The sequence below is a fragment of the Rhea pennata genome, chromosome 7 (assembly GCF_028389875.1).
Source record: "Rhea pennata isolate bPtePen1 chromosome 7, bPtePen1.pri, whole genome shotgun sequence".
NCBI classification, from domain to species: Eukaryota; Metazoa; Chordata; class Aves; order Rheiformes; family Rheidae; genus Rhea; species Rhea pennata.
The window spans coordinates 3984247-4270721 of record NC_084669.1 but is presented as its reverse complement, the minus strand read 5'-3'; the positions used below and the strand labels follow the sequence as shown (position 1 = coordinate 4270721).

General features: G+C 46.3%; 4 protein-coding genes and 1 long non-coding RNA gene across 17 annotated transcripts; 1 reads left to right on the top strand and 4 right to left on the bottom strand.

The window, feature by feature from the left end:
- Positions 1 to 83002: 83002 nt before the first annotated feature.
- Positions 83003 to 90788, bottom strand: LOC134142762 (uncharacterized). Its single transcript, XR_009958952.1, has 4 exons — positions 90265 to 90788; positions 89690 to 89778; positions 88568 to 88615; positions 83003 to 83424 (listed from the first exon to the last, which is right to left on the bottom strand). It is a non-coding gene; the product is annotated as an uncharacterized LOC134142762 (long non-coding RNA).
- A 12919-nt stretch (positions 90789 to 103707) lies between these two features.
- OAT (ornithine aminotransferase) lies at positions 103708 to 118945 on the bottom strand. Of its 3 annotated transcripts, none has more exons than XM_062580562.1 (11): positions 118858 to 118945; positions 116464 to 116596; positions 114540 to 114766; positions 113351 to 113575; positions 113132 to 113227; positions 111053 to 111180; positions 109489 to 109611; positions 107752 to 107880; positions 106620 to 106733; positions 105668 to 105812; positions 103708 to 104589 (listed from the first exon to the last, which is right to left on the bottom strand). In XM_062580562.1, exons 3-11 carry the CDS (start codon positions 114736 to 114738, stop codon positions 104429 to 104431), a joined length of 1320 nt encoding a protein of 439 aa, XP_062436546.1. In that variant the 5' UTR covers positions 114739 to 114766; positions 116464 to 116596; positions 118858 to 118945; the 3' UTR covers positions 103708 to 104428. The 3 variants fall into 3 exon arrangements, with proteins under 3 accessions (XP_062436546.1, XP_062436545.1, XP_062436547.1); XM_062580561.1 differs by lacking the exon at positions 118858 to 118945 and adding an exon at positions 118211 to 118315; XM_062580563.1 differs by lacking the exon at positions 116464 to 116596 and having other exon boundaries at positions 118858 to 118928.
- Positions 118946 to 129900: 10955 nt separating this feature from the next.
- NKX1-2 (NK1 homeobox 2) lies at positions 129901 to 130499 on the bottom strand. The gene is made up of 2 exons (XM_062580377.1): positions 130452 to 130499; positions 129901 to 130395 (listed from the first exon to the last, which is right to left on the bottom strand). Exons 1-2 carry the CDS (start codon positions 130497 to 130499, stop codon positions 129901 to 129903), a joined length of 543 nt encoding a protein of 180 aa, XP_062436361.1.
- Positions 130500 to 134335: 3836 nt separating this feature from the next.
- On the top strand, positions 134336 to 241478 carry LHPP (phospholysine phosphohistidine inorganic pyrophosphate phosphatase). 9 transcript variants are annotated; one of them, XM_062580720.1, is made up of 8 exons: positions 134336 to 134458; positions 151394 to 151581; positions 153219 to 153372; positions 155873 to 155936; positions 157084 to 157176; positions 161042 to 161140; positions 167048 to 167139; positions 240693 to 241478. In XM_062580720.1, exons 1-8 carry the CDS (start codon positions 134343 to 134345, stop codon positions 240787 to 240789), a joined length of 903 nt encoding a protein of 300 aa, XP_062436704.1. In that variant the 5' UTR covers positions 134336 to 134342; the 3' UTR covers positions 240790 to 241478. The 9 variants fall into 9 exon arrangements, with proteins under 9 accessions (XP_062436704.1, XP_062436707.1, XP_062436706.1 ...); XM_062580723.1 differs by lacking the exon at positions 240693 to 241478 and adding an exon at positions 231351 to 232004; XM_062580722.1 differs by lacking the exon at positions 240693 to 241478 and adding an exon at positions 202225 to 203780.
- A 679-nt stretch (positions 241479 to 242157) lies between these two features.
- On the bottom strand, positions 242158 to 286248 carry FAM53B (family with sequence similarity 53 member B). Of its 3 annotated transcripts, none has more exons than XM_062580718.1 (5): positions 286202 to 286248; positions 272167 to 272405; positions 270784 to 270835; positions 264962 to 265740; positions 242158 to 244533 (listed from the first exon to the last, which is right to left on the bottom strand). In XM_062580718.1, the coding sequence occupies exons 2-5, from the start codon at positions 272233 to 272235 to the stop codon at positions 244177 to 244179; spliced, it is 1257 nt and encodes a 418-aa protein (XP_062436702.1). In that variant the 5' UTR covers positions 272236 to 272405; positions 286202 to 286248; the 3' UTR covers positions 242158 to 244176. The 3 variants fall into 3 exon arrangements, with proteins under 3 accessions (XP_062436702.1, XP_062436701.1, XP_062436703.1); XM_062580717.1 differs by lacking the exon at positions 286202 to 286248 and adding an exon at positions 285880 to 285943; XM_062580719.1 differs by lacking the exons at positions 242158 to 244533; positions 286202 to 286248 and adding exons at positions 244542 to 244928; positions 285880 to 285943.
- Between the last annotated feature and the right edge of the window lie 227 nt (positions 286249 to 286475).

The window sequence follows — 286475 nt, the reverse complement described above, 5'->3', positions numbered from 1 at the left end:
CGCATGAAAGTAAAAAGAGGAAGTGTCAGGGTTTCCACCATCGCACAAAGTCAGAGACTTTTTTCGCATGGGAAACAGACAGACGGGGAGGCCAACTGCCTTGATAGGGAACTGGCTGGGAAGAAGAATATCTGTGAGCAAAACGGATGACAAACCTCTTCTTGAGGGAAGAGGTCAAACCTGGGCTGAGGAAGAAGGTACAGAAAGACTTAAAGTCAGAAGTGTTAGACACATGCGAGAAAGCTGAGAAAGAGAAATCAAGAAATTAGTGCTTGCAAAAGCGAAGCGGGAATGTGTGGAGAGATTAGAAAGAGAGGACACACATGGGCAGAGGAGCTCTTGTGAAGCTCCTTCTCTTCTGTCTGCCTGCTAGGCGACGAGTGCCAGATGAGCAAAACTTTGCTGTTGCTGTTCTCCCCACTGATGCACGCATCGCTGAGGACTCCCACAGTCCACAGCAACTCCCTCCACCCAGGCTGGACGGGTTTGTGTTTGCAGATATTTTCAGTCTCACGTGCTAACACCTTTCAGATAATCCTTTGGCTGGACTGTGTGAGCATCCCGTGCTGAGTCCTCTCTGACGTGTGCCCTCCTGTGTCATGACTGACTTCTCATCACCGCAAACAGCAATTGCATAATCCAGCCCCTGTTTACAGAAAGCCACGGAAAATCAGGTCTCGTCCAGCTGACGTACCCACGTCGTCAGCATGACCTGGGGAAATGAACTTACTATGCACCCGTTGCCTGTGCTACTTCCACTGTCACACTGACTCACAGCCTCCTACTCATGGCCCATGAGCAGGCCAAGTAACTACTGAGGCTCTGAACACTGGTTCTGCTAGTGACCTTCCCCACTGAGGGAAGACACACTTGAAGTTTGAGCTCCGAAAAAACCTCCCTGAAGCTCTCACACGATATTAACAGAGGTCCGCACACAAAAGCACGAGGAGTCACAAGGCTCTCCATGTCTGCTTTTCCATGTCTTGCAATATGCACAACACCCTGACGAACCTGATTTTGCCCGTAGCAGATCCTGAGGGTCACACTGAGACCACCTGCTCCAGCAGGGTGACAATCATATGGCAGTGAAGGTCAAGAGAGTGAGGCCAGGCTGTCCCTCTGCCTGCTGTCCAGCCTCCCTACACAGGCAGTTCAGCAGAGAGGAGCTCTCATAGCTCTTATCCTTTTGTCACTGGTCAAGCACATCATCCTTCCTGCTTTAGGTGATCCTAACCCAAGGCTGCAGGGGTAGATTATAATCAAGGGGAGAAAAGGATGGTAGAATTGCCCCAGGGAAGCTAATGCAGTGAACCCAGAGGATGAGCTTAAATACAGATAGCTAAATTTTAGATATCTGAAGTTAAATAAGAAGTGTGTTACTCGCAAATGTGAGTTGAACGTAACCCATCAGGTTTACTTTGTCCCCATTCACACCAAAGCCTTGGAGTAGATACTAAGGATGACTTTGTCCCTTGGAGTTTTGATGATCAGAGCTTGCATCCTAGCAGGCATACTGATGGTCTTTCTGTACAGCCTGATATTAAGCTAATACAATTTACAAATTTCATTGAAAGATTTGGACTATCGGAGATGGCACTCTTCTGTGTTTGACAATGAACTGTATTTCAATATATTCCTCTGATTAACAGAATATAAATAGACTGTATTTTCATACTAATCAAACTGGGAGGCATTTCCATCCAATTACTTTTTTGCTTCTAAGACCAGTGAAAGCTAGAAAGCACATAGATTTTTCTAAATAGCTGTAGTAGCATTTTGTGTGGATTCTGTTTAGAAGCAGATGGTTAGGAAGACAAGTCTTAGCAAGTATTTAAAATGAATTTTTTATAATAAACAGGGTATAAATAAGACATTCCTAATCTCCTGATATATTCCTGCAGAATGTGAATTGTGTTGATTTAAATTAAAAGAAAATAGAATATGGCAAGAGAAGCCAACATGTCCTCTTCCTCTCCTGCTATAATTGGAGGTAGAAGCTATTTTAAAATCAACTTTCATTTTTACTGATTCATTCAACATATATTTTCCCTGAAAATATTTTGCTCTGTCAATTGGCCAATAATAAAACAGGTTATTCTCTAACTAGGTGTCCTGCCCTACACCCAGGAAAGAAGTTAACAGGGCTGGGCATTGCGGGATCCGAGTTTGTTTCTTTACCTGCTTTTGCCACGTTGTGTAATCTTAGATAAGTCAATCTCTGAAATGTATGTTTCCTCCTAGAAAAATGGAGACAACTCTTTCCTACTTCACAGAGAAGTTGCAAGCTTTAACAGAAAGGTGAGCAGATCTCAGCTTGAAGAATACCATTAAAAAAAAAATCCCATTCTTCAGACTCTGGCAAAGTTCAGTGTTGGCATCAATACCTTAAAAATGCAGAATGAAAGATTCTTTTTGCAAAAGCAGAGATATGCATACACATCAGTAGACAATATAGTTTCATAAAATGCTGACTTGTTTCAAGGATCTAAAGAGACCATCCTTTGCAGATGTATTTTGTTTCATGAATCATATTTTAAAAGGCTTATTCCCTAGTACTGAAAAGTAAGTGGGTTCTACTTACAGAGTTTCATTCAGCTAAGTAGGAACAAAGAAATAGCATCCATCAATCTTTCTCGGCTATTTTTAACCTGGGAGCTGCAGCAATCAGGCGGGTGTGCTATCTGCATTCTGCTACAGCAGCAGAAAGGCTCAGTTTTGCTAGGGATCTGGGATTTCCATCATTAGACAAGATAATATTAGCAAACTATTTTAGCAGTATTTACAATTATATTCTCTCCTCTTCCTAGTTAGCATAAATACATCTGTGCCACTTCAATTTTTGGTCTTTAACGGACTGGATCATTTCTGCTTCATGCTTGGGCAGCAGGTGGGGATCTCCATGGTACTTGGCAATTCCCATGGTACATGGCAATTCACAGATATACCAGAAGAAGAAGAAGATAATCTTCTGCCGGAACTCCCAATCCGAACATATTAGGATGAAATAAAGAAATGAAATAGTGGATTTTTTTTGCGGAGTTAGCAAGCCTATTGCCTCTTCACCCATGCCGGTTGCCAGCACTTATCAAAACACTCACCCTTTGGGTCAGGTGACATGAACATGGCTCCACAGTGGTCACCCAAATTGCAACAGCATCAGGACCCTGGTGTAAAACACACATAGCAAAAACATTTGGCTAAGCACAAGCAAATGTCGGGCATTACAGCAAAGGCAGATTTTGAGTGGCCATTTTATGGTGCATCATACAGCATGAAGGGGAAGCCAAAGGCACCTGGAGTGAAACAGATAAGATGACACAGGCTGGCATTGCTGCTGCAAACCAGGTGGTGAGGGAGCGAGCAATAGCTTAATACATTGGGTTCATCCGAGAGCTGGGGGCAATTAGCTAATGAAGAACCTCTGAGGCAAAGGTCAGGCTTTTGGTGGATTGCTCATGGAAACAGGCAAAGATTGTGATGATATTGAGCAGCACACCGGAAAGAAGACCCCGGGTGCAGTGAACTTGCATGAGAGAGACTATTGTGCTTGGCAAGAAGCCTTGAGAAAAGAAGAGTAACCGAAGGTCAAGAGGAAGAGGGACTAAAGGGCTCAATAGTCCAGATAGATGGAAAAAGTCAATTTTCAGCAATATTACATACACAGAAGGAGCTAGATTTAGATTTGGGTCAGTTTTGCTTAGGGAATGAGTTGACCCTCGGATGGACTTTGCTAGCATGTTTGTAGAAATGTGGTTAGTTATGCGTGCCTTACAAAAGGGAAGCTGGAGAGCAGGCATTGCTTGGGAACAATTGCTTGAGAGCTCTCTTCTATCCAGGTTAATTATAGCTGCAAGAGTTTTTTATGTTATTGTGCAACAATTTATTAAAAAAATCCTCCTAGGTAGCTTTGATCATATGTGAAAACCATCCAGTAGGATATTTTATCAGAAATAAAATATTTAATGCAAATCATGTCTGAATTACAAATGTTATTAAAAACGACACCACAACATGCGCTGTTACAGCAAACCATCAGATTATATTATCCCACTCAACAACACCAACTAGAAGGTGATGAACACAACTCGCAGGTCTGGATGGAGACTCACTGCGTCGGTGCCGTACTGCCCGGAGAGCGAGCTCCGGCTGCAAATGCCAGCGCCTACGCCGCGCCGGGCTGTCGCAGGCATTGGCACCATCTCTGCCAATAACCTAACAAAGATCTCTGAACATGGGTGCCTCTTGCAGTTTGGCAGAGTTATGGTCTTCCTGACCAGCGCAGAGAGATTTTGTCCCTGACCGCACATTCGACGCCAAGCACGGGAAGCTGCTGGATTGCAGCCCTGCAGCGTGCAAGGTCAGCCACAGAATGGCCTCCCAGCTGCTCCGTTTCTGCTGCACATTCACGTAAGGGTGGATAACCGGGTAACTGCCACGTGCACTGTGCTGTGATTTCTATCCTAGTGGATTAAAGATATCTGACTACATCAGAGTAATATTCTAGTGCTCTTGAAAAGGCACTTAAATCAGCTCTTTCTCTAAAGTGCATCTGATATTTCCATGTGATTTTCCTGTGGGTCTGAAACATTCTGCGGCTGCAGAGGATTTCTTGGAAAGCTGTAGGGGAAAGTAAATTTAATTTGACTTTTTCTTAGTTACCCAACCTTTCACATTCTGTGTGCATTGGGTCTTTCCAATACCCTCGAATCTTACACAGCTTTTTCTCTCGTAATTATCCTTTTTCTTTCTCGGTTTTCCTAAAATGTCTTTGATGCTTCCTGAAAGCTGGAGATGAGGTGTGCAAAAAAGTCAGAAGGGGTAAGACCTTCAGCTGGTGTAACCGAGGGTGGCACTGATGACTTCATTCCGTCCTCGTACTAGAATTAAATGAAAAATTCTGAAAGTTGAGCTGAAAAACTGCAAATATCATGATTTTCTGTGTTTTCTTTCAAATTCTTGGGTGGGCAGGGATGGTCTATACACTTCCGTCATCTCTCAAAATTATTGTTATTATGGTAACCGATAAAAAGGGCTGATTTTATTTATTTATTTATTGTTGTGTACATTAATAATTTACTGTATACTCCAGAGGCCCTCCTGTCATCGCCTGGCCTCAAAGTCTAGAAAGTGTAAAACTCATTAATTTTTGACTTAACTGTGCCTTTCATCTTGTTAGTTTTCACAAGCTATTTGTTCCCTTTCAAGATAGCTTCCTCCTATGAGCAGATCTTTTTTTAACCTAAGAAATTAAACTCCGGTTCCCACTATAGACAGTTTTATTTCATATGCTAACATGCAGGAATTTCTTGCCGCGTGCTGCAGGGGCCGGTCTCTCCGCGCAGAGCCGGGACTGCGAAGAGCTCGGGTGTTCGGAGCCGCGACGGAGAGGCTGTGCTTGCGGGCAGGCACAGCCCTTGGGGGGAGCCACGCTGCGTTCGCAGCTACAGCCTTTACAGCTCCCGTTGTAAGTGACGAACGGCGTTTGGTTGTAAAGGGCGGGGGGAGTCGTCTATTATTGCTATTTCTTCTACGCTGCCTTTTTTTAACTCTGGAAATGCACTCGGGCACTACGGCATAGACACAGGCTTAGGGGAGCAGGTGCTGTATCTTCAGTGTTCTGCTATCACTCACCGTCAGTCTCTAAGACACCAAGGAGCCCGAGTCAGAAGCGCTTTACAAGAACACGGCCATAAGCGTGAAGAAAGGCCACAGTCCTGATGGGGCCTGGAGTACCAAGGCTTCATGTTGACTGCAGTTTCCTATCTGCTCCACCGTTGATACACAACATCGGAGTACACACGCATAAACTTTTTTAATCCCGTATGCAGTTCAAGGAAGTGACTAGCCCAACATTACCTGACATCATCCCACCCTTTAGAGTGAATTGTAGACTTTAATGTTTCTGCTAAACTCGGAGTATTTTCGTGGCGCCTCTGCGGTTGCTTACGCAAGGTGAGATCATTTTGCTGCTGCTCCAAGCCTCAATGCGCACGGTTCCCCGGTACTGTGCGAACAAGTGGGATTCAAAGCTTCTTTACTTGTCCCTCTCCCTAACACACTTCCCTACCTCCCCCTCCAACCTCCATACGCATCTTCAGGTTTGTACAGCCAGCCACTTTGTACTGGAAAAGTCTTCCCCTTGGACTTGCATCAAGGCGTGTTAATCACCCGTATAACGTACATGGCTCTCCTACCACTCCTGCCTGTGAACGAATGCCTGGAAAGCTAACCACAGTTCTGCTTGTGATTTTGGAAAGAGGAGATCACATACTGCGTGTGGTTTAACGTTGCCACATTTGGCGTTTTCTTTTAAGCCATGCAATTACAGGAGGCCTCATAATTCTGTTTGGGCCACAGGTTTGGGACTTTCCTTTCAATGATCTTTCAGGCTCATCTTGAAAGACAAGTTAATTAATCACATTTTAAATCAGAGGCAGTCTTCATCAGATCTCAAATACAAAATAAGTGTGACACTGCTTTTTAGACCATGTTCTGCTTTCTCCTCCATAGGCTTGTGGCTAAGCAGGCAGTCTTACTGCTCCAGGTGGAAGTAAGGTTGGAGAGAAGCAGCCAGCATAGAGGTAAGCAAGAAAGCATCTAGCACAAAGATCATTACTGCTTATTTTTAAATCCTTGAATACTCGCCACCCTGCCAGTGCATACAGGAAGCACATGTTTGTGCTGTGATTGAATTGCCCAGCTATGTGTTTCCATCGGTCTGCTGACACATTCAGTGGCTAGGAAGTCTAGAAGCACATCCAGCGTACCTTAGGTCAGCAACTTGCTGAGGTCTGTGAGTTTCTCCAAGTGGCTGAGTGCTGTGATACAAGTTCTCAGGAGATTTCTGGCAGGTGAAGTTTTGCACTGGAAAGAAGCAAAACAGGAGATAACAGGAACCACTGTGGCGACAGCAAGAGTACCAACCCCAACGCAGATGCCCTTCTCCACTTACCTAACTTGGACCATCTTTGTGGAAATTAATTCACTGTGCATTACCTTAATTAAAAAGTCATCAATTATTTTTCCTCTTAAAGGATGAGTTGTAGAATGGTTGTGCAAGAGTTAAAGTGACATATGCCGGATAAAGGCGAAGCCACATTTGGTTGCCAGTAGACCACATTGATTTTGGAGTGCCAGATCCCCCAGAGACCCATGCCTTATGGAGGACCATTTCTTGGTACGAGGCATCATGAATTACATAGTTTTCAGATCACTGACGAGTAGTGACTTGTGCTACAGACCGCTCTCCTTCCATCACATTCTGACTTTGTGTCATTCAGCAACACGTTGCCGGTGCTGTCACCACTCACACCTTAGATGCTGAGCTCTGCTCACAACCACAAATCCCCTAGTCACGTAGGGTGACTGAAGGAGCAGAGATGAGCAAACCACATCTGCAGAGGAAGAGGGTGCTGCAGGGATTCACGAGCCCCAACACACCTGTGTGCTGAACAGAGCAGCAATTCGGCTGAGTGGCCCATCTCTGGCCAAGCTGCACCTTGGCCCGAGAGCTGCTACTTCACAGCAAGAGGGAAACTTCCCTGGGCGTCTTAGCCTTCAGGACCCTGTGTGGGCTCCACGTCTGCCCTCACATGCTGCTTTCTCCTTGCCAAGCACTGCAGCCGTTGGCACCCTGCTGCACACACGCATGCAGCCAAGCTGAGAGGAGGCTTAAGAGTAATGGGCAGAAGACATATAGGGTCTTGAAACACTTCAGTGTCCGTCCCAAATGATGTTTAATGAGGTTCCTGCTGTGAAACAATTCTGAAGACAGGTGTCTTAAGTTACTAAGGGCAGCTCACTGTTTGGATATAGGCCTGTAGTAGAAGTCCTGGGTCAACAGAAGAAACCACTTCACTGCTCACCATATAGAAATACAAATACTGACTTACCCCATGAGCAAGCCCTGGAAATCCTATGCAGATTGGTTAAGATCTTCTTACTGACTGCTCCTCTCTGTAGCTTTTTGTCTCTTAATTTCACCTAGTCACATCATTAGTTTCATAAATTTCATCATCGCCACATCACGTCTGCTTAGCAAAGAAAGTAATATGCTGTCATTGATAGTCCCTTACCACACCTCTTCATTTGGCACAAACAGCATAATTCCAGCTAGGTGAGGAGGGTAGTGTGGGTTAGAGAGGGCACCAGTGTATCAGAAAAACTGCTTTCTGGAAAGAAGAGTGTAAAGTAGACTCAGCAGAGTGGCTCAGAATTGCAGCTGAAGCCCGTGGCTTAACCAGCTCAGCTGCTCAGGCTTATGGAGAGAGCCAGGAGAATAAAGACCAAGAAGGATATGGTAATTTTCTATAATAATCATCTGGGGTTAACCAGAAGATTTAGCTGAGTGGAAGGGTCGAAGATCAAATGGATATATATAGGTCAGGAATGCATTTAGGTGTGAAATTAGAAGGTTCCTAATCACCACACTGAATTTCTGAAACCCTCCATCAAGCACAGTGATGGGAGAAGGAACCTAAGCTGTTTTAAGAAGAATATTTGCAGCTTAATGGGTGGGATTTGGTGACAGAACAGAAACAATCCTGAAGTTAGAAATTAAAGGTTGCAGACTGAGGGTTTGATTGGGCTTTTCCACAGAGAGGGCGAAAGGAGATTCGCTGAGCAATTGTTCAGGAATTTGGTTTGCACCCTATTTGTACTACAAATTACTCCTGTGCTTCAGATCTACTGGTGCTTATGAGACCAGGAGGGCGTTTTGACTGGGTGGGTTTTTGCTTGTCTTCTTCCAAATCCGCAGAGCCTGGTCGCGGTTGGGGCTGGGCTGCTGGGAGAGGTACAACGAGGTCCTCGCTTGTATTCACAGATCTTGCCAGACTCGGAGTGCTCAGACACTCGGAGCTCCCCCATCGCTGGGTGTGGGACCGGGAGGGGGCCTCCCTGCAGCTCAGCTGCTCCGAGGCAGCTCCACGCTGGGTATCAAACGGGACTCTGCCACTGCGGGGAGCCGAGGACACTGCTACGGCCTTGTCCTCTTCTTTTGGTATGTCCGCCTTTCGGGGCTTTTAGTCTTTCTGTACTGCTCATAATGATTTTTTTTAATAGAGCCTTAAAATGCTCACAGAAAGTGTAATTTCCAGCTCCTCTACGTTCCTAAATAAATGAAATTATTTGCAGATAACTAGCAACTGAAAGACAAATGTTTTAATTATATAAATTTTATGATGCATTTCACCTGAGAGTTTTTCATTTTCACCTGGCATTCGGGAATTTTACTAGTACATTGATCTTGCAAGAAATAAGCAGCACTTGCAGGACCTCAGAATTTTAATTATCTGGTGCTCTATAATCAAGACTATCCTAATTCCAGGGTGAAAAGTCACTAAGAAAGAGAAGAAACATAGTATCATAGCACAAAAACAATGCTCCTTTCCACTTTATTTGCTCTTTTTTCTTTGGAGCTATTAATCTCTGCAGAGCTATACTGCAGTGGTAATAAGTTCCTGGAAAAGAGGGCTTGGCAAATCTGAAATGAATTCCAGGCCTCAGATAATGAAAAAGGGTGGTAGGATCATTTGCTTACCAAAATAAAACAAAATAAAAAATTAAAGCTGCTTAGAAGAATTTGCTTTTAAAAAGCCACAGACAAGTCAGACTTGCCCTCAGTGAGGTTAGACTCTGCGCTATTTATAGACTTTCCATGAGACTTCGTATGGGTTGCTAAAAGTTCATTGCAGGGAGTATCTGCTCTTTTCAGTTTCCAACCCTCTCAACGATCCCAAGTTATTAATCTTTAGAAAAGTACAGGCTTTCACTTATTTTTACAGTTTATTCTTCTCAGACCTGACATAGATGAAACCACAATGTAAATTACAAACTGCATATATAAAGCTCACAGATTTAGCTGAGTTAAATTGATATCACTAAAAATTCTATTTTTATAAGAAAATATAGTTAGAAATTTTATTACTTGCTGAGATCTTAAATTGTCTACGGTTTGTTTCGTATATAACAAAATTAAATCAATTTGTACCTTGCTGTGAGCAAAAAAGTCAATGTAGTTGAATGTGGGATAGAAGAGGATCAGCATTACAAGATCAACATCTAGGAGCAGAAACTTAGTGTTAGATATCCTGCTGCTGAAAGTCTGTTCTAAAAAACTCATTGTGGAAAGGATTGACCTTTAGATGCATCAGAGGAATAAAGAAAATTTGAAAAATGATAAAGGCTTGTCTCTCATCTTTGCTGTGCATGTAATAATTTTGCATTCTCCTGCTCTGGTCTGTGTTTACTCCATTTACATTCAAGGGCTTGTTGCTGTACTCTCACTGCTAATTTCAATCTGTTAATGCAGTTCATACTACTGTTTTATTGCTTTTTTTTCTAGGCCATAAAAAGGCCAACGATTTGAACCGCTTAGGATTTTCCACCTGTTGTCCTAGAAGACTTCAGAGATATGTGTTGTTAGATAACAGATAGCTTAGTTGTCATTTTCACTTCTAATAAGATGATTTGAGCTTTCAAAATACATTTTCATTTTCACAACAGAGGCTCATTTTTGCTCTTGAGCATTGAATACAACATGCCAGAAACTCGGTGTTTTCATAATACCAGTAAAAAAAACATATATTTTAAAGATTTTTCAGCAACCAAGTGAGAAGTTGAAGGAATCTGTTAACATATTGATTGCTTTGAGCACTGCTTTAAATTAGCTTTCAGTTCCTCTCCATATGGCTTTCCATTAAATTTAAATAAATTAAGGTTCAATTATCTGGAAGAGATGTACAGAGTCCTTCTTGAGCTGCAGGATGAATTATCACCCAAGCTTCTCTGTCGGAAGCTCATCAGGACACCTGCCTTGGGGTATCGTGTGTGCTGCAGCCATCTACAACTTTCTCTCCTAGACAAGATTTCAGCCCAGGTGCCAAGCGCACTTTCAGAAATAGCCCTGTGATTGGAAATGACTTTCCTGCTGCTCTACTATGTGAGTCATGCCTGTTTAAAAAAAAAAGAAATATTTATCAACTGGGGAGGCCTCACACTGACACGCAGAACAGTTGTCAGTCTGCCGAGACGCAGCAGACATAAACAGAAGGAAACGCCGCAGATGGCGTTTATATGTATACATAAAATATATATTTCCTGTACGTCCTTTCAGCTCCCCATCTGCAGCACTGAGCCACCGCACAGGAGTCACAAGGTGGAACAAGGCCACTGGCTTGGATGCTTTCACAAAGCGCGACGAGCACATACTTAAGGCAGATATCCCGAAACATCCATGGAAGTACCAGCAGACCCAGCACCATCTAATACCCTCTACACATTTTCCTCCCAAGCCAGGCAGGCAGAAGCTTGCTTATTGGAGAAGCCACTTGATCTATTGAAGAAAGGCAGAAACACTATTTGAGAGCTGTTGCTCTCGATCTTTTTTCTTTCTTCCTCACGCATAAGAGCATAAAACATATCTGCCTTGCAGCTTTGTCAGCAGTAGAGACGAGCCCTGGAGGCAAACCTCCTCATTACCTGCCGCAGAAGCCTTGTTCACCTTGGAAAAAATGCAGCCGTGAAAAGCATAACCAGAAGTCAGGATTAAGAGCAACTTGATGCGAGCGTGACCTATGAGAGAAATATCTAACATGAACCACTTCATTTTTAAAAAATCACAGTTTGTCAAGCTGTTGTATGAATGCAGAGCAAAGCTTTTCTGGACGTGCCAAGGTGCCGGCTGACCCATCCCAGCAGTTAAACCGAGTCGGCGCGAGAGCCTTAAAGTCTCTGACGCCCCATCTGTACGGCTTAGGGACACAAGATATATGTTTGTAACTATAATTCTGCCTTGGAAGTTGGTTTCTTTAAGTGGGAATGAAGAGGGATGCTGGAAAGATAGCCGAGGCAGGCGTACGCAGAGCGTATGTTCGTGTTTACCTCCGAATTTTCCCCCCAGGTCCCCTGTTGTAAGACTTAACATACTGCCCCTCCTTGAGGCTCGGCTCCAGCCTGGTGGTTCCTGTTACTGAACGAGCCATTCAGCCGTGCCACGGACTAAGCAGTTTTACTATGTGAAAATACATTAAATGACCGAATTATTTGTTTTTGAACAACTCGCCGGGCAGTCGCACATTTGACAAGAGTCCTTGGTGCCTCCCAATTAACCCCGCGCTTGTGGCAGCTCCGAGGGAGCCCTTAGCGGAGCCGGATCAATGAACAAAACACCCCTTTTAGCGAGCCTTGGCGAAGTCGCCCCAAAACACATCATGAGAGCTGTTGTCTATTGTGCGAGGACTCAGTAGTTTGTAAGAGTGGAATTATTCACAGTAATGGCCCTATCCAGTTGATAGTCTCCTTTTTTTAAATACCCAGCGTATGCGTTTATTTAAAGAGATAAGACAATTAGAGAGGTTCTAAACTGGCTTTTATAGGCCTATTAAATTCCCCCATAGTGCTGTAAAAATTAATAAAACCAACTGCTGCTCTTGTATTAAAAAATAAACACAGCTAGCATTAAGGGCTGTTTTTATAAGTTTCTTTGCTGCTGACGTTCCTGTGCCAACAGGTATAAAGCGTCTCTGGTCCCGCGCAGGAGCCTCAGAGGCCGGAGCACGGCTGAAGCCCGGATGCATGCCAACAGCAGCAGGGAGGATGGCCGTGGGCTGGGTGCGAAGGAGGAGGAACCGAAGCCTCAAGAAGTGACCAAAGGTCCTTAGCATCGTCCCTGGGAACCGGAAAGACATGGAGCCCCTGAAGCTGCTGTGGAAATTGTGCCTGCTGGGACCACCGCTGGAGACCCTGTGGGCGCAGGCACGCAGGACAGCCTCCCGCACGAAGAAGTTCCCCTTTCTGGAAAGAAATTGCCCTTTTCCTGGGCAAGGGGCTCAGGTCAAAAGCACCGCGGAAGAGATTTTGCAGTTTTGGGACCCACCGATTGCCCCCACCCCACTGTTTCTACAACAGCTGTGCTGTTGTAGGCCTACCGTACCCATCGGTCGGTAAGCCCCACTCACACGATGCTCAGCTTGGCTAACATGCAGCGTTGCTTTTGCCCACGGCAGCCACTCTGATGTAAGTTGTGAGGGTGATCTTCCTAGCTGTGACCCACCAGGTCTGAACGCCCCAGCACCGCCTTTCGGCTGGCTTCCCTCCTGTTCCCAGATGTTCGTATTCACTGCTTCCCCTGAGCCAACTAACTTCATCTAAATTGGGTGGACAGCTCTGCAGAGACGGATCTTGGTCCTCCTGCGTGCTCCTAAAAATGGAATTTTCCATTCCTGTAACTACAATGCTGAGAGTCTAATTCAGTCTTACAAAAGCATCTCAGAAGTAGAAGCCACCTAAATCATGCATTGCAAATCCTCTGTTACATTAGTTGGGGGGAGGAGGGGGAAATCCTTTGCACGTTACCGCACTCAAGCTGCTTTAATCAATAGTTATCAGTCATTTCATTTCCCTGGATAAGTGCTTCTTCCCCTGAAACCTAGCTACTTTCTACTACTGAGATGTTTGAAACTGGTACTTGGAACAGAACTTATTCCCTCTAGCATAATTTTCATTTTAACCTTTCCTCAATGGCCTAGAAATAATAGATTGCTAAAATTACTTTAATAGATTGGAAATTTAAGCCTCTTAGAGACAACCACCTAGACGATGTTACAATTCAGTGAGAAGGCCGAGAATAACAAATCTTAAAAGTTGCTAAACTGAGACTTGCTTTTTAAGACCACTGAAACACAGATATCATTATGGTTCTGCAATTAAGCAGCATTCCCTAGTGTTACAGTTTCATGTGCTATTCAAAATGTTGCCCACCTGAAATTGCCTTTTTCAGTGGTAAATCTGATGGTTCCCACCAAAGGCATTCATTACCAGTGGAGAAAAACAAATATTTTCAGTATTCACCCCAGTCTTCTCATATCTTCTGTGGGAAGCAGAAGCATTTTGATCCTTAAAGCATTTTGGTCCTTTTCTGGTAGTCTTCTGGGCATTAAGGTATTTAGGGCTTTCATCAAAAACCTTCAGGAGAATTATGTATCTTCAGCACTTGGAGCTGTGAATTTAAAACAAATTAAAAAATAATTCGTTAAAAATTCTTGCAGATTTTGCAACAGCTGGAAAGCACTGGTGAAACACTGGAAGTAACGGGGCTTTCCTTGCCTGTGGAACCCAAAGAATTGCTTTTTGTAGGATATTTCCTAGATAATTATTGAGTTTAACTCATAACATCTCACATGCCCAGGTCTCAGCCCCTTCCCTCTATGTTAGGGTCCTAGTAAGTTACATATTTTGTCAGGTTCAACTGAAATAGTAAATAATATTCCCACATAGTCTCAATTAAATTCATATGGTCGTCCATATAACCAAGTACATAACTCATTATAAAGCGGTGACAAATGTAGGCATTTCCCTTTAACTGTCCAGCAAGCTCATGGGCCTGGGAGGCGAGAGGACTTTCCTGCCCATCGGCAGAGAAGTGTTTTTTCTCTGAAACGGCATCTGCTGTCAGCGGGGGCTGCACACCCCACCATCGTGCCTTGGCATGAGCTCAGGGACCCTTCAATCACTGCTGCTTCATACATCTATTTGCAAACATTACAAAAGCAACAGTCCGTGCACGGCAAACGTTTGTTTTCTTGGAAAATGAGAAGTGACGTCAGTCTCCCTGTAATCCCCACAGATGTGCAAAAGAAGCCCCATTAAATTAGACACTGGGCAACTGCTGGGCTGGACTCTGCTCTAATTTGCTTGCAACGAGCTGCTGCGCACTCGCGATAGCGGCGCAGCTCGTGCGGCCCCGGGGATGCTCGCAGGACGCGGCCGTGCCCCCCGGCCGCTCAGCTGCACCGGGAGCCCGCAAGCGAACCCCAACAGCCTTCGGTTTTATGTATGCAGATTGTATGGGAATGAAGAGCAAGAGAGGCACTTGGGGAAGAAATTTCAATGGCGTATTTCAGAACATGGCTTGACACACACTTGTGCAGCACATATGTCAGGTATGTGGCAGTAGTAAACCGCTTTGGCCCACCCGAGCCATCCCTCACTCTGCTCCCCAGGGCCTCCTGGCTGCCCGGAAGGATCCAGTTCTGCATAAGCCCAAGGTGTTGGATTTCAGTGTTTAATTCTGAAAGACTGAAAAGCCTTTTAGGTCGTTTTTATACCTTTTTATAGTTGCCTTGTGCAAAGCAACTCTTAGTAAATAGAGCAAGTGGCTTTAGAATACAAGGTGACAGAAAACAATCTCTAATAACATTTTTAGACTTCTGAAATTGCTACATGGCATTTAGAAAATGGGATACACAGATTTGCGCCATGCTCCTGAAGAGGAATCACGGAGGTTGATTCTTGGGTGCAAATCTGATTCCTGCCCCCTCTGAGAACAGGCTTCTGCCAGGTTCCTTCAGCTGGTGTTCCCGGCGTGCTCCAAACGTCTTACCTCTAACGGGCGCCTTGTGGTGCAAAATGCCTTCTAAAAATACTTGGCAATTTCAGAACTGCCGCTGAAACAGCGTGGTGCTGACGCATTCCCTCTACGTGGTGATTTTCACTGTTGCAACCAGTAGCTACGAAGGCCCCGCAGCAACCTCCAGCGCTTAGCATCTCCGTATTTATCCGCGTGCCATTTATTTTTATCCTGCTTCTCTCAGAGGCTAGCTAGGAGATGCTTTATGGTGCTGAGCTGTGTTTTCCTTATTTACTGCCCCTGGAGAGCATCACTTCACGCAGCCTAGGTACTCCTCCCCTGTAAATGCTTTAGCACAGATAGCCCACGTAGCGGCCCGACGGCTTTACAAATGCTTTTGCAGTCTGCGGTGATGGAAGGCTGTCCGTCACGGCTGTCTCGCTCCTTTCACTCGCATCGAATACTTGACTTTATCATAAATAACGGAAAGTTAATTATCTCTCTGGTGTGATCTACTTCAGAGTTGCCCCAGAAATGTCACTGCCACCAAACTGATCGCCTGGGCATGTCAGCAGTCCTCATAACATTCGTTTGAGCCTTGTCCTTAGCGCGCAGAATTTACTAGCGAGGCAAGTAGGCTCTCCAGGAAGGTAATTCTAGTGTTTTTCCAGAAGCATGCATTTCTGAGCAAGAAAAGAGCTGCATCTGCCCACTTTACACCAGAGCAGGCTCACAAGAATGGAGCTATGGAGGTATTGACCTTGCTTCCCTAAATATGGTGTTCCTGTGAGTTAAATGAAATATGTGAACTGCATTTGAAACAGTTTTCCACTTCTCCTGCCGTATGTAAAACCTTCCCCTCGTACATCAGTGAACACTAGATCGCCATATCCTCATTTACACGTACTCCCCAAGAGGCTGATGGTGCCAGGTACTGTTAATTGTATGTGTATAAGGATCTAACTTTATTCTGTGTGTTATTTCATAGGTATCAGACTAAATTAAAAGAAAGGGGTGGGAGAATAATGGATTTTGCCGTTGTTTGATGGGCTGAGTGAGCGTGTTCTGTCCCAAACTGCATATGGACTTCAACCGTCTGCAAACGTTTCTGTTGTTTACTTTCAGTAACAATGCAGGCTTGTCTTTAAAAGGAAATTCTTTCAGAACAAAGAATAGCAAGCATTTTTGTTAAAATATTAACACATTTCTGGCGGTTTTGAAATTGGCAGTTTTGTTTCCAAACAAGCGATTAGGTAAATCTGACCTAGAACTATCAAGCCTTCATTTTTCATCAGAAATACTTTTGCACGGCTCACGTTCATCCTTGTTCACCTAGCCCAATTTATAACAGCAAGAAACTTGGCTCCAAATAAGGGAATTTAAAATCCTCCAAGGATCACGCTCATTTCTCCAATTTCACTCCTGTTTTAATCTACCTCACCTGGACGACTGTCAAAGCAACATGCACTAAAAGCAGAGCAGTGGCCAGAATGGCAGTGGTGCGTGGAGGCGACTTTTGGGGGGGAACGCCACGGGACACGCCATGTAGCAGACACCCCGGGTCTCCAAGTCTTGCTGGACTTGTGGTTCTGCACTACGTATTAGGCACATTCCTGGTGAGGAAATCTTGCACCATTGTGAAACAGCACAGAGGGGGTGAAAACCCCTAGTTTTTGGCTGGTGTCTGGATTTTTGCATAGATTCAGATAGTTTCCTCTGTTTCTCCCATTGTATTGGGTGCATTGATTCTACGATTCTATGATTTCTACTCCATGTCAAGTGCTTTCCTTATGTACAACTACTGTTGTCCCCATCACATGTGCTCCACCGTCCTCTGCACAGAGGTTCACCCTGCTGTGCAGCTACACCATTAACATACAGAAAGAGATTCACAGCATTTCACAGTGGTTTAGGCATACTCCCTTGCCCTGTTTTTACTGGATTAAATGATTTTATCCATCTGTTCTCCTTATACAGAGACTTTTAACAACCCTCTCACCACTCCAAATGAGGTTCTGGATCCCTTTGAAAGAGCAGCTCGCGCACGCTTGCTCCCGGCAGCCGCTTTTGTGCTGGACAGTCCTTTCTGCCCTCTTTAATGATTGCCCCACAGTGCGTCACGTCTAGCCCTCGTCCGTCTTGGACAACCTCGGTGGATGCTTCTCCTCCCCTCAGGTCTCTTCACCCATTGCTCAGCCCAGGTGTCAGACTTTTTGCTCTAAGTCTCTCTCTTTTTAAGTCTCTCTGAATCCCCCAGCTTGTTCTGCACACCAAGGTGAAGGGCTGACCGTTATGCACTTTCACATACTCTTCAGAGCAACTCTGATTTGATGTGTTTAGTATTACACTTTTGAATTTGCCTCCTAATACTGGATTCCCTTGTCTGAACCCAAATCTTTCTTCTAAGGGTTGGTTTTAAAGGCTGAAGCTCTCTTCTGAAGGTTGACTGTTTTGCTGGCTTATTCTGTTGAAGTCTAATAGATTTTCATCCCTTCCAAATGAGATTATTTGACCCAGTCCCAGTCTACTTGGGATACAGTAATCCCAGATAAGAAAACAATAAAAGAAAAAAAGAAATACCTTGTGAAATCTGCATGTGAATAACATAAATCCAAAGCAAATCCACCTTCTTAGCCTTTCCCGTTGCCTTTGGTATATCTTTATGTGCACGCAGATGACTTGACACAGGAGGTTCGTCTCTTTACTGATGCATGTGACTGCTTCTCCAGGCAGCTTCACACAGAAGTAGCAATTTCCCCTGATATAACTCAAAGCACTCCGCAAGGTAGCAGATCCATAGCTTACAGCTAAAGCAAGTGAGATGCTAAGAGTTCCCAAGGGACTGAATCAAAGGCAGAAGTGGAAACAAAACCCTGCTTTCCTGTTCCCAGTTCACTATCCTGGTCATATTGACCACAGCCACAATGAACCAACCAACAAGCTGCCTTTTTTCTAGACTTACTTGCTCTCTGAACTAACAAACTTAGCAAAGGCTACCTGGACTGGGAGATGGAAAATCTCGTTTACAGCAAAAATGAAAGGCTTCCAAGTGCATAATGCCAAGGTAGAAAGTATCTCATGTAAGGTACATTGTGCCCACCTAAGCTCACTCTGCAGACTCTGCTCAGAAACACACAGGAATCAGGTGTCAGAAGAGACCATGAATTTCTGTGATTCTAGTCCCACCAGGAGCTGTGGACACAAAATCCCATAGTTTTTTGTGCCTTATAGTCCCTCCTGAGCTCATCCTGCAGATAGGCCATGGACAACTTCTGAGACTTCTGGAGACTAGCCTACGAGGAGCAAATCAGGGGAGGACAACCAAAATTCATGGAAGTAACTGATTCACACCAGATACAGACCTCCGGTTTGATCTTGGAGAAGCCCTGTTGACATTCCAGAGCAAGGATGTGGGCCAAATTAGGCAAGAAGCTCCTGGCGCACAGGAGAGGGCTTGAGCAGTCTCTCTCCAGGGTCCCAGGCCTCGTGCCCAGCTAACACAAAACTGCACAGCGGCGTATCCCAGCTCTCCGGCCTCTTCCCGCGACGACACCTCCATTCTTGGATGTGACCCTGCAGTCTTAAATTCCCCACAGCATATAGGGCATCAGCACATGCCTCACACGAGCGCATGCTTGCTTAGAAGGAAAATCTTCTAAGATCTCTTGCAGAGGTGGTCCTGTGCTCTCTGCAAACCTGGATGCGGCATCGACGAGGGTCACGATTTCATCTTTACGCTTCCCGGGGGATGGCAGTCTGTGAGCCGTGCTCCCCCTGAGCCGCCACGCAGATCACAACCCCACGCTCCTGACCTAATCAGCAGTACTTGAACCTTCCCATCAGAGACTTCAAAACCTTCCCTTTACATGCATTAGCTGTTCTTCTGCAGAAGTAATTAGCTGACTAGAAACTGAATTAAAAAATTAAGTTGCTTTCAGGTTATGCATAGAGAGAAACAAAACTGAGAAACGGCAAGTTACTTGAGGAAACATGTCAAGTACAAAGCATTTTCCCACCTTCTCAGCCCCCTGACATCACTGGGAACAGGGAGCTTGTGTCCTTAATTGGCTATAACTTTTTCTTCTCGGAGAAAATGGGGTATTTAATGCAATGCCTATTTTTTCTGAATCTTCTTTGGGATGTAGAAATGAATGTTAATGTAGGCAAGCCCATTACTGAGAATGGTAATGAAGAAGTCGTGGCCAATGGTTAAGCTTAAATTAAGCACGCTTCAAAAAACAAACACAACTCTTTCAGAATTCCTATTCAACATTTGCAACGGAATAAGAGTCCTAATAAAATGTTTTCCCCGAGAAGTAATAAATTCTGAAAACATGACTGTATTTACTTAGGCCTTTTGTAACAAAAAACTTTTTCTCAGGCAGGAAAACTGCTCTTTACAAGAGAACTCGGTAAACACAACTATGCAACTGTTTTCTGGAGACGCGTGCAAACCTGCATTGCTATGAACGCTCAGTAGGCGAGTGCATGAGCGTAACGGCCCCGGTCCCACATGCACGTGTGTTGAGCTCAGGGGCAGAGAGAAAACCACATATGTGTGCCCAGCGCTTCAGCAATGTTTCCTCTATTTTATTCATATAATTAAAGGTCTCGCAAGTCTTCAGTACAGAACTGAAAAGAATTGATTTGTTTTTTCACTGGAAACAACTTTGTTCATGGCATTAATCTTCTGAGTGAAACATAACAAATTTCTGTTTGTGAATTCTTGAGAAATGCTATAGTCTATATTTTTTTATTTAGTTGGGGGAGGAAACAAGCTGAATCAGATTTATGAGTTAATCTGGAAAAAATGCATTGAGTATCAATACAATTGATTTTTTAAGTGGATGCTGACCACCTAAATGCTCTTATTGTCTCCTGATTAATATCCAATAAGTAATTCACATAGCCCCCTGAGCCAATGGGAGTTATTTTAATGATGCATGTTGGAATCACACTTTGACTGCAGTGTTTATGGCTAATTTTAAGTGAGATTTCACAGACATTACATGATATTTATGTCATTTGTGCCTTAGAGGTCACTTGAGCACAGCCTTCACAGGGATGCCCAGACAGCTCGTGCTGATTCTTGTAACAGGCTCCCTGAACAATACTGAATTTTGCTCTGGGTGAAGAAAACCTTTGCACAGTTTTGGTAACATTTCATGGTATGCAGCTGGGGAAGGAAAGCAGCATAAACTTGGTATCTCTGTGTTAACCCAAGTTCATGGCTGCTTTGCAATATCCGAGCCATGCAAAGCTGCCGGACAGCACCAGTCACCAGGATCCCAGTCTATAGAAGAAATCCTGATTATTTAGCTGCTGTGATCCTTCCGATCAGATGTTGTGCCTTCCCAGGCACCCGCACTCTGCCTCATCCAGCACAGACTGTGTTTCAGAGGAATCAGAGCTCATTAAATGCTCACAGAGCGTTTAAGTGCAGAACAAAACCAACCCGCCTGGTGACGTGCTGTGAGTCCTCCCAAACTCTGAGCTTGGAAGACTTTGCAGGATTTCTTGCAATTATATTGTGCTCCATATCACAACAAGCATGAGATCAGACACTAGGCAACACAGTAAGCCATCACCTCCACCCGGGAGTCTCCCAGCCAGCAGGACCCAGAGGATGGCAGATAATGTATTTTGGAAGATCTCTGAGGCTATGACAACTAAGACGTGCTGGAAACCCCCCCACAACCACCACTAGAATGGAAAGAAGAAGTCTCCTGCCCCGCTAGGGCTGCGGGTGGAGCGGGGGGCCCCGCTGCTGTCTCGTGTGACAAGCACTCCGTTGGCGTCAGAAGGGGTAAGGCAGGAAGGGACCTCTGGAGACTCCCGCGGGTCCGGAGCTCGGGTAGGTGCCACCAGCGGAGCATGAGCTGCGCAGGCGCAGAGAGCTCTCCGGACTGCGCTCAGCTGCTGTGCTTTTAGCTGTGTCCTCTGCAGTCCTGCTCCCTGGGAGCGTCAGTACCCACACCGCAGAGAGCCGGGAAATACGCAGGTTTTCCAAGGCCAGGGAGCACACCGGGTTAGGACCACGAGGTAGCACTGCTGTGTTTACCCCATCTTTGCTTTCTTCCAAACCTCCTTCCCTCCAAGGGACACCACAGTCCTATGGCTGCTGAACAAGACTAGGTAAGGCAGCTCTTTCTAAACAGAAAACGTATTGACACTTTAAAAAAGAAGAAACAAAAACTTTCCTTTCCTTTCATCCCAACATTCAGCTGCGGCATTAAGTTTCATTGCACTCATCCATTCTTTGTTAAAGATCAACAGAGAAGGATATTTTTTATACACAAAGTACAAGAATGAACATTTGTACTTCTTTTGGCAACCTTCTTGACTCCACCATAAAAGAAACAGGGAAAAGAATTATTTGATCTTGTGGCCTTAAAATAGGTATATTTTAAAATTTTACATAAGCATGAAATCACTTTGTTTGGGTTTCTAATTCAAAACTGAAGACGAATGAAGATAGTTGAGAGAAAATGCTGTATGGGACAATGATAGGCTAGAATGATGATACCCTGTGCAACTTCTTTGTTAAAAGTTTGGTTGGAAAATGGTTTTCATATATATTTTATACCTCTGCTTGCATCGCTGCGATTTAATTAGTTTCCTAACAATATTCAAATAGGAAGTTTCAGCTGCTGCGGCAATTTTAAACATGTTTGACAACAAGTATCTGCATTATTTAAGAATGATGTTTTTACCTGGAACTAAATTATCTTTATTTTTCTCCCATACACATAACAATGCAGATAATCACAGTGCTGAACTAGAAGATTATCTCTCAACACAAATGTTAGAAAATGTATCAGTTCAAGCAGTGTAATGGAAATATTAAAGAAACTATGCTGTAGATCATTCTGCACTCTGGAAAACAAGAGTCTCATTCCCATTTCTCCTAACTCTGTAATTTTTCATACTGGTCAAAGCTTTAATCAGACAACTTTATTCTTAAGTTATTGTGAATTAGCTCTAAGTAGAATATGAAATACCAATACTGCTCATATGTATCGGCTTCTATATTCTTACCTCTGCTGAAAGTCAGACTGAAAGTACTATTGTACTGACTTCTTGTCTAGCCCCAAAAGAGCACAGGACAAAACTTTAAATTTACACAGCATACTCAGCTGCAAATATACTTGACATCTACCTGGTTCCTCTAAAAGCTGTAATGCTACAGCCAGACGTTGAGATTGATGTCAGCTATAGTGTAACTTACCACAAAACCAGCCTGCAGACTCCAAATTGGTTCTGTTTTTTTCCTGTTTCAACCTCCTGACAGCAAGAGATATGATTTGTAAGCATTTATTTTGAAAAGTTCTGAAATGATATAAACCTTGGGGGAAAAAATTTTTAAAAGAGCTCTTTGCTTGATGTTGTGAGCAGAGCTGCTGCTGAGCTTATTTCCTGTTTTCTCTCTTGGAAATGAAAAGGCTGAATCTCAAATAGCAACATGGCCAAAATATTAACAGCAAGCGAGCAGGCGTGCGGACAGATGCAAAGCCCCGCAAGCAGCGCCGCCGGGCAGCGTGTCTGCTGTACCGTTTGTTCGCCGTTGACGGCGTGGGAACGGTGCGTTGGAGTTAAAAACAAGCGGCCGGCAACAGGAGGGAAGCTGCGGTGCCGTCCCCCGCCCCGGCTGCTGCTTTCCCAGTCAGGTAGAGGGCCTGGAGGGAAGGAAGAAGACATCTGGGCTGGGAGAAACATCTGGAGCGCACGGTGGCGTGGGCAGCTGGGGAGCTGGCAGCGAGCCGGAGAACAGCGGGCTGCCAGGAGCGACCCTCAAGCATGCAGCACAGGTACAGAAAATCAGGCTCCTCCTACGCACGCAGCAGGACGCCAACCAAAGCCCATCCAGATCTGCTGGGCTGGGAACCAGCTTGGAAGAAAATGCAACACCCTAGTGGAAAGTGGGGAGAACTGTCTGCAAACCCTCTTATTTCAGTCCATCTCATGCCAGGTCTGGCGTGTTCTGATCTTGTGCCCTATGAAATGCAGCTTTGGAGCTGGAAAGCCCATGTGGCAATGTGGTCGCTCTGTCTTCAAGGATTTGCCCTACCATAAAGATGTGGCCCCGCACAGAGTGTAGCAACGAGAGCCTCACTGGAGCCCACACAAGGCTCTTCTCACATCGCGACACGTTGTGGTCCTGCAGCACTCGGCAGCACAGCTCACACATCACCCTAAGGCAGGTAGAAACCAGAGAGCAACGTCCGTGAGCACAGCTCTGATGGAGTCAGTCGTCATTGCCATGTTTGTCGCAGCTCGTTACAACATTTTCCCCAAAAGCAGTGGAGACCACTTGCCTTCCCCACCGCAGGAAGTCACGTTACCATAACGGTCTCATCATGCTGGAGAGCCACGGCATTCGAGACTGTTGGCCAAGCAAATCCCTGGCAGCTCCTGCAGGAAAGCCCCAAGCACTTTAAACAAAAGCTAAAATAGTATGAAACCATATGAGGTATTTTGTTTATGAAAAGCTTATTCGGCACTTTCTTCCAAACTCTGACAGCTCTAGCAGGTATACAGTGTACACAGGAAATCCGTGCAATTTTTCCTCCATTAAAAAGCCATTAAGTGCTCATCACTTGACAAGCTAGAATTTGGTACTTGATTTTCATAGTCCTGCTTTATCACTGTGTTTGCCAAGTGTAAATTAACTTCTACTTCTATACGTCTCTTTTACTGAGATACAACCAGAATTATGTGATCCTGTGTTGTAAAATATTGTTATTTCTTCCCATATAGGAGCAGATGTTATTTGAAATGTTGAAAAACATATATAAAACAGAGCAGGAAAGGAATAAAGTGAGTGGGGATATATGTTGATAACTGGGTGAAGTGAAAGCACAACTTTTGGAGAAGCAAAGTCTGCTGGAAAGATTGATTATTATTGTGAATCAGATTTCAAGCTGAGACAGCTAATAGCTTCGACAAGAGAGGTTTTCCTCAGTGTCCTGACAAAACCTTTTTAATCTGGTTTCCGCAAGCTGAAAGAGATTGGATGGATGGCTGAAATACGAGAGGATGATCACAGCCGGGAGCGGGAGCCAGCACCCAAATCAGATTTGCCCATAATCAGCTCGGGCGGCTCAAGGCTGTGAAAGCTTTTAAAGGCTCACATGATCCTAAGTGGCTGGCGCGAAAGTGTAAGTGCGTGTGTCCATAAAATATAGAGTTTATTTAAATAGCTACCTCATAAATACCGTTAGGCTGGCGGTCTAGGATTGCAGGGGACTGGTAATGGACTGGAGGGACCTTTATTTATAGATCTCCTCCAGTTCAAATCCAGTTCAAGCCGTCAGCCCCTAAAAGCTGATGTTTTTCCAGCGTCCTGCGTGAACTCAGCCCAACTCTGCTCAGCTCCGGGCGGGCAGGAGCTCCCAGCCCGGGAGCCACCACTGCAGGAAGAACCGGGAGGTGCTCGCAGCCGGGCAGCGAGGGCTCTCGCCAGCCTGGGGACGGCTGGGCCACGCCGGCGGGCTGCAGGACCGAGCGCGGCAGAAACCCAGCCCGCGCGGGCGCGAGGCTCACCCGCCCGACCCAGGCCCAGCCGCGGCAGCAGAACTCAACCATCCAAACACCAGCAGCTTGAGAGCAAACGCAAAACCAGGAGCTGGAAAACTCCCATCTGCCTGCAAGGAGACTCGGGGGGACGAAGCTGAAAGGGCCCCAGGAAGGAGGCCGGGACCGGGCAGAGCGGGGGCACAGGGAGGTGAGCAGACACCCAGGCAGTTTCGCTTCACCCAAGACAAACCCCGGGCTGGGCGCAGCCGGCCAGACTGTCTGGTCGCTGTATACACAGGATGGGGCAGGACCGTGCAGTTACACCCCCTTTATGTGGCTTACATACAGCCACGCTTTATACGCTAGCGTACATCAAGGCTGAGTATTTTCATGGCCTTTTTCCAAGGAGTGGGGTTCTTATCTCCTCTTAGGAAATGAAAACATGGGCAAATTTGCTTTTCCAGGTTGAAGAAACCACAGAAATGTGAAAGCCATTTGTATAAATAACATCATGCACTGAATTCCACCATTCCTTCTCACTTTTCCGCATGGCTTCAGCTGCATAAAGTGAAGTGTTTCTTCTTAGAACAAGCACGTCTTTATTAAAGAATAACCCCGAAGCAGATTTACAGGAATTCTTCCTACCAATAAACAAACCCGGCGATGCTCCGGAGCCCCAGGTTTGTCACAACCGGGCGTGATGGTCATCCCACTTATGCCCAGATGGTTTGAAGCAGAGAGGCTCTATCAGAGGACCTGCGTTGAGCTCCACCTCCCACCGTGCTTGACTGGCTTCTCGGTGCCCACAAGTGCCACCTCCCTCTCCACCTCTGAGGGCATGAAGGTTACTGTGGAAAACCAGACTGGTGTGTTAATAAAGGTCTCCTCAGCCCCTGCCAACCACAGCTGGAACGTTCCTGTTTTCCAAGGGCACAAGACATTTCCTAGCAAGACTGGAAAACCGTACTAATAGCAATCCCAAGTGGAAAAGGCTTGCAGTTTGAATCAACAAAGAAAGGCGAGAATATCGCCTTCGCTCCAGCAACGCCGCTGCGTGACTCCAGTTACGTACGTCTCCCGGTGGAATAAAGCAGCTTTCACACTGTAAGGGTAAACACGAGCCATAAGCGGGAGCAACACAGGAGGAGAAGCATCCCACCACTAGGCAGGTTGCATCCTGGCATTGCAGAGCCAGCTACATGACACACCATTAATTATTCGCATTCAGCACCGATTTTTCAAACCAAGCACTTGAAATCTGCAATTTGTGACTGAGTGAGAACTCTTGCATGCTAGAGCTTTTTTCCATGAAAACAGTCAATTAATTTTAGCAGAGAAATGATTGGTAATTTCCAAATAGACTCCAAATGACTCCAAATAGAAAATTTAGTGATAAAGGTGCTCTTTAAAAAAAAAATAATGTCTGGAGAACTTTATAAGAGGTGAAATCAACTGCAAGTAAAAATCAGCTACAAGATTTTCTCCTGGGCCACTCGAGAAGGCAACAAATGAGGCCTTACCTTACATACATGCCATCAACTTGGCTTGACTTTTCAGCAGCAACCAACAATTTAAGCACCAAAGCTTTGAGTGTCCTGTTGGAGACTGTGAGATGTGCAAATTTAAGCTGTTTGAACACAGCAGATCCTAAGGGAGCACTTGTCAGCTTAGTGGCAGCCTAGTTTATTGTTGTCTGTTTTAAAACACAGTGACATTTTATAGTTCAGAAGGAGACGAAGACAGTAGGACTCAGCCAAACCCCACCAAGCCCCGTAGGAGACAGCGAGGCTTTTAATTCATCTCAGAGGCTCAAGTGAATGTCATTTATCCTGGATGTTCTTGAAAAACAGTCTGTTCTGAGCAAAATGCTGGCTTAGGCTACAGTTCTTCATATAAAATGTTGTAGACAAAATAAAATTCCCTGGCAAACAAAAGATATACTTAGATGTCTTTTACGTTCTTCTTGAGATGAAAAGAAATGGGATGCCAAGAAGCAAGGAAATCTTTCACTTCACTGGTCACAAAATCCTATTATTAAACACTTAAAATAGTTACAAGCTGGTTTTCTCCATTCCTTGGCTTCCTTCTCTGTTTTCAATATGTGAAGCACACATGGTGCTGAGGGTGAGGTGGCTCACCATGGTGGGGATCCCTCCTGCTCGCCTTGCAGGCTGATGAGCAAGCCCTCGGCTGTCCTTGCTGCAGCTTCGTGATGGGCTGAGTGAAGGTGAAGGCTGGCGCTGAAATTACTCGTGGTGGCAGGGGAAGGGGCTGAGGCCCAGTTGTGTCAGGAGTTTCCTACAGGTGGTACTGCTGAAGGGCACCTTCTCATCACACTGTCATGATGGCAGCAAGAGCAAGTCACTGGACCTGGGACGAGCCGGCGGGCCAGGAATTGCTGCCAAGGGAGGCAGGAGGAAGCCCCACTGCAGTGAGCAGCTTGCAGCAGGAGGAGTAGGAATGGAAAGAAAGCTGGGAGCAAGATGGGCAACGCGAATTTAAAACTCAGAGTAAACTCCACAGAGATCCCTGCAAGTGACCGGGGAAAAGAACGGCAACCACTGCAAGAAATGCAACAACTTTTTTCAGGCATTAGCAGCCAAATCAGCAGAAGCAGGAGCGAAGGCCTAGAAGGCAAGGCAGGGCCGGTGACCCCAAGGCAGTGCAAGCTGTCAGAGGAAAGAATTGCACACTGTGACCATCGCCACCAAAGCGCGTGGAGAAGACTGAGCTCTTTCACTAGAGATCGCTGCAACACTGGTGAACTATTAACTGCAGACTGGTACTCAAGCAAGCTGAAAATGTTGTGAAAAATTGACAAGGAAAGAAGGGCCAGTAAAATCGAGATATTGTATTAGGATATAATTTTACTTTTGAACTTCAGAGATGCTTTTTACAGCATGAGATGTCATCCCCTGGAGGTTTGTATCGCTACAGGCTGAGAACAAAGCTCCCCGATTCAAGCAGAACTGCATCTCAGAGCCGAAATGCTCTGACCTTGCGTAAGACACTAGTGAAGAGGCACTGGAGCCATAGCAGGTGCACAGGCGTCTTCAGGCTGCTCGCAGGAAACGCGCTTTGCATACACGAAAGCCACGGGAAGCTCGCGGGGGCAGTGACGAGAGCCAACGCTGCTCAGCCTTTTGATGTGGACTTTTAAAAGCCGCCGGAGGCTACAACCATCATCCCCTGGGGAAGGGGAGCCAGAGGGAGGGAGCTGCAGGGGCAGAGCCTGGAGATGACTTGGCAGGAGGGGTCAGGAGCAGCAGTGGGGACAGAGATAACGTGCCTTTCTGGAGATCAACAGGAATACGTACCAGCAGGACTAGCTTCGGTTCAGCCTCCTGAACCAAAATAGCTGCAACTTTCCTTCATCTCTAGATCTAAAATGATTTGCTGTAAATCACCTTTCTTGACAGTCCTGGTTCTGCTCTCCAGCCTCTTTCATACCTCTTTCATTCCTAGGTTGTGCCAGTGTGCTGACAGATTTCAGCATGTAAAAATTCATGGTAATTTTTCATCTCAATTATGCCAAGCTGCCAGCAAACAGAAACACTGGCTGAGAGAAACTAGCTGTGAGAATTGTTTTAACACGATGTTTGGTGCTTCGTACATGGGGCCAACTTCTTGCACAATAAATCAAAGAGTTCCCCAGCACATGCTCCTCCGGAAGGCTAAAACCACCTAAGGAAGAATGGTCTATATTTCTGTAAGTGGTGCAATTCTTTCCGAGCATGCCTTGCAACTCACGTGGAAGATTTGCAGGGACGAGATGCTGCCCTCTGCCAGTGCAAACACGACTGGCCAGCGCCGACCTCAGGAGAGGGCTTCTTGGTCTGACACCTGTTCAGTAGCTCTCAGTAATTTTAATGGGTTTGTATCAGTCCACTGCTTCTTGGCTTTGTTTTATGCTACGAAATCCCCTGCATTCCTAGTAGAAGAGTTATGTGTCCTGAAGCAGCTCACTAGAGGAATGCAGAACGAGTGGCCCAGCAAAAATAAACCTCCATTTAGATGAAATATTGGCATTTGCTCAGTTCGTTGATTATCTGGCTGCCCAGATTCCTTCAACTACTTAAAAGTATTAAAATGATCCCAATCTGAGATGTTCTTTGCCAAGACCCGCCCTAGGGCAGATATATTGCTGAAATAAAGTGAGAAAACAGGCCGGTCGAACAAGAACAACACATCATAAAGCCATTTGAACAGTTTCAAGGATCAAAAGACAGGCGGAGTGGGCCCAGTCCTGAGCACCATTCTCACTCTAGCAAATCATCCTTTCTCATTTGCTCCCCGTGAGGGTTTACATGAGGTTTACTCATGTGACTAAAAATACCCTACTAGTTCCCTTTTCTCACTAAATCTTTATCCTTTGAACATATTGCCTATAAAGTTAGCTCTTGCTCCATATTGCTCAACTGAATGATGTTATCTTCTGTGGCCAAGCAATTTAAAATCAAAATAGAGTTCTGATTTTGCAAGATTTGGCCTTTGTTTTTTGTGGGAACATGTGGTCTTGAGTCATAGATCTCTTTTTGTTGAAGAGAAAAGGAGCTATTTTAAAAAGTGTATATTTGTGAAACAAGATCAAGTTAGCTTGTCATCTGAAAGCCTGGTTTTAGTGGCACAGCTCATATGGTATTCAGGATATCCTTTTACGACACTAGAATTTCTAAAAGACTGGTTTTCCTTTCCTGTGCTTTTCTGCTAGCTAAGAAAAGAAACATCCGGTGAGTCCCAACCTGTTTAACCCTCCAGAATATAACAGTATAATTGCAAAAGTTTTTAGTATTGATTGTTTCCTCTAGTTCCCTCCTGAATTTCATGTTACCTGCTAAATGCATTAGGAAAAGACGGCAGTCCTTTGTTTTAATGCCCTGCTTCGAAACTGAAGAAACTAAAATTATACCTGAAGAGGAAGAAGAAGCCTTAATAGGAAACAAAACATATACGAGGGGAGCCTTGCAATGCTGTGAGGTTTAAAGCATTTTGCCTTTGCAGAGAAAACATCCCCAAAGTTTAGATCACTCTGGTGACTTTGAAAGATTACAGTAAAATATTGGGAATTGGACTGGAGAATTTTTTTGAAGTTTCCTTTCCATTTATGCCCTTATCAAGGAGAATTGTAAAATTTACTGAAGGAGAAAAAAGCAGCCCACTATTAGAAAGATGATTTCATTTAGCTTAGAAAGTAACCTCACGTGGCTAGAAAGTAAAAAGGTGAGAAATTGTTGGTGGATTTTTTTAAATGCTGTATCGCCCAGCGCCGAGGGGACGCCTCAGGGAACTCACCCTTCCTCTAACCGCTCCTCCCCGTCGTTTGCACCTGGCTGCAACAGCGGTGCAGCGGTTGCTGTAACGCTCAGTACACTCGTAACGTAGCAGAGCGTGACTGATGGATACGAGGCAGGTGGTGCTTCCCGCGTCCTTCCGTCGCACTCGAGTGCCCAGCTCGCTGCGGGGTGAGGCGGCTGACCCCTCCTTGCCTGCATTGCTGCGAGGTGCAGCCCTAAAGCAGCAAGAAACGCTTGCCTTTGCTAGTGAGAGCTGGTGGCAAGGCGGGAGTGCTGCAAGCGGGGTGCTGTAAAATTTACTTGGGAAGCAAGGTGCGAACCCCGGGAAAAACGATGACCGCTGGCCACATCCGTACAAGGCGTAGTTGTGCCTCTGCTTCATAAGCTGCATGAAGATCCTTTCCCGGCCTCGGGAGGTTAACACCAATCCTGCCCCCTGCCATGGCCACAGGTTTCTTTTTCTTCCATCTAAGCTAAGTCTTTCAGCCTTCTAGAGATATTCTCCGTGAGAAGAGTGCACAGCCTATAATGGGAATTTTTGTGGATTTGCTGAAGATAAGGACTTGTGGAATTGCCAGCCAACATTGCTGTGGTGGGGAGTCCTGGAGAATTAGGAAGAGCAGGAGAACACCACAGAGAAGCTGCTTCTCCTTTCTCCACTCCCGTGGTAGTTCCTGAAAAGCTTTGCCCCTTGCCCTCATGTTAGCAGAGGGAAAATATGTGACACATGATTTTCAACGCAAATATGCATATGTGAGATTCATGCTCTCTCCATAACTCAAATTCCAGTGGCATTTTGTAACCTCCAAAGCCCAAGTTGAAAAGTGGGCATGAATCTTATTGTGGGTGTTTCAAGAGATGTTTGCAGAAAATCTGCTAGGAGAAAAACTAGTATGTGTTTGGAATTACCCAGGGAATGGACTTACCCTGAAAAATCGATCTTGGGTGTGGTGGAAACAACTGGTTTGTTGCAATAAGCATGACCAAGACTCAAAATTTGCTACTCTTTCACAACAGCACGTGGCATGGAGTTGCCACAGAAATGTTTTCTCCTTTTGCAGGGAGGTTACAAGCAAAGGCAGGCTCGACCTTTCACAGCACCTTCTGTGGGACATGCCACTGGGGAGGATTACAGGGTTTATTCCTCGATTACACTGGCTTTGTGCTGCTATAACAAATTCCATGTGTTTCAATGGAGTTATTTAGAGCTGTTCTTGAAAGAAAATCACACCCATTTTGAAGGGAAAAAAATGCACACTTTGAAGTTATTTTAGGTAACAAGGAATGGACTGAATTCTCAAATAGCTCCTTGCCTGTAATTAGGAGGTAAGGGTTGCTCTATGCAATGTAAAGAAAACATACTGAAAGCAGGAATGGAAAACATTCCTTTTAACTGGGGCAGAGATGCATTTCTCCACTGAGAGTACGCCCGCCCAGAGACAACCCTTGCGTGCCTTCGTGCATTTGCACTGCTGCTTAAGCACAGGATAATGTGCTTTTCTGGTAGGGCACGAAGATGAATCCCGTTCCTCCCTCCCAGCCGCACAGCCAGAAGCCTCATCACAGGATTTCTTGGCTCACGGTCCGCGTAAGCAGATGGAGTGGGATGATGCTGGCAAATGCAATGCTGTGAGCGATAGCAGCCTAGGTTTTGCCCCAGGAGCCCAGGGCAGCATCCAGCACTTACTGTGCGGGGGCGGCTTCGTCCTGGGGAAGGGACGGAGGAGAAAGGAGATGGCCGAGAAAACTCACCCACAGAAGCCGAGAGGAGTGAGCTGCACTGGTTGATCCAAGCAGAAGGAGACGACAGGGTGTTATCAAATAGCGTTTCAGCCATTTATTTGCTCATCTATAAAACTAGCTGAAGAAATGAAGAATGCAGTCAATAATACATCACTTTTTTAAGAAATGAAGAATAATGCAGTAACTTCAGAGCAAAATTGTTGGAGGGACTACTTGCAAATAATAGCCGACGACTTCTCTGTTACATAAATTGTACTTCAGTAGTAAGAACAGTGCATCAGACTTCGCACAGGTATTCACTGAAAACACCTGTCTTTGGAAGCAGCTATTACAGTGAATTCACAGTAACAGCCCAGTTCTGCTCCCCCTGAAATCCCAATAAAGGCTTAAGACCGATGCACAGTGTATTATTTGTTGTAGTACCTGTTTCATTAACTGAAATAGCGTGAACATCACACAGGGTTGGTACATGTACCATAGACTGGAACTCAGAAAAAACAGATTTAGTTGCTGGTTCTGCCACTGGCCTGCAGAGGATTTTTGCATAAATAATTTAATCTCTTACTGGCTTGCTTTTCACATACGGAAAGTAGCAGTAATGATATTTCTCTCTTTTATAAAATGCTTTGAGATCTAAAAATAAGAATGCTCTGTAAAAAAGTAGATGTTATTATATTGCTATGATCATCGCAAATAAGCTGTCCCATTCACATCCTGCAGATGTTGTGCAGAGAAGTAATTATTACCTATATAAACTCAATAAAAGTTCATCCATAAGTACCGTAAACTTGAGCAGTAGAGAACAAACTCCTCTGGAGGAGCTGCACTTTGTGCTATAACATGTAAAAAGCGCAAGTTTTAGCCTTAGATCTTATAAAAGAGGAATGTCCATAGAGAGCCTTTCATATCGTGTGGTTGTGGGGTTTAGCACTTAACTGTACCTCATTTCTGAATGTATGTGTTTTTCATTATTGCTAATACATTGCTAAAACATGAGCTGACCCAAATGTACACGTGCATTTCGTTTCGCCAGTACAAGAAGGAAATTGCTCCCACAGCAAGCACCACTTCCCAGATCCCTAAGAGTGCCAATTCTAAAGAGGAATTGCTAGGAGCCGTCTTCAGGTATGTGTTATGGGAAGTACGTTAAGTCCTGAGACCGCAGGTTGCTGAGTTTTTTGCTTCTGATTACAAACTTTGTCAGAGCATTAGCAAACAGTGGAGCAGAACCTAGGGAACTGCAATCCCACAGCCCAGCTGCTGTGAATTAGTCAGCTCTAAGGACAGAGGCCTATTCTTACTGGTCAAGGAAAAAAAATAAATAAATGGACCAATTTTTAAATAGTACAACAGTAATTAGTGAGACTAACTTTCTTCTGGAACATCACTAAGCACAGGACAGCAGGAACACATGGTGGGAACGCATGAGCTTCACAAACTCAGGACAGTGCAAACAGAAATGCTGGCAGAGGAATATAAACCAGAGCGGCAGGGCTTTGGGAGCTAATATCATATGAAGGGGCAGGTGAGCTAGTTCTCTCTTCCTGCCTTTGAATATTTAAATTTCCCCATTACTAGTGCTGAAGCTGAACGAGCCGTTGAGAAGATTCTGAGTTTTCCATTAGTCTTCTCTGCTCTTTGCTCTCCGTATAGATGCTCGGCTATTTCAGAGGGAGGCCAGACCAGGAACATATGCATGACTTGTGCCGTGAGGACATCTGCTAGGAGGTATTTCCAGCCCATCCTGAAACAAGAAATGTCTGAATCATGTAAGAAAACTGGTTCCCACAAAATCTTCAAGCGACCTTTGCGGATAAGCTTAGATAAGCATCGTAACTGCAGCTCAAGTAAAAGAGTCAGGTCCTCAGCTGCTTTACGTGGCATCTGTCCACTGAAGTAGACAGAGTTCAGCTGACTGGGCCCCGCATCTGTGGGGTCTGCCAACAGCCGGGACGGTGTACTGTATCGTTACTAGGAAGGATGAGAAAAATGTTTTTGAGATCATTTAAAAGAATCGGGGTTTGTTTTTTTTCCCAACCTCACCTAAGTCAAAGCACAGCTCAAAGGGAATCAGTCCCCATCCTTTTCGCAGGGCAGTAGGTGACCCCCAGGTCTCACCTCAAGCTTCCGAAGAGTGGACAGTATTAGCATGTAATCTCTCACGCTTAAAGTCAGCAAGTTCGCATGTATTTTCAATGTGTGCGTGTGGAAAAGCTACTTTTTCTTCCCGATCTCCACAGGGGAGAGATGGGGCTTTTTTGACCTCGCTAAAAACTCCCACTCAGGGACTAGGAAGAGTTTGGAGCGTGGCTCAGGCTTTCACGCCTCCTCTCAAGATCCTCGCAGCCGAGCGAGAGGTTACCCACCTTCTTGGGGCTTCCTGAAAATCCACCCTGAGGCAGGCGTTATGAGACAAAACGCAGCTTTCTTGGTGGCCTAAAATCTGCACACATCCCTGTGGTGTCTTCTGCCAGGCTCGGGGTTTCCAATGGGAATGAGCTAAAAGCTAAAATGCAAGGCTCAGGTGTTCAGGGACTTTATGTGGGCACCAGTGGCCACACCTAACTGCTGCAGTCAGTAACTTCCCTATGGATTGGGATTCAAAGGGTCACACGCCCACGGGGTCAGCGCTGGGAAAACACGCAGCCAAGAGTTGTTGGCAGAGTGATGTTGCCAGACCTTTTTTGGAGCGATGGGAAGGGTTGAGGAAGAAGCAAAAGATGAATCTTGTTGGGAGGTGATTGAAAGATTGCTGGGAACCACTGGCAAATGCAGGGGGAGGAAGACTGCCTTGAGAGAGAGGAGGCCGATTCCCTCCTTGCAAACAGGACCAGGAACCTGCAGCACCTTCTCCAGCAAGGGCACCAACAGGGAGAGGGCTAATTGCTTGGACAGGATGAACTTTTGGATTAAATCCTGATTGTCATGTTATCCCAATGATTTTCAGGCTTGCCAGACTTCTGTGCCTGAAGAACACTGATGCCTGAGTGAAAGAGATGGATTCAGAGAAGGAAAAGGATGGAATACTTGTATTTTTGCCTAAACCTCTTCCTGATTTTTTCTTTTTAACCTCAAATAGTTAACATATTTCAGCAATTATTTGGTACTAACTCTCTTCACAGATGCCTGTGCCCACATTACAATAGTATGTACACCTCACCTCTTTGACCTGATTACTGTTTCTGGTAGCCTGCAGCAAATCACAACTGGTCCTGAAAAGCCCATGCTGCTAGCCTGATGAAACCAAGAAAAAATGTAGCCCTTGTTTAGTGAGGAAACAAAGCTGCATCCATAAATAAGCAGAAAGCACAAAAGAGAAGTAGAGATGAAACAGCCCTCTGAGAGAGACATTTCAATCATTTTGGAAGGATTTCTGTGCAAAACAGCTACAGCAAAAGGGCTTCCTTCTCTAAAAAGAGAAAGCTGACAACTTTTAATATACTCTGAAAACTTCAAATCCCACTGGAGGAAAACTATTAGAGGCAATCTCAGCTTTAAACAAGGGTAAGGAGACAATTTCCTTTCCACTGGGAGTGGATTAGTTCCTAAGGAATCAGTTCTATTAAAAAAAAAAAAAAAAGGGAGAGAGCAAATGAGATGCAAACCACCCTTTGAGCATGCAGCTTCTGGTGTTATTAAGCTATCCAGCTACTTCTGTCACCTTAAAACTGACCAGGTGGAGTAAGGCAAGTTGGAAACACCCATGCTGATTGATGAGGGCTGCAAAACTGTTTGGCCAAAACTTCTCGGTCCATAAATTTCTCCCAGCTCTCTGGTGCAGTACAAGACCTACCACGCTCCTCTGCGCACCCATCCCAGGCCCTTCCCTGAGCGACTTGTGGAGACATGGAGAGAACGTTGCATTTCTCCAGGTAGGTCAAGTTGAGCAGCAGACTGCTGCCTAGATCACCACCACCTCCATCTGAAACCCGACAGAGGCGCTGCAGCCCGGAGCTGCCTTACCCTGGTGTCCCGGCAGTCAGCGGCACCAGGGAAACAGAAATGCTCAAAATATTCCTGAATGCTCCTCAGGAGTTCTGGACTTGTCTGCCATCACTGACATTGGCATCCTGCACAACCCTGGGACATCACTCAACCTACAGGTCCCTCTTTTCCCTTCTTTCAGTAATAAAAATACAAATTTGCTATTTCTTGAATAAGGCCTTAGCAGAACTGATGGAAAATAAGGGTAGTATGAGATGGTGGGGACACAGATATCCACCTGGATGTTTCCTCAGCCTTCCCCTGCTTCTTTACAGCTCCCATTTTTTTTCCTCATCAGCATCTCAGATACCTTTCCCATTAGAAGCAGCAATCGCTCTGCCATCCTGACAGCAGACAAGGAGACCACATGCACCTGGTCTAGTGAAACCTTTGCTGCATTTCGATCAGTGAAAGACAGGAATATTTTCATGTTTGTCCAAGCAGGCTGCTGAAAAAGGCAGGGGCTGATTTTCAGAATCAAGGGACAGTAGCAGTAGACGTTTTGGTAGCAATGGACGTTTCACATCACCAGGTAAGTGCACAAGCAAATCCTCTGTCTGCATTAGCCTAACCAAAGACTATATGCGTAGCTATGATAGCGCGCGTCGGGAACTCGACGTCTATCCGGGTTATAGAAATCAGCTCCAGGTATCCAGTGGATTTCTGTGAAGAACTGCAGCACAGCTCTGTAGTTAAGAAAGAATTAAATTTCATCAAATATATTGTTATGTGTCTAACTTTAATATCATCTGCGAATGTTCCAATAAAATCCTCAGCCTTTTGGCAAGTCTTGTTCATAATCCCATATCACTGATTAGTTTAAGCAAGCTACAAACAGCAAGCTGTCGCACTCGGCTTATTAATGCAGGCCTCTTCTCTCATGCACTGTCTCTTTAGAATAACAATGAATGCAGCATCCTTGTGCCTGCCAAATCCACTTTAAGCTTATGAAATACTAGCATGATGTCAAAAGTAGGATCTTTGCAGGATCAGAATTTAACTGTCTACTGAAAAAGGACAGTTGCAGAAGGTTTAGAAAAGAAGCACCTTAACCCCAAAATTCAGACCTAACCTTTTATTTTTGAAGTTTTAGAAGGAAAATTTTGACTGATTCCCAGCACAGGTAGCGAACTGACTGTGAACTTCAGTCTCCCTTTACCAAGCTCCCAAAACGCAGGGCTTCAGGACGCAGACCCATTGCTAGCAGTTATCAGGATGGAGGCTCCCTGTAGCCACTCCAAGGTCTGGGTAAGGCCAAACTATGAATGTAGGCATCTCCCTTTCATTTAGTGATATCTGAAAATCCTACTTAAATAATACTCTAACTGCAGGCCCCAGCTCAGCCTGTCTCCCCCTCACCCTTCAGCCCACAGCTGATGGGCATATTTTGTCCACTGCATATTGCTGTCCATGGAAAGCTTCAGAGAAACCCTTCTGAGAAGCTCCTTCAGTCCATCCCGTCCTGCCCTCCTCCCTGGGCAGCGCAGGGTAAGAGCACTCGGAGGCTTCCCTTGGGGCACGGTGTGGACCACTGTCGCACTATTAACTGCCAGCTTTGGCCCTGCAGACTCGGGAGCGACCCCGCAGCACGGGCTGAAGAGTTCTGCGTCGGCGTACAAATGCGGCAGGTGGAATTACGGCAGCTCACAGATAATCACAAGGCTTTCTTCTTTTTTTTTTTTTTTTTCAGACACTGAAAGCATTTATTCACTTCTTCCCTCAAAACTGCTATGAATGACAGTATGCAGTTAGGGTAATGGTTGAAAAAATCCAATACCTGCTAACGGCCCCAGGTGAGGCTGGACGACAGGCCTCCTTCGCAGGTTTGTGCTACGAGGGGCAGCTTGGATTTGGCGCCCGGTTTGCTTTTACCCTCCGTCCTTCTTTGGGTTCCAGAGGACCCCAAAAAACTCGCATGCTTAAGAAACACTGCACTGCAATAAATCAGATTAGAGGCATTTCAGCATGTTTAATCATTTCTATGTAAGAGCTGTGCTATAAGAAATGCTTTGTTCGTTGCTGTCCTAATAGTGCCCTCACTGACTGCTATTTTGTGACCAAACACTCTTAAAAAGGAGAGTGTCCCCTCCCAGGCTGCCTCCGGGAAACCCTCCTGCTGCCCCCGTGCCAGCGCGGGGGGCCGAAACCCTGCCTCACCCCCCTTCGTAGCCAGCCCTGTACAGCCGGCCTTCTCGCGTACCGCACCAGCAGCTCTCGCGTTCACTAACCCCTCAGGAGACCGAGCAATAACACGTTATTTTCCCAGGAAATGGTACGACCTACGTATCCTAATGAAAATGTCGCTTGTTGTTTTACACTGCGCTGGAAGTACCGAGATCAAAGAGTCTGCACGAGATTCAAGATTAGATCCGGCTTTGTAAACATGTGACGAAATCTTTGTCTTTGATATGCAAGCAAAGAATCATTAAACATTTTTTATTTGATAATATCAAGCTAGTAAGAGGATTCAAATAGTTGAGCAACCACTAGATAGCTGGAGACAAGTATTTTGATAAAGAACATTAAAAGGATAAATAATTCCCCAAAAATTCAAACAGATCACAACAAATCCACAGCAATCGTGTGTTTCAGTGTTTTGTCTCCGGGCACCTTAATTTCGGAAAATTCTGAATTTGATCAGATCCCGATGTGATTGTCATATCAGTAACAAAATTTGCGGATATAGAATACATTATTGCAACTCATTTAACACTTGGGGATGAACAGCCACAGATGTTCAGGGCTCGTACTCCCAAGGCTACACTCAGCTCTGTTGGCTGTGTCTTACACAGAGAGAAAATGGTTTGAGGCAAGCTTTTGAGATGGGTCTAGATGGTATGTTTTTCATCTTCTTCTTTTTTTTTTTTTAAACCTATTAACCTTTTGGAAGAGATCAATAGAATACCATGAGCTTAGCTGATCCAGTTACCTGAAAAATACGATCTTATGAAAAATAAAGTGCGACTACCGATCAATGGCATGGTCAGTGGATGTAGTGCTATAAAGAGAAACAGAAAAACTAACTTTGACCATTCCCTGGCTTTGCCACTGCCCTACCAGATGATACTCGGCCCACCATCTCCCCTCCTCTGCTTCAGTGTCTGCACTGGCAACCGAAAGATGTTTTGAGCTCTGAGTATCATCTGGTTTTTCCTATTTGGATGTTCTCACAGAGCAGCTAGAAAGCAAGGTGAGCTTCTAGAAGAGCTCCAGAAAGGGACCCTTGCCTTGAAAGTCAAGTTAAAAGCCCTTCCACCCCTTGGTGTTACTGATGACTTGGCAACCGTGCGGAGCAAGAGCGGTTTCCCAAAGCAGCTGGCGGGTCTCCAGACCTGCAGACCTCCTCCATACGCTTGGCCTCGGAGTGTGCTGGGCATTTATCCGGCACCGCTGGGGCTCTGCAGCCCTGGGCTGGCCCTCCCCGGTGGCTCCAGGTACCAGCCCTGGCTGTGCAAAGAGGGGATGGGAGCACCCGTTTATCATCGCTCGAAGAGGGCTTATTTCAGGGCGGTTGCAACCGATCAGGAGAGTTTTAGATTACGCCTGTGGAATAAAAGGAGTGTTCAGGCTATTGCACCCGCACAAGTTGGCATGCAGATGAGGCTGTAATCTGTGGAGGTTTTTTCAAAGACACAAATGGGCTTTTATTGTTTCTAAAGGCAGACATGGAGAAGAGGGAGACTGTCGCTGTGATGTGGTAAGCCATTCTGCTCCTAGCCTTTTTCATGCAAAGGCTGCTGGAGCTCAGCCAACAATTGGTATTAAATCCGTACCTGCCTCTGCGGCTGGACCTCGCAGAAGGCAGAGTTCATCCAAGGCCAGCGGCTACGGCAAACGCGGAATATTCACTGAATTCAATGCAGCATGAAGCTGGGATGCTACAAACTTCAAGGTCAAAGAGAAGCAAAGCGCAGACACAGAAAGGCTGTGCCTGGCCTGACTCCCCGCCCCAGCATCGAGCCCTGCACTGAGCGCTCTTTCCCAGGGAAGACTGATGCAGCAGTATTTTTCGCCTCTCTACTACAGTTCTTTATTGCACACAGTACTTGGAAGTCTCAATTGCTCCTGCACCTGGAGAAACTGGGACGCAGATAGGTGGTGTGGGTGGCCCGAGAGCAGGGGTCAGCAAAACCCTGTACCCCACGCCAGCATCTTTGTCCCCGTTTTGGATTTAATTAGCTTTAAAAATATACAGTTGCATAACCAAGGCAGATAATTCCTCAGACTCAGCTACTGCCAAAAGCACATATACTTACAGCTATATATTATGGGAGAGGCGAGATCCTCCTTTTAATGACCATATTGCTGGTCCAAAATTAATGTGCATGCCAACAGCATTTATTATCCTTGTTCTCATTTCTCACAGGAAAAAGGCAGGCATGTTTTAAAAGCACTGATATCCTGCAGTCCCTCATTACAATACACTTTTGTTAAGCCCATGAAAAACTGTGATAATCAATATTGATTGATCTCTGCATTTAGTCCAACAGCTGCTTCTAAATTGGAAAAAGCACTTCAGCAGATAACGCATCTATTTAAATTTACCTAAGGAATAGGTAGTTATGCATAGACTTCAGGGCCTAGGCATGCAAGGGCGATCTGGCAAATAGGTGGGAATAATTAAACACTTAAAGATACAACTCACAAGCAGGAGCACAGGCAGAGGCTGGAATTAGGTGGCTAAACAGCAAGCTGAGAACAGGCAGCACGAACTACCCCCCTTTTCAGACAGGGGCTGGATGTGGGACTCATTGGAGACTGCCAGGCTCTGTTGTCAGGCTATTCGGGGAAAGGAGAGAAGAAAATACAAAAAAGTATCTGTGGGGACTGTTTTTCCAGCAATGTTACCCTAAATTCTGTCATTATATATAATCAGGCTGATGGTCAAAGGCACTGGAAAGAGGAGCTCAGATTTATAGTACTCGTGCAATTTGGGCTCATGAACAGTGTTAAATCATTTCTCAGAAAAATAAATGGACTTCCTGACTTTAACACCCACGCAAAACCATGCTTAAACTATATTTTATTAGCAAAATTTAAGATGGGCTAGCACTCTCTGGAAAAAAAAAGAAAAAAAAAAAGAAAAGAAGCTTGCCTATTTTCCCTTGGCAGTTGTTTTTATGTTTGATTGCAACTTGAGAACGATAAATAGCGCGCACTTCATCAGGTGAACAAGTTTTATTTTTTCTGGTAGCCAGTGAAGCTGCTTGTTTTCAGTGGGTCTGCATCAATATATCTTCACTGAAGTCCGTGGAGCCCACCAGTTCACAGTGCTGGTGGCTCTTTCAAGGGCATAAACTTGACACTACATAAATATTACACGCTTTTCTTTCTCCTTGTCAGTCAGAACTGATTCATTTGAGAGAATAGCTGCAGGGCTGAGTGTAACATAACTCATCTCCGGCTGGCGTTTGTCTCCGTGAATAACGCACCAAGCGTCCCCACAGCCAGCGATGAAGCTTTTAAGAAAACGTGGCTGATTTCTGGCAATGCTTTCCGGTCGGGGTGCCGGAGCACGCCTCGCCCCGACGCACCGCCCCGGACCTCTGCCGCGTGGGACATCGCAAGCAGGCTTGGCCTCTCCGTGCGAACCTCTGCGCCGGCGAGTCTGCGCCTCACCTGGGCCGGACCGCGTTCTCCAAAGCAGGAATCTCTCCTCATTTGTATCGCAAGCTCTCCGCTACCATTTTAGGTATTTCAAAGCAAAGCTCACCTAATACTACACGTTGCGGAAGGAATGGGAAGGTCTTTTGATATTTGAGTAGCTGACTCTAAATTTAGAAACTGAAACTTGAAACTTTTTGTTTGGCAACTGATCAACCTAGGTGGATTAAAAAAAAAAAATCGCTATTCCCAATCTAAAGCAGAAGTTAGCTTATTCTGCAATAAGGCAAGTTTCACAAACACCAGTAGGATTTCAGTGGAATAGCACAGCATTGCAACAAGATGTGAATCATTCCTCCAAGTTATGAACTTGAATTTACAGAATCTAATTGCATTCCTTAACAGAAACACTCCATGGAGCACTTGTTATATCTCATTGGTCTTGCTCTGTTCCACTTAACTGAGAAGCAGACTTTAGTTTTTCTTTTTAATGTAGTATCTTCTGCATTTAAAATGAATACATCCTCTGTAAGACCGTCTCACAGTTCAGGTGGTGTCCCTGGAGCTGCATTCTGCTGGAAGGTGTTTTCCTCTAAGTGTTTGAATTTCTCCCACCCCATATGTCCGTATTTTATTCTAAACCAGATTTCAAGTATCTCTTTTCTTGCTTCTAGCTTCTTGCATTATTCTGATAATGGCTCACATAAAACATTTCAATTTTGAGTTCCTTTCATTCACCATGTTCCCTAAAGGATCATTCTCTCTGGACACAACATACACACTTCCTTTCCTCTGGTTCTTGCCATCTCATTTTCTCTGCTGATTTTTTCCAAATCCCCTTGAATCCCCAGCTCCAGTGTTCTCTCTGGGGGAATGCTAACAAGTGGGCTAGCACATATGGCAAAATTAATTTATTGTGGGAATAGGTTTGCAACCCTTCACCGTGTGCTATTTACAGAGCCTTTTACTGCATTGCATCAGTAGTTCAGCTCACTGTGACAGAGCTGCTTTCAGAGAGAGCAATCACTAGATATGAAGGCAGAATTTGCCCTAATAACTTCTTAAAAACATTACACCTAACTTTGGCATCACTTACTGGCTTGCTTCTTGAGGAAGAGCTCTTTCACAAGGGAGTCTGACTCGGCGTTCCCTCCTAAGCACAGTGAAATAATTGACCCTAGAGTTCAATTACAAATTATCTTCACCTTTTTCTGTTCCAACCTACCTTCACCCCTTGTCCTTCCCCCACAAGCCCTTCTCTGCAATTTCGCTCCCTTTTCCCTGAGAATTTCTCCCTGATCTTTTCGCAGGTTCGTTTCTGGCATGTAGTCTGGTCACCTTCCTCAGCTCCACAAGAACACTTCTCTCCCAGAAGCCTGCAGAGAAATACATCCCTCTCTCCATGCTTCCCAGCTCCTCTCCAGACTGGTTCTCCTCAGGCTGCTCACAAGCTCTCGGAGGTTTCCAGGGGGAGGACATGGTGGCACGAAGCATCACGAGGCACTAAGTACCGTTCGCTCTTGCAGACGTCCTTTCTTCCTCTTTATTAAGCAGGAAGAGAGGGACCATCCCCTACAGCTGAAATGAGATTTTCCTCCTCTGTCTTGAGTTACGATGGAAAGTCCACACATACTACTTAGTAGCACAGGTCAGCCTGTTTTCAAAATACTAGAGTTATCTGTCATTTTTAATGCGTTAAAGGAGGTGTGAATTGCAGAAGCTCATCTATGCATTTTCAAGTCCCTGTTCTATTGCTCTATATATTTCAGAGGTCATAACCCACAGAAATTTTCTTCAGAATGAGGCTTTGCTCTCTCCTAAGGGATCAATAAAATACTTCAGACTTCCTTTCTATTGCAGCTTTGTTGCTGAGAATATCTTACCCTAGGTAGGGAACTGCTGGCAGTAGGTAATGCGTTACCTACAAGCTTTAAGAATAAATAGTTCATACACCAAGAGCTAAACAATTACTAAGCAAAAAAAACTAATAGCCAAAAAATGGTGAAATAAACCTCAGCAGATCACACCTAAATGTTAAGCAGAGGGCTTTTCCCCTTCAAGAATTTTCCCTTTTTTTTTCCCTTTTCCCTCCCCTCCTCTTCCCTCCCCTCCCCAAACAGAAGGAGCAAGAACATGCTATTGCAGACCATGAACGTTTTAGGGCTTACTACTACAGGACTTCCAGCTAATCTCTCATTAACATCCGTTCAGTACAGAGAACCAGGGAGAATTTGCGGAAGTCAAGACAATTTTGCTTAGGCTAATGGGCTTGCTCACAGAGCTTGCTTTCCAGCACGCAGCTGAGGCACGTCAGCTGCAATGCTTTATTACTAGCCTACACCCTCTCCAGCTTCCCTCTGAGAGGGGGCATCAAGAAACCACAGAAAAGAGAGTCCCACAAAGTCAGTCTTCTAAAGACTCAAATAAAGAAATGTACTTTAATCCCATTCCCAAAAATGACTCACATTCTTTAACAAAACTTGAAAGTCATGGTTCTATCTTTTTAGAGTCTATATATTCCTAAAGCATTAGTCTCATAGCAATTTTCCGTATAAACAGGAAGGTTTTAATTACATAATGGGTACTTCTGCTGTTTCCATAAGAATTCCTTTAATCAAATGCAATGCTTCAGAAAAGCTCTCCACTCAAGGAACAGATTATTTAATAATAAGGCATAGTGCTCAGAGCAGATGAAGGAGCTTGGCAGCAGCAGCACTAACACAGAGCTCCTCAAACATGCTAGCGGGCCCTGACATAGAGTCACATGCCAGAATATCCGGCGATACCCGAGATGCTATATTGCAAAGCCATGAGCCAGGTTCAGAAAACAGGAGCTAGTTTAGTCATCCCCTTTGCAAACCTACCTGTAGCAAAGCCTAATCTCTTCTTGTTACTACTCTCGCAGGCTTATTTCTGGTGAACAATATTAGACCTAGTTTCTTTCTCCTACCACTAACCTACCTACAGCTAGAAAGCTTATTATCATCATTATTAAAAAAAATGTAGGCAAGCATGAGTGATTTTCTGCCTCGTGTACAACTATAGTGTTAAAGTGTGATGGGAAAAGAAAGAGCATGGTGGAGACCTCCTTAGAAAAGGTGCCCCCACACTCTCACGGAAGGGTGAGAGCTGGGTAGGGTATGGCAGGGCTCTAAGATGCAGGGTGGGTTTGGGGTTTTTTCCTTCTTCTTTTTCTCTCCTCCTTTTTCTCCCCCTTTCACCCTTTTCTGTCTCTTATTTTCCTATTAGATATGTCAGGGAGAGTGGAAAGGGAATAGTTTATGCTCGGAGTTCCTTGTTTTCACATCTGTGATAAATATTTGTAGCCGCATTAGTGGTTTTCTCCAGATATTCCTTGGGGGGGGGCGGTGGTCATAGTGCAAGGGCAAGAGGAAACTGTAGATAATCTTTGGCTGCTTATTTCTTTCAGTATCTGCATTTGTCTCTCTTTACTGTATGCACTTTACTTCTTCAAAGAATGAAAGAATCATCATATACTTTCCCTTATTGTTTAGCTCTATGAACTATTACCTAAACTCCTGTTCTAAGCTACATTGTGTATAAGTTTCTCCAGCCTGGTCAGAATTTCCTTCACTGTGATGCTTGCTTTGGGAAAGAGGCTCCTTTCCACAAAGCTATGGGATCAGACTCTGCAGCTGCCTTCTAGCTCACCCTAATCAAGGCCTACCCATGTGTGTTACCTTGCTGCTTTGGGTGTCAGCTAAGTACCCGAAAAAATGGGACCAGGTGACGCCCCTTTCCTCTCTAAAAAGTGTTTGAAACCACTCATGAGAAGCTATTGAAAAAAGGGGGTGGTACAGCATGTGAGTAAATGGGTTGTCATGACCTAGGAAGCAGCTAAGAAACAGACTTGGGAAGATGATTACAGTTGCTGTTCCTGAAAGCTGGCAGTGCTGCCCCAGCCCGGAGAGTCAGGAGCAGGCACTGCGTGCACCATCTCCAGAGGAAGAACGTGGTGGCAGCAGCAGCATTTGTGAAGGACAAGAGGTGAGTTAGGCTGCCTGAGTTTAGAGAAAATCCAGGTTGCTGGTAGACTACTGCCAAAACAAAGTTCCTTGAAGGATTCAAGATAACCACGATGGGCAAGGATAATGCAGATTTTCAGTGTATGTTACTGGCTCTCCCGGTATGCAGGAAAGGTGTCTTGGCATTGCTGCAGGCAGCCTCATGAAGCATGATGTCATCCCCTACAATGACATCTTATCTAACCTGACCTTCTGTGCTGTTTACTTTGGACCTTCCCACCTCAAAAATCATAAAGAAATAAAGAGACTGAGTCATAAGGATGAGTGGAGGCAGACAGGCTTAAGCTGTTTTACTCGAGCAATGTGATAGATGACATTTGTCAAGCGAGGTGCAAAGGCGGATGCCGGGCAGTGGTGCCAGGCGCTTGAAAAGCGGGTGGTGGCAGGTTGCTGGGGAGGAGAGGAGAAAGCTGCCTTAGCTTTCAAGGGAGGACAAATCCCTTATTTTACACTGCTAGGAATGTGTGGGCTTTATCTCAGTTGGTGGTGCCAATGGGGGAAGAAGGCTTCTCTTAAATAGTAGTAGTGTTGGAGAGGGGCAGGGGTCCTTCAGGCTCCTCCCGTCCTGGGGTTTCAGCAGGTAGCTGGTGGTGATGTTACCTCCAGTAGCGTGACACAAATACTAGAAGACTTGGGTCCTCTGAGTCAGAAAGTGAGCCAAGTTAGAAAATTCATGCTGAAAAAAGGGATGTAGCATGTTCAGTTGCTCTTGTCCCATATGAAGTCCACCTTCCCCCGTGGTAAAGGCCAGGTTCATTTCAGACTCCTCAGCCGTGGGGGATGCTCTAGTCTGTCCCTGTCCCCTAAAGTAGGCACCAGTCCCTTCCAGCACTGCTCACCTGTGGGTGCTGCTGCGCAGAGGAAGAGGAGCTGCCTTCCTCCCCAGGCCAGCCACCCCCTGTCAGCTAGGTGGTCGCCGTTAATTAATAAGATGTGAAGGCAACGCAACCTGGTGAAAGTGCAAAACCATAGCCAAGAACCCATTTGTGACAGCAAGGTTAGCAAATGGCAGGATCTAACATGGATCGTTGCGGGCGGCTGCTATTTACAGGATCAGATGTTATTTTTTTCCACAAGGGAAAAACTGTTTAAGTTAGTTATAGCTAAAAGCAGATTGTTGCAGTGAGAAGTGTTAGGCTTCTTCAATAACAGGTTGCTACCTGTGCAGGCTATAATAAGGTATTCTCAGGCTTTTAAAAACTCTTAATTATAAAATTTCAGAAGAAATCAAGGTTAAAGCATAATACAGGGCCTGAGAAAAGATTCTCAACACTTGCTTATTTTTTGCTTCATGAAAATCGGAACAATAGTAAAAACTTGACATCTTTTTAATGCAGTTGCTCAGTCTGGACCTAGTCCAACCTTTTTTGCTTGTATAGGCTGTGATTTGTAATTTCAATCATAACTAAAAATCTAAAAAGCCTCCTTGGTGTAATGTTGTGAAGTCAACCCTGCCGAATTGCCATGGCTTTGTAGGTGCCCTGAGTACTTCAGAACTTCAAATCATTCCTGATTTAGATTGCTTATGCAGATCATGTTACTCTTCTTGACTACCACCAAATACATATGAACTAGCTGATGACTTCAGCACTGAAAATATTCAGAACTTCAGGACCTGACATCAAACAAGTTTATTCATGAAAGACAGAGACACTACTTAAAAGGAGCAGTTCTGCATTGGAGATCAGAAACACCTGCTTCAAAAATGCACCCTCCAAAGAAATAAATATATTCCCCAGTAGCTTTCAGCTGGTTGCACAAGTCTGTCTTGAAGGCTGTCATAGAACATTTTTTCTTTTACCAACTTATCTTTGTTTCTTCCACATTATCCCTCTCCCACAAAGAGCTTGCTTGTGTTAATTAACAATACAGAGTGATAAAGTTAAATATCGGCAGAGCCATCGTCACCTCCTGTTGTGTGCAGAGGGCTGCAGCCTGAAGACTAGCACAGCATAAAAGCCGTCTTTCGCTGCAGCTCCCGGCTGTGCTCTTAGCCTCCGTGCAGCCATGCTCTGGTTGTAAGGCAGTGAGTAAATCTTCCCTTTCCATTCTGTTACCGTACTGGAGAAATACTGCGTTTAAAAAGCAAATTACATGTAACGTGCATCACTTTTGCAAAACTCTGTTCTGTGTTGTGTGATATTGCTAGTTTGAGAGAATTTAGTTAAAATTTTAAGAACACTGTTCAAAGAGGGCAGCTCAAGAGATGTGTATGTATGAATTTAATGTTTTTTTGATGGTTGTGTTTGCATTGAAGCAGTAACTCTCATCATGAGCCACCCGGCCTAGGTCTGTTCAGTGTAGCTAATTTAAAGCCTATGAAGTTATATAAACTTCAGCCAGCAGCACCTCTCCATCCCGCAGGGTGCCCTTGCTGCCCGGGGTGTCGCTGGCCAGTGAGCAGTAGCGTGTCCCCCCAGCATTGCTGTCCCCAGGCCCACCACATCTCCGTGCCAGTGCTGCATCTGCAACCTCTTCTCAGGAGCCACTTGTTCATCCCCAGCATAGTGGTGACATTTTCTTTTTCTCCTATCTCACTGTGTTAATTAGACCTCTGAAAGCCATGCGTGCCACTTCTTTATGCCCACAATTTTTTCTTACCTTCTTTATCATGTACTGAAATAATTATTAATTTTCACTAGTAGTGGCCTCAAGAAGTTAGCAACATCGTGCGTGCTGCAAACAAATTCTTTTTGATAGCCTTGTGCTGAACACCAATTTTTCCATCAGCATAATTGACAAAATTCTACTGTTTTTGTCAGCAGACGAATATGCCAAAACATTCCTGTAAAAGTGAGTTTATTGTTTAATTCATTTGCATTCAAGTATGAAAGGTTTAAAACAATAGATGCATGATAGATACGAAGTAAAAGGTAAAATATAGTGATCAAATATAGTGATCAAATTAATGAGGGACCTGATTTGAGCTGTGGTCATTGCAAAGGCCTTTGATGTGACAGAAAACAGCTTTTCCATTAATTTCTAGAGCATATGAACTTACTTTCTACTGTGGCTCACAAACTACAACTTTCATTCTGTCAGGGTAGGCTACATCTTGTCTTTATGTGGATTTTGTTACTATAAGAAGATCATACAGTTCAATCTGATCTAGATGACAGCTTTTCTTTGAAGTTTTTTCAGTAACACGGCATTTAAGCCCAGCTCCGTTCACAACTATTGCACCGATCGTGTAACGATAGCGATGCAGCCAGGCGCGCTCTCCTGCGGCACAAGACAGCCCTGCCCAAAAGCATTGGCTTTGCAGTCTCTCCATCTGCAAACTGTCTTTGTTTTTCGCTTTGATTTTCCTTGACTACTCATGCTATACAAACGAATGTTGGAATGCTATTCTCAATTACTGTATGAAAATATCGGTGGGAATTCTTTTGCATATATGTGGCTGACTTCCCAAAACAAGCTTCTTGGCATCCATACACCTCTATTTGCCTTTTCCTCAAAGGAAGGGTTTCTTTTCCACCAACTGCTCCAAATGCTAGTAGGATGACAACTCTTTCTATTTATTACAATCAACCTCTTTACCATCAGTGTGATAGTCTTGCTGGAGCTGTTCCACAATCCCAAAGGATAATGAGGAATGTGAAATTCAGGGGAGTCAGTATATAATTTTCTAAAGGATTTTCTGTACTATGAGTTGTCAGAACTCATTCCAATTCCCTATATTCTTCCTTGGAGAATATATGATCTACCAAAACATGAGCTGTAAGTGAATCACTTTTGGTACAAATTGGGAAAACTTAGATCCACACGGCTCTACGAGCATTTGCGTATGGCTACATCCTACTGATTTTGCTCTTAAATAATAGTCTCAGAAAATTAGCCTACAGAGTGAACTTGTAAAGTAGACCAGAGTCTTGAGTATCAGAATGATCTAAGGAGAATATAAGAATATATTTCTCAATGGCCATGGCTTTCTTTGTGTGAAATTTTGAAAATTAAAAAAAAAGTAATAAGAGAGAGAGAGAAAGAACCAAGTCCTGCTTTCACGTAGTTAATGAAACTCTTAAGGTCCATGGCTTCCTTTCCTAAAAATATGTTCAAGTAATGGATGTCTCTTTTGGACTGAATGTGAATACTTCCAGACAGAAAGTTCTGTGATAGCTGTTATTCTTCCTCAAAGTGAAATTGTGGTGCAGGTTCCCAAATGTATTAGCAGGAACAAAGAAGATGAAGTCTCTTGAGACAGTTTGGTAAGTTTATAGAATAGAAATGATAGGATAAGAATAATCCTACAGTTCAACGCTTATTCCTATAAGTCCGTGCATTTCTGACCCATTGATAACTCATTTATTTGCTGATGACGTATGTTTGCATCTTTTGCAAATGTGCAAAAGTTGCTAGGCTGAAGGGGCTGGGAATACTGGGGGGGAAGCAATTGTTGGCAAACTTGTGTCTGTGTTTGAACCATCCCCACCAGCCCAGCAAGCGTGATCCATTCCTGTTGATTATCCCATGATCCAGAGCAGTTGCTCCGAGTATCGGTAGCAGTGTGTCTTCAAGATCACGCTGCAACCCAAAGCACCTGCTGGTAAACCAAGGTGAACCTTTGGCTACAGCTCACAGCTCCATGCTCAGCACCCAGCAGCCCACGAGGGCTGATGCATAATGCTTGCTCTGTGTTGTGTTAGCCTTTCCCACACACGTGTATTGTAATTGTTGAGGTTTAGGACTTCTTGGCACTTTCCAGAGAGTAAAGTCTCTGTCAGTAATTCTTCAGTGAAGCATAAAAATGTCTGCGTAAAGATCTATTATAAACCAGACTGAACGTGTTTGTTCATTTTCACTTTACTGGCCAGCAGTGTGTAATAATACTTCAAGATGAAAGATGTTAGCTTTATGGATATACACAAGTCGGAGCAATAAACGCATTAGTCAAGCACTTCGCCAAGGTGCATAGGGTTTTCTATGCAAAATTGAAGGCAAAAATTACACGGTGGGAGAGGGGTTCTCCACTCGGTTTGAACTATCAAGAGCAAAATATTTCAATGACAACTAAAACCTTTCAACAGAAGTGTTTTAATTCATACCTTTGGGGAAGTATAAATGACAAAAACAAGCTGTTTGCAAGTACCTCAGATTTAGAGGGAATGCAGTGAAATTCCATTGAATAAAGAGATAGAAATGATTCAAGGTAGTCAAGACTTCAAAGCAAAGAATGAGTAGTCTCTGAGACTGTGTGTCACTAAATATACACTAACAACGTAAAAAAGAAAATTAGGTGTATGGTGATGTGCAAAAAGTAATGAGGAGTAAGAAAGAAGTAAATAACAGAGACAAGGTAGAATGATTGCTGAATGCAGTTAAGGACTGCAAAGAAATTACAAGGAAAGTAATGATATAGAATAAAACATGCTTTTACCAAATGATGAGCAATAGGAAATGTTTCAAATATGAAAAGAGTAAAAAAAATAAATTAAAAAAAAAAGAGTGAAGAAGACTGAGGACTTTTTAAGGCAAAGATGATAATTTATAGGCAATAGATTCAGCCTCTACTAAGAAAAAAAAAATCAGATGAATTCCCTGCTTGAATGTTCATAAAGGATATGGGACAGATGCCAAGAGCAGATGTAGAGTTTCCAAAAGAAGAAAGAGAAACATTGCAGAAAATCATTGCTGTAACATCTGATCAAGAAATAAAACAATCTCAGCAGTGGGGAAAACAGCCAGAATTAGACAAAGATCCATCTCACTGTTTAGAAGAAATATAAGCCTGGGTCACAAACATTAAAGAAGGGAAGTAGGGATGGACTAAAGGGTTATTAAACTTAATGCCTAAAAATCTGCACAAAGAAAGGAGCAGGGTGGAGTTTGATTTTTGTGCTTTCTCTGTAAAGGACTAAAGGCATTATAATTACATAAATCTCAATTTTCTTTAAAGAAAAGAGAGAGATAAGAATTTCTGTTTGATTTGCCCTGAAACATTCACTTTGTGACTCAGAATGTGCTGGATAGTGTCCTCCCTGTACTGCTCTAAATGCTGATCAAATACATCATAAAATAATTGTTTTTTTCCATTTCAGCATGTTCCAGCCATCTAGTGTTATGTTTTCAAGATGAAGAAAGCCATTTTTCCCCCCTGTGTTCTTTTGCTTATTGGGATTGATACCGGTGAGTTTACACGAGCAGTGGACGGGAGTTCTGGTTTGTGGAGTGGCCATCATAAAAATAAAGCATCAGCAACCAAATTTAAATGGCAGGTTTGGGCTTATTTCCAGCAGCAGCATCCTATTTACTAATGATTGAAAGAGGGGAAACAGAGTAAATCTGACCACAGCCATACAGCTAGAAAGTTGGAGCTGTGTAAAACATTACAGATTAGGTGGGAACAGTCTTTACAGTTTTAGCATTTCGATTTGGACTCAGCACTGCTGAGTTAAAAAGAGCAGGGAGGCAAGGTTTCTGGAAAAATGCTTTCCTGTCAGAAAACACTCAAACTAATGAAATTCTGACTTGAGCAATACTTCACTTAACTCCAGTGGATTGTTTTGAATTTCTTTGGACCACAGTCAAACTATTTTAAGGTGTTAAGGTAAATTCATAAATTTATCAAGAGAAAAACAACAGGCATTGCAATATTTACAGTAAAAAAAGGAAAAAAAAAAATGTGTCAGCTGCACATGAAATGCCTTCCAAAACAATTTAATGTATGTGGTTTATCTTCCAAAAATTGCCACAGGTGAGCAGAGCGGCTGGAGGAAGCGTTCTGCCCTCGGCGCCAGGCAGCGGGCTGCGCAGCCCTGAGGACAGGGCTTGGCTGCCGGGGCGTTTTGAACGCGGCGTGTTTATCGCTGTCCGTTCCCCAGCGATAACTGTGCTCTCAGAGAAACGCCGTGGCCCTGCTCCGCAGCCATCCTATCTGCTCCAGCTATCCTGCCTGCTATGACTGAAAATACTGGCTGTTTTATTTGCATAGACACGCCGTGCAGGTTATACCTTCCGTGTCAGCACGACATTTAGGAGCCTCGGGAGCACTGGGACGTTGGCACTAGGCCCTGAAATATTAGGTCATGCTGCCCAAGAAGTGGGCAGCCTAGGGGCTTGGAGCATGGGAGCGAAACGCAGAGCAGAGGTGTCTTTTCCAAGCCTTGACCAGTTTCAAGGACTGAGGAGTAGAAACTATTAATGGCAAATGCATATCCACCCATGGAGATGATAGCACCATGGTCACTTTTATAAACAACTTCTAAAAGAAAATGGAGAGGGAATAAAAATAATATTTAAGAGGGAGGGAGTTTCATCAAAGTAAGTACTATGTGGGAGGAAGTCGTGTTGGTCTCTTTGCTTAAAGTGCAATAAGTTGCTATCATTTCCTGCACTTTAATAATAACTACTCTTCTGTTTAAAAATATTTTTAATCCCTTTCACAGTTGGAGATGAGTCATCAGCTCCTTTTTTGTTGTTGAAGTTGTTGTCTTCTAGTCCCTCAGCCACCAGAACAGTGTCCCCAGGGAGAAGAATGGTGCTAAAACAACAGTAAGTCCTATTCTGTTCTCCCAGATACCCCTGTATAATTATTGTCATGAATTTTATTAGGTAGCTAAATTACTGTGCTTATTAAAAAAAAAAAATCAGAAAGTAATGCAGTGTTCAGTGTTGATCAAAAGAGAAATGCCTCTATCAGAAACACTGGAGCTCCTGCCACTTCATATGGGGACACGGTGCCAGCTCATAGCCCAGACTGACACTGCTTGGACAGTTGTTGCTATCATTGCTCCCCAAAAAATCATCCCAAAGAGGTCTTGTGGTTTTCCTACCAAGCCCAAAAGCGGGGTGTGCCAAGGCAGCCCCTGGCCAAGGAGGAGGAACCCTGTGAGCGGGTGAGTGCTCCACCTCCAAGCAGCCCTAGGGTTAGAGAGTCCTTTCAGCTCTCAAAAAGCCCCTCCACATGCACCCAGTGCACTGGAGGTGCTGGTCAAGCCACTCTGCTCCCTGTGTGTAGAAAAGCAACTTGCTGAGCCACTGGCTTCAAGAAGGCACAAGGATTTCAGCCCAGCGAGCTGGGGTCACTTCATGCTGAACTGGTGCCCAAAGCTTCAGTGGAAACATTTTTTCTTGCTGAAAGAAAAACAAGTGTGTAAATTATCTAACAATTGTAAATTCCAAATTTCCTAACCTACTCTAGCAATGATGCCAAGTGGCTTCAGCCTCAGGCCAGTCTCAGCCCAGCAAGCTGTAGCTGCTAAGCCAGCCACTTCTGGTCAAATAGAAGGAGGAAATCCATCAGTGAGACAGTGATTTCACACTCTTCACTCCTGTGGCATCAATCTGCTCAGCTAGCCTTGCAGAGCAAATAAAATCAGAAACTTGTGCCTGGAAATCAGCCCGGCAACATAGCGATGCTCTTCCAACTCAATCACAGCAGTCAGGCCGAGGAAAAGCAATCCCAAATTTATTTTTCACTGAGTGAATGAGTGACTCAAAGTCCCCTTCGAGATCAGCTCAGCTAAAGATGATAACATCTGAGAGGCCTTGGACAAGAGAGCAACACGGTTCACTTTATGCATGTGTCTTCTGCCTCTCAGCACAGGTGGAGGTCCAGAAACCTCCCCAGTGCTAGTGCCTTGTTACCTGCCAGTTGAACGAAGTGTTTGGTGGCCCATGTGGGTCTATAAGCTCAGCCAAGCGGGAAAGCACTGTTCATTGATCGTTGTCAAGAGGTGATACGGGACCAGCATGAGGAGCTGGCACCATGGTTGGAGCACACAGATTTGAGAGCCTGCTCAGGAGCGGATGGAGCGCAGCAGCATTTGGTTAGAGAAGAGCTCCACAATGTGTTTTTTCATCCCTGGTAATCAGAGCACTGTTTTTACCAGTCAGTTTATCAGTAAACTGTTTTTACTGTTTGCTGAGGTCCAGAAAGCTGAGGGGCTGGATCTCCTGCTCCGAGTCCTCCCTCCTGCCAGGGGAAAATGTGAGAGCACTCAGTCCTCCTGCCCTGAGCGGAAAGCGTGCAGTCAGGAGGAGAAGCTGCTTATAGACAGCTCTTCCCAGCTATGGAAAACACTGACTTCCTACAACCTTTCATTCCTTTGTTTCTATTCTCTTCTTTATCCCATGTCCCCTTGCAAAAAGTGATGCAAAGTTGTGTTGCCACCTGCTGTTACCGCAGACGACGATAGTCTAAGACCGCCAGATTTTCTCCTACTGTGAGGTCTTTCAGTGAAGCCCAATGGAAACCAGAAATGTCATGAAGGCAGAAGGGTGATGTAAGGACACTGCTCTAACTTCTGAGGTTTCAGCAGAGAGGCTGGTTAAGTGTGTGAGGGTCATAGTTTATTATGTTAAATAAGACAGTATTATTTTATTTTGAAGGTAACCTCTTCCATATGATATTAACATTATTTTCCTATTTGTTGCCTCTGTCAGTACCACTGCTTTAAGCAGAGCAAATTAGGTATGGGAGCAGATGGCTTGCCAGTTTTTTTATTTGAAGTCTATGAGAAAGGAAAATGTGGTGGGTTCTCCATTTTTTTACAGTCTTTATTTCAATGCATCAGGACAATAACTCCCTGAGAGATAGTCTATACTTCAAGTACATTTTATGAGCTGAAGACAGAATTATTGGGTTGGTTTCTTTAGACTGTGTTATGCAGGACATCAAAGGAGGTGCCCGTAATTGTCTTCTCTGTACTTTGAAGTGTAGGAACCTGACCAATGCCAGCATCACAAGTTCAACATTAATAACTGCTATTTACCACCCAAAAATGCCCAGTTAAAAAGTGGCATACAGACAAAAAGAAATTATAGGGAAAAAACGGTTGCTTTCCAAGGGCAAAATTTATTTGAGCACTAACTATGAAGAATACTACTCATATTTTAATCCATGCCAGACCTATTGGTCTTCCTACAAACATATTCATGCTGTTAGTATTCCTATGCAGAAGCAAGTTGCCATTGCCCTAGAAAGAAACTTTTTAATTCAGAGGTGGAAATGAAGCCTTGTTCCTTATGGTAGTGAAAACCAAGGTCCCACAGCAGTGAAAATACAGTCCAGCTAAGAGCAATGCAAGTCAACCTTGCGCCTGACCCTGCAAGATGAAGAAGCTAATATGTTTCTTTCCTTGGATCACTTTTGACTGGATATAGCTCTTAGGAAAAAAGAACTGAAGCTACCTACCTGTGTCCTCCTCACTCACAGATAAGGTAATGGGTAAGCTGCTTCAGGGTGTTAAACAACAGCTTTTCAGTCCAAAGCTGAGGGTTCCTCCTATTCAAATCCAAATACAATGGATGTTATCTTTGAAGGGCTTGTGGGGCCTTCAAAGGTCAGATCTACAACCCTGTGGAACAGATCCTCATCACTCTATTGTTTTTCACCAGATGAAGGTCTTCCATGAAGCTACATAAATAGCCCGTTCATAAAACCATTAAAGCGTATTGTGCAAAGACAATAGGCCTGCAAGGCCAGCAGCTTCCCTGGTGGAGTTGGCAGAGTTGAGCAAGCAGAGAATTTGCTCCTCTCCTTCTCGATCACCAGTGGAGAATCCCAGTAACAATCATCCCTCTCTCGTCTCCGCTGCTGTCACCATTTCATACAGACTGAAATAAAGCTCAAAGGCAAAGGCTCCCTGAAGACCTCCTGTCTTCCTGGTGCAAAACATAATGTGATAATGTACAGCAAGATAAGGACTATTATCTGGCCTCCTTCTTAAGAGAAACCTCTTGAATGTCACGGCTTCAGACAAGTTGCTGATTTCAGCGTTCATGTTCCCATCTTTTCTCCCTGTATCAGGCTGGGCTGCTTTCCCTGCTTTCCTTTTTTGCTATACAGGTACAGAAGGGAAGCAAACGGAGCCATGGTATTAGCAGGTGCAGAGACCTTGATGCAGGAGTTACTGGGTGTTATTCGCTGGCCTGGGTTTATGGCAGTACCACGTCACCAGGACAGTACCAAGGCATTAATGAATTTAAGCCAAAGCGGGTGTCCTCGTAGCACGGGGACATTCATGCATGCTTAGCCGTATCCATTACTTCTATTCTACTCCACTTAAAAATTGAGAAGACATTGAACTGTTCATCACAGGATGTATTTTGATCATGACAGGAATTTTCTTTGGTTCTTACTCAGAAAGGATTAAACGGGGAAAATCTAATGGGGAGGTGAACGTAGTTAATTCCTCACCCCTTGCATTCACCTATCTCCAGGCACTTTGCCTTTTCCTTGGGCTATAACACCACATTTGCTATAGCACGGGGCACTGGCGCTGCACCGCTGAGCGTATGGTGGCACACCGCTCTGGTGACTCGTTAGCAGGCCGTGTCTTAAAGTCAGCATCAGCCTTGGTTTTATGCAAACCAGCATTGCTCCTTCTACCTGAGGAGGCCCAACTGCAAGCAGTGGGAGGCAAGAATTCTCCAGTTAAAAGGCTGATCAGCCTGTCTTAAAATAAACTTGAGATGAAGCAAGGGTGAATGATCCGGAAAATAACAAAACACATCTAATTAGAGTGGAAATGGAACAAACCGTGCTTTGCCTTTTTGGCTTCGTTTTACACGTAAATGAAAAGTGGTACTGCCTACGGCTGGTGTTGTCACAGCGCTAGAGAGGGTGATGCTCTCCTGCCTTTGGCAGGGGCTGCTTTCATGTGCACTGGCACGAAGGAGAAGAGCTTTTCTCGGACACATCCAGCCCCTCTTACCTCGATCCACCTGAGTGCAAACCTGGGGAAGCCCAGGCTGTCTTTTGGGAGGTACGAAACTAACTGTGCTGGGGACGGACAAATTAGACTCATAGAATCAGTAAGGTTAGAAGGGACCTCTGGAGATCATCTAGTCCAACCTCCCTGCTCAGCAGGGTCACCTACAGCATGGTAGACAGGGTTGCATCCAGGCGGGCCTTGAAGATCTCCAGAGAAGGAGACTCCACAACCTCTCTGGGCAACCTGTGCCAGTGCTCTGTCACTCTCACAGGGAAGAAATTCCCCCTCACGTTCAGGCAGAACTTCCTGCACTTTAATTTACTAGTTCTTGCTTGTCTTTTCTCCCCCTCCCCGAGGTGCTTGGACCTCGTGGCTGCGGTGGTGGGCTGGCTGCACAGCTGCAGAGGGCCAGGATGCCAGTGTTGGCACGCGCCGCTGCCAGCATTGCTCAGAGGTCAGGCTCCTGCAATGATGAGCGTCCAGGAAGAGCAGGGAAAAACCTTAAGTATGGAAAAGAGAGGGGAAAAAAACAGTTCTTAAGCTTACATATTTGTGGCAGATCCTAGCTTACGGTGAGAGGTGCTAGTGTCTCCATAGCTAAGATCAAAGCGAGAGCTTAACCATAAACCAGGCTTCGTTCCCAGCTCCACCCTCGGCCAGACCGGTTCTCCTCGAGGTTGACAAAGCCAGCCTATCCCAGGGCACCATGTTTCCAGCAAGCTGGGAGAAATCTGGCAACGCCTCCGGAGAGCTTCAAAGATCAAAACACTCAGGAACCTCTCATATTTTTGTAAGATTTTCCAATGATTCCTTGTTTGCTTTTATTTTTTCAGTTGTCTTGCCTTTAAAATGACAAACCCTAAATGTTTGCCTTCGTCCTCTCTTGGAATAGCTCTTGACTTGGACAGCAAAGCGGTGCAGACGGACAGGGATGGCAGTGTAGTGTTCTTCAGGAGCTGCCATATCCACAGGCCATGTAGCACCTCCTGCACGCGCCCTGGCCCGGAGGTTATGCACCTGAGGCTGCTGTTTTCAGAGGCTGCGGGGTGTCTCTTTCCTGTCCCCTTCCTCCCCGTCCACCCTGGCTTAGGGTCTCCTCCGGGGTTAGCAGCTGGGAGAGGGACTCTCATCCTCCCGGGTGGGTTGGAGAGCCTCTAGGACGTCTCTTACACTCCACCTCCCAGCAGCACAAAAAGGCTGCAAATGATCTGCGAGTAAGTGGCGTTTTGATCTATATGGAAATTTCAGACTTTGAAATACAGGCTGTCTTTCGGCATTAACTCCAAGTGAACGATATCGTGCATCATGCCTCGGAATTAAATCACTGCGGCTGATCATGGTAGATCTGGCTTTCCGCCGACAGCGTCGCCGTACTGCGCCTGCTCTGCATCCGCCTGGCCGTGGCGGCGAGGCTGCGAAACGCCGGCACACCCGTGTTCCAGCGTCCACGCCACTACAGGCCTATCCCTGGAACACAGAGTGCTGTAACACGAACTTCAGGGCGTTTCAGCTCCATTTGATAGCAACCTGTTTTTCTAAGCTGATGGTAACACGTTTGTTTTTTTTTTTTTTTTTTCCTAACTACTAGCAAGTTTGCTCTTTCATAATAAATATCTGCATGTCCTGATTGCGGGTTGATGCAAAACTATGGGGAGCCAAAGATAGCTTTCCATTGGCCTCAATAAGCTGAATAGAAACCCCAAAGTAAAAGTTAATGAGCATCAGGAGAAATAGCGGGCTGGCAGGTACATATCATAGATCCAGCTATTGCCTAAAATTGCTATAGTAATGTAATTTCTCTGACATTTTGGTAGGGTAACATTTTAAGATACGTTCTCTGCATGGTTAGATACAGCAAGCATTTTTCCTAACTGAAAATATGGAACAGGTCAGACTTCTGTGTGTGAATGCTGATAGCATTTTTCATTTTTATGCTATTCCCAAGAGCTTATCCAGGAAAAAAACAAGAGATTTTTCTAAGTGATAAGAGAATTTATACATTCAGAACAGACCCGTACCATTATGACTTTAACATATAATGCTGAAGCAATAAATTTTATGACTCTTTTCTTCAGTGCTTTAATGAGGCATTGCCAGACTCGCTGTATATTTGTAGAAGTCTTAGCAGATAATGATTTTAAAAAGTACTGAAGTACAGCTGCCAGCACAAGCGGCCATAACACCAATTATCTTTGCAGGACTTTTAGTCATTATGTTGATTCAAAGGCAAAACTGAATCATAAGCCAGTTTTCTTCTCTGGTGTTCAAGGGAAGTCAAGGGAAGACTTTTCCTCTGATCACATCTTGCTAGCTTTCCTCTCCTTTCACTTCTACTGCTGGCATGATCCCAGCAATTAAACTGAGCCTCCTGATGAGATTTATTATTTTTAATCCAGCTTGTTAAAGGGCTTAAGTGTTTTTACTAATCCTCCTATGCATGTCTGTCTGGGGGGAAATGAGAGTTCAGAGAGGAGCTGGTTTTCCTGAAGTGGCCGGTAGGAGTCAAGATATGTAAGTAGGTAAGTCGGACTTGCATGGACATTTCTCTGCCCTGCAAAGCCTACACCTGACACCATGAGGCACAAACACCACTGAGAAGAGGTAAAAACACCACCGCATCTCAACTTGAGTTTATGCCAAGCATCCTTTTCAGCAATCATGGGAGGCACCGTGATGATCAGTGGTGGAATTTCCTCTCTTCTGCAAGTTATTCTCATAGGACAGATGCAGTCCAGTCCTAATTTATGCAAGGCTCATGCTGAAAATTATCTCTTGGTTATAGTTCAGTGGGAAGCTGAGAAAGAGCATGAAATAGTTTGTGAGATGAGGTGCATTTACAGACGGCTGCGCCACTCGCGTTTTGCTGCGATACAGTAAAATTCACATTGTTTTAGAAAGATTTGAGAGCATTTGAAATCCTCTATCCCTTCTACTTCACTACCAAGAAAACCACCACAGCCAAGTAACTGGCTGCTTCAAAGAGAGGCCAGCCGCCCACGCCGCCGAGCTGCGGCACCCCGTGGCGCAGGCGTGAGAGCAGGCAGGGCAGGGGCGCACCCCGCGGGGAGCCCCCTCTTTCTGCTTAGCACCCCGCACCTCCAGCCCTAAAAGCCTCTAAGAGAGCGGGCTTTGACACACTATTTACCGAGCAGCTTCCATCTGCTGCTGGGTTTCCAAAGCACGGCGCAGCGTCCTGCTTGCTGTGAGGTCTCCACCGCAGCAGCTCTGCTTTTGAAAGGTATCGAGGGCTGGTCTCCTAATCCTTTGACTCCGTTGCCCCACCGTAAAGGTCAGATGCTTATTCATAGGCCGCAATGAAGTCATTAGTTATGAATTTCCATCATGTTGGACTATAATCAAAAGAGCTTCCTTGACCTCGCTATTTATCTGAGCAACTCCTCTTGGCTGGCCTGACGTCGGGCAGAAACCGCCGCTGTGGCTCAAGCCCTCCGGAGTCGCTCCTCGAGTAGCCAATTTGCTGCCGCGAGCTCCAGGAGCAACTTCCAGCAGGTCTTTCCAGCCTGCTCCTGCGTCTCACTGGCCTGCTAGGGCAGAAAGCTGGGTATTAACGTAGCCTTCCAGGTTAGCTGTGAAAGGAAAAGAGTGTGATGAGGTCACTGGCTAAATATCCTTAACTGCATGGGCTGGTTTAAGGTATACGTTTCTGTAAGGTCCTTGGCGCGAACCGCTGCCCTGCTGGGCAGGAGCCAAGGCGCGTGCTCGCTGCTCGGGGTGGCGGGGCTGTCTGGCATCACCGGCCTGCTGCAGCTGGGGCCGAGTTCAAAGAAGGGGCTCTCGGTGGCTTAACACCCTGTGCTTGCTTGGCAGGCGTGCAAGGAGGGCTCCGGGAGATTAAAGGCTTACGGTGGCGAGGCGCCCAGCGGCGCTGCTCCGGCCGCTGGGACGCCCTCCTACGGCGAGAGCGGCCGCGGGATGCACGGCGCAGGGGGGTCGTGGAAAAATACCCTGTGGCAAGCGCAGAAAGTAAGGGGGAAAGCTTGACAGGAAGATGCATGGTCAGAAACCAGTTGTCCCTGCCCAGGAAAGCAAATGAATGAAATGGAAACATTTTCTTCAAAATCTTTTGTGCAAACGTCCGCGTTCTTTCCCCAAAACTCCCTCTGAAATAAGTGAGGTTTTATTTAACCCTCCTGCAGTGGGATGCGCTAGGCACAACTGCTCTGTCGGCTCTACCTCCCTGCTAAGCACACAAGTGCAATGCATTTGGGCTGCTTCGTTCCTGCTCTGTCCCGAGAGAGCAGCTCCATGCCAGGCTCTGGGAAAGCTGCTGGTTTGGACTAGCTGGAAGATCCTGAAGGAGGGACAGATCCTGCGGGTTGCACTCAGGGGCTTCTCTAACACTGTACAAATTCTTCTTAACCTTAATACTTGGTCAACACACTCATTTCAGGATATGATACTACTGCAGGAGGAGGGTTGTCTTGAAATAGCTGCTGTAAAAAACATGTAAGGCAAAGGCAGTCTCTGCCTCCAGGAATTCCCAATGCAGCCGTAAAACCGGAGCTCAGATAGATAGGCACAGAACAGCCCAGCAACTCCCTGGCCCTGGCACGAGACCCAGCAAGCTGCTGCCGTCCCTCGGAAACACACGTGTTGGAACAGCAGCCCACAAACAGGTTGAATTTGAGCATTAATTTGTGGGTTGCAATACCCACTGAGGTGAGGGTGAAGACTCAGCCCTTTTACACACTCGTGTTGCTAAGAGCAAGTGTTGCTTTCATTTGCAAAGCCACAAATCCCATGTGAAGTATTATTTCTGTTTTTCAGTGCTAAGAAACGTGTCTGTATAAAAGCTCTCGGAAATATTGCTCCAAGGATACTGTAATTCATTGTAACTCCCAGCCCTCATAACTACAAGGTGATTTTTCATAGGTTTCTGGAATTGGCAAGCTAGTGTTTTTGAATCACTCAGAAAAGAAATACCGCACAATCCTTTGCTTATCCTTTCCTCATCAACAAGTGCAATTATAAAAACATATTTCCTTGGCCCAGGATGCTAGAACTCCCTGCCAGAACCATTTTCCCAAGTAAATCTGACTCCTATTACACCAGGGAAATGTCAACTGATTCATCTTCCACCCCTGACAGCTCTGACTTCCGTTGTTACCTATCAACTACGCATCGCAGCTGGAATGGATGAAAAACAAAGACATTCTTGCAAGCCTGAAACGGAAAGATATTCATACCAAAGAAGGGAAAACAGTGGCACACCGGTTTCACCCCGCTCCGCGGCTCGGGGAACGGGCGACCGCACGTCTGCGCAGGGCTCTGTCCGCGTGCTGCTCGGCGCCGCGGTCGGCCCGGAGGTGCGCCGGCGCCGGGAGCGCGGCGCGCGGGAAGAGCGGCGTTCGCCAGCGTGCAGGTTACGGGCGGTTTTGGTTTGAAGGCCCTTGCAGCAGGGCTGCAACAGCTGCTGCTGCGGCTTGCGAAGCCAGGTCAGTAATTAGTGGTGAGCTTGCTGGTCTCGAACCACGCAACTGCCGCAGCACTTAAACCCATTTGTGCCGTGCCACAGAGCTGGGGCACTTCTAAGAAGATGAACAGAAGTTGGCAGGGTGCTTCACACCGAGTCCAGGAGGAAGGTGGCTATTTTGAAGCCGCTAATAACAGCTTAATTCTGTGTAAGGCCTGCCGCGTATCAGGTCAGGACGTGCACAGGGCGGCTTGTCCGGCAAGCGGAGCGCGACGGGTCTGGCTGCGGGGTGCCCTTTCAGTGCGCGTCAAGCACTGTGCTGCTGTTTTCCCAGCAAAAAGAGCTGCGTTATTCAAGCTGTCCTCTAGCATTTAAACACCTTATTCTCGAAGGGTCAAAAATACATTTGATCTCTGTCCTGCCGCTGCTGTAACGCCGCACTTTTGCTCAGGACACAAACAAAAACGTGTCCGGACGCAGACACGGGTTATGTCCCCCTCCAAGGCATCGCCAAAAACGGGGTGCATCGGTCGTACCGCGGCGCGGCGCAACGCGCTCGCCACCCGCTGCGCTGCCGCCTCCGCGCACGGCCGGGGCCTCCAAAGCAAAATCGCCGCGGCGGGCAGAGGGAAACGAGCCGTCCTTCGCTGCCGTTCTCTAAATTGTACTTTCGCCATCATGAAAAATTCAAGGAAGGGGAAGGCTTTTGAAAGGCTCAGAGGAGATAAACGTCGACTGAGCTCCAGCCGCCAGGCTCCGAACTTTAATAATTTTAACGCATCAGAAATGCCTGGAAACCCCAAAGGCCTTGTCGCTTCTGTCTTTTCTTTTAACCGGATAAAAGACGAGAGGAGGGCTAGGGTTTCCTTCCTCCCGCGTACAAGGAAGCTTCTCTAAACAGGAAGGAATATCCGGGCCAAAAAAGCGGGAACGGGCGCCCCGCGGAAAACCGCAGCCGTGCGGCCCGCCAGCAGTCCCCGTCTCCCCGGGAGGCTCGCCTGCTCCGGGAAGCCCGGCAGAAAACTCTTCAAAAAGCTGGGGGTGTCTCCCCGCGGGAAATGAGACTGCCAAATTCTCCTCCTCCTGCCAAAACGCCACGATCTCGTAGCTGGAAGTCGGACGTATTTTCGGCGCGTTCCCTGCGTCGTACGGGTAAGGTTTTGGTTTGTTTTGTTGTCCCTCCTCGTGTCCTAAGCGCCGAGAGGGCCCGTTCTGGTTTACATCCCGTGGGGGCAGGCCGTGGCACTTCGCCCGCCTTGGAAAGCCGTTCGCACAGGGAGTCCTGCTGGAGCTCAGTCCTCTGGGAAGACGCCTGTCCACGAGAGGTTTCCGTCCTCCGGCTCCCTTGGAAAACACCGGGCCAGGTTACACCCAGCGGGAAAACACGGTGTCGTTCGGGCCGTTGTCCCACTAAACTGACCACATCGTTAGCAGAAAATCCTGCAGCAGGTGTTTTAGCCGGGCGCTGATGATGTTTTATCCCATCTGAGTAATCCCAGTCGAGCAAAAATATCCAAGTTAGCTCAGCACAAAGTCTCTGAATTTACCCGTGCTTAGTCACCCAAGTCCAGCCCGTTGGTTTTTGTTCTCTTCTTGAAAGTATTCAATCTGTTCAAATGTATTGTGACAATTGCACCAAAAGGAAAATTAAAAAAAAAAAAAAAAAAAAAAAAAAAAGTGTATGTGGGAGGGAGCCACGAATTTCCAGAAAACTATTTCAAATTCCTGTGAATAAAAAAGAGCAGTCTATTCTAGTGCAACTGAAAAAACATCCTTGGAGCTAAAGCTGGTAAAAATATTTTGAATTTACAAATCTTTCTTTTGTTGGACAAGCTCTGCGCTTGGAGAAGCTCTGTTAAGAGTCACTTGTACAAATCACTTTTCCTTTACCTTTTTTATCACATCCAGAGGCACCCTGACTGAATTACAGCAACGAAATAACAAGTAAAACAGCACCTTCCTCAGGAACTTGCAGTGAAAATAATACCAGGCTAGAACAGCAAACAGCCACGTTTATTCAAGTTCCACAGATTTTTCTAAAGTTCAGTGGTGTGGAGGGTGAGCGTATTCATTTGAGGAGCTGATTTGGCCATCCTTCCTTGGCTGGCATCGAAAAAATTGCACGTAATTACTGGAAAAATACAAGATTGGGAAGGGACAGTTCTGCCCTGAATTCAAAATCTTTTTTTTTTTTTTTTTTTTTTGTCCCTGTGCGCAGCCCGTTTGCCCCGGACGGGGCGGGGGGGGCGGCGCGTCGCTCCTGGCTTCTCCTTCTCTCAGCGAAGTCAGCGGGACTCTTCCCTGGCATTGAACTCAGGAAGGGTCTAGGGAAAATCCTCCTTTCCAAAGCAGGGTGGCCTCAACACGCCCCCGGGGGTCCCGCCGGACCTCGCTGAAGACCAAAGGGCGAGGGCGCGGGGCTCCTGCTGCTTCCGAGGAAAGGGGATGGACCTGAGGGAGTTCGCAGCGCTGGAACTGTTCGCCGAAACGGAAAGGACGGGGAGACTGTTTTCAAGTAGAATAGCATTATTTTTGTCAAATGTTTACAAAAACACAAGTTGGAATATTCTTTCAAAAATTCAGCCAGCTCTTAAGTCAAGGTTCGCTGAGGCCGACTGGGATGTGAGATGCTCTTTGTGCAGACGTGGTTTGCTCTGTGTTAGAAATGGGTATAGGCAGCCTGGGTTTATTGGGCAAATTAATCACGTGCTAGCCAAAGTCAGACCAGGTAACTCTATTTTCGACTGTTTGGGGGTTCTCATCAGAAGGTGGATGTCAGCCAGATACTTTAAAATATCCCCTCTATTCCCTATGCTTCCAAGGGGATATGCTTTGGCTGCGGATTTGAAGCAGGAATAGTTCAAGACAGAGCAGCAACCACCCATTCCTCAGCCTGGCGATGGCTGATCTGCCTTCAGGCCCGTCCGAAGTGCCAACGCAGTCCTGGGGGTGGAAGATCATCAAAGATGATCTTCGCTGTGGGGTAGCTACCAGATTTGAGCCCTGAATGGCAGGTACTTGCAGTAATCGACCCACTTTTCAGGTGGTTTTGCTTAATGACCTGCCATTTGGAGCAACATCTGCCACTGCAGCGCGGAAAGGTGCAGTCATGCAAACATCTCCTCATGGTGCCTTGAAGGCTCTGCAGTGCCGTAAGAGCTTGGCTAACATCGCCACGTCCCACTTTCGCATACGCGTCGACCAACACCATATCTGCTCTGCCCCTCTCTCTCACCTACTCTCTGTTTTCAGTGCAGAAGAAGACAACCCTCAGCCATGAGCTCCCACACTGTGATCGTAACTTACCGGCTCCGAAACTGCCTGGCATTCTCTGTAGGAAATACAAAAAATAAGCAGTAGTGACACCGCTTACTAAATGCTGCAAGAAAATCACCGGAATTCATTGCTATTTTAATACCACTGTGACAGGAGAAACTAATTTAAGACACTGCAAAGCTAACCGGTGTATTGTGGAGGCTGAAACAACATGGGCTGAGAGCAAAGGCCAAGAGCGAATTCTTTCCAAGGAAGCTGAGCACACCGAGCATGTGTTAGATATGCAGGAGCTTCTAAACTGGTGGATAAGATACCTGCTGTAGCCAATGCCCCTTGCACGAACCCTTTCCTCTCTAGGACTCAGACATTATTAGAGTTTTCTGCCAGCTTTGCAATCCTCCTCCACTCTGTGTCTCAGCTGCTCAGGCAGACGAGAAAATGGAAGAATTAAATCTTCTGCAGTAACTCTGGCAAGAACCAAGATTATCATTTCAGACACAGAGCAATCCTCCTTTAAAAGTGTCTGTCTTTGGCCTGGATCCTCCCCGGTCTGTTCAGGCCAACTCCTATTGAAACTGGTGGCAATCAGGCACTTAAATACTTTTATGGATCTAGATACTTAATGTCCTGGAATAGAAAGGAGATTTAGGATGCTGAAGTGCCAAAGTCATTCCCGATAATGGGCCTTCATTTCCCAGCCGCGGGCAGAGCAGTGTCCGGAGCACACCTCCGTGCTGTGCGTTTGCAGCCCTGGGCCTCGGGCTTTAACGATGCCGCCGTCAGACGGGGGATAAAACACGGGAAAGCACCGCTGCAGGGAGCCACACTGTGGCAACGCGTAACCGCCCAGGCCAGATGACGTGGAAGTGTCCGGCGTGTCTCGGAGGAGAGCCTTCCCTCTCCCCGGAGCAGTGCTAAAGAAGGCTTTTGGGAACGATTCCCGTTACACCCCCGTAGTGAAGCCCTGCTGAAGGGAAGACCGAGCGCGAGCTGATCTGTGAGGTACCCACATGCCGTCCGTGGAGAGCCTTCAAACCAAGAGCTTCCCACAATGACAGAGCTGCGTTTCAGCAATCAGTGAATGGCACAAATAAGAGGTTTGGTAGCGACATGAAAATCAAGCAGAAAAGGGCCATCATGTGAGCAAAAGAGCTGCTAAAGCATCCAAAAGGCTCTAAGCCAGGCTTGGGAGAGCTGACGGTAACACAGAAGGAGATGCAGACAACTTTTGGGGCCACTAGCCAAGGGCAACTTAGTTTTCCTCTGAATAATTCCTATTCAGAAAGTCTGGAGGTATTTAGTCCATTTTCTGCGCTGTCAGCAAATAAAACGGACTTTGTCTATAAGAACTGTTTAGTAGCAACCAGCCAGTTAGCAGGGATCGAAGTACACCATGCAGTACGATGGGAGCGTGCTGGTGAAAAACAGACATAAATTACACTGTGCATGTACTCAACCTTACTGCAAGGCTCTTAGGTTGAAGAATTAGTTTCAAAAAGGGAAAAGGATTTTCAATTAGGGAATTCAGACAAGGACATTTAAACAACAACAAAAAAAATCAGGTCAGCTTCTTTGTTCAGCCAAAAAAGCCAAACACTGTTTGGCTGAAACCTTCCCTTTTCCACTACTTCTTCTTAAATGAGCTTCTGAAGTTTAGTTTATAAGAAGCAAATAAAATGGTCTGCCAGAGAGAAAATGCTATGTCACAGGCGGTAAAGTATGTGCCCTGCAGTGAGGCAGATACTGTGGTTTAGCAGGATCAAAAAATGTTCCCACCAGCAAGTAGGAACAGGTCCTGCAGCGACTTGCTCAAGCCCGAATAACTGCAAGGGAGATAATTGCCCGCCCTTCTAAAGATCAGGGAGTTGGACATCTTAGGGTATCGATACTCAGTATTCAGCAGAGCTTGACACGTCCACATGATGATTTTACTTACAGCTCTGGTGGAGCATCACACATACCTGAGTTAAGCTTTTAAGGGGGAAGGTGGCAAGCTGACGAGGTGAGCAGGGCTCTGCCAGGAGGTGCTGGAAGGCAGCCTGTCCCCGCGCTTGCATCCTGTCTTCAAGGGTGTCTGTCTGTCTGTCACACATTCACCTGCATAAAAGCATGAGTCTCATATCGCAGCTGTTCTGCAAAAGAACCTAACCATGCTGGGTTGTCATTTCAGAGGAGCAAAGAATCAAGAAGCGACCTTCTACTAACAGAACAGAAGCTTTTATTAGAGAAACCGCACAGCCTGGTTCTTGCTTGTGGCTTCCTCAACTTCTCTACTTTCCCCATCTAGATGCTCCTTCTTCTGCAGAGCTTCTGCCCTAGACTTTCCTCTTCCACTACCTGAAACCCTGCTAAAGACTGAAGGAAGCAGGACTTGCAGAAGCGCTGGATCTTGGTGGACATTTAACAGAGACTTCTGACTAAGCTGGCTGGCTGGTGGCTGCAAGGCATGTGAATAGCAATCAGCCTGCATTTGAGAATTGAAAGGATGGAAAAGAACTATTTAAAATATTTCAAGAGGTCATAAATAAAAATAACAAGATGAGATTTAAGCAAGAAACGTTAAGGCTGAGTATCAAGTTCGTGCCTGTGAGCTCTTTAGATTTTTCCTAATCTGTTTAAAAGAAGTGATGGAAGAGATATCACTGAAGGCACTAAAAGCATGCTGAAAAAAGCACTAGGAAATGCACATCAGGCAATGTTACAGCATGCGGCAGGGAAGACAAAACCAGCCCCGCTCCTCCTTACCTAATGCCATTGCATAGTGATAGTAATGCCCCAGCACTACAGGAGACAGCCCGGGGACAGCGTGACGGCCACCTTTTCCACCGCAGATGGGCAGAAGGCCGGCAGGAGTTTTAGTAAAGGGCACGATCTACGTTCTGCCAGGCCCTTGCTAAATACAGTTTCCTGAAGTTCCTCAATTAGATTACAGGGCTCCTTCTTCACAAATGGTATTTATAGCAGCATTTTTAACATCCAGTTAGCAGTCTCCATGTTACTCAGAAGAGCCCTCTCCAAGGCTCAGCAATAAAATCACCAGCTTAGATACCATTTTCGCAAGGAATGCCCAGATATTGAAAGAAGAGTTGAACTGGTTTAAGTTTGGTGAGCTGGTGCGTGAGTTAAGTTGATGAGTGATTCTTACTGTTCCTAATCAGAAGTCCTTAGGTGCAGCCCTGGGTAGGAGAAAAGCCAGGAGAACAGGAGCTTTCTTCCCATCGTTAGGAGGGAGGGCAGGGCAACGCAGGTGTAACTCAGACCCTGGCACTGCAGGGTGGCTGGAAGCTAGCGTTTGGCACAAGTTATACTACAGGACGAGATGAGAAGGAAAGTAGTTAAATCTTCCTGTTCAAGCAGGAAAAGAAAATTGGCATGCAGAGGTGCCTACAAGCATCTGTGTTAGTTATTGGATGCTGAAAGAGGTGAATGGGAATAAATATCAGTTTCCAAATCAATAATTTTCAGCTTGCACAGAGGAAAGTGGGTAAAGAAGGGTACGGATATACAGGGTTATGTAATAAAGATGTGTCATATTGGCTCAGAAAAAGCCACAGTGGTTTTCCAAAGCCTGTTATAAACTGTTCTGGGTGAGGGTCTAATCCCGGAAGATCCCAGCGGTGGAACATGTGAACATCAAAGAACGGATTACATTTTTTTAGCTTCAGGGTCTATTCCAGCTCTCTTCAGGTGGATTTAGAGATGCTTATTTCGTTTTCATTCATGGTAGGGTTTAATTTCCCCATACAATAGGAACACATAGCTTGAACCTCCTTGCTTTTTAAAATTTTTTTTTTTTTTTTTTTACAGGACATTCTTGTAAGGGTGCACATCGGGCACTATCACAATTTGACAGAGGTATACCCAAATAAGTGCTTTGGTTGTATTTTCTGGTTTGGCTTACATTATGGCTCATCACCTGTGTCAAATATAATGTGAAATCTCCTTCATGTGTGTTTGGAGTCAAAATCAGAGGCCTACACAAAGCAGTCACAATATCGTTTGTGCAAGCATATCCTGAAAAATTTGCTATGTCCCTACTTCTGTTTTGTGACCTGTTGCACTGAGTCAAGTTCCAGTGTTTCCTTGCAGGTGGTCATGATAGTCTCTACTCCCCATCACCCTCAAAAGCCAGATATATACTATATCATATACAGATATATATGAACTCAGAATGATATTTTTCTTTTAATTGCTTTCATTGGTTCTTTTGAAGTCAACCAGACTGCGTGTGAATCAGATGGCAAAATCAAATAAGCCTTCTCTTGTGACCATACCACACCTATATTAGATGCCCAAACCAACAGGGACTGCTCACATGTCTAAAGCATCCCCATCCTGCCTAAAAACTATCATCTGCCCTATCTGCTTTAAAGCTGGAGCAAAAGACTTTTCAAGAGTATTTATGGTATACATTACAACAGGGTGAATGCATGAAAGGTTTTCATGCCTGTAAGCTTGATAAATGGCCATATATTTTTGCATCAGCCACAGCTCCAAATTCAGTAGCGTGCCAAGATATTTTTATATATTAAACAGCAGTCTGGCACATATTTTCAGAAATCAGGAGAAGTTCCCACTGCTGCCCAAGACACACTCTGCTCCGAGGCCGCTGTTTGCCTGTTTTCCCGTTTCGCTCGTGGCCTTTCAAGTGGAAGTGACTAATTTGTTCCAAAGGACGCTGGCCGAGAACAACTTATTTACGTGCCTCGTGCAGCTGGCCAGGGTCTGCGCAGGAAACGCAGGTGATTTATGGAGCACCGCTCGCGCGCACGGCAGAGAGGCTTCCTGCGCCGCGCACAAGGACGCGCGGCCGCTCCCTGGGAAACGGGCTCTGCCTTGTTTTATTTCCTCTTTGCCACTCTTTCCTTTCCGTGAGGGTTTCCTAATTCCTCTCAAAGTGTCGTCGTGTTTCTGCAGAATTACTCATTCCTCCGATTCCTAGCAAAGGGCTCTGCCCCTTTTATCGCAACGTTTCTCCCGGATGTCTGCCTTCTTACAACATCTTTCCTGGTTAACAGTCCGCATACTTGATCACCCGCAACCACAGCTTTGAGCTGAATGTAGTAGAAAACTGCATTAACATAAAATCTGCAGGGATTAAATGGTTACAGTACACAGCCCCACGGCACCGGGCACCTCGGGAAGGAGTCGTCCTTCTGCAACGCGTACTGCGTTAAAAACAGAGCTTTCGACCAAAAAAAAAAAAAAAAAAGAAAGGGAAGTGCTTTAAGGGAGCGTCCCAGCCTTGAAAAGCAGAGAGCTGGGCTTGTTTTAACCGTAAAGTTCAGTTCAAAATGTAATTCAATTGCCCGGGTTTCTAAAGCCGGTCCAGATCTTCAGCTTATTAATCGTTGATGCACTGCTTGCTTTCACCCGCACCAGAAAATCCAGAGCTAAAAGACGTGGGGTGGTTTAAGCCCGCAGCTGCCCGTCACGAGGGGCTACAAACACCCTTTTTCCGTGTCGACAGCCACCGCATTAGGCAGCGGGACCGCGCTGGGCTTTGAGCCTGCGGCGTAAAAACCAAGACGCGCGGAGCGAGCGGCCAGCCACCGCTGCACGTGCTCTACCCGGCGGGAAGTCCGCGACGAGCAGACGCCTCCAACGACGAGCAGGTTGCAGAAGATGAGTTATTCTCAGAAAAACAGAAGCTTCAAGCAAAGTTGCCTAACGGTGTTTTGAATCTCTCAGGCTAAATCACGTTCACCGCCAGAAGCGGGGAGGAAACCCTCGAGCGCCGCGTCGATAGCGCCGCTCTCCCTGCTCGGCGTCGCCTCGTCAGCCCCCCGTTCGTAAGGGGCTGCCGAGGCTCGGAGACCGCGAAACGCCGGGCGAGGAAATAACCTCTCCCGGGCCGAGGCCCCGCGCGCTGCCGCCTCCGAGGGACGCTGTCCCTGGCAATTACAGGAGCCGAACGCCGAGTGCTGGAAGATGTTTTCTACTGCCGCGGCATCCGGCTTCTCGGCCCCTTTTTCGGCCGGTTGCGCTGTTGACTGTGCAGCTACCCCTGTTCCTCTTACACGTTTACGCTCACCGAGTTGCTTCATCCCTATATGCTGTTTTCCAGTCTCTCCTTTCATCTGCTTTCAACATTTTCCCAAGAATTAGTACTTTCTTGCATAATTTCCACATGAGTTCAACACACAAAATTACCCTGTCTTTTCTCCTTTTATCAGTAGGGTTCTGGATAAATTCTGCAAGTTCATCCACAGACCCATTTATGAGATAATTGAGTGTTTCCCCATGTCTTTATGGCATACAGTCTTTGCTTCAATTTCTCTGCTCTAAAAGAAACATTTTTGCTAGTTCAGTGTTACTACATGCTTGTGATTGGCTGCTTTCGCAAGAGACATGCCTTCCAGCCTAAATCACTTTTCCTGTAAAACATTTAGACTGTTGTCCCTTAGGAAATGTATTAATTTGGTCTGTTCTAATTACCCATGGATACAAGAGGCTGGTCCTCCCTGACAGATAATTTAAAAGCAAAGCAGTTCACCAAAAAGTGCAAAACATCCTTTTGCAGACAGGAGAGATGGCATAGAACTATTGACATAAAACATTATCTTATTTCACTGAAACAATTATGGATTAGTAGGATGTCATTAGACTCGATGCTTTTTTGTTATGTTTTTAATAAAAGCTGCGTAAAACCAGATTCTCAGCCGCTAAAAAACAACATGTCTCCACTGAGTCAACGGTGAGAGCTCAAGCAGTTGAGAATCCAGCCCCTTGCTCTCATATCTGTTTGAGAAACAGCTGTAGACAACACTGGAAAGAAAAGAAAAGGAAAGATGTCTTTCAATAACGCTGAAGCTCTGATACCTGCCCAGAAGTCCACAGGCTGGTGGGTTTTGCCCGCTGGAGAAAGCTGTCTCGCTGCCGCTGAGCTCGGCTTGCTCCGCGCGCACCGCGGGAAAGGCATTTCCCGCTCAGACACGGACATTTGGGGGCCTCCGCTCTCAGCAGCTGGGAAGCAACTGTACCCACGACGGCAGCAACACGGGGGTCCTGAGCGGTGCTGGTAGGTGGCCGCCAAGCCACCACGCTCCCTTTGGGGGGAAAGATCCCTGTGTGGTGAATCTCCATAAACACACGCAGACCCATTTCACAAACGACACATTGATGGTTCTGCCGGTATTACAGAAAGATAGAGTGATAAAATGACCGAGGAAGTCCTGCTTCTTACTGGGAAGATGCACAGCCGGGGAAGAAAATGTACTCAATAAGCAGTACCAGGTTCATCTCAAATTTTGCTCACCATGGCTTGACCTGAGTCTTGTTAGGAGGAGCTCATTCAATCAAGTCTTCTTTAAGAAGGGAAGGGACACTTAGGAGACACCAGTGTTTAGAAAACCTCAGAAGGGAAAGAGACTCATCAAAAAAATATGCACCAACCCTAGCTGTGCTGCTAAATACTCTCACTCCCACCTCCAGCTCTGCAATTGGGGTTTCTATTGACAGCAACAAAAACAGCGATCCCCAGGGGAACTCATGCGGAGTAAGTCTAATGAAACAGGCAGTGTTGGGCCAGGAAAGTCAGACTGGCCCCAGAGCAGACAGAAGAGGCCACAGTGACACATTTCTCCAAAACGCTATCGTCCCGAGCTGTCACGCCAACCTGGAATAGCCTTGCTGGTGCACGGCAACTCTCGAGCCCCGTCCTGATGGCTGCTTGAATGATGCGCTCACTTGTCCACGCTGAGTATGTACAAAAGAAACAAATACACAGCCGCTAGATATCAGTGGTTCTGGCCAGCATCAGGCTAACATAGATTCAAACTGATGACTTTAATTAACAGCAATAACAACCCCTCAGTACCTTGTTAACAAAGTTCTAGGCCACGTATACCCCACAGATCAAAACAGCTGTACAAACCTGCACAGCTGTTCAGCATTACCATCTTCTTCACTCTGTGACTACACCTTCAGAAGAGCGAAGCTGATTTTTTTCTTTACATTATGTGGCTGAGTGTTACAATACCTCAGAAATTAAGGTTTATACTACAGTGTCAATGTCGTTTTAACCGTATAGGAGGAGAATATACAATCTCAAGACTGTCTAGCAAGAAACTGTTTTTGAAAAACATAAAAGCAAACAGATCACTCTGTTCATCAGCTTCACACCATCAGAAACCATCGGTTTCATCTTTGTACAGAGACCATCCATGTCATCAGTCACGTAATTTAGAGTGAGAAATACCTGAAGATTCTGTTCAGGGGCAATTACAGGTACAAAGACCAATAGAGAAATCATTTGCCGTGCTGCCAGTGCGGAGATTACAGATTTGATGTGTGGTTTCAGCGACCTCAGGGCATTAAAAGTGATATCCCTCTCAGCGCAGTGGATTGAAAAGTATCGACGAGAGAACTGAGATCAGAGAACAGCATCTTGCTAAGACATTCTTCTGCCTCTGCCCATTTACTGCTGCATTAATCTTCTCTTGATCTATTAAATTCCATTCTCTTGCACATTCATTCTGCGGACATGTAGGAAATGAGCAGAACCTGTATCATCACATCAACCGACACCCTAAGAAGATCTCAAAGCCATGAATCCAAAAGGATAGATTAAGAAATTTGTCAGTTGGCAATAAAAGATAAGAGCTTTTCACCAAAACATGACTAAGACTTTCTTTTTCTCTAGCGGTATTGATATCAAGGGTTTTCACTAAAACTGAGAGCATTACCATTTGGCCAGGTTACAGACCACCCCACGCCCTACAGCAGCGGGAAATAGGCCGTATCTTTGCAGCAGGCATGATCCTGTGCAGACTGACCTCACCGAGGCAGGAGGGCACAAGCCACAGACTTCCGTAGGGTCAAGAACCCACCTGCTTACATCTCTTTCATTGAAATCATTGAAAATAATTCTGATGAGAAGCAATTGTCTGCTAAAGTCAACATTTTAAAACTATAACGTGCTTACGTCTGGTTAGATTCATAGGAAGTTCACATTCACCCGTATGAAAATCTCATTTCATCCCTCTGTAAGCGCGGCCAGTGTTCACCCTTTGAGCCACGAGTGGGTTTCAAGCCGTGACCTTCGAGGTGGCCCTGGTAGCAGTGGGGCCACAGGAGGACAGCCACAGCGAGCTGAACCGCGGGGTGGCATAGCCGTGGTGCCAAAGCCCCGGACGCCCATGGCAAGGCTCGCCGCAAGCCACAGCGCGTGCCCGTGGCTCGCAGCCAGCCACAGAACTCGTTAGCACATTTTCAAGGGCTGGGAAGACTGCCTTCCCTGCACAGTGCCTCCTTGTCTACCAGCCCTGAAGTAGGGTGGGAACGGGGCAAACCCACAACAGCTGAGGAGAAGTTTAATTTATCTTAGGCATGCCTGCTGCTCTTGTAGCTGTCCCTGCTCTAACTGAATTATGCATGACTTTCTGTTGCTCATAATATCAGCAAATTCTGGTATTCAGAGGGATTTTCAGCATAAGGCTCAGTTCAAAACTCTCCTGAAGCCGGTTAGGGGTCTGCGTGTGGTGGTAACTGCCTGCCCCGAGCGGCGCAGAGGCTGGGACTGATCTCGCAGGTCAGATGCGACTGACTGTGTCACTCACCGGCTGGCCCTGCTCGCTACCGGAAGGCGACTATTTCTGGCTCAGAATGCCCTCTTGCAGTTCGTTACTGGGACAGAATGCTATACTCGTGTGCTTCAGCTAAGCAGCGGTGTAATAAATCAGTTTGGATGGGAATGAGCAAAATGCAAGAGATGCAAGTATATCCTCTACAGAATGGTATTTCAGGACAATTTTGTTTTTATGTATGTACTGTATATCATCCCATATGGCTCGCAATACCATTACAGATTTATGCAGTTGTTCAGCAAGCTGCCTGAATTATATAATAATAATAATAATAATTAAAGATGTATGTAGAGCATATGTCAGGCTTTCAGCATGAGTGACTAGAAGAAACAATTGGCCAGATCCTTAACTGCTCTTATTCAGAGTACTGCCACTGAACACTAAGGGGATGTACTGACTTATCCCTGCTGCAACTCGCCTAGCGTCGTTGCCCACCTCCCGTCACACCAGACCTGCACTCCCACGCAGCGGCCACTTTCCTGATTTATGCAGCCGTTACTGAGGCAAGTGTCAAGAAAAACACTGTAGTGTCCATAACCTGACAGTAAACTGCTTAGCAGCTTTAGCCAGTAAAGGCAGTGGTGATTTTGATGGTGCCACGGCATGCTACAGGTGTGAACGGGAGCTGGGCACCGAGCTGCAAGGCGCTGCCATGCCAGGGGGTGCACGTGGGCGGCTGCAGTTATTCCCACGTAAAAAGACGGCCTCACAAACCAAAGCTTCCCATCCACATTCAAAGTTGAAACCCAGTGAATGTGCATGGCAGCGTACTGGGTTTCACCAGCCCAGTCGATACTGAGGCTTATCACTGCTCTACTCGCTGTTGCACTAGATCTTCTATATTCAGGCTAGGAGGGACCAAAAACGATTCCTCCTCTCCAGGGCGGTATCTAGTTAATGGGTATCTAGAATCCCCCAGCTGTAATTTGCCCTCATCTTTCAAGATATTTTTTGTGCAACTCTTCCATCTGTGCCAGAAGCAATGGGTCTAGCTGATAAAATACAGCTCCAAGAGGAAATAGAGTTTTTTGTAGTGTCATGTATTTAAAATCGTTAAACTAAGTAAAAAAAATGGCACATGACCTTAATACATTTTCCATTATTTTTCCATAAAGAAGGATGTTTATCCTCAGAAATCAGTTTATGCAATGTACCTAGCTGAGAGAAAAGCAGAGAAAAGGCTATGTTACTTTACAAATGAAGGGGTTTTTATATCTTTATTATTTTGACTTACAGTTCTCTCTGCCTATAGACACATCAACTCACAAAGAAACATATGATACAAATTCAAGTGCTGAATCAAACAATGATTCTAAGGAAATTCCAGGGAAAGGATATTTGCAAGCAGCCCCTGACTTTCAGCAACTGATTTCATCACATTTTCAGAAGAGCCTGAGAAGAAAGAGGAATTTCTGGCACACTCTTGTGCACTGAAGTTACAGGCATCCCCCAGCCTCACTGAATGCAAATTTCTGCATAACAGACAATATCTAGTGCACAGTTCCCAGGAACTGAACTTCTGGGAACCACTCCACTTTCACCAGGAAACTTGTGCAGAAAGCTACTGAAAACAAATTAAAGCTGCTAAACAAAATACACGATCAAGAGTCCAAAAGAATCGAAGTTAACATGGCTCCGGAGCGCTGTCTCTGCGTGCTCATCAGGTCCAGCCTTTAAGGACATCGCTGGGCTCCTCCTGCTCTTGCCCGTCGCTCCTGTTCGATGAGGTGAGGCGAGGGGCAGCTCCCGAGCACGAGGCTCTTACGGGTGTACAGCGAGTAAGGCAGTGGAGTCAGGACTGAACACAAACACCGAACAACAGCAGTCAAGCTCTATCCACCCTCTGAAAAGAGGGAAGCAGCAGCAGTGGGAAACCTCTTTCCTCACCGTGTAGCTCCGGACTGGAGATCAGTGGCGGATTATCCCAGGAGAGGAGCTAGCCCTGCAGCGTACAGTACCTTCCCGCGAGAAGGAAGCATCACAGTAAAGGCTGCACTTCTACGTTTCTGATCACACAAGTGCTTCTCTTGACAGCTTCTATATCCTTTTCCTGGTGTTTCTTTTTATGGGACAGCATTTTCATGGCTCACAGCAGCGGTATTATTCGTGATCCTGCAGCTTAGCACCCCGCATGCCTGGAAGCACGCCAACCCAAAAACTTCCTGCCAAACCTGGCTTTGCTTCGCGTCCTAGGGAGGACAATGCTCAGACCCTGGCAAACCAAGGGAGGACATGAACCCCAGCTCCAGAGCCCATCATGAGAAGGTCCACGGGAAGCCCCCTCCAGTTTCGCTAAAGGTTGTGTCCAATGGCACAGTCACATACTGGAAGGAAAGTAGACCTCCTCTTCTCCTCCGTGCTCGTGGGGCAACGGGCAGGCATCCATCAGCCGTGCACCCTGCCTCGCGCTGCACCAGCCTCTCCAGCAGGGCTGTGTCTCCAGCATCACGCATAAGGCCATAAAACGCTTTTATTTTCCTGAAAGTGATACAGAGGAGCTAAATCTGGCAGTTCTGAACAGAGTAGCTCACGCCACTTCTTCAGCCTTAGTGGCATAGTGCCTCCCTGTAGTTTTTAACTGGTAATATTCCGCTTAGGGAGGCATTCCAGGTGCCTGGTAATGATTTAAGCATGAGAGGAAACCATGAGCATATGTGTGTGTGCATATGCACCCCAAATCCCACGTGGCGCAGCACTCACCTCTCCCAGCTTTCATTAAAGAGCTGGACGGAGGAGAAAAGGAGCATCCAGAGAGCAAATCATCCCACCTACCACCTACCTAAAAATGGGATTACTCACTTTCTGAGGCACACAGAGCAAGTCTGAGGGACTACCAGGAAAAAACAAATGTCTTGTAAATTTACTAGAAGTTCTAAATACTTTTGGAAGACCTAAAAAATTTAAATCCAAAAATGTTAGTAAGATCGAGCAAGTGGGAAAGATGCAGCAACTTGTGGGAAAATTCCTGCCAATTAGTGCCCACCAGGCCACGTTACAGGTCTGATCTGGTGGAAATCAACTGCTTTCAGCAGAACCTCTCCAGCCTAGCAAGGAGATAACTAAATCATACACAGAATGCATTGCATATAGACAGTTTTGCATTTCTTTAAGTGTTGGGTAAGTGGCTTATACTTCTGTAAAGGGAAGTTTTCTTCTGGCCTAAAAAACCTTTACAAACCTTTCCTCTACAAACCTTTTCTACAAAAATATCAGGAAGATACAGAATTTTGGACAGCAAGTGCTTTCACTGCTGCAATGCTAAAATATAATTCTCTGCAACTTCTTCAACATACAGAAAAATTTTGAAAAATAGGATTTTTATTAGAGTCCCGGTTCTGAATAAAGCCAATCAATATCAAAAGCAGTTTCCCATCTGTTTCAACATAACAATTTCTTTGTAAATAAAGTGAACATTATGTCAAAACAGCTGTTAAAGTGATTCTATTGAGTCATTGGGCATAAATATCATGCAATTTACTCTCTAATTACTCCGCAATTTAGTAGATTTCACTAACAAATAACCTGTGAGAGCAGAACATGTGCAGGCCCTGCAGACTGCAGTGCAATTGCCCTTGGGGAGGGCTGTGGTGCATGCACTGGAGCTGGTGTGTCTCTGTTCTGGCATGTCGGACCCGCTGGCTGCAAAGCAAATGATTTCTATGGCTAAAGTAAACGATTTCTATGACAGAAATTAATAACCACAAATATTATTGAGGTTTCAGGAGTTACCCAATGTCATCGAGTAAGCCATGCCGGTGGTGTGACCCCTTCCATAAAAACACAATGTCCTTTCATAACAAAAACATTGTTCCTGAGAAAATGTCATTTGTCAGTCTCACCATTGTCATTCATGTCATTCCTTTTTTACTCAAACTAGAGAAATACAGCTCAAAGTATGGGACAGGTTAGCCAGTCTCACCTGGGTTTTAGCTAGCAGCATGTTTCCTAGAAGTCTTAAGGAGATTAGTTTTGGACTGTGTGAGTTCCCCTATTTATTCCCAGTGGTTAGGTAAAACCAGTGAGGCAGAAACGGATTTTGGAGAGCGAAGGACTCAGTAGGAAGAGTGCTTCATTAATTCAGCCGTGGTCAACACCCTCTCACCCTACCCATAAAGCATTAAGTGTAGTCTTGACTCTTTAGAATTTAAATCAAGCACATCAGTGTTTTAAAGGGTTTTCTCATTAAAATAACCAGCTGAACGATTCTGAATGCCTCCATAGGCAAATTTGTGAAAGATTACATACAAAGGAAGGGTATTATGAACTGTTATGTAAAGGCATATGAAGGCTGTGTTGTTGTCTTACCAAAGAAGCTATTCCCTCATGACAGGACTTGACAGAAAAAAAAATTGGGTTTTGGCCAGGCTTTTGAAGTCAGGAAGATGACACCTGTGGAGATAAGTAAATTTTTTTCAAAAAGAATAACATGATGTTCTTGCATCCTCTCTGCCTTTCAACTATTCCTCTTGGTTTCATGAGAGGAAGGTTAACCCAAGGGTACTGTGTCTGATGGGATGATGCAGGTCAGTGTCCTGCTCCACCACTGTTACTCTGTGTGACCCACAGAAACCACCCACACCTGGGTTTGCAGGGCCACTCTATAGCATAAATGTAGCTGTGGGTTTGGAGGTCTCTTCTACAAGCGCCCAGCCATAAAGCAAGAACTTTTGAGGACAGCTACAATAACCCTGAATCCCAGTGTCTTATTTTCCATTGTTTAAATGGACAACTCTTTTCTAAGCTAATATTTTAATTTCTGATGTCAGTAATAGTTCATCATTGGCCTAAACTGCTGCCATTGGCTGGGAGATCAGTGGGAGCAAAGACCAAGCCCTGCCTCACCTTCCCTTGCCTATTCCTTTCTAACTTGCCTCATCACCCACGAGAAGCGTTTCTGCTCACAGCCTGATTATGCACCAGCCGAGAGCAGAATGAGAGTGATTTCTGAAGGGATCAAGCAACAACTGACAGATCAAGGCTGGGAATAAGCCTTCTTTTATCCAGAGAAACTAAAATAAAAATGATTGGGAAATGTTTTTTATCGCTTCCCCAGAGGAGACGATTAGGGAACCTGAAAGCAAAGACTGTTATATTGAGTGAACCGTTTGAATTTTAACTGAGAATGTTCAGGCTCAAATTAAAAGCTGTTTTGGACAGCAGGAGGGTTTTGCCCATTTTTTTTAATTTGTATTTTGTTATTTGTAGTAAATATATTTGCATAATTTTTGCATTCAGAGTTTCCCAACGGGGACTAATTATCTACTGTGTTAGATACTATACAAGCACACAACAGAGACAGCCTCTGATCTGGAAGATTCACAATCCGATCCTCAGTTTTATCAAATAATACTTGATAAGTCAGAGTGTTCATTTTTTTCTCATTTCTTAAAAAGGGCTCTTATCCAAAATCCTCAGAGGCCATTTCAGAAAACAGAAAGAACAAGGAAATACTGTCCCCTGGTTAGCGCAAAGGCCTGGGATTTGCAAATCAAAGCCAAGTCTCCTTACGCTGGAACAGGCTTAATGTCTGACATGAAAAAATTCATTTTAGCTTCCCTGTGCCTTGGCTACCTCTTTGTAAAGTGGTACTACCGCTTCTCTTCCTTCTAGAGATGGTGTGAGGATAAGGACATCAAGAACTGTAATGTTCCATGATACTACATAAGGTAAGTGCTATGAAAATTTAAAAGAAAAATATTTACAATCTTTTATTATTGCAAGCAGTAAAACGCACACCCTTAGGACTAGATAGACTGGTTGTGCAGTGCTGCTGGGTTTCCTAATCAAAGCAGGAATGTTTTTGGTTTCCAGCAATAACATTCAACCCTTGCAAAGTCAAATGTATTTCTCTGGGGAATTGGCCAACTTTACTATTCCTGATAACATTACTGCTTATAAACATGTGTTCTTGCCTTGCTGTCAGGTACTCAGCATAACTTCATTGCACTTAACTTATCATACGCTCATAAAAACAGAGTTAATGTATTTGCTCAAATCCAATTCTACGTCATAACCTGAACCATCAAGAGTAACATGCAAGCTATATAACTTGCTAAGATTTAGGTATCAAGAGACTGTAATGTGCAATAATGCAACTGCTTGTTGTAATCAATAACAACGAAGAGCAAATGAGGCTTTTATCAGGTGCATCACAAATCCTCTAGGCCGAATTTGTCATCTTTATTCATAGCAGGCAGAGCCTCAACGCAAGAGTGGGGCCATCAGTGGTGTGAGCCACCTCTGGAAGGAAAACCTGGTGCTGAAAACCAGATGGACAAATTATTTTTTTCCTGCTATTCTTTTGCTCATTAAAATGTAACCTGAGCTGCTGCTGCTCGATTAGGTGCATATCAGGTTTTGCTTCAGCACGACAAAGAGGAATTCCCCATGGCCTGGCAGCATCTATGAATTAGACGCGGACGGCACGGTGGTTTGTCGTCAGCATGTCAATCAGCACTGCTTGATGCTCCAGCAAGGCACTGGGGAGACACGCAGCGACCAGGGACGAAGAGCTGGTCTTTTTTCTCTTTCTTCCTTTTATGTGGCAGTGGGGCGGCGGGGGTCAGGGGGAAGTAGCTTAACTTGAAAGATTTTTTTCCAGTAGCTTGATTTTTTTTTTCCAGGCTGCTTTTCTGGATGTTCACAGCCTTCCAATTTGCGCTCGCACCTGGTTGCACTCATGCAAGTGTCGCCAACACCCACCTTCTAGCTTCAATCTGCAGCCGAACGTCAGGGTGTTCTTGGAGACCTCCTCACTGCCACCCACCACTCGAAGGCGAACCTCTTATATCGCACCCACGGCCCCCCATTTCTCCTTCTGCCTAGGGATACCAGTTCCACACACCTGTCCGCACAACGCGGTCCATGCAATACAAGTGTCTCTCTGTAGTCTCACAGAGGATTTGCCAAGCTGTGCTGTGCACTTCCCTGGGCTGCAGGAGGGATCTGACTGCATCGGGGAATGGACTTTTCTTGCAGTCTCCAAGACAAATACACACGAACAAAAAAATATATGAAAAACAAGGGCAGTTACCGTGTCCCAGACCCAAGTGGCATTTCAAAGATGATTCTTAAATGCAAAAAAATATATCCGGCAAGATCGTAGAGACTGGTATTGGTCCACTGAGTATATCACACACATTAAAGCTACCTGCATGCATCAGTGCTTCTATTCAGCTTTTCCTAGCTGGAATAGTCTGCCACATCTTAAAATTACCTGAGAAGAGAGCACATGTAACCAGAGGCTTGAGTCAGGCTCTCTTTCCCTTTCCCTGGCTTTCCGGCAATCTCTGTGATTCAAAAATCTCCTATCTTCATTCCAAAATGGATCTCTAGCAGAAGAAAGCTCACTAAACACTATTCATATTCATGCTCCATAGGATGGTTAGATGGGAAAAGACAAAGAGATGGCTTGAATTGTATAGGAGAGAATTAGATTCTGCCAAGCAAAAAAAGAGTAGCATGAACACTAGAGACAGGATTACAGAGTTACGCGATTTACAGTAAGTAGACAGCTGTCATATGGAAAAAGGCATTCCAATAGGTAGATCACTGCAAAGAAATATTTTGCTGACCGTGTGTGTCTCTAGCAAGAGCAAGTGGCAAGTGGAAACAGGAATGAGAAATAAAGAGCAAGTTAACGTGGCATGAGCCTTACAGGGTGAACGGTGGTGGGAGGGAACCACGAGTGGGTACAAAACCCAGATGAGGGACAGACTGTGGAGCAGTGGAGCCTGGAGAAGGGGAGTGGTCTCACCCATAGCAGGTCTCTGTAAAAAATAAAAGGATGTGGCAAAAGCCACAGAGGGGAGGAGACTGGCAGACCTTGGGAGCTGGAAATAGAGGTATAAAGCCGTAGCTCCTGGATGTGGCGCAGTAGAAAAGCAGAGCTCCTTCAAGCAGGCATAACACAAGGCTGCAGTTCTCCATGTGTGCTGAAACGAGAAAGGACTGCAGATGAATTGGAGGCAAGGCGGTTTGCTTGCTAAGGGTCTCATCATGACACAGTCTCCTTAGAAAAGCCTCTCTCCGGTACTGATTTCTGACTTCTCTGAAGGGAAAAACCACACTGCCCCAGAAATCTTTTGGCCGGACTGTTCTACGGGATACAGTCTCACGGTATTTCAAAACCAGCCTCAATGCAAGCTACGGAAGCTGCATTGAATTTAGCGTAGTTTGCATCAGCCGAGGCCCACAGGACACAGGAGCGGTGGGTGGGGGGAAAAAAAAGAAGGAACAGCATTTTTCTGCTGTGAGCTTCCGAGCACAGTAGTGGACAAATAGCCAAATATTCACAGTAAGCTGTCCCGGTAAGCACCTGGGACTTGACTGTACTCCGACAGCAACTGGTTTTGAAGTCATCCTAATAATAAAGGTAATGCACAGGGCAAACACGGAGCAGGAGGTAGGTTGCAGTGGATGAAATCTAGGCATGCAGGAAGAACACATAATGTTTCTAAACAACAAAAATACCCTATGTCCATTTAGAGCAGTACAGCAGAATGGTATCTAGGGCATAAACCTATTATTTCCAGACCTAGCCAGACTCCTACGCATACTTTGGTTAGGACCTGTCTAATTATAGAAGCATGGAAAAGTACTGCCAGCAATACTAGATTGCAAAGTATTTCACTTTGTAAATGTATTCCTTTGTTGGTTGAAGAGTAACAAGCTCTGGAGTAGCATATTTATACCTAACAAGATGATAACTCTGTAATAAGATGCAGAGGCGGTGTACTGAGGGCTGTTTGGGGTAGCAACAGTGCGATCTCGGGATGAATGCAGAGCTGCATTTCCACAACACAGAAATCCTACTATACGAGGAAAACCTGGCCCTGCAAGTCAAGGTAGCCATGAAATCATCGTCTCCCCCAGCAAAGCGTCCCTTTGCTGTCTGTTTTCAGCTCTCCAGCTCCTTGTCGGCTTTCATGTCCTCAGAGAGAAGAAGGAGCCCCAGAGACAGCCAGACCAGGAGAGACTGACCGGTACGTAGCTACAACTGTGAAATATTATGTGGGGAGGAAGCCAGCCTGCTGAGCAAGCTCACTTCTTTTCTTTAAAACTTGTTAAGCCTCCAAATCTATAGGAGAACTTAACTAAAATTAGTGAAGATAATAAAGGTTTGGGAGGGGGGAAACAGGGAGCAAGCCTCAAATGGAGAGATGGAGACCAGATGAACAGAGAAAAGCAGAGAGAAGTAAAACACAGGAACCATTAACTTGGTTTTCAAACTCCTTTCAGCTCAGCCTTATTAAAAAATAAATAAATAAATAAGCACGTATTGTACTGTGCAGCAGATCAAAAGCAGGAGCATGGAGTTTTCCCTGAAACCAGTGTCTTTGCAGCCCACAAAGAGAGTTTGATCTTCTCAGTAGGTGTACACGTCTCAGCAGTGCCAGGCAAGGGCACCAACCCACTGAGCAGGCAAGGTGTGTGTTTTCCACGCGGCAGCCTCAGGACGAAAGCTTGGCAGAGTCACGCTCCGTCTTCACATCAGCTGTTGAAACAATCGTCAATAGGTGAAGATTTTAAGGGGGAAGGTAAAGGAAGACTTGATTTTTGCTGTAATTGCATGTTTCGTAGCCTGGATTTCCCAGGCTTGGCAGAATATTGTTATTCCAATGGAGCTTTCCATCAAAAAGATTCTGCTGCCATTCTGGTCCCAATAGAATAAGAGGAAATATCCACAACACAACATCTAGAAGCTTCTCAGAAGCTAGTGCTAAATCCCGTTCCCACCAAGTGAGACTTGCAAAATTTCTCTTAAAAGGGCTGTTCAAATTTTCACTGTAAAACTTTCTTAAGAAATGTTTGTTCCTTGTTCCTTTGACCACTTTTTACAGCACAAAGAGGACATTTTTGCACCACAGTTCTAGTAACAACAACTCCGTACACTGTTATTTCACCTTGGACTTTGACACACCGAGACCTGTGTACGGTCCGAAAGCTGAGGCCAACTTGAGGTGCACAGGACTCTCTTACAAAGATCGGATATCATCTGAAAAGAGCTTAAAATGAATCTTTACAAAGATCTTGCATTTGATATGGTAGAAATAAACAGGGATCTTGAAACATTTTTCTTCCTCTTTTTAAGTTTCTGTAGAAAGCAAAATACAATGATCCAAGTCATTGAGTATAGTGAATTAAAGTTCTCATTCAATGAATTGAAAACACCTAAAGAAAAATGAAAGCTGACTATTAGACAGATGCACTGCAGGTCAGTTATTTTAAGCGAGGGCAGAGGTAAAAGGACATTCAAAAGGATAACTGGGCTAAACAGCATTTAGACGAGCTACCAGCGGGCTGTCGCAGCAGTGTTGAATGTCAGCCCCAGGCTCCCTGCAGCCGGCAGGACAGGCAGGCTCCAGCTTTGACCTGCCGGGGCTCTGGAGAGGCCTGGCTGCTCCGAATGTCCTCTGGAAGAATGTCTTCCTCTCCTTCGAGTTACTTGCCCTGATTTGAGACCGGCTTGGTTTTACTTTCAGCCTAAATGAGGAGGGCATTAGCTGGCTGAGAGACCCAACGTTCTGGTGTTAAATCAGACCTGACTACGAGTGTCCTGGCTTCTGCTAGATCACGGGGTAACCACGATTCATGACTTTGAGCCTTGAAGAAAACTAGTTCCCTGCACCGCCATTTGGAGAGCCGTGTGACGAGTCTGTTATGGCAAGCTTTTCTCTTTCCCAGCCAGGAGACGATGATCGTGATGATGAATCACATCGCCAGAGAGCAGGTTTTATAGCACTGCACCCAAGCATGAAAACGCGCCATGCCTTCCTTCGGCTCCTTCGGTCGTGTTAAAGCAGCAGCAGAATAGAGTGATTCTGGGACGTTACAGCTAGCACATGCTCAGACACTGTGTGAATCAGGTAACTAAATGTGAGCGGGCACAAACGTGCATCCATCAATTTATTATCCAGTGAAAACGGATGAAGAAAATTCTCACTCAGCACCAAAGAAAGAACACTACGCATAGCTTCGACGAAAGCACTGGGAAGCCCAGCACCCTGAAGACAAGGACAGGAACACAACAAGCAATAAAAGCATGGGCAATTTTTCATGATCACCTGAGCCGGCCAGCCACCTCCACTGCCTGGTCTGTCTTTGCAGGGATTTGCATCCCTGCGAGCTTTGTTTGTTCTGTTTCCTCCACTGACAAGATACATTTCTGTTACGCAGTGCCTCTCGCTTTCTTTGGGATTTGTAAAGGAAAGCCAGCTAACTGTAAATTGCAATTAATTTACCACTAGACACATTATCCTGAGAGTGCTCAACTGTTGCCTCAATGTAATTTGCTTCCTGTCTTTGGCGGGGTGAGTTTTTGACATGAAAGCATCAATATGTTTTTATTTGCCCTGAAAGCTGCTGGAGCAGTAGGTAAATAAAAACTGTTCCCAGGCACCTAGTGAGAAATGGTTGCACAGCTATGAGATTGGCCAATTCAAAGCCTGAAAGCCTGGGCATCATCAGAAATGTTATTAAAGTCTACTGCTTATTGAATATATATGCTATTGGGTGCCGATCATTTGCAACAGGATGTCTTGCACCAACTCACTGAACTGTTAGTCAATGCTTTTCTAGGCTTCCTCTAAGATTTATTTTTGAAACACGAGTGATATTTTATTATCCACTCATCATAATGAGTATCCCTTCCCAGGTGTTCAATGGTCTGAGCTGATCAGAAGTACTAAGCTGACGATGCTCATGCATTTTTTTAAATACTGAAGTTTAAAAAGCCCAGTTTTAATTGCATCTCGCTCTTGCCATGCTTGAGCCAGCAGTGGGGTGTTGTGCAACTGTTTGGGGCAACAACCTTCGGCCTTAGCATCCCGCCGCCTTGAGTGACCCAGTGTTCAGGGAGGCGCTGGTACAGTCCCACCCAGGCGGTGCTCCCTTCCTTCCTGCAGAGACCATATGGCTCATAGGGAAACAGTACCAGCAGTTACAGCTGATCCCTGGCCTGAAGGGATGCTGGGTCTGAGTAATCTGTATATATCCAGAAAAAGGTCATTTTGAGGGAGGATTTGCATGGGAAAAAATGACAGTTTACAAACAGTAGAAATATTCCTTGCAAATCACTCAAGATCGTATAAGCCAGCTGGGGCCAGATGACTCTAGGCAAAAAGCAGACCTTTCTGTGCAGCCCCACAAAATCAGTCTTTGCTGTCCTACCTCAATACTCTGGTTTACGCAGCGCCCAGATCGTAAAACATTGGTTTTTATCAGTCTACGTTACAATGGGTTTTTTTCCCTACACTTTGGAAAATGGTTTGTTTCAAAACCTTCAGCCTTGTGCTGGGGTAAGCTTTATACAAGGCCAACAGCTTTAATCATATTTGGAATAAATTTGATTTAGAAAGAACAGAACTTTAAGTCAGGAAGAGTAGCAGGCAATAGGATAAGAGTCAGTCTAATGTACTGGTTCTCATTTCCTTTATTTGACTAAGCAAAACTGCTTATTGCTTAATGAAATGTCATCAGGCAGCATCAAACATATTAATTTCCTAAGCTAATGAACAAGCCTGGAATATCCTTTCACCCTGCATCTTCCACGAGTCCTGAAACAAAGTGTGCCAAGCAGAATAGAAAACGTGCAGGAAAATGTCCTGCTGAAGGTCCGGCTGCCTGCTGAGGAAGCCCTGCAGTTCCTCCTCCCTCTTCCTCACTTTGCTACTAATCGTGGCTGATATGAGAAAGGAAAATCTGACCCCCGCATGCAGAAAACAGGGGTTCAGCTGGTACCACTCTCTGCCAGAGCAGAGTGAACGCAAACCTTCAGTGTCTGACAGCGGGAAAGGTCATCTCAGCAGGGTGTCAGCATGACTTTGGTGTACGAGATGTGCGGAGAGAGGGGTTCACCCAAAGCCGAACTGAAAATCAGGAGGGTAGGACTGACATAAGTGAATTTAAAAGTAAGGAACTTAACACCAGACAAGTTAATTTGGTATTTAATGATTTCCCAGACAGAAGTGCACTGTACCTGCTGAGTCAGGACCAAAAACCTGCCTTTGGATTCGTCTCTAAAAGCAATGCAGCGGAAGCAGCACAGAATCACATCCCGAGGCACAGAAAACGTACCAAGAAACTTCCCAGGTGTCTTTCAAGAATGTCTCAGAGAAGAGTGTCCTGTGGATAAAACAGTAAATAAAGAAATCAGTAAAAATCACTGACAGACTGGACTATCAATAACAAAATCTTTTATTCTAATACAGCAATAGAAGCACTGAATTAGATAAACAAGGGAAACTGGAAGCCACTGAAATGGCAGAACGCCCTGCGGACTACTCCTTCCAGGGCTGTAACTGAAAAGCCAGATCAAGTCAGCGTAGGAACTGATTTATGTGATCTAAACACAGACATTAAACATGAGTGTTATCTGATGAAATTTGTTAGCCCGATGGCCAAGCTTTTGTAAATAAAAAAATACTTAAGGTATTAAAAATGCAAGACGTATTTTGGCATGTAAAATCAGATGAGTCATTGTTTAAGACAGTGACTTTTAATATATGTGGATGTTAAATGAACGATGTTTGATGATAATTCCTCTCCTGAGATATTTATGGGTATAATTAGACAGATATTTTAGAAATTAAAGGTGATGAAGTTATAATGAAAGATTCTTTCATTTCAGTGAGGCTTAAAGAATACAATGACTGAGGCACAGGAAGTGTCACTGGAAGATAAGACATCCTGAGGAAGACCAGTTATTCTGAAGAAAAAATAAATATAAATGAATACCAGAATCTCCACTCCCAAATTTTAAATCTGCTTACAAAATTTGCTGCTGATGTGAAACTACATAGTACAATGTACATGGCATTTATTTCTAATTAATATTTCCTAAAGGAAAATATTGGGAAATGTATTGAATGCCACTGGGGAGAACAGTGTAATCAGACATAACATGACAGATCACTGTTCCCTTTGCTTTTACATATGACTTAACTATTTAATCATGTGCATTGCATCTTCTGTACTGATGATATGCTCTCTAAGGAATGCAGATTTAAAAACAATTCTTGCCAATTGCTTGGTAGCTCTCAGTACTTTTTTTTTTCCCAGCAGTGGAACTCTGTCAGAGACATACTCAAAACACATTTTTGTAAGTTTGTGCTAGAAAATCCTAGCCACATCAGAAACGAGTGCTCGTTGCCAAAGCCGCGAAGGCCTGGTCACAAGGTGGCACATAAATCAACTTACCCAGCGTGTGCAGCCACTCTTCCAGAGGATCAGTAAACAGGTCAGCACCAGCAAACAGATCGGCACAGGAAACAGGTCAGCAATTGAGGCTTGGAGGAAAAAAAAGGATTATTTAGCAAAGCAAGGAAGCTTATCCCCACAATAGCCAGGATTGCTAGGAACACAAGACTTGGATCTTCATGGTTTTACATAAAAGGGCACTTTTATAGTGCAGGGGGGAAGAGAAAGCAGCCGTTTGTGGGATTATGGCAGTGTTTGTGTCACGTCAGGTGCACGTATTACTGTATTACTGCCACTGCAAGGCTAGCTCCCCACCGCCCCTAGCAGAGCCTGCTCTGCTCCAGGAACCGCTGGGAGCCAAGCAGAGCCCAAACCCGTCTCACTCACCTGCCTCCCTGCTTGCTGTCAGAGCCTTGGCAATGCAGCCGCTTTCCTGGCGCATGATTTCAGGCTCTGAGGGGAAATTCTGTATATGGCAGCTCTTCAATGTTTCTTCTTATTTTAAACTTTCCAAATCTTGTCTGCCTTAAGAAAGCTATGGTGTGATGATATAAATAATCAGCAAGATCACTCACCTGCATCTGTGCAGTATGCCAGCATGGTAAACGTGTTTTCGAAACATCTTGCAGGAGCAGCCACCTGAGTTTACTGGCCCTTGGTCTTACCAACTTCTTGTTTTTAAAAAGCAAGTGCCACATTTTAGCAACTTAGGAATTCCTTGCTGAAGTTTCTGTTTGCTTCAGGAATACAAGAATAAGCCTGCACCTCATATGACCACAAACACGACAGATGGGAGGTTTCTAAAGCAAATGGAAATACATGGTAAGTCTTGGACAATCTGTATTTCATTTTTAACATCTGCCTTCAAATTCTCAGGGTATCACACTAGTATTTGTGGAATAGCTTTATTTAATTCCACGGGTGTCTGAGAGCTAAACCTGCTGGAATTATTTGTTTTTTCAGCCAGACCACTCTTATGAAAAAATGTGCAGATGATCAAAGATGCATCAGCAAATGTTTCATGATTGTATCTGAATACATCATCTCCCACAAGCCAGAAATCTTCCTGGGAAGAGGGGCCAGTGGCACGTGTTTATGAAGCCTTTATATCCCCTGCTGTGGAGTCTCCCATGCTGCTGATGAGCAGCCTTCCTCCTGCTGGGACATCACGGCTTTGGATCTGGACACGGAGCAGCAGGGAACATGCAGCGTTCAGGAGACAGTGCTTGACCTTAAACCATTCAGGACAACATTTTTCTCATACGTTAGGCATCCTTTTAATAATACATTCAAAAAGGCCTTGAGTGATGTCAGTCCAAAGCTGAGACTGCTGCAAGAGGCCAGAGCCATATGTCCACACAGCTCAGGCTCGCCACGAATGTGTGCTGCACACGGGCTTACAAACCTCAACAAAAGATGAAAGACATTCACTCATCACTCGAGCAAAGACAGAGTGGCTGAACCTGAAATAGCTCCATGCTGAGAAGGTGTGATGTTGAGAGAGGCTGCCAGGCATGGAGAGGGCTGTAAATAGCTGATGTGTCAACTGTATACTCCATCAACTACATTTACATTTTGGCTGAGGTACAGACTCAGGTCTCTGGTCTTTGAGGACAAAAGACACATTCATTCAGAGAGCTGAGATGGCCAACAGAGGATTAGGTTATTGTAAGAAAAACTGGACATCAGCTACTCAGCCTCAATGAACATCTAGGAATGTATTTTGTAGGTAAAGCTAGGCTAGACAAGGATTTGTGTTGCTTTTGAGTAGTGTATTTTCCGTTAAGCCTTTATCTAAGCCTTGATAAATACATCTCTAATTGTTTTACTAATAGAAACATCATCAGGAGACAGGGAAACCTGAAAGGAGGCTGGGCCAAGCGAGCCTGGGGCAGAGCAAGCTCCCTGGAAGGACTAAGTCCTCTGCAGGGCAGCCCAGGCTGGATGGTGGGGGGGACCACACTGCTGGGTTTCCGAGCACGTCTCCCAGAGGATACGGATGAGTCTGCTTTCTCAGCGTGACATTAGACACTGCAGCGGAGCTGAGACGGCCTGCGCTGCCTGCACGCACATACTGCAATTCAATAGTCCTACTGTTACCTGTATTGCTGCAAGATTTATTACAGAACCTGGAAGCAGAATCACAGCTGAGCTCACTGTGTGCGATACCTGCAGGCACCCCTCCCTCCCACACAAACCTCAGCCGCTCAGCCCCAGACACACAAAGTTTCCCAAGGCCTTTTTGCAAACTGGCACAGTGACGCACGGGAACCCCGTAACAAGGCTGGTAGCAAAGCTGGTGCTCTCAGAAACGGTCTCCCATACAGCTGATGAAGTCCAAATGCAGCTTGTGAGCCAGAACGTTATACAAGAGCAAGATGCCAGTAGCCGCATGCACTGGCAGTAATAGGGCTACGCAACACGTGATACAGCACAGAGGGTATATGTGCTAATGTTCAGATAATCCAGCAAATGCTTTATCTGTAGATATCCATGAGCTGCGGCTCCCATTCAGATCAGCTTTATCATGCTGCTTCAAACTTTTATCTATGACCAAGAAAAAAGCAGAAGACTTGTTCCTAATAAAGCCTGCAGACAACACAAAGATTAGGGAGATGATCGTGAAGACGACATATTGCAGAGACAGAGATGCAATGATCTTGGTAAGATATGCCAGGAAAAAAAGCAGCCTGTGTTGCAATACGGTCACAGGGAAAGGAAAACAGCCGCAGCCCAAGGACCAGCATCGTCCTCCCAGGAGCCAGGGCTGCGTTTGATCGAACAGAGCTGCGAAGGCGAGGAGGGACTGCAGCTTGTGGTGTTCAGCCAGGGGAATCGTGGCATGAGTGTGACCAGCCCCGGTCACACAGGTAGCTGCAGAGATCAAACACTCCACGCCACCCACAAGCATCAGCACAGAGGAGGGGACACCTCTGGCGTGGCTCCTCTCGGCCCACAGAGGAAGCCTAGATCAGGTGCCACCAGCCTTCATGCTACTGCTGTCCTGATCGCACTTCCATGCTTCTGCTTAATTGGAAGATATGAAAGATATTAATTAGCAGGCACCTGTGCCAGGTACCACAACCGCCTGTGTATCTTCTGCTCTCATGTGCAATCACCTTCCTGTCTGCTATCAACGGCAGTGCTGCTGCTGTCACCAAGTGAGGTCGGAGCTTAGCACCCTCACGGAAATCATTCATCTGCATTACGATCAGAGGACGTCAGGTCTCCCAGGCAGCTCCTGCACACAGCTCTTTGGGTGCCCTGAAGAGAAGCAGCCATGTAGTGCAAGGCCGTTTCTCCCCTCGTCTCTTGGCAGGCATCTCCCACCACTCTCTTAACCCTCCACCAAAAGTAGCACATCTGCCCGCACTGAGCCTTGAAGATCTCACTTCTTCCATGGAGCTGACAGTTCCAGAATGGCTGATGCTGGGCTCTTCTAGGCCAAAATGTAGCTAAGCAAATGTAACTGAACCGGTATTAGTAGTGGTGCAGACAGGCCGACTTTGAGCCAAGTTCTCTGCACCTGAATATGCTGCTACTGCTGCTGCCTCTGGCGGGAACAGAGCTGCAAAGCTGAGAGGTGCCCAAATCTGGGGGCTGATTGGGATCTTGAGAGATCACATAGTCCAGCTGTGACATCTGCCCACAAATTTCATCAAGAAAATAATTTCATAAACTTCATCCTCGGATTCAAACCTTTTGCTCCGAACTCCAAGCGTGTAGGAAAGCCTAAGAAGGATTAATCAGAGTAAGGAGAGCTCAGGTTGCAGGCCATACCTCAACTGATCCCACAGAAAGAGTAGGTGCCAAGACAGCAATGAGCGGTTAGGTTCGACTGGCCTGAAAAAGTTTGTTTCTGAAACAAATAAGGACCTGAGACGCTTTCTTTATCTTGGGCCCTCTATACAACAAAAAGACAGGCTGCTGTGCCCAGGAAATACAACACCCCAAATACGTATCTTAGGAGTTCAATGACGGAGGTTTCTGTGAATGCAGAATGTTTTTTCATCTGAAGAATCTGAACTGGACACTAACCATCTAGCTCAGACTAAGTGCAATATATGTACTGATTTAGTCTACTCTTACAGTGTTAAATCACTTTCTTTTTCCCCACCTCCACACAAATCCCTCAGCTGATGTGCAAGCAACGTGAAATGCTTTAGTATTCTGACATATGCCTTTGCTAACAGCTGCTTGAATTACTGGCTTGCAAAGATAATTGTAAGGTGGTGTCTGGGGGGTACAAAAATATGGGCTAGTGGATATCCATATTGGTGTGATGTGCCCTGAATGTTAACTGTCTGCTTAGAGTTTGGTAATTAGCAAATGAGCAGTGGTCATATTCTATTAATAGTCTTCAACATTTTCCAGTAACTTATGTCTCTCCCATATTTCCAAGCTCTCCTTCTACAAGCTGTACTGAACTTAACTGTCCAGTTCCTAGCTGCTTTAGTTTTTTTTTTTTGTTTGTTTGTTTGCTTGAATATTGTCTATTCAGATATACTCTGATACTTCATAGCCCATCTCTGAGAAAACTCACGGCTCGGGCAAGATCACGCAGGGTGGATTTATCAAGAAAATATCATGTCAAATCATTATTAGTCTCTTCCATAACAGATGGCAAGTCTCCTGAATAAGGGAAAAGCAATAGGCATGTATCTTCATATTGGAAAGGCTTGTGTTGCTGTCTCAAACAACGCTCTCAAAACTAAACTCTGGAAACAAAGCGCCCATGAAACTAGTGTAGGATTGGGTGCAAATCTGAGAGTTAGCAGCAAACAGAGAGCAGCTACCAGTGGCTTGCTGTAAAAAGGGAAGGAAGAAGTTAGCAAGGGTCTATCCTGCACCTGGTTCAGGGTTTTCGTTAACCCTCACAGCCGAAGAAAGAGTAAGCTTGTAAGTACGTACTGTCAACACTAAAATGCAGTCAGATCTTGAGAAATTGGGGAAAGAGGTGGCAGCAGAGACAAGTGCCAGATATGATGCTTGGGCAGGAATAATCTATTGCATTAACATGCAATGGAAAAACAGCAATGTGTGGTTGTAACAGGTTGCAAGTGGGATATGAGTCATGCTGTTAAAAAATACATATATACCCTGCTTAGCTGTCTGTGGAGAATAGCCTGTCAGACATGTATGGTAAAGTGTGCTAATGCCCTAAATAAGCCCTGGAAAGGCTTCATCTGAAGGCTTCAACCAGTTTGGGGAGCTCAGCAGCTGGAGAGAACAACGAAACTGCTACGTGGTTTAAAGACAATGTCAGCGGAAGCAGCCAGACATCTGCATTGCTTCATCTTAAAGAGAAAAGTGAGGGGAGACTGAGCTAAACCTTTAAGAAGAGTTCTCCAATGCCTGAGTGGAGCAAGGAATCGTGATTAAGGCAGGAAAGGGATGAGATGGGAAATGATGGTCCACATCCCCTTGTGCAGAGGAGGAAATTTTTTGTGGCTTCCCAGGTTTGGGGAGAGAGCTCTGACCAGGAAAGCATGGGTGGAAAGGGGCTCAGTAATCTCCCACCACTGCCAGCGCTTGGTTTCTGTTCCTGCAAAGCTGCTTCATCACTCTTGTGCAGTCTCAATGACTTCTGATTCCTCCTACCCTGTAACCTCATGCCCCCATTATTTCTGTCTTTTTTCAGGTAGCTACTGAACATTTTCCAGACATATCTTGAAGCTCTAAAAGCACTTTCTCCAAAGCTCTAAAATTTTAATTCTGCCAAGAGAAAAGAAGACTGAAGGACTCTCCTGAGATGGGCCAAGCATCAACATTTCTTTGAATGTGCTGGGTTTTCCCTAGCCCTCGTTCACCCCGCCATTCAGTCCCTCCTGAGTGACTAGGATCTTATTGCAACAAGTAAATGTGTATCAGCTTATTCTGTCAATACTCAATAATTGTTTCTCAAACTGGACATAAACCTGTGGGGAAAAGATGGAATGCAGAAAAGACTAAGAGGCAGCTGCAGGGGTTCCCCCAAAATACACCCACACTTTTGCGTGTTTTCCTTTTTCCCAGGCTTTTAGGACTGTCCTGCAAACTCACAAATACGGTGAATTCCCAGCCGTGCAGCTTTGCAGTCCAGCCCCACGCAGACACAGACGTGCGCCCCGGAGCTGGAGCCCGACAGCCGCCTGCGCTGGGAGCTTCGCCCAGAAGCGCACCGCGGGCGATGGGGGAGCACGAGGCCAGCACGGCAGGTAGCCAGAGGGCTGTGCAGGCTGCATGGTTCCCACTCCTCCTTTCTGGATTTAATTTACTTGTTACTGGTTTAGCATGTGACCACCCACCAGCCTGCAGAACAATAGCATGGGCAGAGGGCTAGATTAAACCGAAATGTTCCTGCTCGAGCTCATGTCATGTGAATGACACGCTGTTGACTTCAAGCTTGGAAAACGCAGTCCCCATGTGTCCCTGAGCCCGCAGAACAGCAGTGAGGGCACAGAGCACCCCGCGCTGCCTGGGTCCCTGCAATGCCTTCCACCTCCGCAGAGGTCGGCACTCTAGCTGCACGTGTTAGCTTGGAGAACTGTCAGAAATACCCAGAGACTTTCCTGGAAAACCCAACAGCTGGCGGTAAAGCTGAGCAGCAAGGTGCGCATCCCCGTGACTCATTCTTACTGAGCTAAGACAGGAGCTGGCAGGAGTATTATCATCTTAGAAAGCCCTGTTATGCGATCTCACTAATAAAATCATTTCACTTCATCTACACAGTGCCATGAAGAAGAGGGCTTTTCAGAATGATGTTTTTGCATTATCTCCTTCCCTATCGAGAATCAGCTCTGCTTGGAAAAGCCACTATCTGCATCCATCTAACATCTTTAATGATGCAGACTCCCCTAGAAACTGAATGGCTGCACAGGAACGCCTGTCTGATACGGCTTTAATCTTGTTTTCATTTTTGTGCTCTTGAAGGTTAACGTCAGAGCTGGGAGCTCAAACCTCAGTTTTGCTCAGAGCCCATACCGCATGCAAATCTCAGTCCCTTTCTCACACTGACTTTAACCTTGATGTGAAGGAACTGTTCCTGCAGATGAGAGAGTGAGGGATCAAAAAGTATATCAGCAAGGCCGTGGCTCTGCATTTGCACTCCAGCTGCGTGACATTTATTGCCGTCTAGACAATACAAAATTTCCCGATTACGTGGCTCTGCTCCATGGGCATGCACAGCCTCCCACAGGGGACAGAGGCAGCCTGATGCAGGGAGACAAAGCCAGGGCAGCCCCTGGTGTTATGCGTCTCATACAACAGCGTAATTTTCCCTGTCTTTTTTTTTTTTTCCTTTCCAAAGGGTAAGATTCTGCAATGTAAATTATAAGTTTTCAGCCCTGGCTATGTTTTGGCACGCTTTATTCAGGGATTATTGAACATGATGGCATTACATAGATGCCAGAAAAGGAAATTAGGGTCCAGTCACGCCAGGCATAGAACATCTCCTAGTAAGAAATCACTCATGATGTCTCAAGAGCTTGTATGCAGTCAAATTCAATGGAGAAGGAAAGCAAGGACATTACCTTGTCTCGTAAACCGGGAAGCGCTGTGCTCAGTGCTGTGTTTCCCTGTCTAGCCTCTGACTCCATCTCAGTGCTTCCGTTCATACATGGGCACGGCATATTTAAACGGTACCACAAGCTCCCCATCCTTACAAGTTTCTGGCCAAACTTAGGAATGGGCTGTTTTGGCAGCAGGTTCTCACAGTCTAATCTTCTTGTGCCTTGAATAAAAGCTGCCCATCACACCCATCAGCTTAAACATGGTTTTACCCCACTTCCACCATGAAAATATTAGTTATGCATCTGTAATGCAACATGATTAATAATTTTTCACACAACATTTAGTCCAGACTAAGGTTTGGGTGTCAGACTTCTGAAACACTGTGCAAAAGCATTTTTTTCTGCATCTATAAAGCACTTCATGGGCTTACACAAATAAACAGAAAGTGTTCCTCCTCTGCCATCCTGAGATGACAGAGCAGGTGGGTGCCTGTGGAAATCAGCTCATCTTTCTCATTTAAGGCTGGGCAAAATGATGATCCTTTACAGTCAGTGAGCAGGAGGTGCCATGTCACTGATGGCAGAAAGTGTCGTTTGCTGGAGTGCAGGATAATAGCCAAAGCTTTCGTATGTTTTATGCTTTCTGCAGATGTTCTGTGTCCCTCAGGGTGGAAATGAATGCCCACTTTTGGGGAAGCTGAGATATTCACACATTCTAAAAATAAGCTTCTGAAATATCAAATAATTCATATTTAATGTCTGTGCACAGCAGCACCTCTCTGCTTGTCATTAAGGGTAAAAGAACTGAAAAACTGTACAGGAATACTGGAAAATAGATGCTGTTGTCACAGAGAACTATAGATACAGTCATTAATAATGGTAAGTGCTCATGTGAGTCTTCTCCCTCTAAGGTCTCAAGACTCTTTCCGAAAGCTAAGGAGACCTCCACAGCATCTTTAGGAGCTTGACAGTTCCTTCAGTACAGTCCTAATTGGCAATTACCGCAGTACCTATAGACCAGGCACTGGCTACTTTAATGCCAAGTGGGAAGTGCCGGAGTGACTTGCATGCCCGTGCCAGTCCTAGCTGGACAGTCTGTTCAAGCTGCCATTTTACCCAGTGCTGTTTCACACACAAACCTACGCCCAGGCAGTATTCCGCTAAGCCAGGCCCCTCTCCGTCCCTGCTGCAAAGAAATACCCAGATGGGTGAACTCTGCTTCTTTTCAGTCTCTCTGTGCTTTCTGTTATTTCAAGTTAAGTTGCACAAGTCTGCCTGTCTGCCTTTCCCAGTTCTCATCTCTCACCTTCTCTGACTGACAGTATTAACTTGAGGATTAGGTCTCCCATGTGTCAGACCCTAGGGAACGATTGGGAGTTCATTCAAGGTCCAGGCCGTTGTTTGGTTTACTGTGTTGTGCAAAGGGTCAGGACTCTTCAGGGCCTTCATACATAGCCTAAATTACAGTAAATTTATAGGACTTTATATGAGTGAGGGGGAGGTAGTTTCTGCTCTTATTTGGACTAGTGCTGATAACAACCCGGGGATTTTCCAGATAGCACGCGCTCTGCTCAGAGTTCTTCAACAAGCACATGCAGGGACAGCAGCCGGGGAGGGACCTAACAACCGAAAAGGACTCATCACGATCATGTCTTATCTGGGCCACGTTAGCATTCAGCACACTGGGCTACAGCGTGCAAGCAGACTGCCCTACGTGTGAAAATCAAAGCATTTCAGCTTGCATTCGAAAAAGAAACAAAGGAGCATTTTAAGCGCTGGCCCAATTGAGTAGTTTTCCTTTGACCCCGTCAGCTCTCTGCCTGCCTGAAGCAGGCCCCTATAACCCCTCCAGTTCCCACACAGCTTTACAGCCACGGCACCACTGCCAGCTACCACCGCCAAGCATCTGGCACAGATGCCAAGACCCCCAGCATGTAGGGGCAAGGCAACGGTTTAGTGAGGTTTCTAGGAGAGTACAACTAAGGCTGTTATCTGTATAAAAGTGCCGGTACAGCTTTTTCTTGTCTCTTCTTCCTGCCTGCAGCTGAATTAGTGTTCAGCAAGACATCTCTTTTTACTGTAAAAATACAGTAACTCCAACTGGCTAAGTCTCTCACTCTGGATTGTAGCACTGCAGAGAGGCCCACGGAAAGAGATTTCCTAATTTAAAGTAATATTTAAAATCTCTCAACCCTCCAGCTTCTGATCTGCTCTACTTCAATGCTTTGAGAAGAGAAACCTCTATTTTTCCTTCTCAGATATCACTACATCTCTACCAGTCACATGTTGACAGCTATGAATTACAGAGTATTTGTCATACTAGAGGCACAGGAAATCTTCTCACAGTCCCATCCCTAACAAAGATTAGCCACATGAATACACACTGTAAATTACACATTGAGATAGTACCCAGAGATAGGACTAAAGTTTGTGCCACTTTTTGTATTACTGAAGATGAAAAACAAGCCCTCAGGAGTCACACACTCCAAGAACTCTGCGCCCAGTAGCAAGCTTTTAGCACAAAGCTGAGCTTCTGGCTCCATCTGCTGCCAAAAGATGGAAAAGATGAAAAGTGAACAAGCAACAGCTACTCCTCCCTCTTCCCACCCACCCCCCCCCCTCAAAAAAATAGACACACACAACTAAAGCATGTTTTTCTACTTAACTAAACCTCTAGCACTGCTGGTGAAAGACAAACAAAACAGAGATTGCTTCATCATAGAAACTTCTAACAGGTTCCAGATGTGCAATTCTTTAGCAAGTCATGATTGGTAGGTGTTTAATTCCTTTAAAATAAGCATTTTTTAAAAGGTTTTAACTTAGAAAACACTGTTTGATGACATAAATCCATGTTTCTGAGGCTGAAAAGATACCTGGATAAAGGACAATGCCATAAGCATGTTTTCCAAGACTGTCGGAAAACTTGCATTATATTTCTCTCTCTCTTCACTGTTTTGTGTGGTGCCTTTAAATCTTAGTTTGCATTTATCCATAAACAGATTATTTTTTTTTCTGTTAGTATATATATTCCATGATTTCATGCCAAAAAAACATGCACGCTCCTCTTGCCAAAGTGCCTAGGCACCTAGCACAATTCTTCATTATTTCTGCAAACAAAGCCTCCACTGAAGTCAATGACAGCTCCGGGTGTGCGAGGAATGCTGGTTTCGCTCTTAGGGGCTTAGATTACCTCCCCGTGTTTGCCCAGTACTGAATGCAAAGTCACTGCTCATTTAAAAAAGCATTTCATATACGATACCTGATGCAAACAGATATCAGAAGCTACTCTGCAAAAATAGATGCAGAGTACAATACAATGCAGACAGATGATTAAGCTTTTACAGTCAAAAACGTAAAGCAACATTTTGCAGATACGTATCTCTTATCTTTGTAAAATTTTAATGCTGTATAACTCTTGTTAAAGCTAAAACATTAGGGTAAATAATCTGTCTTAAATATTCAGATCTCTTTCAGGGATCATTCTAACTAAATACAAATTTCAATTACACTAGGAGAAAGCATCACCAAAGAAATGCTTTTTCCACACTGTCATCTCTAATACAAAGTAAGAAACACTTGGAAAAGTACTGGGAAGAACTAACAGGACATTTTCTGAGCTTGCTTTTCTTACTTCTTCATTTTCTGTAGTTATGGTGCAAAAAAAATCAAATTCATAAAATACTATGAAATAGCTTGTGTATTCTCTTTGTACATTTCAGAGTCTATACTGCATTACTTTGTAAATGATTTTCAGTTTCGCCTGAAACTGAAACTTTCCATAGAGCCATTATGCACTTGAGCAATATGTAAATGAAGCACAAACCCGAAAGCTCTGAATTTCTGGCACTAAGAGGGTAAAGGCACTTTAGTTGTCTACATTTTTTGGTTATAAAAGCCCCGAAGAAAATTTCTAAGGCTAATTAAAATCCCAGACAACAAAACTGGAGACTGATTTACAGGAACACCATTTATATGAGCAGCTGTATTTGAGTTTGAGAGTTTTAAGCAGTATCACTGAAAACTGGCCAAATCCCACTCACTATATGCCTACTAAAAGATCGAACAAAAAAAGAAAAATCGTTTTACACAATAAAGTAAATCCTTCGCCCTTCTTTTGCCTACTCTCTCCCAAAACACACAGGACATATCGAAGGCAGGTATCTTTTTAATAGTGCATAATCTTGCCAGCAGAAGAGGAGGCCTTCTGACGTTTCTTTTGGCCTTTCCAGCTCTCCTGTTATCTCACTGAGGATTGGTAAGATGTTTTTGGTTGTCGTTAGAGTGGACAGTAACTGCTGACAGAATTAACGTCTGGGAAAGAAAGTTCTGGGTTCTGATCTTTGCTCTCAAAACAATGTATGTAAGTCTATACTTGTTTTGACAGTTAAACTGTAATTAAACCAAATAATCAAAAAACCCTTATCTGCTCTAGCACCTTGGCTGCAGTCAAATACCCTCCCCTTGCTGTGCTGCTGGCCCCATCAACACTTTATTGGTTTGCATGCAGTAATTTTGTTACACAAGCAAGAGCAGTGTGTGTGTCCCCCCTCAGAAGGGCACCAGAGATGAACGCTCTTGTCTGAGACATGAGAGTCATGTTTGGAGCTACCTTCTGGAGGCAGATCCCAGACACCACCATATGGACATTAGGTCAAAAACCACACACCACTACCTTGCAAGTGGCCTAGCTCCGCTAAAGCATGGCAGTTGTGCTCTAAACATGCCTACTGGCTCTGGAGATTTTAGGTCAGACATGAAGATGTCTCAATTACCTAGACACTAAGTAAGGGCATTTAAAGCATTGCATATGTTGGTTTTCATAAATTTGCCAAGGAAATGTGATTCATGAAATATCTGTGGGATGAATAGAAAGCCCAGAAATCAGTCAGCCAGTGGTCTACTATAGAAACATTTTTTGAGTTCTGAGCATTCCTTGTCTAGTAAATCTGCAACCACAAAATAGGCAGGACAACAAGAGTAGAGACTAAAATGATGCCAGAGAAACAGCCCAAACACTAGAGCGTAAAAGTAAATAGACTGGACCACAGAATTTGACATGCAGGGTTTTCTTGCTTATTGCACAAACAAAAGATGGGGAAAAACCAGCTTCAAAGCTATTCTTCAAAACACTTTGCACAAAAGGGAGTCTGGGAGCACTGGCTGAACAGAGATAAAAATGCCATGCTACTGCAGGAAAATCCAAGCCACAATACTGAAGCATGAAATGGAGTACAGCATCCAAGTCTCACAAACTAATCCCGCTCTGCTCAGCATTAGTGAGGATAGCTGGAGCACTGAAACGTAGAAGGAGAACAGCAAGAATGGCTAAGGGCCTTACAAAACGTTGCCTATCAAGAAAGACGCAAGATTCTCCTAAAGAAGGAGAAATGGCTGAAACAAGAAACTACAATCTTTAGGTTTGTAAAAAGACTGTTGTATAGACTGTTGTTCTCCGTGGCCCTGGCAGACAGTAAAAATGAGCTTAAACTGCAGCAAGAGCAATGTGGAGAATATAATAGGAGACTTGCTAACAGCAAGGACTGTGAAGCACTGAAACAGATTGCCCAAGAAGACTATAAAGTCTCCTGCCGTAGAGCCCTTTCAGCCAAAAGAAGGCAGAGTAAACCTTAGTGATCCCAGTCAGCAGAACGGCTCTTTTCAATAAACTGTGTTGCTTTTCAAATATCACTGGATTATTTACCAGTTCACACCATAAACATGTGACTACAGTTAATCACTATGCTGGGCAAAGGGAACATTTTTTATTAACAGCGATTAATAAGGGTTCAGCCCCAACTAAAACTAACTCAGCTAATTAATAAATACAAACAAACAACCTAGCACAACAATAGCAGCCACCTCTGCAGCTGCATGCTTAATACCACACTTGCCAGCATCCAAAGGCATGAAGGTGCAGAAGCAGCAGTCTGGAAAAAGTACAGCAGAATCTCGAATGTGAAGATTGTTAGAAACACGTAGACTGCAAAAGTACCATTATTCGCTGTGGCTCTGGCTAGCGGCCTGTCAGGTTCACTCTTTTTGAATACACTGCTGATTTGAATTGCACATTAATTCATAGAATCAATAAGGTTGGAAGGGACCTCTGGAGACCATCTAGTCCAACCTCCCCACTCAGCAGGGTCACCTAGAGTATGGTAGACAGGGTTACATCCAGGCGGGCCTTGAAGACCTCCAGAGAAGGAGACTCCACAACCTCTCTGGGCAACTGGGTCCAGGGCTCCGTCACTCTCACAGGGAAGAAATTCCCCCTCACGCTCAGGCGGAACTTCCTGTGCTTCAATTTCTGCCCATTGCCTCTTGTCCTGTCACACGGGGCAACTGAAAAGAGTTTGTCCCCCGTCCCCTTGACACCCTCCCTTCAGTTACTTGTACACATTGATCAGATCCCCCCTCAGTCGTCTCTTCCCCAGGCTGAAGAGACCCAGCTCTCGCAGCCATTCCTTGTAGGGCAGGTGCTCCAGCCCTCTGATCGTCTTCGTAGCCCTAATTGTTTCAATGCAACGTATGTTTTAATTCAACATATGTTTTAATGTAAGTATCTAGATTATAGAAAGTTTTATAGCTGTAAAGGCAGATCTGTACTCTCAGATCTATTTTACAGATTGCAAAGCCAAGCACTGAGAATAGCCTTGAAAACAGCAACTCATGTTACATAGTCAAAATATTTTACATACAGAACATAACCTGATGCTTCTTGAGTTCAACAGCGTAACATCCAGTTTCTCACATCTTCAGCGTTACAAGTTTTTTCCTAGCTACAAATAAGAACAAGAAACTCAACCATAATGACAAGTGCTTCTGCCCTATGACATCTTGCCAAGGGGCAAAGATGTCAAATCTGAAGTTCTGGAGAGTTCTATGAGAGTGCATGACCACTCTTATTAAAACATATATAAATTACTCTTTCAACTTTGGGCAAGACTTTCAATAATTAAACAAATTTCTACATATATCTCTCCTCAAACATTCTGACTCAAATTTTCAGTAGGTATATAACTAGATGAACAGAACCTCATCACTTCATTTCCACACATTAAGATTTGAAGCTCTTTAGAATCATGATTTATTTTCTTCAGATCCAATATAATTTAAAGATATAGCTAAATTTTAAAGAGTTAAGTCCTCTTAGATGAAAGAAAGATGCTTGCTTCAAGAGCAGGCCTCCATAGCATGTATTTCAGCACACCACCTTGGGACAGTCAGCAGATACACTTGAAAAGCCATACAATTAGAATGACAGAATGGTCTTATGAATTATTTCAATGCACTCTCCAATTTCATCCTCCTTAATCACAAGCGGCGGTGCCAGCCGAATGATATCACCATGCGTAGGTTTGGCAAGAAGTCCATTATCACGAAGCCGCAAACACACTTTCCAGGCATCACAGTCTACAATTAAAGGAAAAGCAGAGAGAGAGAGAAAATAATAATAATAATAAAGAAAAAGGTGAAGGGGTGAGAGAGGTGGGGGAAAAAAAGAAAGAGATATGCTTACACTGCAGCAGAATAAGTGGCACAGCTGCAGTGCACGATATGTGCGAATCGCTTTCCATCTGGCAACCTTAAGTATAGGGTGTTCCTCCTCATAAGGATAGCAGCCAGTTCTGAACATCTCCCCAGATAAAAGCAGCAATGAAACAGGCAAGACAGCTACAAAACTGTGTTCTGTCTGAAGGAACTCAGAAGTCTGCCACTAGCACATTGAGTTTTGCTCCTTCGCAGTTGAAAGTTTGTCCAGATATAGTAAATACTACTTAAGAAAAAGAAGGCTACAATGGGGATATAAGAGGAAGTCTCAACGGGACTTCAGACAAGCTTGCTTTTATGCTTGGATTTCTGGGCATCACATGCAAGTCTTAAGAAATATCACCTCCCTACAGCACTTTGTCACTTAGCATATTCATGACAAAAATAAATGGCTTTTAAGCCATTTTCTGGTGTAATTCAAGCTGTTAATCACTAGAAACCTGTTCTTAGTCAGTCATTAGCTCTTTCCTTCCTTTTCCTTAAAGTATTCAGTATACTGTTCTATCTATCCTGGAATAAACAACCTGGGCAGCAAAGCAGAAGAGATGCCTGCAATTCCAGAAAGCCAATCTGTCTATAGTCTGACAAAAGCTAGCTATCCAGATGTGGCAAATGCAATTTTCCCCAGGTGAAAAGGGTATCTATTGGGAGCCAGGTTCACCATCAGGTTTGAACATTATGAAATTATAAAAAACAAACAACACAACTCTCCCTCTTTTTTTCCAGATTTAGTTAGGAAAAAAAATAAAATAAATATTACTTTTGATAGCAAAGAGACACCAGAACAAATTTTCAGTAGGGTACTACAATACTATAGCCAAGATCTGAAAGCAAATACAATGCCAATAAGCCAATCCTCTACTCCACAAAGATACCTTAATTTAAGTTAAAAACACTGTTTTTTCATGCTATGATTCTACAGTTGGTTATATTTTCTTACCTTTGGTTTCCCGAATCACAATTGCATTTAATAGTCCTCTTCCTCTCACACAAGTCACAATATCAGATGGTGCCTTCATCAGCTCATTTCTCAATATGTTACCCATTACTTCTGCATTTTTAACCAAGTCTTCTTCTTCAATTACCTAAGAGGAAGTAAGAGCTACAGTCAAGTGAAGGGCAGTGCATTTGTTTTAGTCATCCTTTCCAACACCGTATATAGTGGTATTAGAATTGCTCAGATACAAAGCTGTTTCATGCCAAGTGTCACCGCAAAGGCTGCACATTCAAGCTGACAAATATCAAGCATTTGTTCTCTCACATTTATCAGAGTTAAATCTCCCTGAATTTTTATTCAATACTAATTGTTTTTATTTGTCATTATTTATAAGTAAATGTTAAACCTCTGAGGCTTTGTAATCTGTGAGTTTGTCCAAGTCTACATACTGTAAAATGATGAGGCTTTGAGTGACTTGCATTAGATGAGGTTAATTACACAGTCACGGAATGATTAGAATATGGACTCTCGACAAGGTATTTTACTAGCTTCTGTTTCAGCTCCAGTAGCACATGTGTTATTAAGCTCACACACCAGCAGCCTCTTCAATATGGTATAGTAAAATAAGTTGATTTAAAAATGTCTTAGTGAAATTATCTTACTGAATTTAAGTGCCTTGAAATCTTCCTTGGATAAATTTTATTTTGTCATTTAAAACACTAAAATAATAAAATACACAGAAATTAGGACACATTTCTGATTAAGACTTTAGAATTTGTTTTGTGATGTGCTATATATGCAGACAGTTAATCACTGCCAATTTTCCATTCTTACTAAAAGCTCGATTTCTACTTATAGCACAACTGATAAAACCATTTGTTTAAGCTAAGAAAGTATGATCATGTCAGCATGACACCCTTTTTCCTTTGGAATCCAAGCCTCTAAACGCACAAACCTCCAGTGCTGCCATGGCCACACGACAAGCTAATGGATTTCCTCCATATGTAGATCCATGTTCACCTGGCTTAATGGTCAACATAACTTCATCATCACATAGCACTGCTGAGACCTAAAATGGAAAGATCAGCCAATTAATTTACATATTTTTAGAAGAGTAAAATTAAATCTCTCTGAAACAAACTTTTCCTTAGTGCTCAGGAAATGGCAATTTTCAGGTTATGGTGGTAAATTACATTTACATTCCCAGCTCTGTATAGAAGAGATTATATCTGACAATCACATAACAGCCTAATCCCCTCCTATTCCATGAACACATTTAGCTATAAAGGCAATATATAACATCTAAGTACAGCTGAGAGGCATTTCTCCATAATGAATATTATTTCAAGAATTTAAGATTCAATATTCTGTTTAAGAACTCAGAAGGAGCTTCAACTGGCCGAAATAGATCAAGGCAGGCTGTAACTTCTGGCCTAATCTGCAGGAATTTAGGTCACTACATGAGGAAAAAAAAAGTTATGTGGGCACCGCAAACAAGAGAAATAATAATGTTAGTTGTTCAGAAATATGTTTTTAATATTTTCTTCCCTTGTTCAAAATTCATCTAGAAATTCATCACAAAATGACCATAATGAAGTACTCTCCAGAGAGAGCGTAAGAGACTAACGAGCAATTTCAGAATAAAAGGCAGAATATTGGAATCTTATGTTCCTGCTAGGATAATATCTAAATGAAGTAAATAGTGATATACCAACTTAATTCAAGAAATTAACTGACCAGGGCTATAATAAATAAATAAATTAATTAAATTAAATTAAAAAAGCACCAGCCTGAGAAGATGATATCCAGTAGCTTGCCATCCTAACAAATGGAATATCAGTACAGAAAGTTCATTACAGTACACAGCCATTTCAGCTATCAATGTAACATTATACATTTCTTTTTTTTTTTCATATGCATCTCTCACAGGTTGGACTATCTTGGTCATAAATTGAAGTTAATTCTTCTAAACATCAGTTTCCAAGAGCAACACACAAGGAGTTTGTTTAGTTGTCTTCCAACTAGTAGGCTTACAGTATTAACTACCTAAAAATATTATTCAGTGAATGGATATTTTTGTTACTCACAGGATATAGGCCACCAGAAAGAGCCTTTCCAAGAAGGATTAGATCAGGTCTCACGTTTTCATGGTCAACAGCTAGCATTTTCCCTGTTCTAGCTAAACCAGTCTGTATTTCATCAGCAACAAACAGAACCTTTATAGAGACAAAAAAAAGAAAAATCCACATGTAAGAGAAAACGACTTTCATTTCCATACCTAATTCTGATGATCTTTCATGAAAGCAATACACTATATATCAGAGTTACATACTCAGCTAGATTACACAAAGTATACTTCCTTTACCCCTCCAAAGCTCCTGGAGACATACATATTATATGATAAGTCAGACTACCGATAAATGAACATACTGTCATATATAGCAATTTCTCTCTGACATCATCAGCATAAAGATATTTTCTATATAAGGCAGGCACCACAGAATCTATTTAAATTGAATTATTTGCAACATAACAATAAGGGGGATTTCCAAAAATGTAGAGTTTGTCTGTCTTTACAGTACATCATCAAAAGTTTCCCAAGGTCAGTTTACCAAAAAAGGCCATTTTAGTGACTCTGCTCGTTTTGTCGTCTGATGGGACCTAAGCGTTTAGATAACTCTGAGAATCTAGGTCCAAGTTGCTGGTCTCATTTTCCTAAATTGCAAACTATTGTCCTGTACTATCATTCATAAAATATCTCTTTTATTCTTCATGAGAGGTAAGTACCACAATAATATGGAAACCAACTTTATTGATTGTATTTTGATACCTTCCTGAAGATCTGGAAGGGTTTATGGGTAGCACTTTCAACTTAAGAATCAGGATGTTCTATTGGAACAGACTTAATTTTTAAATCAAATAGGCTTCACCAAGAGAATAAAAAGCCAAAAGTCAGCAGACATTTTGTTTTCGTTTTCCTTACATTTATAAAGGAGATGGCCTAGGCCTGTAGGAGAGGTTGACCAACTTGGTCCTGAAATCAGAAGGGAAGGCAGCCTGCTTAGGAAGCAATAAGCAATGAGAACTGAAGGACACAGAAACATACATAAACACATATTCCTCCCTTCCAGAGACATTGAACCCAAGTCTAATTCAGTGTGTCCTCACTATAGGAGAATAGAAATTACGTATCTAATGCTCCATTTTCAAAATTAAACACTTCATACCAGAACTCAGCCAGAACATGATAGAATATGGGTCAGAAGTATGATATGAGACAGAACGCAAGAAAATGCAAAATAGAAGAACAACCTACAGAGATCTCTGCTCTTCAAAGATCTAGAAAGAACATTTACAAGTATATGCTCATTTCCTTTAGTGTTTCATACAGTGACCCATCATTGTTACTAACCCTTGGTAGCCCTTATGATAGGCACAGTAGAACCAGCACTTTACTTGGCTTCTGGCCCAAGAAACTTAAAATGCAAAAAAAAAAAAAAAAAAAAAAAAAAAAAAAAGGAAAAGTTAAATGAATTTTGGATAAATACAGTTTCAAGAACTCCCATGAGAAACTTAAATAGGTGACAGCAGTAAGAAACAGTGGAAAGCAGGTTGTGGGGGAAATGAGCACTGCTAAGAAATACCTCTTGTATTTTCTGGCAATAACTTACTGAGAACTATCCCTACTCTATTCCACTGAAAGGAAGGGAAATTATTAAATGTTGCAGTAAATCCTATACCTTGCAAATGTGGATGACCTTACAAGATAGGCCAGTAAACACAGCATGTAATTTTAAGCCACCTTGTCACAATGAATCCCTTACATTGTGTTTTGTGCAGAGGTCTCGCACTCCCGTCAGGTACCCTTTGTCAGGAACAACCACACCTGCTTCACCTTGAATTGGTTCAACCATGAACGCTGCTGCATTGGGATCTTGAAGTGCCCGCTGAGAAAGTGGTACACAGTGATAAAGAGAGAAAGAAGAAAAACTTTTATTCAAGTTGAAGTTAAAAAATACTGAGACGAATATATGTAGCAGAACCTAGCTCTAAACCCGGTTTTCTATCTCAGAGGGGCATAATGCACAACCTCCTGGCATGAGTACTATGGGTGACATTTCAGTTCCAGCACAGAAGCTTATGTCACTGTTTGCTTTGAAAGATTAGCTGGTGTGCTTGCTCAGGAAATTAGAAACCTTAAAATTTGCAAACCTAGACAAGCAGATTATCAGATCAGTTCATAACTTTACACTCAGCTTGCATTACCCTATACAAGACAAACAATTGCTCAACGCTACCCCAGTTAACCTTCAGCAAAAAAGAAAAGAGCCTCTCCAGAACAATTTTACCATCATACAGCAAAGTCTACAGTTGTAGTCTTGCGCCACCAACCCTTAAAACATTTAGAAGTCCAGGAGATTCAAGAGATACAGTGATTCACAGGATGAACTTGCTACAGTTTTTCCTCAATATTGCCCCATAAATAGAACCTATTCTATTTTGTTATCAGTCTGATGGACATGGATTTAAGTTCAGGGTCTCCAGAACACATTAAAAGCCTCAGTAAAGTTAGCTGAAATCTACTGAACAGTTACAGAACTTTTACACCGGACAGCCTTACTTAGGTTCAAATCTGAAAAAGTTTTTCCACACAGCATGCATAATGTTCTGAGAAACGTTTGTCTCCCTCATCCAAACTTTTAGGAGGCAAGCACCTCCATCTAAAAAAAAACCCAGCCTCTCCACATAACTTGCTCATAATAGCAATCTAAGTGATCTAAGTGATCATGGATTTTAACTGATCAAGGTCAACCCTTGCCAACAGCTTGAGAGGCCACATCTGAGAATGCCCAGGGCAATGCAGAATCACTAGCATTTCATGAAGCTAAGTGAAATAACAGCCTACCATGGTTTTAAAGATTCTGTAAAACTGAAAAGACTTATGAGCAACTGCGGTGAATTCTAGCCATCTGGTCATTGAGGAATCCATAGCATTTCTGAGAAAAGTAGGTCAAGATAATAGTTTCAAAATCCAAATCCCAACTTTGGAATGTGTTCTACTTGACAGTAATATACTTTAGTTATCTGCTGTTCTTTAATTATATTTGGAACATCTTAATGATGTGGAAATAAAACAGATTGCACGGTTTTCCTTTTACATTCTGAAGCAAAAACCAAAAAAATCAAATCTAAAGCATAATTCACATATGTTTCCTATAAGAAATACAATACGTATATTTCTTTTATGTGTCTAGGTACATATTTCTTAAAGTACGTTTTTTAAAGGATAGACTTTTGATTTTCCTGCCTCACTATTTACTGAAAAGATACTGTAAAAAGTATCTTAAATGTCTGTATTTATTAAAAGGGAATAAAATTGTGAAATACCTCAAGAGCTGGTAGGTCATTGTATGGGATCACTTCAAAACCTGGCATAAAGGGTCCAAAGCCATCATAACTGGTGGGGTCAGTGGAACTAGAGATAGCAGACATCGTTCTACCCCAGAAGTTGCCAGCTAGAAGAAAGATAATTATGGAGCATGTAGCCAACAAAGTTATGACATGTTTTCAGCTAAGATAGCTGACAGGGGTGTGTTGCAAAACTAAGAGCTAGAACAGTTTTTAGGACAATTAAAACTATGCTTTCCAGTTGTATTTTAAGAGTTGTGTAACATTAGCATCTTTCTGCCAATTGTTAGCATTTTGCATGAATCCTATAAGTAGATCATATTGCTATATCAGAAGCACAGTGGAAAAACAAAAGACAGTTATAGTATGAAAGCCGGCAAGTACACGAAATTTCTGTAAGCTTTGTTAGTAATCTGAGACATTGAAAACAAAGCAGTATTATCTGGTTTTAGAAAAATGTACAGTTTTTTCATAAATAATACCCATTAAATGCAGAAAAAAAGTAAATACCACCCAGAATTTAAGGTGCTAAAAAAATTAAGCTTCCATTAAGCTTTAGCCAAAAATGTATTTCTATACATTCCAAAGTTCCAAAATAAACTGTTCATATTTTTTAAATATTGTAACATTATGCTATTTCATACAGAAACATCAGTTAAAAATGGCTAGGAAACAATTATCACTACACCAAGCTATCATATATTGATTTCAATATTCCAGTTAAATCAGTGTACTCTCAGCTAATTGATAATAGAGTGCTTAAGACAACTAAGGAAATTTAAGAAATGATGTCGACATCAAGCCTTTTCTTTCTCCTCCACTAAATTCATTGTGCAACTCCAATTCTAACGGGCAGAGGACATTCTCAACCTGGAAAAAAATCTGAAATAACGTATTACTGACTGAGCCAGCTGTAGGGATCCTCTCTTTCTAATCACCAATGTAAATAACAATACACTGTATCTTATAGCAGAACAATCTTTGCTATGTGCTTTGGTGAATCACATGCTTTTCATCTCAAGGTTATGTTGCTGCAACACAGTATCCTGATGAGCTCCAACTTACCTGAAGCAGGGCAGTCTTATCTCTCTACTGATCAAAGGCTGTTTGCACCTTAGCACACCAGGCTCTGTACTGGCTCACTGCCAAGCACAGCATCTAGAACAAGTTCTCTAGCCTAACGTTTAAAGTCATTTTTTGGTCTGCTCCAAGCTATCAGAGAAAGCCTTTTTCTGCTAAAATGCAGAGCTCCTACAAGGATTACTACCTTTTCCAAATACCTGACACATCATTAAATATCATGGTTAACGGGATGGCATCATAAAAAAATGACTGCATATCCAGTTTATCAAGATGGAAAATCATTTATTAAAAGTTAAGTGGCTCATAAGCAAAAGTTAACTCACTAATGAGAAGGAAGGAGAAATATTAAAGGAGTCTTAAAAGTGAAAAAGATATATATTGGTCTTAGAAATCATAATGCAATATTCAACTCTGAATTTCAGTTTATAATTGCTATCTAATGACAGTTTATGGTTCAGCCACCATATGTACTAAGAGTCAGAAACAGCCTTTGCAGCTGTAGCAAACAAACATCAGTATTTAATCAGATTTAATCTAGAAGTTTTCTAAAACACAGAAGCATTGAACAATAGTAGAACTGATTTAAAAAACAAGCAAACAAAAAGAAAAACCTAACTTCATCTATAACTAAAGAATATCAAATTTAAGAATACCAATACATAAGTTTATTTTTTTTAGTAACACACAATGGTCTCTTCAGTCATGGGTAACTTTCCCCTGTCTTATGGTCAAGCAGAGTATGTAGATGAAGGCAAGAGGTATACCACTCATAATCAGGACTTCCCAGGGTCCCATATTAAGTTTACCAAGATTGCTGTTACTCTCACTGTGAGAGTGACTACCATATGCCTTTACTGGGATAAGGCTAACTTCTGGAGTAACTGAGGAATACAGAAGAAAAACAGTAGTAGGGAAAGCCTTAGAAGCTTTCCAACTGTAGAATTTACCACAGCTTGTATCACTCACTCAACATACCTGCAAAAATAATTTTTGCTTTGTATTTTGGAATTCCTTTCACAGTGTATGCCCACTTCCGAGCCAGTTTACAGGCAGTTTCTCCAGCTTCCACTCCTGAAACATAAAGCAATGCCATTATCATACTTCTACGTAAGACAGACCATCGAGGCAGGACCAAACATTACAAGCGTTCACTCTCACAGACCAGAAATAAAGTGGAGGAAGACTTTTTTCTACCTGTGTTCATTGGAAGAACTTTGTTGTAGTTGAACATTTTGGTGATAAACTCCTCATATTCACCAAGTACATCATTGTAGAATGCTCTAGATGTAAGGGTCAGTTTTTCAGACTGAGCTTTCAGAGCATTCACAATTTTTGGATGACAGTGGCCTTGATTAACAGCACTGTAAGCACTCAGAAAGTCGAAGTATTTTCTGCCTTCAACATCCCACACATAAATACCTAGAAAAATAAAAGTATGGTAAATGCACAAAATAAAGGACAACATGAGCTAATACTAAACGATACAACTCAAGAGCTACAGAGCAACCTGGCCAAATGTAAATTGTATTTTTGTTATTTGTTAGCACATATCTGAAAGGTATGTCTGCAGCAGGCACACTAACTGGGAATCAATCAAATGATAAGGGGAACATAAGCAAGAAACTGGTACAGTATAAATAAGTGCCCCCACAAGGAATAAAGAAAAGAAGACGTTCCCCTATAAAGTTGCCGTTCCACTAAGTTAGTGAGCAGTGCAAGAATATTATTTCTCCTCAGTCTCTGTTTTGAGTCCTAAAAAGATGCTAGGGAGGATTACTTCTGTAAGAGAATTTTGAGAACACAACAGAGGTCATAAAATAATACTAATACTAATAATACAGAATTTGAGTGGTCTCAAAATTTAGAGACTGACAGTTGTGAACAATCAAAATGTGTTATATTAGTAAACAGGTGTTTGAACTACCATGGGGAATTTCACGTTTCTGTGAAAACTCGATAGAATTTAACATGGTTAAAGATCAAACATGGTTAAAGATCAGAGTAAATTAAAATTAAGTAAAAAGACAGCAACAGTACACAGGGCAAAAAGATAGGTCTAATACACTATTAGATGTTTGCTTTAACATTGACGTTTGCACACAAATAAGATGACACAATAAACAAAGTTGCTTGAAACTATTGATGAGTTATTCTGAATAAACAAAGTTCTCAGGCCTCCATTTAGATAAATCATTTTAGAGAGAGTATATTTTTTCCCCAGAGAGCCTGAAGTGTAATCATCCAGTTCTCCGATTAGTCATTAATTGTCTTTATTTCATCAATTATCTTAATCTACAAAAAGCTGCAGGAACTAGTATGGTCAAAAGCATTATGCATACAGCACATCCCGTCTACAGCACCCAGAGAAACCTAAAGGGAATACCTTTTCCTCTTTCCAGGGCAACAGGTAGTGGGTGATAGTTGTGGGCACCATATTTAGCCTCACGTTCAAAAATGTACTCAGAGGACGGAGGTCCTTGGATGGTTTTTTTAGTAGCAACTGAGGTAGCAGAACTCACTGAAGCATGAACACCACGACGGAGAACAGCAATGGTTTGAGACTGGGCTAGCTTGGAAAACATTGTTGACTTCAGGTATACTGTTATAGATCTGAAAAAAGAAGTTAATAATTAGCACTAGCAGTTCTTCTGAAGAAATGTATGACGTGCTTGAAGTGCTTTTACTGCCATGATTACAGGTTTCTCAACTCCTCTGCAACCCAACTAGGAAAGCTCTTGTGAAATATAAATTATCAATTAATGAGGTACTACCACCAAGTAAGAAATTTTTATATTCACAGCAGTGTAAAGAAGAGGAAAATGTATGACTCAGCAAGTGAATGACCTAATCACATAATTTTACATACAACAGCATTCCTTTTTCAGTCTATCTTAAAATGTGACTAAATCTGTTAACATAAACTGCATTTAGGTAAAACAGAGAAACAGTAAAAAATTGATTTCATCAAACTTTTTGTGCTACTGCAGTGCCTTTCAAACAAAAAATAAAAAAATCCTTAAGTGAAATCTTGACATAAAATCATTAATTAAATAATATAACATGGCAAGAAGCATCCAACCTGAATAATATTTAGCTGGTAATATTAATCAAATTTGATAAGGTTAGACCACTCCTTAGAGCCTAAGGAGTAAGACTTGTGAGTTTTTACATAAACTGCATTCTCAGTGTTAAAACACTGCTGTCTATACATAAAGTATTCTTTATAGTACATTGTGTTTGCTATGAAAAAATTTAGTGATTCCCCTTGAACACATAATCTTATACTATTAATATAAAATAATCTAAGGATAATCTGAGGTGTGGGGTTTCCTGAGACAAATACTCAGGCATATGTTATTCACACGAACTTCCACTGCATTTTTTCTCCTTTATCTGCTCTTTCTGAGTGACCAAGTGAATGAGCCTTCAAAAGGAGAATATGAAGATGGTCTAACTCCCAGCAGTGGGTGGCACCCTTCTATTCAAATTCTGTAATCATTTGCTAAAGAGTATAATTAATATTTCCAGACTTACATGGCTACTGTTTCTTCCTCTAGAAACTTGGAAAGTTTATCCAAATTAGGGGTGGGGAGGGGAGCTATGCAACATGCAATAAATCTTTTCATACTTATATTCTACAATGAAATGCAAATTGTCTCTACAATTCTATGACAGCACTATCAAATTATGGTACAGTATTAAAAAGCAACGATGAATACACAACATTGGGACAACACAACTGGAAACTTTGCTGCAAAGGTCTGTACCATTTCATTTGTGGAAAAGCTCAAATCCAGGAAAGACCAAAATCTCTGTCTGTAACGAGTTAGAAGGACACCTAAGAAAAGATTACTCTACATATGCCCTGCTCCTTCTTAGAAAAATTTAAGAGCAGGAAGAGAGTATGCACTACCAGCCTCAGCCTGAGATAGGATACCAAATATCCAGTCTGCACCGAAGCAGATTTTGCTGTGAAATACTTAGTTTAAAACAACAGAAAGAAGCAATTGCTTTTCTTCCTTCTGTCTTCAACTCAGTCAGCGCAAAGATATCTAACAGTCTCAGAGATGGGATGCTGAGTTTGCGTTTTAAAAGCAGTTCCAGCAAGCTCTCCTCACAGCACCAAGTACTGGGGATCGCAGAGGGGATCGCAGAGAGCCAGCAAGGGAAAGACAGTCACTTTAGCAAGATCAAGAGTTGTCAGAGCTGAAGTTTCTAGTCTTGCAGAACATCACGCATACAAACTGGTAAAAAGAAATTAGCCCAAAATTAAGACTACATATTACAGTGACAAGAACTTCAATTACCAAATGCAACCTCCTTTGTAAAGTACTCTGCCTCAGATTGAAGATCAGCCTGAAGTACAGCCTGGTTTCTGTTCACTCCAAAGCAGCAACAAGCTGGAAACTCAACATCAGGTTCGTAAGTGAGGAGCTCTGCCTGTGAAGGAAATGCATGGGAAAGACTGGGAGTGGCTTGGAGATGGACAAAACAATGGCTGGCACATTCTCTCTTCTCTTAATATACTTAGTTTGCTAACAAAGTTTCTAGCTTTGTTGTTATCCACCTTCTCAGTGTTAACATACAATTGTTTTTGCAATGAACAGCACTCCTGCTTTGCAACAAGGCTTTGCAACAGCTATATAGAAGAGAGCTTGTGATTCCTTGCAGTTGGGGACTGCAGGAAATAACAGTATCGAAGTGACTAGCATTTGGCACCAAGAAGGAAATATATCTCTGATTTCCCATCTTCTCATAAAAAGGGAAGAGAGATGACATGTAGAAAGAGGGAGCTGGAAGAGCTGAAACATGGTTCTACACAAATGCAGCCAGCTCCCTTCCTCATGTCACTCTATCCATTAAGAAGGATAAGCATTTTAATGGCTTAGGAAATTTGTCTGATTAATATCTTTATCACCTTTGCTATAGTTCATCATGTAAGAAAATCTGAATGTGAGGGGTGCTTCGTATTTTCTCTGTATTCCTCTCTACTAGAGGATCTAAGAAGCCACAACTGTGTTTCACTGCACTACCTAATGACAAAACTATACTGTAAAACTTAACCAAAAGATACATATTAACAGGAGAATGCAGAGATAGTTTACACTAGACGATTGCTATTTCAGGCTGTTTGCAGAGACACAAATATTAAGTCATGGATTTACACTAAATTTATGTTGGAAGAAGACTGCACACAGGACGTGCCATCTTAAACAGAGAGGCAATTTTTTCAGCAGACTCCTCAGATACTATATTTATACTACTCACTTATAAGCAAAGCTAAAATATTATTTTCCACATTCACAGAAGCCAGCTAGGCCACGCAAGTCTTCAGGAATGAGTCAATAACCTCTTTTCCAGCAAGAGATATTTGCAGTTTCTCTGTTCTGGGCATTTTACCAGTTATTGCAAATGCTGTTAAGTATTAGTTATTTGCGTTAATACTTTTCAAGACAGTCATAAAAAGACTTTACAAATAAAAAGGACAAATACTTCTCCATATGAGAAAAATTTTTGCAGAAATCCAATCAAAATTACATTTTACTTAGCTCCTTAAATACAACTGCTCTGTGATACTGTGAGCCCTTGACACATCTCCACGGCAGAGCAGGTAATGCTACCATGAACTTCCCTGATTTTGGACAATTTCCAGGTATTACTGAAATGAAAACTGTAAAGAGATGAAACTCTCATCTCCCCTTATTAGACAGCTGCATTTCAGCAGGAAGAATTACAGATCACCCAGTTTGAGGTTTCCCTTTTACTTCCTTTAGGAAAGAAAGCATTAATCAGATTTTTTTTAAGGATTCTTCCATGGGAAGATATGCCTTGCATAAGTACACTAATGAGGCCAGATCATTTTAGCTGAGGTGTGGGATGTTACAAGGATTAGGACAAAAAGAAGCTGGGAATTCTGGATGCATCTAGAACAAAGCTGTAAAGAAAAATCTCTGTCTCTGACGATCAGCAAGACAAGACTGACTGAATCTCAGGAAAGAGAAGGGGCACAGTAAGGAGGGGGGAGACTTAATATTGGCTGTGAGGAAGACAGACCATGACTCTGCCGTTCAGCAGCAGAAGCCAAGGAGCTTCAGCCAGCAGGGAAGGTCTTGCATCAGACCAGAAGAGCTGCCTGAGGCACAGCTGTAAGGCGGATTTGAAGAGCTCTGCTCAGCGGCAGCTATGATTCAGCGAGGAGCTCCGTGCACGCCGTCCTCGCGGTCATTTCAGCACTCCTCGCCGTCCCTCGCCTCCACCGCCGCACAGCCGCGGTCGCCGGGCGCTGCCCAGTGCCCGGAGCACGCTCACTCTGCTCACGCCCAAGTCTAAGCGGAGCCGAGCCACCAGCGCCGCCGCGCACCGGGCGCTCCTCAGGACCCCCGGGGGAGGCGCGGCCGGCAGGGCGAGCCCCGCGCCGGCGCCGCCAGCCCGCGCGCCGGGCTGCCGCCGCGAGCCGGCCCCGCACCACAAGCGGCTCAGGAGCCGCAGCGACACGCAACGCAACGCAGCGCCAGGCGCGCAAGCCCGGGCCCCTCTCCCCATCCCCGGCCGCGGCGGGCGGGCGGGCCCGCGCCGCGCCGCGCCGCGGCCTGCTCGCCCGCCCGGGCCCTCCCGCGGCCCGCCAACGCGGCGCGGCCCGCCCCGGCCCCGGCTCCGGCTCCGGCCCCGGCCCCTGCGGCGCCGCCGCCGCCGCGCGGTACCTGCCGGCCGCCGCCGCCGCCGCTCCCCTGCCCGAGCCCGCGCCAACTGTCAGCGCCGCTCGCTCCCGCCCACGTCACACCGCCACCGGGCTGACGTCCCGCCGCCGCCGCCGCCTCCCATTGGCCGCCGCCACCACACCCCGCGCGCCCCCCCCTCCAGCCCACCCGCTGCCCTCGCCTGCGCCACGCGCCGCCGCCCAGCGGCCGCTCGCCATTGGCGCGGGCGCCCCGGCTTCAGCCAATCACGACGCGATGCCGGTAGGGTCGTCATCGGAGCCCCGCCCACCCGGCCGTTGGCCCGCTGCCACCCCCCCCCCCCCCCCCGCCCCGGCCGTGCCCCCGGCCCCGGTCCCGGCCCCTCAGGGAGAGGCGCCGCCGTCGGTGCCGCCTCGCGGGGAGGGGGTGGGGGGGGGGCGAAGCCGAAAGCCCCTGCGGCCGCCAGGGGCTTAGAGCGCTGGGCCGCGCGGCGCCCCGCCGTGCCGTGCCGTGCCGTGCCGTGCCGTGCCGTGCCGTGCCCGGCGGCCGCGGGAAAGCTGCAAAGCTGAGAAATTGCGGAGGGCTCGTGGGAGGTGCCCGTGGCGGGTCCCGCCGTTGTGCCCGCGTGGGGCTCTGCCGCGCCCCTCCCGCAGCGCGCTGCTGCTGAGGTGAGGCGAGAGCACCGCGCTGCCGCCCTCACGAAAACGGCGGGAGAGCTTTTCACTGGCGTGCTAACGCTTGATAACCTTTGACTTGCCAAAAAAAAAAAAAAAAACAAAAAAAACCTCAGTGAATCAGTAATTTGGCTAATAAATTCCTTAAGGAGCTGCTGCACAGACAGTCGTCTGCTTACTCGTGTTAACGGCGTGACTTCCTCAGCGGGAGAGTGCCCCTCCAGCTCGGGGGCGCGGCCGGGAAGGGGCCTGCGGTGTGCCGGGGAGAGCTGCGCGGGAGAGCGCGGGCCGCCGCGCCTGCGGGGCTGCGTGAGCGGTGACCCTAGGCATGCGGGCCCGTGGGCAAGAGCAGGCGGCAGCTAGCCGCCGCCTGCGCGCAGCCCTGGCCTTTCCCCGGGGTAAATTACACCCCGAGCGTTTTGGAACCAATAAATCGGGGCGCTCGCAAGGAGCTGAGGTGTGCTTAGTAAATACATGCTGGTTTCGATCCAAAAGGAAGAGTTGGAAAAAATACTGGGAATGTTTTGTTACTTTTATCTTCTCCATCTTACTATGAGGGAAAAAAAAAAGAAAAAAGTCTCAGCAGTGATGACATATGGGTGCCTTATTGTTCATAAATTGTCCTGACAAGTCTATCGATGCTTGAGAAGGGTTTATCTTTTGCACGGAGGAAACACAGCATACTACATTGACAGTACAGAGAATTTGTTTATCCCCCCCCCCACAAAAAAACAACCCTATATTTGAAAACATTCCTGAATCTTGTCATATCTTCTAAACAAATTGCTCAAATCTTGGATGTCAGGGAGCAGCATTGCTCATACATTTAGAGAATAATGCCCTCGGGGGAAATTTTCCCAGTGTGCAGTCAGTATGATGCAGCAAGGGTTGTGAGTATAGCATATGATATTCAGCTCTTTATAAATACGCATACAGTTAGGTCCAATTCTGCTAATATTTCAATGTCTCTTAATAGCCTAATTCTGCCAGAAGAATTACCTACATCTGCTGCCAAAATTGAATGCATCAAGCACTAAATGATTGTGCCTTAGGTGCTAAATTACACAATATGTTTCACAATCATCTCTGTTGAAGAAATACATGGTTGTATTGTGCCCTGTTTCTTATTTAAGTCCAGAAGCAGTAATTGCATGCTCTAGGTGACCCTGCTGAGCGGGGAGGTTGGACTAGATGATCTCCAGAGGTCCCTTCCAACCTTACTGATTCTGTGATTCTAATTGGCTAGGAGCGATTGAAAGGCTTTTATTTCCAGTTAAAGATAGGATTTTTTGTGAAACATCTAAAGTCTTTGGGCTGAAAATAAGCAATCTCCCACCTGTTTTGGAGAATTATACTCAGTCTCAGTTCATCTGTGGTGTAAGGAGAAAAAACACAATTTTGTTTCTCATTCAGTCATATGCATTAGATAGCGTAGTAAGACAGGCTATGATTTGCAGTCCATGAGATCAATGAGAATTTGCCTGGATAAGAAATGCAGATTTAAACCTACTTTTTTAAAACTGTAGCATTTTATTAGTGAGGTAAATAGCATTACTTCAGCAAACTGATAAGCTAATGATACATTTTACCTGCTTTAGCTAGAAAAATAAGTTACTGGGGAGCTACATTCTTCCCATCTTCCAAGGACTGATCCTATGACTGGATTCATGTTCAACTTAAGCAACAGCAGGCTTTTGCCAACTTTTAGATGCTGTGTTTCTCAAGGGCACTTACTGTTTTACATTCATCCATGCATGCATTTTTCAGAGGAAGTAGAAAAATGTGGAAGGGATGGAACTTGTCCAAAGGAATAAATAGTGCATGTTATGTGAGGAAAATTCAAAATTGAAAAATAGAAGAATGCAACCTAAAGGCAACCAAGATCAACAGCTGAAGTGATGAATCTTAGATTCAGACTGTTTGCCACATGGAGCTGCAGCCATACTACCCTGAGAGATGATTTCTGAAACCAGGTATCTGGCTTCAGTCTCAGGAAAACAATGATCATATGCCCACATAAACACTGCAGATCCGTGTTCAAAATGCAGAGTATCAAAAACAAGCAAACAAGTCCTCAGGCTAGACAGGGCTTTATTTTGCTTTCTTTCTTTTGGGTTTTCCAATGCATGGAAGAGGGAAAAAAAAAAAAAAGTCTCTGTATGGCCAAATACAGACATAAGATAGTATGTATAGATACAACATGTAAATGTGTTTCTAAAAAACTGTTATGGAGATTTCTACGACTAAAAAATTATAAATATGAAATGGCTGTCATTGGAATGTATTTAATATCTGAAAGAGAATGACTTTGGATCCCTACTTAGTGTAATTGCATCGCAGCTTGTATAGTATCAGTGTAGTCCTACTGTGACTCACTTTCTTTCCCCTTTTGTTTTTGTCACTTATAATCAAGACACAGAAAACATCCACTTTCCTCCTGTAAATGATACGAAGTTGAAATTTCACATTGGTTCAAGTAGTGCATAGGGTGAGAGATGCTACCACAGATCTTGAAACAGTTGCTTTCAGTTAGATGTAGTATATTGAAGGGAAGCTGTAGAGATGTAGAAGATGCAGTAAATATAGTGTAGTATACTGAAGCAAAGCAGAAGCTTAATGCGTACCCTTTAGTTACCTGTATATACTTAAAAGGCTCCACATGAAAGTAAGCAAAACATGAAAAACAGAAGTCAAGAAATTTCCATGTTTTACAGTAATTTGCCCCACAGAAATGAAGACAGTCCTGACCTACTTGAGGAAAGAGGGTTATTATACTCATTTTGCTTATCCAGAAAACACAGTTTGACATACAAGTAGACCATAAAGTTATATGAAGGAACAAGTTAAGTCATGCCAGTTATTAAGAGTAATTCCGCAGTTCTGTCTGTGGCAGAAATGCTCATTGAAGTCATTGGGAATTAGGTATATGAAAAGGCTGAAGAATTACACCCCAGACATTATGGTTATTTTCTTTCATAGAGGTAGGGCCAATACAAAGGAATTACAGTCTTAAAACTGCATAAGCTCAGGGTATTTATTTCTCCTCTTGTTGAAACTGTGTTGCCATTCACCAAAGAAACAGAGTTCTTCGAGCCAAAAGAAGTCTTTTAGAGCAGACCTAGTGGTCAGTGTATTGCCCAGGAGATCTTTATTGACAGTCCCAGCCTGTATTTTATGTTAAACAGCCTTCTGAGAAGAGTGTGATGATGTCATACACCTGACAGGCCGACCTCATAGACGTTTGTACCGTTTCTGAACAAGAGCCGACAGAAGATACTGCACAGTTATGGGGCCCTTGTAGCACAGGTACGTGCAGACGTGGAGAGACACAAGCCAGGTAACCCTTGCTGGTTTGCCTGCTGTTGGACGGTAATACCAATACCTATCAGATGTAATACCAAACCTAAAAAAAGGGTAAGATTTGTCTGTGGCGGATGTCTCATACTTGAAAACGTGTCTCTGGTGAAGACACGAGAAGATGAAGGTGTGTTATTATTACAGTGGTAAAATACCAGAGGACAGATGGGTGATCTCAAGGATTTTATTCTTCTCTGGGAATTCCCAAACAATAAAAGTACAGTCTAACATTGACTTGCACATTTTGATCTTTTATTTTTGTCAGTGGGAAATAGGAGTTCACACTGATTTTTGAAAGGGCCTTGTATAGAAAATTTATTTTTCATTGCCTATGTGTATATATGTGTGTTGTTCTGGTTATTTACTGGCAGCAGAATTCTACATTAAGATACCTCTTAAAGGACAAGAAATTTTAGTCTTCCCTGCAGCATAACTAGCATATTTTACAAACATAGCATGTCAAAACATATGAGCAACAAATTGTAGTTCATGCAAAGCAGTTTTCCCTCTCAAGTTCGGTTAGGAATTTTTCTTATTTAGTCTATTCCAAGTTAGTTTGGCAAAGTATAGCGCGGCCCTCCCAAAATCAGTGCTGCTTTCCTGGGTGGATGTTAGTTAAGCCAGCTCAAAGCACCGTGAATAACCCTTAGAAGTAATATTGTTATTCCAAGATAAACCTTGAATTGAAGTTAATGTTTATCCCCTCAATTAATTTGTCAGTTTATTTTACAAAGATTTAAATGATATTCTGTCAGGTTATCATTATTTGATGACAGAGCAGATAACTGAATTATAGAATCAAAATAGTTTAAGTTACTGTCTGTTGTTAAACATTTTTTCCAGTGTTTGAATTTACGTTCAGTTATTTTCCATTGCAGCTTAACGATGCTTAAAATTGGAGCCTTCCACAAATGGAAGGTGAGACATTTTATTTCTATGTGAAACTTAGATTTAAGGGTAAATGACAAACTTTTCCGTTTCTTGAACTTGTAGTTAATTAAACGAAAGAGCCTTTCTATATCCATTTCTGGTGAGCAGCACATTCCTTGGCCTTTGAACTACCAAGAAGGTCCAAACTGGAGGGAGTTCAAGAAAAGCAACCTAACCTTCAGATGTACCCAGAAAGGATAAAAGTGCTGTGTATCTTCAGCTCACTAGCAACTGAATAGGAAGGCAAATTTACAGACATCTGAAAGTTATTTACAACAATGAAAATGAAAGGAACTTTTTAGGACAATATTTTAAGCAGTAAAGGAAAGGAATGAAGTAAATGAACATGTCAAATTTCCTGATAGCACAACTTCTTCAAAAGTTGACTTCTCATAGAAGTCGTGTTAACTTGGAAAATTGAAATTACACAAAAGCACTAGCAAGAATACTGAAGGAAACCATTCTGCACTGAATGAGAGGCAGAATTTTGGTTTTATTTTTTTCTCTAGTTCTGACTTTGACTCCAATAGCAGTGTACCTGTGATTCCAGCAGGAATATGTTCCAAGTGTGAGATGCATGACAGCAGGAACTGGCCAGGAGTCTGAGAATCCTAAGGGCCCCGATAAATAGTATTTTCTATCACAAAAATCAGTAATAGTAAAATAAAGCCATTTTTTATTCAAGGCTATCAGGTGTCTCACATGAGTTGCTTCTTCCTTATACAAGTGTATTTTGATTGTGATCCTGCAGACTTTCTGCTTCCTTACATCTCATTGATTTCACCCTTAGATTTTACCAAGACAGTGATTGCTGGAAAAGACAATTTCTTTACCTGCTCTCCAGATTCTCAAAATCTGACCCAGGTGGCAGCTGTAGCTGTCATGAGAGCACACCAAAAATGAACATAAGTACATCTAACTGTATAATATGAATGAATTTCTTGTCAATTTGGATAACCACAGGGTTGAGCAGTATGCATCTGAGTGCACTTTGTCTCAGGAACTGAGAAACTCCTAAAAAATTCTACCGTGGCACATCCTGGCTGGCCCTGCTGCTCAAGTGTTTGCCATTGCTGCAACAGAGCTTGCTAATCTTGCTAAATTGTGAGCAGTCATCTGCTTGAGGCTACTGTAGTCTGAAACTGAGGAAGTTACATAATGCTTCATCCAAGTCAGACTTTAACTTGGCCTCGTTGCGGTGAAAGATTAGCGAGTTAACCTACTGCGTCCTCTACCACTTGTCATTACCTGGGGGTGGCACGCTGCTAGTTCTGAACTTCCCCATTCAGGACTTTAAACTAGCCTTAGATTTTCTAAAATCCCAAGTAATCCAGAAAATTAGGGACTTCCTTAATACATCTTTATTTAGCCCGAAATACGTTGCCTTTAGGGAAAAAAATATTTTTCTGCAAAATCTATTGTTTTAAAACAATCTTGTTTAGATTATTTGCTTTTAAAAATCACAAAAACTGAGGAATCAGTAATAAGGAAAGTGTGCTGAAAAAAGAAACTGAGATCTTCAGAGAGCAGAAAGATCTTGACTGAAATCAGCTACTTCTAAACTACCACATGACTGTTTCTTAGGAGAGGCAAATAAATTAGTAAAGCATTTATTCCAGTCTTTGTTTTCTGCAGCTCATTTATCATTTCTTCAAACTAATGCTCTTTCATACCAATTTCAGTGAAGTGCAGCATTTCTCGAATTCCCTGATACCTGTGAATTTCAGTGTAGTTCAGTGGAAGGGATTGAACGATAAGGAAGAGCGATCTGTCCAGTAGCTATTCTCAAACACTAAACCAGAGGGGTCAGCACAGGTACTGGATGTTGGAACATAATCACAAAACTCACCTAACCTGAGAGGACAAGATTTCAACTTGGCTGACACTCGTTTGGTTATGCCAGGTGCTTGAAGATCCACAGATACAAAACTTGACCGATCTTAAAAGGTTCCCATTTTGCAAACTCTGTGCATCTTTGTATATTCTCTCCTTTGTCATTGAATAAATGATTAAGGCTTCTTTCATTAAACAATACCAGTAAAACAACTTTTGCGACCACAGCTGCCATAACAAATCAGCATGTGTAGAAAGGAGTAAAATTTTTCATTTGTTTTGAATTTGTACATAGATCTGGTATCTTGGAAAGTGTTGAGTATGTCAGAAGCTGCTCAGTGAAAAAGCATTAATCCTGAATACCACTGAAATCCCTCTGCAGTGTTATGACATGTCTAAGCCCTGTGGAATGTCACAGTTTTAATTACATTTGTCATGTGGCATCATACAGAACATAGAAAATCAGATAATCAACTGGAGAAAGAAACTAGCTTGGGTACTCTTCAGTGTTTGAAGAGGAAAATCTAAGAGAAAATGTGTTTAGTATTTGCATAGCACTAATAAACAAAGGTAGCACTGCTACAGGCTGCATGAACCACGGTGGTCACAAAACAGCTGCTGTCAGTAAAACAACAAAGACACCAAGAGGCTAAAGCAAACCTGTAACATGCAGCTTGTAAATTAGTAGCATGTACCATTATCTTCCCAGAAAACTTTTACTGAGTACACTCAGTAAAAATGGGCCCCAGAATGCAAGTTTTCTATGTCAAGGAAGCGCTGTAAAGAGCTATTCAATGTGACTTCAGCTGATGGAGAGTCATAAGGGAAAACAGAGAATTTGTTCAGTTCTGATGATGCAAGAACCTTATTATCAATTTTTTTTCAGGAGGATTTCACTCACCAAATATTTTGCTAGACGTCTAGTCTGCCAGTGAGTTGTAAAGCTGCTGAAAATCAGACTTTGATCTCATTTGTGACCAATATATGGGACCAAAGCAGTACTGCTCAATCATTCCTTAATCACCTGACCACTTAGTGGGCTGATGAGGCATTTAACAGATTTGTGAGGTCTTTGATAAACACACAGATATCCTGACTTTCATTGCTTTTCTGAGCATCCTACAGAATTGGCAGGTGCCATCTACGGTGTTCTATTGAATAGAAATGAAGAGGCTACAAGCAGAGTTATACATATACATACAATGCATGACACAGAAGTTACCAGTAGTTCAGGCAGTCTAATATCCCAGTTGTTCATGCCTGCTCATTATACGTATTATTGCAGGTGTCTGGAAAGGAGCAATATAATTGGAATTGAGAGAGGCTATTAACTTCCCTATTTCTCTGGAACATTTTAAATTAGAGCTCTTTTAATTTAATAGAGGGGCAGATTTTGATTTTTACAAATGGGACCTACTTGTGATTCCCTTTAACATCTATATTCAGCAATGAGTAAAGTCAGTTTTTGTCTGTGCTTGAAAATATGGCACAACTATGTATTCCGAATTGTTACATCTTGCCGTGGAGGTGGTGGATACTCGGTGAGGCATTTCCAATAGCGTTGCCAGTGCGAGTAACGCGGTCTGGACAACGCAGTGGCTGACAGCACCTGTTTGCAGGAGCGAGTGCAGGAGCACAGCCGTCGCAGGCAGCAAGTCGCCGCATCCACAGCTGACGAAGAGGCCAGCTCCGGAGCGGCGGCCCCCGGACGGAGGCGGGAGGGGGTCTGTCCCAGCCGCTGGGAACCGTTCGGCCACCGCAGCTGGGGCAGCCTGTGATCAGTGCTGCAAAATCCACAGTCTCTTTGCTACGCATTGCTCTCCCCACGTTGTACCAAGCAGGATAAGCAATAGCAAGGGGGAGCTGTGACTGGTATGGTCTCTGACAGTAACTGTGAAACTTTTTCATGAGGCCAGAGCTGTAGAAGGTGAGTGACGAAACTGAAAGGTGGAAAAGGCTGGCGTTTCTCGCATGGGGATCAAGTATTCAAATTGCCTGTGATGCTAACCTAGTTTTGCCAAAGACAAAATTGCTGGCAAACCACAAAGCCCTGAAAAGGTTTATGAACAGCAAAACTGAATCTCAAAGGAGGAATCAAGTTATATGATTTGCTTTATTTCAATTTGTAATGTTTTCTACTTTTTGCTGTAATTTATACTTCTTAAAGAAGAGGACTAATCATATGACAAATGACAGGGCACGAGGCTTTTTCCCCCCTGAGGTTTCAATGCAGTACAGGTGCCAACCTCTGCATGTTCTAGGAATGTCACAGAGTAACAGCCCAATAAAATCAAGTAAGAGCTGCTTTTTTCACACGTGATGATGACAAATAAGACCACAAACAGGTCAAGGGGATTTAGGTCTGCTTACTCCTAACCTGAGGCAAGGAGAACGGACTAGACAACCTGCTATGATCCCTTTCTCTTCCTTGAGGGCTGGAGCTCTTACTTGAATTGAGGCATCCAGAAAAGGACAGCAGGTTTGTTCATCAGGTTTGCAACCTGGTATCTCCAATACCTGTGACTGCCAACTCGGTGGCCAGAAAACAGGACAGCTTCGGATGCATGCCGAACTATTGAGGTGACCCTAGCCTTCTTAACTCTAACATAACTCCAGTTACTGTTAATAAAAGTTGCTTTAATTAACCTGCAAGTAAATACATTCATACTGTCATCATGACTTCCAGAATTGGATCCTGAGGCAAACCGGAGGTTTTCTTAGTGGCTGTACAAGTGATTGAGAAGACACTGATTACCGGTTCTTTGGTGTGGCAAGACAACTTCAGGCAGTTTCCGTTCGTCTACCTCGGGGCCTGGCAAAGCAGAGGCAGCGAGCGTTGGTGACACCCGGCCTCCCAGGTTTCACCTCTCAGCTCTTTGGGAAGCTGCTGGTCAGGCAGGACACGATAGCGACCCGGGTAACGTCCTGTGACAGATCCTCCCTCCCGCACTTCGGGAGCCCCAGGGGCCACCCACGGCGCCTGGCATTGCCAGCACCCGGAGCACCGGGCAGGCAGCACGCTGCCCAGATCCACACGCCACCCCATGCAAGCACCACCTCGTCCCCATGCAACTACTGCCACTCAAACACAGCATAATTTAAAAAACCCTTTTATTTTGACAAACAAGAAGACAGACAGGATTTACGAGCTACGTTTTTTGGTTGAAGAGCCAATGTGTACTTTAAAGCATCATAAGACCGAGAGGATAGAGTCGTGAACAGCATGTTGTAATAATTTGCGAAACTGCTTGAGACAGATTTTTTTAAACCAATTACTTCCTGGCCGTTCAGGGATGGATAAGCCCCCAGCTAAAATTCCTCTTCAATCTGATGCTTGTAACGATGCAGATGAAATGTGATTTTCCTTTCTAACAAATGCTCCAAAAAGAAAAAAAGAAAAAGCCTGTATTTCTCTGTTATGGAAAATAGGTCTCTGCATGCTGGAAATTCTGCATTTTACTTATTTTCTACCACAAATGTCCCATTTCTTAAAAAATGAATAATGCAGCAATTTTCTCTGATTTATGTTTTCTTTTCTGCCTCATTTGGCACTAATGTTATGTTATTACAAGAACAACTGTTCTCTGCAGAAAGAATGATCTCTAGATGAAGGGTTTCATCCAAAACCTTTAAGTCAATGGGAATGAATCGAAAGGTAGAGAGGCAATACATATAGCAATAATTGACTATTTTCCCAGTGACCGGACACATCTCGTTCTTATTGCCTGACGATACAGAGCTGCAGCCCCCTACACCTGCTCAGAAAAAAACGCCCAACTCCCTCGCAAGCAGGACGCGGCGCGCAGCTCTCGGTGCGGTGCAGCGCAGCCGGAGACGACGCACCAGGCTGACGACGCAGGGCACGACCGCGTCCGCGGCGGCAGGGCCTGGCCGCGCTCAGGGCTGCGGGCCTGGGGCACCGCGGGACGGGCCAAACTCGGACAAGGCCGCGTCGGCCGCGCAAAGAGAGTGATGTCTTCCATCTCCCGCGATGCCGTGTCCGAAGCGCTAACGGAATCCAGTGGCTGCGGCGTGGGGCTTTTTTCATATTTTTGTCCGAGGAGGCTGTATGTACCTCAAGCACGCTGCTGCGAAGACCCCAAAAATCGGCTTTCCTACAGGGTCCAGCCGCGGGCCGGGCCGAGTTCCCGCCGTGGCGCGGCCGTTGGCGGGCGGCGGCGCGGCCGTTACTGGGCGGCGCGGCCGTTACTGGCCGGCGCGGCCGTTGGCGGCGCGGCCGTTACTGGCCGGCGGCGCGGCCGTTGGCGGCGCCTCAGAGGTGCGGCGCGTAGAAGGGGCTGAGGTACGCGGGGCCCAAGAAGGGGCCGAAGGGGCCGGCGCCGGCGCCGCCCAGCGCCAGGGGCGCGGCGGCCGGGAAGAGCACGCTGGCCGCGGCGTAGGAGGGCAGAGTCTGGAAGGGCAGGGCGCTAGGGCCCGGCGGGCTGGGGCTGCCCGCCCCGGCGGCGGCGGCGGCGGGGGGCGCGGGCTGGGCCGCGCCGTCGGCGCCCGGGTGCTGCTTCTTCCACTTGGTGCGGCGGTTCTGGAACCAGATCTTCACCTGCGTCTCGGTGAGGCTGAGCGAGAGCGCCAGGTTGAGGCGCTCGCACACCGACAGGTACCGCGTCGCCCGGAACTTGTTCTCCAGGGCCACCAGCTGCTCGTAGGTGAAGGCGGTGCGCGCCCGGCGCGGCTTGGCGCAGCTCGCCTCGGCCCGCCGCCGCTTGGCGCCTCGCGGCGAGCCGGGCTCCTCCGGCGGCGCGGCCAAGTCCTGCAGGCGGGCGGCGGCGGGCTCGGTCCCGGCCGCGGGCCCCGGCCGTCGCGGGCCCTCGTGGGCGCGCTGCTCCGCGCCGCTCTCCGCCGGGCAGTGCGCATCTAGGGGAGATGGCGGCGCTCGTGAGAGGCACCCCGCGGGCCCGCCCGCTCGCCCGCCCGCCCGGCACCTGCGCCCCGCCGCCGCCGCCACGGCCGGCCGCCCGGCGCCGTGAGCTGCGGGCCGGATACGGTACCGCGGGGGAGCCGCGGCGGCTCCCCGCTGTGCGATACCATTTGCCGCGGGTGGGGTGGGGGTGAGGTGTCGATATGGATTTCTTACCAATTAAAAAAAAGTTATTAAAGTCCTTCTGAGGCGAAATAAGCCCTCTCCCCCCTCGCCATCTCCGTGCTAATGGAGTTTCAGATTTGCGAGGCCCAGATCGATAGATGTCATCTATTAAAGGTAAGTTTTAATCGAGCGATATTAGGATGAGGCCGGGGGAGGAGGTCTGGAGCGGGTACCTGCAAGCTGCGGGCAGCAGATAGGCGGGAGTCGGTAATAGGATATCGATCAGCGGGAGCTCAGGCATCCTCCGCTGGGGACGGGCCGAGCAATTACGCCGCCGCTGTCCCGGCGCCGCCGGGGCGGCCGCCGGGCTCGGCCGGGGACAGCGCGCCGCGGGCCGGCCCGGCAGGTGCCGCGGCGCTCGGGGCAGGGGCGGGGGCCGCGCCGCGCCGCGCCGCGGGCCGCCGCCCGGCCGCTTGCGCTCCGCCGCCGCAGCGCGTGCCTACCGTGCGCCTCTGGCCCGCGGCCGCCGCGCCGCGCGCTGCCGGCGTCCCCGGCCGCTCCGGCTGCCGCCAAACTTTTCTCCGGCTGCGCGGCGCGCGGGCTGCCGGCCCGGCCGCCCGCCGCCGGGTCGCCTCTCCTGCTGAATTTCTGCGGATCCAGGATGTCTAAGATGGAGAAGGAGGTTTTACGGTGGGTGGGGGCCGCCGTGGCCCCGCCGGGCGGGCATGCCAACATTCCCCGCTCCGCGCTCCCGGGAGACCTGCTGGGTCCCGGCGTGCGCGGCGGCGGGCAGCGCCTGCCGCGCAGCGCGGGGCGCCTCCGAGCCGCACGCCCGGGCGCGGAGTGCGGCGGCGGCGGCGGCGGAGGAGGGTCGGGCTGGGAGGGCGGAGGGGCCGGCGGCGGGGTGGGGGCAGAGGAGGGGGCAGCGCCGCCATTGGCACGCCGCCGCCGCGCCCCCGCCGCGGGGCGCCCCCGCCGCCCCCCGGGAGAGGGGGCAGCGCCCAGGGGTGCGCCGCGGCCCCCCCGCGCAGCCCCCTTCGGAGTGGACCGAGCAGCAGAGCGCGGGCATCCCTTCCCTTCCCTTCCCTTCCCTTCCCTTCCCTTCCCTTCCCTTCCCTTCCCTTCCCTTCCCTTCCCTTCCCTTCCGCGCGCCCTGTTCTCCCTGAACGCCCCCGGCCGCCCGCCCGGGCTGCCGCTGCAGCACCGCGGCTGGCTCCGCCGGAGAAGCGAGCATCGGTTTGCTCTCAGCAGCAGGTTTTGGGTCAGCCCCTGTCCAGCCTCTGGGCCGAAAGTGGCGCTACCTCCTGCAGCGCGCCCGCGGAGTCCGCAGTGTCGCCAGTCTGTGAACAGGCGAAGCGGGGCACGGGTGAGCCGGGAGAGCCCAGACCCCGCTCAGGCTCGCTGCCTTGAGCGGAAACACCTCGTTGTCCGTTTATAGGTGCAACTCTTGTAGAACAGGCAGCAGCAGGCCGGGCCTCCCACCCTGCCCGTCCTGTCGGCAGGAGCCGCTCTGGCCGTTACACACCAGCGCTTGTTAAAAACTTCCTCCCAGTGCATCTCCGTACTTCTGGGTCTTGTAAGGAGGATGCTTTCCCTTCTCCCTGGCATTTCTGTGTTTTGTTGATGCCTCTCAGGAGGACGAAACATAGGCAGAGGGGAATTGCTGGGGGGAGAAAGGTGGCGGAAGGTAACGCTCCTGCGGCCAGCCGTGGGAAGCTGCTCCTCAGCCCGTGCTAGCTCCCTGGGAGGAGCTGCAGCCCACAGCCCTCCTCGTCTCACAGGTACCTCGGCCTCAGCGTGCTGAACGAGTGAGCTGGTTACCATTCACCGTGCCGAAGCAAGGAGCGCATCGCTTGGTGGGAACAAGGGCCACGGAGTGGGAAGGAAGAAGGCAGATCTGGCCTCCTGTTTGTGCCTGCGAAGGCATAGGTCTTCAGATGACGGAGAAGCGTGGCAGGGAGATGCGACTGCTAATGACTACTGTTAATTATGTGACAGCAGCATGCCAGAGTCCTTTTGGCACTGCCACCTCTGGCATGGGAGATGGCACAAATTTGGAAGAGAAGGAGTCTCTGTCCTGAAGAGCTTGCAGGCTGAAGCGATAAAGCCTAGTTTGGGGGGGGCACCCTGTCTGGTGGCAAGTTGGAAGATGCACTGCTGTGACTGGTTAAGTCTTATTTGTGCATTCAAAGTTAATTGAGGGTGCAAGAAGAGGAGAAGGACAGGAAGAGAAGCAGTTATGGTTTCTGGACAGCATTCTTCAGCAATGGGACCAATTAAAGAAAATAGATATGAGATCTTAGTGCATATCCTGTTAATATTTTTGAAACAAGGTTCTCCTTGTGGCACAACACTAGCTCCACTTATTGTGATATTTCAAATTACATGGAAAAAATTATAATGTCATCACTGGTACTGTGATATGGTAAGTAGGCTTATGGCCCATTTAGGGTTTAATTTAAGAATGCTTGTAAGCCTTTTGCAGCAACAGAGACTTTTTGGAAGGAAAAAAATTGATACGTATAAGACTACAAATACTCTATTTCAATTATTGTGTCTGCAGGAGCTCAAAAAGTAAATTGTAATGTTGGGATTAATTCGTGAGCGAGCAGACACCTTCAAATATAAGCAGTTTAGCATGTACATACACACTGACCTACAAACATGCATGCACATCAAAATGCACACAGAAATCACGCGCTCATAGATTAGTTTTAGCAGTCTGTTTGAAGTTGGTCTGTTCCTCAGCTCAAGCATTAAAATTCAGCCTGAGTGCTGTCTTTAAATTGCTTTGATGCTAGGTGGGTTTCAACCCTGACCTGTCCTGATGGCAAGTGATGGTTGGTTGTAACAAGCTTTGGATCAATATTCATAGCGGGTGTCCTGGACTGATAACACTATCCAAGACAATGTTCGCTATCAGGGTGGACAGCTGAGATATTGCGCCATTAGTGATGTTGTTTTAAATAACCTGATCCATTTCTGGGTCTATTTAATGAATTTCACGGTTTAGATATTATCTTTAAGGAGAAGCCAAAGGCTATTCTGGGAGCAGTGATGCAGATCAATGGTGCTAAGGCTCCTCTGCGTTTCTTAAAACAAAGTGGACTATAATTCCGCCACAGCTTTTTATATATTCCGTGAGTCGGGGCGTGTATTGGTAGTATTAGCAATAAAAAGTATTCGCCCTTTATCGGGGGAGGAATCGATACTACGTGTGAGGGCGAAGCACAGTTAATGAAGCCTCGTCTGTGGTTTCAGAACGGAAGGGATCGGCTCAGCTCCCTGTAGGGGAGGCCGTACCTGGGCGTTTGCTCGCCGCGGGAGGCCGGGCCGGGCCTGCCGCAGGGGAGCGCGGCGGCGCCGCGTCCCGGCCAGGCCGCCGCGGCTCCTCCCGGGCCCTTCGGAGCAGCCGGCCGCCGCCGCGCTGCGGGATCCTGCGCGCCCCCGCAGCAGCGGCCTGCTCCCGCCCGCGGGGCCCGGGCGCTGCCGCGGCTCCGCGCCGCCGCCGCCCCCCCCCCGCGCCGGCCCGGCCCGGCCCGGCCCGGCCCCCGCTTCCCAGCGGCCCCCGCGGCGGGGCGGCGCCCCGGCCTCCATTTCCCAGCGGCCCCCGCGGCGGGGCGGCGCCCCGGCCTCCATTTCCCAGCGGCCCCGGCGGCGGCGGCGGCGCTGCCATGGCGGCGTGGGCGCGGGCGGCGCGGGCGCTGCTGCTGGACGTCAGCGGGGTGCTGTACGACAGCGGCGGCGACGGCGGGGCGCCCATCGCCGGCTCGGTGCAGGCCGTGCGCAAGTAAGTGCGGCGCGGCCCGCCGAGGCCGCCGCTGCCGTCGCGTCTCGCGTGCGGAGCCGCCCGCGCCGTTGCGGCCCGGCGCCCGTCAGGTCCCGCCTGCCTCGCTGCGCCGCGCGGCCTTCCGCGGAGCTGCGCTGCCTCCTCCGGCTCCGGCGCGGGAGCGGCTCGGCGCGGGCACGAGCCTCTTCGCCGTGAGGTGCCCGGGCGCCGCTGGGCGCGGCCCTGCCCGCCGCGGCCTGCGGGGCCCCGCTGGAGCAGGCGGCTGGGCCGGGTGGTCCCGGAGCGCCCTTCCGCCTCCACCCCAGTGCGCCAGGAGCCGCGCAGCCTGGGCGAAACAGGCTCTGCCGCCCTCCGGCTCGTAGAGTGAGAAGTCGCGTGCGGCAGGAACCAAGCATGGGCGTTGTGGTCTGCCTCCAGTTTTTCTTTTCTTCCTCGGGCTGCGAGGGAGTCCACTGGGTCTGGAGATCTGCTGTCATGAGGATCGTGGGAGAAGAGGTCTAGAGAAGTGTAGACAGATGCCTGTTATTTTTGGATTTTCTTTATTCGTTATGCATCTAACAGGAGAGAGTGATGTAGATACGAGCTCTAGTGTGTTTTTCCACTAACCAGTTTTAAAAAATTACTTGCAATGACAGTGTAGTACTCTAAATTGAGTAAGTTAACTATTAAGTTAGCATATACATCTTGCTGAAAAGCTACAGTGCAGCAAAAATCAAGAATGGAAAATTTCAGTGCTGTAGTTAATGATTACCACAGTTATAACTGATTAAAAGCAAGATGTTAAAATGGAAAATTGATTGCACAACTCATACAGGGTCACAACAGGTAGAGAGCATATAGTTTGCTATTAGCTGGGTAACCTAATAGAGTTAACTCAAACTGAGAAAATGCTGTTAAACAGATTGTGATCTTTTTATTTATTTATTTATTTATTGTTACTCATGTCTGGGTTTTAGTGTGCAGAAATGTGAATCCATAATTTAAGCTTAGATATTTCCTACATAAACTGGATTTAGGTCTGATATGAGGTAAGAGGCTGAAGAACCTTGCTCATGTACGTGAAGGCAGGTGAGGTAAAGCTGATAGCTGATGTCTGTGTTAACCTGCTGGTGTCTCATATCTGCTGTGTGGAGAAGCTGCCTGAGCAGGGGACCAGGATGCCTTGGGCACGAGGAGTCACAGCAGGGTCTGTTTTCACCCCTGCTCACTGTTGGCTCCTTGGCAGTGGTGCAAATGGCATTGGGTTCTCTGCAAAAGTTATGTTGTATCTTAGGCTACTGAAAGCTCATTCGCATGGTGGTGACAAATGCTTCATCCTACTGCTGAGAAATAGCAGGCTGAAGGCTCTTGCTCTCCTGGCTTGGTCCATCCCCAGAAACCCTGGTGGGAAGAGGACGCATGTCCGGGTTAACCTGCTTTTCCAGCAAGTTCTGCTTGAGGGAGAACAGGCCACCCCTCAGAATAAACGAAGAAAGAGTAAATTTTGCATACACAGAGCTCATGGGCACCTGGTTACTACTCTTTGGAAGACTTTTCCATTAGTCCCTTGGGAGAGGTCTGGTGGCAGGACTTCTGTTTTAAATAAATAAATTTCTATTTATCTTTGGCCTGTCTTTTTTGGTTTGAAGACAAGCATTAACTGGTGCATCTGCATCACCGGAGGAGATTAGTGGGTCACTAAAAAGAAAATTTGACATATACACCATGTTTCAATAATCCCTTACAGAAAAGCATGTCTGTTTAATGTGGCAGAGTACTGCTGTGTGCAACAGACTTGAAATGTCTTAAATATTGAAACACTTGAGTAGTGTTAAGTGTTGACAGTGTGTTTGGCAGGCTCCTCTGAGGCTTCTGTCCTCCTGGAGTAGCAAATACTGATGCCCTTGTGTTGAGAGCCTTATCAAGCAGGAGAACATATAGGAGGAAATACTGAACTTGTTCAAGTTAATCACATGAGGTATGATTTAATTATGTGCCTAAAATGTTTGTAGAAATGAGATGGAAAAGACAGAACTAGAGAAGACCCAGATGCGCTGGGAGTGTAAGAAAATGTTGATACTTTGCTGTCTTTTTTTTCTTTTTTTTTTAATTGGATCTTTGTTCCTGAAGATTCCTTCTTAAATTATTCTTTTTTATAAAAAAATATATGTAGCAGGCAAACAAAGTTTAGTCTGATGAGTCCTTTATTCTCTTCTACACAGATTTTTCCAGTGCTGTTGTGAAACACACGGAAAGTGGTATTTACAGTAATCCTAAGATTTATTAAGGATCTGTGCTGCCCAAGGGTGTTCCCCAAAGGTTGCCCCCTTTCTGGGGGCTCTCATAGCCCCCTTTTTTTGATGATTGGCGTGAGCAGATGGGAAGAAAGCCACTGATGGCAGGAATACCCTGATGGGAAATCAGCGCTCTGAGTGAAGTTAGTGCTATATGGTAGAGGCAAAAGTTGCTTAATTAAAGATACAGTATTAAAATACTGTGACATGTGGATTTTCCGTGTAATCATGTATAATTTCTGTTTCCATTCTTACATGTTCTCTTTATGTAATATTTCAGTGCAGTTTCTGTGCTCAGTACTTTTCTGCAGGTCTGCTGCAGGTTCAGGATTCAAGAGAAACCCTGAGAGAAAAGGATTATGGCAAAAGAAATGCTTTTGTGCTCTCTCCGTGTGTGTAGAGCTGCCTGCTTGCTGACTGTAAAGAGGCACAGCCAGGTGCGACCTCTGGCAGGATTAAACCTTCCTGACTTTGCACCGCATGGTCTTGTCTCGCTCAAATCCTCCCGATAACACGATTTCCCCCGAAGGCTGGGTTTGACGTGTGCCGTCAGGCCTGTCTGTGAAGGAGAGGCTGCTCCTGCTGTTCATCTTCCAGGATAACGCGTCTTATCACCGTCCCAGAAATAGCAGTCTGTCGCTTCCCGCTGACTGGCACTTCCTGACTGCTCAGCCCGGCCTCGTGGGTGCGCCGGGGAGCCACGTCCCCAGGGGAAGAGGGGGCCCGAGGAGCGGGTGCTGGTGCAGCACGGCGCCCTGGCACTGAGGGGCCACCCGCGTGCGGGAGGTGCCGGCCGGCCGTGGTCTGATTGAAGCCCCGCTGTTTGGGAGCACTGAGCGGGGCAGCGGGACGTGGGTTTTTCCTCCCTTGCCAGTAGGTGCCCGGTTGGGGCTCAGAGGAAGGCTGAGCCAGGGAAGGGCTGCCAGGTGGGGTGGGGGATGGACACCACCTCTCAGATGTCCCCGCGAGGTGATGGAGGCTATCGCCTCGGGGTGGAGACCCTGTTCCTGTGGCTGCGCTCCGGTGTCAGGACCTGGCTGTTGTCCGTGCCCTCAGTGGGGAAGGGGAGCGGGTGCCTGTAGTTGAGAAGCGGCTCAGAGCCACAGGATAATCTTGTTTGTGTCGTCTGAGCGTCTCTCGTGGTGCAGAGAGGAACGGTCGGGGGATTATGTGAAAACGAGCTGCTCGGCTCATCTAGGGATTCTGCCAGAAGCCTTCTGTGCAACTATGGCAAAGTAGGTCTGTTGTGCTGTGGCTCGTTTCCCCGTTGGTAAAGCGGGGGTTATATTCCTCCTTTTCCTCGGACCGTAAATGCTTTAGGGGACCATCTCTGATGCTGGGTTTGTACACTGCTTAACACAGTGGAGCCCTGATCCTGGCTGAGGCCTTCAGGCACAGCCAAAATAAACATAAATAATAACAATCATGTAATTACTGTCTGAAAGTAGATCATTCCTTTAAAAAACAGGACATTTATTAATATCTGCATCACAGTTTCCCTGATGCTTTTGACATTTTGTTTTTGTTTGTTCTAGAATTTTAGATTTTATTTTACTCAGGCTTTAGAATGTTATTAAATAACTCTGTCACTGCATTTGCTGAAACTTCCCATTTGGAGGCTAAATAAACTGCAATTTAACTTACAGTAATGTCAGAAATATGCTGTTGAAACAGCAGTACTACTCTGGCCTTGGGCTAAATGTAAGATATTAAAGGCTTTGCTCTTGAAATACTGGAAATATCTAAGCCCTTGTTCCTTGTTAGGGATTTCTACATCTCTGCAGTTAATTTGACCTGTTTGCTTATCTGACCTGGAGGAGGCTATAGGGAGCCTTCAAAGAGGGTTTCGAGATGGTAACTAGCAACCGGCTCCGTAGTGCTACGCTGGGAAAGTCGGCCTCGCTTGGGCTGGGCTTGGCAAGTGGCGAAAGCAGACGGCTGGCGGGGCTGCGCGGCCGGGAAGGGCCGCGGGCGCTCCGCGGGCGGCCTTGGGGAAGGGTGCTGCGCTCCCGCCCGCCTCCCTCTGCGGAGCTCGTCCTTGTGGGCCTGGTGAGCACAGAGATTGCAGAGCGTCCAGCCGTTTTCGCTGTAAAAGTTTCAGTGTGATAGAGATCTCGCTGGAGCTCTGCAATTAAATGCAGCTCCTAGAGGTTTTGTGTCAAGAAGCAGTGCAGAAAGTGGCGGTCGAAGCCGTGGAAATTGGGGGCAGCAGAAGTATGTACCAATAAGTACCAGGAGGGGGGAAACTCATATTTTGTTCAGGTCATTCGAAGCAATTGCTTAAGAATAATCGTTTTGTTCAGGTAAAGTCAAGCAGTCTTATTTATCTGCCTATTAGGTTGGTAATTGTTCTAGCTCACACCATTTAAAATCTTTATTGACTCATTATCCTATTGCCAGTTGGTCATTAATATTTGTATCTGCATCGTTGTACAGGTCGGTGGTTTCATGCAGATGGATTAAAGCTGAAAGCTGCTCTTTTTTAATGAATTGATTTCTGTACCAATTTAAAAAGTCATGAATGCAGATAGCTAGAAACTTTGTAACTAATTCAAATTGATACAATAATCTTCTGTGATGAGATAGATCTAAAGTCTTGCAGTACATATAGGCTTTATATATCTAATATGATTCTTAAATGTCATTTTGATAATTTATACTGCAGGTATGAACTCTGATATGATGGCTGACCGGTTCTGTTCAGATTGTCTTGCTACATCATCTCCCATACTGTTACAACAATTAAATTCTCATGTAACAGCATATAGTACCACGCCAATACAAACCATAAGTAAACACTTTCCTTTGTGGTTGGTTTGATATGAGTGAAACCATTTCCACTCCTTTAAACCTATATTTACTGTATTATTTTGGTTGGTTTGGGCCAAATTCTGCTCTCAGCAGCTATTTTGGTTGCTGTTTGAGAGAGTAGCAATGTAGTTCCTGTGAGTAGAATTTTGCTGGCTTTATATTTATATATTAGCTGCAGGGAATTGGTTCTTTTTGCTTTTTGTTTGCAGACAACTGGACAGTCAGGTGGAACAGAAAAATAAATTGCTGAAGAAGCTGATGGACACTGAAATGTCCTGACCAGGGTGACATTCAGTAACATACTTATCTGTGCCATAGAGATATCCTGGAGGAGAACGTTAATAACTAATACCCAAGCTGATATTACTTTTGATTAAAAAATGTGTTACAAGTTGGAATGTTTTGTTTATTTCTAATGTACCTGCATCTTTGATAAGTTTTTTTTCCCATGAAATATTTTAGGATTCAGTATGCATTGAATGGAACTGATGAATTGGAAGCTGAAAGAAAGAACTGTGGAATTATTTGTTCTACAGAATAAACATCTGATCTGAAAGGATGAGAAGGTGAATCTAGATGCTACTTATTGCTTGGCTTAACTATGGCAGGTGGGCACCCCTATGGCTGGGAGCAGTGACACACCCCTGTTCTAATCCAGAATCTTGGGTGTCAAAAATGCCATTAAACCCACTGAGGACTATCACTGTTAGTTTTAGGTGACAATATTACAGTGACTAGATCCCCCCCCAACCCCTCAAAAAAAAGCTTGATAGAATTTGACTCTTTAGAATTTCTAATCCACAGCATTTTGTGATTGTTTAGTGTAGTGTGACGTACATTTGTTGTTTAAAAAAACAACAAATAGGTGAGTTGGAAAAAGCTTTTTCCTTTCGAGTGTATAGTTAACTGGCAGGCATTGTGGTGGTGTTTTTAATGGGTCAGAAAGCCTGTCGGTGACTTAAAGGGTTCTACTGGAGTCAGCCTTTACAGTGCTTCTGTACCGTGCAGTTACTGTCTTAATTGATTTACACAGCATTGACATGAGGTGAGCTATTTGCTTTTTGTTTTGAATAGTCAGGAGTTGATCTCTTCCAAGACAGAAGGTGGTTAAACAGCCACAAAGGATGCCCAGCCTGAGATCCCTTCTTTGCGTTTACAGCTGTATGCTGATAGCGTGCCTATTAGCATATCCATATGAAAAGCACACAGTAGTTGGACATTTACAACATCCTGTTGTTTGGCCACTATAGTGCATCTGTTAGCACAAACTTCAACAGAGTCCTTTAAAAGAGCAGCGGAAATCTTGAGCATAGGGAGGCTGTGGAGCAGCTGGACAATCGTGTTAAAGTAAAGTACCTGGGGAGCCTAACAAGGCAGAGGTTGTGAGGAGAACAAGCAGAATTGCAATTGTAAAGCAATTCAGCACGCGGGGGGCGGAGGGTTGGTTCACGCGGAGCAGCTGAATTTACAAAGAGCTGTCCGAAAGTGTGTGGAACGAGGAGTAGAAATCCTTGTTGCAACCGAAGATAACCAAAGCATGCATTAGCACAATCTGTGCATGTATTCAGAGTTTTGAGATTTGCTACATCTTCAAGACAGGCAAGAGCAGAGGAGTTTCTCCCAGAAAGAGACTTTTGAATCAACTGTACAAATTCTTGTGTAAATATTCATTCATTCATCATTACACTTGACTCTTGCTTTATGCTTTTCATTTGTAGATCTCAAAGAAATGTAGGTGTCACCTGTCTCTTCTCAGTGAGGCAGCAGAAGCACAGAAAGATGAAGCAGTTCATCCACAGTCATGTAGGTTTTCACTGGCAGAGCCAGAGGTAGCCTCCAGGTATTGATCCACTGCCCTTGAAAGTTGTCATAGCTCCACTGTAGTCTAATGTTAGCTGTGGAGCAGTGGACCCTCCTAACCCATACGTTCTTTCCTACTCGTCAGTGTTTATTATTATCTTTAAAAGAGCTGTGTCTGAAGTTGTATGTACCCTCAATAAGTGCTATCTGCATAAATTGCATGAATAAAAGCTTACACTTCTCACTGTGAATTTAGACATCATTACTTTTAGAGTCTTGAGCTACTTAGTGTCCATTGGCACAATTATGTGCCATGGAAATGTTTACCAATAAAGAATAATATAAGATTTTACAGTGAAAGCTGCTAACGGCACTTGTTCGTCACTGTATAAATACCAATTAATCCCTGCAGTTGATGAGTAGCATTTTGCCTTGTTGTACACTTTAGAACTTGAGACTTGTCTTAGTTTACTGCTGAGATAGGAAAAAGTGTGCTATCTGTCATGTTTGGTGAACTCCATCTGGGATCTTAGAATGAAGCCTAATTCTTCGCACGGCCCCACCAGTATTGCCACTTCCTTGGGCCTGAATGCCACAGTTAAAGTTCAGTACTGCCTGTGTAAGCAGTGCACTGAAAGGAGTGGAGTGGCCTTGTTCTTAGCCTTCCTGGTTCTTTGGAGGATCTTGAAAGGTGCAAAACTCAGGGAAGAGATTCTGCAGCTACCTAAAGAGGATTGGCTGTGTTTTGTTTGCCTTCAGACAGCCTAGATGTGTATTTGTTTATATCCTTAGCAGTCAATCACTTTAATTTTAGAATTGCACTAAATTTCCTGAAGTGCAACTTTTGAGTAATTGTCGTGAAATACTATGCTACTTTTTAAAGGAAGAGGGAAAGCAAAGCAGCTGATAGTGAATTCTTTACCCATTAAATAGGCTAAATGAAATCTTTCAGCAGTTATCTTCTTTTTTTTCTTGGAGATGGAACTAATTATTTATAAGCAGATGCTGTTTGTTTACAAAGCTATTACTTTGTCACTGGCAAATTATCTTGGTTTTGAATGACTTTTTAATACAATAATTAGTTGCTGCAGAGACAAATAATTGACTGCTTTTAGCAAAGAATGAAAGCTGTTGATGATTGTCAGTAAAAATGTTATGATTAATGCAAATGAATGTATTTCAGACCTGTTCATCCTAACAGTTAATACTTTTGAATCCCCAGAGTTACATCTTTCTTTACCTCTGAAAAAGTAAAAATGATTTAAATACATAAACAAATATGTTGCTGTATTTATAAAGTTTACTTTGAACAGTTCAGTGATCTATCAATTTTGCTGACAAACAATTTCTTAAAGTGGTGTTTCTGGAGTCCTTAATTTTTTAAAAGTACCCTGTCTTATTTCACCACTACCAACCTTTAAATAGCATTGGCCTCTTCTTATGCCTTCTTCATATGTACCTATTAATCTATCTCATTCCTCTTTAAACCTATTACATTTTTTTAATCCTTTTTGCAGACCTTCCTTTGGATTCCCTCCAAATTATCCACTCTCATATGTAGGGAGAGGTGAGCTGTATGGTGCTGGAAAGAAAATTGTGCATGAGAGACAGCAGACGTAGAGATGAGTTTCAGACGCAGGAATGCAAGAGGGAGCTGGGCCAGAAAGTGCAATACATGAGAATGTGTAAGGTCAGCCTTGCTATGTGGAGCAGAAACCTGGGCCACCAGAGGATGGAAATTTTAAAGAGCTCAGCTCTACCCGAGAGTGATGAGAGGACATGGGTGAAGAGAAGCACAAGGAGATCGGAGAATAAAAGTAGCATCAGAGGCAGAAAAGATGTGGCAGCAAGATATAAGCAGTTTGGACATACTGTGAGGATGGAAGACGTCAGAGCAAATGAAGGATTTGGTTCCCAGGATAGAGAACGAGCAGCTGGAAAGAAAGCCTGGGTAGACCTGTTACAGGAACGCGCGTAGGGTTTCGTCCAGAGTCCTCTGATCCTCTCAGCTCGTCAGGATTGAGCAATTCCAAGGAAGCACCTATCCTGCCAGGATTTTGGAAGAAGTTTGTGATTTAAAATTTGGCCAAATTAGCTAAGTGAGGTAGATGAAAGCTTCCTTAATGCCTGGCCTCCCTCATACTTTTGAAATAATGGTTTTGCCTGGTAGGGGTTTTTTACCAAAACGGTCACTATAATAGCGTGAACTCAGAGTCACAGTATAACGCATTATTGCCACAAAGGATGCGTAAAGCAGAAGGGACGGACCCGTGACGTGGGCAGTGCCGCAGCTGCAGCGTGTGGAAGGCGTCACTCATTCAGCCAACTCTGAGCAGATAAAACAGATAAAACTTTCACAGCTGCTTTTCAGGTGTACAGGCTATCATAGGAGAGGTACATTTGCTTGGGAAATGTCTGCAAGATCAGTCCCAGGCTTTGCATTAATTTTGTAAATGTTACCTAGCCTGTTGCTTCAGGGTGTAACCTGTTTGTTGCAATGGCTAGAAGAGGTTTTTTGCCTGCTGTGTGCAGCAGTATATGATTTGCTAGATGAATTATGGGTCTTGGGAGGGGGGACACCTTTCTCGGTGACAATGATTTGGCACTTCAGAAGGCAGTATGTGAGCCGTGCAGTGAGCAATGTGGAGTAGTACGGCCCTTCATAGATTTGCTTGTGAGTGCTTTTAGAGGTTGCATTGACATCTAAGGCAGGAGATTTAATCACTATATTTTCCTCTTGTATAGTGTAACTGCAGAAATTCCCGACTTAGGTAAGTATCCAGTCTCCTCCTGAAGCAAATAAGATTTGGAGGTGGAGATGTTCTGAGGCCAGTGAGTTTCATGGTTTAATCTTACATCATGCAAAAAAAATAGTAATTTGTTACTGATGTTGAATTTGTTACAACTGTCCTCTTATGCTCAGGAGAAAGGGAGAATGAATTGTTAATCTACCTTCTCTCCATCAGTCATATATGTATGTGTCAGTATACTATGTCCTTTCTAAAGGAGTCCTTGTACATATGACCCTGTGATTAAAGTCTAAACAAATTCTATTAACAAGAATGGCCAATATCCAGTACTTCTGAAAACCATTCTTTTTTATCTCCTTAAAAATGAACTTGGTGAGATTTTCGAAGACCCACTTGTCATTCAGTCTCTTTGAAAATTAATGTAGCTTCAACACTTAGTTGGTATGTGAACTTTTGAGATCTTCCTCAGATGCCTGGGTTCAGGTCTCTGGAGTCAGCAGTGTGGACTTCTAGAGTATGACCCAGCTTTTTGAGAGGACTCCTGGAAAGCTGTAGTGCTTGACTAAGAGACACTGTGGCAGTAACAGAGCGGCAAATTATGATTTGTTTCCTTTTAGCTCTGAATAAGAATTTTATTTGATTAAGATCGTGCTCATGTTCCCGAATTTTCTCAGCACCCTGCTTTGTCTTCCACAGCCTAGCTTCCTCTTCCAGGTTTGATGCCAGCATGCACAGGTTAATAGGAGAGATACCAGATTTCTCATAACTGCCAAACCTGTTCTTCCTTGCTACCTTCTCTCACTCATTTCTGCTCATTTCCCCCTGCCCCTATATTTCAAACCTATCTTCTGCAAGCTGTTCCTTCTTCTGCTTGTGTATGACTTACAGGCATTTGCTTCTGGAGTCTTGCTGCAGCTGCTTGATTATCTCTCACCTGTCATCTTTATAAATAGGTAGAGTCTTTAGCTAGGTTGTTCTGTTGTTGTGGTATTTCTTCTTACATTACTATGAGTTCACTAATAGTTATTTAACAACTACTTCTGAATCTGAACTGTTCACCTCTGAATCTTATTTTTTATCTCCTCCCAAAGTATGTTTAACTTCTCCAGTTATCTGGCCACTATGTATTTTCATAGCGTATTTCTAAGTTTGTTTTGCTAAACTGTTATTTAGCATAGGACATTTCTGCGTCACGGATGCATTTTAGATTTGTAGTAGCCCCAAGCAGGCTCTGGGCAGGCCAGCCCAGGGAACGTTTTGTGGGCCGACCAAGTAGTGGGAGAACGTCACATTGCCTCCTAGTCAGCACTGAGTGAGGGAGCTGAAGATTTTGTTATATTCCTTTGTCCTCCTCACAGACTGCTTTGTAGTCTATGCCAGATTTACCCACTGTTTATGCAGATTGATGAGGTCTAGCACTGATCTCTTGCTGTAAAACTCTTAATCATTTTAACTGATTTTTAGATGTTGTCTCTCTTTTACTTGGGCAGGCAAAAGAGGCTGTCTAAAAGTCTACTCTTTTCTTCTATTTTGACCTTGAAACTAAGCAAGTCGTTTCTACTTTTGACCCTTACGATTGGCTTCCTCTTGGCTTTGCTCTGCCTGGTTCTGACATTTGAGGTATATATTTTGCAAACTTATTTCTTAGGTACATCTGAAACTTTTCCAGCGAGTCATCTAGCACAGCGAGTGTCTGTTGAACTCTCGGGAGCTATGATGGATTCATCCCCTGATATTGTTTGCAGGAGCACTCTGTGCTGGTACAGTTAAGGTGCCAGCAGATGGCACTCAATATACCTTGTATTTCCTGAGCTGTGAAGGACTGGTGAAACTTGTTGCATCGTGTGCATTTGTCACCCTTGTGCAATTCTTAAGAGCTACCGTTCGCCTGATTAGAAACAGCACATTCTACTACCTTCCTAAAGTTGAGAGGTCAGAATTTAATGTCTTTTTTTTGTCTTCTCATGCCTCGCATGTAAACATTACTGTGTTTTATATGAGGCAACATGTTAGACAGGAGTGGCATGAAGAAAAAGCAGCTTGCTGAAAAATGATGTTCAGGAGTTTTCCAGACTTTGCAGCTGAAAGAAGAGTTTTCCTGAGCAGAAACATTCTACCTCCAGCACCGCTGGCCCTTGCAGAGGACATTAACCAAATGTTAGCCCTCCCCAGGCAGGGAGGAGAGCATTACTGCCCGAGTTTTGTGCTTTTACTTTATTGTTTGGTCATGAGTAGATAACTTTCTGATACTGTTATTTTTGCTTGTTTCTGAGACAGCATTAGAGTGCTGACAGATATACACTGAAACACATTAGTAAGTGCACACGAATGCAAAGAGTCAAATAGCACGAGAGATCGTAAGTGCATAGCAGACTTCCTTTAAAATTAAAAAACCTCTGAAGAAGCAGAAGCGAGATAAAAAGACAGTTCTGGAAATCTCGTAAGCAGAGCTCTTCCAAATCCTTTTGAAGTTGGTGTTGGGACAGTTGCCACGTTCAGACTGTTACCTTTTCCAGGGTTTAGTTTTCTGCCATCCGTGCCGGAGGCTGCCCGCTCTGGGAAGGGGTGGCTCTCGGCTCCCGTGTTAGAAACGGCTTTCACTGTGGCCGGGTGGCCGAAGGTGGGAACTCTGAAGTTCAGCCGTGTACTGTGTCCTTAGCTCTTTCTGCCGTTTGCAGGACAGTGTGAATTTAAGAAGGAATGACGGCTTTGAGTCTATATCCCAGGGATATTTTTTCTTCCTCCTGGTGTCACAACCTTTACGTTGTCTAAAACAGCAGTTTTTGTTTCATGTGCCCAAAGGCTACCCATAAAGGTTGGCAAGGGCAGTTGGTTAAGTCTGCACAAGGTCAGTCAGGATGTCTAATAATTGTCCTAACACTTTACCTGTTATGGAACAATAATGAGAGTTTTTTCATTATTTTCGGGTGAGTGAACCTGGCAGATGCTGACAGCCAGCAGATGTGTAAAGTTCGAGGTGATTTGTAAGGGACCGGCTCATCTGACGCACAGTAATTGCATTGTGGGACATTGTCACTCAGCGTCTTGTCCCGGTCTGTCAAAATGAGGTAAAGGTCAGTTCAAAGAACTGGCATAGCATAAGGGACAAGTTTGCAGCCAAAACTAAAAAAGCAAAACAAAACTAACTTTGATATGCCCTCTATACGCATTCTCAGAGTAGGCGTGAAGCTGGAGGTGGACTCCTGGTTCTAGATTTAGGGATTGCTTTGGTATGGTGTAATTTTTGGCCTGGAAATTTCTTTTGTAGCTTGCTCCTTTGTTTCCCTACCCATGACACCTTACGGGCTCCCCATGCAGTTAGTCACCTTTGCAAAATACAGTGTTTGCAGGAGTGCATGGGCAGCACACGGCGGCAGAAGTTTTCTTTAACCTGCTGCCTGCTGCTGTGCAGACTCAGCAAGTCCCCTCGGAGAGGGGCTCTGAGAAGTTTCGAAGTTTCTTTTGCAGCAAAGAGCTTTAGTTGAATTTGCAGTTTGTCACACTCCTAAAGGTTAGAAGCTGTTCTCGCCTGAAAGCTTAGCCGTGAGCACGCAAGCTGAGTTCCCTAGTTCCTGTGCACAGCTTGCGGACAGGAGAGGCCGTGTTGGAAATGTAGCAGATATGTCTAAGAGCAAACCCTGGGAGAAAGCACCTGGGAGTGGAGAGCAAAAGGCAGCCTCCAAATGTCTACTGGTACCTGGAAAATATAGAATCCCTGCGGTATGGAGTGAGGGGAGCGAAGTTCTTGTTTGTGCACTTGGCTTGTGCACAAATCAAGATTGATTTCTGGTGCTTCTGGAGTTTGGCTGGAAGCTTTATCACAGCCATGAAATATGGAAGTCGGCGGAAGCCCTGGCTGCCTGGGTTTCCTGGGTGTGCCTGTGCTGCTACGATGTAGATGCCAATAAATCGGTGATGCACCGGAGGTTGTGCTAAAATGTTTGTTCTATATTGCATCTGTTGTTACTAGGGGGAGGGCTCCACGTTCTTCTCTCTTTTATCGTATAAGACATCACATTACAAATTTTCCACTTCTAACGTTGTCCATGCTTGCTAGCACTAGAAATTGCAGTAACTTGCTCTGCATCAGCTCCTTAAACTTTTAACCACTGGTTGCCAAGTCAGTCCCATTAGACTCACCAGCTTAGTGGCAGCAACCTTAAGCATAGTATGGACTTGCTTTGCAAAGCATTTTGTGTCCGTTAGACACCTTCTGGCTTGCAGTTCTGCCCTGGGCAAAACCTGACCATGAAAACTGAAGGAGAGTTTTGCTATTGACACTAGTGGAGCCAGGATTTCCCCCACGTAGAACTACGGCAAAAAGCTCTCCCTGGTTGCTTAAGCTCTCAGTTAATAGTTTGCCGGTGAGTGCTGGCCTGCAGGCTCTACACATCTTCCCTGGCATGGGCGTCGAGGGACGGACTCCTCCCCACACATGTGTAGTCGTAGACCTACCGCTGAGCGGGGCTGTGTCAGGCAGGCATGTGGCAGAGAGTTAGCAGAGGTTTCCTTAGAAACTCTGTCTTTGAAGGAAAAGGTGGGTTTTCAAAGAAAATGTATTTCTGTAGAAATAAATCTTGTCATTTTGGAAAGTCTGGAGCATTTGTTGTTTCTTTGTTGGTCTGTTTTCATATTTAGTTTTCCAGAATATTTCTGAGAGTTATTTTCACCAAAATGTTCCAGGCAAAGAACTCCCATTCTCTGACAGATTTGGCTTAACTGTGTTAAGAATTTACCAGGTTTGTTCTGTTGAAGATGGTAACTGCTGATGGGCACTGCATGAGGCAGTACCGCATGTGTTCTAGCAGCTCCTACTCTGGTCGTGTACTTCAGCAGAAGTGTCATTATTTTTCAGCTTAACTTCTGAAAAGGGAGTTAAATTTGAAGCATGGAAAGCCCTATTCTTTGCTTCCACAAAGCTGACCTGCGAGGGCACGTTTATTTGCATATGCAACTTGACTAGTTAGCGTTGTTCCTCAATTCATTTTATTGACCTTTAAGAAGAGAGAGAGCAGATTCTTATTCAACAGATGTCTGCTTCTAAATGGTCATGAATCATGGGATTTTTGCTAACCATGTGAAGCTACAATTTGTGTTTTAAATAAGATTTACTTTAACCACGGCACGCATGACTAAAGTTTGTTACGTATCTAGACTACATTGCTTTGCTTTTTAAGTACAGCTGAAGCCGTGTTTCGAATAACAGATGTGGAATACTGTCATCTCACTGTCGCACCAATTGTTCATTGTTCTGAGAAGGTCACATCATAATTCATTAGCAGTAATTATTCCCTGGGTACACCCTGCACTTCTTCACTCAATTGCTTCATTAACTTGTGAGTGAATCGCACATTCACCGCTCCAATCAATGAAGATATATTTATAATGTACAAGTGGATGCTATTAGTTACAATATATTAACTGCCTAATTTAAAATAGAAGAGCTATCTTTATGAAGGGCAATTAACCACTAAGTGTAATTGATAATTCACATACCTATGATTAGGAAAGACAAATAATAAGAAAGAAATGAATCACCTGTGTTATTGAAGAAGACATTGACATGCAGTTTTAATGCGTAGAAGGGGCTTGCTGGATTGGGACCAGATTTCTAAGAATTCTTTGATGGAAAGTTCTATATCAGATGCATTATCTTTAGCTGGCTTTGATGTTTATACATCTTCCAGCTTCCCTGGAAGAACCCATTTATTTTATTGTCTTGAGAATCAATGCAGAGGGCTTTCTAATAGAAAAGCCCCTTTTCATCCTAAGACAAATAAATTTAATAATATCTTGATAAGAATTTATGGGCTTAGGTCCAAATTTAGCTAGGCAGATAAACCCTTTTAACTCAGGTCAAAGTCTTCAATATAATTATGTAAAAATTCACACTAAAATTGACAGGAGTTAGGCGTTTGAATATACTTGAGGAGCTGACTGACAATCCCTTTTACAAAGATTTAAAAAAAAATTGTGATGCATTTTCAATGCATCTGTGGTTTTCGTGGCCACTTTGAGATTCTTTGGTTCTCTGAAGGATTAAAAACCCATCCCTGGAGAACAGACCACTCTGTGACCTCTCCAGGAGATCACAACAACTTTGTGAATCTCAAGTCATTAGTTGCTGCAAGAAACCAGTTCTAGTTTGGGACTGTGAAATGATTCTAGTAAAACCGCAGTGAAGAATAATTACAGCTAATATTTTGTTTTCATGTAGTAGTACTGGCTAGCTGAGGTAGTTAACGTTTTCGTCTGTAGATTTTGAAGCATTGTGCTGTATGTGCTTTTAATGTTCTCATTTATGGGCAGGGAAACTAAGTCACTCAGAAGCAGAGGGACTTGCACGAGGCTGCACAGTTCTGATCTAAAGGAGTTGTTTCCTTGGCTCTAGACACTTGAGGCTATGTTTGCTTTTCTTCTCTTGAGAAGTCAAAAATGCTTATCTGTAAATATTTATTAATAAAAGTGCCCTATTTTTCAGGATTACCCGACAAATAATAGCAGAGGTGTTTTATGAGAGACTAAATGATAAATGTGACTGAAGGCACCCCTGTGTTGATAAAAGCATCATTCTTGCAAGAGGGTGCAGCTAGCTGGCCTCTTCTCTGGTGTCTACAGAAGTGCAAAACCTTACAGTTGCTTCTCCTGCATGAGTGCTGATTGCTGTAGCAGGTGATCAGTAAGTGGAAAGGTGAAAATCCTAGCTAATAGCTAGTGGTATCATGCTAGCTTTTGTGCTCATGGCTGTGCTGTGCCTTCAATTCATGTGTTCATACATCTGTGAGCAAGATTAAAAATAAAGAACTGGATTTGAGGGTTTTTTTTAGTGTGTGGAGGGAATGTGTGCCTGATAGGCATGTATATCCTTGGGATCATGTGCATAGCCTATGCTGCCATGCTCAAGTTAGCTGTCTGCCCCAGAAGGGCAGGTATTGCTGTAGCTGGGGCTCTGCACATGAGCATTGCTGTTGGAGTACCCACAATGTATCAATATATTGAGGGGTGTCTTGGTCATAATAAGGAATTCTGCTCCTGGTGTGGTACCCCATCTTTGCATTTTCATTGTAATTATCTAAGTTAACTGTCGGCTTCTGGTTTTCTTGGAAAATACTCTGTATTCTTGTGGTACAGCATTAAATGTAAATAATATTAGAATAGTTAAAAAACATGTTGAAGTTAATACAAATATGTTTTTATGTTCTTCGTCTTGCATATGTGATAGCTTTTTGAGGACAGCAAAGCTGATGAGCCCAGCTCCTTATCTGTGTCAAGTTAACCCCTCTGCTGCTTTTGTACAACAGGATCAAAGCGTCTGGTCTGAAGTTGCGGTTCTGCACGAATGAAACACAAGCAACCCGGGAGAAGTTTGTGAAGAAGCTCCAGGGCTTAGGTTTTGACATCTCAGTGGATGAAGTCACTGCCCCAGCACCAGCAGCCTGTCGTGTGTTAAAGGAGCGCAACCTGAGGCCACACTTGCTTGTACACAACGGTGGGAAAACACTGCAGCAGAGTTTGGGACTCATGCAGGGGACAGCCCACAAAGATGTGGGCATTTGGGATGGACAAGTCACTTCACAGAGCTCTGTGAGGGGAATAACTCCCAGCTGTTATTGTCCTACAGGGGAAAATTCTTAACTCTACTCTGCCTAGTTATGAAACCATGGAATAAATGTTAGTGGTATGGCCTGAATAAGTGAGATCTCATTTATCATAGTGGTATTAATGAATGTGCCTGGAGCTTGTAGGCAGGTGGAATAACTTGACAAAGAAGCACAGCCAGGGAGACTTTTATTTTTTTTTAATGAACTTTTTTTGAACTATGTATAATAGTGGTGGAAGTAAATAGCCTACAAACTTCCCCACTTGCACACTAGCTCGGGGCAATTTTCCTAGTTGTTTCCTCATAGGAGCATGTCGTCTCTCCATCTGCCACAGAGCCTTCTTCTGAGTTAGGGAGTGAGAAGCCAAGAAGCCAACCTGTGTGAGTCCCGATTCACCCAGTTCTGTAATATGGGCATTTGGCAGTCTGTCCTAAGCCCTTTTTCTTGTTAGGACAACCCCAGTTCTGCTGGGAATCAGCAAGCTGCACAGTGTGTCCAAGAGAGAAACTAGAAAGATAGATATGCACTTATACAGGACATTACAGAAACCGTTGTCCTTATCCCTCAGTCCTTTCAGCACAAGGTAGAACAACCATCTCTTCAGCTGCTGCCACTCTTTCACTACCCTTATCTTTATTTTCACAGAGAAACTCTAATGCTTTTGCTGCTGAAACACTGTATGTTTCAGGTATCCAAGAGAGCTAATGCCTGCCTGGAGACACAGCTGAATACCTACCTGATTTTGTCATTTGAAAAGCCTCTCTAGCAATTAGATCAGCAGCTGGCTTTTACTGAGTATTTTCAAACAAATGAAGATTGTTAGATTTATTATCACTTCCTATCCAGAAATACTTCTTCAATGAAGATATATTTTGTTCCTTTCTGCCCCTCAGCTTTTTCCAAGTCTAAGGGAGACAGAAGATATGGAAGCAGACTTCCTTGTAAGGCAATCTGTGGACTGAGACAGGGACTATGATTGCATCTATGTGATCATGAAGCCTCTGATCATAACCACATCCTTCTCCTGGCTTATATACAGCTCACTCTTTCTTTGATCTACCTGCACAAAGTCCATATGCAGTCATCTCCTCACCCTTCCCCTGTGCTGCAGCCTCTCTCAACTCTTTATTTTCATGATAGAGTTTTTTAGGTTTAGTGTTTTCTTCTGAAGAGGATGAGCACTAAGAAAGGAAGTGATTCCTGCCCTGGCAGGAATGTTTTCATTAACCTAATTGAGAGTTTGCCTCAGATCTAGATGCCCAGGTGTAACAAGCTGCTGTGAAGTGGGTGGTGGGAGTTAAGGAAGGGGACAAAATGGTTTGGTTTTCCTCTTCATGGTAAGATGGATAAATAGCAGAACCCAATCAGGAACAGAAGAGGGTAAAGAACAGCTGATTCAGACTTGGTTGGGTGTGTGTGTTTCTGGTGGTGGGTGAAGGGAAATACAAATCTAAGAAAACCATAAATTCCAACTGGATTTGAAAAGATGAGAGGTTTGTGATTTTTTTGTCCCCTCTTTCTTTAGATGTTGTCCCTGAATTTGCTGAGATTGATAAAGCAAACCCAAACTGCGTGGTAATTGGAGATGCAGCAGACAACTTTTCCTATGCAAACCTTAATGAAGCTTTCAGAGTTCTGATTGGGTTGGAGAATCCTGTTTTGATATCTCTTGGAAGAGGGTGAGTTAAGCGCTATTGGTTTCTTCCTCTAGTTTGTATGTTTTTACATAGTAGGTATATTTAATTTCCTCTAGTGTCTTTGTACTTAACAGAGGCCAGATATCAGTGTGGATGTTCATACTACTCACTTTTACTCTGTGTATCTAGATTGGAAGGCTGGTATGCTTATCTGTCAATGGGTCATTCAGTTGTTTGGTCCACCTATCCCAAGTCACTTATTTGTAGTCTTCCACTGGATATAAGGGGAAACTCGCTGATGAAGCTGAAATAGATACCTAAAAGAAGGTGTTTCCCTTGAATGGGCTGTGGAAAGGTAGTGGCTGAGAAGACCGAAGGGTGGAGCCCCATGTGTACTGAGAAATGGCTAGACTGCTATGTACAACTAAGACCTGCAAAAGCAGCTGTGATTTTGCATTGTCAGTTTAAGATAGTTTAATGCCTATATGAATATTTAAGGTTAACTTGACCACCTCTTCTCATAGGCAGAAGAAATCCAGTCATGGAATTTGAATGCTTTCCTGAAACCAATTCAGTTAGATGTAGTCTGAGATTTTAAAAAGCAGGTTAGTAATGCCAACACTGAATAATGACAGAATGTCTTGAAGGAGTCATTCTTACCTGTTACGCAACGTATGGGCTTAAAAAAAAGTATGCATGATTAGCCTGAGAAACTGTAGTGACAACTTTTTTTCAGTGGTTCAGCAGACCATGATGGGCATGAAAACCCTTCTAAGCTAATGGATTATTGATTTAGCAGAGTAGAATTTACCAGTGGGAAGGAACAGTTAAATCCGTTGTGCTGCCACACCTGACACTCGTGACACTCACCTGGCACTCTGATTCTACAAGATGGGCAAAAAATCCTTACAATTTTTAAGTTACGAGGATAAAGAGAAAATGTTAGGAGCCAACAGCAAAATGACTAACAGATAGAAAATAAGAGTTCTGTGTTATGTAACAGCATTTGTCAAAACGAAGTACAGAATCAACCTTTAAGATTTGCATCCTGAGCAATGCAACAATGCCCTTGTAGTTTGGACATATATAAGTGTTTATTTAGTCATTCATTAATGTAGACAATTCTAAAACAGAATCACCATAATTTCTAGAAGGATTATTTTCTAAAAGAACAGTAGCCCACGTCTGGATTCTCTGAGCTCAGATTTCATGATGAGAGCGCTTTTTATGATCAAACATTTGGATACTGTGAGTGTGAGTTCTGCAGAAATTGCTGAATGAATTAGATAATGATAGATAAGTAGGTAGATAATTTCTCAGACCCTTAAGAGGGGAGATTATAAGTTGGATGAATCTTGCTTATATAACAGGGGAAGCATCATTGATGCAAAAGGCCGTATGCAAAAAAACAGCCACGAGCTCACTCTGTTGCTCATGTGCAAAACTCATGTAATTGATAGGACCTTACAGCGCACATACCTTGAGCAAGCAGGTTGATTTCTGTTAAAGTTTTAGTTCATTCCATAGAAAACGAAAGTGTCAGAGGCACTGAAGCAGAATGCCCTCCTCCTGAAAATGGAGTGATTTACATTTAGCATCTGTTTTGGGCTGAGAGTGGGAATTGGCTTTGTAATTTCTTCTGTCATGCCACTGTCAGAAAATTAAGCTGTTTACGCTAGACTATAGAAGGTTAATGGCTGTTCTAGCAAAGGTCAAGTGGTCATTTTAAAGGGAGGCTGTGCTGAATAATGGAAAATGGCAGAAGGATAAGGCATAAAATCTTAACTGACTGCTCATCCTACATTTTTTCTGACATACAGAAACCTGTGTTTACCCTAATCAGAGAGCTTTGAAGACTTGTGTTAACGTGAATTGCTATTCCAGAAAAGCAGCATAAAGATTCCAAATTATTTTGAGCTTCATGGCAATACGAACACTTTTTTTGTTTTTTAGAAGGAACAGAATTTAGCTTGGAAGGTATTCTCGGCCATGGTGTCTGAGGGAGACCCTGTCAGGGCAGCTTAAGTGATGCCCTGGCTTCCTTCATGTAGGAGACTGGCGAGGAGCGATAGCAAACTGTGTAGTGTCTCCTTCCAGATGCCTGAAGGTGGCATTATAGCTGCTGGTCAGTGCCAGCCCTGGCCTCATAACTGCCAAGGGCTCTCCATCACTGGCTGAAAGCAAGGACAACGTAACTGCTGTCCTTCATGAGATGCTAGTGCGCTCTCATTGCCGAGGTAAAAAAGTGGGGCCAAATTCGTCCCCGTACGAGCTAGCTGAAGTCCCTTGGAGTCGGTGGAATTGTGTCCCAGGTGCCAGATGGGCATCTGATCTGCAACCTGAAATATTTTCCTCAGCATTGCACGGTCCTGAGCCTGTCCTTTACTTAATTCCCTGTGTTAAATTAAGGCTCTGGAGTTTCTGATGACTTGACTTTTTGTTGCAGCCATATGGACATATATATATGCACAGAAATAGGGTTTCTTTATGTTTAACTGCCAACATTTTCATTTCATTGGAACTTTATCACTTTCATTTCCAGACGCTATTATAAAGAAACCGATGGTCTGAAACTTGATGTTGGAGCATATATGAAGGCTTTAGAGGTATTTTATAGCTTGCATTATGCTTACTCGCTCTGTGCACCTTGTTAAAAAGTAACTGGTATAAATAAGGGTCATTGTCTATAATTACTCACCTTGGTGTAGGAGGTTTCCACAAATGAAATTCATTTGCTACATTCTGAGGATAGGTGGATTGATTTTATTCTGATTGTAATTTTTTTGTGTATTTGAAATGCGAACTTTACCATTGTTGTTCCTGTATTGGAAGTGGAGCCTGTGAAGGAAAGTCAGAAAGTGCAGATACGGAATATTGTCCGTATCTGAGCCAAACTGAAGGTCTGTTTTATGTTTGGCATGGTGTTACTAACACCGCTCTTCCCATAACAGTTTACAGCATGAGGCCCTTATCCAGCAAGATACCTGAGTGCAGTCCTGTTAAAATATGTGCAGAACTGGAACCTGATAGATAAGCCAGCCTGAAAGTGAGAGGAGAGAGCCATTATGCTCCATTTTATAGACTTGCAGAGAAAAAATCAAGTACAGAGTGGACGTGGAGAATAAAGCAAAGTAGGGGGGCTATGTGGTCACAGAGACTGTGGATATAACATATGCTTGCAGCATATTTGTATTGATGTGAGGTTTGGGGAGAGTTTTCACCTCCCAAATAAAAAAATTGGGCTTCTGGCTGTCTAGGAACAATCCAGAAAAAATCTTATATCAACCAGTGTTGATACTTAGTTGCAGGAGAATATCCTGCTCAGACTGATCACTTAAGGCATAAAAACATGGTAGATGATTGGAGAAACTATATGCATCTTTAAGTTCATCCAATACTTTTTGTTAGTTCATGAAGGATATTTGTTATTTCTGTAAGAGTAATACCAATGCAGAAATAAGTGATACTGGAATCGAGTCTGAAGACTTCTCTCATGATGGAAAAAAGTAACAGGCTTTTAACCTGAGATGTTTCAGGAGGACTTTCTCTCCTGCCAGAGAGCATTAAACACTCTTCTTATCCAAACTCTCTGATAGTCACCTTCATCTGCTAATCCATTTTGTTATTTAAGAGCATCAATCAATAATCACATACATTTTATACAATTGGCTGGGGTTGTGGAGTTGAACAAATCCTTTTCTGATCTATACAAGATTATTTGTGTGCGTCTCTCTCTCCTTTTTTTTTTTCCAGTATGCTTGTGATATTCAAGCTGAGGTAGTCGGAAAACCAGCAAAAATGTTTTTTGAGTCAGCCTTAGCAGAACTGGGAGTTCAGCCACAGCAGGTAAGGTTTCTGATACAGTGACAATTGGATATGCTTACGTGTTTTTTTGTCATTCACTGTCTTTCACAGAATCTCACAGAAGGGGCTGAAGGGAATGTAGCTACGAGGACATGGTGAAGTCTGGGGGAGTATTCAAAGATTTTTTTCAGGAAGCATTTTATTGTATGTACTGCAGAAAAATACTTATATTCAGGATCATCCTATGAATTATTATTAAAAAAAAAATTGTGGAAAAATATTTTGGAGTGAGAAAAATACTTAACCATGCCATTGGATAACATGAAGCAGTCCAAAGAGGACTGACTGTCAAGAGGGTAACTGCTAGCAGGTGGGGATCTACTGAATTTCTTTGTTTTCTTTAGGGCTCATTTTGACCATCTGCTGTTTCCCTTTGCGTTCTCTCTCTGTATTCTGATTTGGACCATCCATACCTCTGCCCCTTTTAGTGTCTTTCATCCCTTCATTCTCAAATGTAGTCTCTTCTTTTACCTATGCTCTTGTCATGCCTTCTTTTTCGGCTTCCTCTCAAATCACATTGTTCAAAAGAAAAGATGCATGTCCTTAATGCTGAAATTTTGAACTCCAAAAACTATTTGCCAATCACAAGATAGTGACAGAGATATTTTCTGGAAAAATGGACACACTTCCATGTTCTCCGGAGCAGATCAGTTCTTAATACTGCTACTCCTAAATACTCCTTGCATGCTACTAAAACAATCCTCTTACACAGTTTAAAAGACACTTGCTGATGGGGCTTTTGATCTTTTACCCATTTTAATGAACTTTTTGCTGGAGATGTCATGGGTCTTTCTGGTACTTGTTAAATTTTGCTATGCATAAATAGGAGCCACAAATTGCTCACATGTACTACTGTGAATTTTATTTATTTGAGGGCAAGAAAACAGCACAAAAGAATAAAAGCAAGGTATCCCCGAGGAATTATGGAAATTGTGCCAGACAAAATGACAGGTGCCCCTAAAGACTGGCAGTGCACTTAGAGATTGAAGGCTGCAGCATGATGGAATTGCAGCTATAATGTTATTTTCTTTGGTGTCACTTTTGTTCTTTTTTTTTTTTTTTTTTCTTTCTAGTACAGCTCCTAAAGGGAAGGTCGGAAGTAAGATATTTTCTAATTTAGGTGAATGGGAAGTGGTGACTGACCTGAAAACTCCTCTTGTGTTACTGGCTTCATCATGCTTTTCAGAAACACTCTGAGGGTGTGATACTCCCTGCTTACTTACCAGGGCCTGTTTTCCCCTCTCTGTAGCTGTGCCCATGTCCTCTTTATTGATTTGTTGTTTATGTCACGCAGGCCTAAGGATGAATATGAAATGACTAGCAGACAGCAGTGAATTACAGGGTAGTAATTCCATCAAGGGGGCTGTGTGACATCGTAAACAACACGAGAGCGAAGTCTGGGGGGCTCGTACGGTCCCCAGAACCTGGAGATGAAATTATGGCCCTGTAATTCAGCATGTGTTTGGGTTTTCTTTATTATAGAATGGGGAGATGGAAAAGATCTGGTAGGCCATCTAATCCACCTCCTTCCCATTGCAGCAGTGTTCCTTGCTGCACGTTTATTAATGTTTTGTCTAAAGTAGTTTTAAGTGTGCCAAACAACTGCACTTTAAATACCTTAGGGAGAGTATTCACAGACAAGTAGATTTTACACGGGCAGAAAGCATTTTCTGAGATTCATCTGAACGTTTCCCTTAACATCTCCTTATTTCTAATTTTTCTCCAGGCAATAACCAAAATAATTGCTGTCCTTCCTGGGTACTTCTCCTTCCAGTTATTTGTAGACTTGTCATCACCACAGTAGTTGTCTCTTACTAGAACTCTCTGTTCAGCTCTCAGTAACTTCCCGTGTGGTTCAGTTGCTCTGCACCCTAATGCACTGTGTTGCTCTTTTCTGTACTCTCTGCAGTTTGTCAATATTTTCCCCATAACAAGCTAGCTCAACCCGAACGTAATATTCCAGGTACAGCCACAGCAATTGCTCAATCCATTCATCCAATCAAAAAATCTATTTCAGAAACAAAATGGCATTTAAAGAAAAAGTATCTAGGGGGAGAGAGGGGAAAAAAAAAAAAAAGAAACACCTTAGCCCTTGGATTCCAGCTTCCTAAATCAAACACAAGAAGATTTGTGTTTTCTTTCTGCTTATACCAAACCTGAACACTTTGCAGGAGTAGAAGGGAAGAGGTCTTTTGAGGGATTTTTTTTTTCTGTCTTTATGGCTACTGCATAGTGGAGTTACTGGCGCTTTTCCTATAGTAGTGTAGTGAGGTTCTCCTCCAACTTTGCTTTGCCCAGCTTGTGTAGCATAGCACTGAGAATATGTCAGCCTCTGACATTGCAGAGAATATTATTATGGAGTTACGTTTCTACACTGGGCTGTGACAGGACACCGCAACTCATGTCTCAGGAATTTTGCTCAGAAAATTTGAACAGATGATTTAATGTGTCGCCAAGCTAGCAAAAGAAAATTCCAGAGGGTGGGCTTGTTGGAGTGGTTCCCGCTGACTTCAGGAGAATTTGCTTTGGATATAGAAAAGCAGTAATAGTCCCTGGCAGAAATTGTTATTTATTCCCTCTACTCTTTGCCAGCTTTTCAATGCTTCTAGCAGCTATAGCTTTGTATTTTAAGAGAAGTATTTTTTACAGATAGTTTCTAGCATTAAAGGCCATCCGTTAATTGTAGTAATAGATCTAGTCTGTAGGTATATATATATATATTTTTTTTTGTATTCAGAGAGCATCAGGATGAAGGGCGTATGAGCTTAACAAGGAGGTAAACAGGACCACAACATTACAGCATCACGTGACTAGTCAGTACTTTTAACTATGGAAAAGCATTACATACTGCTGTAGTTAAAAAACAGATCATTGTGCACAGGAGGAACAAAGTACAGCAGAGTGAACTACCTTAATTCTAACATATTTTCCTAACTTGAGCGTTTGACCTTGCACCTTTAATGTTCTTTTGAGACAGATTTGCAGGGTTTTTTTTAGTTAATTGCACATAAAAAATGAAAGTATTTGCAATACAGTAAGTTCTACAGTTAGTTACCCACTGCGTTCTGTTTTAGTCTCCCTTCTGAAAGAGCTATGCTTGTCGTCTTGTAATGACAAGATGAGGACTGGTTTTACTTGCCTGTCTTTTTTGAAAAATGCTTGCTAATAATTTATTCCACCTGTGGAATTCATTTAACCCATACTGTCATTAAATCATTTTTGATGAGCTGTTCCTTTGAAAACATACTACAATTTTCTTTTACCTTATTTTTAATGAAAAATACTTTTTAAATAAATCTATTTTACCACAGTAATGCTAGACAGTGGCAAATTTTAAATTTCTCAAGCTGCTTTAATCAATAAAGTTATCACCAGTCATTTCCCTTGATAACTGCTTCTTACTGAGACCCTGACTGTACCTTCTGCTGCTGAGATGTTTTCAACCTGCACTTAGAATAGAAGGAACTCCCTGAAGTCCAATTTTCATTTTAACCTTTCCTCAGCAGCCTAGAAATAACAGATTGCTAGTATTACTTTAATAGATTGGAAACTTAAACCTCTTAGAGGTAACCAGACCTGTCTTATGATTCAGTAATATAGCAAAGAATAACACATCTTAAAGGTTACTGAAATACCTTATTCATATGTTTTAAGGCAGCTGTAACAGTGGGTGATTTTTACAGCTTTACAATAAAACCTAAATAATGTTAAGGTTCCAATAGTTTTATACAATCATAAAAGGTTCTATCTATAGCAAATTGTCCTGCTTTAATGGGAGTTATGGCAGGTCATACTGGAGCACATAAAGTACCGGTAGTTAACCAGTTCCCGTTTGTGCCACCTGCAGACCTCAGGCGAGAGCTGGCGGTGCACAGGCGCGGAGGAGAGCCGCTCCAGGGAGGGCAGGCGGGCTGCCGCTGCGCCTGGCAGAGTGAAGATTTTGGGTGTAAGGTTTATTTCCATATATCCTTGACACATCTAACATGATTAGTGTTATTAAGCCTACAGCAAAAGTCTGCTAAGGCATAAATGTTTGTCTCTAGAAAGGTTTGCTCTGTTAAATATTCTGCTGAAGTTAGTGCACTTCCTTCTGTGCATCTTAATGTTTGCGTCCTCTTTAGACTTCAGCCTCTGAAGTACTGTACGTGAGCTTTTCTTCGTAAATAGTTCCTTGCAGAAACAGTATATCTGAGTAATATATAATATAGTTGTCATTTTGCCTCATTCATTTTCTTACTCAGTAATTCTTCCTCTGATAAAACATTTTTCTGTGATTTTTAGTGACGACTGAAACTCTTTGCACAGAGCAAGTACATGGAGCTCCTGTTCATCACCCTACCAGCATCTTTTAAGCCTTACTAGTATTGGCTGCTTTTGTGGGTAAGAGATATCAGCCCATGCTTTGGATCTGTGGCCAAAGAGAATGCCAAGAAGATTGCTGGCTGTGGTGGCGATTTCTGTGTCGCAGACTTCCAGCCAGAAGGGATTATACTGTGCCCTCGTACCTTCAATTCTTCCACGTCATACGTTCATCTCCTTCACTACCAGTTTTACTCACCACTGATGTAGGTTGAGTTCAGTTAGACTATTCAACAGCAGTGGGTTCGCTTAGTTTTGGTGCATGCCTACAACCACACGCCATCTCTCACTGGTAGTAGCATACTGCACAATTTAGGAAAATATAAATCGTGCCCATCTTAGTTCTTTGAGGATTCATCTTAAAACTGGAGAGAGTACCTCACGGCTTTTTTGCCCTTTTTAGTAAATTTTAGCTGTTTTTTTTTAATAGCTTTCACAGAATAATTGAACAGATTAATGGTCCGTGTTCTTGTGTAAAATGTGAACGCAAATGGAGATCTTTTAATCCTTGCTTTCAGTGGGTGTGTGACCTTTCAGTTTTATATCTCTCTCTCTTCTTACCATATTGCAGTCAGAGAGGAAGTTAAACCCAGGTTTGACAGGTAGAGTTTTTTTATTTCCCTTGACAGTGCACCTTTTGACCTCTATCTTCTTGCCAATGATTTTTTAAATCCTAAATGATTTGGGAATAATTGGTCCTCCTTTAGTGATTATTGCCCTTCACCGATAGTAAATCTGTGAAATCCCCAGGGGCTGGAGTACATTTTTGTATGCGTATGCCACAAGCTGGCCTGGATAGGCATCGCTGCTCATGTGCAGCTGCACATGCAGAGCTGACTGTCTTCTTGCAGGAAAACTTGTCTGTGCAGGCTAAAATACAGCACCGGTGAGCAAACTTCTCACTGGCACTCTTGACTCCTTGGTAAGCCTCCCAACTCTGCGTGTCCTCTTTTTCAGAGGAAATCCCTTTTCAGGGGGTTGAGACCCCAGGGCTGAAATTATGTTGATTTCAGAAATCAGACCTGAAACACTAGCCCCTCGGACTGCTGCCTGTTCGAGAGGAGAGGGCTGAGGCAGCACACACAAGTGAGAGAAGACCAGTGCGTTCCTGTAGGGTCTCCTGTGGGCTCTCTTTGGGGTCCCGTAGGCCCGCTTTCCCGCTTGGGTCGAAGAGGTTCATGCTGCCTGGGGGCACTGGTGATCTGAGAAGGTGTTAGGGGGAATGAAGGAGTTTTAAGAGAAGAACGAATGAGAGACTTCTAACGCCTGTGGTTGTGAGGTGTTTGAGAGGGGACTGAATGAGAAAGAAGGGACTCCAGCCCTGTTCTGTTTTCAGGTGTGTGTTTCGGAGTGGCTAGCCAACCTCAAGGTGAGAGTTGGGAAGGAGATGGCCGTCTTACTCAGAACTTGGCGTATCTCAGCATCGTTGAATGCAGCCTGGCACCCTGCTTTGTTTTGGTCGCCCTTCTGGAAATGATTTGGAGGGAGATTGGTAGTAGCAGTTAGCTCGGAGGGGGATGCCCGGTTCTCTGATGCTCTGCGTGTATCGGTGGGGTTCTTGTTCTCTCCATCTGTGTACACGTACTTGAGCCTGTCATTTTTCCCCATTTCAGAATAGCTTGTTTACAGGAGAAGTCAGGAAAGGTAAACTCCCTACAGGGGAAAACATCTTTCTAGGAGCATGTATGTGTCCACTGAGCAGAGTGGGTAAGGAAAATAATCCAATAATCAAAGGATGAAAAAGACTGATCCTTCCATCCTGTGGCGGCCTTGAGGCAGTTTGTGAGCAGACAGCTAGAAGGGCAGAGCATCCTGGCCCATGGCCTCCTGCTGCTCCTTCCCTATGGGTGTGATTTCCCCAGTTCTAAGCACCGTCCTGCAGGTTTTTCACCTCTTTGCTCCCTCCTAAAAGTAGCTCTCAAAGTGTGATCACAGCAGTGACAGCCCTAGGCAGGCTGAGGCAAGGCTGGGCATATATAAACCTTCCAAAGTTAACTACTTCAGCGCAGAACCAGGTGAATGAGCCTTGACTTCAGGGGACAGCCTCTTATATCTGTAACCTGAGGGGCAGTGATAGTCTCTCGCAGGAACAGTATGTAAGAACAACATGAATGGTGAACTGGCCTGGTAACTACTGTATACAAGCTTGCACACTGGGCCTAATGGGTTGACCAAAAAAGAATTTGCTTTTTACTGGCTGAAACCGCTCCCAGATATGCATGTGTGTAGTTCAGCCTGGTTCATGAGTGCTCTTACAAAACTTGTTCAGCTGGGGCTTTAGGTATATCCTGAGATTTCCTTTATGTGCTCTGTAGCAAGTGGGAGAGGATTCTGTTGTAATTAGATGGATTACTTAATAAAGATAGCTTTGGAGCTTTGATATTTTTAAACTTCAATATATTTGATTTAGTCCTGGCCAGCTAACTGCTTAGAGAGTGGGAACTGTACCTCATGCTGAAGTACAGGTGACACTGAAGAAAGACTAACAAAGTCAAATCCCTAAAGGTCCCAGGAAGTAATTAACAGTTGGATTCAATCCAGTGGGATTCTTTACAGTGCGCTGATAGTCCAGGAATGAGTTACTATTAATTATGCGAGAAAGCAAATTTGGAATCGCTGTTGATGAAACAGAATGGTGTGAGGGAGAGCATGGCCATCCCCGGTCCCGCTCTGCATGGCAGTGCCAAAGAGTGGTGAGGAAGAGCCCCAAACCTGTCGTTGCTGTTGGCGAGGCTCAGAGCTGAGCTTGCTGCTTCCGACTGCACGGCCGTGGGATTGGTGAGGGGGTGGCAGCTCGGGCTCGGCCACCAAGCCAGTACAGTGCCTCTGCCCCGGGGGAGCTCCTTGCCTTGCAAAGAGTACAGGAGTTAAAAAGGTCCTTTGTCTTACAAGGCCTTGTATCCTTGGGGTGGAAGGAAGAGGAAGAGGGGGTGCACGTGTGTGTGTGTGTGCACGCACGCACAGAACTTCACTGAGTGCAGCAAGGGGAAGGAGTACCCAGGTAATGTCTTGCCTTGGATGCCACAGAGTTTTGCTGCTGGACCATAGTGACAGGACAGGTTGATGCAGGGATAAGTGGCAAATCATGATTGCTTATTGGGTGGGGTACGTTCATGTAGGGAAGTAACCCAAAGCAAAGTTGTTTAAAGAAAAAGGACGCAACAAGAACTGTGACTGAATGCTGAAACCAGACAAAGCCAAGTAAAAATCAGGTTCAGATGCGTTTTCTAACAATGAACAATTCTTGTTGTTAAACTACATCACGTAACTTGTCTGTTGCTGTCCACAGATCATAACTGGATGCTTTTTTGCAGAGTATCCATCAGCAAACATAGCTTGTATCTTACTAAAATTCAAGCTGTTAGGCTCATTAAGAGGGATGTCTTAAAGAAAATCAGTGGACTATGTTATAAAGGAGGCTAGATTAGATGATCTAATGATTTTGCCTTCAGCTTCTCAGAATTTGCAAAGTAAATTATTGTTTTTCAAGTTCCTGTGGTCAGTGGACCATGGGTAAACCGTATCACTTTCAGCCTGGGGAAAATGGACCTACCCTATTCAGCCATGGGCTTGTTCTGTTGAGACAGACAGCTTCCCATGACGTCTGCGTGATGATCTTCCTTCCTGCACAGAAGGGCTGAGAGCGGAGGAACCTGTAGGGTTGCGAAAGGCAAGGCTCTCCAGTGCCTGGGGCCAGTGATCTCGTGTGGTTGTATGCCATGTTAGAGAGATGTTTCCATGTGAAGGCAAATGAAGAAGAGGCTTTTATGTTGGCCAGAAGTGGTGACTGGATTGGTGCCTACCACAGAGAAGTTCTATATTTTTTTTCCTCAAAAGCTGTGGCCAGCTGTATGAAAAAGCTCAGAATTCCTTTCAGACGGCTGTTATTAGAGAAGCCGATCTCTGTTTCCACTGTGTGTCTCATTCCCATGACCTCTTTGACAAGAGCCTATTTATCAGTTCACCACAGATGGAAAATGCTAGGTTGACTTTCTGTACGTGCCAGCAGAGTCCCCCTTGATGCTGTTCTTAGTAACCCGGTTGCCATCTAAGGCAGTCCTGGGCTGGCTGCAGACCAGGCCCATATCTGGGACAAAGACCCGTAATAACAGACACTAGAAAAAATACAGGACAGAGAACTTGAAAGAAGAATAGAAGAGCAATTTCTTTAGTATGAGAAGAAACAACTTGTTTAGCAACTCCATGGGTCTGATGTGCAAATACGAAAATTATTGCTGATCGAAAGTGCCTGGAAGGGACAGAAATTTAGGCAAGGTTTTCTTCCTAACAGCAAGAGTTGTAAAATACCATCGTTGTGAAAGCCTAGCAGTGAAGTTTATAAAGTAGGAGGCTAATTCAGCAAGGTGAAGATCAAGTAGTTCGAGATGTAGCTAATTAATATGTTTCAGCTAAAATTCAACTTTGATATGAAACATGCAAAATCACACTTTAAAATCTGATAGATAAATTAGGTTACATCTTTTTGAAGTTGATATACACTTTTAAGTACAGCCTCTGTTCTCCTGAGAATTATCCAGAGTTTCTTAGGAATATTGAAAGCTGATTCTTTTTTTCTTATTAATTGAAGATTATTGTTTTATGTTGAAATTATGAAGTGAAAGTCCACAGCCATTTTTAAATTTGAAGAGTAAGTTAATTGTTTTTAATGCAGCTGAGAGTAACCATTTGAAAATTTTTACAGATACAGTTATCAGTGAGAAAGACCCTTTGGTTGATGCACTTTGATTTAACAAAGATTTTTAACAGAGATAGGAAGTCTGAAGTGAACATGCACAATACATATTTTTGTCAGATAGACAAATCTCTTTAGCAAAATCAGAAGGTCTTTTCTCAGTTATGTTTCCTTTGTAATCTACTCAATTTAGCTTATTAATATTTGCATAGACTTAAGGTGGCCAAAATGCAGACCTTGTTAGGCCTGTACATATCATGCCACATTATGTAAAAATAAATAAATTAGAATTTACAGTGCCAGAAGACCTTCTGAATTTCTGTATTTTCCTGAGAGTTGGTTGGGATCAAGCTTTGCAAAGCTGTACATTTTGGTGATCACAAATGTAAGCATTTGACCAGCTTTTAGAATATAAATTTTAAGGAAGTTTTTAAAATGTTAACCTTAATTTAAACTGCTTGGAGCATAACATAAATGCATGGTTAGAAACATAATAGGACTAACTTCATAAAACTGAACATTTTCTTTGAACTAGGTGCCAAATCACTTTGATTTTTGTGATTGATTACAAATTGTACGGATGTATACTGCACTATCATATAGCTCAAGGAGGCATAGCATGAGTTATGTTCAAGGTAGGATGACTTTTAATCAATATGACGACATTATTATCTTGTTTAATTTGTCTGATGGCAGTATTAAACATCAAATCAAGCTGTTTATTATGTCAAAGAAGTATGAATTATGACAGAAATAAAATTCACTTGACACCAGTTTTTCTGTATTTCATTACTTTGACAGACCATCATGATTGGAGATGATATTGTGAATGATGTAGGAGGCGCCCAGCAGTGCGGTATGCGAGCCGTGCAAGTACGGACAGGGAAGTACAGGTCAGTTCAAATTATACAGCCTGCACTCCGCATGGGTAATCGTGGAAAGAGGAGAAATAACTCTAGATAATGATTTTTGTGCTTACCTTTCTCTCAGACTACACTGTGTTCTGATTTTTTTTTTTTTTTTTTAACACCACGTTAATTTCTAAAAGAAAAGGAATTATAGTTTGGAGCCTACGGGAGTCTCTGAATAGTGCTTTAAAATGAGTACCTCAGACCTGATTTTTCCCATGTCTTTCCAGATCTTTCCCTGTTGGTGGGACAGATTTGCCAACAATTTACACTTCCATTTGTTGTCTGAACAAACACTTTATGCAGCAGTTAGGCTCTAATCAGGTAGTTGATGACATTTTTATTTGCAAAAAGCATTTTAGAAAAACACTGTGAATGGGAAAGTGACAGGAATTGGGAGGCCTGTTGCCTTTGATCTTTTTAAAGAAATCTTTTCTAATAAATTACTGTTGTAATTTCTTCATGACATTTAGTGCTCAGAGCTGATATGTTTCTTGGTCTTGCTTTTCTATGGCTGAATGTGAATGTTCTGTATTTGATATAAGATGTGTCTGAAGCTTCTAGCAAGGTTAAAGTTATAAAATTAGACTATTGACTCAGAGATCTCTATAGGTTGTATCCTACAGCTGTATGAAGGACTTCATGTATCTGTTATTTTCTACAGACATACATATTCAGCACTGAGATGTCTGGATTGCAAAAGCTGTTTCTCCACTTACTAGAGCAGGCTTCTGCAGATTGATTCATCTCTTTCAAATGGTCCTTCACCCCCTTCTCCATGCAAGAGTCTCCATGATCCTCTGCTTTCATTGACCAAAGAGCTGTGTCTCTGCAGCTGGTGATAAGAGACCTGAGTGTTGTTGTAAACAGGATATGGTCCAGGGGACCAGTATCATCTGATGCTCAGGCAAGTTTAGCTTTGAAGACTGCTCAAGGTGGGTCTCCAAATGCAGTGTAGGCGCTGGTCCATACGTTAACGTTTGGACTCCATAACACTCAAGAACCTCCATCTTTTATACGTACCTCTTTGTAGTAGACATAGTTCAATAACAGCATCTGTAATTTGTCAAAATCTTTATTTTTACAACTTTGCTTTATTTTGAAATACTGTAAAAGGAGGTTTCCTTTTTAGGAAGGATGCAGAGAGTGGGATTGATGGTTGCCATAAGATATCAGAAAAATTATTTTGTTACTTTTTAATTTTCAAGTGAATCATCTCTCTCCATTTTCCTTTTAGTTTGTGCAAGCTGAAGACAATTGTAACTGAACTAATACCCACTGCCCTAGTTCTGATGGACAACTAAATGATGATTTCTGAAAGAATAATCTGAATAAAGACAGATACAAGTATATTATAGTTTGGTATTTTTGCATCTTAGATAATAGAGCTCAAAATCAATTATCTGTCTGTCAGAATAAATCTCAGGGGAAAAAAAAGAAAAAAGGCATATAATCTGTGCTGTGAGGTTATTTATCTGTAATTTGTATAATCAAATTAGCTTCCTAAAGCAGAGAGTTAAGTTTCGAAAATACATTTTTCTCTGGTGTCTGTGAAGATCCGCAGATAGCAGTTTGCAAATCTGCATCTTAACGTCATGCAGATGTGGGTGTCACTGAAGGAAATGTCTCTGGAAACAGAATTAAATTGAACAAACGTCTCCTGTGATATACTTAGCCCATCATAAGATAAGCCACAGGACATGCAGCATTCAGATCTTTCAGACAGCTGACATATATGTCATGTATATGTATGTGTATATGTGTATATATACACATAAATATGTATCTCGTGTACATGTATGTGTATATATTTCTTCATATGTATGTGTATGTATATATTCATATGTTGGAAACATATTTTCTAGTATGAAGTTTGAGCCCCAATTTCACAGCTTATAAGGGAGTCATCAGTTGTTTTCGACTGGGAAACAAAAGATTGCTTTCCACTGTTAAATTTCCTGTTACAAAGTGTGATTGCTGGTATCCAAAATCATATGGCAAAGAAGTAGAGGTGAGTGCCTCTCAAACTTGAGCATGTGGTGCCAGTCCAGTTAGCAATTGTGAGTAAAATGAAATAGCTTCTGTTTTCCAAGAGAGGCCAGAGATGTGTATATTTTTAAGAAATACTGGTATAGTATTCAGAGAAAATAAAAGCACACATGAAGTGTTCAGAGAGGCTGAAATGAACAAGTGAATGAAAGCTGATAGGCAAAGGAAGTGAAAAATAACAGAAAAATACAATTATTTCATGGCTGGTTTAGTTTAATGTCTGATGGTATAGGGTTATACTCTTGCACACTTGTATTTCTTGTTGGCACAGAGCTGCGCGCTACACTCAAGTACCTCTGGATGGCACCATTAGTACATTTAGTTCAGTGTTAGAAGCAACTTGTGCACCTCCCTTGAAAGCTAGGGCTATTTTGCAAAATGAGCACAGAACACAAAAGCTTCAGAGTCTTGCTGTAGCGGCTCAGTGTTGGTGCTGTGAGATTTCCAGAGATTTTAGCTCCAGACTGGTGGTAACCCCGTGTAACTCCAGTTGTTGCCTCTGTGTTTCTGCAGCCATGATTAGTTAGTTTGTTTGTTTGTTTTTCCTTTTCTACTAGCATGACGGTGACTCACTTCTATGAAATGGATGCAAAGTTGATCTGAACATAAAAAATGATAGAGGAACTATACAGAAGAATTGTTGCAAATCCCTTCCATGGTGTATTGTTAGATGCATGGAAGTCACATTATTCACACAAGTCATTCCAGTTAAGGCATTTTGCGATGAGGTAGGTTTCGAGGAATTCTGTCGTAGCCTTTCCTCTTTATGTAAATGCTGACCCTGGAGTGGCAGACATTGCAGCCTCTGGTGCAGGGGTGTGCATCTGGGGCAATTCTCCTCATTTCAGGAGTCACTGCAATTTACAATACTATTCTTGAGATCTGCTGCCCATCAAGTGCTGCCAAGGGTTACACACCGTACTGCGAAGGACAGCACAGTGGAGCCAGGGTTTACTCTCCTGTTCACTGTATTTCAAAGTGGCTGCAGCAATTGTATGCATACTGCGGGCTACAAAGCAGCTTCATGTGACTTCCTTGCTTTAGTGAGCTGAAAGAAGGTATCTCCTTTGGCCTGTAAGTCTTTTACAGAAAAAAATCTGTTAAACTGCTGGTGTGAAAGTTTCAATAGTAGATAGAAATGAACAGGTCTACCACTATGTGGGAAACCTCCAGATAGGTACAGGAAACTGATTTCAAACCAAAGTTTCACAAGAACTTTTCTCTCCAAGAGTGGTGTTTGTGCACTGTTGCTCAGTTACTGTGGTGATAGGTGCCAACTTACCACGGAAGAACTGGCTTTGTGAATACGGGGTGGTGATGTGGCCTTGCAGAGTAGCAGGTGACTCAGGATCCAGAGAATCAGAAGCCTGTGTGCGTGCAGAGCGGCTGTAGCTGAAGGGCTGCCTCCCTTCTTCTGGTCTCACTCTCCTGTCAGGAGCTGTAGTGGACGAGGTCTTGTGTGCTGCCTTTTCCCAGCACGAGATTTAAAGTATGAATTAAGCTACCATAAAAACATTGTCTTGCATTATCTTACACACGTGTGGAAATTCTGAAATTTAGCTCTTTTCTGTCTTGCTTCCTTTGGATCTTTAGAGTTTAACAAAATCTCTGCAGCCAAATCCCTTTTGTTTGGCAAAGTTTTCCACATTCCTCACTCCTACATCTCCCATTTCAAAAGCTTAGCTTCTATGAAGGACTTAATACTGCAGCAGGACTTCATTTCAGATGCTGAATTCTTCCCCATTACACACACACAGAGTAGGTTAGTCCATAAAATAGAATAAATCCTAGTTACAGCGCATAATGGTATCTATTGGTGCAAGTCAGGGTGGTGATGGAAAGATGATGGGGAGCAGATGGTGTTTTGAGCTGATCTCAGTCAGCCTGTTTCTCTGACATGGAATGAGTGCTTTGGCTGGGCAAATATATCCTTTATTAGCTGTAAAATCCAAATGCGGAGGGGTCACTCTGACCTGCCGTTGTCACTGCTCTCTGTGTTCCCCTCTCTCTGTCTGAAAAACTGATGTTCAGTTTCTTCCTCTTACCACAATGTGGAGGTCAGGTCATCACCACAGACTTTTTCACGTACTAAGAGAAGAAAATGGTGTTAGGGTTTTCAGCACTGCGAAGTCTGACACTAGTTGTGACATTTCTGTGCTGTCCTGTGTGAAGTCCCTTCATAACTGACATCTTTCTGATCTAGGGAAGAACATGTACTTGTCTTCCTGGGCTGGGTGTGTGCTAATTCTACTTGCAGCTAATTGACGCAAACATCAAACCAATAATTTCCACAATAACTATTGATTCAGTGGTGCTGAGTAATATCCTCATTCCTCTTTGTGGTGTGCAAGTTAGAGCAGAGAAATTACCTTGAGGCATTTCCAACTGTTCCCCGATAAAATCAGGAGCAGCCTTCAGATGTGTCAGTATCTAACTGCAGGTGATTCTTGGCAGGGCGGGAGAATTACTTACTCCTTTTTTGTTGTTTACAGATTTTGATTTATAAGTAATGAACTCTAGTCAGAATAAACCCTTTGCAATGATTACTTTGCACGTGCGGGATTTGTGCTCTGTTTTCATGCTGGTATCGAAGTGGAGCTGTTTGGGGCGAGCTTGGGGAAGAGTGCAAAATGGAGATGAATTCCACGTATGCCTGTTAATGCCAAACCAGTCAGGCTGATAGGGCCCTGACAGCCAGCCCAGCACCATCTCTTTCTAGGCCTGAGTTTTTCAGCTCGCCTTTAGAATTGGTCAGTGTGCACCAGCTGGCTGTGGAGAGAAGTCTGCAGTGTTGTTCCCTCACTGTATGGCAGAGTTTGTGCTATACATTCAAAAATAAACCTGAGGTGGCAGCTTCGTCCCTCCCTTTCAGCTTTCCATAGCTAGCCTGCAACGGTAGCCAGGAACGTTCGCTCTAGCAATACGCGGGGTCCCAGGTGGTCCATCACATGGACTTGGGACCAGTTTCAGAAGTTTGGCAGTACAAGTTCCTCCCACTCAGTGCTCCGTGGTAGTTTCTTTGTATGGCTGGGTATTTCTCTTAGAGCTGTGGCTGACAGTGCAACACCCTTGAGCTCTCTTGTCACGAACGTAAGGGGTAAACCACAGGACTGGGGCCCAAGAGACCTGTGTTCTGCTTTTAGCTCTGCCACTGCTCTCTAGAGAGAACAGAATCAAGTCACTTCACGTTGCTGTTCTTCAGTTTCCCCACTTTGTAATTATCCTTTGAGGATAATTATCCTGATTTTCTCAGCAAAATGGTTTATGATCTGTTGCTCTTATCTGATTCAAGAAAGCATACAGAATTGGTAGAGATTTATAGGAACTTAGCTTGCCAGAAGAAAAATTAGCCATGATGGATAAAGAAGTTGTGATGGAGAAGTAGCTTTTAGGATAACATCATCAGCTGATTAAGGATTCAGAAAAAAGAGTGGCTTTTTGCAATGAGCTCCTAAATTAAGTTATAAAATGATTATAAAAAAAAAATCAGAGCTATCACTGTGTGAGCAGGTTGATAGCAAATGAAAGCTCTTGATACCTTTTGTGAAGAAAGAGTCACACTTTATTGCTCTGCAAAAAAGCTGCTTGAAATAGAAGTAGCATCCCTCCACCCTCACTTTCTTGCTCACTGAGTTACTAACTGCAGCCAAGATGAACAATTTTATTAGCTTGTTCACATTTCGTGGGTCTTGATGGAGCATAACAGAAGTGCGTAATGAGAACTAATTCGTAGAGACACTCCCTTTTTGCTGAAACACAACCAGAGGCATTTTCATGACTTTTGCAGTCCTGGTAATTAGGCCTGTTTTAAGTGTTAAATGGAAAGACTTCCAACCCACGCTTACACTGTAAAAAAGATGTATTTAATCTTTTTAATATTAGTAAATGTCTTAAGCAATATTTGTTAAAATCTAGTGTCAGCAAGTCAGTTGTTATTTTAGCCTGGTGGCAGTAAATCCGAAAGCATAGTCATAGTCACCACTTACTGCGTATTTAAGTCCCAGTTTGCTCTCTGCAGATGAGTTTGCTCTCTCCACGTATGTTTATCAATTTATTGACTACCCTTTGGTTACTGTTTTCCTTGAAGTTCTGAGTAAATAATGAGTGTTCTTATGCTAAGACACTGCATCTGTCAGCAGCCTTAAGTTTTTCCAGTATATTGAAAAAGTCCTGACACAGGAATTACAGTTTAAGGATCTGGTACTTTAGAAGTGGCCTGTGAGAAGCTGTGTTACTGCAGTACGCTGTCGTAATCCAACTGTCCGCTTCGCAGTGTAGAGCATAGCCCGACATCTTGCAAAGCAAGGAAATGCACTGGAAACACTTTTCTATAGAAGTACGAACAGAGAACTTGGGAGACGGCAAGGGTATAACAAATCGTCTTTGATGTGTCTTGAGCATTTCTGTCGCCTTAATTGAATGCAGTCAAGTGTTTCCTTTCCTTTTTAGTGAGGTAACTGTTTGGTGTTGGAAAGGCAGATTCTGCCTGAATTTAAAACACATCCGACTGGAGCAGGGGCAGGGATGGAGAGTTTTGCCACACTGTAGCTAATGTGTAACTTGAACTGTGTTTGGTCTAAGAGGTGAGATGAGAGCATTTTTTTTACTAGGATGCAGAGTGTGCTCAGGGTTTAGCTGTGGTAGGTGCTGTCCGTATGCTCGTGCTATTCTGAAAGTCAGAAAAGAGATTAGTCTGTATGTAATGAGACTAGGGGCAAATATAAATAAGGGAGGACTGTATCAGTTAAGTGATGCAATGGGATATAATATACAACAGTCTTGCCCGTTCCACACTCTGCCTTGTTTAGTGACTGACTGGTCTTTAGCAGTCCTACTCTGGTCGTCTGCCACATCTCAAACATTTATGAAAGGGAGCAACTTGCATCCTGCAAATCGAGAAACGTAGTCTGTGAGACAGGACAGGAGACAGATCTTTGCTTTTATTTTTATCTTGAGTGGCCTTTTCTCAATGCTAATGTAATGTTGCAGTAGAAAAATTCCACAGCAAAATAGTCATGGGAGTGGATCAAACACAGCAGTGTTTCTTAACACTTGTCACTTGCAGAATGCCAGGGTATATTAGCTGGTTCACCATCTGACAGCAGTGATGAATACCATACCAGTAGCTAACTATTTTATTTCTGTAAAAAATGCTAATGAACATGTTGAAATGTGCTGCAGAAGTGGTGGAGCTGGGACAGCTGCACAATTGTGGTTTCACTAGAGATTTCCTTTTTTAAAACACAGGTTCCTCTTCTCTGCATCTTTCCTTGCCATAGTTAAATGTCATGCTGGCTTGCTTGGTCCGCAGAGTGGTTCTGCAGTAGCTTTCAGTGAGCAGTGCGGAGAGGGGAGGGCACGGCAGAGAGGGAGACCTGTCTGATAAAGCTGAAGCAGAACATTCCTTTCAAAGAAAGAAAGAAACAAACAAGAGAGACGGGCCAAATTAGTCACTAATGTAACTCCTGTGAAGCAGATGGTTCAGTATCTGAAATTTGATCTTTCTTCTGGCTTGGGCTCTTACACTGTAAACACGCTCAGGAGCCACTGTGCTGGAGCACTACCTTGTGCTCGGCACTGTACAAGCACAGAACAGCGGAGGATTCGTGCTTCGGTGCTGTGCTCTTTGGTCTGCAAACACTTGATGGTACCTGCAAGCTATCTAGTGACGTTAGATTTTTCTTCTCATTCTGAGTAGATAGTAGAGTGCATTTAACCAACAAACCCAAAGTGGCCCTGCATGTTTTCCAGTCTTCAGATGCAGGGTAGGGCCTGTGTTTTTATTGCCACGTGCTTGGGCCCGCAACCGTGCAGAGCTGGAAGGAGCCTGGCGTTGGGTGTGGAGCGCGGGGTAAGCTCGCTGACCCACCAGCCTGCGCAGCTTCTCCTGGAGCTGAGTAGGGCTCCGCTGCAAGCACGTGGTTTTGGGACCGCGGTCGCGGAGGTGACGGAGCCGAAGGTTTGTTCAGAGGCATGGGAGAGACGTGTGGGCAGCAATGTTGGCCAACCTCTTCAGGCTGAGGAATGCACTGCAAATACAAGGCTGAGCAGGGCTCAGATGACAAGAAATGGGGACTGGTCCACTTTGAGCTGCTGCTGCAGTGCTTTTCCAGGCCCTTCTGAGGGCGTGATGTGACTCGCTTAGAGGTAAAAATAAAGCAGCCAGCAGTGCCAGCTTACAGGTCTTCTGTGAGAGCTGTGAAATTACTATGGCTCTGTACATGAATGCTTATTTTGTGTGCTATGTCAAGAGTAACAGAATAATGTGAGAAAAAAGGGTTTATTTGAAGAATAGAGCTCTCCTTCCCTGCCTCCCCGTCTCCTCCTCCAGGGCAGAGCAGTGCACTTCAGTGGAGATGAAGATAGCTTGCAGCTGATGCTTGGACGTGACTCATTCACACACCACCCTGTAACTATTACAATTCTTACTTGTTTGTGGTTTTCAGTCATTGTCAACAGTGTATACGGTTACGTCTCAGCCCTGCTCTCTTGGAGTTTGCCAAGAGATTAGCTAACACAGCACGCAGGTGGGTGCTTTTCAGTGGGTGCTGTGCAGGGCTGTCCTGATGCTCGGGCCATTAGCTTTCCCGCAAAAGGCCATTAGCTTTGGTGGCAGGGAAGGTGGAGGAGGGGGAGCCTCAGCTGGCTGGGTGCTGCAGCACATTACACACATTGGTGCACTCCTATCTACCTGCAGATTGTCTCATTTTTAGAAGCTTGCTTTTTTTTTTTTTCTTCCCTCTCAATTCCATACTGACCAGAGTGCCTTGGACTTGGTCATGAGGTATAATTAGTGGTTAGATGAGTCTAAAATGGGCCCAGAAGATTAACTGTCTCTAACATACTGCTAATACTGGCTCTGGTCTGTAGTCCTAGTTCTGTGCTAATATTATTTCTGTGGCAGTCTTCAGCCATGAAATGGTTTTGTGCCGAACCCGAGGTGGCTGTGGGCTGTACTCAGCTTGCCCGTGCCACCTCTGGGAAGTGCTTCCTCTGGAAGCCTAAGGAGCTGCACTTAGCTGTACCTCTCTCAGTGAAATGGAGTTTGTCATCTTCATACAGAAACTAATTCTAGTCATCTCAGGAGGGTGATTTTGGCCACATCTCTTATAAGCTGCTTTCCTTATGACAGTTTATACTTTCATTTCACAGCTGTGGTTATTTTGCCATTCTCGGTCGCATTTTGAATGCCACCTGAAGCATACAGAGAGGAAGATGTGTCATTTTGCCCCTTCAACTTCTATTCACTCCCACCCCTTTTTAACAGCTGTCAGTATACAAGTAAAACATTATCACTATTATACAGTGTGTTCTTGCATGAAAAAACTTGGCTGCACTGTGTACGTTGCTGTGGTGTTACAGATGGCGGTTACGTTCCTGCAGAGAGAAGGGCTGGGATTCATCTTATCTGCTTTTTGATAGCTACCATGCAAACACCTGTCTGAGCTAGTCATCCATATTCCCTTTGCAGAGAGAGCTGGGCATATGTAGGTATAAGTCACCTCGTCGTAAAATAGGTCAGATGGATCATGCCTCAGAAATAGCTGTTGCTCTACATTATTTATTAAGACATCTTACCATGAATGTGGATGTCTGCATGTGCCTTGATGATGCCTTTAACTCCCTGCCAAGCTGGGAATGGAGGAAGTGAAAACCATCTATTAATTGCAACACCTCACTTGTGCTGTGCATAGATGACCAAAGTGCAGTGCCCGCCTTGGCTCATTATTGTGGTGCGAGCCGGGACACTACGGTGGAGAGTTACTTTGCTGCTAACCAGAACTTGGGAGGGGGGCACAACCCAGTGGCTAAGTAGCAGAACCGTGCTGTTGTGGAGTTGCACTTTGTGCAGTGCCTCCGCCACCCCGGGAATTGCCAGTTTGCAGTTGAGGAGATGTCTTTCTCACGGTGTGAATTTCCAGAGCACTACAAGGAGCATAATGCAGCTAGCAGAAGACTCCAAAATGCCAGATCAAATTCCAACCCCCCCGCCTTTTTTTGGATTTACAATTGCAGTTTATAGAGGGTGGGAGCTTGAAGTGTTTTTCATCTCTGGATGAGCTGCCAGAGTGCTGTGCTGAGTAAAGCAGCTGCAGCTTCCTTTAAAAGAGGCTGCTGTACTGGAGAGCCCCTAAACCTGCTACAAAGTGCAGCTTTGTTTGAACTCTGACAGACATTTGCAGTTGAATAACGTTAGCTGTTTGGCTCAGCTATTGGCTGCGTGACACTGAAATCAGGCCTAAAAATAGGAGAATGGCTGACCCTGAAGTGGAGAATTTTCACTCATAACCCAGCCTGGCATCCGCTCAAGTTGACATCATCTGAGGGGAAGTTGGAAAAGCTTTCAAAATGTTGCTTTCCGCAAAGGAACTCTAAACACTCGTATCAGCTCATAATCAGGCAGCACATTTGCAGTGACCGTGAAGCAAAGGACAGAGGGAATGAGGAAGGAATGAAACAGAGATGGAGGAGGAGGATAGAAGCAGCCTGTCCAGAAAAGGTTTTGGGAGCGCTGTTTATGCGTATGTCTAGGGGAGATGATAGGAAGAAAAAGGCCTTTCCACCTGAGCAAAAAAGGTGCATCCTAGCTACTCAAGGGCAGGCACCGTGGTTCTCAAAGCCTCAGGAAGCACCTGCCGGTGGCAGAGCTAGCGCGGCAGCTTCTGCACTGCTTTCCTCCAGTAAAGGCAGGACGGGCTGGGAGGGATGTTGCTACACGCTGCCGGTCCTGTTGCTGTGGCATCTCTTGAGATAATGTCACAAGTTGCCTGAGCTGGACTCTGTTCTAAGCATTTGAGGAACCAAAGTAGAGGCTGTCCCATAAATGTGACAGAGATGATTTTGGTTTTTAGCTATGCTAAAAGGTGTTGAGACACAGTTGAGGTTGCAACCCATGGCCCATCTGGGCTCTCAGATCTCCGCCTAGAATGTGGAAGTAACATCAGACTATGTGATGCTGTGAGTGTGCACGAGTTAGATGTCAGAGTGCTTGGATACTGCTTACGGCAGCCATGGAAGTAGCTGAGATAGCCAGGTACTGAATGATCTGTCTTGATTTCAGTGCTTTGATGTTTGAAAGCAGCTTTGCCAGGAATTTAATCAAAATCTGTGCTTAAGTAGCAAGAATAACCTTGTTCTTGTTACTCTAAATCCAAATCTACTATTGCTTGAACCTAATTCTTCGTATTTATGTGCTGAGCTTCTCTGTCTCTTTTAAAAATGATGGTGTGCAAAAAATGTAATAGGCAGTTTTCCTCCAAAATCTCTGCAGCAAACTCACTATCTTCTTCCCAGTGGGTACTCTCACATGACTCCTTTGCTTTTCCTCTAAAGAGGAAACATTTACACTGGTGCTGTCAGAGTGCACCGTGGAAGCTGTAAAGCTTTTCAGATGGTGAGAGGTAAGTGTAGTATTTATATTAGGTGTCTCCATTGTCCATTTTTCCTTCTACCTTTTACATTTGCATTGCATATTTACAGTGCTGTTATAGCAAAGATGCCCAAAGCACACCCTTGGGCAGTATTTTGTCTCTGAGTCCCAAATGAAGCTAAAAAACCTGTTGTTGCTTCGAAAACACCACATCAAGAGCTGATTTCATAAATACTGCTGGCCACTTCTAAGCAGCAATGAGGGAAAAAAAAAGAGAAGAGGGGAAAAATAGTATCAGAGCAATCTATAATCTAATATTGAAACAGTTTATTTCGTTAGAGACTGAGACAGGTTTTTCAGGCGTGCAAGCCCTTCTTCGGGTTTTCATATCTGAGATCACAACAATGAAACTGCTGCTGGAGACAAGCAGATCCTCTGCCAGTTTAAAGACATCTGTCACAGCAACACACGCAAACTAGCTGCTTTTCATGTATTCAGCCTTTGGTTGGGATTTGTCTGACTAAGCATGAGAATGTTTCTGGTTGTCTGCTAGGAGATGACCAGACTGTGGTTGCAAAGATGTTTCACTGGCGTTGCGGGAGCCTGTGAAAGGCAGGTAGTCCAGGCAGGATCAAGAGTCAACTTTGCATACATGCAACAAAACATGCCAAGGTCAAGTGGGGTAAGGCCCCTTTCTTAAGTGTATGCTCTGTGAAGATCAAGAGAGGAAGGCAGAGATGTGGCCCTTAGGCTGTTTGGAATGATAGGAAATAAATGGGAGTTAAACATCGGATGAGAGTGTGAAGGTTTTCCATTCTGCCTATCTGAGGGTTGTGCAGGTTTTTTTCTTAGGTTTTACAAGTCCTGGACTTCAGCTTGGAGTTTCTGGGATTACACATATGCTATATCGCCAGATAAAAACTTGGACAGAGTTTCCCCATTTTACCCGTTTTCTGTGTGAAAGCTTGAAGCCTCTCCCACTGAGAGACAACCCTGTATTTGCCAATAGATTGTGAAACTTTTAATCTTTTGATCCCTGCTACTTGCTATTAAGAGCAGCCTAACTTGAGTAACTGTGTGAAAGGCAGGGACTTAACCTTCACAGCTGGACTGAATCTCCCTTGGCACAGCAGTGAACGCCAGTCCTGCCGTAGGTCAGCTGCTCGCTTACAGACCCTGCTTTCGCAGGGCATTAGTGCAGCTGACAAATGAAAGCGGTGCACGCCGTGGAAGAGCTGCCTTTTACTCGTGCAGACAGAGCTCTTATTTTTAATTTTCGGTCTAGATGTTCTAGCAAACACTCTGCTTCCTTGTCATCTTTAAACCATGCAGAGAAGTGAGGAGCTCACCTTTACCAAAGCAAGAGAACTTTTGCTTTGAACACTCCCTTTCTGGACTTTCTGATTCAACTAACCACCCCTGCGCTCAGCAGTCCCCAAGTTTCACGACATGGTAGTTTTGTGCATACCTGCATTTTCATGCACGTCGTCTGTTCTCTTTTAAAGCTATATCTTTCTGAAAATGTGTCCCTAGATAACCGTCCTGTTACTCTGCTAATCTATACAAATTAGACATGGGAGCAGAGGACTTGCTGTGGAAGAAGGAGCAGGCTATGGGGGCTGTGAGACAGGGAGGCCCATGACACCGGCGTAAACGCATACGTGGCCAGCACTGCCGTGCATAACACAGGTTGTGAAATAAGCTGTAGAGCATTCAGATAAATACTGTATGTCAAAAGAACATTATGCTTGAGGCGTGAATTCATTCATATTGTGCATTCGCTTTGAGGAACGCTCCTTAATTAAACGAGCACGTACCCTTCCCCCATCCCCTAATCCTTGTCTCCTCCAGTGCCTGGAGCAGACATGTGCCTTGAATGCGGAGTGACTTAAGGAGTTCCTTTTTATACTTGCCAGTCACTGCCTTATGGTGTCCTTTATTGCCTGTACGCCATTATTGATTTCCATGAGGGCTTTTTTCCAATGTCTTGCTTACAGTCAAATACAAACATAAATGCATTTATTTCCAGAATGGAGCTTTAAGATACTGTCTTAACTTTGCATGTAGGGAATTGAGACACAAAGGTTAAAACTGACACTGTCCAAAGGGTCAATTGCTTGCATGCTTAGTTTGAAAGTGCTTGAGCATTACATGTAAACATGTTCATAACACTGCTCACAGCAGCCACGGTAGCATCTGTGTGGGCTGAGCACTTCTGCACATGAGGTCCCAGCTGTCCCCAGGCAGGCACTCTGAAAATCGGAAGTGTCTAAGAAACGTTTGGGCCAAACAACTGGGCATCGTGTGTGAACAGCATGGCTGGGGAAGGGAGAACATGCAGTCCTGCAGGGCAGCACTGACCTTTTTCATCTTAAAACCATTTCTTTCTTCCTGCTGCTCTTCGGTCCTTAGAGGTGCTAATCTCCACTGGACAGCCCATGCTTGGTCCATCCTGTGCTACAGCACAAAGAAACCCCAAATCCCAATGTTCAGAAGTCAGGAAAAAAGTATACAGTCAGGTCGTCAGAGGTTTGTGCCACCATCCCTTTGCAAAGGGACTCTGTGGTTAATCTAGTGGGAGGGTAATAAGGTCTGTGTTGGGTCTGGTGAGACCGTCCTTCCCCCTTCTCTGGTGGAGAAGTCCCTGCTCCGGAGAGTTACGAGGCGCTGATTCGATGGGAGCGTAGTCTCTTTAGAGTGCAGATACAATGCTGGGCTCAGTGGCTTTGGTTAGGCCTGAGCTTCTCCTGTTGAAGAGAGCAGCGAGCACTTGGCACCCATTAGTGGAGCAAAAGGACAGTTTTTGGCTGAGGACTCTGAGGCCAACTCCTGTTCATACAAAATGGGCACAAAGACTGCAGTTGAAAGAAAAACCTGTCTGCATTTAAATCAGCCTAATTAAAGTGGCTTTTTCCATGAACAGCATTAAGCTGGCAGGCACACTGCGTTGCCTGCCCAAAGTGATTTGTGCAATTACCATCCCTTGTGTTTATCTGGTGTTTTTTTCTTACAGCAGTTATTTATGGGATATTGCTCTGTGAATATCACCTATGTGCTGCACATTGTTTTACGTTGAGAAATAGGGGGGCAGATTGTTACTTGCGGCAAGTAGCGAAGTTTAAGGGACTTCGGTAATCTCTGCTGATTTATGCCTGCTGGGCTTCTGGCCTACTGGATATCTGGAAATAGCTGAGCAAGTGTAAAAGGAAAAAAAAAAGATTTCTCCATCCATCTGGAACACATTGCATACATCAGAGGAAGGAGACGCATTTGTGAGAATGAACGCTTCATTTATCAGCGTATGAGCTATTGAAAAGACTGAATGTAGCCGAGATAATTATAAGCAAGATTAGTCTTCTTGGATTGGAAAAGTAATGGCAATCCTAATTTTACCAAATCCTTTAAAATTTACCGTCTATTTATTTAACTCCCTGGACCCTTTCCTGTGGCAGAGGATCAGCTAGATTTATGGAGGTGCAGCTTAGTAATCTAAATTCTTCAGAGTTCACGTGCACAGTCTGCCGGCTGCTCTGGTTATTTTCATTGTCGCCGCGCACAAAGGCCGTGGGAACTCGGAATGCAAACGGGAGTGCGGCAGGCCAAAAATGAGGCTGAGGCAGCCACAACAGTCGTTTTCCACTTGTTTGCCGGGGAAAAGGTACCTGGCCTTTGCGAGCAGCTTTAGCTATAAGTGCTGTACAGAAGGGAAGGGAGCAAAGCTCCTTCCACCCTGTCTTCAGGAGCTTCCTATTTCCTTTCTTTACAGTGTTTATGTGTGCGTTTTCCTGCATGTCTGTGTAGGGAGAGCAATATGAATTCAGAAATGCCCTGTGCGAAGAAGTGTCTTAATAGCAAATGCGTTTTGGAATTGGAGGACTGACCGCAGCTTCCTTGGGACAAGCTGTGGATCTCACCTGTGTATCCCACATCTTACTGAAACTGAAAACCTCTGCTAGAAGCTAGAATAGCAGCACAAGAAGGAAAATTCCTTTGGTACAATACAGAGTTTGTTAAAAGAGAGAATAGGTCATCCAGCATCTGTGAAAAATGGAGACAGACAAAGGAGCAGAGCGATGGGCCTGGAAGCCCTTTTGCTGTCATCATTTAATGTTAAAAGCAAATGCCCAGACTGTGGATAGCTCAGCAGCGAGGGGTTCTTGGTTTAATAACTGCTGATAGTCTTTTCTGTAGCAAGTTCATATTGCCAGGCCTGCTTGCGTTTGTGTACGTATGACTTGTGGTACCTTTTGGTTGAATATTTACTTTTCTTACTATTTTTCTCATCACTTCTTTTCTAGCCCAGGATGGCTTGCAGGAGTTGAAATGTATAGCTTTGATTTCCTGTTCAACTCTAAAGCATTGTGGCATTTTAGAGCTCTTACAAAAACATTAACCCCCCCCCAAAAAAAAAAAAAAAAAACTAAAAGATGAAAATGTTGGTGCAAAGACAGAAGGAGAATTTCCTTTGACTCAGAAAGAATCAGAATTTCAGTCCAAGAGTTTTAGTAGTAATATAAGCTTTGTGCTCCGAGACACAAGCTGGATTCTTCCTAATAAAATTTAAAAGGAAAATTTCCTTCAGGATACAACTTATAAAATCTCCTGCATTTTTCTTCTAAACCACTGTCAGAAACTGGCCACTGTTGAAAGCAGAGCAAACAATTAGGTGAAGCTGCTTGGCTGAACTGGGGCGGCGATGCTCTCGTGCTCTGTTTTCCTGCGTGAACACACAGGAGGGGTAGAGTTTGCTGTGTTGTCACCAGCAAGGCCACAAGAGTGCAGAAACTCAAGAAGGGAGCAGTGAATCAAGCAATGCGGATTCCAGGAAAGGAAGGAGGTTTGGGCGTGTGCCAGGAAGCCTCCGAACTCTGCTGCTCAAGCAGGTGAGTGCATCCCTCGCTCTCAGCTCCCCCACTACCCGCCTCTGCGGCTGCCTCGCTGCTCTGCTTCCCTCCGTGACTCACGTGCTTGGCTCAGCTCTTGAATGACATGGGGCTGGAGCAAGGCTCTGCAGGTCTGATGGTTCATTAGGGAAGGCCAGTGCTTCTTAGTTTGGGAACAGTGACATGGTTGGCCTCAGCGGAGTGAAGAGAGAAATCCTTGCATGTGCTTAGGCAAACCATGGGGCAGGATCACAGGAAGTATCACCCTATCACATGTCCAGAGTGATGATAGTGTCTTTTGTGCTGGTTTGCTCCAAATTCAGCAATTTTCTAGGCAGTTTATTGAACCCGAGAGTCAACTGCAATTCCAGGTGTCAGGAAACTGCAGTGACTTCCGGAGGTCTTCATATCTCATTGATTTCCTGCTGCAGAGTTGGCAAAAACCATGCAAGCAGTTAGCAGGGCAGAAGAGCATCTGGCAATGAGAGCCCAGGTTTAGGAGTGGCTTCTGGCTCATCCCTTCAGCTCTGCTGCCAGCTCTGTGCGGCTGTGGACCAGGGTGCTTCAGCCACCTCCTCAGGCAGAAGCTTGCCCTTCTTCTAGGCCGTGGTCCTGGCGAGAGGGCTGCATGTTGGTCTAGGCTGTCCCCAGCTGAAGGTAATGTGAGCCTTTCCCTGGCTCACAAATGTGAGTCAGAACTGAGCAAGGTCTTGCAAATCCCGCATGTATTGCTTTCTTCCTATTTTTATTACTTTTAAAACATTGTACACCCCAGTAACAAGAAGCAGAACTCTTAAAATCCTGACCTGGGATCCTTTTCAGCTACAAAAAAGCTGCAGTAATATTCTCAGTGCAAGTCTCAGGAAAGTGTTTTCATATTGTGCAAACACAGGATTTTCTCAGAAGTTGCCCTAAGAGGCTCTTGGAAAGTTTTGGGAAGCACATTGCAGAAGATGTTAAATAGCATGATGACAGAGGAGGGATGCAGTAACCGATTTGCCTTCTATCAGTGTCTTGGATCCTCTGTTCCAGCTGCAGTGTACATTACTTAGCTCAAAATTGCTTCTTCTGGCACCCTCCTCCCACACACTTGTGTACTAATATGGCCATTCTCAAGGGCTTTGTCCCTGCCAAGGCACAGCCTGTTACCAAAAGAAAAAGACAATTAAGAGGAAGCAGTGGAGTTTGCCATATAAAATGTTTAAAACTTAGCCACACTGAATAATAATGCAGAGCAAAGTTTCATCCAGACAGATGCTTCCTGGATCAAAATGAACAACTGGACCTACTAGAAATGAGTAAACAGCATTGCTACTCCCGGTTTCTTCTGCTTCGAAGGCTCCCAGGTACCGTTCCAGTAAGCTGCTTTGCCTGGCTGCAGCTTGCTGGGCTGTCACACACCTCTGTGCAGAGGCTCGAACAGAGACTCTTGTTACTGACTGCTGACAAGTCTGGACTGAAACCTCCAGCCTGGGCCCGGTGTGCATGTTCACCCTGCCAGGGTTACTGGGGTGCGCATGGGCTCTAGCCGCACTAGCAGCTCCCGCTGCCCCTGCTGCCAGCATGCTGCTGGCTGCCCGCTGCGAGAAAATGCCCTGCATCAGGCGCCGGAGGGAAATGTACGGAGAAGCTTGGGGGAAGGAAAAACGTTGCCGGGCTCTGGAGCTGAAGAGGGACCTGGGGCTGAAAGCGAGTGCCTGAGAGGCCCAGACTGTACTCCGGGACCCCATTACGCTTCCAACAAAACCTGTGCTCGCAGCCAGGTGTGTTTTATCCAAGATAGCAGTGCTCAAGTGAAAATGGGTAGAAGAATTGCTGCGCTTGTTTTAGCTCGCTTGGTTGCACACGTGTATCAGTGTTTTCTGAATGGAAAAGGACACAGTCCTCTGAGAGCGTCTGGAAAGAAATCTGATCTTGCAGCTTTCTTCAAGGGCATTGCAAACAACGGGGACATAAAGCAGCCTATACACCAAAAGTAATTGACAGTGTCCTTTTCGTTTCTGCCTGACCTTTTCAGTGGTCTGTAATTTGATTACCTGGGCTCTCCTATTCTCCTCCTTCGCAGCCTGGGAGACGGTGTTCCTAGGGCCAGCCACTCAACTGGCAGGAGACAGCGCAAAACGAAATGCAAGCTAGAACATCTCTGCCTTTCCTGAGAATTGCTGAATTGGACATGAGGGCTTTGGTATGTCACCTGGCTGTGGTATGTCACCTGGCTGTGACTGGAACAAGCACAAATGACATCCATATTCAGCACTGTCTCAACCAGTTAGCACACTCACTTGATCCCAGGTGGCAATCATCTGGAAACTGGATAATTTCCAAGTAAATCCAGGAGCTGCTATCTTTATAGGAACCTCCTAGAGGATTGGATAGGCAGTAAAACAACAGTTTGCTATAGCAATTACTCTGCAGGGAATTTGGCCAAATCTCTGCCTAGCAAATGTATAGGACATGTGCCTATAGAAACCCTTGCGAATGCAATAGAGTTTAATCAATCCCATTTGTGTGTGCAGAGAGTCAGGCCAGATCCCTGTAGCAAACACCCAGGGGCAGTCTAGATGCAGCACAACCTGTTAAACAGATGCCTGTGGTCCAGGAAGCAGAATACACAGAATTTGCCTCTTTTTTGCTCTGGAAACTGCTCCCCTAACTGCATCTCACAAGCATGCAGTCTTCACTTGTCCTTTTATTTTCCTCTCTTTTTCCTTCTCTCTCGCTCTTTGCCCCAGATTCCTGTCCTTGTTTGCTTGTTTATATGTCTGCCTCGCTCTTGTCCTGTGCTGCACTCTGTGCTGGAAGCCAAAAGGGGGAAATTGCTTGTAACGGGGCTCTTCTGCAGCCATCTTTGCTGTGGGCCCCAGCAGAGGCGTGAGGCTGAGCAGGAGCACGAACATGCTTACGGCTCTGGGGAGCACAACGTGGACCCCAGGGAGCACAGCGCAGCCCCTGGTCCAGCTCGCGCTGCAGCACCAGGGGATGCCAGGCAGTAAGTAGCAATAAGGAACAACCTGTTGGTACAGTGATGCGGGGGCCAGCTGGTCTGACTGTGTATTTACTTGACTGGAGATACAGACAGCATAGAAACATGAAGCCCTGTACCAGCTTTGATACCTGCACTGTCCTATTCAGCCTGTTGTTCTTACAAGTAACATGGCAGTTTCGTGTAACTGCAGGAGATTTGAGAAAAGGTTCTTCTTTTTGTTTGTCACCTCTGAGTTTTCAGGTTTTCTGCATACCAACTGTATTTTGTTTACCATCAGTTCTACTGCTTCCTTTGGGTAGCTAGCTCTTGTCTTTAGTTTCTGGGTCTTTCATACAGCAACAGGAAAGAGAACCTTTCTAAAAGCATAGCGTTACGCGACTGTAAAACCACAAGAGGACTTAGGGGCAGGTGTGATACCTGAAACTCATTTTATCTTGTTTCGTTTCCACAGCGATTCGTTTCAGACCGGTGGTATCTTTTTAATATGCCAGTTCAGCAGAGTACTTGAGAGTGTGCCAGACTTGCAGTACATGTGTTGTCCTACTGAAGCCACAGACGTGCCAATGGGGCAAGTTCTTCAAAACAAGGCACGTCTTAAAGTGTGTTGCTGAGCCAGGATATACTCTGTATCATGGCCATTTTCTCTTCGGAAGAAAACAGGCCACTGTCTGCAGAAACCCGGGTGATTGTTGACACGTTGTCAAGCCAGTTTCAAAAGCCGGTGTGGGAGAAGTGTCCTTTACACTGAGGTTGTTGTGCCTGCTTTCCAAGCAAATGCTGACTCCACATCTCAAGCCAGGACATGCTATGTAGACAGGACACTTGGCAGAGGCTGCTTCTGTGCAAATTATAGTTACTGGGACAGAAAAAAACTAGGCCACTCTTGGTCTTATCTGCTGGGACTCTTTGGGAAAAAAAAGAAAACAAAAAACCACCAAAGCTCCTCAAAACAGGAGCATAAATATGGTCATTAACTCCTTTCTAAAATAATTAGGACGCAAGAAAACACCTCAGTGTTGTTTCTCTGCCTTGCAGAGCTTGGGCATAATGTACCCTCAAGTAACTGGGTAGCTTTCAGACAGTAATGGGGCTGGGGACGCAACAACAAAAAAAAAAAGCATCAGAAAAACTAAAATGTGAAAGAAGCAGATAAATCAGTCTTGCCTTTCCTATGTTAAGTCTGCGTGGTGCACTAGAAAGCAAGTGGATGGGAAGAAAAAGCTGGAGACTGTCACGGAGTGGATTGATGAAGGTTATTCCATCCTCAGGAAAATTCCAGGGTTTTCAGACATACTGCCCAAATCCCACTTCTGTTGCCTTTCACAGGACAGCAGAATGATACGTAGCCACAGCTCAGCTTTGTCTGATTTCAGAGACCAAGGTCCCGACTCGATGATAGATGGTAGTGAAGGAAGTGCTGCCTCCCTTTAAGGACTGTTCTGTTCATCCTTCTCTTCCAAAAAAGCCCACGTCCCATGCGTGTGGTACCTTACAGCAGCGAGGGAGCCCTTTGCCTTGTCCTCTTTTTCTATGGTACTGCTCATTCCCTGGGTTCTTCTTCCTGCCTTCTTTTTTGAGGACACCAGCAGGCTTTTGAGGCCAGCATGCTCCTATGTTCAGTGAGCGATTTGGACAGGCTCTTGGGGCAACCCCAGCGGGAGGCAGGATGTGGCATCTCGGAAGATGAAATTTAGCTATGGGCAGGATTTTCAGAAAGGCCTGAGTGACTCTGGAGTACACCTGCCTGATTTCCAGAGGTGCTTTTGCACATTTTGGATTACCTCAGCTTGACTATCTTAACAGCAAAGTCCTCATGTATGTGCATTTCCTTTGGAGCTTCACTTCCGCGGTGCAGACGTGTGCGTTTCTGAGCTTTTATCATGCTTGCAGTGTGTAATTCATGGATCTGAGAAGTTACTTTTTTGTGTTTGGTGGCACAGCACATGCCAGGATGTGTCCTGGTCATGGAGCAAGCTTTCCAGTAGATGGCATCAAAGACAACGAGTTCCTCTGTTGGCCTCAACCTTCCCACTGGGAAGCTGCTGAGCGCTATTTTCCTGTAGTCCCGTTTCCAAACAGCAGTAAAGAAGCAGAGTGTACTGAAGGCAGGACACACGTATGCCACGGACACTGGCTTTTACTCGTGCTGTTTAATAATGAGCAGTTTTGGAAGTGACTGGAAATACAGGAGCACATTAGCTCAATGTAGTGGTGAAATTAGCAGCACTGCAAGGACCTTATAGGTGCCTTTCTTTCCCTTTTCAATGTTAAATTTGATATAAACTGGAGAAATATACGTGTATTTTCTTTAACTGATTTGAATTGCTACAGCACCTTAAAAAGAGAAAGTTGTGCATTGCTGGTTTTTACTTCTGCCTTAAGTGAAACAACTGATATCTTATTCTGAGGTGGGGCCTATTTTCTACCTGCCAGTGGGGACAGGGTGAGCTGCTGCATCACGGCTCGCTGGCTTTCGTTTGTGTTGGACCAGCTCATTAGTAATCATGCCAGAAAAATGCATTTGTCTGCTCATCCTGGACCTTCACGTGCAGTTTTAAATGTCCAGATGGTTGAATTTAGTTTGCTTTTTTTGCATTTGTATAATTACTGTATTTGCAGTATCCTGCAAAGTAAGCGGATTAGTGATATTTCATCTTTTTCTATTTTTCCTTATAAATCTTGAATATACCTTGTAGTAGTTGCAGGTTAACAGTCTACTGGACTTTGAAGAAAACTAATTCTCAACTCCCCTAATCAGGCGTTCCTGAGATCAGTAGCTTTCGGGCATTAGGAGACACCATTGAATCTGGATTGACATGTGTCCTTTGAAAATTTGATCACTGACTCAATTGTTTCTGTTCTTTTGGGGAGCATTAGCAAAATCAGATTATCTAAGTTACTGGAGGTCAAGAAGAATTGATGGGTACCCAGTGCAGTTTGGGATGAAGGAACATGCATGTAGATCTTGCTTTTTAAACTTAGACCCTAATGTCTTTTAAATCTAGTGATTGTAACTTACTGTGCTTTTGGGAAGTGTATTTCAACTCTGTCCCAGCACTTGCAGTAGCCAACAAACTTTGTGTGATTTTACGGCTCTATTTTCAATTCAAATTAAAAAGCTGGCATTTCTTCCTGCTCTGTTGGTCTTCTGCTCTATTTGTAAGTTCAAAGAAAAGTTATTTTCCCTTCTTTGCTAGGCCACAAATACCATATATACCTTAAGCCTGATTCTTCAGTCCACATGTTCCAAGTAACCTTGACTTCAGCTGGTTGTAGATAGGATTTGGCCTGTTCTGTGGTGTTTGAGGGAGGCAGTCACTAGCTTGGTAGAAAGTCAGCTATAGCCATGCTGTAGCATGCAATGTTAACTGCTACAAATGTGGAGTTCCGGTGATGCACACCACAGCGCAGGGTTACTTGCTTGCCCTGTACAAGAAATTCCCTTGGAAAAGCAGAAGAAATTGAAGAAGGAGAGGAAGCAAGTTTCTTCTGATGCTGTATGGAAAATTTACTTTCAGATGGTTTAAAATGTGGCATGCTCAATTTCAGCCTGAATATTCATTTGCTCCCAGCTTTGAAAAATTGCATAGCCCTGGAAGAAATCTTTCTCACAATCATTTTGTTCCACTTACTTTGGAAGTGATTATCAGAGAATCACCTTCTTCACTGCTGAAAGCCTAGTAAGTGTGTTCAGAAAATGCAAAGGTCCTGGGTGTCTTTCACAACAGGAACATGTGTGCTTACAAAGAGGTAAAGATCCTGAACGTGATTTTAGATATTTCCACAAAGATGTAATGCATAAGAAAACTGCAACCCAGATATAGGTCTCTGAACAACTCTGAGGTCCGGTAGACTATTTCTGTTTTCATGGAGGTACTTGTTTAGTATAGCAGGAAGAAGGATGCAACTTGATCTGCTTATATTGAGGAGATCTGGGGGAATCTCTAAAATCTGGCAGGATTGTGGGGGCAGGGGAGAGGAACTCCAGTGTCCTTTGCCAGATACTCTGTTCCAGAAAGATGAGCTGATTTAGGATAGCTCTTCAGACCTCCGCTTGAGTTTTCCATATTAATCACATAGATGCTTTGGGATTTTTTTTGAGAGACTTTTTTGAGACTTTGAACATTGTGTTTCCACTAACTTTCCTGATATTTACTGTTGCTAGGAATCCTTGTAAAAGAACATTTACATGACAGATGTGGATTTTGGTATCAAAGCTTGGGCACCCAAATATTTAATAACAGCCTTAGAGATCTATGTGAATGGATACTGCTGGTATCCCTGTGGGTTATTCCTTGAATTCAGTGCTAGAGTTCTTTGGCTTGAGAGTACTGAATGTGCTGCTGGGAATTTTACATGCTGGCCTGATGCTTTAAGATCATTTCCATTAACATGGTGTTGTTATATACTCAGGTGAGGTAATGATGTGAAAAAATATGTAATAAGTCCTATCTGGATCTGTTTCTTTAGTGAACCCCAGTAAAGAAGCACTACCTTTTGTGCACAAAGCCTGTGACTGGTGTGCCTTGTTGAAATTTAATTTACACTGCCTTTAGCAGCTAGGCTAATGGGGTAAACTTCCAGCCAAGTCCTCAAGCAGGTAAGTTGCAGCAGCTATATGGAAGTCAATGGAATTATGCTGATTTACACCCTCAGAGACTCTGTCCCTCAGTCTTTAAAATCCGAGCTCTTATTGTGCAAGCCTCGGCACTAATAACCTGTGCTAGCATCTGAATGCCGCAACCACTCAGCAGGTCTCCTAAGGTCCTGTCAACTTTTATGTTCTTAACAGCATTTCTGACACTCCTTAAAAAAGTGGGCCCAGAATGCAATTACTTTTTTTCCCACACCATTGATGTGAAGAATGTGCACAAGTGAAGGAATCATTTGCACTTGACAGAGCTCCTGTCTAGGTGCCGTCTGTAGCAGCTCACTGCTAGAGCTCAAAAAGATATTTCAGCATGGCACACTAATCACGTCTCTACAGTTAGAGGCTGACTTTGAGGCAGATCTGCTCTGTCTGTATTTTTTTTACAGCAGACAATTTGTGAAAAGCATACAGCAGCTTCTAGAGTTCATATCTTTTGAAAAGACTTTCATTTATGTTAATAGACGGTCAAAAGAAAATGTTCTTTTCTTCTCTGTAGACCTGCTGTCTTTGAAGTACCATTCAAATGAATAGCACAGAGCATAAGAAAAGACTCTGTCAGTATGTAAGACTGGTCACTGGGTAAAATTTCAGGTTCTATTTGTGGCTGGAAGTTTTGCTGTAAAAGTCTGTGAAATTCCAGGGTGCTTTTCCAACTTGAAGAGTTTTATTTAAGAAACATAGGATTGTAGTTCTGCTGAACAGAAAAGTGGTCCATTTCTGTGTTATTTTACTTTTCCCAGGTTATTAAAAATACTTGTGAGTGGGTGTCCTGATGGGCTAATGGGGAGGGAGACTTGTAGTTTTATAAGGGACCTTGTTTCAGATTGGCAGTGGGATGGATCAAAACTCAGTCTGGAAAGCAGGGGTTTTTGTTTTTTTTTTTCTCTTCAGCTGGAACTGACCCTTCACCATTATTTTGAAAACTGTATTGAACCTGTACCAAAATGAAGGAAAAGAATACTTAATGGCTACTGGGTCAGAACAGTGGTTTGGCTGAAGGCAAACATCCCCTACCAGAGAATGGTTCAGCACAAGAACCGTTTGTGCTTGCGAAGTGTGGCTGTGGCTGAGGAAAGAAATGGCAGGTCCATAAAATCACAAGTGGCGTGGAAAGGATGTGATTTGTTAGCTGTCTGCCCCGGGAAGGTGCCTTGGAGAGAGTCAGTAGCATCTAGGTGCAGTACGAGCAAAAGGAGGTGCTTCCTCATGCCGCAAGCAGTAGGTCTGCGGAACTGCTTGCCAAAGTAAGTTGGGATCATTTAAGATGTAAATGGATTCGAAGGGGAACTGGTCACATTCATGTAACTGTTCCCTGATAGTTATTAAATATATAGGAATCGCATTGGGTTCACAGAGTCCCTACGCCGAAAATAGTTGGAGTCTGGGAGACTGTTAGGGTAAGATAGCAAATATCCATGTCCTATTTGTATCCTTCCCTAAGTACGTTCATAAAGCCCGTGCTGGCGGCAGGGTGGGTCTCAGGCCTGGGGCACAGTGACCATCTTCACGTTCAGTGTGCGCAGCTGCTGCTCCCAGCCACCGCTGGTAGCTCAGTAGCTGCGTCCTTCCCTGCAGGACGGGAGGTTTCTGTGTCCTGGGGAAAAGGCACCACGCAGTGCAAGGAACGCCAGGGCTCTGGAGCCGGACTTGGCAGCAAAGGCCTCTTCCCCCTAAAGGCCTTGCCCTGTGGCTTACACTGGTGACATGACCTATTCCAGCGTTGGTGGGTCTGGAGCCAGGGAGGGATTCTTGATTGCTTCTGGCCAAACTGGACAATTTGGTCAGACGTTGAACTAAAGCTGGAACCAGAGAAGGGACTGGAATAACTCCTTAGCTTGCAAGGTTCCTGGAAACTTTTGCTTTGAGAAGAAAACCCTCCAAGGACTGTCCTCCCTTTTCATTTTTATCAGTCTAGTGATTGAGAGTAGGAGATTTCATAGTCGAAAGTGCTACTGCAATTTCTACCCCAGGGAGATAATGAGGCCCTCCAGGAAGGCAAATCAGAAGGTGGAGCCATGTGTATCCTCGAGAGGGTCGAGTGGATATGCAAGTGAGAGAGCTTCCACAAGCTGCTCCTGAGGTCTCCGGCACCATTCAGCACTTGGAGAGCACTGTGATGTTGTTCAGGAGAAGTGCAAAATGTAATTTTTTAACGTATTTCCTGGGGCAGATTTCCAACCCTGTGTGCAGTCATGCTAGAGAACAGAGGACTCAACCTATCTCAGGCAGTTTTGCCGGGATCTGTGTTCAGAGTAAGGCTAATGAAATAATCTTGTCTAACAGAGGTAGAATTGACACAGAGCTTTACTGAAGCTCAGAAAAAAAAGAATCTGGTTAGAGATAATGCATTTGTTTAAGGATTTAGATTTGAAAACAGGATTAAACCCTCCTGAGGATTTAAAGATGGCAAACAGATAGCTCAGTTTGGCAAGAGGATCCTCTTGTGGAGTGGTCAGATTGCACTGCTAGAAATGATCTTTGCGCTGGTGGGACCTTTCCTGGATGCTGGTGTCCTTGGAGACCTTTGATTGTGAAGGAGGCAGCCAAGCTGATGCCCACCAGGGGCAGGACCCTCTGGAAGTATTTCTAGTACTAGCCTCCAGACTGTGCTTTTACTAGCTAGCTCCGTGCCCTGATCAGGGCCAGGAAAAAAAAAAGTGCTCCAGGAAGAGCAGTTCAGTGATGCTCCTCTTTAGCAGCCAGGCTGTGGAGGCGTAAGGGAGAGAGCAGGGGTTTTTATTATTATTATTATTATTTATTTATTTATTACTTATTTATTTATTTAATTAATTTATTTATTTATTTAAACACATGTGGTGTTTAAAGCACAAGCTTAGACCAGGATGTAAGTGGGTGCAAATCCATTAGCACCGGCAGGCAAACACCTTCTACAAGGGCTAAATTTGACCCATCTTGTCCAGATGAAATGATACAGTGCTGAGCCAGTGTTGCCCAGCATCTCACAGTTCTGTGGTGTCACGGAAGAGCATTTACTTCTCAGAGGAAAATTGAGGAAAGGTGCCACTTGCTTTAATGTTTAGATTTTCCTTTAATCTTATTCCTAGGGAATGAGCCGGGCCGAGCTTGAGGAATAATCATGGGGGAAGAAAGAGTGATAGGGGAATGGAGTAGGAAAACCTAATGGTTCCCAAGAACGGATCAGTGAGCCTGGCACCATTCACATGTTATCCTTGATTCCAAGAACTGGAAAACTGAGAAAAATGCTTGAAATGGAGATAAGAGGGAACTCTTCATATGACACTTTATAACATGATGTTTAAAATTTGGCAAGCACTTTAACTCTGGAATCTGCTAGGCTTCGTATTTTGGTTCAGAAGGGATGGGTAAGCATTTTTTCAGAACACTGCCATCCAATGGTAAATCCTTAGTCACGGACATACTTCTCATTTGTAGCTTCGGGAAAGCTTATTTGCATGATAAAATGATCCGCTCTACAATAACTGAGGGCCTTGTCCCAGTGGCCAGCGTCTGCTGCCTTAGCTCTCATAAGTAGTCCCAAAAGAGAGGCAGAATTTGGCTTTGCATGCACTGAGGAATGAATGAATAAATAAATAATCTTTCCTGGCCTATGCAATTCACCATTTATAGTCATGCAACAAAATCTTACATTTTGGTTTTCCAAGAGCTGGGGGATGGCTGGAGGCAGGGGAGAGGGGACAGCCCTTCATCACTGGGGTGGAAGCCTGTCTCGGACACAGGACAAATTCTTTCTAATGGGAAATGCTGAAAAGAGCCATTCCCTGCAAAAGCCACAGGGAAGTCATCCAACAGCAGCTCCATGTTCATGGAGTTGCCGGTTTCCTTGTTGTTCATGTGCATAGGAACACAAAGGCCAGAAGGGCTTGTGTATCTGCTGAGGCAGTGTCAGGCAGAGGGTGGTCAAGAGCTGTTCGTCCCCCGGGGCCTTGGATGCTACTTTCAACCAAATTCTAGCAACTCGATTTACATTTCTGATTTGCAGAGATGATTTGCATTTCTGATTTGCAGAGATTTACGTGACGTTGTGTGATTGTGGTGGCGAAATCCTGCTGTGGGCAGGTGGTAATTCAGGGATGTGAGCCGTGCAATTCCTGCCAGGGTGTCTTGAATTCTACTCTACCTGCCCCAACAACGAGGATGCTGAAGGACAAAGCTATATCATAGCTATGCTCCAGAGAGATTGTATCTCAGCTCTTGCATACGTTATAAAATGTCGGAGGTTTGTTGCAAGGGGCTGGGATTATCCAGCTCACTTAGCCTTATATAAGCTTTTTAAAAATAACAATTAATTTCATCATTTTAGTAGAAGAAACATCAACTCACATTCCTATTTTACAAATGAGCATACTTGACACTCTTGGACAGAAGAGCTTGTTTTAACTTTTGAGATGGCTGTTTTTGTTGTGTGCATGTGCCCAGGTTCAGTTTATATCCACTGAAGTGGATTTCCTTTTTTTGGTTTGCTTTGTTTTTTTGTTTTAATATCTAGTTTATGAGGCTGTGAGAAAAGCCATCCACAATTAGTCTATCCATTTCTGTTTAACACTTAAAGATACTTTTCAGCTCATCTATTTTCACTGAAGCGCTTAAGCATGTGCTTAGCTTTAACGAAGCTTGAATCTTGCCCCTTAAGACAAGGACAAGTTCAAGTATCTTACTGAAAAAGGAAAGACTTGATGAATCTTTGCGGGGTTCAGTATAACTCCCTGCAATTTCTGTAATAGAAAATAAATTTGTCTGCTCCTGGTTAGCTCTCAGCATGATCCACTGAGAGTACAGAATGCAATTAGCAAGTAAGGACTTCACTCTAAATCATTTTGTCCTATCGCCTGCCCCAGGGCTGTAGCTGAGAAGGGTCTTGGGGAACGGATGAGCACACACCTCCACTCCCCGCTGTGCTTCTCGAGGATGCATGTTTATAAAGCAGCGGCTTTAGCCGCAAGGGCAGTGTATTGGAGCCCTTTTGAATACCTCGCATTACTGCTCTCATACGAAAACTGACGGAAGGCTCTTTATCTAAAACCAGAATTGCATGAAAATTAGCTGGGGCTGGTGAAGTAGCATCTGTGTTATCTTTTTCTTAACCCTGCTTTACCTCTTCTCATTTCAACATGTAAATCCTGCTGCTAATGGGATTTATTGCACAGAACCCTCAGGAGCAAAATCTGGATTTTAAAGGAACATATAGTTTACATTTTCTCAGTAAATCATATTACTTCTATTCAGATTGTTTTGCTGTAGCTTGCTGCTGTGATAGTCTACTAACCTTCCTAGTTCTCACCAGACTTATTTGGCATTATTTGTAAATATAAATATCAACTCACATGTGTTTGCAGCTTCTGTTTTTCTGTCTCAGAAGGGAATGAACCAGGATGGGCAAGGTGCAGAAGATAGCTGCGCCATTAAGCCGATGTTTTTTTTTTTTCACCAGGTCTGCGTGTGGTTCCGCTTGCTCGTGCGCCCCTGAGCTCAGGGCCAGCGCCGGAGCCGTGCTCAGGCTCGCGTCGTGCGGGTGCAGAGCATGCACACGCTAGGCATCCCCTCTGTGTCACATCTGGATTTGCAGCTGCCTTGCTGGGCGTTTGGCTGACTTCAGTGTTAGCAGCACTGAATGCTGAGAAAAAACTCCTGGCAGCTTTCTCTAGCTTAAAGTCTTTGATGAGTTTGTTTTTTCAGGTAGCAGGCAGAGGAGCCAACACTTTGTACTTGCATTCGTAGCCTTCCTCCTGCTCTGCGTTGCGGCGCGTCCGAAGCTGGTTTTCCCAGCCTGGCCCTTCGATGTATATCCTCTGTCCTCTCCTCGCCGTGCCTCTCACTTGCTGCTCCTGGTAATTGCATTTCAAAGCGTACGCATTGGTTTAAAGGGGACCTCTGCCTGGGGTTTGACAGGACTGTGCTTGTCTGATGAAGCAGCTGGCTTTTTTCTGTCTTCTTCCTAACAGATGCTGGGCACTTCTGTTTCTGACCGTAGTTTTCCTGAAATCCTGTCATCATGGGCATGAAGCTATGTCCTTACATTTGATTGAGTCCTCTTCTTTTTATCCTGGTCTTTCTATCATGACAAATCTGCAGGGTGGTTAGTTGTCTGCCAATAGCTACTTCTGGCTGCAGGGTCTCTCTTTTTTCGGGCTGCCAGCTTGAGGTGTGCTACCTTATGCTAATTTGTGCACCTTATAGTATGTTCTGTCACTCCAGCTCTTGGCAGCCTGCTAGGAACGTAGCTAGGTTTACTCCCTGCAGCACTGCCCCTGTTGCTGCTGCTTCCTCTGCTCTGTGCTGGCTCTCTCACCTTTGCAATGCAGTTCTCAACAGGCTCAAACTCTGCCTGCCTTGCTCGTCAGAGTCATACCATTGACTTGTAAATCAGACAAGTGGGATTTTGAAATCAGCTTCTAAATTCTAGTGTAAGCTCTTCGCCCCACGCTGACATAAGGCACACCCAGGTATGCACAATCCAGGACTTTGTGATAAACTCGATAAAAAGTAAAATGGGGTTAAAATGGCCAGTTCTCAAGGAGAGCTCTCTTGTGAGACTGATTTTGCTAAAATGAGATTATTACAAAACCCAGCACTGTGTTTATGCTGTCCTAGCACTGCCATAGCAGGGCTAGGCGGCAGTAGGGCAATAATAGCAGGGTGGGCTGAGAAGGGCGCCGCTGAGCCCAGGCTTTGTACTCAGGCAGTGAGTCGGGTACCGAGAGGTGACCACAGCGTCTTTTCTAAGAGATAATTTTACTAAGCCGCTGCATCACATTGAAAAGGAAGACAGTATGGTTATGGTTGTGAGTTTTTTGTTGTAGGTACTTTGGTACCAAGCGCAAGGAGCCAGTGAGATTGAACTTGTTGCAACAAGTCATGCATCTCTGGTGTGTGTTGGAAAGCGATGTGTTGCTCTGCAGCTGCATCGCTGCGCTGAGCGCACAACACCGTCGCACACAGCACGTCGCTCGGGTGTCGTCCCTGCTGGAGAGGATCTGTAGCCTGGGACAAGGCAGTGCTGAGCGTGTGATGGAGACGGTTAGGGCTGGGCAGAGCAGCCGTGCTGCAGACTCCATATGCAGTTATTGGAGCTGTTTAAACTTGAGAAGCTAAAACTTCCTCGGAAGAGCGTGGCGGGAGGGAGGGGTAATACGTGAGCGCAGCTGATGCCTGGTTTCGTGGATTACCTGGAACCTAACAGCAGTGTTCCAGGGCAGGTTCGGATGCAGCCGGCGTTGCTTTCTGTGCACATTCATTAGCTTGGTTGGTTTCCAGTGTGACCAGAAAAAGGTATTTTGATGACAGGAAACCTTTAGTTCAGACTGGTCTAAAGTGCCATCTCGTACACTAGTGTGTGATACCTTGAATCATAACCACAAGTTCTTCCTGAACTCGCACATCTTCCTCACCAGCTCTGCCTTCGAGTGGTTGCTGCTATTACAGAACGTGTAATGCTTCTCACCGTCGGGAGCACCGCTGGTTTGTAAGAAGACCAGAAGGGAGTTGCACACTTCTAAATTCTCTTTACAGCTCCGGTTGTCTTTCCAGGGGAAGCTAGATTAGAGAACCGCTTCCTCACACCAACTGTGGCCAAGCATGATGGGTTTTTGTTGAAGTACTTCTATGTTTGGAAATTTGTCTGACGGGACTTCTCTGGGGGCCTGTGGAACAAGGAAGCCGGCTGGGCGACTTCTCAAAAAGCAGACCCTTGTGCCAAATTTAAGTAGATAACATGCCGGCCATCAGCGCCAGGATGCTCTAAGTGTCCAAGTGTGCTCCTTGCTTTTGCAACCTGACACGTGACTGGCTGCCCCTGTTTGAGGCAAATTTGCACTTTCCCCTCCACTCTGGAGATGTCCTTCTGAGCCCCTCGAGGTGCTTTAGAGACCGAGGGCTCCCAAGGAAAGGATTGCTGAGAGCAGCAAGGCCAGGCAAAGGTCATGACTGGGAGAAAGGGAATCAGAGTTATTTTAAAATAGTTTTTTTGATGATTGGAGAGGCCTCAGAAGCAGTGACATTTTGGCTTTGCAAGTGTGTAGCTTCTGGTAGGAACTGGGTGGAGGTATCACCTCTAACAGACAGCTCTTTCCTGCCTCAGGCAGCACCCAGAGAAAAGCAGCAGGCCTTGTGCTTTTTTTTTTTTTTTAGAAAAAAAAGAAAGAAATGCAGAAGCAGGAGCTGCCAAAGGAGTGGAAGAAATCAGTCCAGAGCTTTCCAGGGAGAATGTCCTGTTTCCAATCCCCTCTTCATCTGGCTTTAAAAAGTTTGGTTAAACTAGGTCAGTTCCTCCTAGTGCTGCGAAGGCGAGAGCAGTAGCTAGAGCTGCGAGCGCAGCACAGACAAGAAATACAACCCCGGGCACCCTGCTAATGCCCCTCAGCCCTCACCTCTGGTACTCCTGCTCTTTCAACCCCGTGGCCTCTTGAGCCCTGCTTTAATTTTCTGATCGGAGCTTTACTTAGCCGCTGCTTAGGTACAAGTGCTGGGCACGGTTTAGCCGCGGCAGCGCGTGCTGCGTGCTCTCGGCGGCAGCCTGTGCTGCAGGTGATGACGACCTCCCCCCCGCGCGCTCGGTGCCCCGGAGCAGGCGGCGGACAAGACGGCCCGTGTTGCAGTGCTGTGCAAAGTGCGTTTTCACCAAGCGATTCAGAAATACGAGCTTTCCTCATCTCTTCCCTAAGCTGCTGGATTTGAGGAAACCGAGGAAGTCAGTATTTATAAAGGAAGGGCAGAGGAGGAGTAGCGTGAAAATCACAGTCCAAATCTATATTGCAGCTATTTTTTGAGTGCACAAGAAAATCGTGTGGGGATGCGTTGTTTAAAATAACGTGAATTCAGCTTAGATGAAGAAGCTAATTAAATGCTGGAGGCTTTGAGAACACATTAATATTTTTAACAATTTGACCCCAAACAACCATTGAATCTCTTTCTGAAGGCTAATATTTGTTACACGTTTTTTGTTTTAATTAGAACAAGATTGTAATCCATACTTCAGTTAAGCTCATTACACTTATAAACCTAATACAATCAAAAGATCGATCCATCATTAGCCAAATAAGTCTGCTGTAATTAACATTTACAGAAAACTTTTAATTGCATGTCTGTCCTTCACGGCAGGTAACGGCAGAAGAGAGGCCACGTTTTCTTAGGCTGCTCACTTGCAAATCAGCTCGCAAGGCGGCCGCGCTCTGCGCGAGGGCCCGCGGCCTTCGGCCGGCCCGCTGCCCACAGCGGCTGGGGACCCGCGGGCCAGGAGCGGCCGGGGCCGCTGGAGACGGGGCGGCCGCGGCGGGAGCCCCTGCAGCTCCCCCCTGATGGTTCATCTCCGGATAAGAAGGCAAAGTCCTTTTGTACCTCGTGCCGCGGTGATGCTGCCTTAGCCGCCCTAAGGAAAATGGGCATCCCTCCTCGAAGGGGCTGAATTATGCTCCTTGTTCCACGGGCGGACTGCATAATTCACTATAATTTTATTATGTCTGTGCACTCAGAAATACACCACATGGCTCATCTGTAAGTGGAGAAGATAAGAGGCTATAGCAGCATGAATTTTCTTTAATAAGATTACACTACGATAATAGGCTACTAGAATAATTTAGCTCCTAATGATTTTGTTCTTACTTGCTTCCACATGATCAAGGGCAATATGCATTAAAGTTGCAGAAGCTTTTTTAATTATGCAGTAGGAAGTGTATATTTTATATAACAGCTTTAATGATTCAAAGGGAGTTTTTGTTTCTGTGGGAAATACTTACTTGCTGTTGCCGTTTTCAAAGATATGTGTGTGTAAGCACATGTAGGCATATGGTCTGATTTCTACAATGTACTCATGTTGTTTTTTGTGGGCAAAATCCAAATATTGAAACATAATGCAGCCAACCAAGCTGTCTGGAAGGGGATCAAACTTGTAATACTTTAATCTGATTAAAAAAAATGAAAAATTTTAAACGATTTCTTCATGCAGATGAGTTGCCTGACATCAGGCATTCAGATCAGGAAACGTTGGCTCAGCTCAACCTCAGGGCCTCAGTTTCCCCTTCAGTAAAACAAGCGAAAGAGTTGTTGGGAATTTTAAACATGCATAAGCAAGTATTCCACACAGTTTATATTGTACCAGGGGATCACCAAGACGTTTAGTTCTCTAATGTTTGTAAAACACTTTAAGATCTCTAAAGAAAGAGTGCCAAGTATTATTTTAACATTTCTCCACTGATCCCCCGAGGCAGCGCTGGGCAGCTGCTGTCACCTGGGTTGTATCCAGTGTCAGGAGAGCGAAACCTGACCCACCATCTTACCTGGCACTTAAGTTTATTTTCTCGCTCCTCTGCAGTGTGTGTTTGTATGGAGATCTGCAGCTTTCGATGCCATTTGAACCTACCCTGCTACATGTCAGCCCCCCTTGAGCCACCACTTTTCTGGCCTTGTTATGGCTTAATTGGGCCTGATTTGAACAATAGCTCTTCAACTGAATTTGTATCAACATAGTTCCTGACATGAGTTGGGAGGGTGGAGGCCCAGTGCCCCACGATCTATTAATCAGCGCCGGATGTCACTCTGCAATTAATAGATGGCTTGTGCAGACTGCAGTGGAAGGAAGCGGAGTTCGGCGCTTGAAGACTTTTGAGGTTTCCTTGTTTGTTTCCTCTTCAAAGACGGGTTGTCGCAGAGCATGACATGCTCCCCTCTTGAGGCTCCTGCCCTCGGGAGGAAAAAGGTGACTTAAGTAGCATAACCAAGAAGACAAAATACTCTGTACTTTCACACCACTTGGCAAATATTGGCGCATTTTTTTCCCCTCCGCAATGGCCTTTCTGGGTCCGCATGGACAGAGGAAGGTGACCAGGCGGACGTTCCTTCTCCCAGGGCTTTGGAGCTATATAAAGGATCTGTGATTTTCAGCAGCTGGTATTTACGCTGGGATCATTTGGTCTAAAACTGTTGCTAGTCCCTGCCAGAGTTTCGAGCTGCAGTGCACAGAGTGGTGGGAAATGTAATCAGAATGGGACTTTGGGTTCGGGCACCAAAGAGGGGCAGGAGCGCTTCAGATTCTGTGTTGCTCTGACAGCTAAAAGAAGGGTTGTGTAACCCAGCACTGGAAAACTCATTAGCTCTCTGAGCTCTGCCTGAATTAGGTCTCTCGCTCCTTTTCCAACAGATGGGAAATAGCAGCAGAAATTTTCCAGTGTGGATGAGGCAACCGAGCCAGGGGGTCTGAGGAGCATGGAAGGGTGGAATGAGTTTCCTTCTGCTGACCACCTTGGGGAAGAAGGCTGGGAGCTGCATGGGCCTCCCTGTCCACCGGCGTCGCAGAGCCCAGGCCAGCCTGCTGCCCAGCACCCGCTGAATCCAGCACCCTGGCTGGGGCGCCCGTCCGGGGCTGCCAAGGCCTTTCCCACCAGCATTTACCCTCCGAGGAGCAACGTGCTAACAGGCGTGTTCCTCAGCTGCTCTTCTGCAATCGATTCTGAACGGGACTCTGGTTAGACACTGACTTTTTATTTGGAATTTACAGGGGCTTATTTTGAAAATTAAATAAGAGCCCAGATGGCTTAGAAAAACCCAGATAGATCCAACCTGAAAGCAGCTCTTGCCACGCACGTTCCCATGCTCTTTCAACAGACAGAGGCTGCTTTGCCAAGTGTGATTTCAGAGGAAGCTTGGAAGGAATGTCCAGCCCTGTCTGTCGTCCTTTCTTCGGAGAACTTCTGGGGCCTTTGCAATGGGCAGAATAGCCAAAAGAAAGGGATTTAGCTTTTATAAAACTCTGAGCTGGGATTCGGTGTGTCCTGCTTTCCTTCTTCCCAGGAATTATCCCCTTTCTCCATGAGTCATCTCATGGATAAGAATAAGAGACTTTCTAGGGCAAAGAGGACAAAACGGCAGAATCTGGCTCTTCAGAGCAGTCATTCTACTCTCTGTGCTCATTTGTTCATGGGTTTGCAAGCATCTTGCATTTCTAGCACAGGAAGTTTAATCCCAGAGAACTCCAGTGTAGTCCAAATGGAGTTATTTCAGTGCATTTGCACACATACCTGCACGCTGTGTTGTGTGGCTGCCTGCCACCCCCTCTCCAGAGGTGGATGCCTTTCAGAAGCAAAGTAGTTTGCATGTATATAAATATTCAGTGCTTGTGGGTAAGCGAAAACTGTGTGAGCAGGAATGTTAAAATATTTCCTTAAGTTTGCTGGAAGGGGTGGATGCTCAAGGGTTGCAGGATTTGTCTCGTTAGCGGTAAAACAGTGCCTGAGGATTAAAATCTTTGCTGAGATTGTGATATTTCTCCTCTGGCTACACAGCCGCAGAGCTGGGAGCTGTTCTAGCCCTCAGGCATCGCTGTTCTGATTTTGGCCTTTGAAGCCCCCGAGGGCTATGGAAATGCCAGGCTTGGAGGCTGGCGCGAACTGGTAGGGAGCTGTCGTTCCTGTCCGCAGCTCCCTGCACAGCCGTACGAGTCCGCTGCACAAGCGGCGTTTCGCGGCCACGTGGGAGGAATCCACAAGCGGCTTTGCAGATTTGCATCGAACCTTCCTGTCCGCACCTGGCTTTGTGCTTCGAGCCAGCACACGGCACTTCCCGTGCCCCTCAAAAGGCAACTTCGGAGGAACTGGTGAGTGCCTGAGAGGGGCTGGGCAGAGCCTGCCTTCCGCGGCTGCTCTCAGCCCTGGCCACTTCCCCAACTGCCTCTTTCGTTGCCTGCAAGCCACTCGCTGGAAAAGCTAACTTTTAATTAAAGCCAGATATTAGTCTTGGCCTCTAGCATTCATGTTTTGGTTTTGGGTTTTCTTTTTTTAAGTCCTGTTAAAATGTCTGGATAGATGATATCAAGGTTAATTTGTTTGAGATAGAAGAAACATTTTTACACGGTGGCTGAATGTTGTTGGAAAAGAGCAAAATTAATAGCTCTTCACTTAGTCCTGATTAAAGTGGCAGCTGGGAGATATTGATCAGCACGTTCACAGCAAACTCTCCATCTCTGATTCACACAGCGAACAAGCATCCGGCTCTGCAGCGATCTTAACCCTTGGCAAGTCCACCGAGGAGCCAGCCCAAGGGAGCTGCTGGCTGGGTCCTGCTGCCTGGGAGCTGCCTCGCTGCACACCTTGGCCACATCACCCGTTTGACGGTGACTCAGTTTCCCTTCTGTAAAATGGGGAGAAGAGCAGTCGCTCCCCTGGAGGGCTGTTGTGTGGGATGGACCCCCGAGAAATCGGGAGCTCTCGGACAACAGGGCTCCAGAGCGTGAGCGATGTGTCTGGATGGTACGTGAGTAACAGAGTTACCGTGATGGTGCTGAGTCAGAGTTGGTGGACACTCAGGCTCACCCCGGCAGTGGCATGAGCTCAGCAGCCCCAGGCCAGCCCTGCGTTATTTAAAGCTTTGAATCAAAGACAATGCAAAGCAAGTGCCGACAGCCTCACGGGTTCCACCTGTGCGAGGCAGGGGCTGCTCGGGGACAGGAGGGGAGCGGTGGCAGCGTGGCTGCTCTCCTGCCCTTGGCCTGTTTGAGGAGAGGAGTCCACCATGCTCCCACAGGAGCAGCCGGTCTCTGCCTGCCCCAAGTCTCAAACCAAGCGCTGTTAAAAAAAAACAAAAGGCAAGGAAATAAAGGTAATGATTCCTCCAGGAGGCTTTGACCGAAGGCAGAATTTTCCAGTGTCTCCTTGCCTTTCACACCCTCTTGCCATGTCCTGTACTACTTGATTAGAAAATGGCTGTACAGGTGGCTTTTGTCTGGCAGTAACTGAATTTTGGATCTATTCCCAGTTTTGCTGATGTTTAAGAATTCTGCTGCTTCCACTGCTGTCAGTAATTTTCCCACCCATCCTTTTCTCTTTGACATGTGCTTTCTGGGGACAGATGGCAGGATAAAACGCCCTAACCTTCCAGCCCACCTGTTTGCTTGGGCTCTAGCACTCAAAGTAATAAACTAGAAAGCAATTTCCAGGCTGCAGAGAGCAGGAAGGAGGATCAACAGGGCTGACTTCCTAACTCAGGTGTTTGATTATTCTCACCAAACACATGTTCCACATTAGAGGCCATGCATTCTTAATGCAGACACTGCCAGAGTGTTTCCAAACAGAGCAAACTGTTAGTCCTGCCTTAAATATTCATAAGCTCATTGCATTTTTGAAACTTGGGCAGCTGCTCTGGGTTTCTTCTTTCTTCATTCCCCACATTAGACTAGAACAAATCTAGAACTACCTAGAACTTCTTTATCTTTTCAGTCTTTCGGGAAGCAAGTAGTACAACTAAAGTAGATGTGCATTGACTCAAAAAGGCAAAGGAATGACTTTCTGGAGGGGCACTGAGTGTTGTGCAGCCTTGCCAGACTTTGGGGTCAAGGCTTTGTTAGCAGTACATCACCTATTTCTTAAGCCATTCTTCAGAATGGTGTCTTGCGTCGCATTTGTTTTGCTGGAAAGGGGGGCATTGTTCAACTTCTTGCAAGGATTGTAATTTTGACATTTTTGCCTTTTCACAGAACAACTAGGAGGTGTAATTTAAAAGAGAATGATATTAATAATAGTAGGATGAGTAACTATTCTTTGCATCTATCATATTAGGATTCTGGAAGTTTTTCAAATGACAGGAAAAATTTGACACTGGACTCAAGACCCCAAACATGGATTAAAGACCAAAATAGAGATTAAGTAATGTCCAGCACCTGAGGTACCTGTAAAGGACTTAAGTCTCTTGAAGTGCCCAGATGGTAACACTCATCCTTGCTCACTCTCTGCCCTTCCCACCTGCTGACTGCCTTCCCCGAGAGGGTGAATGTGGGTGCGCGATCCTGGTCTTTCCCACCCTTGAGTGTGTGAGCTGCAGGGGCACAAATCGCTCCATGCGCTGCGCATCCATGTGTGTCAGACACGGCAGGAGAGACTCTCGGCATGGTCTGGTGCAGAGCTCAGCGCTGTGCGTGAGCCTGGCAGCGCTCCTGCCGCATGCCAGCACCAGCCACAGGTGCACTCCGAGGGGCGGTTGCCTCTGGGGAGCACACCTGAGAATTGCTGTTGGTCTCCATCCAGTTCTCTCTCACATGAGGTCAGAAACTTGCTTTCCCCAAGGATATCAGTACTACAGTGCCTTATGTCTAGTTTTACCCTTGGCAAAAATTTCATTTAAAAGAGCACAATCCCTGCTGTTGGTGTTTAATGAGCATCCTTCTTTCATAAGTTCTTATTAATAATAATCCTGATAGTGATAATACCTAGGTCCTATGCAGAATTCTTCATGGTAGGTCTCAATACTGACTGAGTACTTCTGAAAAAGGTCAGTGTTTATTTCTTGAAAGTCAGATTACAAACTGTTTTTCCACTGGGAGAGCTGGAGGCAGAGAGAGGGGAAGTGACCTCCCAGATACCTCCAGCAGCACTTGTGCCAAAAATAGCAGCTGGGTCTCCCATCACCTTCCCAACTTCACTTACCACTCTGCCCTTGCTCTGACTCCTTTCATGTGTTGCAGGTACTGCTCACCTCCTTGCGTGTGTGACACTTCATGTGGTGAAGATTCCTCACCCTCCCAGGCATTCAGGCAGAGATATTTATCCAGATGTTCCTTCTCATGGCACGTGACTGTTTTGTATGAATGCCCATTGTATATTATAAAGATAGGCACTATTATAATCATTGTCCTTGGGTAAACAGACTCAGGCTTCCTGTTTTCCTTGTTACCCTTATTTCACCAAATGTTCCCCTGTAGGTGTATCCACACAATAGTTTGACTTTCAGCCTACAGTTATATCCTCTCTGCTCCAGTGCAGATGATTGATTGCTGTTGGAAGGCATCTTTTCAGGATGCTGATCATCCTTTATGAAGTTTTCTGTCCCTGACCACAGGGCCAACTAGTCCTCTTTGCATCCAAGTTTAGGAAACAGGCTACATTAACAGCAGTGGCAGATTAAACCCATTTACCGTAGGAGTGGAGTTAGCCTTTTTTATGGGTGGGGCAAGAGGCATAGATCAAAAGTCTTGACAAAAGTGTTGGAGCTCGGACTTTATTCCAGAGCACTGCTGCTCTCCTTTCTGCTTTGTAGACTGCGTTCTCACCCCTGAGCTTTTAGTTCAATAGTGTATTCGGGCTGTGATGGACTTACTGCACTCCCTTGGTTTGGTGGAGTCACTCTGTTCCCTTTTACGTGCTTAAGTCCCAGAAATCACTGTTGGCAAATATGCAATCTGCTGCTCCCTAGGGGACTTGACTTCTGCTGGCAGTACTTTAGCATACTTGCAATTGCATTTTCTTCATTCCAGCCTGGACATGTATGAGTTTTCTTTGCTAACCATTTAATCGTCAAGTCCACTCTTAACTGACCGCAGCGTTTTTTTTTTCTTTGCATGTTTCTTTCAAGTCCTATAAAGGTACTTGGGTAAATAATCGGTGTGTTAGCAAGCGGTCCAGAGCCCTCTTTCATGCTGATGCTCATCTGTACTTCTGAGAGTGCTGTCTAGGGAGGAACAAGATTCTCTATTTCCTCCATAACCTTCCAAATCTTGGTACTTCCTTCCGCCTTCTGTATGCTGCTCCGCTGGCCTGAGCCATCTCTTACTTTTTAGTGTCTCTTACTTTTTTTGTCTCTGTTAGGAGAGCTGTCACTTAAGAAAGCTCCTTCAGTTGACCTTACCAAGTTTAGGAGCAAAACAGACCTACTGGGCTGCCACTACCCTTATGTGTGTTCCCATCTGTGAGGTAAAGGAAGATGTCAGTGGCGTCTTCCTTGGAACTGGAGTTTGCATGTGCCCTCTAAGTCAGACACTGGTGCTATTTGAGTGAGATTGAGGATCTCTCATATCCTCCTCCCTTTTCTATCCTTTGACTTCCTTTAAGGTTGCAAAAGAGCCTTTGAGTTTCTCATCAGTATGTCTCCTCCTCACTGAGTTAAACCATGAATTAGAAGAAGTTGTAGGCAGAAAACACTGTAGGCAAAATCGTACAAGTTTTCCTACAAGAAGAACAGAAATCCAAGGTGACTTTGCAACAGCCTGTTTCCCTTGACTGCTGAGAAAAGAGGGCTTTCTCACAGGGCTTTCTCTAAAGAGCTTCACTGTGGAACACCTGGTCCTCTTCTCTCCTCCATGTTCTGGGACAGAACCGAGGACCCTGGGGAAGAAGGTTTGAGCAAGTGCACCTGATGGCAATGTGCAGTAGACCTGCAGAGCAAGAAGGAAGATCAGGAGTTGTATCTGTCAGGGAGCCTTCACTCTTGTTCTCCACCCACATTGAGAGGGGAGAGAGGTTTGACCACGTAAGACAATTTGAGCCATGAGGATGGAGCTCTCTCATACCCTTGTAGTGTAAATGTCCCAAAATAGACTGCATTTACAAGTGTAAGCAAGACTTTTATCATTGTCCTGGAGTATCATCATAGTGTTTGCCGTTACTGTAGCCTCATGGGCAATCTCCTACATGGTAAACTCAGATTCACTTCTCTCTAACTGTTTATAAACATGTTTGGTTAAGTTGGTTTTCTGCATGTGGTATGTCACTTGGACAAAGAAATGAATACATGCATTAGCGAGCAGATGGGTAGTTACTTTAATGTCCTTGGGTCAATCTCTGCAAAGACGAATACTTACTTTATTCTTACAGACACAGAGCAGGAGACCCTTGCTTGTTTAGTTATATATCCATGTAACCTTGAGAGTGGATCCTTATTTCCAGCTTATGACTAGAAAAATTTGGGGGAGTCACTGTAGCAATTCATTCATAGTAAACGAGACCTAAAACAGTTGAAGGTGGTAGTGAATTATCTGGCAGTCCTGACAGTGATTCTGATAGAAAATAAAGACAAGACTTCAGCTACTTCGGAAGTCAGTGCATCATTGCTGTGTGTTTTGCTCCTCTGTAACATAATTGACACCACTGATCTCCGCTCTGCCTTGGGCAGCACATGTTTCACAGCAATTAAGAGAAAGCAGCTTTGTCTTTCATGTATAACAGTGCACATGCATTTCCCCCTTTTTCGTCTTGCAGGCTTGGTATCACTGATGTTACGACAAAAAGCTCTTAGCGCTCAGAACTATTGAAAACATAGCTCAGATGGTGCTGATGGGGGGCTGACATCTCCTGAATAATTTATTTTAACTGAAACGATTTGTTACACTTAAGTATTAGCAGAACTCTTCATTTTAACTCCTTATGAGGTGGCTGCTTGTGATTCGCTTGTAAGGACAAGAAGAGCGTTAGCATGTTTGAGCACACGTCAGACATCTGTCGTTAGCCTGAGTGGCCACTTTTTTCAGTAATTCTCCAACTGTTGGTCATGATCCTTAGGAGGCTGAAGGAAGGGGGTCTCCACAAGGACTCTCTATAGCAGTCACAGCCGCTGTTGAAAGCCCGTGCAGCCAGTGTGCAGCGTACAGGTTTGCAGATGCAGGGCTGGGTGAGCTGGAAAGAACTCAGCAATGGCTCTGCCAGTGCTTTCTTGTGTACATTTAATAGAGACCTTGTGCAAGGGACATCCTTGCACACAGGCAAGCAAACCAGTTTCCCAGTTTAATCTGGCAGAAATCCAATAATGAGGAAGAGATCAGCTCTAGGGTTTTTATCAGTTTTATTCTTGGCATCAGTGTTAAAAATGTCAAGATCATTTTTGTGATGATTATCTAAGAGGTCTCTTCCTCCCACTTTTGTTTATGCACAAGACATTACACACAGAGAAACAAATCATGTCTCGGCTGCGTAGGGTCAGTTCCCACTGAAGGCGAAGGAAGTCCCTCACAGGCAGCAGAGAACAGATTTTGGCCCATACAGTGTGGACAAATACATTACCGAAATTGCTGTGTCCACAGTGTGGACTCCCCGAGTGACTGCTGCTTCCCAAAAGGGCTCAGTGCTGATTTGCAAACAACCTCTGTCTCCTACTCTCTCACCCTTATTCCTCTTACTGCTAGTGTTGTCACTTATACTGTTATTCCATTGCATTTCAGTAATTCCTCCAGGTACCTACCACAACTGAGTGTAACCTTTCATATAAGAAACAATCTGTGCCTGAAGAACACCAAATCTGTACTGCAGGGGCGAGAATCAAAAGACAGAATACAGAAGTCATTATTCTGTTTTACAGATGAGGCACTGTGGCACAGAAGGTGAAATCCTGATGTTCTTGAAGTTAATGCCAAAAACCGTTTATGACTCCCAGCTGGTCAGGGCATCATCTCAAACAGATTTTGTGACTGATCCCATTCCTCAGTCCCTGCTTTAGGGCTTGGCCACAAATTCATCCATCACTCTGAATCTTATCTCTGCGTAGTCTTGAAGGGCTTGTAAACACCTCACTCTATTTCTATATCTGCTTTTTCATACCAAAGTTTCAAACTGCTTACACAAGGGAGCTAAGTATTTTCTTTTCTTATTTTTACAGCTGGGGAAATGAATACACAGAGAGGCAAAATGACTTACCAGAGGTCACACACCACTTATGTGAAGCCAGTGTCAGAGCCAGGAATAAGTTCTGCATTTCTTCCATTCCATCCCAGCCACCCTCATAAGCCTAGATTGAAATAAAATGAAATACTGGTTCATAGCAGGAAAAGTGGAATTTGGAGCTGCAGCAGCGTAAGATCAAACCTGAAGTCCATGTGGCTCACTGAAAACCTTAGAGTTAATGACCACTGCAAAATTGGTATATTTTGGCATAAATACCAAGGAATAACAGCTTATCTATAGAGACAGGAGCTAGTAGGAGAGATGAGCCAGAGTTGTTCAGTTCCTTACCAGGTCTAGAAAGAATCTGTCATATGAAAAAATATATCGTATAAATCAGTCAAAAATAATTGTCTTGTTCAAATAAGTTGTCGTTCTGTTTTATGTGTCATTTTAAAGGAAGTTAATTGGGTATGAAATTTCTTCATCTACAGAGCAACCGACATACAAATGGGTAACGCAAATGCTAATGAATGTATGTGTTTGTGTGTATCAGTGGTTTGGAAGGACATTGACATCTGTGTAGTGCATGTTAGACTGGGACTCATTTATTTCTCAATAGCTGTTGAGTGTAGGCTGATACTGCTCTCAAACCTGGGGAAAATTTTCATCAATTCCAATTTCTTTGTGCTTTAGCAATTACTTTCAAATGTTTAAAACTTGGTAACAGTTGCCAAAATCTGTGTTGCCTCCCTTGGAAATGCTTGTAATTTCTTTGGGGTTTAGATTCCAGATACATGGCTAAACTAAGCTTGATCATTAAGGTTTGTTTTCATGGAAAATGTGAGCGCGTGCATAAAGTTAATGTCTAGAAGATGCACAGAGCAGTGATAGCAGTAGGGCTACGTATGTGAAAATGCAGAAGAAGGATGCTGAAGGACAGCCTTCAGTAGAGTGCTTTCTGTTAGAGGCAGTTGATGGTGCCGCTTTACTTTGGGCAGTTAGCTTAAATGGTTATGCAAATATTTAACCATCATAGTAATAGAAACAAAGAGTTTATTAATTAGTAATTTTACACACACACACACACACACACACAAATTAGTCTTGAAAGGGATTTATTTTTTGACTATTAGTTCCAGAGAATCACTTTATAAATTGATTTTACTACCTAATGTATTATGTGCATACAGAAGAATGGTTTGTTAAGAGATTTTGGGGTTTCAACCAGAAACGAAATTTTAAGAAGTCACTAGAAGGTAACTTTTATGAAGAGAGGTTCGTATATACCATAAAAGGAACCGGAAGGGGCCCTGGCCAATTGATGTTTAATAGGACTTGCCGTGAACAGAACTAAACTGAAACTGGGTCTTCCTGTTTGATTTTAAGACTTCATAGTTTAATACATGTGAAATACGTGTGGATGTGTGCACCTCACTGGCTCTGTCAGCTTCCTGTCTTATTTTTTATGCGATGGTGTGCAGTCTCAGAGTTGCACAAAATTGTCAGAAACCTGGGGGACTTTAACTCCGTCAGGATGGCACTTTTTTGAATCTTCACTGGCATCTGTAGTTAAGGCCGATTGGTGTGTCTACCTCTGAGGGTATCCCACAGTCTTGCTAGGCTGACGGAGAGCTGGAGGCGTGCACGGCAAGGGTGGACAGGGAAGTCCTCTCTGGTTTGCAGACCAGTCTAGTCAAGTTATCAACAGATACCCTGTTTCTTCGTGATAATGTCAGCAAGCCAAGTGCCCCTTGGAGAAAGTGAGCAGGGTCCTGTCCTGGCTTGCACATGGCCAGGAGAATTGTTAGACTGCAAAACCTTTCTCTTAGGAAATTCTGTCCAGCTTTTCATCTCTCTGGTTAGGTTTCTGCTTGTAGAAAAGCATGTGGCTAAATACCCAAATCAGCCTGGTTAAAAAATCTGGGAGAGAAGTAACTTAAAGACCTTCTTCCAGTTTCAGAAATATTTTCCTGTCTTCACCACCTGCATCTACAGACTTCAGGATCAGAATGTATGTTAGCTTCTTTATTCTTTATTCTGTTCTCATGCATTTCAGTCAAGACTGAGTGACTGCAGTGTTTCCAGCTGTATCTCATTTACTGAACGATATTATATTTGTGTGGAGTGTAAATATCATTAGTAATGATGTTGCCTTGTGGGAAACACAGAATTCAAGCGGGTTTTAGTAAAATATTACAGTGCTGAAAATGCTGGTCTCTGGTCCTGGTGTTGCATTTAGGAACTGCTTTTTTTCAGTTTTCATGAACATGGTGGAATTTGGGCCTGATTCTCAGCCTGTGCAAGACTGCATAGTTCCTTTTACCCATTGGGACAAACCCTACTCTCTCTATTACTTGCCTCTGTCTGGGTGCAGCAGCAGTTATGTCGTGTACAACTAGCACATGATGATCTGAACTGTGCTTATGGGCATGGTTGAACCCTCTTGTGGTGTAAATCAACTTGCTCTGTGGAGCCCCATTAAATTGGTGAGCTTGCAGTTTTCAAGCCTTAATGCAGGTTGGATAGCTTGAAGTTGTTACGGAGAACATGGAGAAGTGAGGCCTTCATAAGTATGAGGAAGGCCTTGACCACTGGCCTTGAGCATGGGGTCACGCAGAACAGTTGTGTAGAAAGCATGGGAGAGGAACCACTGCAGAAAAGAATGCTCCGCCTGAGTGTAGAAAGAAATCGATATCCAGAAGAAGGCTGCTGGGTACCTGGGTGGCTCCCAGGAGCTGCCTGCAGTTGTACAAGGAGAGCGAGGTCAGGGAGGCACTGTCAAACTCCGCTTCATTCTTGGGATGCAGCGAGGCAGTCTCTGCAGTCGCGGGAGCCTCGGTCCTGGTTTGGGATGCCCCGGCTCGTGACACGAAGATGTTAACCGGCTGGCCTTGCGCGCCGCCGGGGGGAGGCGGGCCCCGGGCTCTCCCCGCAGGGTGGGAGTTCACAGCCATTCGCGGCACAGGAGGAGGCTTCAGCTGTTTCCCATCTCCTGCGAGGAAGAGGCGCCCGGCCAGATGGACTCATCCCATGGGCAGAGCGGGCCCCACCAGCTGCCAGTTGGATCATGCTGGTTTATATAATCACTTGGAAGTTGCGAGTCCCCTATGCAGTTGCCATAGCATTATGGGGAGGTTTCTCTCCTCTGGCTTGTCCCACGCTGCATGGTGGAGCAGTTTTCTCTCTTTGTTGCCACAGTCTCAGAGTAACCTCTGCCTGTCCCCTATGCAGGACGGTGAGCAGCAAAGTGACATCAGGGGCTCGTACTCAGCCAAGTCTCTTTTGTCCATACTCTGAGGTCTGGAGATCATTCACCCTTCTTCTCAGTGCCGTGATGGTGGGAGGAAAGGGGATGCGTGGGCGGGAGGGGACTTCTTTGTCCTTCCTCCCAGTGCCTTTGCCTGTGCCATTATTTTTTAAGAAGCCTCTTTCCTCCCTGAGCTCCAGCATCATGCTGTATGGCCTGCCTCCTCCTTAACCCTTCCCGCTGGCTGCGTGTTAGAACGTGGCTCTTCCCCTCGGCGTTGCCGGTGCATGGGTAGGCGGCTTCCTTCGCACAGAGGCTCCTTCCTCTCCTCGCTGCCTGACGTCTGAGACCGCCCTGCCAACCAGCAACCCTCTCCTTGGGGAGGCCCCGGCCGTTTCGGGCCTCCTCCCCACCTCCGATGTTTGTATCCCTTCAGGCATGCTTTAAGCGTGCAGAGGAGCTTTCTCACTGCACCTGAAGCGCTTGATACCTTGTTATCCTCAGCTTTGCCGGTTCTTTAGATTTTTTTTGCTTTTGCTCCTTCTTGAGATAAAAACACTGCAAAAACGTATGTAAAAGAATGATTGCATTTTTGCTTCCCCCAAAGCAGAGCAGAACTGTGATCCCCTATGGAGGTACCAGAATGGTTTCCCGCACTGTGGAAATGCCGTGCTGCCCAGTACTTCCCGCAGCACTGGGCAGCCAGGTAGGGCACAGACTGAAATGGAGGTGTGGGCAGAGATGGTTGTTCAGGGGCTGTTATTGAATAGCAGTCAGTCTTACTTGGCAGCTCCCCAGCAGCTGGTAAAGCAGCTTTTGGTCCCCTCACAATCCCAGTTCATCGAACCAGGGTTTGCGTGGACACGTCGCCTCGCGCAACGGAGCGATCTTTGCTGTAGAAAATGAGGCAGCTGCTGCAGAAGTGCAGAGCAGCAGCACAGCATCATTTAGGCTGGAAAGTGAGGGTGAATACTGCGTTGATTCAAACCTGTAAGGAGAGGGTTATAAAATTATCATGCCTGTAAATTCCAGCTGTGAACCATATGACTGCAAAGTCCTTCCCTCTGTCCTTATTTAAATAGACTCTCTCCTAAGTGTCATCACCATCTGTCTGCTCCTGTAAGTTAAATTTTCCCTGTACTAAATCACATGTACATTGTACACCTTGTGCTGTGAATAAAAGGTCTGTTGAAAAAGTATTACACAACTGAACAATGGTTTGCTTAGGATTAGGTGCCATAGCTCATAAAAGCATTAAAAGTCCCTGGCCACTGTCCTGTATCATAACTGCATCTTATTTGTTCTCTTCTAGTCTGAAGGTGGATGTTAATCTGGTTTGAATGGCTTTTGTCCTGTTCCCTGGGCAAAAAAAGAAAAAGGAACACTGTACTTTTAAAGCTAGAAAGCTATTCAGTGCACCAGTGCTAAATATATCAGTATTTCGTGGGCTTGAACTTATCAGGATACACTGTTCTTGCAGCACGTCCAGAACAAATGCAAAAGAGGCAGATCTGCTTACGAGCAGTTTGGGGGTTTGTTTGGGGGGTTTGTTTTTAGAGAAGCGTATGCATGTGTGAGAGGAGCAGCTCTGGGAAAGCTGGAATGCACAGCGCTCCGCGTTGGGAGCCTGCCGTTCAACTGGGGGGTTAAGCTTGTGCGAGGCGTTCAGACGTATGTTGTCTTGCAGAGAATGATCGAGTTACACGCCTTGAGCTTTGCCATAGTAGCAGAGGACGGGAGAGTACAAAGGTTATGGAAAACAAAACATTAATTTTCTTGACCAGCTGTGTTACAAGCAAAGTGCAGCTTATTTATACCCATGGCATACCGTTCATAAATCAAGCCTGCTCTCCAGCAACGCATTTAATGAGAACTATTAAATGATTTCATGATGTACTCATCATTACTGTCTGATAAAAAACAGCACTCCTCCAAGGACCGGGGCTTTTCAATTGCAGTTTTTATATTGGTGGAAGGAGGCTCGGGGGAAACAAAGCCCTCAGCAGTGTCAAATGTGTTCTGCAAACATCTCTTTCGGTACATTGTGTCGGGGAGAATTGATAGTTCTCTTAGAACCGAGCTCAGCTTCTTTCAGCTTTTAATTAGAGAGATGGGCTGGTGACGTGAATAGCCACTTGGTTTTATATAATACCTTTCATGCACAAAATACCCGATTCCGATCTCACTTCCATCAGCCACTGTAAATCAGAAAATAATTTGTTGAGGTCGGTGGTGTTACCCTGGTGTAAGGGAGGCTGGAAGCCAGCCCGAGGTATACAAAGACGCTGGAAGTTGAAAGGCCTCCGCTCAGGGGCTGCACACATTCTTCGTGCTTGAAAAACAGGATGCATTTGCTATTTATGTAAGTGAAGGAAAGTCAGCGGGGCGGATTCGGATCCCGGTGCTGGGGACGCGCTGCGGTCGAGCCGACCCCGCGGGCTCGCGCGGGGCCCCTCCGGGCTCGGCGGCGGGAGCGCAGAGCGGCGAGGGTGCAGCCTTCCCGCGCCCCGGCGGGCGGCACGCCGTGCTCGGGCACCCTCCCCAACGCTGCTGGGAGCTCCCGGGGCCGTGGCCCCCGGCCCCTGCCGTCCCGTCGACGCAGAGATGCCCTGCGGAAGCGGGACAAGGAGTCAGCTCCCCGCAGCGGGACGTAGCGGTCTCTGCGGCCCGAGGTGCGGCTCGGCGGGGGTGGTGCGACACGGCCCCGTAAGGGAGCACTTCAGAGCGGCCACGGTCTTCTGGATCCCAGCCAGGTTTCCAAAGGGGAGAAGTTGGAGCTGACGGCTGCGCGGGGCTCTGGAAGGGCTCCCTCGCCCGGGGCGTGCTGGAGCGTTAAACTCCCGCGATAGCTAATTTCCCCGGGAAGGCTCAGTGGCTAATTGCTGCTCCTGCGCCAGCTCCAGCAGGGCCCGTGAGCGGATGGACACGTCCCGCCTCTGCCGAGAGAGCTGCAGAGGCCCGTCTTTTCTAACGGAGATGTTGATCATGCCCGCGTTCGTGGGAAGCTCCAGGAGGCTCTCGTTTCTTCCTGCTTGTCTGCAAACGGGCGCTGTTGCGGAGCTTCAAGCCGCGCTTTCTGAACAGGGGCCGGGAGGAGGCTGCGTTCGTTAATCCGCCGGGAAAGCGGTTGGGATTTGGCTGTTTGCTGTTCGTGCCCAAACGGCACCTTCCAGGTGTAGAGTGGTGAAACAGGCCCCAGTGCGGCCTCGTCTCGCCAAGCGGTCATTTTTCTTGACCAAGTGACCTGCCCCGTTATCGCCGGTGAGGTCGTTACTCCCGGCTGGGCAGCGCTCCAGGCCATCAGCAGTCGGAAAACATCTGCGGGCCAGCTCAAATAGTGTTTTATTTCTCCTGCGAGGCAATAGGTAGTAATGCCTCCTGGTAGCGTGCAAGGGAAGAGGCTCCAGTAACGGCGGAGAGAAGGCGTCTGTACAACAGTATTGACAGCTTCTACCAGGACGTTACTGAATTTAGCTTACAAAGAAAATACTACGTACTAAATGCTCCTTTTTCTACCCGCTTTTGCATTGTGCCTTTATAACACTCTTCCGGCTTCGATATACAGACACAACCGTGTTTTATGCTACTGCAGCGTTTCAGGGTTGAAGGGCTTTTTTCCCCTCTGATCCTCCCGTCCGGAGGTGAGCCTGCAGGTGAAGGACCCCAAGCCTTGTCTGAATGCAAAAGCGGGCTTGCGGTGGGGTTTCCCTTGCGCTGTCTTTGGGAGCCTACCAGCCTCGGCGTGCAGGTTAGTTGGCTGTTTCTGTTTCAAAGCAGTGGAGAGATGTCTCTCCTTTCTCTTTTTTATCCCCAAGGGAGGCAGTGTGCTTTCTAGGGCAGGAAACATAAAGTATTAAAGATGGGCGAGCGAGCGGCAGCACCTCCTTGGGGTTCAGAGCAGAGAGCACCCTTAAGGAGACACTGCACTGAGATGGAGCCAGAGCACAGTGCTTAAGCTGGAGACATTAAAGGCACTTAGATTAGACACAGCAACAACAAAAAAAAAGACAACAAAAACAACAACAACAAACCCCCCAAACCCTCAATATAAACTGTGTAATTACTTGTGGCTATAACCTCCTGAAAGTATCCTGTTCTCCTGTGCCTGCAGAGGTTGGAAATGCTCTGAGCCTTACCCCGCTGCTGTCGTTAAAGGTCTGTCAGCATTTCCATTATAACCCCCAATTTTCAGGTTAGTGATTTTGCCCCCAAAATATACTCTGGGCCAAAAAACGCAAGTGGGCTCCTAGCTCGAGATTCCAGGATCGCTTACTCGGAAACAGTTAGTTCTGTTCCTTTCTCCCTGCACAGAAACCCAGACCGTGACTGTCGATCTGCTACAAGAGCCCGGCCGGGGTGCCTCGGCCGCCCCGGGGCTCGCGCGCGCGCGGCCGGGACGGTTCTTCCCAGCCGGCAGCGCACCTTCTCTGCAGGCCACCAGCATGGGTGGCTTTGGGGTTCAGCCGCCTCAGACATCGCTGTGCGGCCCCCCCGAAGGACGTTCGTTTTCAGGAGGCAACGCGGCAGTGCCTTTGTGCAACAGGAAACGAGAAAAAATCAAATTACCCTGGAGAAAGTTAATTAGGCGTAGTGTAATTGAATGACTTAGATTGGGGCCTGCGCTTGTGGAAGGCATTGTACGGTTTTAACGATTGCAGGACACTGATTTTACGTCTCCTCTGACCACTGCCATCTTTGCCACACTGTATTGTAACAGCAGCGCTAAATTATCGGTTTAGTAATGAGTTCGGGCTTGTCTTCGTAAGCAAATAATTTTCAGCAGCGTGGGGAAATTAGCTTGATTTCACCATAGTATATACTATGATCAGTTGATAATTACCTGACAAACCCAGTCTGCTCTGCATAAATGTTAATTAAACATTTTTCAAGACGCTTTTCATATTATTATGCTTTTTTTGTCATTTCCATGACAAAACATGAACATTATTTGTTGGGTTAGTTGCAATAGCACAAAAAGTCTTTGTTTGGAGTTGAAGTGCTGACATATAAAGACTGCCCTAGCGTACAAGCTGCCATGGGTGGTATAGTGGTACAGTGGCATAGGCAGTTAGCTTTAGAAATTAGAAGTGGTCACAGAGGGACTTCCTAAGTGCTTAGTCCTAGGCAGAAGATAAGTCTTCCAGCAAACCTTCCTGATGTGATTTAAAAAGTTCTAAGCTCTGCTGTTGGTCTGTGCTCTGTGAGAAGATTGCAAGCCCTCCAGCTCAGCTGCGGGAACGGGTAGCTTGAGCGTCCTTCAGCTGCTCCCGCGCGGTTTTACCGACACCCACGGCCCAAGCTGAAACAGCTGCCTTTGCGCTGAGGCAGGTGAGGAGCATTCGTGTAGGAGCTGTGGAAGCAGTTGCCACCTCTCAGAGGCACTACCATTCGAAGGCGGTCGTCTGAGTGGACCCGGCTACGTTTCCTGCTCGGTACAATTCCGCTGTTCGATTTTACTCTTTGCTTGGCACACTAGGAGCATCGCTGAAGCATCGCTTTAGTTTGAAAGGCTGGACAAGAGCTAGTTTTACTGGAGCCAAGTCCTTGGAGCCAGGACCCAAGGAGACACCATTTCAAGTCAGAGTTTATGCACAGCCCCTAGCACCTCAAGTCTTTTCTTGGCCAGAACTGGGCCTCTCTTTGTGGATGAAGAAGGACAGGTAAGAGGGATGAAGGTATATTGCCTCAGAACAGATGCACATGGTTCTCACCTGGGGATTGCCGTAACGGTGGAGGTGTTCACAGGGAGTAAGAGGTGTTTCCCAGGTGTTTTATCAGTTAGGCTGCCTATAGGAATTTGCTGAAGTTGAAGGGGAGAACATGACCTGATTTACTTATACTTCTTGGTATTGTAAAAATAAAGTCGCAGTTTTTAATTTTTCCACTATGAGGAGTTACTGACTAGACTTCTACTGAGTAGGAGGTAGGCTGTTAGGAAGTGGTGGGAGTGTGTTCAGGCTGTTGCAGCTTTTCAGGAATGTTCCTTAAATGGAAAAAGAAGCATTTTTAACATTGAGCAGGACAACTGAGGATTCACAGTTATCCAGGCATTGGCAAAGGGAGAAAGGGAGACCATAGATCTTGTTAATTATTAATATTAATGAATAGTAGAATGTAGGTAACTACTGACCAATGTCCATATCAAGAGAAAGCTTATTAGACATCAAGGGTTCTCACTGCAGGTACATTGCAAATGCGCACGTACAAGGCACCTAGGAATGACAAACCATACTGCCAAATTTCCATCCTTCATTGAGAAAATACAGGAAAGGAACAGTGAGGAAGGCAGAACTGTCAGACAGATGTAGTAGCTATACTGAAAATGGCATAATTATGGAAACCTGAAGTCATATCAACCTAGAGTTAGTTTTAGTGATGTTAAATTGCACAAAAAGTAAAAGTAAAGCCACATTTTTTGGGGGTAGTAAAAGAATAAAGTTAGCTGTACAACACAGAAAAATGCTCGTGCAAGAATTCCTGAAGTAGAGGCCTTCTAAACATTGAGGAACACTCAGCTGATTCTCCTGGTGACTTAAGAGGATTATTTTAAGATATAGATGTTTTTACTTTGTTTTTAACTCAATTTTGTAGGTCTCCGTAGGGGAATGTTTGAAAATGACTTCTTTAAGCATTATCGAAGCAAAGGGTCATATGAGCAGCAGCTGCTAGACATGTGGGTTTAAAGATTCGTATGGTGTGTGGGTTTCAGCCTCATTTTTGGAAGCTGAGTCAATATTTTGTTAGGTTTTGCAGCAGAAGTATGCCTAGGCAATCAGCACTTTTTCTTTGTGCTAAGATTCTTCAACCCACCCTGGATTTAAGTGCTCTTGCTTGAGCTTTACCCACTCTTATGACTTGCAAAATGATTGCACATTTGATTGCTGATCAGAGGAACTCTTTAATTTGCAAGGAGGCAGGGTCTGGGCACCGGCTCAGGGCTGCCTGTATTTGCTGCCGTTGGGCATCAGTATGAGCAGTGGAGAGGCTGTGGGAGAGGCAGGGTCACCTGCGAGCCAGGCCAGCAGGGCCAGGGCTGCAGGCTGGGGTGCACTGTGAGCTCTAAAGCCCTTTCACACCCTCACTCAGCTCCTCGTGCTTTGCACGAAGCACACTGAGATCTACAGACAGGAAGATTACAGCTAGTGCAGTCCTTAAGCTGATAAGAAAGTACCTCTGGGCCCCAAATAGGGGGTTTCGGTATAGCGTGCTCATAGCTCCACAGTCGCTAATCTCTGGCTGCTTCAGGTTGTTGGGAAGAAATGTTATGAATCCTTCTGGGAAGCTCCGGGCTTCTCCAGCTCTCCGAGGTGCAAAGGTCTGACTTCAGTGTGAAGCTGTGTGAAGGTCTGGCATATTAGAAGTGGTTCCTGCTGGCAGTGGATTGGCAGGCTGCACACCCACTTCAGAGACTCATTGGAGATGTCTGGCAAAATTGCGTAGATACCATACCTATCTCGCAGGAGCTGCTTGACAAAATTGCATGTACAGTTTAGGGTCACTTAGCATAAGCAGCAATAAAAACAAATGACAAGTATTGTTTAGCTGCAAACCAAGAGTGTTAGCGGATACATCCGGATCCACTATGTTTTATAAGGTCATCATAGGACATCCTAGAAAGTCCATCCTTTAAACTCATATTGGCTGGCTGTTAAATTCAAACAAATGCAGTCATAAAACCTGCAGAGTATAGCATATGTACTGAGCTACTCAGACAGTTTATACTATAAGCATATCAGATAGGTATACTGGCAATGATTCTTCAATATTCATTCCTTTTACAAAACATATCCATTTGTATGAACTTTGGATAATTCCAGGCTGTTCCATCCAGAATGGATGCATGAAATGAGAATGAAACGCGCAACCAGGTCTGGAAGAATGCTCTCCAGTAGCTGCAGATTATCATTTATGGTAGAAAAGCAATAGGCCATTAAGCCCCTTATGTTGCTGAACATTAATGTATAGTGCTATAAGTTAGAACATTTCCTTTTATGTTTTACTTAGTGAAGATGAATCTGTCTTTGTGATCTAACAAGTCCTTTCCAAACAAGGGCTTGAGTGGACAAAATTTCTTCGTTATATGATTATATTGGCACACCACACATGCCAAGCCTACATTTCAAGCTACTGCTTAATTGAAGACTGAGAAAAAACAACACAAAGGATTGATTAGCCCTCCACAGATTTCTCTGTGCTGTCTTGAGTACAATTTGAATGGAATTGAGTTTTTTCCTCACTTCATAGATGTATAGCTCCACCCTAAGATGCCTTGCAAGAATTTAGTGACCTGTGCAGAGAATACGGTTCTCTTGACTGTTCCACCCCTAATACATAGTTATCCTTTGAGGTATTTTGAGTAGTAGATTTTCTCAAAGGTATAGAATATGCTATATAAATTAACTTCATTTCCAGCCAGATTGGGTTATAGAAGTAACTTGCCCGCAGCTAAAACCAGTATTATAGGCCTTTCATTTTCTATAGGATTACTTGTCACTTGAAGTTGATGCAAAGTCAACTAGTTTGAGTTTCTCAGCTGCTGAGAAACTAATCTCAACAGAAATGCTCAGATAAAAGCAAAACCAGATACGAAGACGGTGACGCAGTCTCAGCGCCACTGTTAGCGGGAAAGAGTAAAGCAGTGCAAACTGAACCACCAAAACATCCCTAGTAGTGCTTTGGGGCCATCATTGGCAATTCATTTCTGTGCTCTAGTGTGACTTCCAAGCTCTTTTAGTTTTCACTTGGGAGAGGTCAAACACAGAAGAACCGTAATTTACCTGCAGTGGAAAAATCTTGCATCATATGTTGCTCTGAACACGAGGATGTTATTCCAAAGAGACCATTTCTTCTGGGCCATAGTTTGGGTTACAGCTGTTCTGTGCACATTGTATTGCATGATAGTCTTCTGGTTCTTGGGCAATTAACTTTGTTAGAAACCGTCTTAGCTTTGCAAGGATGATCTGTCAGGAGCTGGAAACAAAGCAGTCGCTGTAGCGCCTGATGACTTTGCTCTAAACGAGGTCTCTGGTGTGCTAGGTGCAGTACAAAAAGAGAGTAAAACTGGAATCCTAATGATTTTGTGGTTTTAGGTTGTGGTTTGTATGTGTGAATAACACACTGCAATAGCCTGCCATAGGAAGCGTCTAGTCACTCCCACACAAACTGATTTGAAGAAACGATTTGGAAGTGGCCACAGTATTTATTAGCCATTACATTTATGACAGCCAAGGACCATCAAGAAGATTGTGCGAGACACTGCGCACGTTCAGAGCAGTGCTCAGACCTGCATTACCTGTGGAGAGCTTACAATCTCACACTTCACCCGGGAGCTAAGCATCCCAAATACTTTGCTGCTCAAACCTGTTTGTTCCTCAGTCAGTTGTTTCAAAACTGAGATTATTTATTTGACAATGTAGAGCAGAAACCCCACTGACTTCTTGTGGACCTGAGCTTTAGCCAAATGCTTGGAGGACTTTGGTGAGGCCAAGAGTTCATGCTGAGTTTGCACTAAGCCTGCGCTGTAGCACACAGCAAGTCAGACACACTAACAACCTTCGCAGGAGGAGCTGTAATTCAAAGCTAGAAGGAAGTGGGTATAAACCTTCAACTATTCTCATGGTCCAAGTAGAGGGCTGAGAGCCAGGAGCGCTGGGGATTTAATCCTTACACTAACGACGTTAGCTTAGCATACTTCCCGTAATCCATTCTTAAGCACAAATGTCGATGTGGTTTGACACCTTTAAAAATGTGCTAGCTAGCTTTCCTCAGCCCTGCTTCCCCTGCCGTGTCCCGTCTGATGCAGGGACCAGGTGGAAAAGAGCCAGGAGGAGAAGCACGAAGCCACAGTCAGCTCTGGGTTGGTTCTCTTCCCTGCTGCACTCAGCAGGTTTCTGTGGCAGCAACGCAGCACGTTTCCTGCTACGCTCACTAGCGACTGGAGATGCTTGGGTGAAGCATGGCCTGCAAATGCAACATGGTACCGTCCTGTGAACAGCTTCCTGTCCTTATGTACTTAATTACAGAGGGCATCCTGCATTTCTCTTGAGGGAGGTAGCCTCTTCATTCCAATAAAATAATAAACAACGTGGGCTGGCCGTTGCTGGCCCACCCCCAGTGGTGCCGTCTTCTCTGTGTCGTAGGCGCTTGCTGCCCGGGCAGACTGCAGGCACACGGCACGAGGCCTTCTTGCCTACCCGCTCAGCTGCCAGGCAGCCCTGGTTTTCTCGTCGCTGAAAGAAAACAAAAAACAAAGCTGCTGATGGGATCTGTCACTTCGCGCAGCTGACGCAGACGCTGAAGAATAGCACCGCGGGTTGCCACCTTTGGGGAATTGTGTGCCAGAGGACCAGAAAGAGCTGCCGTCTTAGTGACGTGCACAGGGCCTCTCTCCCTGCTCAGATAGTATCCCTGTTTTTATAACAGCTGATGACAGGACCTGGAAAGAGTTCAGAATAATCTGTGGAAAATGAGCGTTTACCTGTAGAATATTAGATCGGTAAAAATATGGATTATTGAAAAAGTATTGCTATTTAATGGAAAAAATTGTACTGCAGTAGAAGTTGCACATCAGCAAGTCAAGGCTACATTGCTCTAGGTGCATTGCAGACAGAAAAGGATACTTCCTTGTCCAAAAGCTCATTGCCTTTAATCCAAAAGGTTCTGTATGGATGCATCAGTAGGTTTGCAGACATTACAAAAAAGTGTTTCCTAGGCAGACAAAGTCTCATCTCCTTTGCACTGTGGAAAGTGAAGCAAAACTGGGCAGATGCTCACAGCATGCGAACTTCCCAAGAGAAGATTCTGAACATCTAAGCTAGAGAGAGGCTTAAGCAAGTGAGCCATAAGTGTAGCAAAATGTATGCTTTAGAAAGCTCTGCTGACAAGTACCTCCGGGTTAATTCAGCAGCAATAAATTATGCACTTGTTAAAAGATTAGGTTTGAACTCTTACTGGCCTGTCTTCATTGTACAAGCTACCAGTGTTTGCACAAGAGCATGTTTAGAAAGTGGTGAGTTGCAGATATCCTTGAGCATAGTGAGGTTGGATTAATATTCCTTTCCATAAATACAACTCTGGAATGACTGATTCTCTTGACTCTTAAGTACTCCTTGTTCTCTTTAGTGTGTCTTTTAGTGGGAATCTTGTGCTAAAACATGCATGGGACAGCAATCCAACTGTAATCCTGGCTCATCAGAAGCATCCTGCCTGCCTTCAAACTCTTCCCTTGGAACTGGCCAGCATTTTCTCCAGTTGCAGTCTTTTATACGAAGTACTGACTTTTGGGCACTCGAAATGCAGTTCTCACATTTGCTGTGAGCAGTCTTGCTTCCTCAGTGAAGTCTCATAGAATAAAAATGTGTGAGCATTCCATAGTGGTAAGTTTAAATTGAGATCCTTAGAGGACTCTAAGGATGGATGCTGAGTTCCCACTAATTTTATGCAAATTCTCTAAGCATTTATTTGTAAACCGGTGCTTTGGTCTTTTTTGGTGTTTAACTAAATATTCAAATTTGTCAAATTGACGAATCTGACACTTCAAGTCTGCAAAGAAACTGATGTGAAAAAAAGACACTTGGAATCCCAATAAGAGTTTGGACAATTGAATTGTCCAAAGACAAATTACTGCACAAGGTGATTGTTTTGTAGAAACATAGAGATGCCAGTATAATACTCAAGAATGCCAGTAGGTCAGATAGGGAGCTCATCTTCCAGTCGTCTTCTTTAGCCCAGGATCTCCAGAAAATGCTGGGTAATACTTTGGATTTGCTGTACTGTTAGAAGTTCATCCCTCCAGCCTAGGTGTCTGCAAATACCCATTTATTAAACCCCTCTTTCTCTTTGAGGGAGGAGGGCTCTTAGAATGAGAATTCCAACCATTTTCTCATATACAGAAGAGGTAGTAATCTGTTTTGTATTACCTGCCTATATATTAGCTATCTTTATATTTTTTCTTTAAATTGTCTACCTATAATTTATAAAACTTAGCAATTGTTTTCCTTGGAATTTCAGTAGCACCTAAAATACAAAAATCGGCTCAGGAAGTTTTCTGGGACTCAGAAGTAGGTTTGTGTAGCAGTCGGCTTTGAGAGAAGTGTGTACTGGTCCCTTTATTTGGGATCACCATTTTTCTTGTTCAGCTAACGGTGCATGGCATCACCTCCTCACCACCCCCACCCCTCCCGCCACTGCAGACTAGTGAAGCCAAATGTTATTTCAAAAATGAAAGCACGCAAAAATGTGTTTCCTGAGCAGGGTGCTGAACGCAGCGTGACTGTGCAGGGCTGAACCTTACCGTAATGCCTAGCCAGCAGCCAGACAGAGACCCAGCAGAGAGACCCGGGGCTGGAAGGTGCCACTGACCTGTCACTCCTGCTCACCAAGTCGAGATTGCGGCGTGACCACGTCATTGCCTTGTCCAGGCTGGGCAGTTTTGCAATCAAAGATCTGGCGTGTGCTTTAATTTTCCAACGTAGGTACTTTTTTAGCTTCTCACACGGAAAAGGGTTTGAAGCAATAAAGTACTGGTTCATAACACGATTGAATTGGCTGTTACATCGTTTGAGAAGGAGAACTGCCTACAAATGTGTCTGTCTTGAGTTTCCTGAGAGTCGCTCAGATCATTCTCATAGCTTTATTTGCATTTAAAATTAAGACCATTTGATTTAGCAAAGACCATCTAAAGATAAATATGATTATCCTTACGGCAGTTCAAATTCCTGTTTGGTGAGAAACAAGCCTTTTAATGCTGTATCTTTGAGTGTCTTGTTTAGAGGGTCACATTATCAGTGCAGCTTTGGCCTAATATTTTTAAAATTAAACTTCTCCAAACAGCATTCTAAATCTTAAATTTGACTTCTTTCTTTTATAATCCAAAAATCCCCTTTCTTGCTGGTATCTGGATCTACCAGAGTTCTGTGATTTAAATCCCCATGCGATGCCTTGCAAATGCAGCAGCCTGCATTCATTTTGCATATTTCATATGGATTATGTAAACAATGTGTTACAGGAAAGCAATGAAATAGTCTCCTAGGTTAAGATCTTTCAACGTGCCTAACACAGGAAGATGCCTGAACGCCACCGAGCTTCAAATCCAGCCCTTGAAATTAATCTTTCCCACCCTAGTGTAATATTAAGTCCCATTAATAGCTAATGCACTGGTTGCGTTTAAGATGTACATCTGTGTGTATATATGCACAAAGAACATATTTATGTCCAAATTCTTTCCTGGAGGCATTTAAAATGATTTTCTACTGAATTGAGTAAGGTCATTTGGCAGACCCATACGGGTCATCAATAATTAATCCAAGCAGGCAAGGCCGAGTCTCACGGTGCTTGCAAACACCCTATTATGCTGCAGAGTTTGGCAAAGCAGGGGCAGCTCTTAGATTTTCTCAGCAAACAGCGAGTGTGCATTTAACTTGGGGGGGGGGGACTTGCTTTTATTGAAAACATCTGTGCTATACACGCGTTACAACACTAGGTGCATCCATGTGTAAACGTAGAAGTTGAGCCCGTGCGGTCCAGCCCCACCAAACGTGGGGGCCGTTTCCCCTTTTCCCTTGCACAAACGTACCTGGCGCGCAGGGTTCGTTTGCCCCGTAGGCTTGCAGGCTACAGCAGCCCTGGAGGCAGGACTGACCTCGGTTAACTTTCTCTAGCTAAAACTCAGACAGTGGTTAAGGCCAGATGCTTCACACCTTCCTCTAGCTAGCTAAGAAGTAGTCGTCAGGTAGAAGCTAGTTATCTTACACTGAGAGGGTCAGCAGGAGAAAATCCAGCAGGAGGAAAGGCAGGTGAACTGGCAGAGAAAGGAGCGCCACGGTGCTAGGAGTTAGGGTGCAGGCACTGCCCCGGATTGTCAGGGGGCAGCAAGATCCCGTTAGCTGGCGTAAAAACTTTCATGTTTCATTATAGCCAGGCACAGGCTTCACCGCAAGCTCAGAAACACTGTTGTGTCTGGCAGTAAGTCCCCCGCAAGGAGCGGGGAGCGAACAAAGCCGGCTTTTGTAGCTCAGCCTGCCAGCTCCCTTCCCCGAGCAGGACCGAGTGAGTGCGCGCCCCGAACGGCGGCTCCTAATGCCTGCTAACGAGCAAGGGGCGCTCGGGCAAAATCTTGCGGACGACCCCTGCGTACTAGCCCTCCCAGGGTTTAGGGCGCGCGGCCCCAGCGTGCGTGCGTCCCTCGTTTGGAGTCTCCTGCAGTCCGCGAGAGGCCTTCGCGTCCGCTGCGTTCGGGGCGGTGTCTTTGGAAGGACTCACGAAACGCGGTGCTGTGTACGGTTCAGGAAGCGCGGTCGCTTTGCCGGTGTCCTTGGCGCAGCTGCTCAGATGTTCCGATAGAGGTAATCGAGTCGAACTCGGAGCAGTAAATCACAGCTTGCGTCCAGCCTGGAAGTTTGCTGCTATTTTATACCAGACAAAGAGTTTGTGTTCTCAGGAGTTTATCTGTTTCCTCTGGCTGTATCACTTGGCCTAACAGAAGGGGTTGCACAAATATCACCAATACTTCTCAGCACAGATGTGTCCTCACCCCATGAAATGAATTAAAATTGCGTCCATGAGGCAGGCTAAGGATGGCAATCACAAGTATAGTAACCTCCTCCTATCCGAGTCTGCTCTGAGAAATCTGATCAAATATCCATCATCCCAAGCACCAAGCAAGGCTGATTTTTGAGCAACGGTGGCAAGCCTGTGGATTCAGGAGAGGACGGGACCACAGCAGGTCCCAGCCTTAGACAAGTAAAAGATGTCATTTGTCAAGAACCTGGCCTGCTTTCTCCTCCTTTTTGGTTCACTAGCAGTTTGTCTCTTAAAGCTCCCTTGCTGGAAGGAACATTAGACCCTCTACTGGTACCTTTGGGCTGGCTGAGTGGCTCATCATCCAGTGGCCACCGAGTTTCAGATCTTCCTGTCCCCAGGTGACACGTGCAGCCAGTGGGCTGCTCTGAGCAGGCTGGGAGCCAGTCCCAGAACCAGCTCCTGCTCCTCCTCTGATGCTCCGCTCATACACTTCTGACTCGTGGCGGCCCACTGCATTGCTTTTGCTTTACAAAATGAGAGCTCTGCAGTCTCAACAAGGAAACTTGTTGTTCAGATGCCTGAACACCAGCAGTCTGCTTATTTAAATATTTGTTTGAACCAGCTTGACTTTACAGTGATTTTTGCGTGAGGGGTTTTGGAGGTGGGGACAAAGAAGTCAATTCTAACAAAATATCGTGCTCTGATGCAATTACATGAAAATATTTAGCTAGTAATAGTTTCCCTCACAGCAGCACTTAGCGTCACATTCCCCCATCACAGCAGCGTCCAGAGGCTGCTCCACGTGAAAGCCTTCCTGCTGCTCTGCGAGGTGGCCACTGCCAGGTGCGGAAGCGCGAGCGCACCAGGTTCCTGGCCGCCCGGCAGGTCACACGCTCCTGTGTCCATCGGCACAGGGCAGGCACCGCGCTCTGCCCGGGTAACCGAGCTGCAGGCATCGAGGGCACGACAGCGGGAGACGACACTGCATCAATAGCCAGGACAGCTCGCTCAGCCCACAGCCCCACAACCCCTCCTGGGACTTCCCAGGCTGATAGTCTTCCAGCTGCTGAGGAGCTGGGCAGAATCTGCTTAACAGCTTATTAATTTCTTCTGCAGATGACATATTTGTATGCTGCTTTCGACAGGCCAGCTGTAGGCATCTGTATGATCTCAGTGCTCCCAAGACGGTCCAGGAAGCCAGCTGTTATTTCAGGCGCGCAAGTCATGTCCATTGCGTGGGTAAGCCACAGTGTTACCATCCCACAGACCTCCACAGCATTCGCAGCTGGCCTTCCCCGCATCAAACGCAGTAGCTACAGAGCTGTGATAGTCTGCGTTAGCCTTTGCTTCAGGACTGCCGTGGGCCACCTCTCTGGTACCTCCTAGAAGAGGAGGCTCAGGGCTGGTTCTTCACGTGGCTCCAAGAAGACCTCCACATACAATTTTGGGCTCAGCCTCTCATCCTGCTGTGTGCAGGCCCACAGGTTTAGGGAAATGCCTTTCCAAAACCAGACTGTGCTGACAGAGGAGTCTGGAGAAGCCTGTATGGCATCTGTGTATGCCCTATCCACAGCCCATATGGAGCCTTTCAGGACTTTCAGTCTCCAAAGCTCTTAATCTGGCATGTTCACATGTGCTGTATTTCCTGAGAGAGAAAATAAATAGGGATGGGTGGGGGAAAACAGCTGCCTGCGTCATCTGCTTCCTCAATATTGTATATTCAAAGACTGGTTGGTACAATGCATTCCACAGAAATCAAAAATATCAGAGAATTGGGCTTGTTGAAGGGATAACTTACTACCAGCAGAGTAGAGGTCGTGCCTGGAAACAGAGTGCAATGTGCAGGCTGCATTCATGCAATATTTGCGTTACAGCTTTTCACATCAGAGATCTGCAATGCACAGATGGGAAGTATATTAGCCATGGTTTTCAGTTGCGTAATTGCCTTCAGTTAGCTCACTGTCTGCTGGGCAGCTTTTGGTGATATGCCCCAGATACTTTCTGTAAGCTGCTGAACCCTCCCAGGCAGGTGAAAAGCACTGATAGTGTAAAGCTCACAGGAATGCATGTCTACGTGATATAAATCAGTTCAGGAGGAGCAAAGTTTTCTCCATAGCAGTCTCCAAGGACTGTCCTTTAGGACATTGTACTGACCATCTCCCAAATGTTAGCTGTAATATCCACTGAAGCCTGTCACTAACGACCTCCGTTTCTGATCTATCTTGGTCACCTCTGCTCTTTTACTTCTTTATTTTTACAAAGCCCCATTCATTCTCCCTGAACTATGATAACCTACAATTATGGACTACAGTTTGCTAGTACTTTGCATTGTCACCATCTTCCCATCTCCTCCTTGCTCCCTTGATGCAATTCCCTGCATGAAATCTCTGCGCTGCGAATGCTTTTGGTGGCAGTTTAAAGAGCCTGGTGTGCAGGCAGCCTTCTGTGAATGCAGATGGGTAGCGGCGCTGGCACCGCGTCTCCAGCAAAGGCGTTCAGCCAGCCGTCGAAACCCTTCCTTCGTGCGCGTAGCTAGCAGTAGCTTCCCCTTGTTCTGCACACAGAAAAGAGATGACGTGAGACTGGAGACCCAGAGGGGAACTGGGATATGCTGATGTACGCAGCTGGAAGAAAGGGAAACTCTCCGTGTTGATAGTAGTATGTTTTGACTATGAAGAGTGAATATCTGTGTTCACTAGTGCAGGGGCTGAGATGAGCGTAGCGGTATGGCCAGTGCTGCACTGAGTGGTGGCGAGATGCTGTGTTTTCTGTGTAGTGCTGAGAAGAGGCGGTCTGGTGGGAGAGCTGGAAGGCAGCGTGCTCCAGGCAGGAGCGGACCTGGCTCTGCCACCTGTTTGCATTTTGCTTGCTGTTTGGTTTAGTCCCATCCATACTGTCAGCATCGTCCTTCACACAACCATTTCTAGGTTTGCATATCTGAGCTCATCATTTACAGCATTGCTGTGTAGCCAAGTGATTAGAAACAAATTGCCACAAAACTGTAATTAAATTTTCAACACATGTACATTTAAAAAGTACAAGTGTTCACACCAGGGAGTGCATTAAAATGTAGGAAAACAAAGATCTAGGTAAAGCTGCCTAACATTTGCCAAGCTTTTTTTTTTTTCTTTTTTTTTTCTTTAGGTAATTTATGCAGGACGATAACTCCCTGTCTCTATCTCAGTATTTTCCTGTATGTTGATGTATATTGCCTGGAGAAGCGTTGCGCCTAAGCCAGTTTCTTCAGCTCGGTTAAAGCTGTAGCCGTTTAACAAAAAACAGAGCAATTAAGAGGCAAGCCCACAGATTTCCCTCGGATGTTAGCGAACAACTTGGCTCTTAATTCCTACCTGTTTGTGGATGCTTGAATTTAAATGAGTTGCAGTGAAACATAGTTAGCTCTGTGTGCTGCTCTGCGAGGCAAGAGAAGAAGAAGTGGAGGTGGCTGCAAGGCTTTGCCACAGGTTTGCTCTCCGGGCGCTCTTGCCAGGGTGCTGGCCGGGCAGCGATGACGTACAAGGAGATCGCGTCCGGGAGCCGCAGGCTTCGGCAGCGAGGCAGGAGGCTTCCTCAGCCGCCCTGCACGCGGTCAGCAGCTTTCACTGAGGATGCCCACCGCCAGCATCCGCGGAGATAGAAGTTTGGGGTTTTTTTTTCTCTATAAAAGTTTTGAGACACTTCAGAGTCCTCATCTCAACGCTTCACTGATAAAATGACGTGCTTTTTGAGACCTGATCCAAAAAAGCCTGCATTTAGATCGGTGGCTGTGCTGCTGCTTCGTCTCTCATGATACCTTCAGGAAACGTGCTGTACAGACATTTATTAACTGCACATCAGTGTGCTGTCATTCTTTGTGATTTATGTGGGTTTTCAGTGCTGAACTGATTAAATTGCACGTTTAACAAAAAAGAGGGCTTCACTTGTAGCACTGAGGAAAATTATTGCATCTGTCCAAAGAAGCTAGCAAAGGTTAACAGTGTCTGTTTACATTCCTCATAAAGAAAATCTTGTTAAAGTCTGTCTCACATATTTTACAGACGTGGTAAGAGCCTCTGAAGAATATGTTGTCAGGAGAAATGGTTTTAATCTTTTTTATCTAATTTTATGCAGCAGGAGTGTATCCTGTTTAATTAAGGGAGTTGGTGGGAATTTGGTGTTGTGGCACAAAGAGGTCCCTTGTAGCAGCCCGGGAGGTGGGGTGGTTTTTAAGAAGGTCAGCGAGAGGGGGGCACACATTGTAACAGAGCAGGTTTGCCAGATGACTGCAGCGTTGTACTGGGGAATGTGAGATCATTTGTCTTCTTCAAGTTAACTTCTGTGCCTTGCTTTGGCCCTGCATGTTGTTTTGCCTGCACACCCCTATTTTTAAAGAGCCCTGCAGACAGCTCATTTTAATCTGTTGGACGGATAGTGTGTGGATCAATAACCATCTGCTTTTGTTCTCAGCAGTCAAGTCTCTGCAGGTCTCAGGTTAACCTGAGTTGCGGAGCTGTTTGCATCCCCGTGGCCGCGACAGTCCATGTCGACTACCTCCGTTTATGCTTTTATCTCTTAAATCTTTCATATTTTGTCCATGCAGTAACACAGTGTTTCATTTTTGCTCTCCACATATTTTGAGTGCAAACAAGGCACTTAGAATATCACTGCAATTGGTATGCCAGATTTGCTGGAGCAGCATTACGTGAGAGTTTTGTGTGCAGACTGAAAACACCCACTTGTTGCTCCCATTGAGGAGTTTGGCTATCAACTTCTCAAAATACCTCCGCGATCCTGTCAGCCTGTTTTAGCTCACAAACATGCTGCAACCCAAATTCTTTGCTGAGAAACATTTCCTTGCAGCAGTTCTGGTAGTGAAGGCTGCCAGCAATGGCTGATGCCCACTCCAGCCCACATATACAAGAGCACAAGTTCCCACATCCCCAAATCCCAGCTGATGGGAGAGCTTTTGCATGCGAGTGAAAAACAGTTAATGTTCTTAGGGGCATCCTTTTACGCTATCCCTGGCAGCGCTCTCTTCAGTATGTATTTATTTCAGTAGCTTCATTTACTTTAAAAACTCCTAGTTGTCCTTGCAAAGTAATATGCAAAAACTGTGTAGATCACTGCATCCGTCCCAGATCTGCCACCATAAGGTGAACCAGCACAGTTGTTAACTGGGCCCAGGAAGTTACATAGCAGTTCAGGGCAATTCAAGAACGTTCTCCACAGCTGAGTGTAGATAGGGAATTTGGCTTGTTAGAACAGATTCATCCTAGTGGAAATTTGATCCAGACAGTAGGTGAATATTGTTACTCTTGCACAAACTGTGATTTTTCACTACCTCGCATGATCTGGCATTTGGGTTTATACTTCCCCAGAAAGAAGCCATCTCCTTCTGCTCGCCAGCAGCCCTCGTTCCATGCTGGAGCTTTTCTTATCGAGTGACCGAGTGAAGAGTTAAAATCACAGAGGCAGCTTCCTGCAGCACTCTGCTGCTTCTGTGATGTCTCACGTTCAAGCATTGATCCAAACCAACCAGTTTGGTCTGGGTGGAGGAACTAGTTCCCAGCTCGTGATGCTATAGATAGCTGCTGAACTTCTGCAGCACTGACAGTGACAAATAGTCCCTGGGAGAAGAGGATGTTTAGTCATCTCTTGAGGATGATTTGATAGACATGAGTAACTACTAAGCCTCGAGACCTCTTGCCAGGTTGCATCATGCTAAAGATGCTGCGTACCTTCAATGTGTTGTAATGTACCAATAATTTTGAATTGCTTTTTCTTTTAAAGCACTTATTCTCTGGATTTTCCTTTCAGCTTCTGGACAGGGGTCAGGCACAGGGCTGCTGTCACTGAGCCCTTGCAGCACAGCAGGAGGCTTGGCAATGGCCATTTGCACACACAAAATGTTGATCTTCCTGAGAATAGCCTGAAGCCAGTGTTTCCCTTCCCAAACATTACTGAAATAAAAGCTTCTCCTGGCTGTTCTCAGCGGTGATAACGTGCCCGGACATGTAACTGTATTCATCACACGCTAGACCCGACCCTATCTCTCCCAGTCAGGCAGAGCTCTCACAGGTCTCGTACAGCGCAATGTTCCCCCATCGCATCTTTGCCTCGTGTTACAACGGTTGGATACTGCCAAACATGTGGCACCTCTGGGCCTGGCCCATCCTGCACTTGGCTACGTGGCATGCGTTACGCTGGACGCCACTGATGGCACTCATCAAGCCCAGCAACCCAACTGGTCAGCAGCAGAGTTTGCTTCAGCGAGAGCCTGAGCGCGTGTCGGCCATCCCTATGGTTTGACATGACTGGGTGGTGATCCGAGCAGGGTGGACAGCGGGGCTCTGGGCAGCCTCACATCAGAAGGTGCCCTTTTGTTTCACCACTGGTCCTGCGGACGTTAAACTGTCTTGGGGCATTTGATCAGGCCTGTGGCCTCTTCTCTGCTGGACTTGCCTCCAGAGGTAAAATCAGGCCCGTATGTAAGGCACATGAGACTGCTGCTTCTCCAGCGCTCATCAGTGTGAGGGACTGGCCTGGGTGTCTGACCTTAGTGAGGAGCTGGTGCTGCTCCTTGCAGAGGAGACCTCAGCACAGGTCTTCTTTCAAGGGAAGAAAAGAAGGTGCCAGGAGGTCCTGAAATTTCAATGCAGCAAAAAAATTTCCTCTCTGCAGTTTGAGAGTAGGTAGATTATGTAGCTGGGACCCAGAAGGACCACCTTCCATTTCAGAGGGCAGTTCAGTCCCTATGCTAACTCAGGTCTTTCCCTGACCACTCCGTCTGCCAACTGGATGGCCACAGAGAGCTGATGCAGAAATGGACTGCCACCACAAATTCGTTTCACGTAGCGAGCAGCAGCTAACCTGGGCTTATTCTTCACTCCGAAGAATTCTTGCTTAACTAGGGAGAGTGTTTCCCAAGGATATAGTTGACTTTTCTCAGGCAGTTTTGTGCACTGGCCAAGACTGCTGACAGCTTAATATTCAGCTACAGAATAAAATTTTCTGTCATTTTGATTTATGTTCTTTCTCTGCAACCAGAGTCCCACATAAAGAATCAGAAGGAATTTATCTTAAAGTTAGCTCCGTGTAACTTTATTCTTAGACTGACCTGCAAATTAACATATTTTTAGATTTTTTTTTTTTTTTGGAATATGAACTAAGACTCTCTACCTTGAGTTTTGTGACCATCTGTTATGATGTCTGTAATAGTGAAATTTTTTCATAATGGCAAAAAAAACGTCATTGTCACTGAAAGAGAAAACAGGCTGAAGGTATGAGAGTGCTCTTCGCTAAAGTTTTTACCTGTCCCTGGTGGCCCTGGCCAGGGAGGCGCTTAGGCACCGGGACGTTCACTGAAGCGATGCCAAGTCGTTGGGTGCCCAGCCCCAGAAGTGCCATTCGCTGGGCTGCGCGAGGTGCTTGTATTTTCTGTAAGCAGAAGAAAGAGAGCCAGGGCCCTGCCCCATTCCCTGCGATTCCTGCTGGTTTTGCGCTGCGTGAACTGCACCTGCAGCCAGGGAATTGGGACCAGGGTCGCAGTTTTCTATTCCTAGTTCTCCTAGGAATAGAAGGGTCTGCTCCTTTAAGCTCTGATACATGGTGCTTCAGCACAGTGCTCCACTCGGGATATCTTAAAGCCCTCTGTACCGGGAGTTTTCTCCTGGGAAGAGGTCTGCAGCCCCTCAGAGGTGATGGGTTCACACAGAACGAAGGTCTTCGATTCCTGGGAACAGCAGGCAGAGAGTGAAGTTTTCTGGCCGCTTGCCTGTTGTGCAGGAGGGGCCTTACTCCTCTTTTTTTTTTAGGAGGGGGGACTGTGACAGTTTATTCTGGCTTTGTGCTCTCTGCGTACGTTCGACATCGCCTGAGTGTGTTCGAAGAGCTGGAGCCCTCCGAAGAGCCCCGGCGCGGGCCGCTGGTTATCACCCTGCGTGCCAGGGGCCGTGTGATTTTGTAGCACAGCCCTATGCTCCTGCCGCGTTTCCAAAACTGGGCCTTGGGCTCCTAAATGATTTTGGTACTTTTGCAGAATTGCTTCTTGGCATTAGTGTTTGGGAATTACTGCTTACAGTTTCATTTTGACAGATGCTTAAAAGAGCAATACTGAGGTAGGATAAAAAAAGCCGTTACGTGGCTATTTGTTTGCAGTTCTGTGATTTACAAAGCATTCTGCAAGACAAAAGAAGTGGCCACATGAAACGCTTCGGGAGTGGTACTGACGGGAATAAAAGCTTCTCTGCAGAGCCTCAGGAGAAGGCCAGAGAGCAGGAAGATTCGTTTTATTTCACTGCTCGGCTTTGCCGCGGAGTCCAGACTGTTTTATTTATTACATTTCCCCCGACTTAGTGGAGACCAGCATATGTAATCTAAGACGTATGATATGAGACATGTCTCAAAAGTAAAACTTCAGAATGTGACATGAGTTGAAAGTAAATAAACTCTCTGGCGCAGTGGCAGTGATGGCTTCTGTCCTGACAGCACTGTGTCCCGAAGCTGGTGTCCCCGAAGGAAGCTGCACATCTGTGGAGAAAGAAATAGGGGCTTGTCCACACCAGGCAAGTCGTATTGGCCTCCTTCAGCCATGCAGGTAAAGCACCTGCTCAACTGCTGGATTCTGCTTATATCCCATTTACTTTAACAGGAAACACCTGCTGCATAAGGGCTACATATTTCTCTCCTTTTCTCCTGGATCTGCTGCATAAGGGCTACATATTTCTCTCGTTTTCTTCTGGATAGTACCGGTAACATATTATTAAAAATTTTGAAACTCTTGCATTGTAAGAGAGGCCATCTGTCTGCAAAATGTGTAGCAAAATAGTATTTCAGGGTTCCCATTTGTAACCCTGTAGGGTATCAGGCTGTAAAGTAGAAGATAAATAACGAGTTTCGGCTGAATAACAGGAATGCAGCAGACGAAGCCCGTGTCCAGGCTGGCTGCAGGAGTTTGCAGTGCTCTGCGTGTCATGTATTCCCCAGGCCACGTCTTACCTCTTCCTAGTTTTCCCGCTCACAATTCTGTATATACCTGTTAAACACTGTTGTGCGCGTACTTCCGCTACAGGGCGCTGGAAATGGCCGGCCGTGGTAGGCGTTCTCATAGTGCTCAGCGCACAAACGGACAGCCCTCGGGTTCTCCGGTGAAAAGCAGGGAACAGTGCTTAGAAAGTGTTGCCTGTGCTTTCCACGTTGGTCCGCTAGGTCTGGGGGAGACCTGGCTTCCCTTCGTCAGTGCTGCTCCAGGTTGGGACCACGCATCCCTGTGAGGACAAGACCTCTGGAGGTAACACCTGAGCTCCGTGGGAGCTGGTATGAGTGTCCTGTGGACCTCAGCCGAGCCACGAGTTCATGGCTGGTCAGTCTGTGTGTTGTGATTGCACGTTATTTGGATGACTGGGCAAAAATAAGCATGGAGTTTCTCTGCGGTGTGTAGGACGGCAGTGCTGAGGTCACACCGTGTGGCTCGACCGGCCGGCGGGGTCACGCGTGCTCACCCTCTCGCTGCATGTGGAAGGGACAGTCACGTCTTGAACACGTTGTCCGATGGCACACGTACTCCCCTGTGCCTGCTCAACGCAATCAGCCTTTAGCTAGTAATAGTGGTGGCCCAGCACGGTGACGTAGCTGCAGTCTACCGCAGAGGGTCTTCAGACACTTCTGGGGAGACTGGGTAACGTTTGAGTTTATCTCTGCACTGCTGCCTGCCCTGGGCTTTACCGCGTCGGGAGCTTCCCTGAGATGCTTCACACGCAGCTCATCATCGGGGGGCTCCAGAATTGGGGGTGTCCAGCTGTGGATAGATTGAAGGGTCTGCGGCATTAACAGTCCCGCTGTGTTGCCGGAGCCTCATGGAGCTGATTTATAGTCTTCTTAGGTGGACTGTAACGTCCTTAAACACCAGCAGTATCTGTAGATGGCTTGACCTTAACCTGCAGTGTATTCCTAGGAAGTACTACGTTATCTGAGCCTGATTTCCACGTTCGCTTTGTTCCAGTGTAAATGCGCACCCCTTCGCCAGCACACGCAAGGTATTACCTTCATCTCTGGCTCTAGGAAGCTGATACAGCTGGATTGCTGTATTGTTAATAGGGATATCAACTACAAAATCTTTTCGTAGGGCGCTGTGTGACTGGAAAGTTCTGGTGGAAGCTTTCCTTTCAAGCAGTTCTTAAAATTTTCTTTTAATTTATAAGGTAGGAAGGAAACATTTTTTAGGGTGTAAAATGGAAAGAAATTTGGTTCATTATTTCTTTTGGATCCCCAATCAAATTAAGAATTACTGCCCCCAAAATAATATTTTTACTGTACTCTCGCCAAAGGTTTTTCTGTATTCATAAAAGCCTCTTGGTTAAATTAGGATATGAGCAACAACTGCCACATAAAGGATGGATATGTATTGAATTTTTATTTGCTTTATATTTTAAGGGTTTTTCTCTTTTGTATTTATGGAATAGCTTTACCTTCAGCAATCTAAATGCTTCTCTGACTGAGGAAAACCTGAAAATCGTCATAATTACTGTTCTTGTTGCACCGTAGCCCTGTAACAAGCTAGAACTTGGAGAATTAAACAAGGAACCATGAAACAGCCTTCCGCTTTTGAAATAAGATGCTTTTATGGCAGCCAGCACCAGAGCGAGTTTCACAAGGCCACGTTGTTTGTGCCGTGCACCGCTTTGCAGGTGTCCCAAGGAAGAGCCAATAGCTGTGTCTTTCCCACTGTTCCCAGTTGCAACTTTCCCACGAGTGAGTTCTGCAGCAGCCTGTGCTCCTGGAAGAGGCTGTGCTGGTGCAAAGAGCTCAGAACCGAAGAGCGTGTCTGAAAGCTGAACGGAAAGGAAATAGCCCTGGGGAGCTTCAGTGCAGGAACTGAAGGAGTAATCTGGTACTTGTACAGACAAGTACTCACCAAACTCTGCAAACTGCAAATACTAATAGCAGGCTCTCTGCCTCCCGTGCATCCAGTGGGAAACGCATCTTCCCCGCTGAGAAAGTAGCTGTTATTAAAGGGAGTCGTGCCCTTTACAGGGACCAAGAGTGGTGGGAGCTAGACATTAGGGCTCTCATCTCGCTCCCAACGGAAAGCCATTAAGCCTATGAAATACATATGTTTTCTGTTCAACAGCTGTTTGCTTTCTCAGCCCAGCAGCCACGATAGTGCCACGAGGTTTGGAGACATCAACAGGAAAATCTAAAACGGGGCTGTTTCTGCCTCTGCTGTGTCTGTCTGTCCCCGCCGCTACACACACCGGGCCAGCAGTACTGCTGACTCAGTAAAACGGGCTTGCGCGTCTGCGCCTGGTTAGGCCAGAGTCTGCGGCGAAATCACCGGTGACTGCGGCTCCCCAGCACTCGGCTGCAGGCCGGGGCTTGTGGCGAAGGGTGTCTGGCAGCTCCTCAGGGTCGCGCAGCAAACTAGATTTACAAGAAGATGGTGGTCTTCAAAATTAAACCCTGACAAAGCCTTCTCCTTAACAAAAAGCTATGTACAGACCTTTCCTGTCTTTAGGTCAAAAGTGAATTCTTACCGTCCATATGTATTTCTAGAGAAAAAGCATAGGAGAATAATTATTTGCACAATTTCCTAGGCTTGCAGTGAAATACCTTCTTGGAGATTCCTATCAGATATTCCTATTGCCTGAATGATAGTGCCATGTCCAACGCAGTGCATTAACTTGGATTAATTAGTTCCTTATGTAGATAACTTTCCGTACAAGGTATTGCAAAGTTTTGCCCAAATAGCCCAGTTTTACACAAGTATACGGGCTCCATCACCCAGCAGAGGTCTGGGTATGAGGGAGGTGGGGAGAGGAGAGGTAAAAGGAAGGGGAGAAGGAAAGACCCTGAGACCCAAGCTGCAGAAGGGGTGAGTGTATGTCTCAGGAGCCGACAGACTCGGCTCAGACTGACGGAGCATCTCTGTGCCTTTGGCCTGCAAAAATCCCTCAGCTACCTCTCTTTTTGATGCCGTTTCTCCTTTCCTACGACAGAAGCAATGCTGTCTTTGAACCTTCAGCGTTTTAGTATTAAAAAGGGAGCTAAGCATCAGCTTGGGCAGCAAAGGAAGAATGATACTTGGAATAAAAAACCTGATGAAGTAGATGATGAGCTTTATTAGGCTTCGCCGGCTGCAGAAGGCAGAGGTGTTGGCTGGCGTCCCCATCCCCGTGCACCGCTTTGGGCGATCCAAGCCCTGGGAGCACCAGACGTAGGAGCCCGCGGGTGCCCTTAGGTGTCCCTGTGATTACGCAGGTCCTTCGGCCTTATGCCAGCCAGGAGGCGCGAGGCGTAGCGGGGCTGAGGCTCCCGCTCGCTGCGCTGCCCGACAAGTCCCCGGCATGGGCGCACCTGGAGACCCGCTCAGCTGCCCGGGGCCGGGGCGCAGCGGCTGATGCCGGGAAGAAGGCAGCGCGTACCCCGTCTCCTCGTGCTTGCCTGACCTCGTTCAGACTGCGTGTCTGATCGGTGAGCTCGCCTCAGCCTTGCCCTCTCTCTCCTTTGCAGGCCCAGTGACGAAAACCACCCCCAGGTGAAGCCTGACGCCTACGTGAACAACCTCGCCGAGGCAGTCGACCTCATTCTCCAGCAGCTGCACGAGTGATGCTGCCGCAGAAGGGTTAACGGCGTCTCGCGGCGGCCGTGCCTGGGCCGCCCTTGGGCTCCTTCTCCTCTCTCCATCGCAGCGCGACGTGCAGCCCTTCCCTGGGGTTAAAAATGCCTGCGGGGCTAATCGTTAATTGAGCTACTAACCTTAGCGAAGGGACGATCAAGGTGTCCTCCATGCACTTGCCGAGGTTTTGTCGCCTTGGTTTCATACAACTGGCAGAAGAAAACCAGCTGGGGCCTGGGCGGCGCGGGCTCTGGTGCCCGATTCCCAGTTTTTAAATGGCAGCTAATAACTTTGTCTGGGGTGGCTGCTGTGCGGGAATTTTGCAAACAGCGGTAAAACTGGGCCGCCAAGAGCACGTGGCTGCCCAACTTCCGCCGCTCTCCGGCGTGTCCCGCGGCACCAGGCGGCATTAAACGCGGCTGCAGCTACTACACACCCGCTAGCGCTGAGCCGAGCCGCTTACAGCCTCGAGGGCGCCGAGGGAGGGCCGGGCTCGCGGTGCCCTCGCCAGCCCCGCTCGCGCTCCAGGGCGGCCCGCGACGCTAGGGCCGTCGCGGAACCGGTACGGGGGGCAGAGCGCACGCCTGCGGGCACTTTCACTGCGTTTCTTCCACGCCTGGCTGCCGCCCCGGTTCGAGCCCCGCTGCTGGGCTAGTTAATAAAGCCAGTCCCGCGCCCGCGCCCGCTCCGTTGTGTGTTCAATCCGCCCGGCAGCCGCGGTGATTTTTAGAGGCGCTGAACGGGTTTTCCCTCGCAGCGAGCCGCGGGGCAGCGCGTCTCCAGCAGGACCCCCAGCAAGGCTGGGTGACCGTTCCCGGCCGGGGGGTCGCGGCGCGGGGTCCGGGGTGGGAAGGGCATCGCCTGCGGGCGTGAAAAACCAACCCGCAAAAACCAGGCTGCCACCCAGAAAATCCCGAGCCCACCAAGCGTGGCTGCATAGCCACTCCATGCTTTTTTTCTTGCGGCCTGCTCCTCACTTTTAACATCTTTTCCCTCGGTGAGGTTTGCGCTGGGCTCTCGCTCCGTGCCCCTACGCAGACGCTGCGGACGCCCGCGGGCCGCGGCGGGAAGCGGGGCTGTGTGCTACGACCGCGTGCAGAAAACAAACAGCCGAATGCACGGCTGAGGCTGGCTGAAAGGAGCTGAAACAGATTAAATAGCAGAAAACTGGCTAGGCTTTCAGGCTTTATTTTCGGGGAAGAGCCATCGTGCCCTTGACCGCAAGCGTGCGATGCTGGTGCGCGCTGCCCTGCGGTTAGCTGTTGCCTCCCCGGGTGTGCCGCCCCGGCCCCACGGCGGCCGCCGGGCTCGGCGCTGCCCCGCGCCGGGCACCACAGACGGGCAGAGACGGCGGCCGGCCCCGGCCCGGGTACTGAACCAGGAAGCTTTATTTACACAGTAAAAAAGTAACAAGCAATTTCCTGAGACCGAGCTGCTCTAGTGCAATCAAGTCACGGAGCGAGTACGAACGAGCAGTCCCCTCGCCGGCCGCGGCCACCCTCGCCCCACGGCCACCCTCGTGCACCGAGCGGCGGGAGAGACCTTGCTGCTACAGGTCAGCGCTTCGGAAGGCTTTTTTTTTTTTTTTTGGCCATCTTTTTTTCTGATTCTTAAACATCCATTGAAAACAAACTCTGCAAAGCACCGCTACAGTCCTAAGGTCTCCTATGTAAGCCTGTCGTCCTGGTCAGCCAGGAACTTTTAAACAATGCACTTGAAACACAACTTTATTGGCCAATAGGCTATGCTATAACGTGAAAAATTACAATCATCTATTTTACAAATACTTCTTTTTTTTTTTTGTTTTTTTGAAGATGTAGCCATTCATAGAAGCGGCTCAAAGAGCTACATCTGCACGTACACAGCAAGATCCCTGTGCACCCGGTATCAGTGCTGCGCCTGTTCCCATCAAAAGCCGTTTTTAAAAGAATTGTACTGATGAACTCTTATTGCTGCTGATATAGCTGGGGGGGTTTCCAGAGCATCTGTGCAAGAGGGGGGAGTCCTTTAAAAGGAAAAGCCCGCAGTCCCCGGCGTCGGGGCTGCTGCTTTTCAGCTGGTGTCGCTGTACGTGTAAGGCCAGCGTCTCGCTGAACTTCCATCACGCGCCGAAGAGCAACACAACCTCCAACTTCACAATCGCCAGGATGTCCCCTGAATCTGAGGCACATACTATGTTTATATTTAATAGTTTTAATTATTTTATTTATATATATATTTATATATATATAAAAATCCACAAATGTTTTTACCTCTACAGAGAGAAATTAAAAAGTAAGGCTTTCTTAAACTGAAAGTAAGTACATAAAAGCGTACAAAACCAACAAAATACCCACCAGAACACCACTGTGGCCTGAAAAAAAAAAAAAAAAACTCGCAGCGAACTGCAGTGTGTGTGTCTAAGCGACCGTGCCCAGTATAAGGCCATGCCTCCGAGGAGAAGCGTCTTTCGTAAGGCAAACGGGTTGTGCTGAACATGAACCGCGCGCCGCGGCGGCAGCCCCCGGGGGGGGAAGCAGAAGCCCTTGGGACCGAGAGCGCCCGCCGGGGAGCGCCGGCCGCCGGGAAGACTCGCCGCGGCGGGCGGCACGAGCGCGGAGCCTCAGCCGGGCCGCGTCCCGAGCCGAGCGGCGTCCGAGCAGAGCCGCAGGGTAAAGCTGGGCAGCGGCGGCTCCCCGAGGTGCGAGAGGGCACACGCCGCCGCGGAAAAAAGTGCCGTAACAGAAACAGGAACGATTAACAAAATCTGTACCGGTGGCGTTTGAGCTCTCCCGCTGGAGGGGGTCGCGGACGCCTGCCGGTGGACGTGCCGGACCCCCCCAGCCCTTTCCCGCGCCCAAGCTGTTGCTGGTGTCTCTGCGTTTTTCTCCCTCGCCCCGGTCGGGGACCTCTGCACGTGACCCACGAGCCCCAGGGACCCGGCAGCGCGGGTGCCCAAAGCCACTTGTACAGCTTTCCTACAGGCAAAAAAAAAAAAAAAAAAAAAAAAAATCCCCCAGAATTGAATCGGGGGCAGGAAAAAAAGCGTGCGTCCTTCTAAACCTGCTAGCAAGCGCACAGCTTATTTTTCCCAGGAGGACATAAAAGCGTACAAACAGCACGGGCACCGCTGTATCTGTGCTTAGCGAAGGCACAGGAAGAGGAGAAAGCTTTCAGTGCTGCTACCTGAATTTTCAGCATTTTGACAGCTTACTTGGGTCACGTAACCCCGTGGCGCTCGACGTGGAACCACTTCACAGTCGGACAAAGCAGAAAATTGCAAAATTTTGGCAAAGCTGCTTCGTCCCCTTCAGCCGGCGGGAGAGACCGCCGACGGCACGGTACAGCCCACGGGAGGTTTCCGCCACGCTCTGCTCCCCGAAGCGACACGCTCCCTTCTCAGTTGTTTTCTATCTGCTCGATATCTATCTCTCCGTCGAGCTGGAAGACGCTCTCGCCCGCGGTCCCGCCGCGCCGCCAGGGCGCCCGCGCGTCCTCCTTCCCGCCGCCCTCGTCCTCGGCGGCGCCGTACTCCGCCTCCTCGCCCGAGAGCTCCTCTCCGCCGGCGCCGCGGTCCTCGGCGCGCCGCCGCGGCTCCGGCACCGGCGTGCAGGCGGGTGTCCGGCCCGGCATCACGTCCGAGGAGCGCGCCGCCGCCGTCACCGCCGCCCGGGACTCGGCGCAGAAGGGCTCCGGCCGGGCGCCGTCCTCCGGCGCGGCGCTAAGGCAGCTCAGGCTGTTGAAGGTCTGACGGTTCTGCGGAGGGAAGGGAGAGCAGGCAGCTGAAATAGGCGCCGAGCGGCTTATCGAACCGAGCGGGTTGGAAAGGGGGAAGAGGCATACCAAGAGGCTGGAGCTGGAGCCGCAAAGGCAGGTAAAGGCACGTTAGAAACGAAGAAAACGTAAAGGCTGGGACCGAGGAGCACGGGCAGTGGTGGGACTCCAGCTCTTCCCGTCTTTACATCCAGGCTGGGTACACGCCAGATTATACATTTAGGTCGAACTCTGGATTTTGCTCGTGTACTGTCACTTTGTTTAAAGGGACACCTGGACGCGATCCTGTGCAACGTGCTCTCGGTGACCCTGCTTGGGGGGGGGGTTGGACTAGGTGATCTCCAGAGGTGCCTGCCAACCTCTCCCATTCTGTGGTTCTGTGGGACAAAGGAGAAAAGCGGATGGGGGGAGACCAGAAAGACCCTCCACAGAGTCTCCAAGGCCCTGCACTTCTTCGTAACGCATGCACGCCCACCACGCAGGTGGCTGAAAGGCAACTCAGACACCAGGAATGAGGGCAAACGTCACAAACTCAGGAAACTACTCCCTTGTAAACAGCAGCTCTCTTCTCACTGCCTGACAAAATGTTCTGCATTTACATATTTTGCAAAGCAGCTTGTGTGTGAATTACAAAGTTTTCCAGCAATTCTATCTGCCTCCCACGTAAGGGTAAAAGTAGAAATCACCCGAAGCGCGGCCGCGGCCCCGGCCAGCACAGCCCGTGCCTGCCTCTTGCAAGAGCCCGGAGCGCATGGCCGGCACGGGGCTGCAGCAGAGCCGCGGGCAGAGGAGGGCCGGCAGCTCCTCCTTAGCGTCGCGCGGCCCGCTGCGGTTCCGAGCCGGCCGCTCGCCTGGGGCGCGCAGCCCCCGGGAACCCGCCCGGCTGCCGCCGCAGGGAACGGAAACCAAGGGCCCGGTCCCGGGAGCGCGCGCGGGCACCCTGGGGGGCTTTCGGTGCTGCTTGCTGCCTTTGTAACGCAGCGGGAGCGGAGGGGCGGCACGCTGTCCTGGGGAGGCCGGGCTCCTTCTCATTCCCTACTGCGATCCGCAGACTTCAAAAAAAGGTGAAATGAAATGCTTTGGGGAAGTTTTGCAGAGAGAAGCAGTGCACCCCCCTGGGCATCCTACGTGCTCCGAGGGGCTGGTAGGCACGCGTGCGCCTTGCACAACTCCTCCTGCCCTACAGGTCGCCTGCTTTTCCTTTTCCACGCGGCCATGGCTCAATCTGCACCAGAAAATATGTGACCCCATAAGGCACAGGCCCTGATGAAAACCAGACGTGTAGCCTTTACTAGCAGCATCAGCAAACCATGAGTGTGCTCCCCCCGCCCGCTGCCTGGGCAGAGCTCCTCGCTAGTTATCTCCCAGCGCTCCAGAGCGGGTGTTTCCAGCGTGCATCCAGTAAACAAGGGGATGGAAGGAAGCATCTCTGCCAGCTGAGGATGCTCATCCAGTCTGTGGCTCTGAAATGCCTAGAAACTGCACAGACAAATATGCAACGACCAAACAAGCATCCGGGTTTCCCTTGCCTCCTGAAGTTTTCCTCTCTTTGTGTGGGACTTGCACGTGGTGTGAAACCTGAAGCGTATCTGCAGTAAGCCAGGCCTCCCGGCTCTACGGTTCCTCACTCTTAAGACAGGGTGGGCTTTCCCTGGTGTCAACCCAAACACATGGTGATGAGCAGACCCCAGCAGGAGGTATAGGTCACACTTTGACTGCAGGAGACTGCCGAGTGAGACAAATGGGGAGCGTGATCGAAACACACTACTATAAAGGCGAAAAGCCACACTCCAGAATGAGTTATGGGTAGTTTCTTGACAAAACAGAAATATGCACCAGGCAGGATCCCCCAGGAGCTTGAGCAGGCTTGGGGACTGGGCAGAATTTTCTTGGATGACCTGGATGACAGAACAGAGTGGACCAGTTAAACCTGCAAATGCCGAAAGCTGGCAGGGATGGCCAGCGCTCCGGAAGGCAGCCCAGAATTCAGCCTGAACGCCAAAAATGGGGAATACTGTCTGAAAAAAAAAAAAAAAAAGGAGGATAGCGTTAAATAAAGTAGGGATAACCAGCAAATGCATCGAGGGGAACAGCTTGCTCTGTGGGAAAGGATCGCAGGGTTATTGTGGGTCAAAACCTGAGCGTTAGCCAAATGGCATCACGTTCCTGCAAAAACGCCGCAGGCCGGCTTGGGATGAGCAACCAGGCTGCAGCCTGCGAGGCGCAGTAATGCTGCCCGTCGGTCCGGCGCCGGGAGGTCACAGCCGGCCACCTGCACCCACCCTGCAAGAGGACGTGGTCCAGCTGCAGAGAAGCCACAGCAACGAGAAGGATGAGGCCAGGTGATGTGACCTCCAAGGAACAGTTTAAAAAGGCAAACTGAAGGGGAGGGATGAGGGCAGGCTCCAAGGACGTGAAGCAGAGCTGGAAGGAAGAAATGAATGACCTGTTCTCCTACCTGCACAACAGAGCTAGGTAGAAAGGGCTGGAACTGCAGGAGAGAAGATTTGGTCCTGCACTAGGAAAAGCTCTCTAAGAACACAGATCCTGGAGCACTGCTAGAGTGGCTGTGAAATCTCCATCGCTGTAACCCTCTACTACAGCTTAAGCAAACATTATCTTGAGGTTGCCTGGAGATAGCGGGACAGCCTGAGAGCTCTTTGGGTCTCTGGGATGTCCAAAGCCAGAGACAGCAGGAAAAACCTGTGCTGTTGCCATCACATGCTCCATCTAAGACCCTGGGCCATAGTCAGGCTGGACTAACCAGGAGAGCATCACTACTCCAGGAGAGCATCACTCCTTTGAAGTGGAAGAGCTGCTGTCTCAGTCCGTGGCAACATATTTCATTACCAAACATGCAGCTTGAGGAAACAGCACTACTCCATGGTTGTCCTGACTGACATTCCCAGGAAATTAAAACACATTTGCTTGAGGTTTTTTCTCCCTCGTGTACCTTACAAATCAGGACAAATTGGGAATAACTCTACCAAAACAACCTGCCCCAGGCTCTAAATGAAGCAAAATCACTGTTCTACATACCTCCGGAGGGAGCTAGGTCACAGCCCCAGTTACTTCACACTCCAATTATTTTTTAAGAAATCAAAGGTTCCTGCACTAAATTCACACAAACCAATTGCACCCTGAAAGGCTCTCAGCACTATGCTGAACGAAGCATCGCAGTAAAGTCATTGCAAAAGCTCACACAAATGTTGCATTTAAAGGAAGCTCTGACTCACTGCAGGAGGAGTTCCTTCAAACTCCAGCTCGAGACGGAGACAGATCCTGCTCTCATTTACACCGCCACAAATCCACCACGGCAAAGGGAGCTGCACCTGCCTGCACTGCGTCTGAGCTTGCCTGCGGCATGTGCCAACGGGAAGAGGGGTCTTCCCTTAGAGCAGAAAGCAAGGCATTCGTGTGAAGGCATCGTGAGCGCTCTTGCTCGTTCTCCAGGGTTGCAACGCATGCAACAACAGAGCAGGAGCAAAGGCTTGGCCTGAGACCCAGCAGCCCGTGCCTAAGCGGTAAGGCTACCTCTCAACATTTCTTTCTGTGGAAGGGACGTTTCAAAAACACCAAAAGCCACAAGTCCATGTGAAAAAACAGGCATTTGTCCTTTAAAAAATCTCCCTGCCTGGAAATGCATGAACTTTCTTAACACCAAAAGGTGGCCTGCGCTAGCCCCAAGCAGGGCAAAGCCACAGACCATGAAGCTGACTGCCACTGGGTACTACTTACACTGTTGGTCAAGGCTCACAACGCATGCCTCAGAGAACCTAAGACTTGGCCCGGACAACCAGTACGCCCCGGCGAGCGTACTCCGGTCTGGACTGGTGACACTGGCTCCCAGCTGAGCAGACACTGCCCGTTACCTGCCGGAGGACACGGCAGCCCCTCAACTGTTGCATTTGCTTCCCCGTCGCCCATCACTGGTGGCAGGATCTGCACCTCCCGAGGCATACCCACTTCCCACGCCGTTCTTTTCGCATTTTTTAATAGAACCTGTGACTTTCCATGTGTTCTGTCTGCTAGGTACTGGCTACACAACAGCTTCGCGCAAAGCCCTGCAAATTGTGGTTAATGGACAACTTGTAACTACCAGCGCATTTGGAGAAGGCCTGGGGACACATGAGAAATATTTTCTAAGTACTCAAAAAAATTTGCACGCACGTTTCCAAAAGTGATTTAGGCACTTGAAAGCCTGAGTCTCCTGAAAGTCAGCAGTGCTCTCAGGAGTGCAAATCTCTCTTACAAATAAAACTTTGGCACTTCTGAGAACGTTAATTTTTCTCCACTCACTGCCTGCTGTTAATTTAGTTCATCTTCTAACCCAGGCGTTTTCCCTATGTTCGCTACACACACATACATGTGCTGGGTGTGCTATTTCATGGTGCAAGGAAGGAAGATGCTGTACAGCGCTTTAGAGAAGCGGACGGGTGCTCCACGTAACGCCAAATTAAAGAGGAAGGAGACTACGGCAGCTGGAGGAGAGTTAAAAGGGTCAGGACAGTCTTTCTGCCCAAACAAGAAGCGCTTCAGATCTTAGAAATTTCTCAGAGAACTGCCACAAATGCATTTGACAGCCACTGAAATTTTCCCTTTTGTCTGGACTTTGGCCAGACAAAAAAGCCAAGTGTCATATTCTCACTGCCCTGTGACAGCTGCCATTAATGCTCACATGCTGCAAGCCCATTTGTTTCTGCGTGCAGCTTGCGACCTGAGTCATTCTAGGTAACGCTTTTCTGTTCCCCGCAGGGAGATGGAAGAACCCTTCCGACGGTCTCGTCACTTCACACATTGCAGCGGTTCCCGACAAAGACGGCCCGCGGCCGAGACATCCTCTGCAACGCCCGCCTGCCAGCACTCGGTCCGGAAAGCCGTGCCCAGGGCGGCCGGGAGCGACGGGATCCCAGCACGGGGACGCGCGCGGCACCGACCGGGGACCCGCCAAGCCGGTGATAATCACGCGCTGTTCCCACCTGCCGTTAGGCGCAGGCGCTGCCCGGCGAGCAGATGCGCCTCAGCCGCTATCCTCAATGCAGCGTCTGTTCTAAATTCATCTGGATTTCCTTACTTCTTTTTTTATTTATTGAGCCAATTTAGCGTATGCGAGGGCTGCTGACCTGGCAGCACGGGACAGTGAAGCCCTCTATCTGTGCCGGCCAGCGAGACAAAGTTTTGGCCCCGGCCGTGCAAGCCTGCCCACAACGCATCGCTTGTTCTCAGCAACCTTGGGCCTCTTCCAAGCCGCTCGACAAAGTTGCCCTTTAGCACCAGACCAAAAAGGGTAGTTAGGCATCTCAACTACTGGCGATTTCAAGGAAAACGTAGGAATCCAGACACCCTTTTGGCTGCGGCCTCCAGCGCTCACTGTGCAGGTGGCTTTGGGGAGACACTCATTCGCAGCAGTCTGGACTTTGCTGCATTAGCTTAAGTAAACTACCTTCCACCCAAAACGTGCTTTCCTCAGAACCGCAATAAGCTGCATTTGTAACCTGCTGCTTAACTTTTGAGCTACCAAGCTCACCTTCCTCTAACTTCCCGCAGAGACTCGGCAATGGAAAAGCCCGGAGAGGATGCGAAGGGATCCCATGGGGAGAGGAACAAAAGGAGAAGTTGCTACACAAAATACCTGAAAACCCATCCACAAATACACAGAAAAAGCAGGAAAGCCTTGACGGCTGTAACCGAGCGGCAGTGCTGCCAGCCCGCATCATTGCTCGCCAACCGCCAAAGCAATGACCGCGCCGCATGAAGCCTGCCCAGCGCGCACGCATCTGCAGCTGGACACGTCGGAGAGGCTAGCTACAACCGCTGCCTTCAGCGGGGGTCCTCACGCATGCCACGGACACGTGGCTGGGCCCAAAGCACTTCTGTAATTCGGGGTGCCCAAAGCTGATCTCTTAATTGCTGGTCCCATTTCAAATATCTCTGACGTACAAGCCGAGACCGACCCTCACACTAACTCCCCCACGTTCATTCCCTGGGCGCTATCAAATGACGGGTCAGAAACTGGTTGAACCCTCCAAGGTCTGTCCTCCACCACCTTCCAGAGGGCTTGAACCAGGTACTTGCTCTCCTCCAGCTGCCGCCAGGCACCGCACGGACGGTGCTATGTATTAAGATCGAAAACGGCAGCCTCAACACGGGGAAAGCTGAAGAAATTCATCGGGAACGTTTCTTCGTAGAACTCTTCCCCTCCCAAAACAGCCAGCTGTGAGCTCTTCCCTCCAGTGAAATCCTGCGACATGTCTCCCTCAGCTAGGGAGCCCCCAAGTGAACGCGCGAGAAGAAATATTAACGCGACTACGGTCCGCCTGGCGAAACGCTTGGCACGGCCTTTGCACAAAGGTGGAAAGATGAAATTTTGCAGAGAAGTAGCAGCGGGAAGCGGGAGGTGCCTCGGGCGACGCTCCGAATTCACCCGACGGGCTCGCGTCCCAAGGTCAACGCTGCCGCCGGCGGCCAGGATGCGGCTCCTGAACCGGCTCTGCCCCCCTTGCAAAGAACTCCTGAGAGATGAACGCAGCGTCAGGAAAGAAACGACTGAAATACCCGAGGAAAGGAAAACGCAGGAGGCAGCTATAAAATACACGGCGCACGGACCGAGCGCGACGCGTCCGGTAGGGAGCCCGAGCCGGGCAGAGGCCCGCGCCTTGCCGTGCCAAGGAATTCAAGCTCACCCAGCCCGTCCTGTAACCGCAGCCCCGAGCCAGGCGCGACCCGGCGGGAGACGCCGCAGGGAAACCACGACCACAGCCCGGAGGGGATGCTCACCGAGGCCGGCAGCAGGACCTCTGCGGGGGACCGGCCGGCGGGGCCCGCGGCACGCGCGCTCGCCCTCCCTCTCCAGCCGCGCCACGGCTTCAGGAGCGGCCGGCAAGCGGAGGTAGGAAACCCGCCCCCGAGCAGGGCAGGGGCAGGGGGGCAGGGGGGCAGAGCCCGCGCCCCCCGGGCCCTCGCACGGGGAAGTACGGCCGGCAGAGAGCTGCCCTGGCACGTCCAGCTCGGCGCTTGCATAAAAGGAAGCTGTGGAAAACAGTTTAAGAAAGCAGAACATTTTCCAAATGAGTCAACTGCAATTTGTCCAATAATATATTTTGCATAGTCACGTACCGTAGCTGCTGCATTTGCCAAAAAATTAGTGAAATGGAGCAAAACTGGACCGAAGTGTGACGGGCGCATTTCTGTCCCTGGCAGGGCCCCCGCGTCGAGGCGGTGAGGCTGCAAGGAGCGAGGGCACCCGCGCAACGGGGCGTTCTCCTGGCCTCCTCGCGCCAGACGCGGGGCTCGGGCGCGCAGCACGTCCGCCGCGGCCGAGCCCGAGCCGCCCGCGCAGGAAGGCGGCTGATCCGCCTGCCTCGCTCCGCCGCCCCTCCCGAAGCGCCGTCGGGGAGCTCTGCGCGGAAGAGATCCCCCCGCGACGGCTTTGGCCGTCACCACTAAAACTTCACGTTGAAGAACGGTTTTTGGCAGCGCCGCCCGTTGCCCACGAAGTCACGGTAACGTTTTCTCGTGCCCAAAGGAGCCCTTCGGACAGCTGTGCTGAAACTGGCTGCAGATCCGGACTCCTGCTTTACTGCCCTGCCACGTGCGCTCCCTGGACGCTCTCGGCTTACTCCTCCTCGCAGCACTCTCCTCCGCCCTGCACCGCTCTTCTAACGTTTTCAACCTCCCTTGATAGAAGATAAAATTAATGAAACGTGGCAGGGAGAGGGGAGAAACGTTTGACTGCTATTTGCAAATCGTACCGCTCCGATATTCAGCAGAAACATAGACAAGAAGGTCAAGCTCAGAAAACTGCAAAGAAATCTTCTGCAGTGCCAGTTTCTTAGTTTTTTTTTTTTTTTTTTTTTTAAGCAGCGCAGACAACCACTTTTGGCCGCCGCTTGACGGTACGTCAGTCCGTCGGCGACCTGGCAGCAGCTCGCAAGAAAGCGCCGCGGCGCCCGACCCCGCCGCCGCCAGCGAAGGGAACGCACCGCCCGCGGAGGCGGGGGCTGCGCGCGCCCCGCGCCCTCCCTCCCGGCCCCACGGCCTGCCCGCGACGCCGGAGCGGAGCGGCGGGACAGCTCGCACCCTCGCCCCCGGGAACTCGCTGCAAAACCTCCGGACAAAACCTCCGAGCTCCCGGGACGGCGCCGCGCGGGAAGCCGCCGCCTGGCGAAGCGCAGGCGCCGGAGCGCAGCAGCTGGGATTGTTTCTCGTGTAAAATCAGAGCAACGTATGCCACTGCCTTCCACGCTTTTACTGTTACGAAGTCTGCTGCAATAAACGAGCTCCTACGAGCAGCTCCCGACTGCGCCGAGGCACCCTGCCCTCGACGGCCAGCACTCAGCCGCGCTCCCTAACCAGTCCTCGGCGGGCGACGGCCTTTCTCCGGGCTGCCTCCGGCACACGCACGGCCTGCCGCACCAGCGGTCGCGCCCCAGGGAGCTTAGCTATGGTCTCAGCAGACAAGGGCAGGTGAAAACATTTATATCTTCTCCGTTTTCACGCCCAGCTGAAAGGATACTCGTAGGACAGGCAGGAAGGGACCTGACACACACGCAATCCAGTCTGGTGCCACCCAGATGTCAAACCCAACCATTCCTCTTCGCCTGCTGCTTTCGATGCTTCAGAAGCACGTGCGCAATTTGCCCTTCACGATAAAACCCTTAAAGCAGGCGAGTCGGCGATGCCTAACAAAAGCTTTTGTTTTTTGCACAGTGTGGTAAAAAACTGATGCAAAACATCTACAGAGGCAGTGGAAATATTTGGGGGGCGGGCGGGGGGGGGGGGTAAAGTTCCTTGCAGCGAACTGACTTCCTTCCTGGAGTCACGAGCAGCGCTCCGCGAGCGCGGTGGGGTCACGGGCAGTCAGTGCCCGGCCTGCACTGGCGCCCGCCAGCAGCAGCGCGCCGCCGCGGGGGTCTTCTCCGACCGAGGTGAGTACCAAGAACTGTTTATCACAGGAACGGGGAGAGGAAGAGCCCGTTTGCATTCCAAGCCAGGAGCAAACATCACTATAATCTCCAATACTGACTGATTTTTTTTCCGAGTATGTGTGTCTCTAAATACAAACAAAATAAAGAGGTAGTGAATAATGATGGCAGCATATGTAATAGTGTGACCAAAAGCAAAACCAGTCAGCCTCCCAGTCCTCTGCACCCTCTAAACCAGCTCATTTTCTTGGGTCCTGAACGCACTGGTTCCAACGCATTTTCTCATCAAGCCACAAACTGACCTTTGTATTTGCTCATTCATATTTATTTAGAGAACACTGGGGCTGAGAAGCTGGGATCTCTCTTAGAAGTTACATCGATATCGAACTATTCCCTGGGATACAACTGGAATCAAGAAACTCCAGTGTTTCGCCCGCCAGTGCGTCGGACAGTGCGCACCGCTCGCTTCAGCGAGATCGGTGCGGCTGGTCCTGCCCGGCGCCGCTGCGTCCCCGCTTTCCAAGCCACGCCAAAGCCCACGTTCTAACGGTGCGGGTAAAACTGCAAAACATGACCTAAAGCATCTCGCGGCATCTCTGACAACTATTGCCACCGAGACCGTACGGCAAATGTGACACGAACGCGTCCCTGTCCTGCTTTCCGTGGCAAGCCGCATCAGACAGCGTTACCAGACCGCTGCTGGCTACCCCTGCCGCGGGCTGCACGCTCCAGGCAACAAGGCTGGTGTTGAACAACACGTACCAGCGCTTCACTTGGAAAAAACCTGCAAAAAGCACGGCCGGATTTGAAAACATATTAGCACACACATTCAAGTCTCTCAGTAACAACCCTATCAAAGTTTTTCAAGGCAGGAAACAGAATGGGTAAGAGATAGTAAAGGCTCATTTTGTCCTTATCAGGGACAATTTTTGATCCCCTGATTTTGCCATCTAAACTGGTCTAAGTGTTGATAGTCATGATGCAACAAGGAGCCCAGAAGTTTAGATGGGTCTAAATCTCTTTGAAGCTGCGTATGGAGGAGGTAACAGTTCCTGGAAAATCCCCACCACTGCCGTGCCCTTTGAACGCTGCAAGCTTGCGTTGCGCATTCCTGGCTTGCTACTGTTTCACCAAACTCTCCTAATTTGGGGAGTCTAGCAGAGGTCCACCACACTGGACTCAACTCATACGTCCACAGTAACCTTTACAGCACACGTCCTCCTCTAACGTCTCCATGATGAGCCATCACCTCTGAATCCCCAGGCAGCTCGCTGGCCCTGGAGCGGCAGCTCTCTGGCATCGGTGTCCCCGTGCCGGCGCGGGAGTCCCAAACGTGCCGGGCGGCCAGCCTCACCGCGAGCGCCATGAGAAATCCCAGGCAAGTTCTTCTTCGTAACCAAACATTCTTTTTTGTGGTACAAGGAGAAGAATAGAAACTGTTCTTGCTCTTCACCCAACTCCAAAAACCGAGGTTGCCTTTCAATACCTAAATGACACAACGTTGTCATCCACTCATCTCAGTATTTTCAGTTGGGTTTTTACCCAGCCTCCCCAGAGACTGAAAATCAATTCTAAGACTCAGAGAAACAAAACGTAGCGTTGGCTTGCTTTTAAGAAGAACAGAAGGATTCTTGCATTGTTGTGGCTTTTAAAATTATTATTATTTCAGTAAGAATATTTTTCATAGTTTGATTTCTGCCCTAAGTTGAAGCTTTGCTAATTCGGTGCTGCACAAGTGAATGAGAAGCGAAGTGATACGCACCCACCTCTTCTGTCTAAGCTAAGGGAATGGCAGAAAGAAGAGACCAAAACATGCAACTGGGATTCTGAAGAATTAAAGGAAGTGTTTTCCCAAGTATTTTGGCTTCTCTTCTCTCCCAAGAGAGCTTGAACACTTGGGTCCCTTTCTTGATTAGCCCAGTTACGTGGCCGTGTAACTGCTTCCAGGAGTAGCTCGCACCCTTTTGGCCTGAACACCTCCGGCCTGCCCTGAATGGCGTGAAGAAAACGTCTCTTTCACCCCAAATCATTTTTATTTTGATTATGGGGCAGGGTTTATGGCCTACAAGCACACAGGGCCGCAAGGACAAGCCAAGGACAAGCCGGTCCGCTGCCAGAGCGGGACACGGCCCCAGCGCTCAGAAAGGTGGGTGCCACCCCCAGCTCTGCCACCAGCCTCCTGGAGCACTGCTGGCAGCCAGCACACTCACAGCTCGCCCGTGCCTCGGTTTCCCCAGCTCTAAAATGAATGCTTTGAGGTCTGCTGAAAAGCAAGTTAGCAATGCCTTGGCAGCATCCTTCTACGCTTATTCCTGGTAATGCCTACGGGGAAAAAAAGGCTGCAAACCCTTTTCATTCCTAGGACTGCTCTTAGGTTATTCCACTTCCACAAACAACGCTTTGGTGCTTATTTCCCTCCCCCAAATTAAAATGAACAGAAGGTTGATGTTTACTAACAAATTTACAGTAACTAGCAACTTTTAAGATCCCTGGGCAGAGGTCCGTAAGGAGGAGAGCCTGGAATTTTTTGCTTGCTCTCCTAGCTGGTGGGGGATCTTTTTGCCTTAAGCAGCACACTTGCATGTACCTGTTGCAGCAGACATGACTGCAACCACCCAGCCCTTGCCCTGTGACTACAGGGCCTCTGGTAGCACTCTGTTCATTTTTCAGTCAAATTCTTCTAGCTTTCTCTCCTATCAATCTCAAATATCATTCCCCACTTAAACATTTATACAAACCACTGGCTAAATGAGAGGAAATATGCAGTAACAGAGATACCTTGCCATTGCTTCAGTCCTTCATCTGAAATCACCTAACTTTCCAGTCTCATTCCTAGAGAGCCATGAACAGCAGCCGAAAGGAATAACCAAATCTGCAGGCTTCTCTCATCACAGATGTACCTGCTGTCTCCTACCGTCCAAGAGGAGCTAGCTCATTTTTACTGAGTTTCCTTCACTTTGAGGACTCTGCCTGCCTACTGAATTGCAACGCCCTACACCCATGAAAGTAACTCCACCAAAGGCAAGAATGCTCTCCAAAACTTGCCTAATCTTGCTCCATCCTCCGTGCCAGTCCTCGCTCAGAGACACCCTGTGCGTTAGCACGAAGCCTGCCAGGGCTACTTTCCATAACTGAGCTGAAAAAGCAATTAAAACTCTGGCCCAAGCACGGATATCAGCTTTGCTGTTTCTCGCTCTGCTTACGTAATTCGCACAGAGCTAAAATCCTGCTCTCCAGCCGCACAATCCCGCAGTAGGATTTCGCAGGAGACCTACCTATGCCCACTCTGCTGCTGTTGGATGCCCAAACCTGGCTGTTTCAGCTCTGGAAACCTGGAGATACTTCGCTGGAGACTTCCTTTGGGCTCACTCCATGCAAGACTGTGGTTGGGAAGTTACTTGGTGACTGCAGTATTATTTGTTTATGCTAGCAACCATGATGAGAAAGACACTTTCTAGGCTCTGGAGAACACGCGGTCCCTGGCCACAGAGCTTGGCCTGAGGACTGATCAGCAGCCAGAACAGAGTTAGGAAAACATCAGGAAGGAGGGGTGTTCACAGGATTCAGTGTTACCAAAATGGCCCAGGTAGAACCACGTAGGAAGAACGTCAGCGTGGGCAGAGTCGGGTCCTTCTGAGTGAGTTTTGTGGCAGATTTACCAAGGAACTGTGTGGAGGAAAAATAAGGAAAGCTTGGGAAAAAAAAGCAATGAGTGAAGTAGAGGAGCATGTCCATTTGCAGGTGGAGAGCGCAGCAACGAGCATGGCAAGGAGATGATACGTACGGAGGAGGGCCAGCAGCTCGGAGGCTGGCGCACCGCAGCGGGGGCTAGCGGCACGAACCAACCGCAGGGTCACAGGCAGCCCACCTGCCTCGCAAGCCTGAGCCCCAGGCTGGGAACTGCTCAGGAACACGCGCTACCTGCACGGGGGCCCCACTTCTCATCCCCTTCACAACAGCCCCTGCCCTAGCACCGCCGGTACCTGTGAAACGGCGTGAAAAATAAGGGGAAATTCTTAAAATCCTCACCCTGCCTCGTTTTACTTAGCATCAATCAACCTAGAAATTATTTTTGTCTGATCTAGTGATTTGGGGTAGCTGAGTAACTCGGGTTACTCAGAGGTTGCTTTCTTGGTTTAGGGGATTTTTTGACATGGAGAACTGCCTGCATCGGAGCTGAAAAGTCTCTCCAAATTATAAATGTGTGCCTGTGCTCCCCATCACTCCGTGTCCTGTCCTAGGATGGAGCCGTGCTGGGGAGCACTGCTTCCCTCTCCTCCGAGGAGGGGCTGCCCGACACGCTTCCAGGTTTTGTTGCGCACAGTGCTAGCCCTTCCCCTGGATGGGCAGCTTGCACCTACCCAGAATGTCCAATTTTGGAAACTATTTTGCTCAGATTTGTTATGTATAACCAAGTACAACATTTATGATACTGTTGGGTTCTGTTAAGCTTACTAGATGGGCTTAATCTAACTGATAAAGTGCTCAATTGCTCCTAACGTGCGCTGAAGGCCTCTATCCACATCCTCCAAGAACCTCACTGGAGGTGTGAGGCCACGGCAGAGGGAGGGGGATGTTGGCAAAATACCCAAAGCAGCCCACAAACTGATAGCCCAGAGCTTCACTTCAGGTCTCAATGCCCTGTTTTCTCCACATTTGTGCCTGCCATCCCTTGCTTTGCTGGTGATGCAAGGCCAGAAGAAGGGAGTCCTCTGCAACCCCTTGCATCTTTCAGGCACCCTGGCAGAAGTAGCATCACTGAGACTGGCAGGGCTTCTTCCTCCTTACAACTCACTCTTTGCTCTTTATCACAGTGCTTTGAAGCTAGAAAAATAAATTACTGTTAACTGCTGAATACCTTCTAATCTTTAGCAGTAATGCTCTGTTCTCAGAATTCAAACAAAACTTAGGAAATGTCCGATCTGGAGCGGAAGCAAAAGAAATGAAAGTCCCATATTAATGGATGTGTTATGGATGTACCTACAGAACCACAAAAGTGTGGTGACTTCTTGTAAAGATGTCCTTCAGGAGCATTCAGCCCTAACCATTCAAAGCAGGGTCAAGTGATGCTTAAGGGGAAATCAAAAGCACAAAAAGGAGGCACAAACAATATCAATTCAAAAACCACAGAGCAGGAACAAAAATGCAGTATCTGATCAGTGCAGAGCAGGACAACCAAAAGGGACTTAATTCCAGCAGTGCTTGTGGTAGTGCTCCATGCACACCACTTCAGCTGTGTGAGAATCCACCAGGCCTGGTCCTTCTAGAAGGCGGAAACCGGGGCTTGGGTGTTCCACTTCTTCGCTATCCCTTGATTAGCCTTTCAAACCTGTGCAGAATCTCATTATAAGCAGTTCAGACCATCTGTCTGGTCTATGAAGTCCAGTCTACAGCCTGTACTGTCAACCCTGTCCCAAAGGCCGGATTCGGTCGATATGGTTGTGCCTGTCAGTTCAGTGTGGGAGAGCGTGGGAGGAGGACAGTGTCTTCTTCGACGTGTCCTATCAGAGCAAATAGGGTGCTGCACTCTGCACAGGACCAGCGCTGAAGGCAGACCACCTCCTGTCACATTGGCCAAGAAGAGGTCAGTGGCTGCTCTGAAATGGGAGCCAGCTCTCCACTCTCCAGGCCAGCAGGCCAGATGCCAAGACCATGCTCTCAGGTAGGACACAGAGCTCCAACTCCCCTTGTAGGTGGCAGCTAGACACGGTTTGTGCCCAGCACGCAGGCTGCAACATCAGAGGTGGAGCAGGCAGAGATGAACCAGGAGCTTTTTGACTTACTTTTGAACATCTGCACTTTTGCTTGTCTAAGGGCTGTCCCCATTTTGGATGTTTCCCGTTGTTTTTCCTGTGGAAAGTGAGCTGTCGCTCTTATTCTCGCTGGGCGATGATCATGCTCGCACCACGGCCAGTCACATCTCCTCTTTCTTGCCAAACAGCTAGCGCTGCACAATCAGCATCCCTTCTGTTGAAATTCGATTACCAAATACATTTGCTATGGTGACACACTGCTCTTTTTAGCGTCTTGACTATTTCATAACCACGACCATTTGTGATAGCCCGTGCTCTCCCTCTTCTTAGCCCATTTCCTTTTATTGTTTTGCTTTTGCTGCCATTTCCACCTGCTGCTGCATATTCTTTCAGCACAAAGCTCACTTCTGATTAACCTAGTGAGTGCGTTTGGAAAACGGGTTGCAAACGGTTAGGGCTTGGGTCAGCAGGGAAGACGTGAAGATACACTGAGGCTCTTGAGAGTGGGCTTACCTCAAAGAGAGGCAACTGGGAGCACTTTGAAGAGACGCAAAGCGAGACTGAAAGAATACATCTTTCAGTAGCTAGTGCTGGCCTCCAAAAGAGGTAGCAAAGGACAAAAATAGTCATTGTTTCAGTATCAGAAACAGTATTTAACATCCATAAAACCTTCAAACACCTGCACGAGCACGACCTTGCAGGAGCTCTCAGCGGTTTGGCAGGCAGTACCTTCTCCAAACAGGAAAATGAACAGAAAAAGTAAGTGGGAGCTGCAGAAGAGCCTGTCCTGGGCGCAACCCAGCTCCCCTGGTGCCCCATGCTCACAGCACCGCTATCGAACACGCTCACACAGGGCAGTGGGGCCAAACCTTCCCGTTTTGGCCGGGAACTGACCCCCTTCCAGGAGTGGAGCAAGCACAACTCCTGCCGCTGGCCTTGGGCACGAAGGCCTGAATCCCACGTCTGTGGGAGCCACTGACAAATCTCCCGTTGATCTAGGGAGGTTTCTAGCTCAGCTCCAAGGCTTCTGTGCTCCGAGGGGAAGGCAAATGGATCATCCCCACCCGGAGCCACGTGGAAAGCCAGGGAGAAACGCAGCACACACAAGGTCCCTCCGAGGTGCAGGATCAAAGCTCGCGGCCACGCGGCCCCGGCTGCTGCTAGCAGGTGCCCGCGTCCCTGCCAGGCACGTTTTCACGCGCCTGGTACCGGCCTGCCGCTCGTTAATGATTAAGCCGCAACGCTTTCAGGACAAAGTACAGGAAACCTTTCCAAATACCTTCTCCCTTCCCTTCACGACGAGCTCTAGGAATACATTACCAAGGACACGACGCAAGGTATAGGGAGTCCCATTCCTGCACTCCTAGTGCGTGGGCAGAGCACGCTTTTGCTCTGTTTCATGCCTACTTTGAATGGCACCATTTTCCATTTACCTTCTTTTATCAATATCTTTCTACACTTGTGCCCTCTGGTATCTCCCCTGCATGGGATGCAAGAGCTGGCCTCTCCTCTCTGCAAAATCCACGCTCCCAAAACAGCACGGCCCTGCTGCAGGGGGGAAAAGCTCGTCCGCACTGAGCAAAACCCGTGCTCCCAGCCCAGAGTGAAACGTGCCTCCGTTCTTAGCTTCACGTGCATGTCCAAAAGTACACAGACTTCCTTGCTTCAAGTGCATTACGCAGGACAGAGGGAGGCCTGCGTGTAGGTACTGCTGTTGGAAAGTTTTGACAACCATTCGCAGTACAGAGCTGGGGTGCAGGCTCAGCACTATTTTCCAGCGGTGGCAATGGCTGGAGACCCTCAAGAATGAAACTATGTCCACATAACTTGTGGGTGTTACAGGACTGAGGAGATAGAGCCTGACTCAATATCCACCAACAGACACCAAGTGCCCAGCTGCGAGATCTGTTAGATCATTTACCAACTCTTCGAAGCTTTAGCATTGCTTCTCCTCTACAAAGCCAAGCCAGCACCTTCAACGTGTCACTAACAGCTTGTAACTCTTGTGGGTATTAATCTGGCTATTATTGTGCTGAAGGTTCATCCATTCTTTTTTCCTTTTTTTTTTGAAGCGCCTAAGGGTGCTACTTCACTAGCTAAGTGCCTACTTTCAACGTAGAACTGTTCCACATCTGGCACAAGATAAGCAGTAATGCTTTCAGCACAGTTAAATCAACCAAACCCATTGCTCCTTCAAGCAACGTCCACCCAAAGGAAACCTTCCCCAGCCCGAGTCAGTGCTCCTCCTGCTTCTCCTCACCTGCAGCAAGCAAACTAACCGCGTTCCCATCGCGGAAATACTGAGGATCTCCCTCTTGCTAACGTTAACTGGAAGAGGCGGGGGTGCAGGCACAGCTGACCTGGGAAAGGGACCTGGAGGGTGACACTAAAATCCCCTCCCTGCAGCCTGGCTCTTGATGCCACCGTCCACATCAGGTGCTCGAGGCTTTGCAAGGACAGGGGGCTGCAATGCTCAGGCCGCTTGGACGGTGACATTTTGATCGGCTATCTGAAAGCAATTTAAAGCCCAGAGGTGACCAAGTGCACCGTCCAGCATTTTACCCTCGTGAAGAGTTGAGATGCGACTGCCACGAAACACGAGTCCAAGTCCTCTCTGCTGTCCTCAGGAGGGGCACAGTCCCGCCAGACACCGCGCCTCGCTCTCCTCGGGGCTGCTGTCAGCCCCGCAGCCTTCGCTCCCCTGCCTGATGCTCTTCTCATGATAAATCGGGCTCAGCGCGCCTGCGCCGTCGGGTATCCTACACGATGTCAGGGGTTAGGGCACAGCCAGGGAACAGCACGTGAGAAGGAAAACTCCGGTGAGCAGCTGCTACTGCTGCAGCTGCAAGAACAAAAGCACTTGCAGTTCCTCTGCTGCCAAAACCAAGCACTAATTTTGCTGGATGTTTTAAGCAACCAAGGAGCATGGATCCGGGTTCTTCCCACGCACATGTGGAGTCTGGAAGCACTTCAGGGCCACAGGAACATTTCTTTCTTCCCTTCCTTTCTGGAGAAGAAGGGTGTCCTTGGAGATGTTTTGCTCTCCTCGAGCTGCCCAGCAGCCCCACAGCCCCTTCTAGCAAACAGCCCCAGGGCCGTGATGTGTTTGTAAGTGGTTCGTGCTCCTTGTTGTTTGGTTTTCCTATCAACTTCCAGTCCTACAGCTTGTTGTCCCCCAGGATTTGCAGAGACCATTTTTTTCTCCTCTTACAACGGCACGAGCCCCACTCCACGATGGTAGCTGTCATGCAGGCTCTCCAGATAACTACAGGAATAAAAATAGTACGGTTCCTTTCATCTTTCCCCTTCGTTCACCAGTAAGTATTCAAGCAGATGCAGCACACATGGAGTAATCCATCATTCAGAGGCTTTGCAATGGGTTTGACGTTTTGGTCTAATCCTGAAAGGTCTGGAGTACCTTCCTGCTGATGCCCAGTGAGGGTCTCCAGCAACTCCTGAAGGGGCTGAGCTGCTTGAAAAGCTTGCAAAGCTTTGGACACGTGGACACATTCAACCTCACAGATCAAACCACCGGTCAGGGCAAGCAAATACCCGCTGGGTAATGGAGCCGAGCTTCCCGCCAGCACGCACAACCAGGCTCTGGGTGCCGAGCTACTGGATTGGATTGGATTTGGCTGCGCAGAAATCGCACACGGCAGCCTTCCTCCTCTTCATTTGCCCTGTCGGTGAGTCACCTCGCAGGGTGCTAAGGCTAAATGCAGCGAGCCAGCAGCCAAACGCCTTTTCCTTCACCTTTAGAAGGAAGGAACTGTTTGGGAACGAGCTGCACAGCAGCTTTCTGTGCAAACTGGGGGAGCGCGACCGGTGCTTTGCATTGCTCCGCAGCAACTTGTCCCCCAAAATGGAGCGATCAGAATGACAGCCACATGCAGCCTGCAGTTCCTGGACACGTCCTTACGTCATTCCACCACGCTGGGCTCCCCAGGACTCTGATAGTGGTTTGGGGCTCCCACTGCCTCTGCGCAGCCCTTCGCCAGCGCTCCTCCCCGGAGAGCCGCCCGGAGCAAACCGAACAGTCCACGTACGCCAGCGCGAGCGTGTGCTTTTGAAGTTTCCACCAATGCGAGCAAATGAAAAGGCCTTCAGTGATGCCAGTTGGGTTATTCCAGCTTGTGGCTAGTAAAACGCAGTAACACATGTAAGTTGTTTTTACTGCCTATCCAGCTTATTAGCTAATAAAATGAGCTTAATGTATTAAATGTTACTGGCATGGTTTATCAAAAGATGACTGCAAGGCCCTGTCTTTTTCCCCTGCAATCTCCCAAATGCATAGTTTTCTGACCCTTTTCATCTTTTAAGCTCTTCAGCAGGAGGAAAGACTAATCACTTCCTCCAACACAAATGAACTCATTCAAACACCCTTTCAGCTGCCAAGCATAAAATGTCATGAAATATCATGTTCTTGTAGAGGGAAAAACTGAACTTATACCATCAGATGTCATCGCATTCATGAAAGACAAGACGACAAAATCCAAGGCTCTGTTTTTCAACCTCACCTGATTAAGTGTTGTCAGTAGTTTCATTACGAACAACAAACCTGAGCTTACTGGAACAGCTTTCATATGGGGAAGCCCAACAGACTTTGCTAGTGCAGTAAGTGGCCATGCAAAGTGCACAAAGAAAATCACATCAAAGGCTCCCAAAACGGTCACCCCAGGCTGAAATGCAGCAGCTGCTCAACAGCAGCATGGCACAAGGGACAGTGAAGACGACAACCACGCAAAAAAATGAAACTTCAGGGGAAAATTTTTGGCAGACTGAATGTAATAACCCAAGTTGGACTTAGGCCAGGAGATCGAGGTTAATACTCTGCTCTTGCAACTGGTGGCATGGGATCTTTAGACAGTTTATCTCCGTACTGCACAAAGCTGGTGTTGTCATTGAGTTCACGATTGTAAATTATTGACGTGAGAAATGTTGAATCATAAAATTGTGGCTGGAGGAAAAATTCATGAGTGCAGAATGAAAACGCTTCTTGCACTGTCCTTTGATGCAGCCTTTCATTCTGGCTCTCGCTCACATGTTTTTAAAGTCCAATAATCTGGTCTCGCAGGAAGAGGACTATAGAGCAAAATCCTCTCAGATTCTCACTTCAGATCTGTTATCTGGCTTTGCACTGCAGATTGAAGAGGGAGGGTTTGCTCTGTGTTTGCAACTGAAAATGAAACACGATAACATCTCCAGAGTGGAAAATTACAGAGGCTAAGAGTAAGAAAAGCCCAGCGTAGTAAGAGCTGAGCTGCTGGCAGAGCGAGCGCTAGATACCGGGGGCTGCTGTCTTCGGTTCAGCGAGGCAGGCTCAGGGCTCCTCTCTCCTGAGCTCTAAATGTAGCCTTTACAGTGTTCCTGCTCAAAATACGTACCAGGAGGAAACAAGGGCATGGTGGAGGCGGCGTGTGAAAACGAGTGCAGAAAAGAAATGAAGGAATTTATTAAAGACTGCAATAGCAAAGGCAGTTAGAGGAAAACCGATTTCCTGCTTCGATAAAAGGAGCATCTTTCCCCATAACAATTGTTTTACTTTGCACAAAACAGATGCACCTCAGAAGTGATGGATTTTAGCCTAAACGGAAGCAATCAGAGCTCAGGCTGTTGTTTTCTGAATTACGGTACCTCACGAGTTCAGAGGGCTACGGTTTGCCTACCTGTAAATACACGTTGGGTAATGTCTGAGGCGCCCATGTTTGCACGGGTGAGACCCTTAGCTCTTACCTGGGTCATCTTGGCAAGGTCCAGTGAAGGCCTTTGCTCCTGAACCTCCTCCGGCCTGCGTCGCTTGACTCCGACCTTTTTGTCGTTGAGGACACAGGGCTGCGATCGGCTTCGGGAGAGGCCGTGGGAGCGCCTCGCCAGCTCCGGCGTCGAGGCAGGCGTGCTGCTCGCTGAGGGCGGACAGTACTCCGAAGAGGAGAAGGGATCGTGGGAGCAGGAGAGCGACCGCTGCATGTCGACTCTGCCGCCCTCCCCCGAGCCACGGTCGCGGCCCCAGCCGTCGCCTCCGTGTCCGCAGGTAGCCGACTTCCTCATCCCTTGGCTCGTCTGACACCCAAACCTGCTGCTAAATCCAGAAGCGTCGCAGGACGAGGACAGTGTGTTGGACCTGGAAGGTAGGCTAAAACTTGAACTCCTCTGCATGGTGGTAAAGCCATTCGAGTAGCGCTGTACGCTTCCTCCGCTGTAACACCGGCGTTTTTCTACCGGAGTCCAAACCTTGGAGCCTAGAGGTCTCCATGACGTCCTGCAGCTGGACATTTCGTCTGAAAAAGAGAGGGACCTACACTGGCGCTTGCTGGGGGGTGCTGATGGGTTGCCGTTGTGGTCGCTGAGGCTGAGGTCCTTGATCAGGTTGGTCACCGAGCACGTGCTCGCTGCCTCCCGTTGCCAGAGAGAGCCTTCCTCGCTTTTATCGGCCAGGCAGTCCCAGATGTGGGCGCTCGGCTGCTCGATCTGAAGTGGACACTTCCTGCTGAGATCTCTCCATCTGTCATTTTCTAGTTTAGAAACGATAAAAACACACATGTACACACATTAGCATTAATTAATTCTGTGATTCGTTTTCTATGTCCATAAACAAAGACTAGCATATGGGACATTTTCCAGTGCAAATTAATTAAGCCTTGGAATATGGTTTTCCAAACTGCCAGCCAAATGGTTGCTGTAGCATAGATGGAGAGAGAGACCAAATGATAATCTCAGCAGAAGCACAACTGCTAGAAGCAGATAAAAATATGCCTTTGCATCTCCAAATCACACTAGCCAAGGGGAGCTTAGCGTTACAAAGTGACACGGTCATTGCTTTATCTCTGATAAATCATGCCTCAGACGCGTCTGTTTAGTCCTGGCCTCCGCAGCCAACAGCTGCCCGAGAGGTTTCCCCCAACCCTGTAATCGAAGAACACGCAGCAGGACGGATCCCGGGGAGCACGCGGCAGCGCGGGAAGGGAGCAGGCGCCCGGGAGGAGGCCGGAGCGCACGCCGCGGGATGGGTTTGGAGGCGTCACCGAGCCCCCGCGCGCCGCGGGGCAGAGCGGTGGCGGCAAAGACGAGCCCCCGGAGCGGGCTGCAGCCCCGAGGCCGCCCCCGCGCCGGCAGGCGCAGCCCGGCTCTGCCGCGGTTAATTCTAACCGCTGCTGCCCTCGCTTTAATACGCGCCACGAGAAGCGAGAAACCCACGCCGGACAATCGCAGCCACGTTTGGGTCTTTATTTCCCCCCCCTGCCAGTTTCGCCAAAGGCCCCGGGGAGCCCGGACAAGAGGATACAGGACACCGTCCCATTTCGGCATTACTTCTGCACAAACACTACACACCTCTGCAACTCTCCAAAGAAATTCCCGAGCGCCCCGTTACCTTCGGCAGAGCCTTTGGGTTATTTGCTCTCCCCTCTGCAGGGCTCTCCCCGCGCTTAGAGGCGGTATTCTTGGTTGTTAGCGTCTTCAAAAGCCTCCCGCTCTGGCATTTTAACTGAAAAAGCCACAAAACTAAGCTTCAAGCCCCTTGCTGCAGGCGCTCGGCCAGTGCCGGCGCCCCGCTTTCCACGCACACCTGCTCCGTCTCCCCCTTCTCTGCTGTTCAGAGGCAAAGATGAGCGGGAGCCCGCCCGCGTGCAGAGCCACCTTCACCAGCCCCTGGATCGCTGAAGGCCCGTTGAAACACCACCGCCACCACTACCTATTTTCCGAGTTTCCTTCGAGGCCACACCTGGGTGCTCGCTGTCCAGCGTGAACGTGTCCCACTGAACCACGCGGCGAGAGCCGCCTGCTCTGCCCTCGTTAAAGAGCTCCTGACCTTCCCCGCACCAGCGGTGCCCTGCTCTGCCTTCTCTGCTCAGGCAACGACGTGCTGTTCCACTACCAAATTTTTATCTTCTGGGTTAAAAATCACCGAGTGTGAACAACCTGGCAGCCAGCCTCCGGGTGCAGCAGGGCGAGGAGGAGGATGCCCAGCTGCTAGATGAAGAGGAAAGCTGAAGACCACGGCGGTGCTCCCCCATGAAGGGCCACGCACGCAGCCGAGCTCCTGCGGAAAGGCACTGGACCCGCAGCGCTGGGCATCGGGTCCCCTCCGTGGCTCCCGCTCGCGTCCAGGTCACATTCAGCACGCCTTTCTCCAGCCCATCACCACGGGACTTGGGGTCAACGGCTGAAGGCTGAGTCTGCACCAGCAGAAGCTACATCCTCAAGGCAAGGAGAAGAGGTGGCTGCCATCCTGAAAGCATCGTTGAAAGCTGGAGATGTCTGCATGGCCAGTTGTCTACAGCCAGCGGGCTCCACCCTCAGAGCTGCGCCAATCCATTTCCAAATTCTGAGATCCAAATTTTGTGCAAGCCCCACAGATACTGCAGGTCCCTCTTACGCATTGGGTGTCTGAGTCTGAGGTTGCGCATAATCCCCAGTCCAACGGACTGGGGAACTGTGCCCGAGGGACCAAAAACAGAAGTAACTAACCTGATGGGGGGTCACTGTACCCCAAAGAAAATCTCGAGCCCAGGAGGACGTTTGCAGATCTTCCACCTCTGCAGCTTTGGGACAGGCACATGGTTTGCAATTACTGCAGTGAGGGCGTGCTGCTCTGATAACACAGAGTAAGTTTCAACAACCGCGTTCACAACCACAGAAAAAAAAGGGTGTAAAATCAAAATGCTGACACAACTTTAGTTATAACGACACAAATGTGCTGCTATAATATTTTTACAGTTCCTTTTTATACATAATGCATGATCCTTCTGCTCAAGTTTCCTCTACGTTCTTCTCCTGTGAAATAATTTACATTCATACATAATTTATTACAGCAACTTGTAAAGTAATTATGGGTTTCAATCAATTTTTTCTTCTTTTTGGCAAATAAATTCTGCTTGGATCCAAACCCAAACATTTCTTTTCATGCATGTGTATGTCTTACTCCGCTTTTCACGTGTTGTTCAACTTGAATTCTAGTCTGCTGATCTCTGTGCACCAGGGAAAAGGCAGTCTGCATTTTCCACTGTCCTCTGCTTATGTTCAAGAGATGATTTCTAAATGTGGAACAAATTTAACGGTTGTAATTAGCTGGTGGCAGTGACATAGAGCCTTACAGCTCTCCTGCCTTCCTATTTCTCAAATAAGATTAAAGTACGGTGCATGTAGCTATGCTTCAACGGGAAATGAAAACAACAGCCTCCTCATCTGCACCACTTGAGAACACAACACCCGGGTTTGTGGTTCGCGGGCTTTCTGCGCCCGTAGTCTTTTTTTGGGAGGGAAATTCCCCAGCTTTATGGGAAAACGCGCATGGTTCTTCAACGTGTTCCTCTAACGAGGTCTCCCAGTTTCAGGGGAGCTAAGCGCCGTCTGTGTTTTTCTACGTGGCTTCTCCTCTTGACAGGTTGACAGACCATGCTTAAACATGCAGAAAGCACTGCCTACACTGACAGCCTCTCCAAAAAAACGACCTGTAAGGAACACCGATCTGTCCCACTACAGACTTCTCGTATGTGATGCATATGGAGTCGAAGCTGCTTTTGGAGCAGTATTTCTTGCTGCAAGTGCTTGACATTAGTCATTTAAACGGAGCCTTCCCCCCTGGAGCCGGCTGGGAAGACACCCCAAGGCAGCCGTGGGTGGTGTGGTACCCATGAGCAAGCAGGCAAGCGGTGAGGGTCTGCAGGAGGAAGAGCTGCAAAACCTTCTGGCTGGAAAGATTTGATCCCAAGACGGGCGTAACCACGCTCACCATCACCAGGCAGCGACCACACTCACGGGCTGGAAGGAGTTTGGATCAAAGCTGATTTCCTGCTTACACAGCAAACTTGAGACTGTGGCTGTTGCTTTGCATCCGCCAGGTTTTTCAGATGGGGCTGCATCAGCGCTGTGTCTGCTCCTACCAATTTAGATGCTGAGTGCTCCTTACATATCCGCTAGAGAGAAGTTCGCTGATGCTGTCAACTACTGTTAAAATACTGTAAATTTTCTACTGCCATCCACCCAAAGAACAAAAGTTTTCAGTATAGCAAGTCAGAAGTAATACCCAAAGTTCCTAGTATGCTGGCTTCTTCCCTAGTGCAGCCACTGACATTTCCACTGGGGACAGGTAATGGAGACAGTAGAGGAGGAAAAGCCGGAGGGGAGTCAATGATTGCACAATTCGTGCACTCTCAGGTATTTCAAGGGGCCATCAAGGAGAAAGGAAAAACAAAATGGTTGAAAATTTTTGGTTTTACACATTTGATATCTAATGTTCTTCCTAACAAAGCTATAGCTATACAAAGATTAAAAAACCCAATATTTTTAGTAATAGTATTATCATTACACTGCCAGAGTATTTCTTATGAATCTCAAAGTCAAGAGGTCACTTTGAAAAGTGGATCAACACTGCTCCACCTGACATACGAAGTTTCTAATAACATTTACTCGAAGACTGAGTTACCAGGATAACCTCCGACGGGCTTGCAGATCCTCCCAGTGTTGTTAGCTTGACAGGCCACCAGTTAGACGGGACATCACGCTTCCCTCCGGATAACAAGCGATGGTCAGCCGTGATGCCAGGTCCCAGGGGCGGCCCTGGGAAACGGGAGCGCCCGGCACGGCGGAGACGCGAAGGGCTCTGCAAAGCCCTCGGCGGCACGGCGCTCCGACGGGGCCGGCGAGCCCGTCGGACGGGGCGCGCGTGGCTCCCCGCTCGCTCTGGGCTGGCGGGGTAAGGGCGACAGACCGCTTGTGCCGCTCCTCGGCTTTGAAGACTTCCCGTTGCAAAGCCCGCGGAGCACAGCGCGACAGCACGGCCTCCGGCGCTATCAGTTCTTCAGCATCATCGGCAAACGTCCCAGGCTCCCAACCATTTCAGTGCTCGTTCAGCATAAAGAGCGATGGCAAGTCGATATAAGAAGTACTGAACATCGAATACCACAGTTTACATTAATGTCAAAGGCAAAAAGACGTTTTCCTTATTGTTTGAGGCTGGTCCAGACACATCGGGCTAGGTGGCAGAATATCTCAGTGGTAATACTAGTATTTATCACTTGCATCGTGCAAACACTTGAGAGCTAGTGGACTGGACACTCAAACACAATCCCTGACCCAAAATGCTTACAATTTCAGCTGCATGAGTTACTGGAAAAATAAGCAGACATATCAAAGCATGGAAGAAAAGAAAAGAAAAAAGAGGAGACAAGCAATCCACTTAGCAACTGCAGCGGGGCAGGAAACCCGCACCTGGAAGGACGGCAGTGGGGACGTGACAGCCAACAGTCGATGGCTCCCTGCGCGCGAACGCCCCCGCGCAGGCCTGGGACGCCGCCGGCGGGGCCGCTTCGGCGGACGGCTCCGTCGGCCGCGGGCTCCGAGCGCCCGGCCGCCGTCCCGGCGCAGGGCACGCGATGCAAAGCGCAAGGGAGGCGGACGACTAAGGAGCTGCGCCGGGGATTTGCAGGGAAGCGCGCTTGGAGGGAGCGTTCGCTGGCGAGAGGCACCGAGAAAACCAATCCTCCTGCACATTGCTAAGGGCGACCGGAGCAGAGGAGAAGCAGCAGTAAACATTGACAGAAGCGGCTGTTACTCACCCATAATTCCACAAGAGAAGAGGGTAGGTCCTTGACTCATCTTTGGAGTGTGCTGAAAACAACCAGAAAAACCATTCACTTCTCGCAGACTGGAGCAGTTCATCAGCAACCACCGCGCGCTGGTGCTCGGCGAGCGCGCAGCGCCCAAGGCGCCCGCGGGCACGGCCTTGCATCTCGGCCGATTCCAGTTTAATTAAAGGCTGCGGAAAGCCAGCGCGTCCCGGCCCAGGCTTGCAAATCATCTCTGCTGCAAGTCGTCCCTCCTCGCAGGACCGGCGCCAGCGAGGTCCCCGGTCCCGGGACCCGAAACACTGGCGAAACTAAACACGGAGCTGCAACGCGGCAGTAACTCTCTACCAAGCCAGGAAGAAGCAGCAGCGGTCTCTGAATCCCATCCAAGCCCACTAAGGCCTCCTATCTAGATAGAAAGCAGCTATTTGTTTTTTTAAAAACGTATAGCGTGTTTCTAAAGCAGGGCTCCCTTGTCCCAGCACTTCTTCTAAGGATTCCATGTTCAAATTGCTTCAATTCGCACTAAAAATAGGAAAACACGCCACTGTATGGGTACAAAATAACTCCAGTTGCTTTTTACACTTTTTCCAAGAAATTTCTTCTTGACAGTGCAAGAGAAATCAGACCTCTAAACATGGGCATGGATGGTTTTATAAATAATAAATCAATACGTTATCGGCAGCTAAAGGCCATTTTAGCTGTGTGTGTAAAAACACGCTTCCGTGCTAATGGTTCTTCTGTTATCCCCCAAAACGTCCATATTCTGCTTCCGAAACGCCTGTCCTGGCAGCGGCACCCCGTCTGCACGGCGCTTTACTTCACCCAAGGAAAGCACCAGCGCAGGTTCCACGAGCAGCCTCGCTCTTGCGCCCAGCGCACCCGCTCGCAGCCTAAAGCCGCCGGACGGGCGCTCGCGATGCGTTCACGTTTCCCCGCATCGCACGCTCCTTCGGCGGCCTTCGGGTTCGCATCCCGCGGGGCCGCCGCGGCCTTTGCCAGCCCCCCTTAATCCTGCTCCCCACTAGCTCGTCCCCCTATTAGCGGTGAGCATCTGCTCGCTGTCGCTAAAGCGGCTTCTAATCCCTGCTAGTTGAGAGCTGACACTTTTTTTTTCTCCCCTGTTTATGCTCTCGCCTACTTCCAGAAACTCACATATGCAAAAGCCACAGTACTCCAATCATTCCCTAATTGCCTGCCCGTGGATATTAATGTAGCCCTGTTAAAAAAAAAAAAAAATCCAAAACATTAGAGAGTGCTAATGATACAAACCAACTAAAAATCTGCCCTTGCAGTACAGAAAAATATACGTTACAAAGCTACAGCAAAGCTGTCGCAGCAGAAGCGTTTTGAAGCACGATTTTCAAAGCTTACCAGCTCAGTCCTGCGTGTTACAGAGTCAGCACCTTTGCTTTCCCGAGTTTTGGTTAAGATCATCACCATGGTAATGCGGTCGTGCGTCGGCGGTGTCCCCGCGAGCCCCGGCAGAGGTGGTGGCCAGCCATGGTCCGGCGAAGCTCCTGCCTCAGCGCATCGTCCCGCGGGACCAGGGCGGCGCGGGCAGCTCCCGCCTGCTCCCCGCGCAGCGGTGGCCTCCGAACGTGGTCAGCTCCCTGCGCACACAAGAAAAACAGGGCGTTTTGGAGCATTTTCGCAAGGCAGAGCGCGCTGCGTGCTGGCAGCGACGAAACGCAGGTGCGTCAGCAAAGGGATGAAGGCCCCGGTCTGGAGCCGAGCCGCAACAGAGCTGAAACGCTGCCTGGAAAACGCTGCAGCCTCCCCCGCCGGCTGCCCAAGGGGAACGTTTATTTGGGGCCCTTCGACCTCGCCCACGCTCCCTGGGTCCTGGAGACGCGGACCCCGGGAAGCCCCGGGAGGCCCCGTCCCACCCCACCAGCTCGCGGTTCCCAGCCCACGGGGACCTTCTGCAGAAAGGACACGGCAGGCGGGCGCCTGCAAGGATGGCGAGAGCTCGTCCCCGCCACATCCTACAGACCACTCGCTGCCTCGGATCCGTGCTGATTTCTCGGGTAAAAGACAGGTAAGGGGGACGCAGGTGGGAGCACACGATAAAAAGCCAACTGCAAAGCAAGACCTGACCGCTAGCAGCTGCCCAGAGCCTCCTCAGCGCCTGGCGTCCCCTCTGGTAAATTCGCTCCCGTTTAAAAGCAGACAGATTGCACTTCAAATCTGATTATCAAAACCAGCGCTTCTTCCCACATCACTCCTCTAATCCTGTTTTGCTATTTTGCTGCTTTGCGGTTAACGTAAACACACACAAACACCATTCGCGTGATCCAAAGGGCATAAAACACTCATCTCGTAATACGCGGTCAAACCCAAATCGCTAGATTTAAGGACAATATTTGAGAATACGGTGCCGAGCGCTAAACCTCATTACGGGCCGATCTCGATTCCCTTTCCAGTCCGTAAATCGCCTTCGCCTCGTTTACGTGGGCTGGAGTTTGCCGCGGCGCCCCGAGCAGCTCCCTTGGAGGCCAGCCGGCCAGCGAGGGGACATCGCCCACCGCTGCCCGGCGAGCACGGAGCTCACCCAGAGCGCAGAACATCGACACGCTTCCCGCGGGCTCGCCGGGCGCCCGCCGCCGCGCGAGCGCCGAACCCCGGAGCCGTCCCAAAACAGGACCCCGCGCCCAAGCGCCGAAGGCGGTCCCGGCGGCCGCGCTCCCGACACCCCGTGCCGGGACCGTCCCGGCTGCAGCTACTCCAAGCCGAAAGCTGCTTCGGTAAGCAAGGGCACACGAGGCCGAGGCCCGGAGCTAAGTTCATCTTCTGGCAGCCACTGCTTCGAGGACTGCTGAAAAAGCAACATTTTCTTTATACCAGAGCGAGGGAGTTCAGTAACTCCAGTGCAGAAGTTGCAAACAGCACCAAGAGCAGAGCTACGGAAAAATGAATACCAGATAGAACAGAGGCAGCATTTTTTTTCCTTTTTTTTTAAGATATAAACAGCTCGCCGAGAGGAAAAGCAGTGAACGCACTTCGACTGTGGAAAATCTGAACCTCGCTTCCTCCTAGCAGCGAACGGCAGCCCGAAAGAGCCGTCACTGCGATTGCAAAGCCTTACGTACGTTCCAGGCGTACAGGTTTGCAGAACCAAACCTAAATCCCCCAGGCCAACCAGAGCCAAACCGGCACCGGTCCAACGTAACGTTGGGCGAAGCGTCCCAAGGACGCCACGAGCGCGCCGGCCCCGCGAGAGCTCCGCGGCGGCGCGGAAACCAAGCTCACCACATCCCCCCCCAGCAAGTTCACGGGAAAAGCAGACGCTGAACAGCGTTCTGCACGAGGGGAAGCCAAAAGCGTTCCAGAAAATTTGCATGGGACGATAGATGCATCGTAAAAGTCCGAATTAAAGCTATAAGTAGTGTAAATTTTTTTTCCCCAGTTGCTGGGTACTGTTCAAGTAGTAACAAGTCTTTGTTCCTGCAAGGTTGTAAGCTGAGGTGGAGCTGACGAGCTGCCTACCTTAATAACATTTTATTCTGTATCTTGGGATTATATTGAATCTCCTCATTGCAGTCTTATCTAGCTATCTCATCATCAGTATTTTAAATAATATTTTTTCAATTTGCTGGCTGACTTTGTTAAGGATTTGGAAAAAATCCTTAAAGTCTACTATTTGCAGATAGCTGAGCATGGGCTCATTTTCTCATTCAGGCAATAACTTAACTTCTGCAGCAAGGCTCGGAGGGGCTCAATCCCGTGCAGTTTGTCCCCCTTCTCTTAAGTAGTCTTCCTCAGTTTCTTATTATTCCATTTAATTGATGAAGATTGACTTTATTTATGAGGTGAAAACCTCCAATAAACGTAAAGCATCCCCTTCAGGCCTGTGGATAAGTCTGTACGCTCTGAAAATGCAGCGTTGGCTAGTAAACAGGATTATGAGTCAGTGCACATGACTTCAAACTGCAAAACCTCCCCAGACTTCAGCCGCGGCAGGATTTCCCGCTGCCATTCTGCGTCTAAAGGAAAAAGTTACCCCACGTTCTCCAGACTTTGGAGTAAGAAAGCTATAACACTTCCCTATCTCATCCTGCACCTGAAATCAAATTGTCCAAGTCAATAGGGTCTCCCACAGCTTCCAGACACGTTGGACTCGGGCTCCACAACCTCAGGCCAAAGAGACTGGAAACAGCAAATGCAACAGCACTAGTACAAAACCGCTTGCTCCCACTGTCGCCTGCACGCAGGCTTTCCTCCTGAGGGCTTTACACACTAGCTCTGGTTCCACATACAAGGGAATAAAATGTTAAAAACCAGCATTTATTGAATACGACTTCTACTGCACCCACATCCGCAGTCCAGCAACCAAACGCCTGCAAGGGTGAGCACGTTTCTGCAAATGAGCTGCGGTTCGGCTGACAGCCCCTTGCCAAAAGACGCTCCAGCCCTCCTTAGCAGGGGATCACACGTCTTCCCACGGCGTTCCCTTTCCGCCCGATTCCCAGTTTAGATCGGCAATGATTCAGTCTTGCCACATAAAGCAACTGGAAACTACCAGCCAAAGAAAAGGAAGGAAAAAAATATAAATATATCATCATCTGCCTGTTCCTTGTAGCTAGGCCATTCTTTTCCAGGGCTAACGAGATAAAGATACACTCTCACCGTTAATTAATAAGTAAAAGACATGCCTACACTTAACATTTTAAACTGCTGGTAGAGTAAAGGGGAAAGCAGGAATTAGCTGTGCCCAAGATGACAAATCCACATAGATCTACCGAGCTTCCGCGATCCACCAAACTGCTTTGCTTGTGATGAACGTACCAGTCATGCAGGAGCAGAGACTCAACCCAAGCTCGCCCATGGCACCCGCGGGGGCCCGTGGTTTGCCACAGCAGCACCCAAAGCCACCGCTCCAAGCACCGCAGTCTGCGGGGGAGCCCGAGTCCAAACTCCGCCCCAGACCTGGGCTGCATGCAAGCTCTTGCTAGAAAATGAGTAATTAAGAAAATCGACACCCCATCCAATTCAGTAGAAAGCATTATTTTATTGCCCTCTGCTCCTAAGGAGCAGGAGTGGCAGGGGAAAGACTCTTGCTCCGTGCTTACGCGACCGGCACCGTGCACTGCTGCAGACACGCAGTCTGCTGCAGCACAGCTCACCCGCGGTAGCTGTTAAAGAGCAGCGCGCTTATTTATAGCATTAATTGGGTCTCAGCACTGATTGCCATTCAGACTGATTTTTTGGGGGGGGGGGGGGGGGGAGGGAACCAGCACAAAACCTCCCAAGGGGTCACCACAGCTGGGCACGCGCGCACAGTGTGCCAGCCGAAGGGCGCATCCACCACGCCACGCACTGCCGCCGAGTCGCAACTCGGCCAGCTTCGTGCAAACCAGCTCGGCGCTGGACAACGCGTCCCGGCAGAGCTCGGCACAGAGAAACCACCCGCCCCAGGGTGCGCGATGAGCCCCCCCAGAGCACCTCACCAGCACAGCACCTCCAGCACCCAAGCTGGTTGGCAATGGCTAGTGCTACTGCTTCTGCATGCCCACGCAGAGGTATCCTACAGGACGCTTTAGTCAGAAAAATGACTGTAAAAAGGGCATATTCTCTTTTAACAAACTTGCAGCAAGAGCCTGATCTGCTTACGAGACTGCTTTTTAATCTGGGCAGTACTGTAGAGCAAGTCCAGCCCACCAGACCAGGCGCTGTCCCTGGAGAAGGGCAGCTGAAGCACTACTAGTGGTCCACTCTGCTGGTCCAATGAACCATCTCACCTCCTTTTCCCCCCTAGTTGTGAGATTATAAGAATTTTAAATGGTCCATGAGACACTGTGACTGTTGGCCACGGTCCCAAAAGTTGAGGAACTGCTGAACTGAGAACTGTTTTGGCTGCTTAATCTTAGTAACAAGGGATGCTGAATAAGCTGACAGAACCCAGGTTTACTTTTAATTACTGCTTAGAGTACACTGGTCTAGTAAGCAGAGAAAAAAAAACTTCTTGTTTCTTCCTTATACTTTTTTCCCCCATACACAGCTTGAAACATCTGAGACTCAGAGACAATAAATACAGAGCTCCACCATGTCACTTTTTACAGACACACTTTCCAAGCATAAATATTATTTAAACCCCTCTTAATATCTACGTCTGTTATACAGTGTTCACCTACTCAGAGCGAGACAAGACCGTGCCAGAGCTCTTGGTGTCTCTGAGTGCGGCTGGCAGCTGCCGAGCTCTCTCCCTGCAGCAACACCCACCGTAGTGGTGACAGCCGCTGAAGAGGAACTATACGGACCAAGGACTTTAGAAAACTTAGATTTAGAAAATCTTCCCAAGCACCAGGAAGACACCATCATTATTCTCTGAGCAGGTTTGGATACTGTTAGCAAGTCAGATTTCTTTCTTTTGCTCCGGCAGAGCTGGAGTCGAGAGAGGCTGGTAGCTCCTTAAGAGCCCAGGTAAAAGTAGAAAATACCTGAGTTCAAAGCATAAGCACCGAACTGATGCACAGACTGCCAGGGAAGAGCCAGACATCCTACGGTCTCCCACCACTGCTCTCTTACGGATAAATGCCCCGACAAGGCTGCAGAACTTCATGTTGCACCCAGAAAACTGATCACTTAGAGCTTTCCAAAATTTGAAATTATCTACCTCAACTAGGCAAACAAAATTGTAAGAGTTTCAAATGATTTCAATTGATAGTCTCCATGCCTACAAATCCTATCATCGTTGCACATCTCGCACACAGCACAACTCTATTTATAACCACTCCTGAGCCCATCGTTCTGGTTACGACCTACGGAACTGGGGCAATCCGAAAACCCTGCAAAGACTCAGGCGACACCAGCCCCGAGAAAGCAGCGGTGACGTTCAGGTCCCCCTCCCGCAAAGACGCGCGGGATCATGCTGGGAAAAGCCTTCCGCGAGCTCCTCGCCGGCAGGCGGGCATTAAACCCACGACAACCCCCCGGCCAAGGGCGGCTCCCGCGGGCGCGGGCTGCAGAGGAGCCGGGTGCGATCGCGCAAAGAGAGGGCTGCTCGTGTCCACCAGGCTAAATTGAGGAAACCCAAGAGGGAAGTGCTGAAGCAGTTTCCCCCAGGCGCCGCCAAGGCTCAGCTCTGCACGGGGATATCTGCTGCAAACAAGCCCGGCGCGTCCGTCAGAGCCGGGGGTCGTGCCGCGAAGCTTCGAGGGGAGCAGAGCAGAAGGCTGCGAGACGAGCAGGCTACGTGGAAGAAGATGCCTTCAAAAGCCAGGCTCTGCTGAGGTTGCTCCCACCCCACGAGCGAAGCTGGGCCTCAGCGGGCAGTAGGCAGCCCCCACCACTCCGAGCCCCTGGGCACGCAGAAAGCCATCCCTGCCGCCGGCAGGATCACGCACAACGGCTTCATTTTGTGCCGGGTGCTCCGTCTTTCCTCAAATGAAGTCTTTCTCTTGGAGGGAGAAGTCAAAGCAAACACCCACTCATCGTGTTTACCCGTGCAAATCAAAGCCCAGCAGCACCTAAATGCTCCTGACAACATTTCCAGGGAGTTATTCATTGAGAGTTTGGACGTACGTCTCAGCTGGTGCTTTTAATATCTCAGGGAGACTTTTAAGAAGCTGGAATAATACAGAATCTGTTGCTATAATATATTCTCAGTTCCTGTAAGGTGTCAGCAGCACGTAAAGACCAGCACTCAGGTAGTTTTGGCTCCTCAAACGGCTCCCCAAAGGCCGGGCCAAGGAACAGCTATTCAGGTCGCTGCACGCAGACCCACCAAGCATCCCCCGAATGCCAAGACAGCTCATGGATATAGCCGTACAATTCACCCAAGCCAGCTTTAGCTGCCCAAAAGCAAGGTACCCGGGCTCAGCCAACTGCCCAGTTATCCTCTGCAGAAGGAACATCTGCACAGGGCAACTTCTCCCACGAAATCGTCCGCTGGAGATGCCTGCAGAAACTGGACTGCAGAAGGAGACCCAGCTGCGCAACAGCCAACTTTTGTGCAGCTGGAGCGAGGCGAGATAAACCTCACGATACCTTGGCACCAACAGAAGCACTGATTTCTCAGACCGAGATATTAAAAAAAAAAAAAAAAAAAATCACCCAAAGAACACATGACCTTGCTTTGTCTTCTCCAAGGTATCACATCACAGCTCTGTGAATGTGTAAATTCAGTAAAGAAAAAAATCTGCATTCTCCCTCCTGCAACCCTCCAGCGTTTGGGTGCTCTCCGGGCACTAACGTGCATGGCGTGACAGCTCTGCCGGCTGCAGGGCTGTAAAGCCAGAAAGGAGCTGGGGCTTGGGTGAAAGTTCAGTTTAGCTCAGAACCCGCTGAGGAGCTGAAGAGCGCCTCCCTTCCTGCCCACTCCACTGGCAAAGAAAATCCGGAAGAGAAACCGAACCCCCGGGGCCCGCAGAAGTGGGAAGCTCAGCGCCGGGGCTCCCGCGAGCAGCTCGCCGCGGCGTGCGAGCACTGCCCGGCTCCCCATAACGCTCCCTCCCCGCGGCTTAATAACCAGCACGATGCTATTAATACTTACATTTCCTTATACTGATGGTGATAAATATGAATAATGGGAAGTTACAGAAAAGCAGTAATATGAGTATAAGAGCACAAAAAAAAATACCCTAGAATGAACAGGGATGTAGAAAATAAGATACAGGGAGTTTTGTGGACATCAAGAACAAGAAAAAGTGCTACTAATGATACTGGTCCATAACAAGACAGAAAGGCACATTAGTAAATTGAGAAAAGGAAGAAATGGTCAATATACGTTTTTTTTTTCTGTACTGAGAAGAGCGCACAGTGATACAGTCATACTTGTGGTTAAGAGTAACCTGGGATAACATTAAACAACAGGCACTGAATATAGCCCTTTCTAAAACATCTCCAAATAATTTACACCTCAGACTTTCAAAAGAGCATGCCAAAAAGCCTTCTGAACTGTTAAGACTGATTTTTCAAGGCGTCGCAGAGCACTGGGGAAGTTCCAGTAAAAAAAAAGCTAATGTTTTGGAAGGAAAACTGATGATCCCAGACAAAGTGAAATAGGTCTTACAAGATCCAGTCTTCTATTTAAGGACTTAAATTCAGGATGCAAAATTAACAACAATGAAAAGATAGATCTCATCTAACTTGATACCCTTGTTTTGAGATCTAGCTTTGGCTGGTGAAAGGAGTGTTGGTAAAAAAAAGACTTGATTAAAATGTACAAAAATGAAAGACTGGTTTTGACAGCCATTTGATAGCCATGGCAACTGAACCATCTCACGTACACCTGCAAATAAACAGCCAGCATTGAGTAGAAACACACTAATGGGGTTCTGCACAAGCTAGATTTTCAGCTAATGTTGTATAGTTATTCCGGCAACAATTCAAGAGAAAATAAAATCAGCACTGCTTAAGTTTAGACATGACTCAAGACTGGCAGAACAGTAAATATGGAGAAGAATAACTTAGCGATACAGAATGGATAGAAGTAAACAGCACAGCTTTTAAACAAGAGGCAGAAGTATGTCTTAAAAATAAAGAACGCAGGTCTTGCTTGCAAGATACCCACCTCAAAGGCAGCGGGATTTAAGATGACCCTGGTGTCGCGCCATGGATGATCCAAGCACACGGTCAGCACAGCCGGTGGCCGCGCAAACCAGGGTGCCAAGGAAGAGAAGAGACAGCATCGCCGCTGCGCTTTGTACTACGCAGCTGCTACGGGAATCTAGTCCTGGCACCTGGAGCCTTCTGCCACGTCTGATTAAGGCTCGGGAAAGAGCCCGCGAACGCCTACAAGACTTGAGTACGCTGGTACGGTGAACGACTCGAGCCGTCCGACCCGCCGCGCAGGCTGGCAACACGGGAGCACGACACGGCTTCACAGCGGGGTTTTTAGCCCGTTCTCAGCTGGGCTGAAAACAACCCTGCTTGCAAAGCAGGCGTTCAGCTCGCCGCACGCACGGGAACGGCGAAGAGCGGACTCGCCACAGGCAGCTAACGCAACTGCACTTAACTCCAGACGCTTAAAGCCAGAGCAGGCGATGCCTTGTCACAGCTTAGGGTCGGCTCCAAGACCCACCGAAACCCCCGACGGGCCCCGACAACGGGGAGGCACAACCACGTTCTTAGCTTGAATTATTTAACCGGTGTTCAGCCTTCTTGCAGGCAGAAGGCAAGAAAAATGTTTGCAATTTATCCAGCCTCTGCCCTTCTCAACCTGTTTCCAATAATAACAATTCATCCCAAACCTCCACGGGAAAAGTAATTTTCTATCAACAACATAAACCATGTGCAAGAGAAAGTGTGGGTGACTTAGTTTTTAAATGAAGTTATCAGTAACTGTAAATCTTCATTAACCACCATCCTTTCATTGTGGAAAGTATCCTCTATTGCATTATATTTCAATTATAACACAACTGATATTCCAATAAACAGATTATCTTTTCTGAACTAATGGAGATGCTACAAAAAACAAATGTAGATATTTTTAATGCTTTCTGTATCTCCATAATTGTAATGGATCTTCAGCATTTGCACACAACAGTAGCTTCTGGCACGTATTTAATAGCATTAAAACTTGTCCTCTCAAAAATATTATACAATATTCATTTGTAATGGCTGTGACAAGAAAGGCTTGTTATAACGGGGTTAGTAATATACACTTGCAGTGATTGCACGGCATCCACAACGACCATCCAGCACACCGTTACGGTATTTTTAGTAACATTAAGATTAGCAGACAAACACGAAACTCGTGCCATCCACTTTCCCACACCACAGGAAACGAGAAATCACTAGGGTCACCCGACCCCGCAGTGCTGCGAGCGCCTGCCCTGACCACAGCTCGTTCTCCTTGCCTGACCAGCCCAGCTTTACCCCCTCCCACCTCCCAGGGGTGAAGAGGTGCAGTAATTACTGCAGCCGCACAGTTGGGGCAACCGAGGCAGAGAAGGAAAAAGGCTTTGCTAGGGTCACCGAAAGAACTTGTGATAGGGATAAGGGCAGACAAGGAATTTCTTAAATGCAGTCAAGTCCTTCAACCACTAGACAGCTATCTCCCTAAAAAAAAGATTACCTAGCAAACAGTTTGGCTGTTCATAGGATGAAAATTTTCTGTTCCTACTAAATTTTATACTGTTTTTTTACCAGCTTTCCTACCACTCAAAATATTTTAAAGAGTCAGCATGACGCGAGACATCTTTAAGTAATTCATCAGTCAGGTCTGAAACCAGACACCCCAAACCTTTCGGAAACATGACACAGTATTTTACACAAACCACAAGGCGATGCCGGCAAGGAAGGAGTTCCCAGAAGGACGTCCACACCAGCTCGCGGACCGCTCCTGCCTCCGTCCCTCCTTACGCCGGGCAGGTTGGCTGCGCTGCTCACGCGGAAGCCTGACGGACCCCAGGATCTGCTCCGGCGGCCGCTCCGCGGAGCCGCTGCTCTGCGGGCAAACCGGAGCCAGGCGCAGCTCGCTGCTGCCGGCAGCGTTCAGCAGAGCTCCTCACTGATGAGGAGTCCTCTTCTCTCCCACCCCTGGCCATGCCCTCCTCCCGAGGGCTTCAACGACGTGCGCTACATCTCCCCGAGAAGACCCTGTATTTAGGAGCAGAACGATGGGTGCACCCCCTCAACCAGCCATGGAGACCCCTCAGCTAGCTGATCTGCACCAGCTGCAGCGTCATCCCGGACCACCACCCCCAAGCCCTGCTCCTCATCTGCCTTCGCGGTGAGCTGCGGGAGAGCAGGTTTTCCAACTGCCGGATCAAAGTTTGCCAAATTTTGTTCTTTACAAACCCTAGGAGATGTAAAGATATATGAGCACAAACCAGCCACAAAGTAAAACTCTTCTTTCACTACGGTCCCATACCTACCGCACAGCGTAATTTTAAAAGTGCTGAACTCTGGCTGCTGGAAGCAGAGTTATGGCCAGGTTCCACGAATATGGTAAATTATCTAACCGAGGGATGATTCAAGCGCACTGCAGCGGCGTGGCACCAGCGATGCTGCTGTATTTAACTCTCTGAAAGCAAAAAGCCATGACCAAGGCTCCCTTGGGGGGTGGGTATAAAAACAAGCCAGCCCCTTCCCCAAGCAGGGCTTTTGCACAGCGACTGCGGAGGCAAAGGCACACGGGAACAACTGCAGGTGCCCCCCAGAGACCCGCGCGCGGCTGCGCTCTGCGACCTTCTCGGCGCTCCTACGGAGGTTCACTGCCCAGCGCGACCCACTTTCCTCCTCCAGAGACTTTTGAGAGAAACCTCTGACACGTCAGGTCTTCCGCGATAAGCTTCACACCACGTGGAGCAACCACCAGAAGCCGAGAGAGGTTCTGGGCGTGAATTCATCGCGCAGTGACACTGTTTGATGTTCAACACGCGCTTAACCTGCTGATGGCCGAAGATTTACGTCTCCAAAATTTGTAATAGCAGAGTCCGCACCAGCTTGGCTGAACTTCAGAAATAAGCTCTTGCCTGGGAATTTTGTTTCTCTAAAGGCAGCCAACTCATAAAAGTTTGGAAAAACAAAACAGCCCGAGGATCTGCTCTCCGGTTCCCCGCAGCAGACCGCGTTCTGCGCTGCTGGCCTCAGCAAGCAGCCGGGGCGCAGGCATTTAGGCATGTTTTCCTGAATGCATTTCCCCCCCCACTGCCAAGAGAGCACTTCTGGGAGCACAGCCACGATGCCAAGGCGACGCTTCCCCTTCTCCCTCTCCGCCGCAAAGGGCCAAGGAGACGCAGCCCCTCCGGCACTCCTCGCGGCTTCAGCTCTCCGGTCCAAAGCCTGCCCCGACGGGGATGCTGCTCAGCAGGACCAGTCCCAGCAAAACGTTTCTGCAACCCTCTGGGTCCTCCTTTAACTGAGGCTTGACAAGGAAAGCACAATTTATATCCTTCCTGACAGTCTCTTTTTCTTCATTTACAAATATTATTACAAGAAAGACAGAAAAGATAAGGAGGAACAGCGGCAAACTCTACAGCTACTATGCAAGAACTCAGACGTTGACCAGTAATGATAAAATGGACAAATTGCATAAACTTGGTCACCCAGATCTTCACCTTCAGGACACAGTTCCTTATGCCTGCTCTACACAGAAATACATATGTTCTGGCAAAACACTGTAAATCTTGTTCTACCAATACATTTGCTGAAACTGAAGCAAATCTTTAATACTATGAAAAAAATAATTGCAATTATAATTAACATAAGTGGATTTCAGGGTTTATATTGGTACGCATGTATATACTTATGCACATATATTCGGTGCATGCATGCACCCATACCTGAAAATTAGCCTAAATCAAGCCAGGATCTGTCTCACAGTCTGTTTGATATTCATATACAAAAACCTGGATCTCATCCACAGAAATCAATTAGACACTGAGCAGACTTACCCTGATTTTACATGCAAAGGCAAAGCTTCAGATTCGTCACTGTGGGTTCCTACCGGCTTCCCTTTCAAAGGCTATTTGCTTTCTACAATAACAACCGAAGCGGTTCTTGGAGACCCTGGCCACATCCGAAACTGAAACCCACAAAAACATCCCTCCCTCTTCGAGATTTCACCTGGAAACGAGCAAGTTTAGAGGAGGGAGTCGCCTGCCACGTGAACTGCACACGTGAAACGGGAAGAAGGGACGGCGCGGGCGCTCGGCGCCCCTTTCCGCGGGGGTCCCCGGACACGGCGTCTCCCACGAGCCTCCTCCAGCCGCTCTCCCTGCAAGAGGGAATTTCCACCTTCGAAGGGCAGGGAAGGAACACCCCCACGGCACGTTGTCTGGGTTGGGGCTTTCTGGCGGGGGTTTTTCCCCTCGCTTTGCAAGCCTGGAGGCCGTTTTTGCTGCCTGCACGACAGTTGTTTCCAGCTTGCGGTAACCGGGTGCTAGCCCGAGCCCGGCACCCCGAGTGCGGATGCACCAACCCACCCGCAACCAGACTGCGGGGGCCTGGAAAGCAAAGAAAGGGTCCCTTTCTTCTCTTAAAAACCAGACCCCCCTTCAAAGCCACAGCGACCCAAGGCAGGTAAGCGTCCGAGCTAGCCAAACAGCTCTGAAATCCAAATTCTTTTTCCTATCATTTATATCCATCCGTTTGTGACCATCCCAAACATTTTCTACACAAATGTTATCTACAGTGCTTTGGCTGACTGCTTCTTCATTTTTCTCCAAAACAAGCCCTAGTAAATATTTCTGCCCGCATGCAAGGGAGGCTCAGGGACACCGTCTCCAGCGCGCTCGGGCACGCTGCCGCCGCTCCAGGCACCCTTGACACGAGCACGAGCGGAGACAGGGGGGAAGGGAGAAAATAAGTAAAAGAACTAAAAAGAACCATAAGGCTGCTCAGAGAATTCAGTGCTTTTACAGGACTGTCCAAGGCACTGCTACCCCTGCATTTGCAAGTAGTTTTTAAATCTGTCAAAATACACTTTTATTGTTGTTTGAGGATTCAAAAGGAAAATATGCACATCTGGTTTAAATTTCAAACTGAAGTTTGGTCTATCAGCCGACTTCACAAATTATGCTTACTTTACACACTGGAGGATTTCCTAAGGAGGGGGGCACGGCAGAGCTACACCAGCGTCAAGGAAGACTGCCAGCGTACAAAGACGGTGGTGCTACGCTGCTACGCACCGCTCCTGCTGTCAAGTAAACTAAACCTTAAAGTTACTGAGGAAAACAACCCTTACTCAAGAAAGCCTCGCATGCAAAAATTGCAACTTCACCAGCACTTTGAGCAACCTCAGGCGATTCAGCGGGGAAACACGACTTAGGGGGTTCGCAGGAGCGCGGCGCGGTCGCCGGTGGGTGCGCGCTGCTGCAGCTGTGCGGCGGCCAGCGCCCCCCGAGGCCCCGCAACCGCCCCCCGGCGCCGACCCCAGCCCGCCCCCCGGCTGCATCCCAAGCTCGGACCTCCTAGGCGTGAAAGCTCTGGGAACCGCTTGCAGGAAGCGTTCGCAACAGCCGAGGACGGGCTGGGGCGCCGGGGCCGCGCCGCGGGCAGCGCCCGCGCCCCGCTCGGCGCGGCGGGGTCTGCAGCTCGCCGCTGACACCCACGTCGCAGCCCTGCGAAACGCTGCTCTCGCCCCGAGAGCCAGAGCACGTGTTGACACACTCGGGAAAGGAAAAAAGAAATAATTACCGAGCCAGAACGAGAGCAACCTGCCCGCCGCAGCAGCCCTGCGCTCCGCGCCGCAGCCTCCAACGCGGCCGTGCCGCGCTCCGCGCCGGCGGGGCTCCGCGCCCGCGTCCCGCAGCCTCGCCGCGGCACCGCCCGCCAGCATCGCCCTCCGCTTCGGCGCCCGATGCGGCTCCTGCGCGGCCGCGCCGCGCCCGGCAGCCCGCGAGCGCGGCGGCGCAGCGAGCGCGCAGCGAGCGCGCAGGGCTCCGCCGGCACCGGGCGGGCGGCGGCGCGCCCGCGGCACAAAGGCGCCTGCAGCGCTGCTTTCCCTTCCCCGACTTACGCTGCAGCGGAGGAAGCGCGCCGCGAGCCCGCGCCCCGAGCCGAGCGGCGCGGCGCGGCGCGGAGCTCGCTCCTGCCGCCGCCGCGCTGCGGGCGGGCCGGGCCGGGCCGGGCCGGGCCAGGCGCGGAGGGAGGAAATGCGCTTGTCACTTCCTGAGCGGGGCGCGGCGCTGCCCGCGCAGCCAGGGCCCGCCCGCCGGCCCGGCCCGGCCCCCGCGCCCGCCGCGCACCTGCGGAGCGGCGCAGCGCAGCACCTGGCCGCGGGCGCCGCAGCG

Excerpts from the sequence above, each read along its gene's own strand:
- OAT (XM_062580562.1), bottom strand. The coding sequence starts at position 114,738 with ATGTTTTCCAAGCTAGCCCAGTCTCAAACCATTGCTGTTCTCCGTCGT. Across the intron at positions 106,734-107,751 it reads TTTCTGGTGGCCTATATCCT|GTCTCAGCAGTGCTATGTGA; the intron begins GTGAGTAACAAA and ends TTTCCATTTTAG. Across the intron at positions 105,813-106,619 it reads TGGCCATGGCAGCACTGGAG|GTAATTGAAGAAGAAGACTT; the intron begins GTTTGTGCGTTT and ends ACTTCCTCTTAG.
- NKX1-2 (XM_062580377.1), bottom strand. The coding sequence starts at position 130,499 with ATGCGCACTGCCCGGCGGAGAGCGGCGCGGAGCAGCGCGCCCACGAGG. Across the intron at positions 130,396-130,451 it reads GGAGCAGCGCGCCCACGAGG|GACTTGGCCGCGCCGCCGGA; the intron begins GCCCGCGACGGC and ends GCCCGCCTGCAG.
- LHPP (XM_062580720.1), top strand. The coding sequence starts at position 134,343 with ATGGCGGCGTGGGCGCGGGCGGCGCGGGCGCTGCTGCTGGACGTCAGC. Across the intron at positions 153,373-155,872 it reads TTGATATCTCTTGGAAGAGG|ACGCTATTATAAAGAAACCG; the intron begins GTGAGTTAAGCG and ends TTTCATTTCCAG. Across the intron at positions 155,937-157,083 it reads CATATATGAAGGCTTTAGAG|TATGCTTGTGATATTCAAGC; the intron begins GTATTTTATAGC and ends TTTTTTTTCCAG.
- FAM53B (XM_062580718.1), bottom strand. The coding sequence starts at position 272,235 with ATGGTGATGATCTTAACCAAAACTCGGGAAAGCAAAGGTGCTGACTCT. Across the intron at positions 270,836-272,166 it reads TAACACGCAGGACTGAGCTG|CACACTCCAAAGATGAGTCA; the intron begins GTAAGCTTTGAA and ends GGTTGTTTTCAG. Across the intron at positions 265,741-270,783 it reads CTTCTCTTGTGGAATTATGG|AAAATGACAGATGGAGAGAT; the intron begins GTGAGTAACAGC and ends TTTCTAAACTAG.